The sequence below is a fragment of the Hyperoodon ampullatus genome (assembly GCF_949752795.1).
Source record: "Hyperoodon ampullatus genome assembly, chromosome: 3".
Taxonomy (NCBI): Eukaryota; Metazoa; Chordata; class Mammalia; order Artiodactyla; family Ziphiidae; genus Hyperoodon; species Hyperoodon ampullatus.
In genome coordinates this window covers 55393690-55668277 of record NC_136916.1, presented here as the reverse complement: position 1 = coordinate 55668277, position 274588 = coordinate 55393690, and the positions used below count along the sequence as shown (strand labels likewise).

The window sequence follows — 274588 nt, the reverse complement described above, 5'->3', positions numbered from 1 at the left end:
TACCTTAGAACTTGGGCAAAAGGTCGGTGGTAACCCTTAGGTGCTTTTGGTATATCTTGAGATACAAACTTTTAAACAGCAACCATAAATGTATAAAATGATTCTTGTTTCTTCAAATTTTTTTTAATGAAAATAAAATATTTGATTTTCTATAAAATGGTTTCACTGGGAAATTTTTAATGGGTCTTTGCCTTTGCTCTGTCCTATAACCTAAGTATAATTTTAACTTCCTAAGTAGCATAGATTCATCAATCTTGAAGGTTCCTTGGGTTCCATACTGACTTCCTTGTTTCTGACACTGGTTAGGCCTCACTGCCTCACTGCGTAAGCCAGGTTCCATCCAGGTAGATTCTGACATCACTGTAGTCAGTTATGGTTCCAGTTCATGAGCTAGCTTCATGACCTTGGGCAAGTCATCTAACTTCTCCAGGCTTTATTTACATCATCAGTGCTTTTCAGATTGTTCTGTAAACCTCCTAAGGAATGGCTGCTTCAACCCAAGCAACCATGTTTTATTTAACATGCTGAATTGCTATATAGGCATACCTCGGAGGTTTTGCAGGTTTGCCTCCAGGCCACCGCAGTGAAGCAAATATTTCACTAAAGTGAGTCACACAAATTTCTTGGTTTCCCAGTATATAAAAATGTTATGTTTACACTATACTGTAGTCTATTAAGTGTGCGATAGCATTCTGTCTAAAATAAAATGTATATACCTTGATTAAAAAATATTTACTGGGCCTCCCTGGTGGCGCAGTGGTTGAGAGTCCGCCTGCCGATGCAGGGGATACGGGTTCGTGCCCCGGTCTGGGAGGATCCCATATGCCGCGGAGCGGCTGGGCCCGTGAGCCATGGCTGCTGAGCCTGCGCATCCGGAGCCTGTGCTCTGCAACGGGAGAGGCCACAACAGTGAGAGGCCCGCGTACCACAAAAAAAAAAAAAAAAAAAAAAAAAAAAAATATTTACTGCTAAAAAATGCTATCCATCATCTGACAACACAGGGTTGCCACAGATCTTCAGTTTCTAAAAAATGCAAGTATCTGTGAAGTGCAATAAAGCGAGGTATGCCTATACAATATTTTGTCTAAACAAAGGAATTTATCACTAACAACTTGGAAACCATTAGACTAGATGATCTTTAAACACAAGTTACTAAGATTTTAATTGTAAATGTTTAATAGAAATACACAGTCTTTAGCTTTCTCAGACAGCAATAAAGGGGTTTATAACAATCAGTCACTAAGAATACAAGATTCTGCCACAAAGATACAGCATAATCTGCTGTAAAGCTGATCTGTCCAATTACACATAGAAAGTCAGTTGAAAGAACACCAGAAATTAATACAAACAAATGATGACAGAAGTTGCAGACATGCAAAATATCCTTCAGTGCAATGAACTTGTAAAAATATCAACCAGCCTACGCTAATCAGATGTTTTTACTTAGGTCAAACCAAGTTTCCATCTTGGGCTCAGAGAACTAGCATAACCCAGTGAGTCCCCTTTCCCCCAGGAACAATGGGAATGGCAGAACAGGAAGAGCCATCATACCTTAAATTCTTATATACAGACATTACTTGGTTTACTTGGAATGTATTAGGGAAAACTGATGTTTTCGACAATGGCCAAATCATAGTGTCTACATTTTTTTCAGTTCCTCTGTTGGTGGATTTCCTGCCAGGAATTGTTAAAGGCTCAGCTGGTGGTTCTCCAGCCAAAGTTCTCACTCTGTTTTCACTGTCCTACTGCAGACAGGTGAAACAACAGCAAAATAAAAAGCAGGTGTTTTTGAGGCCTATTCAAAAACAGTTCCACCAACACACTCTGACATAAGTAAATGGACTCAGTCAATGCAGGGGAAGGAACACTGAGTTTTTTATGTCTGTGCACAGCCTAAGACAGTTTCATAGGTATTTTTACTTGACCTACTCTGATGTTTCCAGTTTGCCACAGGCTGCATGGCCAGTTTGACCCTTTTGATCCCTGTAGCACCATTTGCATTTGGAACTCTTATAATTGTTTTCTAACTAATGTTTCATCTTTCTTTCGTGTTGAAAATAGTTCTGATTTAGCTAGGAATGAAGTAAGTGATCATGGTGTTCCAAGGTTCTGACTGGTTTCTCTCAAATCACCCTGTGCCTCTCCAGTGCCCACGCAGGTTAAGATGTTGTTAGAGAGACCAAAAGATTCAGAGGTAATATGTGTCCTCCAGCCCTACTCAGACTCCGAAATGTTTTATCAATGACTGAGTAAAACTCGATTTCCAGAAAAATCAATGCCAACCCACTTAACAAGTAGCCCCTTGGGTACAGAATATATTAGGTCCTGAGCCACTTTCACAGCCTCCTATACAGTAACGTAGTCTTGCTTTTTTTTTTTTTCCACAAGCAATAGCTGAAAAGAACAAATCCCAGCTATAAGAATGGCCAGTAGCTGGTAGCATCAGGGCACTGAAGAAGTATCTCTGGCCTGTGTGAAACAGACTGACTGGACATGGAGTGGGTGGGGGTAGGGCTGAGTCTTTTGCTCTCATTAACGGAATACACAGGAATGAACCTGTCATCAGGTATCAGTAATCCATGTCATGCAAGTATTACACTAAGATAATACAGTAAATTCAGGAATGTTACTGGGGAAAAAGGAAGATAGCCTCACTGAGAATTTAATCATTTAACTTTAAAAAAACTTTTACATCAGTACAAGGTAAAACTGTAAGAATTATAGATTAGGCTCAAACTGGCAAGAAGTCATCTAAATCTCTTTTTAGTGGATCTTTTTCTTTTTTTGTCCAAAGCGCCGCCTGCGCTGTTTATAAAGATGACGGAAATTTATGTATAATCCTGAAAAAGAAAAGAGGCCAATTAGAAATGAGAATCTTTGTCTCTGTTTATAAGCAGAAGCTCTTGGGGCAGGACAGTCCCTAGTTGTCTGTTTTTCATATCCCACAGCCCTGTGCTTACTGCAGTTGCTCAGGAAGTACAACTTAGAAATATTAATAATGCACTAGAGACAATTTTTCCCCAGTGGGTTCTACAATTTAATTTTCTCCCATATTTTACTATGAAAATTTTCAAATATACAGAAGATTAAACCATTGTACAGTGAATACCACCTAGATTTAAACTTTAACTTTTTTACATTTACTTTGTCACATACCCATTCCCATCTCATTCAATGTATTTCAATGTAAGCTGCAGACATCAGTACACTTCACCCCTAAAAATTTCATTAATTAGAGTTCAGTATTCTTTTTTTTCCTTTCTATTAAGGTAGGATTTACATAAAATGAAATACACAAATCTGAAACAGAGAGAACCTAATTTTTAATTCAAGGCTATGCAATAATATGTATTAAGCAATAGCCTAAAAGGTATGAGACGCTTTTCTAGGAAGCACACAATTCAGTGAACTAGAAAAACACAGGATTTAAGAGCCAGAAGAAAATTTCAATCCTACGTGATCACTGAGTAGTTCTGTAGCTTAGTCTTACCTCAGTTTTCTCATTGTACAACAGGGTTAAAAACACTTATTTTACAGACATTGTGAGAGAATGTATGTTTGATCCATACACAAATATAACTGGTTGTTATACTGCTTCTAAATTACGTAGATTTAGGATTTATTTCATTCTGAAGAACAAAAACAACTACATATTAATTGTAGGCAAACTATGAATACAGAACCTTGTAAGTCAGAATATGCAATAGCTTAAACAACACAAGGAAAAGCCACTAGGGTTAGTGCACATTAAAATACATCTACCTGGGACTTCTCTGGTGGTCCAGTGGTTACAACTCTGTGCTCCCAATGCAGGGAGCCCAGGTTCGATCCATGGTCAGGGAACTATATCCTGCATGCCACGACTAAGAGCCTGCATGCCACAACTAAAATCATGCCGCAAAAAGATCCTGCATGCCGCAACTAAGAGCCGGTGCAGCCAAATAAATAAATAAATACTTTTAAAAATACATAAATAAAATACGTCTACCCTTCTAGCTTTTTTAGTAAAATATTTTAAGGGTCTTTCCAACACTTATTCCTTTTTAACACTTTCAGTAGGCCCACCTCATGAAGCCTAATTACAGTAGTACTAGATTTATCCACTAATAGAGGTAAAGAGCTCTTTTCATGAGTGCATTTTCCAAATTGAAGCTTACTCCCTTAAAGCGCCAAACGTTTTAACATTTTTGGTTTGAAATCTTTCTGAAATGGAAAAGAAGAACAAATGGAATAAAATTTAACCTTTGGCAGATGACCTGCCCCCATAATGTATATTATTTAACTGCCCCCATAATCTATATTATTTAACTGCACTTCTGCCATGTGCTGATTCCGAGGGGCTCCTAAAGGGTGTAGGTCTCTTCTCCCCCACTTCTAAATGACCAAGATCGGGAATTCCCTGGTGGTCCAGTGGTTAGGACTCCGTGCTTTCACTGCCAAGGGCCAGGGTTCAATCCCTGGTTGGGGAACTAAGATCCCACAAGCCACATGGCGCAGATAAATAAATAACCAAATTCACTGGGCTTTCCAACTTCTTGGGTTTACTTTTTGTGGTCTCCCTCTCAGTCTGGGGAAGCCAGCCTCCAAGCTGGTCCCCAATAATCCCTACCTCCTGGTATTTCATACCCTTGTGTAGTCCCCTCCCACATTATACAAGGTTGATCTGTTTAAGAAAGAGAATACAGCAAAAGTGATAGTATGTCGGGGCTTCCCTGGTGGCGCAGTGGTTAAGAATCTACCTGCCGGGCTTCCCTGGTGGCGCAGTGGTTGAGAGTCCGCCTGCTGATGCAGGGGTCACAGGTTCGTGCCCTGGTCCGGGAAGATCCCACATGCTGCGGAGCGGCTGGGCCTGTGAGCCATGGCCGCTGAGCCTGCGCGTCCGGAGCCTGTGCTCCACAGCGGGAGAGGCCACAACAGTGAGAGGCCCGCGTACCGCAAAAAAAAAAGAATCCACCTGCCAATGCAGGGGACGTGGGTTCAAGCCCTGGTCCGGGAAGATCCCACAGGCTGCGGAGCAACTAAGCCCCCGTGCGCCACAACTAGAGAAAGCCCATGTGCAGCAACAAAGACCCAACACAGCCAACAAATAAATAAATAAATAAATCTTTTTTTTTTTTTTTTTTTAGTGATAGTATGTCACTTCTGGGTTTAGGTTATAAAAAGCAGTGTGGACATGATAGAAGTGCTAGTTATCACTATAATGGCAATCTTATTACAATTGATAAATGTATCAAATCAACATGTTATACCTTAAAGTTATACAATGTTTTATGTCAAATATATTTCAATAATAAATAAATTTTTTAAAGGCAAAAAAAAAAGGCAGTGTGGCTTCTGCTTTCTTCCACATCACTTGCTTTGGGGAGAAGCCATGTCATGAGCATCCACATGGAGAAGTACTATGGCAGGAAACTGAATGAAGCCTCCTGTCCACAGCTACATAAGCAAGCTTGAAGCAGATCCTCCAGCCCCAGTCAAGTGTGCAGAAACTGTAGCCCCAGCTGAGCTGACAGCTTGAAGAAACCTCATGAGCGTCCCTGAGCCAGGGCTACCCAGCTAGCTTCCTGACTCTCAGAATACATGCGAGATAATAAATGTTTTCTACCTTAAGCTGCTAAGTTTTGGGGTAATTTGTTACACAGAAAAAGATAACCAGTATACTATCTGCTGTCACATCCTTCTGTTGCCAGGAGACCATAGAGCCATACTTTAAGGCCACCTCAAGACTTTTGTGAAATACAATAGGGAGAAATATATGTAAGTATATTAAAATGTGTTAGAACTTTATCTAAAGTAAATAATCCTCATAATTAGGAAGGCTTTTAAATCTCTCATATTTGCAATAATTTAGGTTTACTTCTCTTTCCCTTCTTTTAGTGCTTAGTTTTTGAGTTAAGGCAAAACTTTATGGTTTTATATAAAAGTAAACTAATAAATAAGCAACGCTTTACATGAGGAGTGGGGGGCTTTCCTACTGTTAGGTAGAGGCCTTCTGACGTCTCTTGGCTGCTCAGAGGCCTTTACTGCCTTCCCTCCTTGCTGCCAGCTGTATTACCACCTCTGTAATAATTCCTCTGGATAAGGGATCTGCTACTGAAATTAGAAGTAAAATGAGCTTTTTATTCATTTTTTATTCAGTTTTAAAAGAGCTGCTTACACTGTTTTAAACATGAAATATGGTGAAGTCCCAATGACCTAGAACATTTCAAGAAGATAACTCAATCACTGGAGATGTGGGAAGAAATACTTCCACACATAGCATATTCTCCTAATGGGTCTGTTTTGCAAAGTAATCGTTCTCTAACTTATTTCTACTCTTTTGAAAGTAAGAATACTAATAAGGATTTTTAAAACTCTGAATCATTTAACTCTACCTTCTAAGAAGTAACAGAAAAAAGGTCTATTACAGAGCCAATACTTACCTAAAAATAATATTATAAGATAAATCTGAAGAAAAAAGGAAAATCTAACTTTGATTTTCACTGGATATGGCAATGTGAAGCTGAATCTTCCTGTTTCATTAAATATTGGAATGGACTGGATCACTGAGACGGCTGAAAAGCAGAAACAAGAACGTTTTAGAAGCAAATGAAATACAGTCACATCTACTGATAGAACCTTCTAACCCCTCAAAGTTTCTGGGTTTGTTGAAAATGCTTCTTCCTCCTCTCTTTGTACAATGGGCTCATGTCTCTTTTTTTCTTCCCCCTAGCTTTCCTAGGAAATAAGCCTCCAAGCTGACAAGGATAAATGAGGAACAGTCATCTGATAGCACTGGGCTTCCTATTCCATAAAATGAAGAGAAAAATCTCTGACTCACTCACTAGGTGTTTGTCGTAATAAAATAAAGTCATCAATAAGACACTGCTTTGGAAAATTAAAAGTACCATATAAATAGGAAGCATGCAGTGCATGACCACCCAGCTTCCAAACTTTAACAAAATGAGTTACTTCCTTGGAACAGTCTGGATACCAGGAGTATTGTGGAAGGAAGCCACTAGAAAGAAATTCTTGAGAAGTTCAACACCCATATTTCAGACTAAGGCTGGCAGAGGGAGGAAGAAAGATCTGGCCACCTCTTGGAATTAAGGTATAAAACCTAGAGTTCCTGAAAGTACCTTCTGCCAAACATCCCAGAGGATACAGGGGAATCCACATAGTGTAACGAAGCCATGTGAGCACCTTCCAATCCATGTCAATGCAAGAAAGCATGTAGAAGGGGTACCTATTGAAAATAAGGAATTAACATGTTAAAAGCTACTGAATGCAACCCTAGAACATCATTCAACAATAATTTCACAATTAGCCACACATGGCTTCTTCTTAGCAGAATTATAAACTCCCATCATGCTCCTCCTCCAGTCTTCAAAGGATATGAATTCTCAATAACGGCAGACTAAGTTTAGGTCTCAAAGGAACCCTCTATGAAAAGGTTCAGTATATAGAACAGATGCTCAGAAGCATTTTGGCTTTATTCCTAGTCGATCTACATTCCAAGTAGGTAAAGATGACAGATACTTTGACAGCCACTTTATCGCTGCATAAATGAACATTACCAAAATTAAAGTATACAAAAGACCTCTAATCTATAATCAGGAATACTCTATTTAAAAAGAGATAACATAAAAAAAAAGGAAGTTGCCTCCTCCCAAACAGTAAAAGTTAATATTAAGTACCTATAATCTCTTTCACCTTTGTGTTAAGTAAATTAGAGGGTATACTGGGTGCCATGGGATACAGACTCCATTTAAACACAATCTAGGACTGCTGATGTCTTTTCTCCCTCTTAACTGTCAACTTTACCAAAATACCACCAAACCTAGAGCTGAGGAGTCAATTTGCAAAACCAACCCTCCACTTGACTGAAAAGGGAAGAAGTATGGAGTATGTATGGTCTGGTAAAGAAGAACACATCTACTTTAATTGGATCTTTTTTTTTTTTAAGATATTTCTTCTATTGACAACTGAGAATGGAAGAATCAGATAAGAGGTCAATTCAAACTTCAGTAATCTTGTAGTAAAAGATTCATTTCTATCATCCCTTCTCGAAGGCTAATCTTTATTACTTCCATCCAACCTGGGATGCTCCTTCAGCCCCATGTTTCTTCAGCCCTTTCAAGAATTTTTCCATGTGAATGAGTCCTCTCTTTCCAACAAGACAGCAAGATCCTGAAGGGTAAGATCCTTTCATTTCTCTGGATCTCTCCCTCTACTCTCCAGTGCCCAGGCTGGTATTATGATCCATTGACTGTTTAAAAATAAAACTGCTTCACCTTTACAGAGCACACAGATGCAGGTAGAACTCTCCACACATAGAACCTTAATCTCAAATCAAATGAGACTCTGAATAAGACAGCAACTCCCTCAAGAAGAGAGATGCTCCAGAGTGGGAGAAGCACTCAAACACCATCCTGGCATTTCTACCCACCTCAAAATTTCAGCTGTGCTCCATATATAAAACACAAAGAAAACCACAGCTTTGTTTTGCATTTCTTCCATGGTGCCAAAGACGATAAACAAAATGAAGTTTCTTCCAAGAAGCTATTAAAAGGACCCAAAAGAGAGAGAGAAGTTTTAAAATATATTTTCAAAAAACAACATATAAATGTATTATCTGAAACGTAACCCCACTAAATTCAAGGTAAACAGAAAAAGACTGAGAAAACTTAAAATAAGTTAAAGTGCCCAAGCCAGTATTTGTGGACGTGTGTGTGTGTGTGTATTACACACGTTCAAACACAGTTTAAAGAACACTGCCAAGTGAACATCTGCATCTGCATAACACAAGTTAAGAAACAGAACGTTACCAGTGTGGCACACCCCCTCCCTCCCCGTAGTAAGTAACTACTATCTTTTTTTTTTTTTTTAATATTTATTTATTTTTGGCTGCTTTGGGTCTTAGTTGCAGCATGCGGGATCTTTCGTTGAGGCATGCAGGCTTCTCTCTAGTTGTGGCACGTGGGCTTAATTGCCCCACAGCATGTGGGATCTTAGTTCCCTGACCAGGGATCGAAACTGCGTCCCCTGTATTGGAAGGCAGATTCTTAACCACTGGAGCACCAGGGAAGTCCCAGAAACTACTATCTTGTGTTAACCATTCCACTGCTTGTCTTTATAGTTTTACTACTTATGTATGTATTCCTTAACAGTATATTGTTTCATTTTGCTTGATTTTAAACTTTCTGAAATCATACTCTATGTACTATACTCTGACTTGCTTCTTACTCAATGTGACATTCCCAAGATTCATCCATGTTGGCGCATGTGGTATTGCCCAACTCCAAAAGGCTTCACTCACATTGTATTCTACACGAATGGCATGCCCTGGAGGCATGTGATGTGATGACACTGAACCTATCTTGCCCTAGAAATTCTACCCTAATGCTTATTTGCACCAGTCTTTGATATAAAAAAAATATTATTCCATATTAGTGGGTCACTCACTATCCTCTTTTATTTTTTTGAACTAAACAAAACAACCTCTTTCCAAGGACAGAAAACCAAGAAATAACAAGGCTATTGTATTAACACCCTTTACCATGCAACTGATACTATCAGAATGCCAGAGCTGATATGCCAGAAAAGGGTTGAACTATAAAAACAGCATCCAGAAGAGACTAGCCAACAGTCACCTGATTCCCCCTGAGTCTGGGTTGGTGGTATCTAATAATGTGTAACTGCATATAGTTAGGGAACAAGGCAAGGAAGCTGAAAGACTTTGATGTCCCATTCCTGAGAGCAATCTTCCAAATATTAGGAAACAACCTAGATGTACTGGGGGTGGGGGGGGAACTCCCCACATGAGTCAGAAGAGCCACCTTCATACATGGAAGAAAGTCCAAAGTGAAGAGAGTTCCCAGGTATTACACCACCTTCATTGACCTGAGGTGGTAGGAGACTGGGCACACCCCTATCTAAGAAGAGGTTAGGGTTTTCCACTCCTGCCTGAGAATCAAGCTTCCCTAGTTTTAAAGCTCTTTTTATAACTTTGTGATATCACGAAGATATTATAAACAGTAAAACAGATCTGAAATGGCAAAAGTCTATTTTAAAAAATATCCCTCAGGTTTCACATTTTCCAACCTGTTCAGATAAAACAATGCTATTCCTGTGCAAATAGGTATTTTTACTAACTGAGACTTCCCAGCAAAGTGTGGATACCTACTAAATAAACATTGAAACCTTTCATTCCCCACCCTCGAGCTCAACTGCTCAATACCTGGAAAAGAGAAGGTATCACTGGTGACTTAGTGACTCCAATTGCTGCATTGATAGCTTCCACAACTGCCAGCATCTGGCAGAAATACATCATGTCAGCCACGGTGTGGAACGTGTCATAGAAGGACTCTATGGGACAAATACACATTAAGGGTAAATCAACTGGCAAATTCCAACAGAAGTATTTTGCAAACTAGATAACTCTTTACACAAAAGGAATTTTAGGAAAAGTATAATAAACATCCAGTCAGATTCAAATTCACTATTCACTCCTCCATGGGCCTGAATACTAAATTCTGTTTACCAGAAAGTTAACACATAAACCCTGTATGCCCTTCTCAGTTTTAAAAGGCAAGAAAAGACACATACCTAGACTTCACTCAGTTATTATATGCTGAAAAATCTATGTATCAAGCACAATGATAATTCTTTTCAGATCCATTATCTCATTTATACATATATATACATATATATACATATATATCAACTGCAACCTAGCCTTTTAAAATCTCAAAAACTGTACAATCAAATAAATGGGGGCTTCCCTGGTGGTGCAGTGGTTGAGAGTCCGCCTGCCGATGCAGGGGATGCGGGTTCGTGCCCCGGTCCGGGAAGATCCCACATGTCGCGGAGCGGCTGGGCCCGTGAGCCATGGCCGCTGAGCCTGCATGTCCGGAGCCTGTGCTCCGCAACGGGAGAGGCCACAACAGTGAGAGGCCCGCGTATCGAGAAAAAAAAAAAGAAATGGTATAAACCTAAGAGTATGGAAAGTTTGAGTAAACCATAGTATATCTATTTCATGGAATATTATATTACAATTTAAATGACAGTTATTCCTTATATGAGGACAACAAATGTGGTATCAATTTGGAGTGCTCCATAACTTAATATCCTTCACTTTTCATACTGATCCTCACTTGACATCCTGCATTCGTACATTTCTCTTTGCAGTGTTTCTCAGCCAGGGCACCACTGACATTTTGGGCAAGACAATTCTTTGTCCTGCACATTGTAGAAGGTTTAGGATTCTTGCCTCTCTGCCTATTAAAGTAGTGCCTCTAAGAAATGGCAGAGTTAGGCACCTTACCAACAAAGATGACACTGCAGGCACCTCAAAAGAATACAGTTTAAATATCAAATGAATAAAACAAGCCCCTTGCAAAAACTAAAAAACTCTCTAATATTCTTGTGAAAATGATCCACTTTACAATCCTGCTACAAAGTCAAATGCAAAAAAATGAAGAATGGTATACAGTGTTATTGCATAATTTTGCTGGAAAAATTCCACCAATAAGCAAGTTCAAAATTTGACCAATTCTTTTCTTTGAGGAAGTAATGCAAAATTACAATTTAAATTTTTCTATATATAAGATAAAAAATTTATTCATAATTTTAAATGTCCCTTGTCAAGACAAAATCCCAATCAAATCTTTTTGTTGCCATTTACAATGAAATTCTGGTATCCTTTTTCAGGGGATTCACTTATTAATTTCTTGGACAATTATCTTTGAAAAATGAGGTTCTCCATTACTTTGAACTATAAAGTTGTAACTTAAGATTCGGCATATGGTAAATAAAAGTAAGATCTTGTTGCTTTGCCTCTAGTTTTATGGGAAAAATATCCTTGTTTCAATTCAGGAATAGAAATCTGATTTCTAAAATGACTGTTACAAAGAATATTAATAACATTAACATGCTTATAATACTGTTTTAAAAACAAGATGCAAAATTGTACACACAGTATGACTATAATTTTTAACTGCAGGAGAAAAAAAAAGACTAGAAGGAAACATATGGAAATATTAACAGTGATGGACAATGGCTTATTCACCTCCCCTTCCATCCCACCGCACCTCCTCTCTGGTTTTCCCCCACTTTCCAAATGTTCTTAAATCAGCCCAATTACTTTCATGATTTGAAAAAACTTTTTAAAAGTTCTAAAAGGCACTCATATGTTAATGGATATAGATTTAAATAGTGGTAGTATAAAATAGTATACTCTTTCTGGGCAGTATAAATCAGAATCCTTAAAAGCAATCTGCCCCTAACACATTGTAAACCAACTATACTCCAGTAAAAATTCATTTTAAATAAATAAATAAATAAGATAAAAATAATCTGCCCTTTTATCTCATAATTCCACTTTAGGAACTGTTCCTATGAAAGTTATATGGGTTTAGAAAGATATACAACAAGGTCCCAAGAATCTGTTGCTCTGATAGATGGGATTATGGTAGAGCTTTTGTTTTGTTTTATTTAAGTCTTTAAGTAATTAACACATTTTTATAATTAGAAAATTTTTTTAATTTATTTAATAAAAAAGTATTAATAGAGAGCGAGACAAGAGTTTCTACATAAGCCTAAGAGTTTGCTATTTCCTTAGCATGAGAAGTTTAGCACATACATGTTTATGTGAAAAAAACAAGTACATGTGTAGAGTCTGCCATTCACCAACATCCTTTATTCAAAAAAAGATAACTGCAAAGGGCAAACTATGACCCTGGGTACCAGGCCCAGGTCCTTATTACACCTTTGAGGACTGATAAGAGAAGAATTACACCAGCAGCTCCATTCCAGTAGGTGGTTTAGGAAGGGACTCAGAGCCAAAATAGAAATTACAAATCCAGGCAGCTTAAACACATGACCCAGATAAGTTAGCAGCTTTTGGAGTGGATCACCTAACAGCTAGCAGGCTTGAACATTCAGAATCGATCCAACTATGTTAGGTTAAATAAATTATTTATGAATTTGAATGTACCTAGTCATTCCATGGGACTTGTGATAAATTCATACTAGTAAGAGCTACAGATCTGAGAACAATTGTCTGAGACTTCCTTTGTTTCTTTAAATAACTCATCTGTAGACCTCTGGTTACACAGGACTATAAGATACTAGGCATTTGGGAAGTTTTTCACTATCCTGCTACTGTGCTTTGCAGAATTCCAAGGTATTAAGAAGGCTGGAAAAACAACGTGCACTTCTTTCACAAGATTCTGGAGCTAACTGTAATTCATCTTTACAAAACTCAGATGGGAAAATTTAGGACTGAAGAGTAAAATAGTCTACAGAATTTTTTTCTCTTTTTTAAATAGTTTATATTTTCCATTATGCTCATATTTTTCCTCATATTTACTTTATAAAATAAGGAAAAAAATTTAAATGATCCTTTCAAACCATTTGAAAATGGTGCTTTTTCTTCCAATCATTTCACATTTATTGGTTCAGTTTTTTTTCTTTTTACATTGGTGTGATCGAACTGGAAAAACAAATTTATGTTACCTTTTTAGCCCATCATAAGTATTCTTCTGTATTATTACAATCTCTTTAAATACTTTATATTTGCTTTACAACATTCCACTGAGTGAACAATCTAAACCAATCCTTCATTGATGGACATTTAGGTAGTTTGCAATTTGTATTACATAAAATACAATATACAATACAAATATAAATAATGCCATAATGTATATCATTTTGAAAAAGCTTTTCTTATAGTTTCAATTATTTCTTTAGAACGTATTTCCAGAAATGAAATAACCAAGTTCAAGGATATGAACAGTTAAGGTTCTCAATGCACCTTGCAAAATGATTTTCCCAAAGACATGCTGTACTTATGGACCCTCCCAGTAGCCACTGTTGTGTTTATTTTAGCATATGTTGTCTTGAATTAAGTGTCTTTTACAACTTTGCAAAATTGATACATAAAAAATAATATTTTTCATTTCCTTCACCATTACTGAGTTAAACATTTTGCTGTATGCTGAATTAGTTTTATTTCCTCTTATGAACTGCCTGTACATGACCTTTATTTATCTATTGGGTGGAGTTTTCACATTTTAAAATCAATTTGTACAAGTTCTTTATATGTAAAAAAAACAACTCTTGCCGATATTTGTTGCAATTTTCCACCAACCCTCCATCCCCATTTTGCTCAACTCAATATGCTTTTAATCTTTAATGTTGTTTTGGCTGGATGTTTTTACATATATAGAAATTTAGGCATTTTATGTAGTTAAATACATTGACCTTTTTCTTCATGATTTCTTCTATCACTTTTAAGGTTAGAAAGTCCTAACCCTCCACATGTGATTTTATAAGTATTTACTTTATCTTCTATTATGACTTAACTTTTTGATATATGGCTCCTAAATCCTTTGGGGGGATTTATTTTTGTATACAGTGTGAGAAGAGTCAAACAGATTATCTGCCTCCCACACCTAACCAATTTTTGGAAACTTTTCCCATCTAATAAAAAAAAAATGATTGGAAAACACTTTCCTTTCCACTGATTCATGATTCCTTTTTTTATCATATCCATAATCTGGAGATATATATATATATATATATATATAAAATGTAAGACCTCTTTCTGAGCCACCTAATCTGCTCTAGTAATTACTCTATTCTTATGCTAGTGCTATACTGTTTTAATTACATTCTTTCATGTCAGGTAGAGAAAGTCCTCTCCCATTACTCTTTCTTCCCTCAAATTTTATTATCTATTTATTGTTCACAATAAAATTTCAGAATACTTTAGATCACATTCTCAAAAATGTTCTGTTGTCATTTACTTTGGCCAGAATTCTGTTAAACATATAAATTAATTTAGCAGAACTAATATCTTTTTTTTTAATATAAATTTTTATTTATTTATTTTTGGCTGAGTTGAGTCTTTGTTGCTGTGCATGGGCTTTCTCTAGTTGCGGCGAGCAGGGGCTACTCTTCATTGCAGTGCATGGGTTTCTCATTGCAATGGCTTCTCTTGTTGTGGAGCATGGGCTCTAGGCACGCAGGCTTCAGTAGTTGTGGCAGGGGGCTCAGAAGTTGCAGCTCACGGGCTCTAGAGAGCAGGCTCACTAGTTGTGGTGCACGGGCTTAGTTGCTCCGCCGCATGTGGGATCTTCCCAGACCAGGGCTTGAACCCATGTCCCTTGCCTCGGCAGGCAGATTCTTAACCACTGTGCCACCAGGGAAGCCCCAAGAACTAATACCTTTATGATAGTCTTTTCATTCAGTTTTACAATAATCCATTTAGTCTACTGAGGCTCCAAAGGGGTGAGATCCCTTAAGGACTTGTATAACTTTGACACTGTGAGTATCACATCAATTTATTTAGTTATAAATGAACTATCAAGCAGTGAATAAGAAAGGGATGTCAGCCCAAGATAGCCCTGGCTAGCTGTGTGGATGTGGACCGTTTTTTTGACAATCTCCAAGCCTGTTTTCTCATCTATTAAATGGACAGAACATCCAGTCTGCCTGTTTCACAAGGCCAAGGGAAGTGAAAGATGTGAACATACAATGAAAGGCATGAAGTGCTACACAAATATGGTGGGGGGGGAGGGGGGGGGAGTGGTGGTATTGTTAATACCAAAGGCAGAGACTGTTACTTTTGGTGAATAGGGGGCCAAACCACTGAAAAAAGAAAAATAGCCTTGAAATTTTGCACTTGCCTTTTCCCAAGATAAGGAACCGCACAGTCAGGTTGACAAATATCCAGGAGAATCCCAAGAACTGCACTAGATTATACATGAACAGGTATCCTTTCTTCAAGCTTGCAAGAGCTGAAAAGCAAAGCAAGGTGGTAAGCTGTTAAAAGCAGTAGTCACAGCAGGAGGTGGGTATGTGGGGCATACTTGGATGACTTCATCCCTCTTTACTACTTGGGTGCCCTAAGCTCCCCCAAAAATACCTGGCCCAGGTCTGCACCAACCTGGGCTTCTGATCCCATAGAAAAACAGATAAGGAAAAATTATAAGGAACATTGTAGTCCAAGGTATGTGTTCAGCAATCTTTCCCCTCACAGCACTGAAGAGTAAGTATACAGACTTAACAAATCCAAGAGGGAAAAAGGAAAATTATTTCTGGCAAAGAATGACTGACTAGCTAAGGAGGCATTAAAAGGAAATAAAGCTATACTCAGCTCTTGCTCTTGTCATCTTAATATAATCTACAGTTTCTTCTTTTTTAGAATTTTTTTAGGTCATGCAGGTCAAACTAGCTCAAAGAGATAGAAACTGTAATAAAAAAATTCTGATATTTGCTCATATATCCATCTAAACAAGCATTAACTGAACACCTACAATATATAAGATACTGTGAGTAGCACTACTGAGATTCAAGGATGGTTAAGACATGGTGCTGCCCTCAAAGAGTTTACAATCTAAAAACCATATTACAAGATTGAGAGTGACAGGTAATGTCTTGTGAAAATTTCAAGGTGAGAAAAATGACTTTAGGCTGGAGAAGCATGTATCAGGCAAGTCTGCACGGATGAGATGGTATCTGATCTGGGCTTTGAAAGATGGTAGAATGAGGACATAACCAAAGGAGGAAAATTACAAACCAAGAGGCAGGAAGGAGAATAAGGGACATTAATTTTGTCTGCAGCCTAAGGGTTTGTGAAGACAGAGCCAACTATGGAATTAAAGAAGGAGTAAGGAGCTTAGACAGAGTCATGGTTGAGTCAAAGGAGTAGGGAAAAGGAAAGGATAATTCTTGAGAAGAACTACAGAGTTCGGGTGTTGCTGCTACATATGTATTCCTACCTACATATTTTTGTAGCTACATTATCAGTGTTGCTACAGAGATATTTTGCATAGACACTTGGTTGATGCTCAAATAATCACGATTAGTGTGGTCAATCAAAAATAGCCTTATCCTGGGCTTCCCTGGTGGCACAGTGGTTGAGAGTCCTGCCAATGCAGGGGACGCGGGTTCTTGCCCTGGTCCGGGAAGATCCCACATGCCGCGGAGCGGCTGGGCCCGTGAGCCATGGCCGCTGAGCCTGCGCGTCCGGAGCCTGTGCTCCACAACGGGAGAGGCCACAACAGTGAGAGGCCCATATACCACAAAAAAAAAATAGCCTTATCCTAAGGAGCCAAAAAAGTCAGACTTGTAGCAACATTTAACTAATTAATTTTTTTTCTTCAAAACTACAAAAATTTATTACACTTCCCCATATAAAGAACTTCTTTCATCAGGAAACTTTACGAATTTAGATAAAACTGTTAAAGCTTTTTCTAAGATCTTAAAAAATCCATATATAAGAATTTTTACATATTTCAGAAGTTTATCCCTCAAACACCAAAAAATTAATTCAAATCTCAAGGTGGCCTTTTTATGTTGTTATTCTTCACCTCCACTAATCCTCTCCCCTCCTCTGCTTTTCTAAAGCAGAAAATTCCTCTAAATTAGTGGTTATTCAGTTTTTTTAAAAAGCAATGTCTTTTTCAAAAGAAACTTTATTCAGAACCCTAATACATAAAACACAAAAGCCAAGCTGTTCTGATTGAAGTAGACCTGATTGCTTGGTCTATCCCTCCAAAACATCTCTGGAAACCCCTGGGGTGCCATGGAACATAGTTTGAAAACCACTGCTCTAAAACTTTCCCCTTTCCTACTTATGGCATATCAAGTAAGTGCCACTAAAACTGAAAAAGTTCAACTTAGGACATATGAGGAACACTTATTTTATTCTACTTTTCAGCATTAGTGTTGTATAGAACTGCATGGTCCTCCTACAAGAACAGAAGCTCTTTGAGCACAGGTGCTCTGATGGAGTCACTGTCTCCACATCTCAAGGGCCTAGTGCAATGCTTTCCATACGCCACAAATTTAAGATAGGTGCTGAATTTAATCTACGATACCCAGACGATAATACACTTACAGAGCTGCTTGCTTGGGCAGAAACAGAAATAGAACTGGATTTTTAAAAGGTTAATGAACAGCAGGACTATACAGAATACTTTCCATCTTTAAGGTTGACAACTACAGCCATTACGATCTCAGCTGGGACAAAAACACCAGGCTGCAAGAAGTGCAATCATGGACCTATGCAGTAATCTACACACCTCTGCAGGAATTGCTGCCACCTAGCACCCTACCTAGCACCCACCTATTAGGCCTGTCCAGGAGACTGAGGTTCTTCCATTCTGCTATACCAACCTTGGTGTACTCAGATGATGCTAGGCCCCCAACAGAAGGAAAACCTTAAAAGTAAGACTTTTGATGTGGGTGCGCACAGCTTAAGCATTGGACATTAAGGATTTCTCATAAACTCCCCTACACAATGCGAACACTCCTGTCATATCACACTCATCTATACCCGCATCTCTGTCACAAGTTAACTGGTAACTACCACAGCAGCAGGGGCAACTTACTTTCAGGGGAGCCTTGGCTTTCAATTCTGAGTTTATTTAGGCGTTCTTCTTCCTAGAATTCGGACAGAAGTTTTCCAAGAACACAAGTTAGACTATAGTATAGCACAGGGAACTACATTCAATATCCTGTGATAAACCATAATGGAAAGGAATATGAAAAATAATATATATATGTATAACTGAGTCACTTTACTATATAGCAGTAATTAACACAACATTGTATTTCAACTATACTTCAATAAAAAATAAATTTTAAAAAAAAGAACACAAGTTAGAATTCCCAGATGCTTGCAGAAGTCCACATGCTGGATAAGTGATCTGGCTCCCTCAAAGCCACCTCCTTGCTTCCTTGGGGAAAATGTCCTAGCTCATGGTGCCAAAAAGCCTGACTCCTGACTGGGTAGCACTGGTATCACAGAATGCCCATCCAGTGCTCACAGAATTAAACCAATCAGCTGGCTTCCAAACTACACAAAGTGGGCAGCCTTAAAATCCTGGAGCTGGAAAAGACATCCAGAAAATTTGTTATGGTTGTAGAAACAAAGTAGAAATTTAAGGTGGGAAATAGATTGCTATTTTATTTTTAAGACCTCTATAATATAATTCTCCAGAAGCTAAAATCACGTCTCCAACATCAGTGTGAACTTATACTAGGTTAATATAGATATAGATGGATGTATATGGAAATATTTATAGATAAGTGTATATGCATGGGCTAGTATATACACATAGATTTCCCTGTTCTATCAGCTGAGAGGGCCTAAAAGCAATGACACCCCAGAGGCAATAAGTGCACCTAGCACCCAGATCTTGGTTTCCACTACCATTCTCCAATAAAAAGAACAGAGCAGGGAATATACGAGATAAACCTGGCGCAGCTTATAGTGACAGAAATTAAGGATTAATTTCTTTAGGGAAAAAAAAAAAAAGGCCCATGATGATGGAGCTGTGTCAAAGGAACACAAGAGTCAACTGCAAGAGCTTCCAGTGGCCAAAGCTAGAACAATCTGAGCAACAAAATAAATAACATAGTATTGGATTATAACCCAAACTATAAAACAAATATTCATGAGTCCATACTGATATAAATAAATGACTGAATACATAAATGAGAGAGAACAGAAATAAATGAGAGAGAACAGAAAAATCTCCCATGCAGAAGAATTCCAAATAAAGTATACAGATACTCCACCCTAAGAATGGGAAGTATAACTCCTGACTCCTTAAGTGTGGACTATGCATAGTGACTTCCTCCCAAAGAGAACAGTAAAGGAAGGAGAGGAGTAACATTACAGTAGAGAAAACTTACAGTGGAGAAACCTGCCAAAAATTACCTCAGCCAGATGATCAAGATTAATATCAACACTGATAGGTCATATTGATAGTACATATTCTTGATATGACATGATAAGAATGGCACTTTACCTCTGTGGGCTTCCTCCCCAAAACCCATCTCCCTAGGCTAATCATGAGAAAAACATCAAACAAATCCCAATTGAGGGACAGTCTACAAAATACATGACCAGTACTTCTATAAAACCACATCTCCAGGTCTTTCAGGGAATTTATAACTTTGTCCTTACTCTATCAGATTCTGATAGATATCTGAGGTGGCCCAAATAACTTGGGTTCCTCATGACTTCTGTCTAGATCCTAAGGTCCTTACTGACCTTGGCTCTGAGCTCCATTTCAGCATCAGACTCGTCCAGCCAACGATCAAAGTCAGGGGCCAAAAACAGTGGGCGCTTCTCCTGCTTGGTGAGTCTCTCCCACCACTGGCTCACCTTCTTCTGTACCGTGATGTTCACCTGCCTCTGGGTCAGTTTGTAAACCAGCTAGGAGAGAAAGCAAGAACGTGAGAATGCCCTCCCACATCCCCTGAAACTGTACAAACCACGGTGGCCATACAGAGAAGCTGCACTGCATACTTACTCCCCTTCCTTCTTTGTTCCTAAGAGTCCTGAAGCAAAGAAAACATCTAGACCAAGGCTGGTACAAGGAAGAACTGGTAAAAACAGCCAAGTCTTTCTCTGGTTCCCCCCATGAATGACACAGGAGGAAAGCAAGATAAGAAAGGCAGATAGTTTTTGGTTATCCTAGCAGAAACTGGCATGAACGTCTTACCAGATCTACACCATGCAAGGCACTACATCCAATCACCTTCTCAAGTGCACCATTACCTTTCAAATTTTCCTCCCATGAAGATGACTCAATTCAAATGGTCAATGGTTTCTGGCATTGTTTTAGAAAGGCCTGCCTCAAGGCCAGAACTGTACTGTATCAGTTACAACTTTTTCACAGGGAGTCTTTCACTACAGAGTCTTCTCAACTAAACTCAAATTCTTAGGGGCTGTTCCAGCTCATTGTTCTTCTATATGGCTTCTCCCTTTGCCTCCAAAGCAAGCCCCAGACAGATTCTCTACCCCTTAAACCACTGCTGACTATTAAGAATCTCAGAGCTGGAAAGAACCATAGAGATCACTTAACCCAATCCTTCACATAACACATGAGGAAACTGAAACTCAAAGAAGTGAGGAGAATTATTCACACCACTAATAAATGGCAGAGCCCAGATCCGACTCAGGTTCTCCAACTTTCCTCTTCCTCTGAAGCTAAAACCTGGGCTCTATTCCAAACAAAAGTATATTCTGCTTTGGTTTATCTTCTTCTTCCCCCCAATCCTTGCTCCCCATTTCACAAAACTACGAGTATTTATTTCTTAAAATGGACAGGGAAGTGAGGAAGGAAAGAACATACCTCTGGCTTCACAAGGTCTAAGAACTCCAGGTGAAATTCATAAACATTGTCTCCTTTGGCACCATGCCCCTGAGCTATAAAGAAAGAAATGTGGGTTACTGTGAACTTGTGCAGAGTGAAGCCATTCAAATGTTAGCTTAGTGCAGTTCTTTCAGGGGTATGCAAATATTAATGGGTCCTGCAAATGAGTGGGGGCTTGTGAGCAGAGCTACTCAACAGCTAGATAAGCTAAATCCTGGACAAAAGTTTATCTCCTTACGTCTTTCTGGTGAGCAGTTCCAGAGTATTTACTTAATCTTCGAATGCAGCCTCAATGATGCCCAGCACAAATAACAGGCAGGAAAAAGAACACAGAAAGCAAAGCCAAAGGTAACACATACATATAAATTTAACTTTCACATTTACTTTGGCTCTGAATCCACAGCAGAGAAAAATCAAGTAGGTGTATTATCTTGACTGCGGTTAAGGAAAGCCACAGGATACATAGAAATGCTGGACTGTCTCAAAGAAAGCTGTAAATTTAACACCTTCCAACCAGGGATAGATGATGGAGCAGCTGACTGTTCCTTTAGCACATCCCAAATGGAACAAAAATAACATTTTCTCAGCTCATTCCTGAGAGGACAAACGGACTAGGAGGAAAGTCCTCAGGGTGACCATCATGCCATTCCTGTGCCTTGACATGGCTCCTTTCCCCAAAGCAAGCAGGTGCTGTGCCTAGGAGCCAGTGACTGCAGGACGTCCCTGTCCTCTCTCTCACTTGGTTCCCTCCTGCGATTATCTTTCTTCATCTGGCCATATGTGGTATGACTTGCCTAATATGTCCTACAGGTGGCTATCGTTCTCTAAGACCATAAATGCCTTAAGGTAGGACAGTCTATAAGCTTCACGTGGCAAGATACACTTTTATCATTTTAACTTCCTTTCAAATGTTTAGCTCCCCCTCAAAATCTGAGCTGCTACCACCATTGCTCTCACCTGGAAAAGTAGATTCAAAAGCCAGGTTGTGCTTTCAGGCAAGTATATTAAGGTAGATGGAGTCTCATGCAAAGCAGAAACTCTTCCATCTCCCATAATCCCAGTCACGTACTAATGACATTCCAAGGAACCAGAACAGAGAGAGAGCAGGGAGAATCCCACCCTATTATCACTGTTACCCTACTGGGTAACAATGAATCCAGACCTACCCTCTTAGGCACAGCAGAAAATTTGCTGGTGAACTGAGGAGGAAGGAGATGGAGGCAGATTCACAGAATCAAAGACTGTCAAGAGCTGGAAAGCTTTTAGATGTCATCGAGAGTGCAGTGCTTATTAAACTGGTCTGTAAGTATATCAGGGAGCCACAAAGTCTCATTAAGAAATTTTCTATTTGGGGGGTTTTGTTATAATATTTTTAAAAAGAAGCATATTCTGGGTCATCTAGATGGCTACCTTATAATCAAGTACTACCGCAGGAGTTCAGTGTTTGCAACTGTGTTCACAGCTGCAATGGAGCTAAATATCACTTAAAGTGACCATATTTAATCCATAACACGTTTCTTAATCTAGGGTCTATGGCCCTGGAGGATCCTGTGGACGTGTGTTCAGGTGTCCATGGATCCTCAAGTTTGAGAAACACAGATTATAACCCAATACCCTCATTTTATAGGTCCAGAGAAGTGAATAAGTTGTCCGAGGTAGTCGCAGATTTAGAGCTAGAAGATATAAATCTATTTTCTAGCCCATGATACTTTTTCTCTATACCTACTGCCTCTCCCAGGGGAAAACAGGGTATTAAACAAATTATTGACTTTTCTAATCATACATCTCAAAACATTCTAACTTATCCCACAAGTATCAGAGTGGTGAGCATCAACAGAAAGTGAATAAAATAAACAGATAAAAATAAAAAGCAACCACCACTATGTCTCTTTAACTGTGTAGAGGACTGAGAACATTTGCCCGGATACTGACCTTTGAAATGCAGCACATTTTCAGTGATGCTGATGGCAGGATTCTGTAGAAAGAGACCAAGGATGCAAGAAGGGCATTTTAATGAGAAAAACTGAATTAAAACCAGGGGCTTACTTCCCTCCATCCATCTGCCTTGGGCACTTGACCTCCTGCCCTGTGCTTCCCCCAGAGAATATATTTGGTCATTTATCCACATCTCTGTGTACGGTTTCTCTATGTCGATCTGTACCCATCTGAGATTGCAGGCTCCTGCAAGAAGGACCCTAAACTGTTCTGCTGTGCAGAACAATCAGATACTGAGTCAGTCCATTCTGCTCATGGTAAATGGTACATAGTGCCGTGTGAGGTGCTACGGAGGAATACACAGATCTCTAAGACTCAGTCCCTCAGCTGTGGAGGCAGAGAATCTAGTAGAACAGATGAGTCATTTCCTGTGAGAAGAAACGATATAGTATCAAGTAACATATGCTCAAGACCAAAAGAGTAGTAAAAAGCAGTTAAATGTTACAGACATTAAGAAGAGAGTGAGCACAATGGGAATAGAATGGTTGGGGAGAGCCTCACCAAGAAGTGACACCCATGCTGCAACATGAAAAATAAATTAATTCCTACAGGTTAAGGCAAGGGCTGCGGATTACAGGCGGTTGGATGAAAATGAAACATGCAGTGCCTCAGCCTCAGCCTCCACACTCTTAACCCCTATCCAAACCAAGACTAGAAGAGATGGAAATTCTCCAAATTGTTCATTTATTCCCAGAAGTCACTACATGCCTTTCAGCAGCATAATTTAAAGTGAAACAACTGAACTCTTTTTTCAGTGGATGAGAAACAGTTTATCTCCTAACTCCCAGCTCAAAATTATAAGCAAGAAGCAGCCTGTTTCCAGTGCCATAGCTAGTTCATTTATTTTTCTCCTGTAGGCTCCACTGGCTGTGTTCCATCATGCATCAAAGGAAACCAACAAGACAGACAGAAGGTGAAGGTGGGGGGGTTATACTAAAAGGCAGTGGGAGCCTAGATGCTCTATTCATAGCCAAGAGCGTTAGGAAAAGGGGGAGCACGAAGGCTGGGTTGGGGGAGCATTTGAGCCAAGCTTTAGGTTAAGAACTTCCCAGGTGACAGTACAGACTTCAGGCTGAGAAGCTTACCCAAATGGGCTAACAATCTAGATGATCTTCTCTGTGCCAGGAAGATGGAATTACGGAACCTCATCAAAAAAGGCAACACTTTCAGGGGCATGGTTCCTCTATAAGGGAAACAGGGTTTTGGTATGAATATTATCATGAAAGCTAGAGTTCTAGGAAGTCTTGGTGGTACACTTCCTACCTAGGTCACTTCTTGCCCCACTCTGTGTTCCCCATATCTTAAATCACTTGGAAGGACAAAAGGAGTTTGGAGGGCCCAGTTTATTCTCCTCAGACATAGATGTGTGAAACCAAGGTTTAAGCATCTAGCCACAGCACAGGGCCTGGATTTCACTAAGCATTCTATGAGCCAGATTTCAGATGCTAACTCCTACCCAGCAGTACACTGGGCATGTCAGGTCCAGCTTCTCCAAAGGTGGTAGTAGTTAAGGAATACATTTCAGTGGGAAAAAAAAAGAAAGAAAGAAATAATACCAAGAGATTCCTTGTCCTCTTTGCCCACTTTCCCGCAATGGTAACATTTTACAAAACTATAGTATAATATCACAATCAGGATATTGACATTGATACAGTCAACCTATCTTGTTTGAATTTTCCCAGTTTGACTTGTATTCATTTGTGTGTGTCTGTGTGTGTAAGTTCTATACAATTTTATTACATGTATACATTCGTCTCCTCAACATCACAGTCAAGATACTGAACAGTTCCAGATCCCTTATGGCCCTTTTATAACCACACCCACCTCCTGCCCCCCTCTCTCAGCCCCCAAACTGGTCTTCTTTATTTCTTTTTGACTATCATTATGGACTTGTGGATTTCCTTTTTAATCCACTCTGCCAAAATCTAATATTATTCTTATTCTTTTTGGTGTTCAAATTGTCACAAATTTGGTCACAAATTGTCACAAATTTGAAATCCCTTCAAACCAGCTCCTGTATTATTCTGATATGACCTTGTAGCCTTTGAGGATGTTGTACTTTCTCTGGCACAGACCTGGAATAACTGGCCATTTCTTCAAGGGGCCTCATAATTCCTCTACTGCAGAATGGTAATTTAGAAGCTATGATCTGGGCACATTGAGGTATACTCAGTGCTCATCTTTAGTGTCTAGCTAGGACCTTAAAAAATCACGTTGTCATACCGAAATGCCCAATTCAAAATTATGGGACTTCCCTGGCGGTCCAGCGGTTAAGACTCCGTGCTTCCAAGCCAGGGACGCAGGTTCGATCCCTGGTCGGGGAACTAAGATCCCACATGCCGCATGGTGCAGCCAAAAAAAAAAAAAAAAAAAATTTACATTATAGGGCTTCTCCTTATCTTCTGTTATTTAATATTTGTATTTCCTTATGGTGAATATCTTGGTTCCTAATAACATTAACACATTTACTTCTTTGATCCTAAAGGTTTCAGAATTACATCAATATTTTTACTAACAATAAACCTATAAATAAAGTACAACATTTATGTGCAGTTCTTTTTGTCCTTAGAGTATATCTACTAAAGAACCAGAGTACTGTGTTCAAACGTTACTTGTACTAAGTTATTTATCTGTATGGTTATGTTATCAATTTGATATACAGTTAGGTCCTTTTGATTGTATTTAATTTCAAGATTTTTCATTTTATCCTTTTTTATTGAATTTTAGTTTTGAATATGTAAAACATTTACATCATTCAAAAGTCAAACTTTACAGACAGGTATCTTCAGAAGTCCTATTTCCAAACCCATCCCCCTCCACCACATTCCCACTCACCACCCGTAGGTAACCACTTCAGGGGCACCTGGTTTATCTTTCCTCTGTGTGTGTATATGTTTGGGAAAATAAATAAATATATTCAGACATTCTTATTTCCCCTTCTTTCTACACAAAAGGTAGCACAGAATATACATTCTTAGGCACCTTGCTTTTTTCACCTAAATCAATCTTTACCAGTTCATAGAGATCTCACTCCTTTTTTTTTTTTTCACTCATTCTTTTTGGGTGTATATGACAGTACATACTCTCTTTAATCCCCTTTTTGGATCCAAATTCTACTTATACTTAAAAACACAGCTCAAGGTCCACATCCTTGGCCATAGTGATCTCTCTATTCTCTGAACTCCAAGACCACTGATTTCTTTGCTCATCCCTTCCCTCCACCAAGAAAAACTTCCTTAAAAGTTATCTACACTGGCTCCCCTGGTGGCGCAGTGGTTGAGAGTCCGCCTGCTAATGCAGGGGAGACGGGTTCGTGCCCCGGTCCGGGAAGATCCCACGTGCCGCTGAGCGGCTGGGCCTGTGAGCCATGGCCGCTGAGCCTGTGAGTCCGGAGCCTGTGCTCCGCAACAGGAGAGGCCACAGCAGTGAGAGGCCCGCGTAACGCAAAAAAAAAAAAAAAAAGTTATCTACAATTGGGGCTTCCCTGGTGGCGCAGTGGTTGAGAGTCTGCCTGCCGATGCAGGGGACACGGGTTCGTGCCCCGGTCCGGGAAGATCCCACATGCCATGGAGCGGCTAGGCCCGTGAGCCATGGCCGCTGAGCCTGTGCGTCCGGAGCCTGTGCTCCGCAACGGGAGAGGCCACAACAGTGAGAGGTCCACATACTGCAAAAAAAAAAAAAAAAAAACACGTTATCTACTATCATCTGTTCTTCCCTACCACAAATACTCTGAAATCTACTCTGATCTAGCCTCCATCCTCACCACTCCACTGAAACTATTATTACCAAGATCATCAATAACCTCCACATTGCCAAATCCAATAGACACACAATCTCGTCTTATTCAACCTCTAAGCAGCACTGGACAGAGCGGACCACACCCCACTGAAATATCCCTCTTTCCTGGCTTCGAGGACACTACAGGACACTGCATTGGATTTAATGCCTCATAGGCTACTCCTTCTCAATCTCCTCTGCTGGTGCTTTCTGCTCAGCTCAACTTCTAAATGTTTAAGTGTCTCATGACGCAGTCCTGGGCTGCTTCTCATCTCTATCAGTTTTGGGGGTTTTTTTGTTTTTATTTAGGCTGCACTGGGTCTTAGTTGCGGCATGCAGGATCTTCATTGTGGCATGTGGACTCTCTGTTGCAGCATGCAGACTTCTTAGCTGCGGCATGCATGCGGTATCTAGTTCCCTGACCAGGGATCGAACCCAGGCCCCCTGCATTGAGAGCGTAGAGTCTAAGCCACTGGACCACCAGGGAAGTCCTTCTCTATCACTTTTTAATATCTATAAGTTTTCTGATATAAATTGGCATCTTGGGCCAAACTGAACCCACAATATTTTATATGGCCTACAGAGAATATTTTTTATTTATTAATTTTTAATTTTAATGCACCACAAAGTACTTTGCAACTTGGAATTTTGCAGTAGCTGTTCCCTCTCCCTATAATATTCAGTCCCCATAATTTTGCACGGCTTCTTAACGTTTAGATCTCTGCTCAAATGTCACCTCCTCCAAGAGAACTTCCCTGACTACCTAATCTGAAATAGTTCTCGTGATACCTTCTCATATATTTTTTCTTGCTTTACTTTCTTCATAACATTCATGGTTATCTGAAACTATCTGATGAATTTATCTGCTTCTATTGCCAGTCTTCCTCCACTGCCACCGCCACTCAGTATGTAAACTTCTTGAGAGCAGGGACCTTGTCTGCCTTGCTCATGCCCAAGTCCCAGAGTCTAGAAGACTACCAAGCACACAGTAAGCATTTATATATTTGTTGAATAAGTATAAAACTATGAGGTTTTTTCATTTTAAAAAATCTGGATTTTCAGCTTCTTCTTCAAAAATTAGAAGAATTAGATGCCAACCTCAGATCTGCATTCTTGAATGACAATAGCTACCCCCTCAATATGAACCCTATCCTCTCCAATTAGCCACTTTCCTCACCCAGCTCATTTCACTAACATTCACTGAACACTCACTATATGCCAATTATTTTTCAAAGTGTTCCACATTACTATCACACACACATACAAAAACCCTGTAAAGGGGCTTCCCTGGTGGCGCAGTGGTTGAGAGTCCGCCTGCTAATGCAGCGGACACGGGTTCGTGCCCCGGTCCGGGAGGATCCCACATGCCACGGAGCGGCTGGGCCCGTGAGCCATGGCCGCTGAGCCTGCGCGTCCGGAGCCTGTGCTCCGCAATGGGAGAGGCCACGGCAGTGAGAGGCCCGTGTACCGCAAAAAAAAAAAAAAAAAGACCCATAAAATAGGTACTATTTATATAACAATTTTACATACAAGGAAACGGAGGCTTACAGAGATTATGTAACTAGTTTAGATTACAAAATCAGCAAGTGGCAAAACCAAGATTCAAACCAAGGCAAACAGCCCCAGGCTCCTAACCATGACATGCTTTGGGCATTTATTTGGTAATCTCTGATCCATACTCTCTTCCTGGTGATCTCATCCTGCCTCAGGGGTTTAAATACTAAAACTTATTGACAACTCCAAAATGAAATTAATATCTCATTAATTCTAAAATGTACATTTTTCTCACATTTAATATCTCTAAAATCAGGATACTTATTAAAATTGACAGCAGCACCTTACACTTGCTTTGGCAAAGTAGCAACCATGACATGGTTGTCACTGTCTAGCATATGGGAGCTTGGCTGTTACTCCAGATGGCATGACTACACAGCTGCAACTCAATATTTCAGTCAATAAACCACTTAAAAGCCATTTAAGGAAGTAGTATGAGCCCTGGTTTGTGTCTCAAGAATGTGCCAGCATCAAAACTTATAAATAGGTACGGATGGCTTGAAAAAAAAAAATGAGATAACAGTAGAACATTCTTTCAGAAATGCTGCATTTTGGACATATATACACTACCAAACGTAAGGTAGATAGCTAGTGGGAAGCAGCCGCATAGCACAGGGAGATCAGCTCAGTGCTTTGTGACCGCCTGGAGGGGTGGGATAGGGAGGGTGGGGAGGAGACACAAGAGGGAGGTGATATGGGGATATACATATGCATATAGCTGATTCACTTTGTTATGCAGAAGAAACTAACACACCATTGTTAAGCAATTATACTCCAATAAAAAAAATAAATTAAAAAAGAAAAAAGAATTAGCACCTGAAAAAAAAAAAAAGAAATGCTGCATTTAGTGCTCTTAATGGCACAGAGGATGACACTATATGGAAAAACATGGACAGTGACATCTCTGAGTAGAAATGTGATTCAGAAGACTGGATTCTGGGACTTCCCTGGTGGTCCAGTGGGTAAGACTCTGAGCTCCCAAAGCAGGGAGCCCAGCTTTGATCCCTGGCCAGGGAACTAGATACCGCATGCATGCCACAACTAAGAAGTCCGCATGCCGCAACTAAAGATCCCGCATGCCGCAACGAAGATCCTGCATGCCACAACTAAGACCTGGCACAGCCAAAATAAACATTAAAAAAAAAAAAGAAGAGCGGATTCTGAAATATGAAGATGGTTTAGAACACCTCCACCAATTTTTCTGCTTATATTTTCATATTTATATGTACAAGAGCAAGATTATATAGATAAAATGATAAATTTTATGATTTTTTTCTAATTTATTTATTTATTTTTGGCTGTGTTGGGTTTTTGTTGCTGCGCGCAGGCTTTCTCTAATTGCGGCAAGCAGGGGCTACTCTTCATTGCGGTGCACAGGCTTCTCTTTGAGGTGGCTCCTCTTGTTGCGAAGCATGGGCTCTAGGTGAGCGGGCTTCAGTAGTTATAGTGCACGGGCTTAGTTGCTCCGCGGCATGTGAGATCTTCCCGGCCCAGGGCTCAAGCCCATGTCCCCTGCATTGGCAGGTGGATTCTTAACCACTGCACCACCAGGGAAGCCCAACCACTATTCTAGAATTGGAGTTTATCATTCCCACTGTATTTCTTTACTCATGTACAACAATGTTGGATATTCATTACAATACAAACTTTTATTTTACATGTTACATAAATGGTTTCATATATATAATATGAATATATATAATTCTTCAACTTGCTTTTTTTTTTTTGCAGTACGCAGGCCTCTCGCTGTTGTGGCTTCTCCCATTGCGGAGCACAGGCTCTGGACGTGCAGGCTCAGCGGCCATGGCTCACGGGCCCAGCCGCTCCGCGGCATGTGGGATCTTCCCGGACCGGGGCATGAACCCGTGTCCCCTGCACCGGCAGGTGGACTCTCAACCACTGCGCCACCAGAGAAGCCCCTTGCCTTTTATTTGATATATTTCTAAACTTTATCCATAGATACAGCTGGTTCTGTTTCATTTATTTTAGCTGTTGTACAGTGTGCTGTTGTATAAATATACCACAGTTTATCCATTCTCCTGTTGATAAGTACTGAGGTTGTTTTTAATTTTTTTTTGCCGTAATGAACATACTGTCTCCTTGGGCATATAAGGAAGAGCTCAGTGATATGTGCCACAAATATCTGCCTCAAGCTTGTCTTAAATTTGTCATCTTTTTTTTTAGGGTTTCTGTTTTTGTGTCTTGTTTAACACATTCTTCCCTGTTACAATATCATAAAGACAGTCTCCTATATTTTCTTTTAGTAGTTTTGCTCTATGCATTTAGTTCATTAGCCTACCTGAAATTGACTTTTGTGTACGGCATAAGGCAAGCTCTTACTTTATCTTTTTGCCATTTAGGTTACCAATTGTCCCAATACAATCTCCTGAATGGTTCATCCTTTCCCCTATTAATTTGTAAAGCCACCACTGTTGTTCAATAAGTTTTCATATATGGATAAATCTGCTAACAGCCTCTATTCTGTTCTATTGCTCTTTGTGCTTCTCTCTCATCTAAGGTTTAGTATCACAATAATAATCACTTACACTTGAATAGCACACTAGAATTCACAAAGCACTTTCAAATCCATTATCCAATTTAAGCCTCAAAACAATCCTGTGAATTAGGTGTTATTATTCACATCTATTTGCATGAAAAGACGCAGGCTCATAACGGTTAAGTGAATAATCCACGGACACCAGACATTAAGTGGAAGAGCAAGGACCCAATCTCATGCCTTCAGTCACCACTCTTTCCACCAGACTCTCTATTAGGTAAGGTCAAGAACAGTATCTTTCAAACAGCTCCCAAACAGAGCTATGCACACTGCCCTCATATAACTGAAACAAACAAAAACCTTGATAAATGAACAAATGCTTTAACAACTATGGTTGTGGGCACAAATCTGTCCTTCATGCTTATCCTGAAAACAAACTCTATTCTGAAAGTAACCCTGCCCTAGCCCCACTGTCTGCAGCTCCAAAGACAGAGCAGAGATGTGAAAACCTGATGGTTCTCTGTGTCTCAGAAAGGGAAAGGAGCAGGGTTGATGCCCCCAAACTGGAATTCAACATCGAAACTCACTTACACATATGCTACGAAGAGCAGGGGAGGATAGAGAGCTGTCCAACAACCCAGCACCTAGCTTAAGGTGAGACAAAAGTAGGTGCTCCACAAACGGTTTTCATTAAACAAGTAAACGAATTGCTTCATCCCAAGCCAGAATCACCAGTTTCACAGGCCCTGCAGAGAACAATTAATTGGGAAATTTTTAAAAAGGAGCAGCCCCTGACATTCAAAAGCTGGCCTGGCACTCACAGCTAGAACACGTTATTCTGCTATTTAATGGACATAAACAATCTCACAGAATACCTTGATAAAATGAGACAAAGACCATTTCATAATTTTGTGTAAGCACAGATAAAAACATGGCCACAATGCCACCCACAAAATACCAGACACCCTTCCTCTCTTGGCCAAAATAAGTGACCGCCACTTCTCTACCAATTCGTTTTATTCTTGTTCTGGTCTCTCTTCCCTATATATAAGATTTATTCAGATACCCAACCATAGAATTGCCCGCTTTCTGACAGCATCTAATCTAAAGTGAATCCTTGCTTCCTTAGTCTGTCCCCCAATCACCGAAGTCCAAATTCTATTATCAATTTTGAGCAAACCCATGGAGTATGCTCTCCCTTGCTGATATGAGCAATAAACAACTTGTTTAACTAGAGGTGTGTTCCTGGAACTCTTTGGCTGTAGGGCATTGACATGTACAACAAGTTGGACAATCTTAAAGTCTATGCCGTCCTCTTTCTGGGAAGTTCTCCCAGTCTCAGTTTGACAAGAATACTTCACCTTATTTCTGGAAGTCACCTCTAACTAACGAAAAGAGAGGTACCAAATTCCTTTAACACCAGGGACCTGGTTCAGTATTCAACTCCAACTCTACAAATAAACATACTCATGCACAAAACTTTTTGTTAGTATACAATATGCCTCCTCCTAGATAGAATACCGTTGGAAAGCTGAGTCTGTCTGACTCATTTTTGTAAATCTGTAGTATTTCACACATGGTAGGGGGTTTCTCTTATGAATGGTATTAACATGTTACTTTAAAACTAATGGTAGTTGAAATGGATGCCTCAGAATTACAGATGGGAAATCCGAGAAAAACCAAAAACTCAACTGGGGAAAAAGATTTATTTTTTCTCAAAGAATAAAAAAAGGATTTCTCTCTCCAAAAGAAAATTCCATTTTTCCCTCCACTGTTACATTTCTTTAACTATAATATATTCCAAACACATACCTTTATGTTTTAAAATATACCAAATATGATTAACACATGTGTTCATGTTTCTTAACTAAAAGGTTTAGATCTTTCAGGAAAAATTTAAGTATGATGCATTCTTTCATTTGCCCAACTAATTTCCATTTTTTTCCACCAACACCACCCCACTTTCCCTAAAAACATCTTTTCTCTTTGTAGCTTCAAAAGTATCCCAGACTATTACATCCTTATTACAACTAGAGAGGGCCTGAGTTTATTTAATTGGTCTACACAATGTTTAACTGAATACTTGAGAGATTGCCATGACACAAGTTCTGTACTTTTCTTATTGACTGATGTTAGAATCCTCTCTAGAAGGACACTTTGATCCCCATCTACAAAGATTTTGTTTGTTTTTTCCTTTTTTATTAAAACAGCGTGGAGCAGAGTAGAGGGACACAGCAAAGAACATTTATACATCCTCTGACGCAAAAGTGTAATTCAGCCTGGTTTCACACATTAAATGACACAGGCTATTTAAAGGCATTCTGGTCAGTATTGTCTTAAGTTTCAATGGGAAAACAGGTTTATATTCCAGAAGAAAAGATTAAATTCAACAAATTCAAGTCCACACTCAAAGAGCACCTACACCTTGCAAGACAGTATACCAGATGGGCTGACAGATCCGAACATAAACGCCTGACTGAGGCAGAGAGAGTTAAGGGGAGTGAAGGAGGTTACAAAGTGCCATAAATGTCAAGGAGAGTAGGGAGTAAGAATGTAGAAAGAACATTCCAGACTGAAAACTCCAGTTCCTCAAAAACGGGAATCCTGGATGGTTTGGACCGAGACAAAGGGGTATACAGGTCCTGAGAGCTCCACCATTTAGGAGGCCTCAACCTGTTCTCATGAGGGGCAATGAGATCAAGCATAAATACTCAACATAACTTAATTTTGTAGTTCTCTATGCAACTCAGCAAACCTGAGCTCACAGCCTTCAGAACAGGCGGGGAAAAATCACTTCTTCGGGGTCTTATGGACTGTAAAACTAAAATTAACAAGAAGTATTTCCATAACTTAATGGTTGGGAGGTGGGTGTGACCCCTCCAAGGCAGCGGCGGGCCTCGTGAAGGTCCGAGGGGACTCGCTAGACCTCTCAGGCCAGCGCTAGACGTCCAGCCACGGCCCGGCAAGCCACTGTCACATTGCACCCTCGACCCAACGACATCCCACGCCTCGAAGAGCTTCGGCAAACACGAACTCCGACGGCCAGGCCTTCAGGGCCAGGCTCGGGCTCCACCAGGCCGCAGACTGCGAACAAAGAGGAGGCCCGGGGCAGCCTCCGAGGCCCGCGCGGGGCTCACGCAGCACCCGAAGTACCTGAAGGCTTCAGAGGGTCGCGCCCAGGGTCTGCCTCCATGTGGGCCAGCTTTTGCTTGGGTCTGGACGCCGAGAGCCCACCGCGTCCTGGATCCCGTTGGCGCGCTACTGGCTCGCCGGTATGCACCCGGACAAAGGGGACTGGGGTCCCAGCGGTTCCCAGGAGCCGAGACCCGCGCACGTCCCGCCGCCCTGCCTTTACCTGCACGTCACTCAGCTCCACGCGCAGATACAGCTCGCGGTGCCGCTGAGCCCAGTAAACGTGCGGCGTCAGCACCTGATTCTCCATGACCACACTGCTCAGGGCGCGGGGAGACTAGGCTCGCTGCCTCAGGCAGGTTGTGCGCGGCTGGAGCTGGCCGAACACAGGCCGCAAGACCACCTCGCTCCGGAGAGCTGGCAGCCCGCAGCCTCTATACAACCCACGCTCGTGGGCCGCGCCTGCGCAGTGGCGAGCAGGGGGAGGCAGCGGCGCGGGCTCCGGGCTTCAGGGAGAGCCGGGTGGGGGCGGGGCGGGGCGGGGCGGAGGCGGGAGGGGGCGGGCCCAGGAGCGTGTGATGCCCCTGCTTGCTGCTGCCGCCTCCGGAGTCGACAGGTGCTGTGCAGTTTCCTCTCTTCTGAAGGACGGTTAAAAATAAGCGTAAAAATTAAAAAACGCTGGAGACTGATGAGGAACCGATCAGCACGGAGAACGGGCTTGGATTGGTGTATCTGGAAGGTTCCTCCCATTTGTCATTCATTAATTCAACGTTTACTGAGCGCCTACTGTGTGCCCGGGCTTCAAAGCTAATCACCGGAGCTTCAGGAGTAAGATACAGCACCTGCCGCCCTGGAACCCTTAGTCTATTAAAAGACGTAAGCAATTACAGACATAATAAGGATGATGATGGTTGTAGGGGAAGCGGTGTGGGAGGGAATGGAAGAGTGTTCTAAGAGGGGAGAGCAAGCGTAAAGACCAGAGATTTCCAGCGCTATCCCATAGAACTTCATACGATGATGGAAATACTCCATTCTGCGCTGTCCATAACGGTAGCCACTAGCCATATTGGGATTCTGAGTACGTGAAATGTGGCTAAAGAAACTGAGAAACTGAATTTTTTGTTTCATTTACTACTAATTAATTTAAATAGTCACAAATTAATAGCTATTCTATGGGACAGCACAAGAGACTTGTCTCCTTTGAAAAGGAAACCCAAACTATAGACAGACAACACTAATTTAAGTCTAATTTAAACTATCTCGTCTGTATCCACTTTCATCCCCAAGTCTGCTTTCAGTGAAGAATTTAATAGGAAGCAACATTACTATGAAAACCAGAAGTCTGGGACAAAAATGAACCTTATTATTCAGTTCTGTTAGCACCCATTTATTTAGCAAAGTTCTGAGCCCAGGGATCCAGAGATGAAATGATGCTAGTTCTCAGAAAACATTTAGCTCAGGGGGTAGGTCATATAAAATATAGAGGGTTTTAATATGGGGAATATACTGAGCTCAGAAAGAGGCAGGAAGGTAGGAGCTAAGGGTTGTAGGAACCAGTGGCAGATATTTGAGAGCAAATCCTTGAGAGCTGGACAGTGAAATGGAGGAGGAATTTGATAGAGGAAGAAGCAGAGGTAGGGCAGTGGATGCACAGGGCGGGAGACCAAAGATGAAGAGATATGAAATGTTCTGCATACTGGGGGTTAAGGGCATGGAGGGGAGAGATTGCCCTGGGTCTGGTAAGACAGATAGGGAGTGGATTAAGAAAGTCTTTGTTTCAATGAGGTGTTTGTACTATATCCCACAGACACATGAGAGTCAAGGAAGTTTGTTACAGGAGATCAGCAAAATCAAATATGTGCTGGGCAAAACAACCTGTCAGTGAGGAGAAACTGGTAGTAGGCAAACCAGTTGGAGGTGATGCAATCTGCCTGTTATGAGATAATGAAAACGGTAACCCCAATAGCCTTGAATTTTGAAAATAATAATTTTTTGAAATGATAAAATTATTTTTATTGCATTGCTTTTACTACAATGTAGATGCTATATAGGGCACTTTAAAAAATTGAAGTATAACTTATGTATAGGAACCAGGCAAATTTTAAATATTCCAATTAAGCTGAATTTTTGCATGTTTATACCTGTGTAATTAATTAATATCTAGATCAAGATCCGGAACATTTCCAGCATCCTATGGGTTCTCCCATGTCATGTACCTTTGCCTCCCATTCCCTACACCCCAATAATTACTATCCTGACTTCAATCACCATAGAGTAGTTTTTGTCTATTCTTGAATTTCGTGTAAATGGAATCTACCAGTATGTACACTTTGTGTCTGGTTTCTTTCATTCAACATAATGTATTTGAGATTTATCTATATTATGTGAATCACCAGTTCATTATTTTTTGGGGTTTGTTTGTTTTATTTCACTGTATGAATGTATCACAAATTATCCATTCTCCTGATGATGGACATTGAATTGTTTTCAGTTTTTAGCTAGGAACATTTATGTACTTGTCTTTTGGTGGATATATGTACTTAATTTTCTTGGGTAAATACCTAGGAATGGAATTGCTAGATCATAGAATATATATGTTGAGCTTCTGTAGATACCGTTAGGCAGTTTTACAAAGTGTTTTGATCAATTTACACTCCCACAAGCAATGTTTAAAAGTTCTAGTTGCTCCATTTCCTTGGTATTTTCAGTCTTTTAAATTTTAATCATCCTGGTGGCTGTGTAATAAAGAAAAATAATTTCAGTTTAGCATATTTGAGCCCTGAGATTTATCAGCTGACCTCTATCCAAGGCGAATTGAGTCCAAGTCTATTGGTAAGCAAGGAGACTGAATGACATTTTGCCTCAGATGCTCCATAAGAAAAGTCCAATGGAAGGGGGTTTATCCAGCCTGGTTCAACCACCACTAACCTACTGGATGACTTCTCTGGGCCTGAGTTTCCATATCCATCAAATGAGAGAGTTGAACTCACTCCCCTCCAATGTTCTTATCAGCTATTCCTAAATTTTCCTGTGAGAAGGACAGCTACTGTGGAATTCTCTCTCCATGAGAAATCCAGTAAAAAAAAAAAAGAAAAAAAGATATTGAAATGGAGAAGGGAAAGAGTAGCATCCAGATAAACTATAAAACTAAAAGATGGCAGAGGGGCTAAAAAGGCAGAGCACAAGTAGCCCTGCCAAGCTGAAACAGGTAGGGCTGATGGTTTTATGATAATGCTAGTCAAATTAAAATGCAAATGAAGCACTGTCTTTGTGTTCTCCCTTCCAGATGCAGCCTTTCCAGCCTCGTGTGGCCCAGGGTCACCTCTCCCTTCTCTGGCCATCAGAAGCATTTGCTGAGTGTTTCCTCTGGATGAAGCACATGCTCAGTGCATAAGTCTATACTCCTGCCTTTGGCAAGTGATCATACACATTCTCCTTGTTCACCTTTTTACAGAACCTTTTATTCCTGGAAGAAGTTTTGGAAAATGAGCTGTAGAATTTGGCTGTTTTGTGCCTCACCCAGGATCACCCAGCCAGATATCCTTAACCAAAATCAGGTTACTCTATCTAGATGGCACAAAGCTGAGAATGGAGAGAGACTGACAGATCAGCCCAGGCATCTACTGGGGAATTCAGGCAGCCAGCTCATATCCCTGTAACCTCCTAACTATGCCAGGAGAGTGGTGAGCATTGCAGCCAGTCATTGCCAGAAAAATCTTCCCCTCAGCCTGTCAATACACAGTTCAGAATAATATGCAGAGATGGCCCCTTCCTTGAGTGCGGGGAGTAGCCTTTCCACCCTATCCAGTTTGACCTACCTGATAATTTTTGGCTTTCTGGGCTGCCTACATGGTTGCCAGGTACAGACAGTTGGTATGCTACCACTTATGTAAAAATGGTGGAGTAGTGGGAGGAATAATACATTTGTACATAAGCATTTGTTTATGTATCATAAAATATTACTGGACAGTATATGCAAGAAACCAATAACATCAGTTTCTTTTGGGGAAGGAAACTGGGTGACTGGAAGACCAGCAGAGCTGAATATTTTTTACTATATACCCTTTTATTCAAAAACTTAAATATGAAAAAGAAAATTAGCTGAAAAGCTCTTTTTTGTTATGGCAGCTTGGTTTATACTATGCCTCCAAAAGGTATAAAATATGGAGGAAGTGGAAAAACAAACTCTAGCCCATTATACCCTGTAATCAACTGCTATTAGTGTGTACATTACATGCTTGTGATCTGTTTCCTCAACTAGATTATAAATCTCCCTGGAACACATTGCTTCCTTTTGGTATCCTGTAGCATCGAGTACAATGTTTCAGAAAGTAGATGCTTAAAATATGCATGTTGATGATAATGCCCAGTGCTAGAAAAGTTTTAGTGAAATTGGCACATTCATGCTGAATGTAACTAAGGGCAATATGAATTTGTGGAATCATTTTGGAATTCAGTTTTGCAACATGTAACAAGATAAATGGAGATGTTTATGCTGATTGGCCTTGTAATTCCCCTTTGGGGATTTTATTCTAAGAAAATAATTTCAAGGAAGGAAGATGTATATATGAAGATGTTCATGATGTTACATGTTGAAACACTGAGACTTACTCAGGAATGACTAAATGTACTGTGGTATAATAACTCAATGGAAAACTATACAGCTGTGCAAAATGATGAATAGGAAACTAGCAATATTGAAACTTCATGATAAGAAATACAAAAATTTTGATTACAACTTTATATAGTGCTAAGATACTGGGGAGTAACTTGTCTTTTTGTTTTCTTCCTTTATAATCCTTGATCCTTCCCTATATAGGGAGCTAGCATGAGGCAACCATGCTTTCTGGGAGTTATAACTCTGGGATTAGAAAACAGAGACATCAGATTCTTCTCTTTTAAGCTCAGTTGCACATTCAAGACTGAAAATATTTGGAATAATATGCAGACTAAATAAAAATGATCCAAGTATAAGAGGGAAGAAAAAGTCATTTTACAGATGAGAGAGATAAAACTTAGAGAGGCCCGATATTAATCTGTTAGTGAGGAGAGGAGCCAGGATGTGAACCCAGGTCTGCCTGACTCCAGGAATCCGTGCTCTGATCCATGAGTACCTGAGCAAAATTACCACTGCCTGAAGATCGTGGAACGGTAGATGCAGGACTGGGAGACAGGTTGGTCTCTGATGAGGCCCCATGTGAAAAGATGTCAGGTTCTCTAAAACATGAGGTCAGAACTGGATGAGGACCTGATTACTTCAAATAGGCACTGATTTCAAGATGCAGCCCAGGGTACCCTGGGAAGAGTTCTCACTTGTCCACCCTAGCTTTCATTCACATTTACCTGCCTGCCGTCCATTATGTCAAAATATGATTGTTTCATGATGCTTTGCGATTTTTTTCAGTCTACAGCAGGGACGGATTTGTATCAACCCCACCATGCTATTTATTCAGACCACGTGTGCTAGATAACTTGCCTTTTCCTGAGGAGTTCCTAGAGTGTAGGGCAGCATAATATAGCTAAGTAGGCTTTGTCAAGCACACAGTTTGCTTGTGTTTGGCAAGGCCCAGGCCTGAGTGATTCAGCCAGTAAAGATCCAAGGAGCCAGTTTAGGGACTTCCATGGTGGTCCAGTGGTTAAGATTCCACCCTTCCAATGCAGGGGTGAGGGTTCAATCCCTGGTTGGGGAATTAAGATCCCACATGCCATGAAAAAAAAAAAAAAAACAAGGAGCCAGTTTAGCCTCAGACAGTTTATTACTTACATGTATAACAAAGGGAAGAATGCCTCAAGGTGCCAGTGATCCTTGTCCCATATATGAAAAAGGACACTACTGAAGCAAAAGAAAGGGCCAGGTGACTGCAGTGTAAGTTCTGGGATAACTGGCTTCTGAGGAGCCAGTTCTAGGCTGCAGCCAGTTCTAGGTTTTTATATTCTCAGCCCTATTCTGATGGGGGTGGGGCAGAAAGCCCACACCTTCTCAGAACCTGGGAGGGTTCTGAGAGAACCCCCCTGGCTGACCCAGGGGAGAACCCCAGGGGAGACCCCCAGGGGAGATTGCCTCAAGATCTTCATAAGACTGTTCCTTTCCAGTTCTGGAAAGATCACAAAGCATTCTGCTACAACTCAGATAGCCGTTGGTTCCAGCCTTTGCCTAGGAGGCCTATGTGGATGCATGCAAGATGGCCAGTGTGTGTGATGGAGATGTTCCCCCCACAGATTTCTCAGGGTTAGAGGCTTTTTAACCCTGCCATAGAAAGAGAAAATAACACTGAAAACAAAGAAATCTGAATTCAAATCTAGTTCAGTCTGTCATTAGGCATATGACTTCAGCACATCCTTTACCTCTCTGGAGCTTGTTTTTTTTTTTTTTTTTTTTTGGTGTTTTGTTTTGTTTTCCCCTGAGGTTTACTGTTAATCTCTCTCTTTTTTTTTAATTTTTATTTTTTATTGCAGTATAGTTGATTAACAATGTTGTGTTCATTTCAGGTGTACAGCAAAGTGATTCAGTTATACATATACATATTTCTATTCTTTTTCAAATTCTTTTCCCGTTTAGGTTATTACAGAGTATTCAGTAGAGTTCTCTGTGCTATACAGTAGGTCCTTGCCGATTATCTATTGGAGCTTGTTTTTTTAAATCCATGAAATTATATATTTTTTATTTGCTTTTGGGGAGGTCTTTTTCCTCTTACTCAAATATAAACTGCAGGAAGTCAGGGATTTTGCTTACTTTATTCACTGTTGTAGCACCAGTGCTTGGAACAGTGACAGGCACATGGCAGAGATTCAGTAAACATTTGGATGAATGAAATGAAGTGCAAGATGTTTCATTGTACTTTGTTAGCATGTGCATCTGCATTCAAAGCCTTAAAACCTACTTTCGGGTGTTTTTTTTGTTTGGGAGTTTGTTTATTTGCACAAAATTCATAGAGGAATCCCAGTGAAAACATGACTGTACTTTTAGAGGAACTCAACTGAAAAAAAAAAAAAAGCCTGAGCAAAGACTCATTTAACCTCAGAGTGAATAATTGCATACTGAGGAGTAGAACATGGCACCCAGATGGATCTTTTATTACAAAAAAGCCTAATGACACACACCTCTGACAAATGGTTCCTTGTAATAATAGAAAATAGGGAAGGCCCAGCTTGTCCACTGTTTTGTTCTACACCTTCCACTTTCCCAGTCATCTCCCGAGGCTCCCCTTTTCTCTTTCTCTCAGCCAATGTATGGTGTAGAATAGGAAATAAATTGCGGGTCAAGAGACCTGCCTCTGGTCCTGATAATAGCAAGCCACTCACTTCCCTGCCCTGGGCACCAGTTCCTTCATCTTTATGTGTTTGTATGACACACGTGGTTTTCGTTAAGTGCAATTAAGTGACGTTATTACATCTCTTTCACAGATAAAGAAACCATGGCTCAAAGAGACTGACCTGCTGAAGGTCATTAGTTAGTACTAGAGCCAAGCTTTCTGACTCCAAGTTCAGGTTTCTTTCCACCATAACAGTGAGACACCCAGAAAATCCCCAAGGTCCTGCTCCTTCCCTCTCCATGTCATCTCCATGAAGGGGCAGGGATTTTTGCCTGGCTTGCTCCGTGTTCTAATCTCAGTGTCTACAGCTCTGCCTGGCACATAGGAGGCACTCAATATATATTTGTCGAAGGAAAAAAATAGATGAGTACGGACGTGCCACAGTTCGTCCTGTGATTTCCAGCAAGTTACTGCCCCTTTCTGGATTTCTTCTCTGTCCCCCACCCCCGCCCAGTTTCCTTCCCGCGCCTCGTTCGCTCCTCCGGCCACTAGATGGCACCGTCGTAAGGGAACCCCGCCGAGCAGAGAGCTGCGCTCTTCTTGGCCCCGTTGCGCCTTCCCCCGTTGGAGGGCAGCGCGCAAGAAACCGGAAGTGCTGGAGCCGCCGCCGCCGCTGCCGCCGTCTTTAAGTGCCGCGTTCACCGCTTCAGTTACCGCCGGCGCCGTAGCCAAGGAGGCCGCTGCCCCCGGGTCGGGAGTGGAGGCCGCGCGGCATGAAGCGGCGCAGGCCCGGTCCTTAGCGCGCGTCAGGACGGTCCGGGCGGGGCCGGGGGGGGAAGGTGCAGTATCCGCCCCCTCTACTTCCCCTTCGCCCGCGAGGCCTGCGCCCCAACCCACTCGGGCCTTTCCGCCTCACGGAGGAACCGCCCGGCGCATTCTCCCGGTTAGCCCGCTCTGCGGTTTACCCGGCGCGCCGCCCTGCGCGGGCCACAGCCGGTGGCGGGGCCCCACTTGCCGGAAGAGGAAGCCCAGGCTCTCAGATTCCGAGTCAGCCAACGTTCACTGGGCGCCCCCTGAGCGCGGGGTGCTGGCCTCCGGACTTCCACGTCCGTTATCTTAATTGAGGCTTGCTGGGGTTGGGAGCCGGGTATTGTCCGGGCTTACAGATGAGAAACGGAAGCCCACAGAGGCGAAGGGATTTGCCTAAAGTCCGACTGTGGCAGATCGGATTCGGACTGAGATTTTCTGGTTTCCCAGCTGGTGTTCTTTCTACTTCCCCACTTTAGGTCGATTCCCTCCTTGTTTACTGGCCGCTTCTCATTCTATTTCACCTACCCGGCACAGGATAGGTGCTTTTCTTTCCTTTTTTTTTTTTTTTTAAACCTCTCTCCTCTCACTTTTCTTCTAAGACTTGGCATCCCCCCAGTCCCCCTTCTTAATATTCTCTGCTACACCTCTCCTCTTCTTCCGCATTCTAGCCTTCAAGATCTTTGCCCACTTTGTGATAATGAACCTCTCAACTAGCTGACGAGTGAAATAGCTAGGCTTCAACGAGGCTTGGGGTGTTTAAGTGGACAGACTGGCGCCTGGATTAAAAATTAAGGAATGACATTTGAGTGGGTCCAAATTCAAGAGTCCTGAAGCTATTTTCGAACCCTACGTGCTCTTCTCTGAATGAGGGGCTTAGTGAATGGGAAGGTGTCTTGACATCGTAGTCCGTTGTTGCTGTGTTAGCACAACTTCACTTTTTTCCCTCCATTTGCCCCTGAGCCACATCTCTCTCCATCACCTATCTGGGCTCCGAGAGCCCAGAATTAAAACCGATAACAAAGTGACAGGTATAATCACAGGCCCTGCTTTTCTTCTTTTACTAAGCCAGAATTTCAACAAACTTAACACTTCCGTTTCTAGAGAAGTTACCTAGTTCAGTTATTTTCAGAGTATACGTGGAAAGGAAATAAGCAAAAATGGAATGCACTGAAAATGGGTAGAACTGGAAGTTAGTTCCCTCTGCAAAAATGACTCTGTAGTTCTTAGTGGTTATTCTATTGAGTCTATTCTGTTTCCAGTCAGCTAAATATGTATTCTGTAAAATAATACAAATTGGTTATTATGTAAAAGGCAGAAGAACAGGACCAGGCACATAGAAATAAATTTTATTATGAATCTGTCATTTTTGAAGATTTGCAGTAGCCACTGAGTAACCTCACATCTGTATGCCTTTTATACTTTTAAATGTTCTTCCATAATTTACCTTTTAATGTGTATCCGGATGTCGGGATTTACACTACCGTTTGGATATTCTTTGGAGTAAATTGGGCTATACATTTCTGAAATAAAATCAGTTTATAATTTTCATAATTAAAGTGCAGATACAAGATAATTCAGGCATTGTATATTATATCAAAAAGAATATGCATCAGTTTCAAGTACTATTTGAGACTTTAGGTTTAATCTTTTTGGGCACATACGATCCATTTTAATAATGATCAGCAGCTTTATATCTTATTTCATTATCCTGGTGAGCAGGATTGGATGGTGAGAAAAGGAAAGACTCCTGTGAGAAGAGAGCAGGATGAGCAGAGGGATCTATGCTTGAAGTTGAGTCACTTCAAAAAGATCTCTTTGAATGTGGAAGAGATCTGAACAGATGAAAATACAATCAGGTAGGCACCAGGGAAGGGCCTTAAGTGAAGAGGTAGGTGGGGCAGTGAAATATATGCACTGTGCTGAGAACATGTACTGACCTATTTTCTAATTTTTACAAGTAGAAAACTTGGGTCACATATTTTGAGAATGTATTTGTATGTAAGGTGTTACAGAAATCTGGAAATTAAATCAGTTAGTTACACATTTGTGTAAATTACTAAAATTATGTAATATCAGGTCTAGCCTAGGAAATGCAGGATATACATTGACCATAAAATATAGAATAGTGTCATTTGAACTGTAAAGTGTGTGTGTGTGTGTGTGTGTGTGTGTGTGTGTGTGTGTAGAGAGTCAGAGAAATAGTCCAGGGACCTAGTACAATTTAGGAATACCAGATAGTTTTGCTTAAGTGCAAGGTAATGGCAACTTTTATGTAAGAGACATGTCAAAATAATGACTCAAGAAGCTGGGCAGTAAGCTTGGGAAGTCTGTCTGAGCTTCCCTGTTCCATCCCCAAGCTCTGTTGTTTTAAGCAGTGGTTTGGAGATGAAGTTCCAAGTTTAACACAAGGGGAGTTGAGAAGAATGAGCCCAGTTTGTATATCTCCTTGTCTCACCTGTCCCTTAAACTCTGTCAGGAATCAAACTAGATCCATTGACACATTTGATAGAAAACAGACCTCCACCAGCTTTTAGATGGGCAAACAGCCACTACTGTCATGTACTGCTACTTAATATGCTGAATACCAGTTGAGCTAAATGACTTTTCCTCTGTTGAGCTGTTTAGATTTTAATCATTGGAGGTAAATGCCCAGTTGTAATAATATTACAAGTTGTTTACTATAGAACTCTCCAGTAGATTTTCTGGCTGCTCTTGCTACTGTTACATTGAAAACGGTAGTGTAGTTCACTGTAGCCTGAAAAAAGACACAATATCGTGGCCGTGGCCTCACAGTTCTGTTCCTTTTGAATGCCATACAGCACACCAGCACACCTGATGGACTAATTCACAACCCATACCTGCTAATGACTTTTTCTCTGTGGTTGGTAGTTTTTACCACGAATTCCTGTTAACCTGTGAAGTCAAGGTTTAAAAAAGACATCATGTTAAAATACAGCCATGTATTGATTTTTGTTGTAGAAGTAGTTAATAATTATGTGAATTGGTTACACAAATGCAATATAGTTTATCTCCTAAGTCCACATGTTTTGGACATTTATTAGTTCAAAAAGAGCAGGTTGCCCCAGAATTTTTGTTTATGTTGCTCCTTTTTGGTAGCGTTATGAATAATGCATGTCAGGATATCATACAGTGGCTTATAATAACACTTCTTGTTATTTTCTCTGATACTTTGCACCTGTTACATTTAAATATTGAAATAGATAAAGGAAAAAAATATCCTCTTCTGGATTTGTAAAATGAAAGATACACCATTAGTAGATGAAATCTTAATACTGTTTTGGGGTTGAAGTGGTAAATTGGGTTTGGACTTTTATCAAAATATTGATATTACAAACATTAAATGTTTTGTGCATAAACGACAACTAAAGCCACTTTTTTCTCCTCATTTAATCATAGAAGTTTTATAATCTGTAGTAATAGTCACATAAATTCCTTATAGTATAGAGTTACACAGGGGATCATCAGATAGTGATGTCTAGGCAAGAGCAAAAGACAAAGAAAAAATGTCCCAGCCAGTTAGGTCTTTTGTTGTTTGGAGTCTCATTTAAAAGGAAACAGTATTTATATTATCTTGAGTAAGCTCCCTAGAAAGGTTATTAGAAGTACATTGTTTGTCACAATTTTATAACTGTTCTAATTGGTCGTGATTATTTCTGTTCTCTGAAGAAGTCCACATTTATCAAATGAGTTACTTTTTTTAAGTGCAAAAACACTTAACTCCCTTGGCACATTTAGCTTCACTATTGACATGCTCTTTGAAGGAACATAGCAGCCAACTGGCGTATGGCCCGTTTCCTTCCAGTGTGGGAAAGAAAAAGGAATTTTGGCAAGAGATACCTAAGGAGAGCCTTTTATAAAAGTTCCCCAAGAGATTTATAGTCAACTGTGAAATAGACATGACCTCAATTTTTTTTTAATCTCATTTTTAAAGAAAAGGGGGAGCTGTTGCTTTTCTTATGAAGTTTAATTGCAACTGTACTGAAAAGCATTTTTTCCCCTTTTTTGGGGGGTTGGGGAGCCCTATCAGACTGTCATTCTGACTAAGAGAAGGCAGACCTGTGAACTTCATGTGCCTTATTTTTCTAGGAAAATGCAACATGGCAGCAGCGATGGAAACAGAACAGCTTGGTGTTGAGATCTTTGAAACTGCAGAGTGTGAGGAGAATATTGAATCACAGGATCGGCCTAAATTGGAGCCGTTTTATGTTGAGCGATATTCCTGGAGTCAGCTTAGAAAGCTGCTTGCTGATACCAGAAAATATCATGGCTACATGATGGCTAAGGCACCACATGATTTTATGTTTGTGAAGAGGAATGATCCAGATGGGCCTCATTCGGACAGGATCTATTACCTTGGTGAGTATGAAGTCATAGTTTCTGAAAGGAAATGCTTTCTTAATTCAAACAGGCTGGATGCAATTGGCACTCAAATTTTGGTGAATAAATAAGTGAATGAATCAGTGATGGTTCCACCAAAGGAAAAAATAATAATTAAGAGAACTTCAGTTTTGGTGCTGTTTTCATTTTGTTTTGTCCCATTAACTTGATTTTTATTTGCACATAACAAATCATGAATTGATCTGATCTTACTTTCAAAGTAAAGATGCCAGATATTACTTCTTCCTAAAGCTAGTTCAAAGTGCCTTTCCTTAGGAATGGTCAGATTAGGAACACAAATAATAAAAACAGTAGTTTGTTCCCGCTCTCAACAGCTACTGCTTTCATTTTTTTAAACCAAGGCTGGTTTTGGTCTCTTCTTCCTGAGCCCATTCACTCCAGGTTTAAGGTCTGTCTTCATTAAATGTACGATACCACTGATTGACATTTTTGTTTCTTTGTTTGTTTATGCACCTTAAATACTTTACTAAGATGTTGTAAAAGGAATAGGTAGTAAATCCTGAGCAACTATCATGCTTAGGCACAGCTTAGTATTGAAAGAAATGACTAACCTAGCACATCTGTAGACACAGGGCAGTGGGTAAAGAGCTAGTCTTGGAATCAGAAGCCTAGGCTCTGGTATCCTCTCTTTGCTGACTTGTTTACCCTGTGGGTCTCAATTTCCTCATCTATCAAATGAGGGTTAATGTTTATCTCATAGGATTGTCTTAAGTATTAAACATTTTACATGAAAACATTTCCAACTTAAACAAATATTAAGAAACACAATACTGTTCTTGTACAGCCAAACCAAGTTTTATTGTACTGTGGCTAGTTTGAGGAAGGAAACTAAAAAGGGAAAGAAAAAAAATTTGTAGACCCCATTCCTATCCCCCAAGCAGCTGTCTTCATTACAGTATTATTTTTTAGGATTGGAAATAATAGTTGTAAATTATAGTATGCTGCCTAGCATTCACCAACTGGTAATTATTATTTGTATTAGCTTAAGTCCCAAAGGCCTATTCATTAATTGTCGCTCATTGAGCACATTTATTGAGATGATGCTAAAATATTTAGGTAAGTCATCTGAGTAGGAAATATATATATATCTTTCTCAAGAAACTTATGCTATGGTTTTTTTCGGAGGCAGAAAGTCAGACTTTCCTCAGATTGGAGAAGCAATATAAGAAAAGCCCATCCATACTTGCTAAATCAGGCAGCTTGGTTGGAAGAGAGTTTGGGCACAATTAGGGGGGGAACCCTTATATTTAGTATAATAGTTAAAAATTATAGCCATACCATCCATAATTCTTAACTATAAACAAATGTCTCACAAAAATGTTTATGAATTAAACTGCTTAAAGAAAGGGATTTCACTCCCAGTACAATAGTTGAAATGGAATCACAAGCCCATAAATTTTGGAGTTTCCTTTCTGTAGTCACGCTATTTTATTTTCCTAACCCAGAGCCTGAAGGGAATGAATGGTTGTTAGAATAAGGAAGAAAGGATGTGAGAGACAGGAACACTGGAGGAACTGAGGCCTGAGTTGAGTCCCACAGCTAGGGGTTGGGTGGGAAAGGAAGGGCTGAATAGCCAGAGATGTGTTTGAGGGCCGACCTGCTAATGTGCCTTTGTTTATTAAGTTTTTAACAATAGGTTTTCTCCCCTCCTCCAAAGCTGTTTGACATTTTTTTTTTAAAGAGATATTCTCTGCATGAGTCCACATTAGTAATTGTAGATTCATTTTTTTTTAAGTAACTCCAGAGTATTCCATTATATAATTGTGCCATCTTTTACTTAACCAGGCCTCTAGTGATGGGCATTTAGGTTTTTCTGTTTTGGTATTAACAAAAAATAAGGGAGCAGATATCACTGTATTAGATCATTTTTGTACTTAATAGGACTAATTCCAAAGAGTGGAATTATTGGGACAAAAGGTGTACAGATTCTGAATTTGTATTGATATTGCCAAATTGCCCCTCCATTGAGGTTATAGAGTTTACATCCCTGCCAGCATTGTCTCAGAGTATGTATTTCTCTACACCTGTACCAATAGTGAGTAATAAAACTTCTTTTTATCTTTCCCAGTCTGATTGGTGAACAGCAGTTCCTCACTGTAATTTTTTTTAAAATTATTATTGTTTTTTTAATTAACATATAACATTATATTAGTTTCATGTGTACAACATAATGATTCGATATTTATATACATTGTGAAATGATCACTACAGTAAGTCTAGTTAACATCTGTCACCATACATATAGTTAATAAAAAATTTTCTTGTGATGAGAACGTTTAAGATTTATTCTCTTAGCAACTTTCAAATATGCAATATAGTATTGCTGTACATTATATCCCCATATTTCATTGTAGTTTTAATTTTCTTATGAGTGAGGTTGAGCATCCTTTCCCATATTTACAAGGCGTTTGTATTTCTTTTTCTGTGACTGATCTGTTTGTAATCATTGTCTATTTTTTATTGGGTTGTGGGTGCTTTTCTTATTGACATAAAGCACTTTTTTGTACAAGAAGGGAATAACCCATTGTAGTATTTTTCCCTGAGATTTAATGTCTTTTGCCTTTAGTGCCTTTTGCCCTTCTGTAGAAATCTGTGATTTTTTTTTTTTTGGTAGTTAAATTTTTACTTTTTATGTAGTTTTGCATCACATCTAGAAAGGCTTTCTCGGCTCCAAATTATATTTTTTGAAATCTTTATTTACTTTGGACTTCGTTTTGTTCCATTGATCTGTCTGTCAAATGAAGTGCCAATGTTATGCTGCTGTTACTATTATTATTTTTATCGTAACTTTAGATGTTTTACTATTTTATAGTGCTAGTCACCCTTCACCACTCTTTTTCATACTTTCCTTGATTATTTTTGTTTGCTTGTTTTTCTGTGAGAATTTAAAATTAGATTAGAGCTCCTTTCTCCCAATCCTATTTATACTGTTTTAGGATTACATTATATTCATAGATGAAGTTAGGAAAATTGACAATCTTTATAAAATATTGAGCTTTTCAAGAAAGTTGTATGCCATTTCATTTGCTCAAGTCTTTTATATCCATCTGAATATTAATATTTTTCCATGTAAATCTGTTGTTTCAGAAATTTTAATATACTTCGGACACCAATAAATAGCAGTGTGTCAACAGGAAAGAAACAATGGGAAAAGGTCATTTTGTGTTTATACAGAACTGATGTGTGTGTACATAGAATGCGTTGGAAATTTTTATTGGTCAAGGTTGAAGCCAAGGAAGGCATTATGGAACAAGGAGCAGTTTTAAGAGGAGCATTTGAAGTGATTGTGGATGGCTCTCATTTGAGGGTAGATGAGAACCAGCTTTTTCATATTTGCAGGTTGAAAGCTCTTAGAAGGAAAAGGCTTAAGGAGGATATGATCATATTTTGTAAGATTATGAATGGTATGGATAAGTGACTACAGTCTTAAGAATTATGTAACAAAGTAACTCTGGAATGTACAAAATAGATCTAAGGCAAAACTAAGTGCTGAAGTAAATATCAGCTGATACCTGACTTTTTACTCCAAAAGGCAACACAAACTAAGAAAGGTTTAAGAAAAGTTTAGGATAATAAAGGGATAAAGGAATGTGTGGGTATTTGGGGAGTCATCCCCCACCTTTGCAAGGGTTAGCATGGAAGTTACCATGCCCTTCCACAGACTGCCTTCTCTGCCATTATCAGAAACACAAGGCTGAAGATTTGTTCCACTAGAGAGTTTTTGTTCTTCCTGTGTGATTTATTTTCTCTTTCCTTCACTCTCCCCTAGCTTTTTTGGAAGTGATACCTTTCTAGCACCTTTTAGAGTAGAAGGACTTTGTTTTACTTTGAGTTTTCTTTGGTTCACCTCTTCATAACCATGTTGTATTTCTTTTACTTCACTTTGGTATGTAGTTTATTCTACACTGCTGTGATCTTCCCATTCAGTTATTGTATGATTTCACAGAATAGACCTATCTTCTACTTAGTGTAGACCTCTTTCTTTCACAATTCTCGAATAAAGGATAAAGAGACTTTTAACAAATCAGATATCAGATTCTATGTTGTTTTAATATGAATGTACTTTCATTTGAAACTTATTAGTGATTATAGTGGTAGAACATTTATAGTGAAGAAGAACTCAAATTGTTAGACCTATGTATATTTCTAAGCAAATATTTTAAATGATTCATAAAAAGAAGAAGCTTGGTATTCTGAAGTTGTCACAAAGTACCCCCATTTGGAATCTAATGAGTCTATTGCCAACTTGTAAGACACTAACAATTAAAAAAAAAAAAAACTAAAAGTGACACTTATCCTTACATCATCTTATACACTTTTATGTTTTGTTTTGAGAGGGACTAAAATTTGAATATCAAAAGGAAGCCTGAGGATTCTTCTGGGAGCCTGGGTTTTACTGAAGAAAATTACCGTGGCATATGGCATGTGCATCTCCTACTTGTTAACATTCATTATAGGTCCCATAGAATACAAAATTTTGCAGTATATAGAAGGCATTATATACTTACTACTACAATTGTGGTAGATTGCTATTTTTTAAAATAACAAAAAATGATTGTTTCCTTTTATAGCTATGTCTGGTGAGAACAGAGAAAATACACTGTTTTATTCTGAAATTCCCAAAACCATCAACAGAGCAGCAGTCTTAATGCTCTCTTGGAAGCCTCTTTTGGATCTTTTTCAGGTAAGGTTAAACATTGTTATTCCTATGATTTTGTGTATGTTTTTAGATACTGCATTTGTTTAGGGACAGTAATTCAATTGGGGTTTTATATTTGAAGTAGATATGAATCAAAAGGAATTAAAACATTTTTATGTTTTTGCATGTATGACCATGAAATTTGATTTAATTCTCAATATCTGAAACTAGGGATAGTAGATATTACAATTCAGTTTTTTTGTTTTTGTTTTTTTTGGCCGCCCAGTATGGCACGGCATGTAGGTTCTTAGTTCCCCGACCAGGGATCAGCCTGTGTCCCCTGCAGTGGAAGGGCGGAGTCTTAACCACTGGACCGCCAAGGAAGTCCCCAGATTTTTTTTGGCTACCTTTCTCCCTGTTTAACTATCTTTCCCTTCTACAAACTTGCTAGTTATGTAATTCTCACATTTTGGTGCGAGAGTTATTCACATAAAAGAAGTAATGTATATTTCCTGAAAGCTTTTTATTCAAATCTTTAAATTGCATTTGTAGTTCTAATATTTAGTAACAGTACTAATGTAAGGGTTAAATAAAAATACTAAGTTCAGTTTTTTTTCTAAATAGCATAATTCAATTTATGTAAAATCAAAGGTTAGGTTTTTTTTTTTTTCTTCAATATTTTGTCTTTAGACAATATGTAAATGGTTCAAAACATCCCAAGAACAAGATGGTAGTTTGGGTGTGACTGTTTGCCTTTTTAGTTCTCATTTATTATTTTTACATTGAGTATTGAATAGAATATTTGGACTAAATGAACTAAAATGTGATATTTCTCTTAGGAAGTAAAAAAAAAAGGTTCCATGACAACTAATCATTTTGACTGCAACTATTTATCAGGGATGTTGTTTCTTACATTGGTTTGTGACTTTCCTTTAAAACAAAAAAATTCCTTATTCTAAGAACAGTGTGTTGAACTGAAATAGTGGTAGTTTTCTCATGGAAAAGGTTGCAAATTAGTGAGTCAGAGTTTTGGGGGTTTTTTTTAAGCTTTATTATGGAAAATTTCAAACCATACAAAAGTAGAATCCTATGCAAACTAGTTTTAACAATTTTCAAATCTTTGCCATCAGTGTTTCACTGTAGCCTTACCAGTCCTCCCTCACAATCCCTATCCCCACTTTTCAGATTATTATTATTATTTTTTTTTAAGAGTTGGCATTCTTATTTATTTATTTATTTGGTTGCACCAGGTCTTAGTTGCAGCTCGCCAGCTCCTTAGTTGCAGCACATGGACTCCTTAGTTGCGGCAGGTGGGCTCCTTAGTTGTGGCTCCAGGACTCCTTAATTGCGGCTTGCCAGCTCCTTAGTTGTGGCATACGAACTCTTAGTTGCGGCATGCATGTGGGATCTAGTTCCCTGACCAGGGATTCAACCTGGGCCCCCTGCATTAGGAGCACAGAGTCTTATCCACTGCACCACCGGGGAAGTCCCACATCTCGGATTATTTTTAAAGAGTTCCCAAATATGTCATTTCACTCCTAAATAAGTCAGTATGTATCTCTAAAGAATATAGATTCTTTTTAGACATCATCATATCTTAAAAAATCATTGATCATTTCTTCATATAAAATATTCAAATTTCCCTGATTTTTAAATTTCTCTTTTTTTACACTTGATTTGTTAAATCAGAATCTAAGTAAGGTTCATATATTACAATTGATTGATAGGTTTCTTAAGTTTCTCTCACTTTTAATCTATTGCTTTCCTTTCCATCCTTTTTTTCCCCACTGCAGTTTATCTATTGAAGAAAGAGGGTCTGTTTTGCTGATTGTATTCCTGTGGTGTTATTTGATATGTTCTTCAGTCTCCTGTATTCTCTGTAAATATAAATAGGTAGTCAGATCTTGAAGTTTCATCAGACCCAGGTTTCCTCTTTTTTTCTCCCCCAATAATACTTTACAGATCAGAAGAATTGAAAGCAGGGTCTTGAACAAATAATTCTATACCCATATCCATAGCAGCATTATTCACAATAGGCAAAAGGTGGAAGTAACCCAAGTGTCCATGGACAGATGAATAAATAAACAAAATGTGGCATATCTTGGGTTGGCCAAAAAGTTCATTCAGGTTTTTCCAGAACGTCTTTTTTTTAAAAATAAATTTATTTATTTATTTATTTATTATTTTTGGCTTGTTGGGTCTTCGTTGCTGCGTGCAGGCTTTCTCTAGTTGCAGTGAGTGGGGGCTACTCTTCGTTGCGGTGCGTGGGCTTCTCATTGCGGTGGCTTCTCTTGTTGCGGAACATGGGCTCTAGGCATGTGGGCTTCAAGAGTTGTGGCACGTGGGCTCAGTAGTTGTGGCTTGTGGGCTCTAGAGCGCAGGCTTGGTAATTGTGGCTCATGGGCTTAGTTGCTCCGCGGCATGTGGGATCTTCCCGGACCAGGGCTCGAACCCATGTCCCCTGCATTGGCAGGCGGATGCTTAACCACTGTGCCACCAGGGAAGTCCCTCCATAACATCTTATGGAAAAATCTGAACTAACTTTTTGGCCAGCCCAATACATGTGATGGAATATTATACGGCCTTAAAAAAGAAGGAAATTGTGACACGTGCTGCAACATTGATGAACTATGAAGATATCATGATAAGTAAAATAAGCCAGTCACAAAAGGACAAATACTGTCTGATTCCACTTATATGGGGTGCCTAAAGTAGTCAAATAGACTACTAGAATGGTAGTTGCCAGAGGCTAGGGGAAGGAAAAATGAGGAGTTGCTGTTTAATGAGTTTAATGGATATAGAGTTTCAGTTTTGCAAAATGGCAGAGTTCTGGAGATGGGTTGCACAGCAATGTGAGTATAGTTAACAGTAGTGAACGGTACACTTAAAAATTGTTAAGATAGTAAGTTTTATGTTACATATTTTACCACAGTTAACAAAATAATATTTCATAGACAACGTTGTATGCCTCCATCAAAAGTCGTATAGAGCCTTATTTATCTTCTTGTGATGATAGCACCCTTTGATCATTACCTAGATCCATTATAAAACAGTGAAATTTTATCATTCCTTCATCACTTATTAACTGAAAAACTTCTATAAAGAGAAAACTGCTATTCAACAACTATTCAGTTATTCTGAGTTCTAGTTCACAATAGAAGGTCAGGATGTTTCTTGTCCTTTATTTCCCATTTTTCAAATAATCTATGTTCTACAGTCTTATATACGTGATCAGTTAGGGGTTTTGGAGGGTATTTTGTTTTTGTATCTTTATAAACTTACAGTGTAAGCCTGTTTGGTATCTTTTGATCCATTGACAGTTATTATTCTTATTGTACAGATGTCTTATTTTTGGCTGTTGGAATCGCTTTCAACTTGACATGTCAAATCCTTTTGACGAGACCCTGGTAATAGTTGATAGCGCTCTTGCTTTCTGCTGTGAAGATGTGTCATGATCATCCTTCACATTGCTTATCCCATGCTTAGCATCAGCCATTTCTCTCTAGTTCCTTTAGGGCAAAGTGGTGTTAAGAGACCATGATCTGGGTATTAGAGATGCTTATTATTATTAGGTTGTTAATTGTTTCTAGGTCTTTTTATTGGGCAAACTAGGGAATACATACATTGTTTGTGTGGGTGTGGGTGTGTGTGTGTGTTTGAAATGTACAGATCACCAGGAAGTCATATCAATTCAGATAAGATGTAAGGTCAGACTGATATATCCAGTTAAGATATTGCACTACAGGATTTTTCTTTAACCTCATTTATCCTACATATGAATTTTCTTTCTCTGGTGCCCAAGGTCCTGTTTTAAACAACAGTATGATTACTCATTTGCTTTACTCCATACTTACTACACACAAAACAGTTTTAAAATAACAAATGAATCAGTGCTAATTACTTAACAGTAACTTGGAATTGGTCTTCTCTGTGTGGTCATGCTATCAGTTCTATACAATTAGATTCATTTGCTTCATTTTGTTTTCAAGTGTTAGGAATTCCTTTGTTTTTAATTTAATTTTTGTAGAAAATAGTTATATGGTTCCAAAGTCAGATCTACAAAACCAGAAGTATTCAGAGAAGCTCCCTGTCTCCTCTACCCTATTTCTCGCCCTCTCCTTCTGGATAATCTTTGTGTTTTTAAATGGCTTATCCTTCTTTTTTTAAAAATATAAGCGACTACGTAGATATTCCTATCCCCATTAGATAAATAGTAACATACAGTATACATTTTCTCCACCTTGCAATTTTCAAATAACAATGTATCCTTCAAATCACTCCGTAAGAATATATAGTCAGTCCTCCATATCCACGGGTTCAGCATCCTTGGATGCAGAGGACCAGCTGTACTAAGCCATTTTATAATCTGAGGGACTTGAGCATCCACAGATTTTGGTATCCATGGGGGTGGGGGGTGTCCTAGAACCAATCACCCACAGATTCTGAAGAACAACTGTATACATAATCTATTTCTTTTTACATCTGTGTTGTGTTGTACAGACAAATCATGTTCAACCAGTTCCCTCTTGATGGACATTTTAGTTATTTTCAATCTTTGTATTACAGATAGTAGTGCAGTAAAATGGCTTGGGCTTTTTACATTTTTGCCAGTGTATCTTTAAGCTAGATTCTTAGAACTGAAATCACTGGACCAAAATGTATATGGTTTTGTAATTTTGCTAGATATTATCAAATTTTCTTCCATAGGAGCTGTGCCATTTTGAATTTCCATCAGTAAGGTATAAGTGTGCCTGTTTTCCCAGAGACTCTCCAACACAGTATGTGGTCAGACATTTGGATTTTTTGCCAATCTGATAGATAGAAATGGTATCCCAGTGTAGTTTAATTTGCTTTTCTTTTATAGGCAAAGTTGATCATCTTTTATCTCTAACCCATTTTTCTGTGGCGTGATTGGTCTTTTTCTTCATTTTTAGGAGTCTTTTATATACTGGAGATATTAACCCTTTGTCTGTGATATAGTTTCGGATGTTTTCCTGAAGTTGTAATTTGTATTTTTACTTTCTTTATGGTGTGTGTGTGTGTGTGTGCACACGCCATGTGGAAGATTTTTGTGTAATAAAATTTATCCATCTTTTTGGTATTGCTTCAAGAATTTGTGTCTTCTGTCATAGGACAGTTTTTCTACACCCAAGTTATAAAAGAATTTACCCATGTTTTCATCCAGTGCTTTATATGGTTTCTTATATGGTTTTATTTTTTAAAGCTTTATTGAGGTATAATTGGCATATAAAAAGTTGCAAATATTAAAGTGTACAATTTGATAGATTTGGATGAACATTTGATGTACCTGTGAAACCCTTACCTCAGTCATTACCCTCAGAAGTTTCCTTGTACTGGTTTGTATTCTCCCCTACCCACCCATTCAGTGGTACAGGCAACCAATGTACCAGTCTTGCACAGTCCTTCATAAGATTTATCTCTAAATATTTCATATTTCTTTATTCTATTGTAAATGGCTTTGTTTTCTAATTTCAATTTCTGGTTGATCATTGCTAGTATTTCTTTTTAACTTTCTAAGTGCTTTTTCACTTTTTTTTTTAATTGTAGTTGATTTACAATGTTGTGTTAGTTTCTGGTGTACAGCAGTGATATATATATATATATATATATATATATATATATATATATATATATATATATATATATATATATATATATATATTCTTTTTAGATTCTTTTCCTTTAGAGTTTATTACAAGATACTGAATATAGTTCCCTGTGCTATACAGCAGGGCCTTGTTGTTTATCTATTTTATGTATAGTAGTTTGTATCTGCTAATCCCAAACTCCTAATTTATCCCTCCCCCACCTTTCCCCTTTGGTAACCATAAGTTTATTTTCTATGTCTGTGAGTCTGTTTCTGTTTTGTAAATAAGCTCATTTGTATCTTTTTTTTTATATTCCATGTATAAGTGATACCATATGATATTTGTCTTTCTCTGTACTTCACTAGTGTGATCATCTCTCAGTCCATTCATGTTGCTGCAAGTGGCATTATTTCATTCTTTTTTTATGGCTGAGTGGTATTCCATTCTGTGATGTATGTATATCACATCTTCTTTATCCATTCATCTGTTAATGGACGTTGAGGTTGCTTCTATGTCTTGGCTATTGTAAATAGTGCTGCTGTGAACAGGGTTTTTCTTTTTTAATTTGTTAATATGGTAAAACAAAACATCACTTGATTGTTGAGTGTTAAACCAATCTTGCATTCCTGGGATAAAGCCCACTTGGTTCTAATTTATTATCCTTTTAAATATTGTTGGATTCAATTTGCTAATATTTTGTTTAGATTTTTTTATATCTATGTTAATGAGGAATATTGGTCTGTAGTGTTCTTTTCTTGAAATTTGTCTGATTTTGGTAATAGTGTTATGCTAGCCACAGAATAAGTTGGGAGCTATTTCCTCCTTTTTAATTTTCTAGAATTTGTTTGGTAGAATTCACCAGTGAAGCCATCTGGACCTGTAATTTTCTTTGTGGAAAGGTTTTTAACTACAAATTCAATTTCTTCCTTAGATGTCGTGCTATTCATATTATGTTATTTCTTTTTGAGAAAACTTTGGTTGTTTGTGTCTATTAAGAAGTGTTTTCATTTCATGTAAGTAATCAAATTTATTGGCATAAGTTTCATAATATTCTCTAATCTTTTCAATGTCTGTAAGAATCTTTGGTGATGTCCCTCTCTTATTCCTGATATTTTGTGTAATTTGTGTCTTCTCCACTCCCAGCCTTTTTTTTTTCCTAATAAATCTGGCTAAGAGTTTATCAGTTTGGTTTCATTTATTTTTCTCTGTCATTTTGTTTTTTTCTATTTCATCATTTTATGCTCTAAACTTTATTAGTTCTTTTCTTCTGCTTACTTTGGATTTTGTTTGTTCTCCTTTTTCTAGTTTCATAAGGTGGTAGCTGAGGTCACTAGTCTGAGACCTTTCTTCTTTTCTTATATAGGCACTTAATGTTATAAATTTCCCTTTAAGTACCACATTAGCTGTAGCACATACGTTTTGATATGTTGTGTTTCCATTTTCATTTAGTTCAAAATACTTCCTATTTCCCTTTAACCCATAAGTTATTGAGAAGTGTACTATGTAGTTTCCAAATATTAGCATATTTTTCAGAAATTTGATTTCTAATTTAATTCCACTCTGATCCAAGAACATACTTTGTATGACTTAAATCTTTTCAATTTTTTTTTTTTTTTTTTTTTTTTTTTGCGGTACGTGGGCCTCTCACGGTTGTGGCCTCGCCCGTTGCAGAGCACAGGCTCCAGACACGCAGGCTCAGCAGCCATGGCTCACAGGCCCAGGCGCTGCATGGCATGTGGGATCCTCCCAGACTGGGGCACAAACCCGTGTCCCCTGCATCGACAGGCGGACTCTCAACCACTGTACCACCAGGGAAGCCCTCTTTTCAATTTTTTAAGTCTTGTTTTATGGCCCTGAATGTGGTCCATCCTTGTACGTATTCTGTGTTCACTTGAAAAGAATATATGTTCTGTTTTTGTTGGGTCTATAAATGACCATTAGATCAAATTGGTTTATTGTATTGTTAGTCTTCTATGTCTTTACTGATTTTCTATTTGTTCTATCAGTTATTGAGAGAGAATGTTGAAATCCCCATCCATAATTGTAGATTTGACTGTTTCTCATTGCAGTTCTATTAGTTTTTCCTTTAGTATATATTTTGAAGCTATGTTATTAGGGTTATAAGTGGATAGGATTGTTATATCCTATTCGTAAATCTGCTGCTTTCTTGGTTTGAAATGACCTTCTTTATTTCAAGCAATATTCTTTACTCTGAAGTTTACTTTGATGTTAATATAGTCCCTCTAGCTTCCTTTTGATTACTGTTAGCATAGAATAAGCTTTTCCATTAAAAAAATTTTTTTACTGGCTTTGTTGAGATATAATTCAAATACCATACAATTCGTTCAAAGTATACAATTCAATGTTTTTTAAGTGTATTCAAAGGGTTCTGTCACCATCATCACCATCTAATTTTAGAACTTTTTGTCATCTGCAAAAGAAACTCATTAGCAGTCATTCCCCATCCTTTCACACTCTCTACCCCCAGGCCAAGGCAACCACTAATCTACTTTGAGTCTCTATAGATTTGCCTATTCTGAACATTTCATATAAATGGAATTGTATAATATGTGGGCCTTCATGACTGGTTTTTTTCTCTTAACACAGTGTTTTCTGGATTCATTCACACTATAGCAGGTAATAATGCTTCGTTTATTTTTATGACTGAATAATATTCCATTGTATGGCTAGACTACATCTTATTTATCCATCAGTTTATGGATAAAGTTGGGTTGTTTCAGCTTTGGAGCTTATATGAGTAATGCTGCTTTTAATGTTCAAATGCAAGATTTTGTGTAGATTTGTTTTCAGTTCTCTTGGGTATATATCTAGGAGTGGAATTACTGGGTTATGTGGTAACTCTGTGTTTACATTTTTAAGGAACTACTAAATTGCTTTCCACGGCAGCTGCATCATTTTACATTCCCACCAGCTATGTATAAGGGTTTTAATTTCCTACAGCCTCACCAACACTTGTTGTTGTCCGTCATTTTGATTATAGCCATCCTAGTGGATGTGAAGTGATATCTCATTGTTATTTAATTCGCATTTCCCTAATGACCAGTAATGCTGACCATTTTTTCATGTGTTTATGGGCCATTTGTGTACCTTCTTTAAAGAAATGTCTGGGGAGGGCTTCCCTGGTGGCATAGTGGTTAAGAATCCGCCTGCCAATTGCAGGGGACACAGGTTCAAGCCCTGGTCCGGGAAGATCCCACATGCCGTGGAGCAGCTAAGCCCGTGCGCTGCAACTACTGAGCCTGCGCTGTAGAACCCGCAAGCCACAACTACTGAGCGCACGTGCCACAACTACTGAAGCCCACACACCTAGAGCCCATGCTCCACAACAAGGGAAGCCACAACAACGAGAAGCCCAAGCACTGCAACAGAGCGTAGCCCCAGTTTGCTGCAGCTAGACAGGAAGCCTGCATGCAGCAACAAAGACCCAAAGCAGCCAAAAATAAATAAATAAATAAAATTAATTAATTTAAACAAAAAAGAAAAGAAATGTCTGGGGAATTCCCTGGTGATCCAGTGGTTAGGACTCTGCACTTCCACTGCAGGGAGCCCGGGTTCGATCCCTGGTTGGGGAACTAAGGTCCGGCAAGCTGCATGACGAGGCCTAAAAAAAAAAAAGGTCTGTGCAAGTCCTTTGCCATTTTAAATTGGGTCTTTTTAATGTTGAATTGTAAGAGTTCTTTATGTATTCTAGATACTGGACTTTCTTTTCTCCCATTCTGTGGATTGTCTTTTTATCTTTCTCTTTAATTGCAGTAATCATTAATTTATTAGTAGAAAATCAGCCATAATTACCTTTGGCAAGTATTTAGTACTATAATCATTAATTTAAATCTATACATTTAAACACATTTTGATCTCTCCTTTATCGAGATAAGACATTTTTGTGACTTCCCCTTTTTTCTATTCTTCATTTACCTTACTCTGAAGTTCTTATACCTTCATTTAAAAAAATTATGGACATAATACACATAATATAAAATGTATCATCTTAACCATTTTTGAGTGTACATTAGTACATAAGTGGCATTAAGTACATTCACATTGTCGCAAGTATCACCGCCATCCATCCACAGAACTCTCTGTCTTGCAAAACTGTAATACTATACTCGTTAAACAATAACTTCCCATTACCTCTCTGCCAAGCCCCTGGCAACCACCATTCTACTTTCTGTTCCTATGAGTATGACTACTCCAGGTGCCTCATAGAAGTAGAATCATACAGTATTTGTCCTTTTGTGACTGGCTTATTTCACTTAGCATAATGTCCTTAAGGTTTATCCATGTTGTAGCATATGTCAGAATGCTAAATAATATTCTGTTGTATGTATATACCACATCTTGTTTGTGTATTCATCCATTAATAGACACTTAAAGTGCTTCTACCTTTTGGCTATTATAAATAATGCTCCTATGAAGATGGGTATACAAATATCTTTTCATGTCCCTGCTTTCGATTCTTTTAGGTATATATTCAGAGATGGAATTGCTGGATCATATGATAATTCCATTTTTATATTTTTGAGGAACTGCCATACTGTTTTCCACGCACCATTTTACATTCGCACTAGCAGTGCCCAAGAATTCCAATTTCTCCACATCCTTGCCAACGCTTACTATTTTCTGGCTTTTTGATAGGAGCCATCCTAATGAGTATGAGGTAGTATCTCATTGTGGTTCGATTTGCTTTTCCCTAATGATTAGTGATATTGAGCATCTTTGCATGTACTTATTGGCCATTTGTATATCTTCTTTGGAGAAATGTCTAATCAAGTCTTTTGCCCACTTTGTTAACCAGGTTGTTTGCAGTTTTTGTTGTTTACTTTCTTGATAATGTCCTGTTGTTTGAATAGGGACCACCAAAAGGATATGTCCAAGTCCTAAAGGTGTCTTTGAATATGATCTAGTTTAGAAATAGGGTCTTTGCAGATGTAATTAAGTATCTCAAGATGAAATAATTCTGGATTTAGGGTGGGCCCTAAATACAATCATTGATGTTCTTATAAGAGAAGGGAAAGGGAGATTTGATACAGGAGGTGAAAGCCATGTGAAGAGTAGGCAGAGATTAGAGTTATAGTGCCATAAGCCAAGGAATCCCTGGAGCCACCGGAAGCTGGAAGAGGCAAGGAAGTATTCTCCCCTAGAGCCTTTGGAGGAAGTCTGGCCCTGCTGACACCTTAATTTTGCTTCTGCCTTCAAAACTGTGAGAGAATAAATGTCTTTTGTTTTCAGCCACTATGTTTGTGGTAATTTGTTAACAACAGCCCTAGGAAACTAATACAAGTCCTTTGACGCACAAAATTTTTAAATTTTGATGAAATCCAATCAATCTATTTTTCATTGATTGCTTGTGCTTTTGGTGTCATACTTAAGGAACTTACTTAATCCAATATCACACAGATTTCCATCTATATTTTATTATATAAGACTTTTATAGTTTTAGCCCTTACATTTAGATCTTTGATCTATTTTGAGTTAATTTTTATGTATAGTGTGAGATAGGAGTCCGAATTAATTCTTTTACATGTGGAATCCAGTTGTCCTAGCACCATTTGTTGAAAGGCTATTCTTTCCCCTTGGAGTGGTCTTAGCACCTTTGTTGAAAATCAGTTGACCATAAATGTATGGATCTATTCCTGGACTCTCAATTCTATTCCACTGGCCTATTTATTCATATGCCAGTATCATGCTGTCTTGATTAATGTGGCTACATTGTACTAACTTTTGAAATTGGAAAATGTAAGGGTTTTTTTTCAAGATTATCTTGAAATTCCATATGAATATTAGCATCAGCTTATGCATATCTGGAAAGAAGGCAGTTGGAACTTTGATAGGCATTCTAATGAATCTCTAGATTAATTTGGGGTCTACTGCCATCTTTATTATCTTCAGTCTGTGGACATGGGATGTCTTTCCATTTATTTAGATTTTAAAAAATTTCTTTAAATAGTATTTTACAGTGTTCTGTATACAAGTCTTGTACTTCTTTGGTTAAATTTATTTCTAAGTATTTTATTCTTTTTGATGAAGTTTTGAATGGAGTTTTCTTAATTTCATTTTCCAACTTCTAGTTGATATTGCAATTGATATTCGTATATCAATCTTGTATCCTGCAACTTTGCTGAACACATTTATTAGTTCTAATTATTTTTTGTAGATTTTTTAGGGTTTTCTATATATCACGCATCATCTGTGAATAGAGATGGTTTTCATTCTACCTTTCCAACCCAGAAGCTTTTCATTTCTTTCCTTACCTAATTGCCCTGGCTAGAACCACTAGTACAATGTTGGGTAATAGTGGAGAGCAGACGTCCTTTTTTCCCCCGATCTTGATGGAAAAACTTTCAGGTTTTCACAATTAAGAATTACATTAGCGGGCTTCCCTGGTGGCGCAGTGGTTGAGAGTCCGCCTGCCGATGCAGGGGACACGGGTTCGTGCCCCGGTCTGGGAGGATCCCACATGCCGCGGAGCCTGCGCGTCCGGAGCCTGGCTCCGCAATGGGAGAGGCCACAACAGTGAGAGGCCCGCATACTGCAAAAAAAAAAAAAAAAAAAAAAAGAATTACATTAGCTATGGGTTTTTCATTGATGCCCTTTATCAGACTGAGATAGTTCCCCATTATTTCTAGTTTGTTGAGTGCTTTTATCATGAAAGGGTGTTGGTTTTTGTCAAATGACTTTTCTGGGTCTATTAAGAAGGTCACATTTTTCCATTATTATATTAATATGGTGTATTACATTGGTTGGTTTTTATGTGTTGAACCAAATTTGCATTCCTGGGATAAATCCCACTTGGTCACTTATAATCCTTTTAATACGCTTCTGTATTCAGTTCGTCAGTATTTTTTTTTTGATGATGATTAAACCTAATTATTCCAGTAAATATGTTAAAAATTGAGTAAATATTCCAATTTTCAAAGAAAAATTGTCAGAGTGAATTTTCTTTTTTTTTCCCATGGTTTGAGCAAATATTGCAGTTCTGCAACAATGCTGATTTTATTTGTCAAATTTAAATTTTCCTAAACATATAGCTCTAGAATGCTCTTCTATTTAGGTTAGATATGGGCACCATATTTAACTGTCCAATTATATATATATATATATATATATATATATATATATATATATTTTTTTTTACATCTTTATTGGAAGTTTGTCGGTATTTAATTGAGGATTTTTGTGTCTATAGTCATAAGAGATATTGGTCTGTAGTTTTATTTCCTTGTTATGTCTTTGTCTGGTTTTGGTATCAGGGTAATGCTGACCCCATCAAATGTTATAAAGTGTTTGCTCCTGTTCTTTTTCTTTTTTTTAAGAAGAGTTTGAGAAGGATGGGTCTTAATTCTTCTTTAAACATTTAGTAGAACTCATCAGTAAAGCCATCTAGTCCTGGACTTCTTTGTGGGAAGCTTTTCGATTACTAACTCAAATCTCTTTATTCATTATAGGTCAATTCAGATTTTCTGTCTCTTCTTGAGTCAATTTTGGTGGTTTGTGTGTTTCTGGGAATTTAACCATTTCATCTACATTATCTAATTTGTTGCTATTCACTTATTCATACTATACCTTTATAATCCTTTTTAACCCCATAAGATCGTTAGTAGCAACTCTCTTTCATTCTTGATTTTAGTAAATTGAGTCTTCTCTCTTTTTGTATTTTTGGTCATTCTAGCTAAATCTGTCAAATTTGTTGATCTTTTTAAAGAACCAATTTTTGGTTTTGTTGAGCTGTATTATTTTTCTGTTCTCTATTGTTTATTTCCAGTTTGATGTGTATTATTTCCTTCCTTCTGCTTGCTTTGGATTTAGTTTGCTCTTTTATTCCAGTATCTTAAGGTGGAAGGTTTTGTTTGTCTGTTTTTTATGCCACGTGGCTTGCGGGATCTTAGTTCCCCCACTAGGGATAGAACCTGGGCCCCTAGCACTGGAAGCACAGAGCCCTAACCATTGGACCACCAGGGAACTCCCTTAAGGTGGAAGGTTATTGATTTGAGATCTCTTTTTTTTTTTTTGTGGTACGCGGGCCTCTCACTGTTGTGGCCTCTCCCATTGCAGAGCACAGGCTCCGGATGCGCAGGCTCAGCGGCCATGACTCACGGGCCTAGCTGCTCCGTGACATGTGGGATCTTCCTGGACTGGGGCACGAACCCGTGTCCCCTGCATCGGCAGGCGGACTCTCAACCACTGCACCAACAGCGAAGCCCGAGATCTTTTTTAATATAGGCACTTATAAATTTCCTCCTGAGTACTGCTTTTGTTGCATCCCTTAAGTTTTGGTATATTGTGTTTTCTTTTATCTCAAAGTATTTTTTGATTTCCTGTGATTTCTTCTTTGACCTATTGGCTTCCCCCTCCATGTGCCAACATCTGGGACAACTGTAAGGCACACCTCATTTGGTTCCCATTTCTCAGGGATTGCTGTCCTTTGTTGTCTGATGTCCAGTGTCTTGAAAACATGATTTCATATATTCTGTCCATTTCTGAGTTGTTTCAGATACGAGAACATACCTCGTCCCTGTTACTCCATCTTGGCTAGAAGTGGAAGTTGGTTTCATTTTTAACATTTAAATCTCTGACCCTTTTGGAATATGTGGGAAGTGGATCCAGTGTTATCTTTTTGCATATGGCTATGCAGTAATTCCAACTGATAAAATTTAAATCAGTAATCACTGATTTTAACATTTCATCTTTTACCCACCACTTTTTTCTTATTAATTTCTGTATTCAGCTTTCTATTTTGGATTTTCTACTCTGTACCATTGTTCATTTTGTTTATTCATGTTTTAATTTTTTAATATCTGGTAAAGCTAACCTTGTTCCTCATAATAGATCTTTTTCAGGGTTCTTTTTATCATCTTGCTTGATACTCTTTCAAATAATAAATTTTATAATCACAAAGTTATAAATGCAGAGTTCTCTTGTGAAAGTTAATTTCTTAGCTCTGAAATGTCTTGTGTTCTGATTATTAAACATTAAGACATGTTAAGGGGACTTCTCTGGTGGCACAGTGGTTAAGAATCTGCCTGCCAATGCAGGGGACACAGGTTCGATCCCTGGTCTGGGAAGATTGCACATGCCACTGAGCAACTAAGCCCATGCACCACAACTACTGAGCACACGCACCGCAACTATTGAAGCCCGTGAGCCGCAACTACTGAGCCCACATGCTGCAACTACTGAAGCCCACGTGCCTAGAACCCATGTTCTGCAACAGGAGAAGCCACCTCAATGAGAAGCCTGCACATTGCCACAAAGAGTAGCCCCCGCTCACTGCAACTAGAGAAAGCCCTTGTGCAGCAACAAAGACCCAAAGCAGCAAAAAAAAAAAAAAACCAAACCTGAGACATATTAAGTATGGATCAAGTCTGATGACGTTCAGGGAGAATAAGAGGGAGAAATTAAAATATAATTATATACTCAAAATTGCTCTTGGTGTCAACAGAAACAGTCTTAAAAGATATTTAAAACAAAAAGATTAGAATTAATAAAACATTGAATTTTCTAGTTTTTTCTTTTGGAGCCTAACACACACATACATACATGTATATATACACATATATATGTATATATGAATTTAAACATTAATAAAAAAGTACTACAATGGATATAAGAAAACTAGGTAGATTTTTAGCAGGATTCCAAGGTTGTCTCATTTTTAACTTCACTTGACATTATTTTAAGTTTGCAAGTATACACATGTATTTGCCATCCTTGAACAACGTTTACTTTCAGTATGCTGGCTTAATTTTGGAGACATACATTTCTGCCAATGAACTTGGCTACTTTTATTTTATTTTTTAAATTTTTTGTTAGCATATAGTTGATTTACAATGTTGTGTTAGTTTCAGGTGTACAGCAAAGTGAATCAGTTATACATATACATACATCCACTTTTTTTTAGATTCTTTTCCCATATGGGCCATTACAGAGTACTAAATAGAGTTTCCTGTGCTATACAGTAGGTCCTTATTAGTTATCTGTTTTATATATAGTAGTGTATATATGTCAATCCCAGTCTCCCAGTTTATCCCTCCCCACCCCCCTTACCCCCTGGTCACCATAAGTTTGTTTTCTACATCTGTAACTCTATTTCTGTTTTGTAGATAAGTTCATTTGTACCCCCTTTTTTTTTTAGATTCCACATATAAGCGATACCATATGATATTTGCCTTTGACTTACTTCACTCAGTATAACAATCTCTAGGTCCATCCATGTTGCTGCAAATGGCATTATTTTGTTCTTTTTTATGGCTGAGGAATATTCCATTGTATATATGTACCACATCTTCTTTATCCATTCCTCTGTTGATGTACATTTAGGTTGCTTCCATGTCCTGGCTGTTGTAAATAGTGCTGCAGTAAACACTGAGGTGCATGTATCTTTTCAAATTATGATTTTTTCCGGATATATAAACTTGGCTACTTTTATTTTTTTTATTTTTTTTTAATTAATTTATTTATTTTTTTTACTTTGGCTGCACTGGGTCTTTGTTGTGACATATGGATGTGGGCTTAGTTGCCCCACGGCATGTGTGGATCTTAGCTCCCTGACCAGGGATCTAACCTGCGTCCCCTGCATTGGAAGGTGGATTCTTAACCACTGGACCACCAGGGAAGTCCCTGAACTTGGCTACTTTTAAAGTATTAGTCCTTGGGAGTTCCCTGGGAGTCTAGTGGTTGGGACTCTGCGCTTCCACTGTGGGGGGCCGGTGTCTGATCCCTGGTCAGGGAACTAAGATCCTGCAAGCCATGGCATGGCCAAATAAAATAACATAATATGACATAACATAAAATAGTATTAGTCCTTGGTAGCAGAAACCATGTCTGTTTCCCTTATTTACCATTCCTTTATCCCCTTATTTATCATAAAGAAATCTTAGTGAGGGAAGATGTGGATGTAAATTGTTTTTTTTTTTTTTTTCGGTACGCGGGCCTCTCACTGCTGTGGCCTCTCCCGTTGCGGAGCACAGGCTCCAGACGCGCAGGCTCAACGGCCATGGCTCAGCGGCCCAGCCGCTCCACGGCATGTGGGATCTTCCCAGACCGGGGCATGAACCCGCGTCCCCTGCATCGGCAGGCAGACTCTCAACCACTGCGCCACCAGGGAAGCCCCCTGGATGTAAATTTTTTAAACTGGCACTTATTAGATTTTACTATATATTGTTTTTTAATTTTATATATGTGTCAAATAATATTTTTAGTTTGGGAAGGTGCCTCTTCATCATCAATCATTGATTACAAATATTCTTTGAGGGAGATTTTAACAGATGCTTTAGGTAGGAAAGCAAAAATCAGACAGATTCTGCTCTCAAGTTTTTTTTTTTTTTTTTTTTGATCTATTTCTAGTCAGAAATACTGAAAAAAAGTGAAAAACAAAACCATAGCCAAATGAGTAAAAGAGATAGTAACTCATATAAATTTCAAAGAAGAGATCACTGTACACCATAGTGGATCAGGAAACTTTCCTGGCCAACGTTGAATTAGGGCTAAGGTTTTGGGATATCAGTAAAACTTGGATGGATAGAAAGAAAAATGGCCGCAGGTGGGAGGGGGGCGTGATGGAACAAAGGCCAGGAACAGACACCGCATATTGGGTTTTACATCATTGGTGTGACAAGCCTGACCTAAGGTTTTATTAAAGCAGTATTAGTAGATTAGTGGAAAGGTACTAATGACAGCTGATATTTGAGAACTGTACTCTGTGCCAATCATTGTGCTAAACATTTTACATATTTTTATCTAAGTTAATCTTCACAAAGCTGAAGTAGATGATTTATTACTACTTTGAAAGTGAAGAAAATTACTTTTGAAGAAATTAAACTACTTGCCCAAAGTCAGACTTCTAATGAGAGTCAAAGCCTAGATTCAAACTGCTTGACTTCAGAGTCTGCTCTTTTTTTTTTTTTTTTTGCGGTACGCGGGCCTCTCACTGCTGTGGCCTCTCCCGTTGCGGAGCACAGGCTCCGGACGCGCAGGCTCAGCGGCCATGGCCCACGGGCCCAGCCGCTCCGCGGCATATGGGATCCTCCCAGACCAGGGCACGAACCCGTATCCCCTGCATCAGCAGGCGGACTCTCAACCACTGCGCCACCAGGGAGGCCCCAGAGTCTGCTCTTAAGTGCATGCAGAACTGCTATATTACATTTAAGTTGTAGAAGATCTTGAATGCCAAGCCAAGGTGATGAGACTTAATTCTTGCTCTCTAATGTATACAGTAGTCGTCTAGGGACACTTTACCAAGAAATTTTTCAGCAGACTTCCTGAAATTAATCTATTTAAAGTTGCTGGCAAATTTTGGGGTCACTCAAAATGTAAACCCAATAATATTGGAGTTGCTAGAATTTCAGTGCTAAAAGCAAAAAGCCACCTTTCAGAAGACTGGAATGTGAGACTTTCTTTCTGTATTAGGCAACACTGGACTATGGAATGTATTCTCGAGAAGAAGAGCTATTGAGAGAAAGAAAACGAATCGGAACAGTTGGAATTGCTTCTTATGATTATCACCAAGGAAGTGGAACATTTCTATTTCAAGCTGGTAGTGGAATTTATCACGTAAAAGATGGAGGGCCACAAGGATTTACTGTAAGTTGATGTTACTACTTGATAAATCTGTTTTTGGGTCCTAAAGTTATTTGTGTCCAAATCAGAAAGGTAATTAAACAAACTAAAAAATTCTTTTCACCAATTGTTTACTACTAATTTAGTAGTAAAGAAAACAAGAAACATGTGTATTAATTTCCAATTTTAAGAATTAATAATTTTTTCAGCGACATTAGTATACAATTTTTAAAATACTAAAAACACCTACTGTGTAGGAAGAATTAGTAAAGGGCATCAGTGCCATTTTTTGAGTAAGTGCTGAGGTGGATTTTCGAAGATAATGATATCACAGGGCAATCCCTCTTTGGTTTCCCTAAAAGCTTGATTGATCTCAGTAAATGGTTCTAAATGTTTGATTGTATTCTAGGCAATTTTAATGTGATAGCAGAACTATTCTTCTGATAGAATTGTGATGATTCTAGCTTTCATTACATTTTTATGAGCAAATTATTTTATACTGGTAAAATTAATTAGAAATATTTAATAAGTGAAATAGTCAAATAAGTGTTTAATAAAAGCATGTAACAAATGATAATTACTCTGTTTAAACAGGTTTGGACAACAGAATTTATGAAGTGCTCTTATTTTGTCTTTATTTCTGCTCCTGTTATGCTTAGCTTATTAATTCATAGAAAAAAATGAGTCCTTTCTTATAAGTTAAGGCATATGAAAGTACATTTTTCTGGAGAGCAGTTATTGTAGTTGATATTGTACTTGGGATTATTATTCATTTTATAGGAAGGGTGATGGTAAACAAATGTGTATCAGCCTGATACTTGCCTTTAAATGTTGTTTACTTTTCTAGCAACAACCCTTACGGCCCAATTTAGTGGAGACTAGTTGTCCCAACATTCGGATGGATCCAAAATTATGCCCAGCTGATCCAGACTGGATTGCTTTTATACATAGCAATGATATATGGATATCCAACATTGTAACGAGAGAAGAAAGGAGGCTTACTTATGTGCACAATGGTAATTCAAGTTCTTCAAATCTACTTTCCTGAAAAGTATTTTTAAAATTTAATTTGCTTTTGCTTACATTTTCCAATTGAAACTTGCTGGGTGATCTTTATATTTTAAACTTAAATCTTTAAAATGAAAAAAGACAAAAGTACAGTGGATAACTGGTATGTACCACCTATATAATGCTCCCTTGTTTTAAGGGTCATTTTCAGACAGCACAACAGTAGCACCTCTGACCTGATTGTTCTTTTAGCCTAATAAGACTACCAGAGTTTTCCCCAAAACTGTTCTTTTTTTTTTTTTTTTTTTTAATTTGTATTTTTGGTTGTGTAGAGTCTTAGTTGTGACACACGGGATCTTCATTGCAGCATGCGGGATCTTTCGTTGCAGTGCTCGGGCTCTTTGTTGCGGTGCACAGGCTTCTCTCTAGTTGTGGCTTGCGGGTTCCCTCTCTAGTTGTGGTGAGCAGGCTCCAAAGCGCGTGGGGTCTGTAGTTTGCGGCTCACGGGCTCAGTTGCCCTGTGGCATGTGGGATCTTAGTTCCCCGGCCAGGGATCGAACCTGCGTCTCCTGCACTGTAAGGCAGATTCTTTACCACTGGACCACGAGGGAAGTCCCAAAGCTGTTCTGATTAAAATAAAATTTAATTTAAAAAATTAATCTTGTTTTTAGGAAAACAAACAGAAAAATCTAGTACACACTATAAAAACTACCTAAAAATTTGTCTCCCCTTTTGCAGAGCCTGCTTAGTTATTTTGTCCTAATAGGAAAAATAAAACTTTCTGTATTGTGGAAATATTTAATTTTTATTGAAGTGACTATAATAATGCTAAGCAGTACTGAAAGCACAGAAAAGATGTGTATGTTTTTCTCCAAAGCTTTTATACAAATGAAAGATGGGAAATAGTGTACTGCTTCTTTTTTTTTTTTTTGAACATGTGAAATAGACCATTTTAAAATTTTTTAATTAACTAATTTTGGGGGTGCTGCATTGGATCTTTGTTCCTGCACGCGGGCTTTCTCTAGTTGTAGCGCGTGGGCTTTCTCTAGTCATAGCGAGCGGGGTCTACTCTTCGCTGTGGTGCACAGGCTTCTCATTGCGGTGTCTTCTCTTGTTGCGGAGCACGGGCTCTAGGCGTGCAGGTTTCAGTAGTCGTGGCTCACGGGCTCTAGAGTGCAGGCTCAGTAGTTGTGGCGCACGAGCTTAGTTGCTCCGCAGCATGTGGGATCTTCCTGGACCAGGGATCGAACCCGTGTCCCCTGCATTGGCAGGCGGATTCTTAACCACTGAGCCACCAGGGAAGCCCTAAGTGTGTGTTTAGATAGGAAGGTAGGTAGAGAGTAAGCAACATCACTCTTAACCCTCTTATTCACAGTAGGTTTCCAAGTGAAAGTCCCCTTTGGGGTGGGTATAGTCAGTTGGCCTGTGCATTTGTTTATTCTCTGCCTCCTATAATAGAGGAATTTAAAGGTAACTTAATACCAACCTCTACTCTCAAAGGACATATCTTATTGGGAGAACAAGATGATACCACTTATTCATCTAATTAATCTTAGTAATTGAGGTCTGTAGTAAGTGATAGGGAGATATAAATGAGCGATACATAGTCTCACATCTAAAGGAGAACAAAATATAAAGCAGTGTGAAAGGTATAAGTTTGGAGTAGTTGAAAGATCCAAGAAAACTGAGTGCTGGTTTTGGCTATATCATTAATTCCAAAATTAAGGAACTCTGAAAACTGAGGTTAGTTTTCATTAGGTTGGTGCTAAAACTCATTTGGAGGCAAAACCTGACCTGAACTGACCTGAGGATATTTATAATCTTAATCCTACTTAGTGTGCCTATTCCTAAATTTGCTGCAGGAATATTAGTATATTTGATTACAGGATATTTGATTACCCTGCTGGAGAGTGACATAATTATGCATAGATGTATGAATATGAAAAAATCCCCCAAATTCTGAGTTCGAAACACTTCTGGACTCAAAATTTTTGGATAAGGGGTTATTGGTTCATATTGCACATTTGTTTCAGACAACATACAGAAAATACAGATAAGAGAACATAATACAGTGAAACCTGCCTATAAAATTAAAATCACTGCGAGATATTACTACACACCCGTTAGAACACCAAATGGTGGAGAAGAATTTTCATACATTGCTAGTAAGAGTATAGAATAATACAGATACTTTGGAAAATTGTGTGGCAGTTTCTTATAAATTTAAAGATAAATTTTTTACAGTACCCAGCCATTCCAGTCCTAGGTCTTTATTCAAGAGAAAGGAAAACACATGTCCACATAGATTCTTATACAAGGATAATCATAGCATCTTTATTTATAATAGCAACTAGAAGCTGCTCAGATGTCCATTAACAGATGAATGGATAAAAGAACTGTGGTATACAATGAAATACCACTCAGCAAAAACATAAAGTGTATACTGTATGATTTCACTTACATGAAATTCTGGAATATTCAGAACTAACCTATGGTGATAGAAATCAGATCAGTGGTTGCTTCTGAGGCAGGAATGGACATTGACTGGGAAGGGGCATGAGAAAACATTCTGGGGTGTTGGAAATATTCTGTGTCTTGATAGGGTGTGGTTATACAAGTATATGCATTTTTCAAAGTAAACAGTAAAGCAAGATTTTGTAAATTATAAAGATTTTGTAAATTATAAAGCAATTCTTTTTAAAAAGTTTGTTCATAGTCTCACTATTTGGAGAGGACCACATTTTGATTTATATCTTGACACTTTAAAAAATATGTATTTGTATAACACTTTTATAAATGGAATCAGTATACATGTCATTTAGTAATATGCTTTTTTAAATTCAAGTATATTGTAAACATTTTCCCATGTCATGAAATCTTACATAATTATGGCTTTGTGGTTTTTTAGATTGATTGACTGATTGGTTTTGGCTGCGCCAGGTCTTAGATGAGACCTGTGGGCTGCTTAGTTGCGGCATGCATGTGGGATCTAGTTACCTGACCAGGGATCAAACCTAGGCCCCCTGCATTGGGAGTGTGGAGCCCTACCCACTGGACCACCAGGGAAGTCCCTAGATTTTGTTCTTAAAGCAAGAGTTCCCTTCAGACTATTTGCTGGAAACCTAAGTGTAAAACAGATAAAAGCTCATCTGCTTTGGTTAAATAAGAGGAAGGGGAGGGAGGAGAAATGGTGAATTACATGATCTGTTAGACCCCATTCTCGGTCTAAAGATGTGCTTCTCTGTGTAGGAGAGTAAAAAGTCACCATGACCCTTTACATGTATTCTTTTTCCCATGGTCCTAGCTAAATGGGAAAATAATAACTAACATTTATGGAACACATACTATGGCTCAGGCTTTGTTCTAAGTACTTTATGTAAAATAACTCATTTAATCCTCATAACAACCATATAAGGTAGGTTCTTATTCCCATTTATAAATGGGTACTGCAGTGGAACGTGATCAGGTGCTTTGCCCAGGGTCAGTCATTTAGTAAATGATGGAACCCAGATTTGAATTCAGTCCATTTGGCTCCACAGTTCACCACTATACTATAGCTGCCTTTCAGAATAAATGGAATCATTCTGCTTTGTACCTATGAAAAGATAGAGAACTTCTGTGATAATTTTGCTTTTATGTTTGTCTAGAGCTAGCCAACATGGAAGAGGATCCCAGATCAGCTGGAGTTGCTACCTTTGTTCTTCAAGAAGAATTTGATAGATATTCTGGTTATTGGTGGTGTCCAGAAGCTGAAACAAGTAAGAGCCTTCAAAATAATATATTACAGGCCAATTAAAGTATTATGAGATTCAACTACCAATTAGTTAACTGCACAGATTCTTAAAATAGATTCTGAAGTGATGAAGATTGGATCCTACCAGTAGTTATTTAGAATATTCAGGCTATATCTCACCATAATGAGTTCTCATAAAAAACAGGTGTATTGTGGTTCAGTATCCCAAGTCCTTCAACTCTCCTTGCCAGTTTTTCATCTAGAAGCTGGTTGGTGGCAACATTGGTGGCAATATAAAAAATACCACCCTTTAATGGGAGTTGCTATAAAAAACATAGGATTGACTAGAGTCTGCATGAACAGTGGCCAAATTAGTGTATGAATGGATCAGAAAAAAAGAGCACAAATTCCTCCTTTTTCTTGGTGTATTCACAAGGATTTTACTAGCCGAGAAACAGCTCTCTAAAGCAGTAGCTTTCAAACTTTTTGACTGTGATCTGGTTAGAAATTTGTTTTACATTCTAGCCTAATACATTGTACATATACTCTATACATAAAAGGCAGCATGTTTTATGTATAAACTATTTTTCACTATGGGAGATATAATACTAGAGGGAATGGTCAATTATGATTACTTTCTGGCATAATTCTCCTAAATTTTCAATATTTAATTTCCTTTTAAGCTCCCAGTGGCAGTAAAATTCTTAGAATTCTGTATGAAGAAAATGATGAATCCGAAGTGGAAATTATTCATGTTACGTCCCCTATGTTGGAAACAAGGAGGGCAGATTCATTCCGTTATCCTAAAACAGGTACTGTATTCCATTGGCATTTATATTCACTCATTCCTACTTTTCAAACAAGATTCTTTCTGCATTCATCCAGAGTTATGGTCAACATGGATATTTTACAGATTTAGTAAGGATGGGTTGTTTAAGTGTCTCTGAAGTAGATTTTTTAATGACAGGCTGATCCTTTTTAATTATTTCAAAGGTGAGGAAGTGCACAAAACTGATTATTTCAAGAAATGAATAAAGAAGTACCTTTGCTAGGAAATAAAGATTTTAAAGGGATTATGTTCTTAATAAATTAGTAATTTTTTCTCATATTGCTATTTATAGCGTTTCAATTGTGAAATGATACAAATTCCCCTTCATTACAAACTAACTCTTGATGTTTTTCAGTTTCTTTTTTTTATAGCCATATTAAAAATTATGAATTGAAAAGGAGTTTTGAGATTCTTATGCAATAAAGTCCTGACTATATGCAGCATTCCTCATTTGACTAAAGTATAAAAAGGATTGATCTGGCAAAATTCGTTTGAATAATTTTGGATATGCATTACTATTCATTTATGTCTCTTTCTAAAGGCACAGCAAATCCAAAAGTCACTTTTAAGATGTCGGAAATACTGATTGATGCTGAAGGAAGGGTAAATATAAAATGTTAACTTTTTGTATCATTTGACTAGTCTGTCAATAGAGATTTTAGATATGCTTTTTTATTTTTTGGACTTGTTGAACTTGCTGAGACATCTACAGATCATGATTTCAGGTTGACCTAATTTTCTACTTTGAAAACTTTCTGCTGGTTCCCAAGATAGGAATATGGGGATGTGCATATTTACCACTCCTTTCCAGTATTTTTCCTCTTTGCCTGTGTTAATTCTCCAGATCAGTATTTCTTAAATAGTGGTTACTGACTGGTGAGTTACCTTCTGTGTTGAATAGATGTCTACAGTAGATTAAATATCCCTCATTTCTTTAATACTGCTACTTTCCATTTGGACAGATGCTTATAAGCTAAATGCACACAAAATTAATTAAAAAACAGTCTTCTCTGCTAGACTTTTTTAACAACTTTATTGAAGTATAATTATATGTATATATATACACACACACACACACACACACAGTTTAAATATTTATTTATTTATTTAGCTGCACAGGTTCTTTTTAGTTGCAGCACGTGGGGTCTTCGTTGCCGCGTGCGGGATCTTTTTTAGTTGCGGCATGTGGGATCTAGTTCCCTGACCAGGTATCGAACCTGGGCCCCCTGCACTGTGAGTGCAGAGTCTTAACCACTGGACTACCAGGGAAGTCCCTGAAATATAATTCACATACAGTACAATTCACTCATTTAAAGTTTAAAATGGCCTTTAGTATATTCACAGAATTGTGCAGCCATCACCACAGTCAATTTTAGAACATTTCATTACCCCTGAAAGAAACTCACATCCCTTAATCATCACCCCCAAACCTTTCCATGCCCCACAACCCTGGGCAACCACTAATCTACTTTGTATCTGTGGATTTGCCTATTCTGGACATTTCTTATAAATGAAATCATACAGTATCTAGTCTGAGTTCTTTCACTTAGCATCATGTTTTCAAGCACTAATCATGATGTTGGCACCACGTAACAGCATTTCACTACTTTTTATCGCCCAAAAATATTCCATTGTATGGATATACCACATTTTATTTATCCTAGCCATCCTAGTGGATTTGAAGTTGCACCTTACTGTGGTTTTGATTTACATTTTTCTGATGGCTAATGATGTTCAGCATCTTTTCCTGTGCTTATTGGCCATTTGTATATCTTCTTTGGAGAACTGTCTATTCACATCCTTTGTCCGTTTTTTTAAAATTGTGTTAGCTAGACTATTAAGGGAAAAAAGTTTGCTTACTCAGGACCATTTCACTAATATATTACAAAAATAGTATTTTAAGCTAAAATATAAGGAACAAGAGACTTATTTTTCTTAGATACTAGAGTCTATAAAGTGATTAAAATCTGATATTACCAGTTATTATCAAGAGTTCTGTTAGTATAAACTCACAGGAAAAGACTTTTAGACTATGCTAATTCTTGTAGTTAGAACTTTTTAGGTGTAAGAGCACCAGTATAGGTAACCCATGACTTACTGCTGGTTTTGTTAATCCTGTGTACCTAAGACTGAAAAAGTATACTGTTAAAGATAGTGATTTAAGTAGACCAATAAGCTAGTTACTTATCTCAGTCTTCTATAACTAGATTCCTTTTTTCTTTTTTAATAGCTTATAGATGTCATAGATAAGGAACTAATTCAGCCTTTTGAGATTCTGTTTGAAGGAGTTGAATATATTGCCAGAGCTGGATGGACTCCAGAGGGAAAATAGTGCGTATGTTAAATTGCCACTTCTTTACAAATAATTTAGGACCCAGAACTGTCTGTGCTGTTAGGTTTTCCTTTCCGTTGGAGCTGCCTTCACATGTAAATTTGAAGTGTAGATAGTTCTGCACAAAGAATTTTTCCTGAACTAAGTGGACTTGTAATCCTATAAGCATAGGTGCATTGCATTTTAATTCTGTCTCTTAGCCAGTCACAGTTTCACAATGTTATTTGTGGTTAAATTGTATGACTTTTAGGCTCACATATAAGTATGTATTTTTTTATTGAATAATTAAGCAGAAATATTTGTAGAGCTTTATGTGAAGATGATTACATGTAGTTCCTGTGTCTAATGTGGACAACAGGAGTTTCACGAGGCATTTATCGACATTAAAGGGAGAAAACAATTTCAAAGGCCATTTGTAATTTTGGAAATTTAAAGAAAACTACGTTTAAAAACTCTACTCAAGCTTAACTTTTAAAAATAAGTGTAGAATAAGCTAATACTTTTAATTAGCCGTTTGTAAGTGATAATTTAACGTATACTAAAGCAATGCTTTCTTTGTGATTATAGAAATAACTGATGGGTGCTAGGGGAAAGATTAGTGGAGTATTCATTTTCTGAAGAGTGTGCTTTATTTTGTGCTTTTCTTTTGTTTATTTAAATAGTGCGTGGGCTATCCTACTAGATCGCTCCCAAACTCGCCTACAGATAGTGTTGATCTCACCTGAATTATTTATCCCAGTAGAAGATGATGCCATGGAAAGACAGAGACTCATCGAGTCAGTGCCTGACTCTGTGACGCCACTGATTATCTATGAAGAAACAACAGACATCTGGATAAATGTATGCATGTTTTCTTGTACTTGGTTTGAATATTTTCTCAGAATGCTAAAGCAAATGAAGCTCGATAGCAAACTATCAATATGAATTTTTTGAGTTCAAAGTAACCTTGAATGTTATTTGCTAAGTTTGAACATTTTCAGATTGGAATGTTGGTTCCAGAATGGGTAATGGTTTGTACATAAAAGGTAGATGCCACTGAAATGACATCTCCCTGGCTGCAGAATTGCCCTTGTTTCTGGACACATCAGATATTGAAAACACAGCCTCATTAGTGCCTCTGAGAGGACCACAAGAATCCTGTCTAGAAAAGACTTTCTCTTTTAACTCTTTTAAGTTGGCAAACTATACCAAAATATAACAGTTTGGGATTGAATTTTTCATTTTCCAGTTTAGTGGAAAAAAACTTAAACAAGATACAAAATAAATAAAGCCAGCTCACTCCCTGGCTGAATATAGGCTTCATATGATTCACCTAAAACAGATGAACATCTGTTTTCCCTTGAACTGTTAGAATATTTCTCTCTGGAAAAGAAAAGTAAAAGACATTTTTCCTCATCACTTCTGTAATAAGATTTATATCATTAAACAAACTTCGTGCCGTGTTTCAAAGAATTTCAGAGATGGTGAGTAAGAAACAGCTTTTGGTCATATTTTTCTTTTTTTCTCCATTTGGAAACATTTATTTCTCAATAGATGAAGTCTTTGACTAAAGTAAGAGAAATGTGAAAGGCCCAGGCAAAATCTCTAATTGTACATATACCATACACCCTAGCCTGACAGTTATTTGTATTTCAGAGTATGTTTATCTAGTAATTCTTCTTTCTCTGGCTTAATTGAATTGTTTATGTAGTATTTTCATTAATGTGTATAGTAAATTAAGCTATTCATTTTACAGATCCATGACATCTTTCATGTTTTTCCCCAAAGTCATGAAGATGAAATTGAATTTATTTTTGCCTCTGAATGCAAAACAGGTTTTCGTCATTTATATAAAATCACATCCATTTTAAAGGAGAGCAAATACAAACGATCCAGTGGTGGGCTGCCTGCCCCAAGTAAGAAATCCTTTTTTATTTAAAAAGGGGAAAACGTTGGGGGCAGAAGGTGGGAGGGGCAGGGTAATGTAATGTCTTTTTTGTGTACTTTATAAGCATAGGGCAAAATTCTTGATGGATACATAATAAACTATTAATAGTGGGTAATCTCTGGGTATTGGGATTATTTATTTTTAAATAAATAAATTCTGTTTATTTCTGTTTTTGCCTTAACTATACATTTTGTTTAAAGTGGGCTCATATAATTTTTAGATTAAAAAAGCTAGTTTTAAAATGTTACAAAGTTATTAGATATTTGTGCATACTAGATTTTTTTTATACTGTCTGCATCTACACTGAAGTTGATTTATAGGCATAGCTCTTCAGATTGATATAATTATGTTTCCCAAAGTGAAATTAAATGTTATGTCAAATGAAGTTTGTTTCTTTTTAGAAAGTGATGGTTTTCCTTCTGGGAAATGTAATACAGAATGTGTAAGCCTAGGAAAAATGAAATGGTACATTGAATACTCCTGTGTTTAAAAAAAAATTGAGTTACGGTTTTCTACTTTAATAATATAGAGTTTGTTTTGGAATAGTAAGCATTTAATGATGTTATGTTATATGCTTTACTGCCATTTGTAACTTAACAGACTCAACATAGCTATTTTTTTTAAACTGTAGTAAAATATACAAACCAAAATTTATCATTTTAACTGTTTTAAGTGTGCGGTTTCATGGCATTAAGTGTATTCATATTGTTCTGCAACCATCACCACCATCCATCTCCAGAACTTTTTTCATCTTCTAAAACTGAAACTATCCAATAAATAATACCCAATTTAGTGGAAAATAAGTAACTTCTCATTCCTTCCTCCCCTCAGCCCCTGGCAACCACTTTCTGTCTCTATGAATTTGACTACTCTAGATACCTCATATAAGTGGAATCATACAGGTCTGTCCTTTTATGACTGGCTTATTTCATTTAGCATAGTGTCTTTAAGGTTCAGCCAGGTTATAGCATGTGTCAAAATGTCCTTTTTAAGGTTGAATAATATTCCATTGTATATAGAAACACATTTTGTTTATCCATTCACCTATCCATGAACAGATGGGTTGCTTCTACCTTTTGACTGTTGTGAATAATGCTGTAATGAGCATGGGTGGGCAGACATCTGTTTCAGACCCTGCTTTCAATTCTTTTGGGTATATACCCAGAAGCGAAATTGCTGGATATGGTAACTCTTTTTGTAATTTTTTGAGGAACCACCATACTCTTTTCCATAGCAGCTGCACCTTAGTACATTCCCATTAGAAGTTCCAATTTCTCCACATCTTTGCTAACACTTGTTATTTTCTGGGTGTAGTTTTTTTTGTTTGTTTTGGTTTCGTTTTTGTTTTGTGGGGGGTTTTTGGTAAGAGCCATCCTAGTGGGTGTGAAACGCTATGCCATTGTGCTTTTGATTTGCATTTTCCTAACGATTAGTAACATTATTATGTTGCTTAGCCATTTGTATATCTTCTTTAGAGAAATGTCTATTTGAATCCTTTGCTGACTTTTTAATGGGTTGTTTGTTTTTTCAACATGGGCTGTTTTTATATATATATAAATTTATTTATTTATTTTTGGCTGCGTTGGGTCTTCATTGCTGCGTGCAGGCTTTCTCTAGTTGGGGTGAGCAAGGGCTACTCTTTGTTGCAGTGCATGGGCTTCTTACTGCAGTGGCTTCTCTTGTTGCAGAGTGCAGGCTCTAGGCATGCGGGCTAAAGTAGTTGGGGCATGCGGGCTCAGTAGTTGTGGCTCATGGGCTCTAGAGCGCAGGCTCAGTAGTTGTGGCACACAGGCTTAGTTGCTCCGTGGCACGTGGGATCTTCCCGGACTAGGGCTCGAACCCATGTCCCCTGCATTGGCAGGCAGATTCTTAGCCACTGCACCACCAGGGAAGCCCTCAACATGGCCTTTTAAATATCATTCTTACTTGGGAAACAGTGAGCTACATCTTAGGACAGCAAAGTAAATACTGCCTATGACTTTGCTCCTTCTCTTAGCCTAATTTTTTTTTTAATCAGACAGGAGCTTATATATCCAAGATGGAGATTTCTTCCTAAGAGCCTTAGTTTAATTTGGCCCTTAGCATGAAATTGCCTTTACCAGTTCCTCTGTTGTTCAGAAATTAAATCTACTTATGGAATTCTGGAAAGTTTAGTGATGAAGACTGGTCAAAGAGCTATAAATAGTAGTTAATTAACTAAAACAACATTCTTGGGACAGTGATAAAAAGATGATAACTTAAAATTTTATACTCCTGTTGAAGAATAAGAGCTGTCACCTTAGCTAACATGCTTCTCAGAACACCTAGCCTCTGTTCCCTCTCAGTGTCTGTTTCTGGGCCCTTCAGTTTGTCTACCTCTTCTTTCCATTTCCCTCCTTTATACTTAGTCTTTCTTGCTCCAGATCTTCCTCCTTTTCTCGATGTCCATTTTATTTTCTTCTTCCCTCCTTTCTTCCCTGAGTGTCTATAATGTGTAACAATTAGTATTTTTAAAAAATATTTATTTATTTATTTGGTTGCACTGGCTCCTTAGTTGTGGCAGGTGGGCTCCTTAGTTGTGGCATGCATGTGGGATCTAGTTCCCTGAGCAGGGATCAAACCCGGACCCCCTACATTGGGAACATGGAGTCTTAACCACTGCACCACCAGGGAAATCCCAATTAGTATTTATTATATATTAAATAATATTTATTTTCTGGTGATAAAACTTAAAGTACTAAGTTGAATTTTTGTATCTAAGAAAAAGAAAAGGAGTCTATTTTTTTTTAACTTGAGTAGGACCCTACTTAAGATCCTGTATCATTTCACCATCTCAGCTTGTCCTCAGCTGTCACTCCCCAGAGCCAGAGCTGGTAGCAGCTAGGCATAGAGCAGTGGTTCCATTTTTTAAACTTTCTCCTTAGGCCACTGAGAGAGCCTCATCTACCAAGACAGAATCTTATAAAGATAAATGAGACATGTTGGTATGGACTATGGTAATACCCAATTTGTTTTTGGCAAATGAAAAACAATTGTATTAAAATTTTCCTTTTCTGGCTTTTTAGGTAGTTTGTTGCATTTCTGGAAGATATGCCTTATTGACCCATTAGATTTTTTTATCTTTCTAACCAAAGGTCTAGGAATGCAAATGCTTTTGAGTTCTTTTTTGTCTTTGCCATAAGAACCCATTTTGCTGTTTTCACTTTATTTACATGGATTATTCCATTATTATTATGAAGACTCATAACTTGGAATTTTTTTAAACTTTAGACTTTATTATAAGGTGAAATTCACATAACATTAACCATTTTAAAGTGAACATTTAAAATGAACTGTGGCATTTAGTACATTTACAGAGTTGTGCAACTACCTACCACCTCTATCTAGTTCCAAAACATTTTCATTACTCCAGACATAACTTTGAATTTTTCAGTGTTACCTTTTTGGAAAAAAGAGTTTAGAATACTATTGTTTCATTTGCTTGTAGTCTGGTGTAGAGTGCTGAATTATGATTATGTTTATCTTCAGGTGATTTCAAGTGCCCTGTCAAAGAGGAAATAGCAATTACCAGCGGTGAATGGGAAGTTCTTGGCCGGCATGGATCTAATGTATGTTCTTTTATTCTACTGATATATTTAGTCAACATCAGCCGTGTGTATGCAGTACTAAAAATCATTAGTGCAACTTCCTTTGACCCCAGTATTTTGAAAATATTTTTAGGGCCTAAAAGAACCCAGTTTGTTGGAAAAGAAGAGTCTTAGTTTAAATTATAAATCTCACCCATTTTATAACCCTGGTATTAGATGTGACTAAAGGTCACCATTTTCAAATACAGTGTTGCTACTTAATAAGGAAAGGGCTGGTCCATACTTTTCGAGTCTAGCAAAAGTGAGTTATGATATAGTTTGAAAATTATTTCTAAATCTCTTATAGACTACTTGTGTCATTTCTACATTAGAAAATGCATTTACTACTACTGAAATAGTGATGCTGTTTCATTCACCTGTTTATCTTATCTCACAAATTTGAAGTTTCATCTACCACCTGCAGAATTTGATGAACATTTATACAGAGCGTAGATTGATAAGGAAGAGGAGGGAAATCCACCCTCTGTTTCACTCTCGGCATATGGCTTTCTGTAGTAATTCAATGAATTCTAATTTTATTTCTTTTGCCTTTTATAGTACCTTGTGTTTGTTTCAACTTTCAGTTAGGTGGTCAGTTTCATGAGATCTCTAAGAAAGCCATCCTTTATGTGTGTGTGATACATACAGTTAAGTTGATGTATGCTACCAGGATTTAGTGAAGGCCTGTGATTTCCTCAAATTGATTTGGAGATTTACTGAAGGATTATATATACTGGCTACTATAGAAGTCACTCGTAGTCCCCAAGGTGATTAAGGAGAAAGAATGAAGATCCAGGTCCCAGGTTTGTTTTTGTTGGTAAAAACTTTAGAATATAATAGGCGACCTTTAAAGTCTTGTTTCCACTGAGAGTGTCACATGACCTTTTGGTTATATATTCAATATATTTTTTTCTCTTTGGGGACCTTGGATGTTATTGTCACCTGAGAAAAATCTTACAGTGTAATTCTAAGTTCTGATAATAAAAATTTACACTAATGTAAACTTCATGCTGTGTAATGGTTGGACAATACTGAGGGAATCCCCAAAATTGTATTTATGCAGATCTGAACCTTATTTGGGCAACCTAAGTGTCTTTCTACTACTTGACATAATGTACATCAATTTTCTTCTTTATGTCATGCTTATTTATGTGATGTGGTTGTCTCTCTTTCTTACTCTTCTATTTTCTCTCTATTCTTGCTTTACTTTTTTTAAGTTACCTTTCCCTTCTTTAGTTTTGCCAGTGACCTGTTCACACCCAAAGATTTCTAATGACCGTAATTGAGTAAATCTTTGAGGCTTTTAAACCCACGTGGCCCTTAGGATTCTCACAGTGTGTTCTCTGGACTGCAGAGGATCGGCATCACCTGGGAACTCCTTAGAACTACAAATTCTGGGCCCCCCTCGCCCCCCAGGCCTCCTGAATCAAAAAGTCTGGGGGTGGGACCCAGCAGTCTGTTTCACAAGCCCCTCAGGTGATTCTGATATTCATGTGATGCTGAAACCCTCAGGTGTTTCATGTAAAGTTGCTGTGTGAAACAAAGAGAAGGGGAGTGAGGAATTAACCAGTTATTTATGCAGTTTTGAGAGGCCTGACTTCCAACTGCTAGGTCTAGAGCAGAACCAGTCCTGACATTTTGCACAGATTAACACATACCTGTGAAGCTTCATGAATGTTTGTTCTGCCACTTCCTATCCTTTGTATTCTTTCTGTGTCATATAGGTCTACTTAATGTCAACTGTGTTTATTTCTCTATCCATGCATGCTAAGAAAACGTATATAATGAACTAAGAAGAAGCTTCTTGGAGAAAATGTGGCATTTAAAAATACTTGCTTTTAGAAATGTACTTGTGTTTTCTTTGCTGTATAAAACAGTTTGAATTTTTTAAAATAAATTAATTTATTTTATTTATTTATTTTTGGCTGTGTTGGGTCTTCGTTGCTGCACGCGGGCTTTCTCTAGTTGCGGTGAGCGGGGGCTACTCTTTGTTGGGGTGCACGGGCTTCTCACTGCGGTGCCTTCTCGTTGCGGAGCATGGGCTCTAGGCGCGTGGGCTCAGTAGTTGTGGCTCGCGGGCTCTAGAATGCAGGCTCAGTAGCTGTGGTGCACAGGCTTAGTTGCTCCACGGCATATGGGATCTTCCTGGACCAGGGATCGAACCCGTGTCCCCTGCATTGGCAAGCGGATTCTTTTTTTTTTTTTTGACTGTTTATTTTTATTTTATTTTTTTAACATCTTTATTGGAGTATAATTGCTTTACAATGGTGTGTTAGTTTCTGCTTTATAACAAAGTGAATCAGCTATACATATACATGTATCCCCATATGTCCTCCCTCTTGCGTCTCCCTCCCACCCTTCCTATCCCACCCCTCTAGGTGGTCACAAAGCACCGAGCTGATCTCCCTGTGCTATGCGGCTGCTTCCCACTAGCTGTCTCTTTTACATTTGGCAGTGTATACATGTCCATGCCACTCTCTCACTTCATCCCAGCTTACCCTTCCCCCTCCCCGTGTCCTCAAGTCTATTCTCTACGTCTGCGTCTCTATTCCTGTCCTGGCAGGCGATTCTTAACCACTGCGCCACCATGGAAGCCCACACAGTTTGAATTTTATTAAACATCATTTGAGTAGGCTGCTAGAAGATTTTGAAAAGGAACAATAAAAGCCATTTATTTAGAATCTTACTGTAATTTAGGAAGAATATTAAGTGAATTCAGCTATAAGTATACTTGCAGTTATTTTGAGTTCTGAATGAAGAATTAAAAGATCCTTCATACTTATTTATAAACTATACCAGTATTGAAACTGATTGAGTGATTGAGTTCAGTTATTCACCAACCCAATAGATAAGAAATTTTTACAAATTTGTACAAAAGACTAAAAAAGCACTGCCTAAGATAATGCTGCACTGAGAAATAGGATGCTAAAATTAAACTCTTTTAAGTGTGCGTGAATGGTTGACCTGAGCTGTAATATAGGTATTTTTTTCTCTGTAAAGGATTGTCATTTTAATGACATAATTTTTGTATTTTAAGAAAAGTACACATTCTATAGGAAACTACCAATAGCATGCAACTTGGGCATCCTTTTACCTTCTGAACAGGATCTATTTTACCTTCTGAACAGGATCTATTCTTAGCTATAAGACATGAGCAAAACCAAGTCAAGCTTATTAACATTGGTGACAAATCTTTAAAAGAGGCACAAGGCAAAGGGTGACTCAAATGATTCTGAATAAAATTGGATATTGTTTGTTAAATTACTGGTCTTGCCAAGGTCATACTAGCACTGATTTTTTTGTTTTTATTTTGACAGATCCAGGTTGATGAAGTCAGAAAGCTGGTATATTTTGAAGGCACCAAAGACTCTCCTTTAGAACATCACCTGTACGTGGTCAGTTATGTAAATCCTGGAGAGGTGACAAGGCTGACCGACCGTGGCTATTCCCACTCTTGCTGCATCAGCCGGGTATTAAGTCCCTGTTTGAAAAGGGTTTCCTGTCATATAAAAAACCCTCTACTCATGTAATACTCCTTTTCAGTAATGTGAAAATTGGTGAAGTTGGCCTGCAAAAACCTTAGCCTTAACTTTAGAATTGTATATGTGTATAAATGGTCAGACCCTTACCATACTCCAGCTGTAGCATCAGTGCACATGTAGCAACAGATAACTTTTTTTACTTTTCCCTGGGGAAAAGTAATTGTTTTTCCTTTCTCTAGCATTGTGACTTCTTTATAAGTAAGTATAGTAACCAGAAGAATCCACACTGTGTGTCCCTTTACAAGCTCTCAAGTCCTGAAGATGACCCAACCTGCAAAACAAAGGAATTTTGGGCCACCATTTTGGATTCAGCAGGTACTCATTTCCCTGAGCCTGATCTTAAGTAGGATTAGTACATTAGGGCACTAAACCTGTGTCATAATGTCCACATTTCCTGAACAGAGTCTTCCCGTCTCTTATCACCACCTGTCCCTGAGCTGCTGGGTTCGTGATTGATCCCACCCCTCCTAGTCTATCAATTATCAAATAAGACTGGTTACCTCCTACTCCAGGCAGGAGCAAGTCTGGAAGGCCTTTTTGAAAATAAGATTAAAATAGTCAAGATACCAGCTAGGAAGTGATTTATTCACGTGTTTGGATGAGTTCCCAGATAAACAACCGAATTTGAAGGTAATATATACTGAACTAGTAAGACTCTTGAGCAGGGAAGCTGCAGCTTTAAGGAATACCCAGCTGGTCGCTTTCTTAAACTTGTACAGCACTTATAATGGCCGTCTTAATAAAAGATAGAACACTCATTCTGTATGGGAGTGAAGAGCACTGTGAATTACCTATTTTTAAAATGTTTGATTTCTTAAACATGAAAATGGACTAATTTTTTATATCTTTTCATTCATTTTATCCCCAAATCCTTTTTTCCTGTTAGGTATTTTCACTCATAAATACCTCCTAAGGGATTAAGAGATTAGTGCAAAACCACAAGGTATAAGTATGTTCTGATGTCCACAGTCAGAATTTGTAATATGGTGATGATCTCTGCTTAGACTATAACATCATCCAGTATACACTGATTTAGTATAGGTCTATATCGTTTTGGAAAACCAATTGATTAAGTTAATTTCTGGTTTCAGTTTCCCATCAGGTATATGACTTAACCATCAATAAGTTACACAAACCGAGCACAAAGTATTTGTGTTCTGCATGTAAATACCTCCTGGGCTCCAAGGATTATTCATAATACTTTGTGTCTGCTTCTCAAATGGATAATTTGATATGTTCATTAGATTTCCTTTTTTAAAGATAACTTCGTGCTTGATTTCTTGCTTATCATCTGAAGGGGGGGATGGTTAGTTATTTGTGTATAGGGTGGTAGGTTTATGGTATCTTTTCCTTGCTCTCAGATTGCTGAGCTCCCATAAGAACTCCTTTTACAGACTGTGTTACCTCCTCTCAGGTCCTCTTCCTGACTATACCCCTCCAGAAATTTTTTCTTTTGAAAGCACTACTGGATTTACATTGTATGGGATGCTATACAAACCTCATGATCTACAACCTGGAAAGAAATACCCGACTGTGCTGTTTATATATGGTGGTCCTCAGGTGGGCATATTTATATACATATATATGTGTGTGTGTGTACTTTTTCATTTTCTTTTTTTTTAGGTGATTTGTTTTTTAAATGTCTGGTCAATTGTTTAAGTTAAGATTTGAACATTGCTGAACCTCTGCTATTATTGACTCTGGCTTATGCTCTAATTATCCAATTTAGGAGTTCAGGAAGCTGGGTTTTGTTAGATAGCTAACTCAATTTCTTCTTTTTTCTTTTGACCACACCACGCAGTTTGTGGGATCTTAGTTCCCCGACTAGGGATCAAACCCCGGCCCTCGCCAGTGAAAGCACAGAGTCTTAACCACTGGACTGCCAAGGGAATTCCCTCAATGTCAATTTCTTAATTTACACTGAGGACTATAACTGTCATGGAGAATGTAGTATGTCAGTGGGTAAATATATTGTTTTGTAGGTAGAGAACTTGTTTTGGAAATGATATTAAATAATTAAATGTCTTGGTAAATAAAGAGCCTTAACATATTTTTGAAAGCCTTGGTAGCCTAATGAATTCCGTCTCTTCATTCTAAGGCCACATCTCTCAAGCAAGCTATAATACTTTTATCAGCTAGTTAAGGCAACTGCTATACTACCATTCAGCACTGTAAGAAGTTTACACCTTGATTTTCTTGTTTCCACCTTAAATATTAGCATGTGAATATTAAGCAAATTTTACTGACTGTCAGAGTAAAGTATTTTGGATAGGTGAATTGGTAAATTGGTAATTTTTTTAAATGTTTAATCTTGGTTATATATCTTACATTGAGACCCTGTAGAAATTAGAATATAATTACAATGTTTTTCTAATACAACTCTCTTGGACTCAGTAAATATCCTTTATAATTATACCCAGTTATTCAGATCTGGAAATGTATCTAGATGTAAAGTTATCCAAAAAATAAAAGTAACTACATAAGCCATAACATCTCAGCAATAACCATCATATATCAAGTTAAATCACTTTGCCATTGTTTTACAAACAAAACGTGATTAACATTTGTATAATTGTCATCTAAACATAAATTATGAAAGAATTAAATTAGACTTCTCTTAAAAACTTTGAGCCAAATCTGTGTAAACTTAAAAAAAGGTATAATACAGGGCTTCCGTGGTGGCGCAGTGGTTGAGAGTCCACCTGCCGATGCAGGGGACACGGGTTTGTGCCCCGGTCCAGGAAGATCCCACATGCCGCGGAGCGGCTAAGCCCGTGAGCCATGGCCGCTGAGCCTGCGCGTCTGGAGCCTGTGCTCCGCAACGGGAGAGGCCACAGCAGTGAGAGGCCCGTGTACCGCAAAAAAAATAAATAAAAATAAATAAAAGGTGTAATACAAAGAAATTCAGGAGAGAAATTACAGGACACTCTCAGAAAGTTTACATGTTTTGTTATATTATTTTGATATTATGACTAAGTAAGAAGGGTGTTTCTCCTTCCCAGTGAAGAAATGATATATGAGATATGTGGAAAACACTGTAAAAACTAGCTGGTTATTTAGATTTTAATGCCAAAGGGATCCTTATATTACTAATTAAGTTTAAAAAGTCTAAGCCATATGAAAAGATAGTGTCACTAATCATTAGGGAAATGCAAATCAAAACCACAATGAGATACCACCTCACACCCCTTAGGATAGCTATTATCAAAAAAGAAAAGGAAAATAATAAATGTTGGTGAGGGTGTAGAAAAATTGGAACTCTAATACGTTGCTGATGGGAATGTAAAATGATGCAGCTATTATGGAAAACAATATGGCAGTACATCAAAAAGTTAAACAGAATTATAATCTGATCCAGCAATTCCATTTCAGGATGTATACCCAAAAGAATTCAAAGCAAAAACTCAAACAGATACTTGTACACCAGTGTTGATTGCAACATTATTCACAATAGCCAAAAGGTGGAAGCAACCCCAGTGTCCGTTGATAGATGAATGGCTAAACAAAATGTGTATGTAGAGGAATATTATGCAGCCTTTTAAAAAAAAGGAAATTCTGACTCATACTTCAACATGGATGAACATTGAGCTCACTATGCTAAGTAAAATAAGCCAGTCACAGAAGGATGCATATTATATTTTTCCACTTGTATGATGTACCTAGAAGAAGTAAATTCATAGAGACAGAAAGTAGAATAGAGGTTGTCAGGGACTGGGGAGGGATAGGGAATTATTGTTTAATAGGTTTGAAGTTTCTGTTTGGGATGATGAAGAAGTTCTGGAAATGGATAGTGATGATGGTTGCACAGCAGTGTGAATGTACTTAATACCACTGAATTATATACACTTAAAATGGTTAAAATGCATGTTTTACCGTAATAAAGTCCTCGCCATGCAGTAAAAACAAAATTCTTTAATTGTTTGGAGTACTTTATGAATACAACTGCATTTTTTTTGCACTTACGGAACAGTTTCTTTCTCAAAGTGTTCTTTGGAAGCATTCAAATTTGGTGAGGCCACAGGAGAACCTGCTATTCAGTTTGCAGGGAGATTTCCCCATAAGACTTTGCATGATAGAATGCATTTGGCACTTCAACCCACTGGGAGATCATTCATCCCTGTGTTTGATGACCATGTGGATTAGTTACAAAGAGGCTACTTAATGTAAGATCAGATCTTTCTAATAGCACACAATAACCTTGCAAAATTTGATTAAATCACATAAGTGGTCCAAACCTTTTTTTTTCTTGGTGTATATTCAGGTCAAAGTGAGAATCTTTTGAATAACAACAGTGCCACAATTCATAACATGAGGTGAATTACTTCATCACTAAATGCAGCAATGTCTGTAGTCAGACAAAAGTGAAACCAAGGAAAGCAACAAATATTTCCCATAAAAGTCATCAAGGCTTAGTTCTTTAAACTTTTCATTGATAACAGTAGTGTGTTTAAAAATGTTTATTTAACAAATATTTATGATACTTCCTATGTGCCAGACACTGTTCTGCAAACATAAATGCACAAGAGAGCAAGTTAAAATAGCAGAACACAGGTTTTGAAGAATTGATACTGAAGAAAACTTCTGAATTCTTAGTGCTAAAGGGCATTATGTTTAAGTACCTCCTAAGAAGAAGCAGGCCTGGAGGCTGCAAAGGCAGAAACACTGGCTCTGGGGGAGAATGTTCTATCAGGCAGTTGAGGCCATCTTCTGTGATCGACAGCAGGCAAAGAAGTGAGTTTTCTTATATGTTCATATATGTGTTCCTTGCCTAATACTTCTTTTTTCAGCTCCCTCCCTTTAAAAACAAGCACCTTCGCCCACCAAACCCCTCCTCCCAAGGTAGAAAGGGAAAACATCATTCTCCTATCTCTGTTTTTCATTCATTCAGCAAATAGTTATTGAGTTCCTATTATGTACCAGGCGCTATTCTAGGCAGTGAGGATACCACAGTGAACAAGTCAGACTAATGTCCCACCCTCATGGAGATTTATGAGGAAAATAATAAACAAGCAGACATATAAATTATATAACTTCATATAATGGAAGTGTTATGAATAATTGTTGGGAAAGACGATGGCAGAGTGACTAAAATGAGAGTTCTGACTGGAAGGTCAGGGAAGCTCTCTGAGGTTGCAGAGGATGAGAAGGAATGAGCCATGTTAAAGATCTGAGGGCAGAGCACTGTAGACAGAGGTAACAGTAAATGTCAATGTCCTGGGGTTAGAACCAACTTGATATAGTTGGTAGTAAGGTTAGAGTACAGTGCTCAACGGGGGAAATGATATGAGATGAGGTCACAGAAATAGCCAAGAGCTAGATAATGTAGGGTCTCAAAGGCAGTGGTAAGGAGTTTAGATCTTACTCTGATCTAAACCCCCTGCCATTAGGAGGAGCTAAGCTATAAAGTCATACCTGATTTACATTTTTAAACATCGTCCTGTTGCCGTGAGAACAGACTATACAGAGGACAAGTATAGAAACAGAAAGACCAGTTTGACAGTTGTTGCAGTGGCGCTAAACATCCGGAAGTTCAAAAGGAGAAGGTTCTTTACACCGCCACCGCCAGTCTAGCCCATTCAATGCTCAGTAGATATTTATTGAGTGAAGATAGCATCGATGTTTATTTTAACTCCTGGCTGGCTTGGTTTTCCCATTGGTTTCAGCCAGAGAACACTTCCTCAATTTTGCCAGAACCCTTTTTTTGTTTGTTTATTATCTACCTTAGTATCCACCAAACCTTGAACTTCTTTAACTTTCTGCCCATTAATTAAAGCCTTCTTTTCACCAGAGAGTATATTTCTGGTGAAGCACCAAACTACATTTAATTTCTCAGTCATTTTGAAGTATAGTTTCTAGGGCAATAAAGATATTTAAGAATTATCTTACCTTTTGCACTGATTTGTGTAGCAGGAGAAAAGAAGCTGACTGGTCATAGTAATTCATTAAAATACTTCAGTTTTCCCTCTACTGGTCAGAGACAATCCCAGAAGAGACAGGTAGGGAGAAAAAATGATCTTATTCTGTCATTTGAATGATACAATTCTTCCTCAGGGTAGAAGTAATCATTTTAGTAATTTTTTCTATGGGGTAGGTTAAATCACTTATCTTGTATGTAGTTAATATCTAGGTTATAATTTTAAAGTCTGTAGTTACTCAGTAATTCCTCAGAACTTTGAGTGTGAAGTTAAAGAAAAGAAGTAACGTGAACATGAAAAGATTTAATTTAAAAGTAAAAAGGGCTTCCCTGGTGGCGCAGTGGTTGAGAGTCCGCCTGCCGGGCTTCCCTGGTGGCGCAGTGGTTGAGAGTCTGCCTGCCGATGCCGGGGACACGGGTTCGTGCCCCGGTCCGGGAAGATCCCACATGCCACGGAGCGGCTGGGCCCGTGAGCCGTGGCCGCTGAGCCTGCGCGTCCGGAGCCTGTGCTCCGCAACGGGAGAGGCCACAACAGTGAGAGGCCCGTGTATCGGAAAAAAAAAAAGTAAGGAGGCTTCCCTGGTGGTGCAGTGGTTAAGAATCCGCCTGCCAATGCAGGGGACACTGGTTCAAGTCCTGGTCCGGGAAGATCCCACCTGCCGCGGAGCACCTAAGCCCATGCGCCACAACTACTGAGCCTGCACTTTAGAGCCCACGAGCCACAACTACTGAGCCCACGTGCCACCACTAGTGAAGCCCACAAGCCTAGAGCCCGTGCTCTGCAACAAGAGAAGCCACCGCAGTGAGAAGCCCGCACACCACAACTAAGAGTAGCCCCCACTCGCCGCAACTAGAGAAAGGCCAGGCACAGCAACGAAGACCCAACACAGCCAAAAATAAGTTAATTTTAAAAATAAAAATAAATAAAAATAAATCAGGGAGAGGGGGAGGAAGGGAATTGCTACTCAGTGGGCATAAAAAAATTCTTAATTATGCAAGATGAATAAATTCTAGAGATCTGCTGTCCAACATTGTCCTATGATTAACAATACTGTATTGTACACTTAAAATTTTAAGAGGGTCCATTTCATGTGTTCTTGCCACAAGAAAATAATTTCATTTTATAGGCAAAATAATATTAAAAATTTAAGCTTTCTATTTTTTGCAGCATCCTGCCTCTCTCATGCTTTTGTATGCTGCCATATAATAAATTTCACTGAAGTTGTATTTCTTCCTCAGGTGCAGTTGGTGAATAATCGGTTTAAAGGAATCAAGTATTTCCGATTGAATACCCTAGCCTCTCTGGGTTATGTGGTTGTAGTGATAGACAACAGGGGATCCTGTCACCGAGGGCTTAAATTTGAAGGCGCCTTTAAATATAAAATGGTGTGTGAGCATACAAATATTTTTCTTTTAAAGACATTTACAATTTTTGGTGCATTGTTTAGCGTGAAATCCCAGAGAAAGAGTTGGGGGAAGGCACTGTGAGTGTGTGTGCACGTGTGTGCGTGTGAGCATGTGTTATGGTTTGGAGGTGGGAGGGAAGGTGCAACTTGATATTCACTAGGCTATTCATGTCTACCTATATGTAAATTTGGGGAGCTGAGATAGAACAACTTTTATATAGAAACCCCCTCTCTTTCTATTTTTTATGTCCAGTTTAGCCAGAAGCCAGTCCATTTAGTTTTCAGCATCCTGTACACTATTAAGAGGAATAAATGAGATTTGTTCTGTCCTCTGTGAAGAGAGAAACCAACTGGTTAGTGCCTTCCTTGTGACAAGCCTCTTTCTCTCTACAGGAAGCTTTAAATGCTACCTTTTAGAGATGCCCCATGTCCTTTCTGCTGCTTTGGGAAATGATGAGAATCCGATGTTCCTTTTGCACAGTAAGGCAGTTACTGTGTTTGCCAGTGTATTGGACATGCTGAGTAAGACATGGGGATTTTCTCCCACAGCCAGTTCTTTGACCTTATGTTGTATTCTCATGTAAGTTTTTGTTTTTATTTTTGTTTTTGGCTCAGTGAAGTGAGATTGTGTGCACTGGCAGGCCTAGTAATACAGACAGGGTGGTGGCGATAGGAATTAGAACTATACAGGACTTTAAAGAAATTGTATGTTCAGTTCCTAGAGGTAGGTGATAGGGAAATAGGAGGATAAGGCGTCAAGAGTGATTCCTTCTGCTTTATTGCATTAAATTTTATAAAGGAGAGGTAATATTAGTCAACCACTTAAGGGGGCTAATTTTTTATCTTTGGGTATAGGAAGGCTTGTTACAAGGAAGATGCTGACCTCTTAGCAGACAACAGAACAAATGGAAATGGGAAATACCCATACGGCAAGGGACATTTTGGGTCACAGTCGGAAAGAACTTTATGACTAAGGGGTAACTAAACTCTAGGACAGGCTAGCAACAGAAGCTATAGGCTCCTATCTCTAGAGTTAAAAATTTTTTTTTCAAGCAACAGAATTTCCATTGATAATGAGTTCTTATCTAAAAAAACTACAGGTATTTTTAGTAAGAACATCTATCAGCTTTAAAAGCACTCTTATAATAAGATTTTTATTGATCAGAATCAGTGAAATGCTCTCCCTTTTTTACAGGGTCAAATAGAAATTGACGATCAGGTGGAAGGACTCCAATATCTAGCCTCTCAATATGATTTCATTGACTTAGATCGTGTGGGCATCCATGGCTGGTCCTATGGAGGATACCTCTCCCTGATGGCATTAATGCAGAGGTCAGATATATTCAGGGTATGTGATTTCCTATGGTACTTCTTTTTGCAATAAGGGTAGAATTTTCTATAAATTGAGATATGAGGAAATGCCAATTTTCTGAAGGTTTACAAAGTTGACAGTACTGTGAAATATTCGGGTTTGTGTGTTTAATAGCCATGTGAAATAATAGATATATCTTGTCAACTCATGAGATGTGTTTACGTATCTTTATCTACATTTATCTATATAAAATAATTGTCAACTTGATCAGTTACTGGCTATTTATAGACATATGCCAAAGATTATGGGAGATAGTCATGATTATTAAAACACACATTCATATTGGGTTGTTCTTATTTGTGTAATTGTTGGACTACAACCTCTGAGGGCAGGGATCTGTCTGCCCTATGCTATATCCTCAGCCGCCAAGCACAACGCTTGGCACATAGTCGGTCCTAAGTAGATCTGCACTGAATGAATAAACTATGAAATATATAAACAGTGATTACAATTCTATAAACAACTTCTTAGAAAAAGATGTTAGAAGAAAATATAAAATGATGCTAACAGTTGTTAAGGGAATGGGAATTATGAGTGGCATTTTTCTTTTTTAATATTTCAATAACATTTTATTTTACAGTGAAATTTTTTTATTTTTTAAGAATAAAAACTATAGGGTTTTTGTTCTTACATGTATATTCAGATAATCTTTATTTATAATAACCACAAAATGAACTCTGAATACTGCCATAATTTTCCCAGGCTTGCAGCTGTCAAGAAAGTAATTACAGTATTTAAATCAATATTTAAATATAAAACTGTGTGTGGGAGACTTAAAATGAGGCAAGTATTTAGTGCTTAAATACATTTCATTCATTGTTTTAAATTCTGTACTGCCAACAGAAGCTTTAAAAAAAAAAAAAAGGACTGCTTTTTCCTATATAAAGCTGACACTTGTCCCATATTTTTCTCCCCAGGAGCAGGAATGAATTTACACTGAGGCATTCATATGTTCTAGTTCAGCCTCCCCTTTTAACAGAGGCCCATGTTTATATTTCATCTAGCCCAGGTTAAGGATTTGGTGTGTGGCACATCTGTGGAACATGAAGCTAACTGACTCACAAAGTATCAAATTCTTGACCTTCGCACTCCCCTTTGATTTTCTGAGTTGCCTGAGACCATGTATGCTCCAGTCATGGAGCTAAAGCCTAAGGATAATTTTAGCCTGTAAATTTGCAGTTACAGACTCTCAGTGCTAGCCATTCTTTTCTGGACCACACTTGACCGTCACTGTTATCTTATGCAGGTTGCTATTGCTGGGGCCCCAGTCACTCTGTGGATCTTCTATGATACAGGCTACACGGAACGTTATATGGGTCACCCTGACCAGAATGAACAGGGCTATTACTTAGGATCTGTGGCCATGCAAGCAGAAAAATTCCCCTCTGAGTAAGTTTAAGCTTTAAAATTAAAATTATAAATTTAAAATTGTATCGTTAAAAATTGTCTTTAATAATAAGGAAAACTGTAAACATGACAAAACCAAAACTAATATTTTATAGAGTACTAGAAGACATAGCTGTTTGTCAAAGCTTAATTATAGGCCAGTTCATATAATTTGGGTTTTTTTACAAGTTATATTTGAAGCAGTTGATTAAGTGATAAAAGAAGCTTAATTAAGTACACAACTGTTTCAAGGTGGAAAAAATTCCATTTCTGCTTACATATATTTTGCAAGTAACATATATGAGTTTTCTTTTTCTAGGGACATGCTATAGTTATTGATGTGTGCTAATATCTTAATAGGAAATAGAACACATGATTTAATTAAAAAAATTTTTTTACATGTAGCATCTGGTTAATATATTACTAATTTAATTTTGAAATGCTGAATCCTTTTTTTAAAAATAAATTTATTTATTTATTTATTTTGGCTGCCTTGGGTCTTCGTTGATGCGCGTGGGCTTTCTCTAGTTGTGCGGAGCGGGGGCTACTCTTCGTTGCGGTGCGCGGGCTTCTCATTGCGGTGGCTTCGCTTGTTGCGGAGCACAGGCTCTAGGCGTGTGGGCTTCAGTAGTTGTGGCACATGGGCTCAGTAGTTGCGGCTTGCGGCCTCTAGAGCGCAGGCTCAGTAGTTGTGGCGCACGGGCTTAGTTGCTCCATGGCATGTGGGATCTTCCCGTACCAGGGCTCAAACCCATGTCCCCTGCATTGGCAGGTGGATTCCTAACCACTGCACCATCAGGGAAGTACTAAAATGTTGAATCCTTATTCTAATATTACAGTATAAGGAAGTTAACATAGTTAGTTGTGATTAGTTTTAAGGAGTTAAGTGGTTTTCCCAAATACTCTTATTTTGCCTAATCCTCTGATATTTCCATTTTTCCAGACCAAATCGTTTACTACTCTTACATGGGTTCTTGGATGAGAATGTCCATTTTGCACACACCAGTATATTACTGAGTTTTTTAGTGAGGGCTGGAAAGCCATATGATTTACAGGTGAGTTCTTTTATATTTTCTGATTAAAATAGCCATGATTAGTGATTGGTTACTTTGAAATATAATAAAGTATGGAGTAAGGTTGAATTTTCAGCTGTGGCCACTCTCTGCTTAAGAGAACTAAAATAATAGGCATAGTTAGTAGTGCCTCTAGTTAGATAAAAATTAAGATCCTGTGGAAGTCAGGAGGAAAATTGTCCTATCAGATTACATGACTTGTGTATCTGTATCTGCTTTCAGTTTGTAATCATGGACAAGATGACAGGAGTCCATTCACTATCCTCCTTTGCTTTTCTTCTTCCTCTTGGAAGGGTAAAGAAATGCTACATGATTTCATTGTTATAAAGGATTTTTAGGACCTGATTACAAGGTCTTTTAATTTTCTTCTATTTTATATTGACATTGGAACAGAAACCAACAAGTTACTTACCTCCATTGCTCCATTACTTAAAAAAAAAGCTTTTAAGAGAAATATTTCCTCCTTCCTCGTTTCTACTCCTTACACAGATTGTTCTCATAAGAAATGAAGAATATTACTTTTCCCTTTTTTGTGTTTCAGTTGACATTTATGTAGGTAAGCTATGAGATATTTGTCTATAGCAGCAGTTTTCAAGCGTTTTGGTCTCAGGACCCTTTTATATACCAAAAAGCTTTTGTTTATGTGAGTTATGTTTATCAGTATTTCTCATACAGGATACTAAGACTAAGAAAATCATAAAATATTCATTTATTTAAAATTAACAATGATAAACTATTACATGTTAACACAGATCACATTTTTAATGGAGGAGAAAATTTTTCAAAACAAAACAATTTACTGAGAAAGTTAACACTGTTTTACATTTTTCTAAATCCCTTTAATCTCTGGCTTAATAAGAAATACATCTAGATTCTCGTATCTACTTCCACATACAATCTGTTCTGAAATGTTGTTTTGGCTAAAGTAAATGAAGAAATTTTGGCCTCACAAAATATGTAATTAAGAAATGGGAGTAATATTTTAGCTTTTTCAGATAATCAGAGATATTCTTCTTTGTTGCTACACCAAAGCTGAACAAATGGTAGTTTCTTAAAGGTTAGTCTTAGTGTGGAACCTGAAACCATATCTGTAAACTTTTCATACTCTGCTCCATTACAATCTGTTGGATCTTGTACTTCAAATGGATCTTTTACCCATGTGTTGGTCATCTGGAAAATATTGGTTCACTTCTAAGTGTTGATCCATTTAATCATACAATATTTTTAAAATCATATACATTGATATTACCACTGATCTCAACAGAAAATTCTACAAGTATTGAGAAGCTCATGAGCTAGGAGTGGTAGATTCAAGTTTTCCATAATTCTAATTTTCATTTAAAAGCTCAAAATTTATCATTGGCAACAAATACTGTCAATGTTGTCCTTGAAGTGACTGGCTCACATCATTTTTAGAAAATGTTTGCCAGATAGCCAAGTCTGAATCACCATAGTTGTCATTCTTTCAAGTGAAAAATGGAGTTCCATTTAAAAACTCAGTTGTAGGGACTTCCCTGGCTATCTAGTGGTTAAGACTCTGTGCTTCCACTGCAGGGGGCGCAGGTTCGATACCTGGTCAGGGAACTAAGATCCCGCATGCTGTGCGGCGGGGCCAAAAGAAAAACAAAACAAAACAAAACTCAGTTGTACAAGTCCTTTTCCTTGAGACATCGTGTAGCAGAAGTGCTTTATGCCTTCTTCCCATCTTATCACCACAGAATATAAAAAGACCTCTGCTCAAGTGTTACAACTTAATAAAATTCTAATTTTTACTACTACTTAAGGGAAACTGGCATTTTTTCTTGTTTACTACAAGTGTATGTCACTGCCTTGATTCATGCTACGGCACCGGCACTTTTACCCACCATTGCCTTTCATTATCAGTGCAAATGCCAACACAGTGAATAAAGGCAAATAATGTCTTAGTTTTGATCTGAAAGTAAATATGACCTTGTGTATCCCTGGAAAGAGTTTCTGAGGACTCCGGAAGTCTGCAAACAACACTTGGAGAACCATTGATCCTTCTGTAAGCTTAGTGGTACATAGGGAATTATAAAAAGAGAAGGCCCTTTAGATAGGACGTATGTGTTTAATATCTTGGAGAAGCTCTGCTCCGTGTTATTAATTCTGTTGAAAATCTCTGCAAAGCTTTGGAAGGAGATGTATTCCTAAATTGTTATTTTGTGTATTTTGATTTTGTTGTTGTTGTTTTTAAGATCTATCCTCAGGAGAGACACAGCATAAGAGTTCCTGAATCTGGAGAACATTATGAACTGCATCTTTTGCACTACCTTCAAGAAAACCTTGGATCACGTATTGCTGCTCTGAAAGTGATATAACTTTGACCTGTGTAGAACTCTGGTATACACTGGCTGTTTAACCAGATGAGGAGGTTTAATCAGTAGAGAATTGATCATCACATTTTGGTACCTGCCACATAACATCTACTTCTGAAAGTATATTTGGTGCCATGCAGGTGTTTACAGCTTGTAGATAGTAATCTAATACCTTAACCATACACAAAATTAAATGATACATATTTCTAAGGGACCCAGCAATACCATGAGGATTACTGAAAGAAATAAGACATTAGCACCATGTATCCATACTACCTTATTTTCATTTTTAATAGCATTATGAAACCTCATGGACTTAATTAGTGTATTTTTACAGTATACTTCTGAGTTTGTTAAAATATGATATTAGTGATTGGTTTGGTTCAATTCCAGAATCTCTGACTAGTTACAGATTTGATAGCACTTAAATGTAATTGAATAGCTTATACTACATTGCTTGGGGTGTATCCAGCATGTTATAAACTAATCACTATTAAACCTATGGCTTAACCGGTCATTAATGATTTTTCAAGGATAACTTAGTAGCCTCCTAAAGACACTTAATTTTGTTTCATTCAGACTCTGACCAGTTTTTAACCAATTTAAACTGTATCTAGTATAAATAGTTCTCTTTGATGATATGACCGAGTGGGTTTTTCCTTTCACATAAAGGCAAGTAACTGTATATGTAGCATGGATTTAATTAGTCTTATAATATTGATAATTACAGGCAGGAAAATTTTAATCAAATGACTAGAGCTTAAATATTTGCAGGCAATTTCTTTCCCTTTAGGAAAAGAAAAAAGTACACATTCACTTGTATTTTTCAGAAAATTTAGTGGTGCCAGTTTCCATTGGGTATTTCCTCATTGAAATATTCCAGAGTTTTAGGGCAATGGAGGGGAATTTTGGTGGGGTGGGGGAGACCAGAGTGTGGAGAACGGCAGGGAGAGGAGAAGGCAAGGGTCTGCTTAAAATCTAAGCAGAGGTATAATTTGACCAAAAATACTCATGAAAAAGTTTAGGAATTGAAATTTAAACTCCTAGAATATTTGTTAAGGAAACCAGATTAAGAAATCACACTCTTGCCAACACAGGTACAGACTAACATTATTCAGGGGAGGAAAGGTTCCTTAGAGTTACTTTTACAATTCTAATTCTAATTTTTTAAATTTTCTTCTTAATTTTGGAAACCTTACAAATTGAAACTTTCTTTAACCTTTTTAAATTATTTGAGTATTATTTAGATATTGTGAGCTTAAAGAGTTTCCAGACAACCTCTTTACCATAAACTGATCCCCAGCAAGGCATGGCTCTCTTTTGCAATGTTCAAAGCTTATAAGTGATTTCTTGAATGACCATGACATTTTTCTGGTTTAGCCCTAGCATTTGACTATTAAGGGAGCTCGCAGTGCCGATTGGGATCTGCCATCTTAGAATCTTAGGGTGTTAGATGGGTCACATTGGAGCCAGTGGCAGAGAAGGCACCTATGAGTTTGACAAGCCTCAGTGTTTGGAAAGTACTTCTAAACAACACTCCAAAAAAAAAATTACTCTCTTCTTTCTCACCACTACAGAGAGAGTAGATTCCTGCCCTAGAGAGCACAGCCTCCATTAGTAAGGATGGTGACTGTGCGTGAGATGTGGACTTCATCACTGAGGGCCGCATGGGAGGTGGGGGAGGTCCAGAGATGGCAGGGTGACCTGGTAGTGCTGTCTGTGGAGGGGGATTGGGTTTTGCTGTTTTTGTATTTATACTGTATAATAGGTACCACACTTTTCCCTGTGTCTGTATATGTATTGATTTTCTTGTTATGGTATTTTCCCATGCCAATATTTGTTTATATTTTTTTCAATGTTAAATTAAATTGATTTGGGTAACTTTTCTTCCCCAAGAAAGTATTTTCCCCCATGACTTAAGTATGTATCTGATTACTGAAGATGGTTTTTGTCTGGGGACTAGTGGCATCTGACCATCTAACTTTATATAATATGCAAAGTAGAAATGGTATACAGTGGCTTTTATACAGCTACTCATTTGAAACCTCTTACCCAATAAGGCTGTTTCTTCAAAATGGCATCTCATATTTTACCAAAACAAACCTTAAAGAACCTCATGGACTCTTGAATTCACAGGTGTTTTCCTTTTGCATCTTGCCTTCTGCTTTCCTCCCATCACAAGGAATGCTTCTGTTATAATTCCCAGTCAGTTAAATGCCATTCTCCTTCCATAGGGGGAAAAATACCTGACTGAATTCGCTTGCAGAAAGACAGCTCGACTGAATTTGATTTTAAAATCAGTGTGGAAAACATCATAGTCAATTCAAGCAATCAGTAGAAATCTCACTAAAACTATTTGTACCCTGTGTTTGGGTAACAAACTAAAAGGCAAGAGTATAGCAACATTTTTAGTGAGAACCAAAAAGCACTAGCTTAAACTTCAAAGGGGGGTTTTGCAGGTTTGATAATTGGGTGCACTTGAAGAACCATCAGTAGTTATGGTTGCTTCTGCGTTGTTGAGCAGTGGGACTCAAAATCTAAGATTCATCTGGGATGCTTATGAAAAGAAATGCAATCTTGAACCTCACTCTTCGAAATTTGGATTTCATTGATTTAAGTGGAGACCAGGAATCTGCATTTCTAACAAGCTTCCCAGGTGACTCTAAGGCAAGTCATTTGTGGGCTACTTTAAGAAACTCTTCTGTAGAGAATGAGTTGGATTAAGAAAATAATAGGTGATTTCTACACTGGACTGATTTACAAGAACCTAAAACAATAGTCAAGATAGCTGCTCATCTTTGATGACTGTTGGCCCTTTTTTCACTCTGAAAAAAGCAGAAGGTATCATTAACTGTATATCCCCTTGGTCTGGAGATTAATTTTGGGATGAAGGTTTTTCTGTCTATGCCATTCCTGGCTTGTTTCCAAAGCCTCATACAAGAGGATGAAGTCACAATGCATGCATTATTTTTCAGAAGAATGAAATATAGATATTGATGCTTACTTGTTTTACTTCTTACAGAAGGTGTATCCCACCTCTCTGTAACATTGTTCTCTCTTTAGGTGGAATGATTCCTAGGAGATCTCTCATTATTACAGAATTGTAAAATTTTCAAGCTGTTATATCTTTGGTATAATCTGGTGTTCTCATTATTTAGAGGAGGAACCTCCATATAGAGAGAGAAGAAAATATACCCATGGTCACGCAGCCAGTTAGTGTTTGGTTGGTGCTAGACTCCATCCAGATATCCTAACTCATGGTAGTTAAATGATATGTAGAAAAGGCAAATTTTTAAAGAAGTATTTATTAATATATTCCTATGAAACATTTTAAAGATAATGTAAAATGGTTAATTTTTCCATTCTAAAGTAAATGCTAAGCATGCTTATTAATGAAGCAGTACTTCTAATTAGTATATGACATTCTGAAGTTAATTAAAATTGTTAACACTAAATGTGTCTTCCTTGGTGTAGTGGGGGGTTTGGGGATTGGGGTATAGAGTGCTTGCTTAAGCCTGGGAGCCCAAATTATAGCTGTTTAAAGTAAGCAAAGAGACATGGCCATATCTAAACTAAGATATGTAAGGTGAGTGTCCATTCCCAGCAGACATAAAGGAATAAGGAAACGTTCCTGACTCCCACCTTCCCAACCCCACCCAGCCCCACCTAATCCATCTTGCAGCCTGAAATATGGAGACATGTTAGTGCAAGGTGCTGGCTCCTGCTTTTCTTATTTCGTCAAGAGACAGTTCTAGGTAATCATTTGAGAAGTCCCTCAGAGAGAGAAAAAGTAGTGTTCGTATGTTTGTTTTTACATAACCCAAATACAAATTTATGTTGTATTCAGCACAGTTGGAGTTCAGGTCTTTAATTTTAGAACATAAAGTGCCTGCTGTTTTAAGCATTGACTTATATAAAAAGAACTGCATGTCTCACTCCAGTAAGTTTATGGGTTTTCTCATTTTCAGCTACATGGCTTTTAATCATGTAAAGTGAAACATTAGTTTTGTTGCATTTTATTACAGGTTCTTTGTTGCAATAAAGATGCTGCTAAAATTAATTGATGTAAATGTCCCTTTTTCCCCATCCCCCATTTGTACAATCTTTGCCTTGATTAGTGGCAACTGTGAGTGGTTAATAACACACGAACAAGGTCATGTGCTTGCAGTGGTGAGCGGAGACTGCAAGGTGGTTACGTGGGGTTTCTAGTATAAACACTAACTAAAAATGCATCCAAAGCCAGAGGGAGGTGTGCAGAGACCTGCTTTGTACCTGTAAGTGGTTCCAGACAGCCAGCGTTGGTACTGCAAGGGTGGGTGATGCTTGGAGCCAATGATTAACATAACCTCCCTGAGCAGCTAGGAGCTTCTCTGGAATGCCTCTTGGAGTTGACAGTGGTTTCTGCATGCTCCCCAGGAAATTTCAAGGGAGTTCAGTGTAATACTTTCTTCAGAGATTTCTTTGACAATTCTCTGGTCTTTTGAAGCTGTACTAGAGAAAGGGTAAGGGAAAGAAGCAAACCCAAATTTACTAATTTTGTTCTAAAATTAGTAAATTTGGGTTTGTCTAATAATCCTTCCAGAACAGACCCTCAATCTGGATTCTGTAATCCTCTAAAGTTGTACGCAAAATATTGCATGAATGAGTAGAGGTGCATTCTGGGGAGAAGGGCTTTGGCGTTATCAGATTCTCAAAGGGATAATGATTTTTTAAAAAAAACACTGCTATGTTATGTATTAGGGTCTTAAACTTTTGTATACAAAAATTTTTAGAAATAAAGATTATCTTTAAACAGGGTACTGCTATAGACCTATCCTTTTTACCTCATAACACATTAAAAAAAAAAATCTCTGTGACTCTGGGATAAACTGAGGTACACTGGGTTAACCTGTTGAGGTTGCTTGTCGCCAAAGTGACCAGCCAGACTCACCCAAACTCTAAAGAGATTAATACCTCAGCACACATATAATTCATTTATGGCACTCCAGATGGGAACATTTTATAGGCTACTTTGTTCTCTTTAATTTAGCCAGGATTTATTGCTAATCAAAAATCAGCTTTCAACTTGGCCATAAGCATCCTGCAAAGACTGTGCTGGTGGTACACACTTCCCAGTGGCTCTCGGGCTCCAGAGCCCTGTCAGCGCAAGTGTATGGTCTCGAGGCCTCTGGACATCCCTCTAGCGTGACCTTACCCACGCCGTGGTAATGAGAAACGGGTTGATCCCTTGGTGCTTTGGAGGGGAGCAGAGTCGAAACAACTGTAGTACGAGGGTCTCATAACCACAACTTTATTCTGGGCTTGGAGTGGTTTGGGGAATCACCAGGATTTAAATAAGTTAATCAGCCTAGTTCCATCCACGGATCTGGTACCCTGGCCCTGCCACCCTGGAAGAGGTTGAACTCCCATTGAAATGGATTGGATGGGATTCAGCTCTGACGTAGGCAATGAGGTTTTTGAGTTTGTGTGCTCCTTATTGAAAGATAACACTTTCTAAATTGGCTCCCAAACTTAAGTTCTTGAAATAGAAGTTTGGGAACAATTAAGATAGTTGTCCTTAGCCAGTTTCAGGAATCCACCCCCAACCCCACCCCCATCTTTACTAGAAAGGCACTCTACAGAAGGGCAGAGTTTAACATTCTACTCACAGGTGACAATTATTTGCAGGAAGGTCCTCTGGCCAGGTAGGTTCTGGAAAACACAGTGCTCTTCTGTGAAATGGACTCTCCGTGTTGGCTTGGTTTCTGGGTGTATGTATGGTCGTAGTTATATCCCTCAGCATGCGTGTGAGTGCCACTGTCTGTAGCTCCTTGGGTACTTAATGATGTGTTGCCTAGCCAGTTAATTGTTTTTCGTTGTCTCAACCGTCTATTCTTCCTCATTCCTGTCGCTGCTCCTACCTCAGACTAGGACCTGTAATGTCATGCTGGGCTGGAGAAGAGGTGAAGATTAAGAATTCCAAGTGACTTCAAAGAAGCAGTTCACAACTGTCATTCAGCAAATATTTAGTAACAATCGTGTGCTAGGCCTGTGTAGGCCATGAGGAAACAAAGATGAAGAGGACACAGCCCTTGCCCTCAAGAGGTTCTCGGGACCAACTTCACCTCCCACCTCACTAGCACACCCGGTAGGACACCCACTTTTTTTTTTCTTTAATGCTTTCATTTTATTTATTTTTTTATACAGCAGGTTCTTACCAGTCATCAATTTTATACACATCAGTGTATACATGTCAATCCCAATCACCCAATTCATCCCACCCCCACCCCCACCCCCCCATGGCTTCCCCCCCTTGATGTCCATACGTTTGTTCTGTACATCTGTGTCTCAACTTCTGCCCTGCAAACTGGTTCATCTGTACCATTTTTCTAGGTTCCCCATATATGCATTAATATACGATATTTGTTTTTCTCTTTCTGACTTACTTCACTCTGTATGACAGTCTCTAGATCCATCCACGTTTCAACAAATGACCCAATTTCGTTCCTTTTTATGGCTGAGTAATATTCCATTGCTTATATGTACCACATCTTCTTTATCCATTCGTCTGTCGATGGGCATTTAGGTTGCTTCCATGACCTGGCTATTGTAAATAGTGCTGCAGTGAACATTGAGGTGCATGTGTCTTTTTGAATTATGGTTTTCTCTGGGTATATACCCAGTAGTAGGATTGCTGGGTCATATGGTAATTCTATTTTTAGTTTTTTAGGGAACCTCCATACTGTTCTCCATAGTGGCTGTATCAATTTACATTCCCACCAACAGTGCAAGAGGGTTCCCTTTTCTCCACACCCTCTCCAGCATTTGTTCTTTGTAGATTTTCTGTTGATGCCCATTCTAACCCACCCACGGTCTTAAAGGCATGATAAATTAGCACTTTTCCACGCCAGTCCCTAATCAAATTCAAGTTGTAACCAACATTCAAGGCCCTGTGTCACCTGACCCAGCCTCACTTTCCCTCATCTGGGCTCTTCATTCACCCACAAGCATCCTGAAGTTTTCCTCTTTCAATTAGCAGAACGCATGCTTTGTGGCCAGACCCAGGTTCCTCTTGGCACCCTACAGAGCTTATATGGGAATCTTCCCCACCTGATGTAGGTGATATTGCAGAATGGTACCAGCATCAGCTTTGGAGCCTGGCTTCAACCCTTATGTCTGCTACTTGCTAGCCTTATGGGCTTGTGCATGTTTGTTTACATAACACTCTGATCCTCTGTTTCCTTAGGTGAGAAATAGGAATAATAACAGAACCCTCCTCAATGGGTTATTGTGAGGATGAAATTTGTTTAATATACTATAAAGCACTTGGTGCCTGGCATGCAATAAAAGTGCTCAATAAAGATTATCTTAGATTTAGCACTTTATTTTATACCATACTGTTTGCCACTGATTTTGTTTCTGCTGTTAAATTACAGACTGTGAGAGTAGGCACTGTATTATACTTGGTTAATTCTCCCCATCATACCTACTATAGTCAGATATGTAGGAATCACTTATTAGGTACTTGAAGACCAAAAAAGACTTTTAAATGAAAAAAATATTTTGACCTCCCCCACTTAGGGTTATCTGATTGATAGGTTTAGGTTCCTGAGCACCCATCTACCGATTCACTTGTAAGACTGTGAAAGAAACGAAATTCTCCCCAGATTTAAGCTTTTAGGATTCCTTCTCTGAAACGTCATTGGAATTTTTTTTTTTTTTTTTTTTTGCTGTATGCGGGCCTCTTATTGTTGTGGCCTCTCCTGTTGCGGAGCACAGGCTCCGGACGCGCAGGCGCAGCGGCCATGACTCACGGGCCCAGCGGCTCTGTGGCATGTGGGATCTTCCCGGACTGGGGCACGAACCCGTGTCCCCTGCATCGGCAGGCGGACTCTCAACCACTGCGCCACCAGGGAAGCCCTTGTCATTGGAATTTTTATTCTTTGTTCCCCACTGAGGCTTTAGGTCTGGAGGAGTGGTGCTTCTCAGCCCTGGTTGCTGTCACAGTTGCTGGGAGAGCTTATTAAAACGCTAATGGGGACTTCCCTGGTGGTCCAGTGGGTAAGACTCCACATTCCCAATGCAGGAGGGCTGGATTGAATCCCTGGTTGGGGAACTAGATCCCGCATGCATGCTGCAACTAAGAGTCCACACGCCACAACTAAAGATTCCGCATGCCGCAACTAAGACCCGGTGCAACCAAAATAAATAAGTAAATACTTTTTAAAAATACAAATAAAAACGCTGATGTCTGAGTCCCTCCTGGGATCAATTACATCAGCTTGGTGGGTGGGGAGGAGGTGGGCCATATTTTACTAATTTTTGATAAGCTCCTTAGGTGATTCTAAGGTACAACCAGAGTAATGTACAACCTTTGAGGTAGAGCAATGAAAGACTGCATTCATGGAATGTAAGGGCCAGAGTGGATTCTTAGAAATCATCTCATCTACTGCTTTACTTCACAGATGGAAAGCTGAGGCCCAGAGACGGTAAGTGATTATACTGGAGCCATCCCAGCTGCTTAAAGAGAATCCGCACTTGAGCCCAGGTCTTCTAGCTCTGTATTCACCTCCCAGAGCAATGTTCTCCCGAACCAGAGCTTAACAGAGAAATTTGCCAAACTGAGGAAGCTGAGGCTGTGCTGCCAGGATGGCCCTGGCAGAGGTGGAGGGAATAGAAGAGGCCATAGGCTCCCAGGCACTCCCACCCTTCTTTCATTCAGAGCAGCAACTTAGCTTTGCACTTATATATGATTGGGGAAACTTGTTCTGCAGTTTAAAAGAAGAGGTCAAAAATCAGTGACCCCTCCCATCATTTTAGAGATGAGGAGACTGAATCCCAGAGAGGACTGCAAAGCCACATAGCTGTCAAGTGGCAGAGTTGGTACCAAAAATCAGACCAATTCCTTGAGGTACAGGCAGGTAAAGTGGCTTCCACAAAGGCACAGAACCAGTTGGTAGCTGAAGAGAGACACTTGAATGCAGTCTCTAGGACTCCTACTAAATTTCCTAAAATCTCTGGGACTTCCCTGGCGGTCCAGTGGTTAAGACTTTGCCTTCCAATGCAGGGGATGTGGGTTTGATCCCTGGTTGGGGAGCTAAGATCCCACATGCCTCGCAGCTAAAAAGCAAAACATAAAACAGAAGCAATATTGTAACATTCAATAAAGATTTAAAAATGGTCCACTTCAAAAAAATCTTTAAAAATAAAAAATAAATTTCCTAAAATCTCAGATATTACCGTTGTTAAGATCTTCATATCAGAAATATAAAACTGAATAAGAATACATCTTAAAATCAAGGAAATATGGTATTTGCCTGAAATCTGAGTTCCTTCAGGGACCAAGCTCATGCTGAGCTCAGAAAGCCTGTACTGGGTGGGTCTTGGATATGAATCTTCTTGAACTTGCCCAGAGAAAGAAGGGGGAGCATGAGAAAGACTAGTGTATTTGAAATCTGATAGACTTGGGTTCAAGTCCAGCAGTTGTGCTCTTGAGCAAGCCCTTTGCTTCTCTGACCTTGGACTCTAAAGTGGGGTTCTAATACCTTCTTCATAGAGTCTCAGTGAGGCCAATGTGTTGGAAGTGATTTATGAAGTCCTGATATTGATCTGACCTCATCTCCTCCAAGGAGTGCAGGGCTGCCAGTGGGAGCAGTCTGCTCTCCAAGACCTGAGCTGTTAGGCCCAAGCCCTGGGGAGAAGATAGATGCTGGGCAGGGAGAGGAACATGACTCAGCCCCAGGGATCTTGGAAGAATAGCAGGTTCCGGGACATGAGTAAAGGAGGGTGGTGGGTACAGAAGCCTCCCATGGGGGTGACCAGACTCTGCCTTGACCTCAGATACTTCCCATCTGCCTGACCCAAGGCAGATCTTCCAGAATTACACATTACTTTGGATGAAGGTATAATTAACTGTAAGGCCCTTGTTAGGATAACATGTTTTACCTGTGAACAGGTGACATATTTCCCTCTGAATACCAGCTGCTAACATCTGTGTGGTGAGTGCTCCACTGATTATACTATATTTCCTCATGACAGCATCATGTTCAATTTGATCTTCACAGTAAGCTACGAGACATCAGTTAGGCAGTGTTATTATTCCCCTATGGGTTTTTATTTTCTCCAGAGAAAGAAATGAGGGTTCAGAGAGGTTGTGTGCCTTGCCCAAGGTCACAATGCAGAAGCAGAATGCTAATCCTGGCTTCACTCATTCTTGAGCAAGCAACATGAGTTGAGCAGATGCCATGGCCTGGCTCATGCTGAAGGATTCAGGGATCTAGGGATGCTCAGAGAAGTCAGACACATTCTCTACTCTCAGAGGGTTCTCAATCCAGAAGTGGAAATAGATGTGTAAACTAAAGAGGGTCAGTACAAAGAGAGAGATATTGAGTGCTGAGTCCTGTGTGAGTCCCCAGGAGACAGGGCAGGACAGCAGTTCGGACTGTGGGCTTTGACCCAGAGAGTCTGTCCTCTTGACTCTCACTGAACCACTTCCTACTGTGTGGCCTTGGGCAAGTTACTTACCTCTCTGTGCTTCAGTTTCCTCTTCTGGAACATAGAATTAATAATGGTACTACTTCAAAGAGTTGCTGTGAGCTTCAATATGAAAAACACATGCAAAACTCCTAATATCTGGCACACAGCACTCAACAAACATGAGCAATTGTTTTCTCTGGGTAGTGGAAAAGCGGATGGTCAGGGAAGGCAGCACAAAGGAGACAGCTTTTGGATTAGGTGTTAAGGAATGAGTTTCTCCCGGTGGGGGAAAGTCATTCAAGGCAAGGAATACACACAGACATGAGGGGATAAAGGTGCGGAGCTGGCACACTGGGTGGCAGGAAACTGAGTGTGGGCTGGGCAGTGATATGAGAGGAAAAGATGGGAGTGCTGGGATAGAGTGTGAGGGCCTTGTACGGTGAGAGTCGAGGTGTACTTGACATCTGCCCCCCGCTCTTCTGCTGGCTTCACCTCAACAGGCTTAGTTTGTCTGAGAGACCAGAGGAGAGTGCGGGTCATGGAATAGATATACTTTCATGTGGAAAGTGAGGAGGAAAAAGGCTGTTGGGTAGGACAGGCCCAGGGGGAGGACTCTGGCACCCAGTGCTGGGGGAGGACACAGTCTCCAGTAGGGAGGGTGCAGCTTCCAAAGATGGGTGGACAATGTGACCAGCATCACCTACCTTCAGTTCTCCTGAAGGCAGTGCTCCCATCCTGCTGTGATCAGTGTGTCCAGCTGCAGGCAGAGCATCCAGAGACCTTGGGAGAGAGCAGGTCTCAGCCCACTGCGCTGCGTGTGCAGGGGCCCTCATAAAAGGGGACCAGAAAGAGCCATCCGAATCTCAGGCTTGCTGGGGCAAGGTGGGCTTGAGCAGAAGTGGGTGTCAAACAGCAGTGGTTCCGGCAGGAATTAGCTGTTGGGCTCAGCAAGGTGGTGTAGAGAGCTGTGGAGGAACGATGGTTCAGGGCTGGAGGGCATCCATCTAAACAGTATAGAGACCTGCATCACCTTTTTTTTTTTTTAAGTTTTAATTTTATCATGGTTACAGAGGCACATAGCTTAAGGAGTCAAGTTCTAAAACAAATCTCTAAATAACATGTTTGTAATATTACTCTGATTTTTTTTCAGTTTTTATTCATTATCTAGTGGTACCCTACTGTGAAAGACTAGAATTTAGCTGTTTTCCCTCCCATTTCCACCAAACACACACACTCCCCACCCCCCCTCATCTTTTCAATAGAGTAGTTCTATTGTAACTTTACTTAGATTAAATATTCAGTGTTTACATCATTATAACTACGTAAACGTATTCAGAGATGAGTCATGCAATAAGTTTTGAATCATTTTCATTCATGCAGAACTTTGTTTTGTCTAGTTAATTATCTTTTTTAAAAAATATATGTATTTATTTCAATCCCAAACTCAACCTTTCCACTGATTTTTCTGTTTTGTCTAATTGTTAGTATCTCCAATGCTTTTTTTTTTTTTCCTTCGGTACACGGGCCTCTCATTGTTGTGGCCTCTCCCGCTGCGGAGCACAGGCTCCAGACGTGCAGGCCCAGCGGCCATGGCTCACGGGCCCAGCCACTCTGCGGCATGTGGGATCCTCCCGGACCGGGGCACAAACCTGTTCCCCTGCATCGGCAGGTGGACTCTCAACCACTGCGCCACCAGGGAAGCCCCTCCAATGCTTTTATTAAGTACATTTTCATTGCCAATGTACATTCCAGATATTTAATGAGTTTAATAGTTCCCGGACCAGGGGCCGAACACGCACCCCCCGCCCCTGCAGTGGAAGTGTAGAGTCTTAACCACTGGACCACGAGGAAAGTCCCTGTAGTGTTGATTCTTTAGGGAAATATGTTCTGATTTCCAGGCAATTGGTTTATAAATGTACTGTAGGCATGACTCTCTGTGTAATTCCAGTTTCTGCCCTCAAGGAGCTTCCAGTGTCATTTGAGACACAAGACGGAGACAAATGAATCATGTAAATGAAGAAACCACTGTACAATGCAGAAATAATCCAGTGCCTATTGAGTGGTACAAACGGATTGGTGAGGACTGGAAGGTAACCTTGAAGGAGCTGAGACTCAAGTAGAGTTTTAAGGATTGTGTATATTTTTCTATTGTGGTAAAATATACATAACATAAAATTTACCATTTCAGCCATTTTTAGGTGTACAGTTCAGTGCATTCACATTGTTGTGCAACCATCACCATTGTTTATTTCCAGAACTTTTTCATCATCCTTAAGTGAAGTTTTTATGTATTTTTTTCCTGAGTTACATTTACTATTTCTGTTTACAAAAGTAATATGTGTTTGATGTAGACAATTTTTTTTTGTACTTTATATTCTTTCCTTTATATACCCTTCCAGAGTCTCTCTTCCATTATCATTCTGTTTTGGTATGAGGAAGGGTTTTGGGGTGTTTTGTTGTTGTTGTTGTTTTGTTTTGTCTTATTTCTTTTTGGCCATGCTACGTGGCTTGTGGTATCTTAGTTCCCTCACCAGGGATTGAACCAGCACCCTCGGCAGTGAAAGCACGAAGTCCTAACCACTGGACCGCCAAGGAATTCCCTCAGTGTAGACAATTAGGGGGAAAAAAAAAAAAGCACAAAGAAGAAAATTTAAATATCCCATAATTCCACAAAACCATTAGCATTTGTTGATAAGAAAGGGGTGAAAAGTCATCTCAGGGTGAGAAAAGACCCATCCCCCTGGCTCAGAGGATTTGAGCAGTGGTATAGTGTGGGAGATGGTTTTGAATATGAAGGGTGAAAATATTCTAAACATATCTACCTTTTGTATCTTCCTCAAAGGGGGATGAATGACCAGGAAAAGGCAATAAATAAAAGCTAGAGAAACATAATAAATACATTCATTAAAAAAAAGGGGGGGGGGATGAATGAAAGAGGCAGCAAGTTGTTCCAATAGTCAACCCAACCCAGTAAAGACCCTAGCAGCTGTTCTGTTTATCTAGTAATAAAAAACAAACACCCCCAAACCTAGTGGTATAAAACAACAACAAAGCCATGCGTTATTATTACTGTTGCTCACAGTGCTGGGGGTTAACTGGTGTCAGGGTCTCCTACGTGGTTGCAGTCAGACAGGGGCTGGGGCTGTGCACTCGGAAGGTTTCCTCACACATTTGGCTCCTGGGCTGGAACAGCTGGGGCTCCTCTACCACCTCTATCTCCACGGGGTCTCCCCACATGGTCCCTTCTCTCCAGCATGGCAGCGTTAAGGTGGCCAGACTTCTTACGTGGTGGCTCAGGGAGCCAGAGGCATGTGTCTCCCAGAGAAAGCCAGGTGGGAGGTGCGGCTTCTTTTTTTTTTTTTTTTTTTTTTTGCAGTACGTGGGCCTCTCACTGTTGTGGCCTCTCCCACCGCGGAGCACAGGCTCCGGACGCACAGGCTCAGCGGCCATGGCTCACGGGCCTAGCTGCTCTGCGGCATGTGGGATCTTCCCGGACCGGGGCACGAACCCGTGTCCCCTGCATCGGCAAGCGGACTCTCAACCACTGCGCCACCAGGGAAGCCCCTAGGAGGTGCAGCTTCTTTTACGACACACCTCAGAAGCCATGCAGTCCCACCTCCATGACATTCAATCCTTTAGAAATGAGTCACTTACGCCAGCCTCTGTCCAAAGGGAGGGGAAATAGACTCTACTTGAAGGGAGGAATGTCAAAGAACCTGTGCACCCTCCATACCTGTGGACTCCATATCTGCAGATTCAACCAACCATGGATGAAAATTAAAAAAAAAAAAAAAAAATCCAGAAAGTTCCAAAAAGCAAAACTTCAATTTGCCATGCATTGGCAACTATTTACATAGCATTTACATTTTACTTAAAACTATTTTTAGGGTAATCCCTGGTGGTCCAGTGGTTAGGACTCTTGCAATTTCACTGCCAAGGGTGCAAGTTCAATTCCTGGTCAGGTAACAAAGATCCTGCAAGCTGCGTGGCCAAAAAAAGAACAAAAACAAAAACAAAACAAAACAATTTATATAGCATTTACATTGTATTAGGTATTATAAGTAATCTAGAAATATTTTAAAGTGTATGGGGAGGTTGTATGTACATTATATGCAAATACTATGCCATTTTATATGCGACTTGAGCATCCACAGATTTTGGTTTCCAGGGGGGTCCTGGAACTGATACCCCACACATACCGAGGGATGAGGGGCGGCTGTATTTTAAAATCACTACAGTGGTAGATTCTGATATCTATTCAAGAATGATGTGAATGCCACAGATCCCCACAGCTCATCCTACAGAGCGAGTGGTTCATAAATTCTTGATTTAGGGTCGCAGAGTCTACTGAGGTCTTAGAGATTACTCAGACAAACACTTGCCAACACTTTTTGATGCTCAAACCCCTTTCACAGTAATATGCTATTTGAGAACTCCCTTAGTGATTTAAAACACTCACCATTTTTACATGGTATATGATAAAGGAGTAACTTTTAAAAAAAACATTCATTTAAAAAACATTCACTGGGCTCTTACTATATGCTGTGCGCTGTGCTGGATCCCAGGAAAACAAGAGTAAGCAAGATACACATGGTTCCTGCCACAAGGAACTTACTGTAGGGCAGTAGAGCCAGACAATTTAATGAAGTATATTATAATAAAGTGTGTTAGATGCTCTGATAGAAGTACCAACTCACTAAATAATTTCTCTGGTTCTGATCTCTCTGTTCAGATCAAAACGGCATTTCCAGGGTTTTAACATTTTTCACTTGGTTGCCAGGCCAGGCAGACATGTCACACTCAAGATGTTAAAAGAGCAAATTGTCTCCCCTCTCCTCTGTCTGGCTCTTCCTTCTGTTCTCTTTATTTGATAACGTCCCATCCACCTGGTCAAACTAATAAAAACAGCAGTCTTCTAGCCTTTTCCCAGTTTCTAGACCCCTATGTTGACCTGTTCCCAAGATGTTACCTCTCTATTAGACTATCTCAAAGAAGTTATTTTAAGAAAAAAAATTATAACAGTATGTTGTTAATTGAGGAAAATTTTAACATTTAATTAAACTGAGTTAAAAAACACTCTACCCTATTTAAGAAGTGATGGGTGCTGATTTTAGTCAGCAAACAAGACTAAATGGGGACCAAATGCAAGTTGAAATTTCATCCTATGTTATAGGATAAAAAGTAGACAAAAATTGCTTTCATTTTATGATTGCATTTTGTGCTAAAGTGAAAAAATAACCTAAAAATTTTTAGTTTTATTTCTGAAATGTGAAATATAAGATTTTAGGGTCTATTGCAGGGGTCCCCAACCCCCGGGCCGTGGACGGGTACCAGTCCACAGCCTGTTAGGAACCGGGCTGCACAGCGGGAGGTGAGCAGCGGGCAAGCCAGCGAAGCTTCAATTGCTGCTCCCCATCGCTCCTCATCGCTCAGATTCGTCCATGGACAAATTTTCTTCCGTGAAACCAGTCCGTGGTGCCAAAAAGGTTGGGGGCCACTGATCTATTGGGAGGTACTTGTCAACAAATAACATATTACAGATACAATCGGTCTGACTTTCTGGTAAATAAAAAGCCAGATTAGATTGAATTATCATTAGACTTTATTTTTTTAAACACTGGCTTTTGACATATTAGTCACTAATTACTTTGTTGTTTTTGTTGTTGTTGTTTTAATATTTATTTATTTGGATGCACCAGGTCTTAGTTGCGGCAAGCGGGCTCTTTAGTTGCGGCATGCGAACTCTTAGCTGCAGCAGGCATGTGGGATCTAGTTCCCTGACCAGGGATCGAAACCCGGGCCCCCTGCATGGGGGGCGTGGAGCCCTATCCACTGTTCCACGAGGGAGGTCCCTCACTAATGACTTTTGATTAGAAGACTATAACATTCTTTTCTGATGATGATCAACCACAGGTAAATTTGCAAAATTATCATTCTCTCCTCAGCATTAGAGTTTTGTAGTTTAGCCATCAGTACTCCTCATGCTTCCTGTCATAGATCTCGTGGTCCAACGTGGCTATTAATTAAACAACCTATAAATAACTAAGACTGAAAAAAATTTAAGCTGTTTAATGGTAGAAACCGTGACAGTGTCCGTCGGCCCTCCACCCATGAACCCCCCCGCACCACACATGCACCTGGAGGTGTTCCATGGTACCATTTGAAAGGGGAAAATAATAGAATACTTTATTTATTTATTTTTAATAAATTTGTTTATTTTATTTATTTGTTTTTGGCTGCGTTGTGTCTTCGTTGCTATGCGTGGGCTTTCTCTAGTTGTGGAGAGCAGGGGCTACTCTTCGTTGCGCTGCTCGGGCTTCTCATTGCAGTGGCTTCTCTTGTTGCGGAGCACGGGCTCTAGGCACGTGGGCTTCAGTAGTTGCAGCACATGGGCTTAGTTGCTTCACGGTATGTGGGATCTTCCCGGACCAGGATTCAAACCCATGTCCCCTGCATTGGCAGGTGGATTCTTAACCACTGTGCCACCAGGGAAGCCCTAGTGATTGATTTAAAAAGAAAGAAATTAAGACCAGTGCCATATCCACTTTTAATGGTGTGAACTCTTTGGAACTCCTGGTTAGAAATGTGCATCATCCCCCAGCCCTCTTATTTTTCTCAGTGATGCAGCTGAGGCTCAGGGAGAGGAAGGAAGTTGTCCAAGGTCCCAGAGCAAGTCTGTAACAGAGGCAGGACGAGAACCATGGCTCTTATTCTTTACACTGGGTTTGGCTGGCATGAGCCTGTCACACCTCACACCTGCTCCCCGCCCATAGCCTGTGTGCTAAGATATGAATGCAGAGAAATTAATTGGATTTGTGTGTGTGGCTTATGGAATTAGTGACACTCTTCATGTGGTGACAGATTGTTTGTTCATTTATCCATTCGATTGATCAACTGCTTTCTAGGCAACATGCAAGGGCTGCTCACCCAGCCCTGGTCTCCCTGTTTGGCTTCATCTCCCACCCCTGCCCTCCTGCCCAGTTCGCACTTCCTACATTCTGCTTATACTGGTTCAGGTATTTGTTTCCTCCAGAAGCTTTCTCTGCCTTCCCCAAGTTTGGCCTGGGTGCCCTTCCTCCATGCACCCCATCCCAGCCTGTATCACACAGTATTATAGTTGCCTGTCTACTTATCTACAGGCTAAGTAGACTCACTTCTCAGACTAAGCACCATGCAGGCAAGAACCATCTTGTTCACCGCCCTGCTCCCAGTGCCCAGGGCCTGACCCATAACAGGTGACCTGTGAATATCAATGCAGTTAATTATTGGCTCTGCCATTTCCTGTGCCCTCATGCCACACACAGGGCCTCTGCACAGGGTGTTTCTTCCCCCACCATCAGTTCTTCCCTCTTTAAATTGTCAAGACCTAGGTCAAACATCTAAAACAATCAACAATGCTGTGGAGACTTTTCCCTCAACAGTCCCCCACCACACACGGTTAGTCCTTCCTTCTCTTGCTCCCATTCTCCCTGCCACCGCATGCCACTTAGGACACAACTGTTCCTGTGAGCAGTGACTTGTATCTTTTATCCTGGCCCCCTGGCACCTACACAGTGTCAGATACTGGTCAAGATGCTTAGAATTCAGCAGTGAACCCAGCACACAAAAATCCCTGTCCTTGGGCTTCCCTCGTGGCGCAGTGGTTGAGAGTCCGCCTGCCGATGCAGGGTGCACAGGTTCGTGCCCTGGTCTGGGAAGATCCCACATGCCACAGAGCGGCTCGTCCCATGAGCCATGGCCGCTGAGCCTGCGCATCCGGAGCCTGTGCTCCGCAACGGGAGAGGCCACAACAGTGAGAGGCCCGCGTACCGCAAAAAAAAAAAAAAAAAAAAAAAAAAAAAAAAATCCCTGTCCTTACAAAGCCCACTTTCTGGTTGGGAGGACAGACTACAAATAAAATAAGTAAAACATAGAGCATGTTAGAAAGACGGGACTAAAGACTGTTAGATAGGGACTTCCCTGGTGGCGCAGTGGTTAAGAATCCGCCTGCCAGTTCAGGGCACGTGGGTTCGATCCCTGGTCCAGGAAGATCCCACATGCCTCAGAGCAACTAAGCCCGTGTGCCACAACTACTGAAGCCCGCATGCCTAGAGCCCGTGCTCTGCAATGAGAAGCCCTTGCACTGCAATGAAGAGTAGCCACCGCTCACCACAACTAGTGAAATCCCCTGCGCAGCAATGAACACCCCCCAAAAAAAAAAAAAAGTCGAGTTATGGCGGTGGGGGGGGGGAGTTGTGAGGATATGAGGGGTGGAGGACAGAGCTCTAGACCTGCACTAGCTGGGCAAAGGTCTAGAGGCTGGAGGGAGGGGACTGACTGCTATCAAGTTACAGCAAGGAGACTGGTGTGGCTGGAGAGGCAGTGAGCAAAGGGGATGGCGTAGAAGGTGAGGTCAGAGGTAAAACAGCCCTCCAGATCACATAGGCTTTCCGGTCATAAGAAGGACTTTAGCTTTTGCTCAGAGCTAGGAGGCACTGGTGGGTTTTGAGCAGAGAAGTGGCATGATCTCGTTCCCATTTTAATAGGATCACTCGATGCTGTATTGAGATAAGACTGAAGTGGGAGAATGACATAAACAAGTGAGGGGCCTATTGTGACAATCCAGGTGAGAGGTGATGGTGCTTGGATCAAGGTGGTAGCAGGAAGGTGAAGTGTGAAGGATGTGAAAGTGAAGAGTTAAGGATGGCTCCAATGTTTCTGACCTGAGCATCAGGGAGGATGGAGCTGCTACGATCTGAGATGGGGGAGACTGTGGGAGAAGCAGGTTTAATAGGGAGGATCAGAGCTCAGTTTGGGACCTGTTAAATTTGTTTTTGTTTTTTTAAATTTTTTGGCCAAGCTGAGCGGCTTGCAGGGATCTTAGTTCCCCGGCAGTGAAAGCACGGAGTCCTAACCTCTGGACCACCAGGGAATTCCCTGGACAGGTTAAATTTGAGATGCCTATTAGCCAATGGAAATGTTGAGCAGGTAGATGGATACACAAGTCTGGAGTTCAGGGGAGAAGGTCCAGGCTGAGATATAAATGTAGGCATCTTCAGCATAAAGATGTAATTTAAAGCCTTGATGACCAGATGAGACCACTAAGAGAAACAAGTAGGAGTGATGGACTAAGTCAAATGCTGCTGATGGGCCTGGCAATGAATGAATAAATGCCAGAACCCGTTAGACCTGCAAAGTGCTGGTCATTATTGAGGGTTAGCTAGCAACAGATGGGTAAAGTACCTTCTGGGTACAGAGACAAAATGGCTCTAAGCCATGGGAACACTGGAGATAGAGGGGATGAAGAACCATGGCGTCTTGGTCTTGGAAAGGACATTAAATAGGTCATTCAATCTGTACTCCTCTCCCTACACTTTGCCTGATCATTGAATCCCTGGCTTTAGGAAAAGAACTGTTTGTGGGATACTGAGACAACCAGTCTGGCTAGGACAGAGAAAGCACAGTTGAAAAATGAGTGGGAAATGACCTTCTGGAGTCAGAAAATCAGGGTTCAGGTCCTGCATCTGCTGCTCCCTAGCCTCGGGTCCTTAAGCAAGTCACTTCACCTCCTCCAGCCTCAGTTTCCCTGCATGTAAAGATGGGAGCAATCAAACCTTCCTTGTCTCTCCCAGGGTTGCAGAGAGGTCTGAGTGTGGCAGTGCTTGGGGTAGAATAAATGCCCTGCTGGGGTTGGTTATCCCAAGAGCAAAAGAAGCAGGTCAAGAGAAGCCATCAGCTTGGAAGGGCGAGGTAAATGGGGATGAGGAGGGAACCGCCATGTCTTCAGCGGGTCTGCCGGTGGAGAAGCTAATGAGGATTCAGGCCAGGACCTGGGCTGGAATGGACTGGCTCAAGTGGCAAGATGGGGTCATCGGACAGAAACCCAGGCCTTGAATCTGCCTCCAGCGAGCCTGGAACCGAGAGATGTTGGAGACCCTGAGGCAGCGGCAGAGAAAAGAAATAGAGACACCGAGGTAGAAAGAGACCCCGAGACAGAGAGACGAAGAGACAGACCAAGAAACAAGCTGCCCAAATGGGGGGGCCCATGGAGATCCGGAGAGGGCGAGGCAGAGGGGCGCAGACCCCAGAAGAGCTGAGCCCCTGCGCGGCGCAGGTCACAGCGCGCGGGCCAGAGTCCCCTGCGGGGCCCGACCGGCCGCGCCCGCTGGGCGCCCCCGTCCGGGCTGCTCGCCCAAGATGGCGATGGAGGGGCGGGCGAGCCGGCGGCAGCCCGGGCCCCCGCGCCGGCCCCCGCTCGGGCCGGGGCCCCCGAGGCCGCGCCCCCGCCCGCGGCGCCGCGCCTCCCCGGGCCACTGAAGCCCGGCGCGCCCTCCCCCGGCAGCGGCGGCCGAGGCGCGGGGAGGAGGAGGTGGCGGCGGCGGCGGCAGCCCGGGCCCGGCCCCATGGCGCGGGGGGACGCTGGCCGCGGCGGCGGGCTCATCGCGCTGACCTTCTGCCTGCTGGCCGCGCGCGGTAAGGGCGGGCGCTGAGGCAGCGGCGGGAGCGGCTGCGGGGTGACTGTGCGTCGGCACCCGGGGCTGCGCCGGCTGTGGGGCCGGCGCGTCCCGAGTCCCGAGCGAGCGCTGGGGCCGGGGGTCGCGGGCTGCGCGTCCTTGTGCCCGCGAAGCCTGCGCTCTGGGGTCTGCGAGCCGCGGCCGGGGACGTTTGCGGCGCGTACTTGTCCGCAGGGGGTGTGTGTCCTTGGTCTGCGGAGTCCGGAGTGAGTGTGTGAGTGTGTGTGTGTGTGTGTGTGTGCGCGCGCGCGCGCGGGCGCGCGACCGCGTGCAGAGAATGGGGAGGGGGCTTCTGCGGGGCGTACGTGTCCGCAGCGCGTGGCCGGTCGCGGCGTGGCATCGCGGGCCGTGGCTGAGGTGCCGGTGGTTTGTGCAGGGCGGGCTCTGCCTTTACCGCGCGTGTCTCTGGGTTGGGAGTGTAAAGGGGTGTGTGTGTGGGGGGGTGTCTGCACCTCCATTTGTGTGTCGAGAGCGTGTGTAATTGTGTTTATGGGGCTGAGCTAATATTTGGCCTTGGCTCTCGGAGAGTGTCCATGTCCTTGGTGGGGGGACAGAAGCATGAGATTGCGGATTGACTGGGAATAGTGGTGATAAAATACTCAACTTTGTCCGGTGGGTGTGGTCCCTGAAGCTGGGTGGGGCTGGGCGGAGGGGGTGGGGAGCGCGGGAGTGTTGCCCCCTCCAAACCGAGGCCGGGAGTGGGCTGGGGGAGGGCGCAGGAAACCAGTTGCTTTCGTGGACTTGTCCGACACCCGCTCTCAGGATGGGACGCGTGTCACTCCTGCTCCACCCCCAGGGGCAGATCTGAGAAGGGTGGACGGGGTCAGCAAGGCCTCCTCCAACCCCCCACCTCAATGCGAGGTGACGGTGGGTAAGAGTCAGAGTTGCCCTCACTGGAGAGAGGGCTGGGGATGGGGTGACGGAGTCCCAAGCGTCTCTGCCTAGGGAGCCTTCTTCCACCCCCAGCCCTCTCCCTTTCGGTGCTGTGTGCGTTTCGGAGCGGCCCGTGGGCTAGGTGGTTGGTAGGGCTGGGGAGGGGGATGGGCTGCCCGCTTTGTTCGCCTAGTTCTCGCCTTCCCAGCCGAGGGGGGAGCTGAGGATGTGTCCGGAGCCAGTCGGGGAGGGACTTGACGGTGGGGGTGGGGAGGGGGATTTCTCTCCAGCTGCTGTGGCTTTCCAGAGAGACTCAGCCAGGCCACGTGGGAGGGAGGCAGGGACGGCGGAGGGGGGAAGGAGCCTCCGCCTGGCCCGCCCCGGCCCATCTCCAGGAAGCCCAAACAGCGGGTGGGAAAGTCTCGGGAACTACTCGGACCCCCTCTCTGCCTACAAAGACACGCCCCTTTTCAGACCTGACTGCGGACCCGGCAGGAGGCCGCCTGGGGGCGGGGTCCCGGCGACTAGGCTAGGGAAGTGGGGGGCCTGGGGTTGTCAGGTGGAGGGGGAGGGGAAGTGCCAGAGAAGCGTCTGTCCTCCTGGAGGCCAGGGGATTAACGAATAGTTGGGCCCACCCTCTTCTGCTCTTCTGAGAGCTCCGGACCGGGCTCGGGGTCATCTAGCAAAGCGGAATCAGGACTGGGAACTGCACTCACTCGGGCATTATGGAGTATCGGTGGGGCCTCCCTGCGAGGGGCTCAGTTTCCTCTCTGGGGCTCCCGAGTGCACAAGGCAGGGGCAGGGCCCGAGCTGGGGCTCCCTTGGCAGCAGTGTGCGTGGCTGAAGCAACTACTCTGCTCGCCCTCAGTCCTAAATCCTTTGAGTGTGCAAAGCTCGTCAGGCCTGGGGACACTCCTATAGAGTTCTGACTAGCCTCCCCGATCTGGACGGAGGCCATTTATTCATTCATTCAACAAATATTTACTGAGTACCCTTTTCGGCTAGCACGTGACTGGTGCCTGAAATATAGTAAATAAGGAGGAGACTGACAGGTAGTCTAGAAAGGTCAGGAAAGGCTTCCTCCAGGAAGCGGTAAATAATAGAGCTCAGTGCAGAGGGTCAGTTGGCCCTGCAGGAGAGTGATGATGGGGAGAGTTTTTCAGAGAGAACAGCATGTGCAAACGCTCAGGGGTGACTTCGTTTAGACCACTGAATGAAGCTAAATCTGTCTGGAGTTTAGAGCACAAGGCAGGAGGGTGGGGCAGGTTAGAGAGGAATGGGACAGGGGCCACAGAGTGTCAAAAGAGAAGGCTGAAGATGGAGGCTGGAGCCAACTCATGAAGGGGCTTGTAAGCCCCACCAAGGTTTCTGGCCTGAGAGCCTGCATGAGCCCTTGGAGGGTTTTAAGATCAGCTTTGCATCAGCTCACTCCAGCCGATGTGGAGAATGCTTGGACAGGATGGAGGCAGGAAGCTGCAGCTTCTTGGGAGGCTGTGGTAGTAATCCAGAAGAGAGGATGTTGCTGGCAACTAGAGTAGTGGCAATTGGGATGGCCACAGTGGATTCTAGAGATATTTAGGAAGCAGAATCGGCAGGATGTGAGGATAGATTGAGTTTGTAGGGAGTGAGGGAGAGAGAAGTAAAACATAATAGACACTTCAGCAGCCTCGACATGGCAAAATGAAGGGCTGGTGTTGGAGTCAAGATAGTGACTGCCCGTCTCCCCCGAACACTGCTCTTGGGTCAGGGCTTGGGAACTGGGGTGATGTATGCGAATGGGACTCCTGTCTGGGGGTGGTGGTGGGATGCCAAATGCTCTGTTTTCACCACATGCAAGAAGTGGGGTTCTCCCTTCCACCCAGTCAGAATTTGGGGGGTGGTGGTGCCAGAGGTCAGTAGCAGGAGGGCTCTGAGAACAAGAGAGCTGCTTTCTCCTCACTGGGGAAACTCCCCCCTCCATCCCTTTCTCAGCCCAGAAGCTCAGAGACCAATTTCAGTTAGTTGGGGTGTTGGGGCCCTCTCTGACCTCATCTTGGAGATTAGGAACCAGGTCAAATATATTGTGTTGGCCAAAAAGTTCGTTCAGGTTTTTCCATAAGAAAAATGTTACGGAAAACCTGAACAAATTTTTTGGCCAACCCAATAGTTTCTCTTAATAGTGAATCTAAATAATCCAGAAGTTATCTAAACCTTCATTGATCCTGTATGTATTTTCATGGCCCAAGTAATCATACATTATGTGTAAATCAGCATTTCCTTTCTTTTCTCCTAAAGGTACATACGTTGTTTCAAGTTGAGTAATCCCACAATTAGCATCATTGAATGTCAGCACTGAGGGGAATTTAGAAATAATTTTAGCATGAACCCATTTTACAGATGAGAAAACTGAGTGACTTCCCAGAGTTACATGGATGGGGACTGAACTGGGACTGGAACCAGTCTCCTGGCTCTTGGAGCAGCCGTACTTTCCCGGGATTTGGTACACATGAACGCAGGTTCAGTCTCTCTTCACACCCTCCCCCTCACCTGAGAAGTTATCAACAACTTTGGGCTTGGCCCCCCTCAGGTGGTGTGTTTGGGTATGGGCTCTGGAATCCACTCTGCTCCACCCATCCCCACCCACCGCATCCTGTTCTGCCTCCGCTGTTTCTGAGGTACAGAAACCAGACTTGACACAGAATTCCAGATGCAGAACAGATGTCATTGCCAAGCAGGCCTGGGGGCTCCCAGCTCCCCCGGTTGGGGGGAAGGAAGAGGAAGAGTGGTTCTGATGGGGGAGGACCCCAGCCGCAGCCTGGTCAGAGGCAGGTGACGGCACCTGGGGGGAGAGAAGAAAACCAGAGAGAGCATGACCTGGGGCTGACGTGCGGAGAAATGGAATCCTTGTCCTTGGGGCTGGCTGTGCTGCCAGCTACTAGTGCCTCACTGCTGAAGCTGAGGAATTCCTCTGGAATTGAGGGGCTGTGGGGTCACTGTGGTCCGGGAAGCCGAGGCTCAGTAAATTCTCTCTCAGGTGCAGACCTGAGCATGGAAGCTGGTGCAGAGCCAAGACTTCCAGATGGTTCGATAGGGGCTCATTACCTTGTCACATAGTTTGGAGCTCTGGCAAATGAATGGAGCATAGAGAGACAAGGTTGGGCACACAAGGAAGGTATTTTTTTTAATACATCTTTATTGGAGTATAATTGCTTTACAGTGGTGTGTTAGTTTCTGCTTTATAACAAAGTGAATCAGCTATACATATACATATATCCCCATATCTCCTCCCTCTTGCGTCTGAGGAAGGTACTTTTAATCAGACCATCCATATAGCAGAAGAGGTGAGGTAGTGAGCTCCCCAGTCCTGGTAATGTTTAAGTAGAAGAGTTTCTTTCAATGTGAGTTTGCTGTTCTGTCTCGGTGCTTCTTCTTTTTTTTTTTTTTTTTAATTTATTTTTTGGCCACGCCAGGCGGCTTGCAGGATTTTAGTCCTTAGTTCCCTGACCAGGGAACTTGGGCCCACGGCAGTGAAAACGCGGAGTCCTAACCACCAGACCACCAGGGAATTCCCTGTCTTGGTGCTTTTTAAGCATTTTGTTACATGTCTCATAGGTGCCACATAGTATGCTAGGCAGTTTCCACGTATATTATCCACATCATCCCCAGCCCTGAAGGGAGTTCCTATAATTTTCCAGATAAGGAAATTGAGGCTTGGAAAAGTATGAGGGGCTCTGTGTCTTACCTTGTTGAGTGTGTCTCCGCATGTCCACTCATCTGTTCAAGAACTGTTTATTGAGCACCTACTATGTGCCAGACAGTGTTTTAGGTCCTAGGGAATTAGAATGCTGACTAGGACAATAATCTTGGGCTTGTTGCCTAGCTGGCAGAAAAGCAAGTCAAAAATCTAGAGTGCTAATTGCAATGACCCAGGTGCCCAGGGTCCTATGGGGCAGAAAAAAAGGAGAGGCGTCTAAATCAGACCCCAGGATGGCACAGCTACTGAAGGAAGAGGGAGCAGCATAAGCAACGCATGGAACAGCATTGTGCTTTCAGAGAACGGGAAGTGGTTTAGTCTGGTGGGGACCCAGGGTGACAGGGAACAGGAGGTAGGCAGGTCAAGCTGAGTGGCTTTGCTCTCAAGTCTGCTGAGGCTGAGCCTGTCTCCTGAGGATCACAGATGAAGGGAACGCTGCCTTCCCTGTGTCCCAGGCAACTATCCCAAGCTCTCCTTCCAGCTGTTGTGGGAGGGGCTTAGTGTGTGGTAAGGGAGGTAGCCAAGGTGGGGGGCGGGGAAGGAGGTTTCTGGAAGAAACTGACTTGTGTCTCCTGGGAGAGGAGTGTGGTGATGGCGTCATGGAGAATTGCCCGTGTAGACCGAAAACAAGTTGTAAATCTGGTGGGCCCTGAAATTAAAAAATGACAAGGCATTGATGTTTGTGGCAAGTTCTTGGCTTAATGAAGGAGGCATCTCGGCTTTGTTCCCCACCCCATCCCCCAGTCCCAGCCTCTTTCCTGAGAGTTCACTGAAGAATGGAACCCTGGCTTATGCCAGGCCCACACTAGTCCCACAAAACAGCACTGAGCTGGCCCTGGGGCTCAGCAGCGAATCTCCTTTCTGTCTGGGTTCTAATTGGCCTCATAAAATCTAATTTATCCTGTAAATGGGTAAAATAATGTCAGAAGAAGGAGACTGAGAGATGGCCCTGGGGCTCCTAAGCATAGAAGCTCCATGTCTCTGGCAGGGTCCCACCGAGGAGACTGAGGAGAAGGGATTGTGGGAGAGGGAGTTCCCCTCGAGGCAGAAAGCTGGCCAACAGCAAGTGTCCGCTATGTCCACCCAGTCCTTAGAGGGACCACTGAGAAGTGCTCCTGGGGGGTGGCAGGAAAGGGGCAGCCACGAAACCACTGGACAAACAAGGTCCACTCCCCAGAGCATCACTTTTCCAAAAAGATTTGGTGGTGTAGGAACCACATTTACATTAAAACAAACACTGCTAGGTAATGGAATAGGATGCAAAATGTGCCAGCGGTTTAAAAATAAAAACATTTCAGGTAGTCAGCAAGCCTCCTGAGTACATTCTCCTCTGCCGCTGGGAGAATTTTGGTGAAAATGAGAAATGTGGCAACTCTTCATTTTAAGACTGGGGAAACCGAGGCTGAAAGGAGGAAAGCGGACCCAATGTCATACAACCCATGATGGACCCAGAACTCTGACCCCAGGCCAAGGCTTGTCCCACCACATCCCATGGTCCGCCTTAAGGCAAGAAGGCAAGAGGAAGAATGGGTAAGGGACCTCCAAGTGGCTACATGACGTGAGACCCAGGAAAACCCTTCCCTGGGGAAGGCAGGGGCAGCTTCACGGAGGGATGTGGCACCTGCGGTGGGCCCCTAAGGATGCACGTCCTGGGCACAGAAGCTGGGTTGGGTGCTGGGGCAGAGAGAACCCTCTTATTTGGGAGCAACTGTCTCCTTAATGCTTGGTTCATGCCCAGGATGTCCAAGAAGAACAGTTTCCCCAGACTGTCTCCCAGAGAGGTGAGAACCTCCCCTTTTGGGCCTCGGTTTCCCCATCTATAAAATGAGCAATCTCAGGCTCTGCATACGTTTCCATCAACGTGGGCTAGCTTGGGCTCCTGGCACAGCCCTGTACCCCCACAGGGATCCCAGGTTCTCCCCACATCTACATCCCTGTTGGTTTCCCATTCCGCATTGCCTTGCTGGGTGCTGGGCTCCTCCAAGGTGGGGCAGCCAGACATCTGCTGATCCATGAATATTCAGGAAGGGAATCGGAGCCTCCTCTGGGCTCCCCAGCAAGCCCCAGCCCCTCTGGCCGCCGTCCTGCCCGCAGGAGCCCAGGCTGCTGACAGACCCAGCAGCTGCTCGGGCCCCAACTGTTCACATTGTTTGTTCAGCGCAGCGGGGGATTTTCCAAGCCCCGGACGTGCTTTGGGGGGTAGGGAGGCTGCCGGAGGGCTCAGGGATTCGTGTCATGTGGGGCTTTTCCCCCTTGAAACTCAAACCGACTGCTCAGCGGCTGGAATGGGGCAATTGGAAGCCACTGGGCTGAGAGCCCGGGCTGGCCTTCCCCCCACCGTGTTTGCATCAGAATCTAGGGCCTCAGATAGAGAAGGGACTGGATGTTAAGAATAGCGATTTGCATTTGTACATCCCTTTCCAGTTTACGAAATGCCTTTAAAGAATGAGCTCCCATTCTTTGATTGATGCCCGTTAGGCTCTGGGCTGGAGACCTGACCAACATCATCGTGTTTAATCCTCACAGGCTCCATAGTATCGCCTTCATTTTTTACAGATGTGGAAACTGGGCCCCAGAGAGGTAAAGTGGCTCATCACGTAGCTGGTAGGTGGAGCCGCAAGACGGGAACCTTGATCTTCTGCCCCAGGGTCAGATGCTCTTTCCACCCCAGCTCATGGCCCCCAGTGATGCGAATGCCAGTTTGGTTTCCCCAGTTAGACTGGAAACTGAGTGAGGGCAAGGGCTGCCTTCTCCTTGCTGCACCCACTAGTAATGCTGAGCCCAGTTGTGTAGCTGGAGGTGCCAGCGGAGCCTTTAAGAAAGGCAGAGGCCTGTTCAGACCCTGTCTGTCTGTCCTTCCCACTGTGGTGTCAGAGGCCTGGCTTCTGCCCTGGCCTCCTTATCTCAGCCAGTTAGGACCTCTCTTCTCCCCTCAGTCTTGACCCTCTTCAGGGGTTTAAATGTTGGCATATATGTGGGTTCAGGTGTTGATGGGTGTGGCAGAGACGGGGGAGCACGTGTTTAGGTATGGCCGGTCGTGTCTACAGTTTTTTGTGTGTGTCTAGATGATGTTCTCTATCTGTTCAGGAGTAGGTGAGTCCAGCTCACTGAACAATCCTAGCATCATAGAATCTTCGACATCACCCGCTACATTTGAGTAAACTAGAGCCCAGAGGTGGAAGTGACTGGCCCAAGGCCACACAGCTAGACTGTGACAGAGCTGGGTCTAGAACTGAGGGTCGCCGGAGTCCTTAGCCACTGTGCTTTCTGCATGCCCCTGACAGGGCTCTGTCAGCCCTGGCCTGCCTTGTAATGAGTGTGGACCATTGTCCTCACCTCTGTCCCTGGCTCACTCTCAGACGCACCACTGTGCCTTTAAGCAAGGTGTCAGGCCAGAGGATAAGAGGGCACCTCGGGGCATTAAGCTTTTATGGGACAGGAAGGCAGCAGGTCAACCGTCTGGAAGAGAACCAACTATTTCTCTATGAATAACGGTTACTGGGCCTTGCTGAGATAGATGTTGGTTAAAATGATAAAAATTGGCATTTGTGTGTTTTTGCCTTGACCCTGGGATGGCATTCCCTTCCTCCGTTGTTCTCCTGCTCTTCCCTTTGCGGCCAGGGCAGTGTTGGAGCTGCAGGCTCTTCTGAGGCATCTGGAAAAGGTTAGGGACTGGGTTCTGCACTGGCTTGCTGCGTGGCTTTGGGGGAATCAGCTGCAGGAAGGAGAGCTTACCTGTCCCAGTCACTGCGGCAGAAGTGGTTTGGGTAATAGTGGTCAGGACGATCTGTCGGATTCCAGGAGAGGGAATGACATTACTGAGCCCCAGTTCTGTGCCAGGCCAGCCACTGTGCTGTACCCCTTTAGCACACAGCATCTCATTGAGCACTCACAACGGCCCTCTGAGGAAGGAATGACTATGTCTTTTTAAATTGAGATGCAATTCACAAACCACAAAATTCACCGTTTAAAGTGTACAAATCAGTGGTTTCAAGTATATTCACAAGGTTGTGCAACCATCACCACTATCTAATTCCAGAACATTTTCATCACCTAAAAAAGAAACCTTCGATCCCTTCGCCAACTCTCCTCATTCTCCCCTCTCCCCAGTCCCTGGCAACCATTAATCTACGTTCTGTCTCTATGGATTTGCCTATTCTGGACATTTCACAGAAATGAGATCATACAATATGTGGCATTTCATAACTGACTTCTTTCACTTTGAGGAAAGTTTTCAAGGTTTATTCATGTTGTAGCAAGTGTCAGTACTTCATTTCTTTGGATGGCTGAGTAATATATTTATCTATTCATCAGGTGATCAGGCATTTGGGTTGCTTCTACTTTTTTGCTATGAACTGTGTTATTTTGTGGATGAGGAAGCTGAGCAGCGGGGGAAGGATGGGAACGAAGTGCAGCCGTTGGCCCAAGATCACAGTTAGTCAGAGGCAGAGCCAGGATCCAGACACAGGTCTCTCCGTGAGACCTCTTTCTCTGAGGTTTGCCCTCCTCGACCCGGGGTGGGTGACTCGGGCTCCGGAGGCTGTGGGATGTAGGAGGACACACACTGATGACCCTGGTGCCCCCTCCTGTACGCAGGGGAGCAGCCGTTGCCCCGGAAGACGACCGTGTCGCTGAGCTGTGGAGCAGGGCCGCTGCAAGTGATCCTGGGCCCGGAGCAAGCCACGGTGCTGGACTGCGGTCTGGGGGCGGCTACTGCAGGACACCCCCCCAGCGTCACATGGAGCAAGGATGGAGGCGTCCTGCCCGAGCACAACCACCTTCGCCTGCTACCCAATGGCTCCCTGTGGCTGTCCCAGCTGCCAGCTCCCAACGGCACTGACCCTGGGGCTTCAGAGGTCATTGAGGGCAGCTATTCCTGCCTGGCCCGCAGCCCCGTTGGAGTGGTGGTCAGCCAGGCTGCGGTGGTCAAGCTTGCCAGTAAGTGCTACATCTTGGACTGAGCCGAGGCCCATAAGACGTGGGGTGTGGGAAGTGGGGTCTGCAGTTAGATACTCGCACAAAGTTTTGTCTCTGAGCCACGCCCCCTTTCCCTGCCTCCTGTGCTGCTCAGTGGGTCCCTTCCTGGTATTGTCTGCCTCACTGTTCAATAGTCTCACTTCTTGCCTGCTCTTCTGCTCCTCCTCCTTTTCCTTCCCTGTGAGTCTGAGAGTCTAGACTTGTGCTCTCCTCCAGGAAGCCCACCAGAGAGGTTTGTAAGCATGTCAGGGGCACAAAGGTGCTCCCCACCCCCATAGCAGGTGGAGCGTGTAGACCCGAGCTGTGTTGTCCAGCTCACTCACTCTTGGGGGTTCTCAGGAGGCACAGATCACCATGAAACAATTTGGGGGCCAGAAGAAATGCACATCTTACTGTAGTCCAACCATATGGTGATGTAAGGCAGGGGGACTTTGGAATTCATTCTGCCTGCAGCATCTGACAGGTCATCACCACTTCTTATTCTCTGACTGCCTCTTTCCAACTGTGTCTCCGTCGGTCTGAATTCTTTTTGCGTGTGTTTCTGTCAACCTGTGTCTCTCTGTGTCCGTGTGTGTGCATGTTTCCCGTCTCTGCTCGCTGTGGCCTCCTTTCTTGTGTTCCTCTCCTGTCCCTGCGTTTTCTCACTGTCCTCATCCCCAGCACTTGCAGGCTTCTCCCTGCACCCGCAGTCTCAGACGGTAGAGGAGAACGGGACCGCTCGGTTTCAGTGCCACATTGAAGGGCTGCCAGCACCTGTCATTACTTGGGAGAAGGACCAGGTGACGTTGCCTGAGGAGCCTCGGTGAGTGTCCTGTGGGCAAGAGGAGAGTGGGTCCCAGGGGGCAGCGAAGGAGGGCTCTGGGATGTGCTCAGGAACTGGGCTTCTTAGAGTCAGGGTGGCTCCCTTTGTCCAAACTGACTTAGGAGCCAACCACCACCTGACGCTCAGCCCATTTCTGGTCCCAAAGAGAAGTTGGGTCAGAAGTTTTTGCTCCCTGGGAGGAAAGCCACCCACCAAGCTATGGGGCTTGGGTAGAGAGCAGTTATCGAGTCCTTCAGAGCATATGTAGTCCAACCACTTGCCTTATTGAGAAGGAGACCAAGGGCCAGAGAAGAGCTGTGCTTTAACCAAGGCCACACGGTGAGTCATTGGCAGAACGTTTGTTGTTCGTTCCAGGCCCAGAGGCTGCTGGGAGGGTTTCCCTTTGCAGGTTCCTCTGGAGTTTCTACCTTGGATGCATAACTTCTCTTCTCCTCTCAGTTCCATTCAGTGGGGTGCAGCATCTGGTAACTAGGTTGTGGAGGTCCTTCCTGTTTCACCCTCCTCTCTCCCCATAAAGGCAATGGAGCAATCCTAGGGAAGGGTTTCTAGGGCAGAAGAGAAGCAGAGGCTAGACCCAGGACCTGATCCCTACTGCGGCCTCCTGGGAAGGCCCAGATGTACACACAGCATGTCCAGAAAGCACAAGGCTCATTTGCATCTGTGGTCTTGGAACTGGACTCATGACTCGGCTGCCACCACATGGAGTCGTACACCTTTGGAAATGTGGCTCCAAAGGCCTTTTCCAGCCACGCTGCCGTCCTCTCCCTGCATCTCTCTAGCTGTAGTTACCAGCTCACACTCTCCTCTCCCAGCAGAGGTGGGATTCCTTAGGCTCAGAAACACTGGTTTCCAGCTCTCCCTGCCCTGGAACTAACCTGTCTTCAGTGTATTAAGTTGTCCCATCTCCTCTGACTTTTGCCCGTGTCTAGGTAGGGGTGAGAGTGTAAGAGAAGCTTCTAGATAGAAAAGCCCCAGGCCACATCTCTGCAACAGTTGTGAGGAAGAAGAGCGAGAGGTCAAGATATAAGTGATCCTGTTGACTTTGGTGATCAGTCAGCCCCGCTGGTCCAGTGGGTTGGATTAGATCATGGTTTCCAAAGTGTGTTCTTTTTTAGAACGTTAGTCCCTAAAGATGATTCTTGAAAAAAAAAGTATTCCGTAGTCAAATAAGATGAGGAAACTGCCTATAAATCTCCCTCTTGGAGTTGACAGGGCCCTGAGAAACCTGTTTAACTTGTTTAACCAAATGCTTCCTAGACTCATTTGCCCAAAGCCCCTCTTTCAGGAACCCCGTTAACATCCTAGGAATGAGCATTCCAGGGAGGAGACCTTGGGAATGCTAACCCAGCCTTCCTAGCACTGACATTTTAAGTTCTATGCCTCTTTTTTTTTTTTTTCTGGCCGCGCCGCATGGCTTGTGGGACTTTAGTTCCCTGACCTAAGGGATCGAACCCTGGCCCCCTGCATTGGGAGCACAGTGTCTTAATCACTGGACCACCAGGGAAGTCCCAAGTTCTATGCCTTTTAAATGTGGAGCCTCTCACCGCTGTGAGAGAGTTGTTGGATGAGAACCAAGTGAGAGTCTACTCCTGGGACAGCCCCCAGAGAGGGTGGGAGAGAGCAGAAAACTCTCCCCGCGTTAAAAGTCACAAGAGGCTTCACTTAATTAGAGCTGTGTTTTCTCACTTAATCCTTCCCATGATCCTTCAAGGTAAGTGTTCCTTATTTTTCATATTTTCCTCTATTTACTTATAGTTTATATTCCTATTAGATGCATTTTTCAAATTCATATAGACAAAAAAGAAGAAACAAAAATGGCTCGTCCTTTTATCACCCATAGAAAGCCTCTGTTAGTTTTGATGTCTATCCTCTGGACTTTCCCCCTGTATGTTTATAAATATTCTCTTTAAAATTTTGGATCATATTGTACATACTGGGTTTTTTGTTCACTCACCTTTTTTTTAGAAAACAAAAATGGGATTATATTGCAACTTCTTTTTTTTCACTTAACACATAAGGAACCCCCTTCCAGGTCTATCTGTATGGCTGTGGCAGATACTGTTATCTGAATTCTTAAATGAGGGAACTGAGGATCAGAGACAGAAGTCACTTGCCCCAGGTCACACAGCTAGAGTATGTGACAGCGGAGCCCTGGGGTGGATGATTTGGTGGTTGGAGTGGGGAAGCCACAGGGTCTGAAGAAACTCCTGTTGCAGGCTGGCTTAGAGGTGGAGTGGTCCAGCTGTGCTCAGAGCAGAGAAGTTACTTCCCCAAAGTTTCTCAGCAAACAGAGGAGTTCCCTCACCTCCCAACTTCTAGTTCAGGCCTCTCCCAGGAGGCTGGAGCTGCCAGTTCCTGGCCTCTGGGAGTGTTTGCCCCCAAGTCCTCTGAAAAGTGATCCTCATCTATAAATAAGCCAGGCTCACATGTCCCAGCACATTGTGTGTGTGGGGGAAATAAAGAAATATCTAAAACAGCAGCTTGATTATGCCCAAGGTATGTATTTTTACACATACCCAGATAGAGTTCACATAGAAATATGCTATTCATAAACTCAACCCAGTGATTTGAAGGAGACCATATGCCTTGGTGTAGGCTGTGCACATGTGCAATTAATAAGCACACTCTGTCAGGGTCTATGTTCATATTTTGGGAACTGATGGTAAACACTAGACCCTGAGGCAATTCCCTGATACTTTTACTAATTTCTAATGATAGGGGATAATTTTTCTTCCACGGGAACCAGTAATCAATGAGAGCAATGTTTCCCAGATCGCAGGCATTCACAAACCCCTGTCATATTTTTGGCCATCCCTCAGCCATTTATACAACACTTAATACATTTCTTCAAATCAACTCTCTTTTGTAACTTTAACACATACTAAAAAGGAACATTATCTCACTGCAGTAAAATGGAAAACCGGCAGCACTGACCTTAAATAGAAGGTAGCCATAAAAATAAATATATAACCACTGGAATAAAAACCTGTGTCTAGATCCACTTGAAATCATTTTGTTATCACCATTCACTCACACTTGAAAACCATGGCACTAATGGATTTAATTACTGCAGGCTCCCTAGTCCAGTCCTCTGCCCTACCCATCTCCTAGGGTCCAACGTGTCGGTCAGCCTCATGTGACCCTCGGCTAGTGTCCCTTTTCCCTGGGTGGATCTCTGAACCGCTCAGGGTGGAGGCTCCTTGGCCCTCAGGAAATTCAGAGCAGCTGTCATTTCTCCTCTGTTCTTGAATCCCGGGGTCCAAGTGGCCTTTTGCGGGTATGGGCAGCAGGCTGAGGCTCAGGCTTGGAAAGAGAACGGTCCCTTCCTTTTAGCTAGATGTTGCTTTTCATTCTATAAGTAGCTATTTTGTTTTATTTGAAATTTGAATTCATTTTAAAATGATAAAACATACTAACTTAAAGGGAAAAAAGTCACCTACAAACTGAGCACAGATAGCTGTCACCATTATCTAATGAGAGCTTATGACACATTAACAGGGTTGGGGTTGTGAAGTAGGCAAGAATTATGAAACCCATTTTTCAGATTAGAAACCTGAGGCCTGGACATGTGATGTCACTTGCTAAAAATCACATGTTGGAATCAATTCTCTCCTCTATGCCACAGCTGCCTTTATATTAGAGCCAGGAGTTACAAAACAAAGTGTACAAGGGCACATGCTTTTTTCCATTAAAATTTTTTTAAGTTTTATATTTCCAAACTAATAAATGTTCACTGTAACCAAGAAATTTAAAAACGCAACAAAAAAGAGCCCCACAGTAACCCCACTCCCAGAGAAAACCTCCACGAATGACGTGAGCTTTACCACCCTTGACTTTTTCTGTGCACATCCTAGCATATCATTTATCTATTTTCCAAAAATAGAATTGCTTCATAAACACTGATTTGTGAATTCTTTCCCCCCACTAACCAATATGTCTTGGACGTTCTTCCAAGGACAGAGCTTTTTAAAATACATTTTAACAAAGCAGAAGAGATTTTAAATGAACACTAAAAGTGGTTCCATTTCACTTGTGTTGGCTCTAGCAACAGCACCACACCCGCATTCATTCATTCAACACAGGTAATTAAGGCAATGTTACTTGTCAAAGGAGGTGTTAGCTCTTGGATACCTGGAGCACAATTTCCCTGGAAAGAGTGAGAAACTTTGGGGTTAGGAAGTGTGGGCAGCTCCTGGCGTGAATCCTGCTGACAACAGCTGTGGAGACTGAGGAAGGAGGAAGGGTCTTACAGGCAAGAGAATATTAGGTGGAGGAGACGTGGATGGGGATGGGGGCCTTGTTTCTGAGATGGGTCCTGCTTGTCCTTCCCCACTTGTCATTTCCCATCACATTTTCCATGGCAGCAGGCTGGGTCCTGGCCCAGGATTTTCTCTCCAACCACCCTGCCCCTTCTGGTCCCCTCTCCCCTGTGGGTCCCAGCACTGATGTGGGCAGCTCTTGGAACTGAGGGTAAGACTCTGGGGCAGAGATGGGTTTGCCTGTGAGCTGAGGGAAGGAGTGATGCAGGTTTATGTTTTTTCTCTAAGTCTTTGGGCCACAGCAGATTTCTAGGCTCACGGCCAGAATTCTCTCCCAACACCCTTGAGCTAGTTCTTTCCTCCTGTGTTTAGATTTTTCTCATACCCTGCTTTCCCCACGAGCCAAGGGATCTTCACCAAGTGCACAGCTGCCCCATTCCCTCCCTGACCTTGGCCTAGCCTACATCCACAGGCCACTTGCTCTAGTGAGAAATTAGAACTCTCACCCTCGAGCTGACCCTGCAGGGATCACAGCTAGAGGATTCAGGAAGACCCACTCCCTCCCTGCTTGGGCCAGAGCCCATTCTACTTCCCACCACCCTGGCTCCCATGGGCACTTCCCTGCCTGGGATTGCACTTTCTCTCAAGCAAGGTCTCTGGGCCCTTCTAGCCCAAACTGCTTTCCAACCCTCACCAAAAGGGCAGAGAACAACACTCTCATCCATCCTGCTCCTCCTCAGTAGTGTACGTGTTGACTGGGACTTACTGGAGACCACGTCCCTTCCACTGGCATTCTCAGCCATCTAATGGCTGCTGAGACAAGTAAGTGAGAAGAACGTGGGATTTGGCACCAGAAGCCCTAGGTGCCAGTTTTAACTCTGCTCGAGCTGTGAGACCCTGGGGAAATACCCTACTCCCTCCAAGACTTAGTTTTGTCACCATTAAAATGAAGGCTGTGATCCCCTCTATCCCTTGGGCTTATTTCGAGGTTCAGATGAGATAGTGTGAATAGAAGGGATTTTATCAGGGAGAGAGGAGGTAATACAGGCAGGGGGTAAACAAATTCAAACTATACAGAAGGTTATTTAATGAAAATTAAATCTCCCACGGACAGGTCCCAGGATCCCAGGTCCCCTCCCCAGAGATAGCCACTATTACCACGGACATTCAGTGCAAAAGCATATAAGTGTACGCGTCAAACACACACTGTTCTGTACCATACATATTTTGGAGATGGTCTTATAGCAGTACACATGGAACTGTCTCCTTTTAACAGCTGCATAACATTCCATTGTGTGAATGTACCCAGACCAATTTAGCTAGTTCCCACCCTACAGATGGGCATTTGGACTGTTGCCAGTCTTTTGCTATTACAGACAGGGCTGGAGTGAATATCGTTAGACATACGTTTTTGTGTACATGTACGAGAATATCTGTGGGATGAAGTCCTTGAAGTGATGTTGCTGGTTCAAAAGGCACATGCAGGTTTGATCATAAGATATCGCCAGCTTGCCCTTGAAAGAGGGTGTATTGATTTGGCGTGACCATCAACAAGACAGGACTGCCTTCCCCCATTCCCTCATCCACAAAGAGTGTTATTAAACCTTTTGATTGGACAAGCTATGTGCCCCCTCCCCCCAAAAAAGGAAGAAAATTTAAAAAACAAAAACTTTTGACGTTTGGGAATTCCCTGGTGGCACAGTGGTTAAGAATCCGCCTGCCAATGCAGGGGACACGGGCCCTGGTCCGGGAAGATCCCACATGCTGCAGAGCAACTGAACCCGTGTGCCGAAACTACTGGACCTGTGCTCTAGAGTCTGCGAACCACAACTACTGAGCCCGCGTGCTACAACTACTGAAGCCCACACGCCTAGAGCCTGTGCTCCGCAACAAGAGAAGCCACTGCAATGAGAAGCCTGTGCACCGCAATGAAGAGTAGCCCCCACTCACCGCAACTGGAGAAAGCCCGGGCGCAGCAACGAAGACCCAACGCAGCCAATAAATAAATTAATTAATTAAAAAAAAACACTTTTGACCTTTGCTAATCTGATAGGAGAAAATGGTATCTTGTAGTTTTAATTTGCATTTCTTTTATTATGAGTGAAGCTTGAAAGTGAACTGCTCTAGGTATTTCAGGCCAGAGGGGAAGGTGGGTCCAGGACTGTTTGGGCGTGCTACCCTCCCTGAGGAGCCCCTGCCCACCTCACAGGTGCCCTCTCTCTCTTCCCAAGGCTCATCACCCTTCCCAATGGGGTCCTCCAGATCCTGGACGTTCAGGAAGGTGATGCAGGCTCCTACCGCTGCGTGGCCACCAACTCCGCAAACCAGCGCTTCAGCCAGGAGGCCCTCCTCCGCGTGGCCCACAGAGGTAAGGAGGCTGGCTGGGTGCGGAAACCTGGGGGTTTCTGGAGTCGGCCATTTTGGAGCTGGGCGGGGCCTCAAGTAGTCCAAGGTCTGCCTTCAAATAAGTGACTGGCGAGGCGATAAAGCCCAGAGAAGGCAGTGCCACCCAACAAGTCAGAGATAGAACTGGGGCAGGAACCCAAGACTCCCAGTTCAGGGCTCTCTTCCTGCTAGGCTCTGTGTTCTCTTGAGTTGGGTGGAGCGTCCAGGGCTGGGGAGGTGAGGCGTCCGTGGAGGAGTGTCGGTGCCCTGAAGCCCTGGTCCCCGGCCCTCTGTGTGCCCTGAAGGGGATTCACCCTGCTGCTGCTTGCTGTGCCTCTGGCTCCTGATGGTCTGGGGCTCGTGTTCTCTCCATTTCTCTGAAAATCTCCCGTCCCAGGGTGATGCAGTAGGAAGGACACAGGCTTTAGGGTCAGAACGACCTGGTTTGAATCCTGCCTTCTCTACTCACCATCTGCGTGACCCTGGGTTCCTTATCAAATGTCCAGCTCAGGGAGGTGGTAAGAATCGCTGAGATAAGATTTGAAAGTGCCTGGTGCCTAGCAAGTGCTCAGTAGATCTCACTCCGGGCCTCCGACAAGGGCCTCTCCCTTGCCTCCCTTTGCCATGGCATCTCCCCTCGACCCCCGCCCCTCCGTTCATCTCTTCCCATCCCCCTCCTCATCCCCTACACCTCCACTCCTACCCTGCTTCCTAGGGCTTAGCTGACGCGCTGAGTCTGTCTGGTGCGCTCTCCCTCCCGTGCCCGGGGTCTCTGCCTCCACCTGCTGGACAAACAGGGTATTCACCATGTTGACCCAGGGACCCAGGGTCACACAGAACTTGGCAGAGAAGTAGTGCTCAGGGGGCTGCCAGGCTGGCAGAAACTCGAACCCATCCCCTGCCTTTCCCACGTGGGAATCGAGGCCCTCTGGAGAAACGACTTGCTAGAACTAGAAGCTATAACTGTTGACTCCAAGTCCAGACTCCAAGTCTACTCTTTTTTTTTCTTTTGTTTTAAACTGGGTTATAGTTGTTTCCAAGTCTACTCTTGACCCTGCTGGTTCTCTGCCTGGAGGGTGGGTTCAATCTGACAGGGGAGAATGGGGGTGGTGTGTCGGAGGTCAGGTTATTCCTCTCCTGGCTCCCAGAGAAAGAGCTCTGAGTTCCAGTCCCAGCTCTGCTGAACTACGCAGCTGCTTTCCCATCTGTCAGATGGAACCCTGGCTGCTCCCTGCTCCACCTGCCTCACCAGGTGACTGTGCACATCAGGTGGGGTGCTGCATGTGAAGACGCCTGATCGTAAGGCTGCCTGCTGGCCTGCCCTCTCTCCAGGGTCCCTGGCATCCATCGGGGGGCAGGACGTGGTCATTGTGGCAGCCCCGGAGAACACCACCGTGGTGTCTGGCCAGAGTGTGGTGATGGAGTGTGTGGCCTCTGCTGACCCCACCCCTTTCGTGTCCTGGGTCCGACAGGGTAAGTGGAGGGAAGGGACCTGAGGGCATGGGAGAGGAAGGGTGTGGCATCTCACGCATCCCCAAGTCAAGGAGCTCTAAGGGTGACCATGCAATGGTCACAGACCTTTGGTGTGGTAGGAACTAACTCCTGTCCCAGGGCTGAGTGTGGGTAGGGAGCCTGGACAAAATTAATCATCAATCCGTGTAGCAAGTTTCCTTTACGAAGCGCGCTAAGTCTGCCACTCAACGAAAGCACTCTTGAGACCTTACTTGGGGGGTGGGGCACTGGGCTCGGTTTTCCACGTTATGTTTCCAGTCCTCACAACACTGAATGTGTGAGAGCTGGAAAGGGGCCAGCGAGTCAGGTGGAACTTGGACCCGCTGCTGGTCTGTTTAACTACACAGCACCTCCTGGTTCACCCAGTGTGCTGCCACCTTTGTGTGCCTGGCTTCATGCTGGGCACAGTGAATAAAAAAGGGGGGGCCTACCCTCTGAACTCACAGTCTGTGCGAGGGAGATAAGCACACATCCATGACGAGACGCTTGACAGTATCAGGCAGCAAGTGATGAGTGCCAGGTGGGAATGCGTTACAGGAGATGCTATCGATGCTATCAGGGTAATGAGGGTGCCGGCCAAACGTCACCTTGCAGTCTACTGAGCATGCAACCTACTCTCCTGCTGGAGCCCTTGGAGGAGGGTAGGGGCCAGGGCTATTATTCCCAGTGGGCAGATGAGGAACCTGAGGCTCAGAGAGGAAGGTGGAAAGCCAGGACCCAAACTTTAGAGCCTGTTCTCTTTCTGGTACACCACCCCTTACAGCCCTGTATGGAAGAAAAGCAAGGATTATTTTTGTTTCCATTTGAGATAAGAAGTGACTTGTGCCAAGTTGATGGCAGAAGTAAGTCTTAAACCCAGCTCTTTTTTTTTTTAATTTAGTTATTTGGCTGCGCCGGGTCTTAGTTGCAGCACGTGGCATCTTTGTTGCAGCATACGGAATCTTTTAGTTGTGTCATGTGGGATCTAGTTCCCCGATCAGGGATCGAACCTGGGCCCTCTGCATTGGGAGCTCAGAATCTTACCCACTGGACCACCAGAAAGTCCCAAACCCAGCTCTTTTTACCCCTTTTCCCCTGGTTCAGTATACGACCCCACACTGCCTCCTTTTTGTAAGTTTGTATCTCACATTCAAGACTATATCATGATGAATACATAGAGTTTAAAGAAAAATAATAACCCAAATGACTACATACCCCCACCGAGCTGATGAGAAAGAACAGTGCTGGTATCTGTGCCTCCCTGACCTGCCCGGCCTCCTTGGACTTGTGACACTTGCCTAGTTAGGGGGATCCTGGGGCCAGCAGGACCCTCATACTATTATTGCAGTAAGCCTGTGGTGTCACCCAGAAGTTCTATTATCAGTGTTTCCCAAATCCTGACCAGGCATCAAGATGACATAGGGAGCTTCTTTTTTTTTTTTTTAGTTTTTAGATTTAAAAAAAATGTTTATTGGAGTATAGTTGATTTACAGTGTTGTGTTAGTTTCAAGTGTACAGCAAAGTAAATCAGTTATACATATACATATAGCCACTCTTTTTTAGGTTCTTTTCCCATATAAGTCATTACAGAGTATTAGGTAGAGTTCCCTGTGCTATACAATAGGTCCTTATTAGTTGTCTATTTTATATATAGTAGTGTGTACTATATGTCAATCCCAATCCCAGGGAGTGTCTTAAAACTGCGGACTCCCTCCATTTATGCCTGGAGAGTCATGACCCAGGATTTTTCATGCTTAACAAGTGTCCGAGGTCCTTCTACAGAAAGTGTGGTCTTTGGACCTACCTCCTGGGCATAGTTAGAAATGCAGAATCTGGGGTGCCCTAGGCCTCTACATCTTAACAAGGTCTCCTGAGATTCTCTGATTTGTGTACACAGTAAGGATTTGAGAATTGCTGTCCCAGAGGGTCCTGACACCTGTGGCTCTGGGATCTCACTTGGAGAAACTCTGCTAATAGCACTCCTGGACAGAGACTGGGAAGAGAGAAGCTGGAAATGGACTTCATTCCTGCCCCTGGGCACTGTTCCTTTTCTAGGAACTTACTCCACTAAGTCAGAGGAGGGGCATCGCTTTTTTGTTTTGTTTTGTTTTCTTCTGATGGCAAAAGTTGTAAGTATTCATTGTAGAAAACTAGGGAAAAGGATAAACAGAAAACATCCCACCACTCGGAGATTAAAATTGTTAACATATGAGCATATTTTCTTCCAGATTTTTTTCTATGCACGTGTACATTCTTCCCCAAAATTGAAAGCATGCTATACTTACAATTCCAAGTCCTATTTTCATTCAACAGTATGTCATAAACATCTCCCCATCTTTAAAACTTTTTCGAAAATAATTTTAATAACTATGATAGTCCATCATTTGAATGTCACCATAATTTAAGTTGCTAGTTCCTGCTATTGAATTTTTAAGTCCTTCCCAGTTGTCCACTATTACAGTTAACACTGCAGTGATCAGCCCCGTTCACAGCTCCCCACCACAGAGTGCCCACAAGTGGAATCCTGGCTTCAAGGTCAAGGTGGAGCCCCTGTTAGCCCTATCAGCATTTACCCTTTCTCAGGCATTGCAACATACTATTTTCAAAAACTTTCCCAATTTGATAGGTGAAAACGAATATCTGTGTTTTGATGTGCATTTCTTTGATTTTGTGAAGTTGAACACTTTTTTGTTTATTGACCATTTGCATTTCTTCCCTGGATTTTCTGTTCAGGTCCATAAGGGAAGGGCTTTTAAAATGGTTTTCACTTCACATCAAGATAAAAGTCTGCACAGATTCAGATCTTTGGTTCTGGTCCAGAACTTTCCAGCCGTATGTTCACCATAGCACTGGGCTAAGACCATATGGGAGGAGTGTCCTTCTTGAGAGAAATGAATTTAATAATAATGGTAATGGTAATAACTGACTGGTATACCGAGCACTTCTTATGTGCCTGCATTGTGCCAGCCAGTCCCACAGATTTTATTCGTTACACTCTCAGAGCAGCCTGTCCAGCGAGGGACCATCTCCCCATTTTACAGACAGAGACACTAAGGGCTCAGAGGAAGTCATCGGTCTAGCAAGTGGAGGAACTGAGATCCCAGCCAGCGACTGTTGTGTTCTCTTAACCCGGGTGTAGAGGGTCTCCCGAGGTCCGGAGAGTGGATGGAGGGGCAGCCCTCAGCTCCCCCCTCCAGCGCTCTCCCTCCTCCCGCAGATGGGAAGCCCATCTCCACCGATGTCATCGTCCTGGGCCGCACCAACTTACTAATCACCAGCGCGCAGCCCCGGCACTCTGGCGTCTACGTCTGCCGAGCTAACAAGCCCCGCACGCGCGACTTCGCAACCGCAGCCGCAGAGCTCCGCGTGCTGGGTGAGGAGGGGAGGAGGGTGAGGGAGGGCGGAGGATCGCGGAGTAGGTGGTGGGGAGACCGGACTGGGGCGGGTTAGCTAGGGCGAGGCCGGGAGGAGAGGGGAGGGGGGTAAAGGGGCGAGTGGGTGTGTCAGAGGGACTGAGGGGCGGTGCTGGAGGATGAAAAAGGGATAGGGCGTGGGGTGGGTTGGAGGGGACAGACTAGGTAATTAGAGGAGAGGAAGTGGTGGAAAGAGATTGGAGGATGGAGTGGGGGCAGAGGGGAGGGGTGGTCTGGGTGCGACCCAGGTAATGTGGGGAGGGGTGGGACTGAGGTTATTGAGTGGAGATGGAGTGGTCTGGGTGGAGAAAACTGGGGGCAGGGTTGCTCAGGGCTGGCAGAGGGGTAAATCTGATAGGTAAGGGATACTGGGAGGTAGGGGAGAAGGAAATGGTAAGTGCAGGAGCAGGGTTAGATCCAGGAGGAACCAGGGTATTTAGGGGAGGCCGAGGAGGCCTGGGGACAACTCGGAGAGAGAAAGAGAAAGGTCAGTGTGGGGCTGGGGTAAAAGGCGGAAGAGAGCTAGAGCTGCACTGCCGAGGGTATTTTGAGGGGACGGGTGAGTCAGGAAGAGGTTAGAATGAGTGGAGGGGATGCGGGAGTCCGTCGGGTATTGGGGGGCGGGAGCCGGGGCCCCTAGTGGCCGGAGCGCGCGGTCAGCGTCCCCCTCCCCTCCCCCAGCCGCCCCTGCCATCTCGCAGGCGCCGGAGGCGCTGTCGCGGACGCGGGCGAGCACCGCGCGCTTCGTGTGCCGCGCGTCCGGGGAGCCGCGGCCCACGCTGCGCTGGCTGCACGACGGAGAGCCGCTGCGGCCCAACGGGCGCGTCAAGGTGCAGGGCGGCGGCGGCAGCCTGGTCATCACGCAGATCGGCCTGCAGGACGCTGGCTACTACCAGTGCGTGGCCGAGAATGGCGCGGGCACGGCGTGCGCCGCCGCGCCTCTGGCAGTCGTGGTGCGCGAGGGGCTGCCCAGCGCCCCCACACGGGTCACCGCCACGCCGCTGAGCAGCTCCGCCGTTCTGGTGGCCTGGGAGCGGCCCGAGCTGCACAGCGAGCAGATCATCGGCTTCTCCCTCCACTACCAGAAGGCACGGGGTAAGTCTCCCCGGGGCTAAGAGGCCCCAGCAAAGACCTACGCGGGGGCTCTGGTGGGCGGGGAGGGGCGCGGCACAGGCTGGATGATTGAAGGGTTGCCTTTGGGGATAGGATACAACGGGATGGGGTGGGAGCCCACAGGAGAGACCTGTGTAGAAATGGGTTAGTACATTTCTCCCTCAGCCACAGTTTGTTATAAGAGAGGAGAGAGAGGATGCTTCTCCTCGCAGGGAAAATGGCTTGGCATTCCTGGAGCCAGCTTGTTAATTGCAGCAGGAGTCACTTCAGTTAGAGGCTAGAAGAGACTTCCTAACCAGTGGAGGAATTAATACAGTGGGACTAGAAGTCAGGGGAGTTTATACTCTCCCACCGAGATTATCTGGAATGATTTAGCTATAAAGAGACTATTCTAGGGACTGGGCCAATATGAAGGATCCCTAGACAGCTTCCAGCTGGCAAGCCCTCAGGGGTTGCCCTGTGACAGACCATTTGTCCTCTAACCCTAATCCACTCAGGCATGGACAATGTGGAATACCAGTTTGCAGTGAACAATGACACCACTGAGCTACAGGTTCGGGACCTGGAACCCAACACAGACTACGAGTTCTACGTGGTGGCCTACTCGCAGCTGGGGGCCAGCCGCACCTCCACCCCAGCACTGGTCCACACACTGGATGATGGTAGGGCCTCTGCACCTGCAGTGGGCACCTTGGGGCCCAGAGAATTCCCTGGGGATGGTAGCTCAGCTTCTCTTTACTAGTGTTCGCCAAGGCACTTTTACCTGCCTTATGCCATATTTTGTGCCCTGTAAGGGAGTGGGCGAGGGTTCTTCTCCTTAATTTACAGTTGGGAAAACTGAGGCCCAGAAAATTAGTGACTTGCCCAAGGTCAGTAGTACAGCTGGGACTTGAGCCCAGGTCTCATGACTGCCTGTGTCAGATGACCCTTCTCCCCGACACCCACGTACCATCCAGTCAGACAGGAGCCAGTGACAATCCATCGGACGTAGACGATTGTGCCCCCAACCTTATTCTGGCTTCAGGGTGGGAAGGATGCCCCCTCATCTCCAGCTTGGGGCTCCCCTGAGAGGCTCCCTTTCCTCCCTCAGATCCTGGTCCTGGGCCTACTTCTGACTTGCTGTGTGACCTGGGCAAGTCTCTGACCGCTCCTGGGCCTCAACCTTCCACGTCGGTGGAGCAGAGCTCACGTTGATGTTCTTCTGTCTCAGTCCCCAGTGCAGCGCCCCAGCTCTCCCTGTCCAGCCCCAACCCCTCGGACGTCAGGGTGGTGTGGCTGCCCCTGCCCCCCAGCCTGAGCAATGGGCAGGTGGTGAAGTACAAGATAGAGTACGGTTTGGGAAAGGAAGGTGAGTGGGGGCAGGACACGGGCTCCACCTGGCTGGGAATCACTGGTGTGAAGGGTTGATCAGAGTGGCTGGGGGCCTGAGCGGAGCTGGGGAGTAGGGCAAGGTGAACCCGGAAAAGGGGAAGGTGGGCTGGGGGTTGGGAGGGCAGGAGAGAAAGGGAAGGCTAAGAGGGCTAGCTCAAGACAGGGGGAGGCCCGGGGTCTAGCCCCACCTCCTCTACGGCTGCGGCTGCGGTGCGTGCGTAATCCTGTTGAGTCCCTGCCTCAGTCTCTTTGTCTGTGAAATGAGGCAGGTAACCTAGGTAATCCCTGGGGTCCCTTCCAGCTCAAAAAGCAGATGAGGGATAGGGAGGTGGAGGGTGTGCTTGTGGGACTGAGAGAAATGAGGCTTGGGGGTGTGTGTGTTAGGACAGATGTCAGGGATCTAGGGGAGGAGGTGTGAAAGGGATGGAGAGATTGGAGAAGGCGAGTGGCTGGGGGCCAGGATGAGGGTGGGGAGGGAGGGAAGGGTGAGGAAGGGGGCTTGGGTGGTTGGCAGGGCTCCAGAAAGTAGGTGGTGCTTGATGGCCTTCGCAGCCAGCGCCTCGTGCCCACACCCTGGTGTGTGCGGGGGCGGTGGTTACTGACAGCTCCTGGGGCGGGGGCGGGGGGGGAGTGTGTGCCATGATTCTCCCCGCTGTGAGCCGAGGCTGATGGCTGTGTCAGCCAGAGTTGGAGGCCCAGGAGTCAGCCCTGGAGCATGGCATCCGTCCGGGCACTGAGGGTCTCAGGCTCCGATGGGCCCTGAGGAGCCAGGACCTGAGGTGGAAAAGTCGGTGTAGGGGAGTTTAGGAGTCCTGGTCCTTAGGTGGCCACCCAGAGCCAGTCTCTCCTGTCCCAGCAGATCAGATTTTCTCCACCGAGGTGCCAGGGAACGAGACACAGTTTACACTGAACTCGCTTCAGCCCAACAAGGTGTATCGAGTGCGGATTTCGGCCGGCACAGGGACCGGCTACGGGGCCCCCTCCCAGTGGATGCAGCACAGGACGCCCAGTGTGTACAACCAGAGCCACGGTACGGGGTCAGAGGGGACAATCGGGGTGATGCGTGTACCTATGTATGTATGTGTATGTTTGCCCTTGGAACCCAGACCCAGCCGCCTCCTCCATCAGAGACGTTCCATGGCTCCCCCTGCTCGATGGGCAAGGGAGGATGGGTGAAGAGGCGAAGGGCTGGCCTTTGCAGACACCCCTGAGCTCGTGTTTCCTTTCCATCTGCTGTGTGACTTTGGACAGACCATTCACAACTCTAAGACTTCATTTACTGCCAGGTGTGGCATGAGGATTAAATAATGTAAACAAAATGTTTAGTACATAATTAAAACTTGTTAAATAGTAGCTGCTTCCATGATTATGATCGTTGTGGGTTTGGTTGAGGCCCAATAGTAGAGTGGTTAAATGCAGTCAAAACCTGGCGCACATACTATCTGTGTGACCTTGGGCAAGTTACTTTTATGCGCCTCAGTTTTCTTATCTGTAAAACAGGGATAATAGTACTTTTGTTATTTTATAGGGTTGTGAGAATAAAGTTAAAATACATGGTACAAAGTGCTTAGAACAGCATCAGACACATAGTGAGCTGCCCCACTCTTAGGCTTCCAAGTAGGGCTCCCCACTTCCAATGGCTCCATCCCTCCTTCCCGGCTTTAACAATCCCTGTGATACCCTACCTGCCGGTACTCATGCATTCATTCCTTCAGAAGAATTCTAGAGCCCTACTCTAAGCGAGGTGCTGTCAGCCCTGCCCCAAAGGTGCTCCTTGCTAACCTCTTTGCAAATGCCCAGGAGACATCCCTGCATTCTCAGCACTTGTGGAAGAGTGAGGTGTCCTCTAGAGCGAGCCTGGGCCTGGCCCTTAGGCCGGTGGCTGAATGGTGATGCACTGGGAGAAGGCTGGCAAGGCTGTCACTCAACGCTGTCTTCCTGCTTTTTGCTTCCTCCTGTCTCTTCCCTCCTCCCTTCCTGCTCCTCTGCCCGCAGTCCCTTTTGCCCCTGCAGAGCTGAAGGTACGGGCGAGGATGGAGTCCCTGGTCGTATCATGGCAGCCACCCCCTCACCCCGCTCAGATTTCTGGCTACAAACTGTACTGGCGAGAGGTGGGGACAGAGGAGGAGGAGGCAGATGGCGAGGGCCCTCCAGGGGGCCGTGGAGACCAGGCTTGGGATGTGGGGCCTGTCCGGCTCAAGAAGAAAGTGAAGCAGTATGAGCTGACCCAGCTAGGTGAGGAGGGCCGGGTGGGGAGGGATGAGATGGACATAGCTCCAGCGGGAGACTGGACAAGCGGGGTCAGTGGCTGGAGATGACCCCAGAGGTTCCTCTAGCCAGTGAGTGACCCCCATGACCTTCCCCAGTCCCTGGCCAGCTGTACGAGGTGAAGCTCGTGGCATTCACCAAACACGAGGATGGCTATGCGGCAGTGTGGAAGGGCAAGACGGAAAAGGCTCCCACCCCAGGTGAGGGGGCTGGGGAAGCGGGGGAGGAGGTCTCAGTCAACAGGTCTGTGTGTGGCCTCCTTTCCCTTTCCTCTGGACCAGCTCTGGTGGTCAGGTTGTCTGGAAGCTTCAGCCACCCGCAAACCCATTCTACTAGGCTCTTCTAGGTTACAGAGAGAAGCTCCAGCCTGTGCACTGTCTTGTAGGTCTGCTTACCGTGTTTTCATTATCCATGAACAGTGCTAAGATGGAAGGTTTGGACAGAGAAAAACCCCACGGTTCATCAGTGACTTCTGACTCCAAGTTTGACCTTTAAACAGTTTTTAAAATACATCCACCTACATTGCACCGTCTATCAGATTATTCCTCTGCTCTAGGCAGGGAGGGTATCCCTTTGTGGCCCACCAGGAAACTGAGGCTCAGGATCTTAGTTGGGGCTGCTGCAACAAAACATTATAGACTGGGTGGCTTGAATAACCAGTTCTGGAGGCCGGGAAGTCCAAGATTGAGACCCCAGCAGAGCCAGTGTCTGGTGAAGACCTGCTTCCTGGTTCATAGACCATAGGGCATCTTCTCGCTGTGTCCTCACATGGCAGAAAGAGGGTTGGAGAGTTCCCTGGGGTCTCTTTTATAAGGGCACTGTTATAGACTGAAAATGTGTGTCACCCCAGAATTCATATGCTGAAACCCTCCACTCCAATCTGATGTAATAGGAGGTAATTAGGATTAGATGATGTCATGAGGGTGGAGCCTTCATGAATGGGATTAGCACCCTTATAAGAGTCACAAGAGAGCTTGCTTCCCTTTTCTGCTCTGAAGATACAGTGAGAAGTCAATAGTCTGTAACCCAGAAGAGGGCCTTCACCAGAACTTGACCATGCTGGCACCCTGATCTCAGACTCCAGAACTGTGAGAAATAAATTTCTGTTGTTTATAAGTCACCCAGTCTACGGTTGTTTGTTATAGTAGCCTGAACAGACAAAGACAGGCACTAATCCCTAAGACAGGACCCACCATATGTTCAAATTTCAACATATGAACTTTGGGGGGACACAAACATTCATTCCATGAAACTTTTCTACGTCCTTTACAAACATTAACTAATTTAATCCTCATAACAACCCTATGAGGTGTTGGTACTATTATCTGCCCCCACTGACAGAATGGGGAATGGAGACACAGAGAGGTTAATTAACTTCTCCATAGTCACACAGCTACTAAGTGGCAGAGTTGGAATTTGAATCAGGGCAGCCTGGCTCCAGAATCTGTGCTCTTAATTGCCATGATTTGCTGTCTCTCTCTACTACATTCCTACATACTAGTGTTCCACAGTCTGCTATCTGTACACTCTTGGCAAAAATCACTTAAATTCTTGGGAGCCTCAGTTTCCTCATCTGTGAAGTGAGAATGGTGCCACCCAACTCACAGGATCAAAAGAGACTGGGTGAAAGAAAGTGCCCTGGGAACTGCAAACCACTATACATATTGAGGGATGAGTATCCTTCCTCCATTCCCACACTCTAATTTTCACCCTCCAGACCTGCCCATCCAGAGAGGGCCACCCCTGCCCCCCGCCCATGTCCATGCGGAATCAAACAGCTCCACATCCATTTGGCTTCGGTGGAAAAAACCAGACTTCACCACAGTCAAGATTGTCAACTACACGGTGCGCTTCAGCCCCTGGGGGCTCAGGAATGCCTCGCTGGTCACCTATTACACCAGGTGGGAAGAGGGGGCTGATGCTGCGAAGGGGGAGGAAGAGCAGACGGTGGGGAAGAAGACAGAAGGTGGTGATGAGGAGAGGGGACCTGGGGGTTCAGGGACATTTCATGACTCGTGTTAAACTGGGGGCACATTGAGGGTCTGATGACCAGATGGTGACAGATGGAAAAGGGGCGTCCATCCAGTCCCGTCCCCTCACAGGAGAGCCTTGTACTCAACCCTAGGAAACGTCACGCAGGACAGACCTATTTCTTCAACTTCACGTGATGGGGAAGAGACAGCCCAGCTGCTGTCCTGAGAGGTCCCCAGTTAGATGGGGAGACAGAGACCCTGACCTGGGGAGCTGTTTGTTTGGCAGAGGAAACAAAGCATAAAAAGAAATAGATATATACAGCTGCAGCTGAAGTAAAATTAAGTCAAGGAAAAGAAGCATCAGAGATGGTCCCTTGGGTAGAGAATGATGTGGATTAATCCAGGAATGTTTCTGGCTTGGGGATTGGACATGGAGCCTGATACATACATACAGTACATCCAGACCTCTCTGCAGGTCTTCTGGATGGTGTTAGTGGCCCCCATGGGGCTGGGGTAGGGGAGTAGATTTGGAGGGGCCTGCCCTGCTAGGAGGCTGTGCCTGAGAGCCCTTGTCATGTTTCTTGCCTCGGCAGCTCTGGAGAAGACATCCTCATTGGCGGGCTGAAGCCATTCACCAAATACGAGTTTGCGGTACAGTCCCACGGCGTGGACATGGATGGGCCTTTCGGCTCCATAGTGGAGCGCTCCACCCTGCCTGACCGTGAGTGGCCACCAGTCCATCTTTCAGGGAACTCCTTCTTGCCCCAGCATCCCTCTTGTGAAGCGTCCCTCAGAACCCCATGAGTGTCCGTCATTTGCTCTGCATCTCTGTAGGCAGTCTTGTGCTGGTCTTAACCGTTTACTCACAGACATCATAACATAAGATTTAGAGGAGTGGTTTCTTTTAAGAGGCTGTGGGAAGACCTCAGCGAGCTGTGAGGGGGGCCAGGTCTGGAGGCAGGCATCCTGGGTTCTGCGTTTGGGTCTCCGTCATCCCCCTGACACACACTGAGACTTAGGCAGTCCCCTTCCCCACGAAGGGCCTGTGGGTCCTCATCTGTCAAAAGAGAGGATGGGACCATTCGCTTTGCAGGTCTGTGACTCTGGAACCCTCTGGAAATGCATCTGAAGACAAGTGGATTTTTGTTCTCACAGCAGAGGCTCTTTGGTGCTTCCAGTCCTCAGACTGCTCACCTTTCTATTGACAGACCTTTGTCCCTGATCTGAAATAGGAAGACGCGTGTAGAGCGGGGTGGGGAGGCCCTCTACCCTCATGGATTCACTTTTTAAAAAACTGCTTGCCAGTTGTTTCTCACCCACACATGACTTCAGTTCTTATGGTCTTAAACGGCGTGTGGAGTTTAGGGAGACCCCGATGTTTTCTCCAAGGAGACTCTATGATACTGGATCCCCAGCACAACTGACCAGGCTACAGAGAGGGGAATGTTTTCTCCTTTCGCAAGTGGGGAGACTGGAGCCTGAGAAGCAGAAAGTCATGTAGGATAAAGGAGGGTTCTGGCAGCCTGTGGTGCTGTGGCTCTGTTATGCCTTAGACTCCTGGGTCCCCATCCCACCCTCTGTTGGGCCTCGAAAACCTGAGCCCCCAAATCTCTGTCCCTTCCCAGCACACCAGCCACCTTGTGTCCCTCCTTCTCCCCCTTCCTCATTCACTCCCACCCCCAGGATCAACTTCTTCTCTGAAAAAAAACCACAAAGCCTTCCAAGGTGCTGCTTCTCCCACTGCGGTTCCCCCGACCCTGAGGACTTGTGCCAGGGGCAGGCGTAGACAGAGGCTACAGAGGGCATCAACCAACTTTACTTGAAGATTTCGGGTGGCAAGGGGAGTTAGGAACGTGAAATGATAAAATATTTCAAACACTATTTTTATAGTAAATGTTACCACGGAATAGATGAATTTAAAAGAAAATGTAAGCCTTCCGAAAACTTCTGAGCTTTGCCCCCAGGTCCCTAGAATACCAAGGGTTCTTCAACCCTTGGAAGTATTTGGGTGTGGAAGTTTGAGGAGCTCTGCTCCAAGGAGGAGAAAAGAGCTTCTGAGAGGGGAGGAATGGTGGTGAAGCCCCCTCCTCAACTGTATTCCAGAACTTCCCCAGTGAGAGACCAGACCTCATCCTGCTTTGTGGTTTGTGGTTTGTTCCAGTGAAGGAGGAAGCAGGGAGGCTATGTCCTCATGCCCTGGCTCCCAGCTGCCCCCAGAGCTGGGGCTGTCAGGGACCCTGCCTCTCCCCGTCTCCCCTCCTGACCCCCAGGGCCCTCCACGCCCCCATCCGACCTGCGCCTGAGGCCCCTGACGCCATCCACCGTTCGGCTGCACTGGTGCCCCCCCTCGGAGCCCAACGGCGAGATCGTGGAGTATCTGATTCTCTACAGCAGCAACCGTACCCAGCCTGAGCACCAGTGGACCCTGCTCACCACCGAGGGTGAGGGCTCGCGCCCCAGGGCATCTGAGCAAGAGTTTCCCCACCCTCTCCCCACTTTGCAGCCTCCCCAGTGGCTGGTTAGTAGTGAGCTCGCCGCTGAGGTTTGTTCTAGGAGGAGCAGGCAGAAGCTACCGCCTGAGTGGGAGAAGCAGATTCTCTCAGGGCCACTTCCCAGCCCATCCCTGCAGCCCACCCCAACCCAGTTCACCAACCCTGCTCTCCCTGCCTTCCCCACGCCCCCCCCAACAGGAAACATCTTCAGTGCTGAGGTCCACGGCCTCGAGAGCGACACTAGGTACTTCTTCAAGATGGGGGCGCGCACGGAGGTGGGGCCTGGGCCCTTCTCTGGCCTGCAGGATGTGATTACTCTCCAGGAAAAGCTCTCAGGTAAGAGGCAGGAAGGCAGGAAGGGGTGGGGTCCATCCTGGGGCAGCCCAAGCTCTCCAGAGGCCCCCCCCACACACAGTTGACTTCTAACCCTCAAGCCATCTCTTCCAAGGTCCTGCCTCTGGGCATGACTACACTTTCATTGTTTTGGACAAGTGCCCTCTTCATCTGGTGTGGAGAGGACAAATTTGAAGGGAAGATGGGTGTGGTTCAGTGGTGATTCAGTTGAGAGGTCAGATTTGCGGGAGACTGGCTTGGTTTCTTTGGGAGATTGCTTTGATTGGAGAACTGGCTTGGAAAGGTGATGAGATTTATGGGGTGGAGGTCTTGGGCAATGGGACTGGCTTTGTAATCTGCAGGGCCCGGTGTGAAAGGGAAATGTAGAGTCCCTTATTTAAAAAGGGGGAAGAATTTCCAGATGGTGACAGCAGAGCATTAAACTAAGCCCAGAGCCCTTCTAAGCATGGGCCACGTGCCCCTGCAGGTGTTGCACACCTGCAAAACCAGCCCTGTTAGGCAGGCAAGAGGTGTGGTTCAGGCCAGGCTGATGGGGAGGAACTACAACTTCCGGATGTCCAGTGAGAGAGACGTAGTGGTGGTCTCTGTGAGTCCATGGGGCCCTCCTGTCCTTGCGTGAGAAGATTTCACATGTCCAAAGGGTGAGACTCAGGCCAGGGGTCTCTGGAGGAAGCTGCAAGTCCTGGTCTATGAACCCTGGGTTCTCTCCTGTCCTCCATCTGTTCTGTTCCCTCCCTCTCCCCCGCCAGACTCTTTGGACGTGCACTCTGTCACGGGCATCATCGTGGGCGTCTGCCTGGGCCTCCTCTGCCTCCTGGCCTGCATGTGTGCTGGCCTGCGCCGTGGCCCCCACCGGTGGGTGAAGGAACCAGTCTGACCGCACAGAGGAGAGGTTTCCAGAAGGGCTGCAGACATGACGGAGCAGGGAAAGTGGCCATGACTTGCTCTGGGCACTCCCAGGAGCCCCACTAAAGTTGACTCTGGGATGAAGGGGTTGGGGGTGATGACCTCATGAGAGTAGGGGGTGGGTTTACGGAAGCCCCCCAGCATATCCCCTCAGCAAGGGCAGGCGTAGGTAGAGCTGCCTCTCTGCCGCTTCCTTGGTAGCTGCCAGCATCTTGCAGAGAGGGACTCCAAATCTCCAGATGACTGGAGCCAAGGGAGGAAGGATCCCATTGTAGTGTCACAGCTGTTTTGAACAATCCCAGAATTTCTTATTCATTGCACAGACTGGGAAATTAAGTCGCAGATATGGGTAGGAACCTGCCCAGGGATACAGGCTGGACTAGATACTAGTCTCACCCCCACCCCTCTCTTTGACCACTGTGCTGTCCCCCATCTTCCCTTCCAGGGAAGCCCTCCCGGGCCTGTCCTCCACGGCCACTGCTGGGAACCCCACGCTGTATTCCCGAGCCCGCCTTGCCCCCCCCAGCCCCCCGGCTGCCCATGAACTGGAGTCCCTTGTGCACCCCCGTCCCCAGGATTGGTCCCCACCGCCCTCAGACATCGAGGACAGGGCTGAAGTGCACAGCCTTATGGGTGGTGGCGGTCCTGACTGCCGGGGTCACTCCAAGAGAAAGGTGAGCCTGGGTAGGTCCGAGCTCCACACTGTGGCTCATGCCCAAATAGGACACCAGGGGGCGCGAGAGCGCAATGTGTGACCCCGTGAGAGAGCCCCTTCCCTCCTCCCCCCTCCCCTTCCTGGGCCAGCTGCAGAAGAAAAGGCACACTCTCCCTCCTCCTTGAAAGGGTTGGGAGGGCAGGGAAGCAGATGGGCCTCCATCCCTGGCAGAATAGGTCAGCCTGGTTCTCAGGAAGGAGGGGAGGGCCCCCGATGGGCTGTCTGCTGTCGGGGTGGCCAGAACACCCAAATCCCTCTTCACCCTGGGAGCTGGGGAGACCTCTAAGACCCGGCTCTCCCCAGTATGGGCAAAAGAGGCTGGTCAGTTTGGAGGTGGTCAAGTGGGACCGGGATCCGGATAAGGTGGGCCCACATAGGGCAGGTCCCCTCCATCCTAGCAGTGGTGGCTCATCCTGCATTCCCTGACCAGCCAGCTCAAACCCCTGAGTCTTTCCTCATCCTTTCCCTGCCTCTGTGGTGAAGGAGACCCTGCCTGGCTCAGAAACCTCTGGGCTTTTCTGCAGGAGGATCTTTCTATCCTCAAATTCACCCCCAGACTCTCAGCCCATTCTGTGCTCCTCCCTACAGCCTTGGGGAGGGAGGTAGCAAGGGGGCCAAGAGAGTCTGTGAAGGGAGCTCCATCCACTTCCCTCTCATACTTCACAGTCAAGCTCTCAGTGCTCCCACTTCTCTTCCTGTGCAGATCTCCTGGGCTCAGCACGGTGGGCTGAGCTGGGCAGGTTCCTGGGCAGGCTGTGAGCTGCCCCAGGCAGGCCCCATGCCCTCTCTGACCCGGGCCCTGCTGCCCCCTGCCGGAACCGGGCAGACGCTGTTGCTGCAGGCTCTGGTGTATGACGCCATAAAGGTCAGCGTCCTGGGAGGAGTGGGGAGGGAAGGAGAGGAGGGTCCCCGCGTTTGTGCAGAGCAAGTAGTGAATCCTCTGGAGAGTCCTGGTGGTAACTTCCCTGGGGCTAAAAGTCTAGCCAGCAGATCCCTGGAGCCTCTAGAGGTGAGCGGATGGAGGGCAGGCCAGTTTAGGAGAACCTGTATTTCTCTGGGTTGGGGACAATCCCTCCTCAACCTAGACGTAAGTGGGCCAAAGCAGAATTACATGGATCTGACGGTGCACCCGGCCTGAGTGCACTCAGCCCTTCCTCCTATTCACTGAGGCCCTGACTGAATCTGGTACTTCTGGAACTCCTCAGCAAGGGCAAATGCGTAGTATTTCCCTGCCTTCCCATGGATCTGATCATCATCTCTTTTAGGACAGTCACTGTTCTTCCTTTACCAACTCCCATGTAATATATAACGGGCTCTGGGCTGGGGGTCAGTCTCTCTGCATCCCAAGAATGATGGTCATTCTTCTGATGGTCACTCTCAGTGATGGTTTTGTGTTCTCTTCTCTGACCAGGGCAATGGGAGGAAGAAGCCGCCCCCAGCCTGCAGGAACCAGGTGGAGGCCGAAGTCATTGTCCACTCTGACTTTAGTGCATCCAAAGGGAACCCTGACCTCCACCTCCAAGATCTGGAACCTGAGGATCCGCTGCCTTCAGAGGCTGCTGACCTCACTTTGGGTGTTATGGATCTCAGGCAAGGGGCAGACTGGCTGGACAGGGAGCTGGGAGGGTGTGAGCAGGCAAGCCCTGGGCCAGACAGACTTACCTGCCTGCCAGAGGCAGCCAGTGCTTCTTGCCCCTACCCGGACCTCCAGCCCAGTGAGGCTCTGCAGGAGGCCCCAGGGAACAGCTGCCAGCCAAAGGCCCCCTGCCCTCCAGCAGCCAGCCCAGGCCTGCCCAGAGCCCCAGTCTCCTCCTCTGCTTAGCTCCCTCAAGGGCACAGTTTGGGGCAGGCTGGTATGGATCATGGGACATGACACATGTGGCCACACATGTACACGTGTCTGCCTGCAGGTACTGACCATCATCAAGCCATTTGGAGCCTCCTAGGGTGCTTTGGCTCAGGGGAGAGGAAGAAGTGGATTATTCACTCTTCCCCACCCATGCTCTGTGACACGTGTGGTAGGCGAGAGACACGTGAGGCACAGCTATACGTGCTGTACACGTATGAAGCGTGTGTGCGTGTGCTGGTTGGTGAGCTGGGAAACCTTGGCCCGGGCAGTGGTCACTACGGCCTACTCCGTCCTCCAGGTCAGGACAGTGCCCAGCCCTGTGGGCCCCCACCTCCGTCACCCAGCCTTTTATTACACACTCTGAGAGTGTCTCCAGTGCCCTGTCTGACAGAGACAGCCCCAGCCCACTTCCTGTCTGGCTGGGCTGAGTGCAAGCAGGCTCTGAATGCCTAACGCTTTAGCTGCATCACCTCTGCCATGTCCCCGGTGCCCAAATTGAGAGGGTGACTCTGGCTCCCCTCAGAGCAACTCTGCATCTAGTGTTGTAATTGGGGAAGTACCTGGTTTTGAAAATCTGCTTTCTCTTGCTCTCCCCTCCTTCCTCCCCGCTCACTCCTCTAGTGTCTGTCTCCCAGTCGCCCTGCTCTCCCAATCCTAGTGCCCTTCTCTTCCTCCCTGATACCCTTTCCTCTCCTCTCTGCGCTCTCTCTGCCTCCTCTTTCCGTCTGTCTCTGCTGTCTCTCCCACCTCTCCCACACTGTGTCATGTGGTTCTCCTGCCTGGGTTCAATCTCTGCATCCTTCCCTAACAACGTGACTACCTCATGTCTGTTCAAGGCCAGAGTATGACTCCTGTGTCTGCCATCCACTTCAGCCATCATCCTCCCACCCCCTTCCCATCTGTGCCTCCGTTGGCCCCCTCCCCAGGCAAACTGCCTACCCCCAGTGCAGGTTTGGAAAAGACCTTTCAGCTTCCCTTGCATCTTTCTGCCTGTGATTGAGATCGGAGGGCTCTCCTTGGAGGGGATAAATGCAAGTCATACAAGGGGGTTTTTGAGACAAGGAAAGGGGAACACGACCCAGAAGCTTGGGGTAAAATTACTCCCTCCCTTCTAGGAAGGCAGGCAGATTTGCTGGACGGAGGGGTTTGGGGACCTTCCTTCCCAGTTGAAGCTAGAAGGGTAGAAGGGGATGGAAATTAGGGGTTCCATGGCCCCACCTCTTCCCACTCTGTGCACCTTGAACATGAGCTGACGGCATGGAGGTGGAAGGAATCTCATCTTCTTGCGGTGCTGGAAGGGAGGGCTTCACACAGGACAAGGGTGATGGGCTCATTTCATTTTGTCTTTTCTTTAAATTCAATCCTGAAGTCATTTTCTGTTGACCTACCACACAGGGACAAGCTTGACTTCTGTTTCCTGTGGAGAGAAAACAAGGTCATTTATTTGATTTTGCACCTCAGCCTCTCATAGGAGCATCGAGTATGCGGTCTTTTCTCCCTGCATTCATCTTTTCTAACTGAGCAGCACATCAAGGGTTAACTCTGGCTTCTGGGCCAAATTAGAAATAACCAGTCTATCTTTCCTTTTTTTTTTAAATGGTGAAATGTCTCTCAGCGGAGTTGCAGCTTTCTCAGACCCTTTCAGCATCTGTGTTTATTACACTCGGGTGTCACTCACGTTTGACATCCGCACCTACATTTCCTCCTCCTCCCCCTCCTTCAGGCAGCCTATGATAACACTAAAGATTATTAATGTTGGTTTTGTATCTCATTAGGACAGAATTGTCACTTGTACTATTTCTGTAGCATTCAGCGTTGCTGTTGCTAACACTACTGTATATGTTTCATCAGTGCTCTGAAGGTCAAAAGCCTCATTTTATTTTGCTGGTTTGATTTTTTTATTTTCTAAAGGAAAAAAAAAAAAAAAAAAAACTGCCCTGAATTAAATGGCTGTTTTAACAGTAGGCTCTTAGCATTACACCACAGAGTCATTTTTCATGTTCTTGTTTAACAGGCAGTGAGGTTCTGGTTTAAATTAAATAGCTGCAAATGAGACAATTTATAACCCATTAGGTTGGGTGGAAAATTGTTTCTCAAAAGCAAATAAGTAATAAATCTGGTATCTGCCTATAACTCACAGTTGATAAGAAAGTGGCCATTACTCACTAGCATTATATATGATTTGGGCTCTGGGTAATTTGGAAGTGTTAGGTTTGTGTCTTTGCAACTTTTATTAGAAAAGAGTCCATTGGCCTTTTACAGGGTATTAATCCCTTTGTCATCTACCATCGATGCCTTACGGTTTTTGAGTCTCATTTAAAATCCTTTTCTTGATGCATGACAAGTGTAATCGGTACCTGCTCATTTATTTGTCTGTAGTTTTGCTGTATTATTTAATTATTTTTCCAGTGTTTTTTTCTCTTTACAAGTATGATATTCTTTAGTGTTAAGCCAAGGCATTGATCATGTATCTGTCCCTATAATGAGTTAATAAACTATTTTCCAAAAATGTTCTCTTTTGGAACCAAATGACTAGAATTTCCTCAGCCTTTCTGCACGAGAGAATGTATTTCCTACCAGGATGGGAAATGTTGGTTTTTGAGGGAAAGAGCAGGTGGTTATAAGAAAGAACTGATCTATCTCTGAAAAAAAAAGGTAACCCTTGTACATTGCTGATGGGAATGTAAATTGGTACAATCACTGTGGAAATCAGTATGGAGGTTTCTCACAAAACTAAAAATAGAACTACCATATGACCCAGCAATCCTACCCCTGGGTATATATCAAAACAAAAACAAAAATGCTAATTTGAAAAGATACATGCACCCTAGTGTTCATAGCAGCATTATTTACAATTGCCAAGATACAGAAGCAACGTGTTTCATCAACAGAGGAATGGATAAAGAAGATGTGGTAAATATATACAATGGAATACTACTCAGCCATAAAAGAGAATGAAATTCTGCCATTTGCAGCAACATGGATGGACTTGGAGGGTATCATGCTAAGTGAAATAAGTCAGGGAAAGACAAATACTGTATGACATCACTTATATGTGGAATCTAAAAAATAAACAAATGAATATAACAAAACAGAAACAGACCCATTAGACATAGAGAGTAAACGAGGTTACCAGTGGGGAGAGGAAGCAGAAGGGGCAAGATAGGGGTAGGGGATTAACAGGTAAAAACTGCTAGGTATAAAATAAGCTACAAGGATATATTGTTCAACACAGGGAATATAGTTATAACTATAAATGGAGTATAACCTTTAAAAATTATGAATCACTGTATTGTACACCTGTAACATAATATTGTACATCAAGTATCCTTCAATAAAATAAAATTTCAAAAGAGAACTGGTTACTCAGAATCCTAGGATAGGAACCCTCCCCACCAAAAAAACAAAAACAAAACCAAAAATGAACTGAACTATCTCCCTCCCTCAACAGGCACTTCAGAAAAGCACCTAAATTTAGGAAAGACGCTTTCTTTGATGACACTCTTTTAGGCTCTTCGGGGATCCCTTTCCATCTGCACACACATTTTTTAACTTTCTTGGGTGCAAGGGAGGAGTGAACCACCAACTCCGGAGATTTGGGCTCAACAACTCTTCTTTGTTAATTCTGGTCTCCAAAATTGCCCATGGCTGCATGTTCACACGTGTGGGCACTGTGCCTACAAGCTCAGAGACCCATACATGCACTCTCACCTTCACAAACACCCTTGTGTCCATTAACTCAAAACTAAGCACAATAGTCACACACCAAACTCCACACTTACACCCCACACACATCTCAGGATCACAGCTGGCAGCTGCTCTGTTAAGATATTTACAGTGCCTGGAGTGTGGTTGCTTTTCTGCTGCAGGGAACCAAGAGCCAGAGGCTGCCCTGCCCAGGACCACCCCCAAAGTGGCTAGTGAGCCAGCCCCAAGTTAATTGACAGATCATAGGGAGAGATACTGCACATTTTGCATGCAGGAGAATAGCCATTATTTGCATATCACTCTCAGAGCAAGCGTTGTGATAAAGAAGAATTAAACACTTGTCAAAATGAATTTAAAATGACAGCATCCCAGGACACCAATTTGACCTCTCCTGAGTCTAGGACAAGCCAAGAAGGGGTTGTTGAGAATTCAAGCCCTGCAGGAGGGAGTTCCAGGACTTTGGGCCCACGGGAGGGCCCCCCCGCTCCCTTTCCTATGGCCAATAGAAGCTCATCATTCCTGCCCTTCCTCATAATGAGATTGGTTTGGAGCTTCGGTGTGTGCCCGACCCTGAATTTCTCCATTGCCTCCTACTGCTTGCTCGTGTGTCTCAAGTCCTGCCTCTCAAGCTCACCTTCCAGTTGCTGCTACAGAGTAAGGAGTCCCTGGGCTGCACAAACCCCATCACTAGTAAACTTATCTGATTTCTGGAGGCCTTTTCTTTACTCATCTGCACCAAAGTTAGTTTTCTGTTTTTTTTTGTGTGTGTGTGGTACGTGGGCCTCTCACTGCTGTGGCCTCTCCCGTTGTGGAGCACAGGCTCCAGATGCGCAGGCTCAGCGGCCATGGCTCACAGGCCCAGCCGCTCCGCGGCATGTGGGATCTTCCCGAACCGGGGCACGAACCCATGTCCCCTGCATCGGCAGGCAGACTCTCGACCACTGTGCCACCAGGGAAGCCCCAAAGGTAGTTTTTTTTTTTTTTTTTTTTTTTTTTTTTTTTGTGGTATGCGGGCCTCTCACTGTTGTGGCCTCTCCCGTTGCGGAGCACAGGCTCCGGATGCGCAGGCTCAGCAGCCATGGCTCACGGGCCCAGCCGCTCCGCGGCATATGGGATCCTCCCAGACCGGGGCACGAACCCGTATCCCCTGCATCGGCAGGCGGACTCTCAACCACTGCGCCACCAGGGAGGCCCCAAAGGTAGTTTTATATATGGTTAACATTCCTGCTCCAAGATTCCGGAGTTGGTATCGAAAGAGAGATGTAATTACTCCTCTGCCAGACCAGTCCAATGCCAATAGCTGAGTGAGGCAGAGACTACTCTCTTTAAGCCTCCTGCTCCTTGAACTTAGTAGATGCTCAGTAATTTTGATGGACTAGCACATCATGCTGGACTCAACAGAAGATCATTTAATAGTGAGTGGCCGAGACTGAAGATCTCTGAGGGCGAGCATGGGGATGTATCTCCTAAGAGCCATGCCTATCTTCCTTAACACTTCTTACCCGAGACTGATGCTGTCTCCTTTTATGTCCTCTGACATGAAACCTTGAGTCTTCTTTGTGGCATAGAAATGTTACTGGGAATTTTAACTTTCAATATGCTTTCCCAGTTACCAGGCTATTTGTCATGACCTGTGTCCTTTAAATTTCCCTATGAGTGAGCAGGGGAGATATGATTATCTTTCAGATGAGTTCCAAGAGTGACTGTCTGGGTTTGCGGGGCTAAACAGCCAGCAGAACATCGGAACCGGGTCACTTAAGTGTTCTCATTATCCTGTTGGTTCCGCTCTCCCGGGGCCCGGGATGAAGCTGTCTTCCCACTTCTCCCACCTCTGTCCACCCAAGCGCCACAACTCTTCAGTCTGAAGAGGCCAGTCTTGCAGCTAAACGTCCTAGCCTTTGGCTGGAAGGACCGGAAACCAAAGGAAAACCGAATCTTTGACAACTTTGTGCAGCTTTTAGGGAATTATCTCGACAATATAGACTTGGACACGGTGCAGGAGGGCGCAGCAGAAAGAGTGGGTCAGAGGGAATCCCGCAGCTTTGCGGGTTTCTCCGCAGCCCAGACCCATTCAGCGGTCCGCTGGGTCTCCACTTTCCCAGTCGCCCCCAAGTCCGGGGCTGGCCCGCGGGGGAGGGGTACGGGTCTGCAGCTCGGGACGGCGCCCGCCGCTCCGGCCCCAGTTCAAAGCGCAGGGGGCGCGTCCGCCGCGCAGCCGGGAATGTCCGGCCGCTTAAAGCGCTCGCCGGCTCTTTTGTTCCCCAGACCGGGCCTCCGGGGAGAGGGGGCTGGGGGAGGGGACCGGGAGGGGAGGGAAGGGGGGCGGCGGGCGGCGGGAAGAGGGAGGGGCGGGCGCGGGCGGTGCGAGTGCGGAGCGCGCACTCCGGGCGAGGCTGACAGATCGCCGGGGTGGGTGCAAGATGGCGCAAGCGGCCGCGCTCCCTCTGCGCCCCCGGCGCTCCTAGGCAGGCATGTGGCCCCAGCCCCCAGCCGCCCGGGCTCGGCCCCGGCCGGAGCCCCGGCCCCGGCCCCGGCGCCGGCCCCGCGGGACGCTGTGAGCCGCGAGAGGCCCCAGAGCCGCGCGTCGCCGAGCCGAGCGGACCGCGAGCCCCATGGCTGCTCCGCGCGCCGCGCCCCCGCGCTGCCGGCCCCGGCTCCTGCTGCCTCTGCTGCTGTTGCTGCTGCTGCCCGCGCCGAGCGACGGTGAGCTAGGGCGCCCGCGAGCCAGCGGCTGAGGACCGAGCCCCGGGAAGGGCGAGAAGGGAGTAAGCGGGCGCGAGGGGAGGACCCGAGGAGAGCGGCGCGGACCTGCGGGTCGGAGGGACTTGCCCGAGAAGGGGAGGCGAACGGGACGGGGCGCTGAGGCCGGGTTGCCGGGGGCGGCAGGGGAATGCTGGGGATGGAGCCCCCCGAAGAGAGACCGGCATTCCGTCCGCTGCGTCTTCAGAACTCAGGGCAGTGCCCGAGCCCGGACTGATGGGCAAGGAGCGCGGCAAAGCAGGAGCTCGGCGGGCAGGCTGGAGTTGGGGAGAGGGGGAAACGAGCCATGGGAGACCACAGGGCTGAGGCCCGTCCGAGGGGGCGCGCTGGGGTGCTTGGAGCCCAGGGGTGGGCACAGAGTGGCCCGAGGCAGCCGAGGCAGGAGACGGCAGACCCCGGGGGCGGAGGCCGGGACCGAGCGGGCTGCGCTGGGCGGAGGCACGTCGTGGATTTGGAGCCGGGACTGGGACACGGAGTGCGAGGGAGAGACCGAGGACGAGGAGGAGAAGGAAGATTCCCGACGGGCCGCGCGTGGGGAGGGAGAAACCCGAGAGACACCCCGCGAGCTGAGGAAGCGGGGAGAGAAGCCGACCGAGGGCTAGCGAGCGGCGGGGATGCTCACGTACCCGCCCTGCCCCGGAGGGTGCACACGCAGAGCTCGGGGTTTGCCGGCTTTGCCGCCCGGAGCTCCGTCACCACCATCCAGTTCCCTCAGTGGCTGTAACAGGCCCATCTCACGGGAGAGGGGCGCAAATCTAGTCCCTTCCCCTCCCACCCCAAGTTCTCAACAGACACTCCTTTGGGCAGTGTTCTCTCCCTTCTTAGCTCGGGAGAAGCGGAATATCGCGGCCGCCTCTAGGAGAAACTTTATCCCCCAGTTGCTGTACTGGGCTTGGGGTGGGGAGCTGAGGCTGCTGAAACGCGGTTCCTGAGAAGGATGGGTAGGGATTTGAAGGGGCGTGACCCTCAAATGTCTTAAAATACGAATCACCTATCCCTGAGAGTGGGGGAAACGCCCCTAACTCCAGCCTTCCTCCTTCTTTCTCCCCACCCGCCGCCCCATCTCCCCCCAGCCAGGGAGGGCGCTGGTCTGTTAGGGAGGGGCCAGCTCCCGGATCGCTAGTTCCCTGGAAATGTGAGGAGGGGTCTGTGGATGCCTTTTCAGCCCAGGTGGGTTCATTCCTCCTGGAGTGAAGTTGTAACTGGTCTGGTAAGTTGCTCGCTTGAGAAGTCGGAGACTCAGCATCATGCCTGGGATTGGAGCTCTTGTCCTTCCTCTCCGGCTTCTTCTGATTCCCTGACCACCCTCGTCTCCCTTCTCTTCTTTCCCCTCCTCTTCCAGTTCTTTCCTCTTCTGCAGGAGTGAAGAGGTTGCTGGGAGTAAAGATTCTAGGAACCTCCCTCCTTCTAAATTTTGGGAAATCTGAGTAGATGTTTTGTATCCCTCTTCCTCCTTATGACAAAGGCAAAACAAGCAAAGCAACCAAAACCCAGAGCATCCTAGGGGTGGGGCAGTGGAGCTGGACCATCGCCTAGCCTGTACCCGGTACTGGGCCCACACACCTTTCTCCCTGCCAGGCATCGGACCAGGCCTCAGATGGTTTTGCCAGCAAAATGAAACAGTGATTTATTACTATCTCACTTTATATTTGTTTAGAACTTTTAACTTTTCATAGTGCAGTGCCTTTGAGTCTGTTAGTCATATTTAACAACCGTACAACGCAAGCCATATTGTTCCTGATTTAAACAGACGAGTACCAAGAAGCCCGCAAAGGTTGAATACTTTACCTGAGCTCACACCCTGAAAGTCTGTGAGGCTTCAGTGCTTAACCAGGGTGACCACAGAAGTGGCAGCGGCTGTATTGGAATCAGTGTTGCTTTTAGATCCCAGATTTGCAGCTGTTAACTCTGAGGCCTCGGACAAGTTGCTTAACATCTCTGGTCTTCAGTTTCCTTTTCTGTAAAAGATACAAATAAAAAAAAAGATGGTAGAAACAATATCCATCTCTCTGAGATGGTCTGTTGATTAAGTAACTATACTGCATGAGATGCACAAAGGTCTATATATTAATAGAGATTCCTATTAACATCACAGAATGATGAGGATGGGGTACACAGATCCAGAGAACTTGGAACACCTGTGTCTGCTCATTCCACACTAACCTCTCCTTTTCCTCTCATCTCCCCTGCCTGATGCAGGTCTTGGCCACTCTGCCGAACTGGCATTTGCTGTGGAGCCAAGCGATGATGTTGCAGTCCCTGGGCAGCCTGTAGTGCTGGGCTGCAGGGTGGAGGGGACCCCTCCAGTGAGAATCACCTGGAGGAAGAATGGGGTGGAGCTGCCGGAGAGTACCCACTCCACCGTGCTGGCCAATGGGTCGTTGATGATCCGCCACTTCCTGCTGGATGGAGGAGGCAGCCCTTCAGACGAGGGGGACTATGAGTGTGTGGCTCAGAACCGCTTTGGGCTGGTGGTCAGCCGGAAGGCTCGAATCCAGGCTGCAAGTAAGTGGGTGCCCTTACTTTTTTTTTCCAGGCCGTGGGGGGATAGAGGGAGCAGTTCCATCTTATGCAGCTTCTGGAGCCCTAATTTCTCAGCATGGGTCAGTTGAGAGGAGCATAGCAGTAATTTGCGGTGGTGGAATTATATCATATATTCATTTAACTGATTGGAATGCAATTTGACAAGAATGTAGCCAGACACTGTTGCGGGAAGAGGGAGAGAGAGAGACAGCAAGCTTTATCCAGTTCTTGGGTCAGTGTGTCTTAGTTTCCATATGCCTGTATATTGTGAGCATCCCAGTCTATCGAGTATGATTTTTGTGTTTAAATATAAACAGTTGTCATACTTTGGGGGTAATTTAAGAGATTTTTGAAGGGTAATTTTGGTTACATGCAATTTTTCATTACGTGCTGACTTTCAAACCTTTTGAGTAGAATAAAACCTCACTGTACCAGTGATGACATTCTGAAGCTTGTCAACAATTTGCTTTACAAAAAATATGATAGAATAATTTCAGGGTTAAAACAATGATGACATTACTCCCACTCACCTTCATGCTGGTGTACTTTTAAAAAATTTTCAGCTTTATTGAGGTGTAATTGACAATAAAATTATAAGATTTTTTTTTTTTTTCTGCTGTACGCGGGCCTCTCACTGCTGTGGCCTCTCCCGTTGCGGAGCACAGGCTCCAGATGTGCAGGCTCAGTGGCCATGGCTCACAGGCCCAGCCGCTCTGCGGCATGTGGGATCTCCCCGGACCGGGGCACGAACCCGTGTCCCCTGCATCAGCAGGCGGACTCTCAACCACTGCGCCACCAGGGAAGCCCTGGTGTGCTTTGTAGATTGGGAGAGAAGAGGTGTTTCAGCCCTAGACTTGTGCTTTGCTTGTGCTGATGGACCACCAGTAATTGTGATAATGAAATGATGGCCGTGCTTTACTGCCCTTTCCTGCAAAAAGTCTGTTGTTGTTGTTGTTTAATCTGTATACACTCATTGTTACAAAACAATGAATTTTTACATAAACCAGAATTATTTATGTATCTTGGGAAGGTGGCAGGCTGTGAGGGTGGGCGATCATGGTTGAGAACCACTGCTCTTGAGGAAGGGCAAAAGTTTTGCCAAGTGGAAAATGTTCTCCATCCCATATCTCTATGCTTCTGTGTGTGGGGGGTGTCCCTTAAAGGGGTTGCTTTAACTTTGGTTGGTAATCATTTTAGCTAATATTTATAAAGAAAGCAATTGCTGCATACTGGGCTCCCTGCCCAAGTGCTTTACGTGAATTATCTCATTTAGTTATCGTGATGACACTGGAAGATAGGCAGTTATCATCCCTCTTTTACAGATGAAAAAACTGAGATGTAGGGGGATTTGTGACATTCTGGTGAGCAGAGGAGGCAGGACTGCAGTCTAGGTATTCTGAACCCTGCACAGTCCCACTTAACTCCTGTGGCACGCTGCCTCTTCCCCGTCTGATCGCTGACAAGTTTCTTCCTGGCTCTGAGGGCATTTGCACAGTTGCTCTGAACGGCTGGTGAGTGATGAATCATTCTGAGGCAGGAGCCCTCTAGTTGGGTTTAAGATGCCCCTTTGTTCTAAGGAAGGCTCACCCAGGCCCCCATATGGAGCTCTCTGGGAGGCAGCCCTGGACCTTGAGACTGAATCACTTCTGGCTGAGCGACCCCTCATCCCCCGGTCCTCCTGGCGGTGCAGGGGAAGGCTGGTGCAGCTTCTGAGCAGATGGCTGGGTGTGAGGAAGAGAAGCGTGGATGGAGTGTAGGGACCCGAGGAAGATTTTCGGGCGGGAGAAAAGAGACTTCTCAGGGAGCTGCTCCCTGGCTTGTGTCAACACTGAAAGTTAGATGGCCCCTGCATCACCAGCCTAGAATTCTGGGAGATGAATCCCCAGGTGTTTATATATAGCTAATTGTAAATGTGCTTTTCTGTAAATGGTAATTCCTTCAAGATGTTTGGCTTCCTTAAACTCCTAACAGTCTAAGAAAAGTGAGCTGTGGGCTCTGGCTGGGGGAAGGGCCAGTGGGCGAGGTCAGCTTGGTTAATCCTTTGGGGTCCTGAGGACAGCTGGGGGTTTGCCTCCAAACACTGGCAGTCTGATGCAGCCTCTCTCCCCCACAAGGCTCGTGGCCCCATGAGGAATGCTTGGATACCAAGCAACCGGGTGGCTGGATCCCCTTTTCTCACTTCATAGGCTGATGTCCCTAGGAACCTGCAAAGCTGATTAGCTGCCTGGGTTTTCTCCTTTGGTAATAACTCCCTGCCCGCATGCCCGCAGGCAGGGCAGATGTTGTGTGACATGGGAGGGTGCCTTCTGAAAAGGTGTGAGGTGCCCTCCAGAGCCCCTGATTCTCCTGCCTGCTCCACAGGGGCTGATAGGGTGGGGGTATGCTAAGCACCCCTCACAGACACACAGTCCACCCAGTCGACTAACCCAGTGAGGCAGCTCGGGGTCCAGGTGAGTGTGGGTAGGTCTGCTGGGGCATCCAAGCTCTGGGCCCGAGGCCGATGGCTGGGAATGCCCCCTCTCCCATCCCAGCGGGCTTGGATGCTGTCATTGAAAGACGGCCTGCCCAGGATGGGCTAGACTACAGGCTGATTCCTCGGGGGCTTTAGTTCCAAGTATCTCTTTTTTCAGGACAGAGTGGCTCAGGGTCCTAGGAACACTCGTGCTTCCAGCACGTCTGGTTTCTCTGCCTTGCCGTTCCATGTGTTTATAGTTTGGGGGCTGAAAATTGAGACACTTGTTAAGGATGAGACCCTGGACAAGTTAATCTCTCCGTGGCCCAGTTTCCTCACCATCATGTGAAATGTGCATATAATCCTACTTTGTAGGATGGTTGTAAGGACTAACACATCCCATGCTTTGCCTGGCACAGAGGAGGCGCTTGGTAATGGAGTCAGTACCTTTTTCTTCATTTAAAGGTGATTCCGCTGATGTTGCCAGCAATAGCAGACTGCCTGAATCCGCTCCCAGGCCCCCAGCTTTCTCCCGCGCTGGGATTCAGTTAGGGAGTACTCTAGGGAAATCTCTCAAGGAGTAGAATTATTGGAGCCGGAGTGCAACCTGTTCTGTTTTAACCCCTTCGTGGGAGGGCCTGGGGTTTCTCCCAAGCCTCTGAGCATTGTCTGAAGCTTGACTGGCCTGTGAGACCCTCTGCCATCCCTCTGGAGGGGCTCCAGGAAGGGCATGTGGGTCACCCGATCCAGTGGGAACATGCATTGACTCACACCTGTTGAGGTCTGTGTGGCTGGATGACTCCAAAGAGGGATGGGCTAGCTACAAGGAGGGGGGATGATTAGGAGGGAGACCCACACCCAGCTCTCCTCAGGCAGATGCCCTCATTTCCTGCCTCTCACTTCCTGGCCTCAGTTCTTGGTCTCAGGCCCCTTGGGAAACTGGAGCTAGATGATCTAGATCAGGACTTTTCAGACTTTACTATGCCTGTGAGTTACCTGGGGATCTTGATAAAATTCAGATTGTGAATCAGTAGGTCTAGGCCAAGGCCTGGGGTTCTGCAGGTCTAACAAGATCCCAGGTGATGCCAACGGTGCTGGCCCACAGGTGCGGTGGAGAGCCCCCTCCCATGTCAGAATCACTGGTTGGGGGGGGTCTGTGGGCAGCACAGTGAAGTCCGTAGAATATGGGCTTCAGGGCCGCACCGAGGTGGGTCTGGACCCCAGCTCTGCCACTCACTGATGAAGTGTCCTTAGCAAGAGTTACTTTTAACTCTCTTGAGTCTTTGTGCTCTCATCTGAAAAAAATGAGCATAATCCCATCAGCCTATCAGGACCGTTGGAGGATTAAATGAGATGATGGATGGAAAGCACCTGGCACAGGACTTGGCCTCTAGGAAATGCTCATTACGTATTATTGTTAGTGCTAGGTATTGAGCGCTGATTTCGGATGAGGACCAGCCTGTTCCAATGCAGGCAGGGCTCTCAAAAGAGCCAGGAATGCCTCCCCCGCAGTCTGGGGCCATCCTGACTGGGGTACCCAACAATGGTTATGAGGGTGGGCTGTGGAGGCAAACACACCCCCAGCTGGAGGGACTTGGGTAACTGGACTCTCTGAGTCTCAGTTTCCTCATCTTTTTTTTTTTCTTTTTGCGGTACGTGGGCCTCTCACTGTTGTGGCCTCTCCCGTTGCGGAGCACAGGCTCCGGACACGCAGGCTCAGCGGCCATGGCTCACGGGCCCAGCCACTCTGCGGCATGTGGGATCTTCCCGGACCCAGGCACGAACCTGTGTCCCCTGCATCGGCAGGCGGACTCCCAACCACTGCGCCACCAGGGAAGCCCCTCCTCATCTTTAAATTGGAGGAAATAATACTTACCAAGGAGGAATGCTATGAGGATTACCTATGAGAATATGCGTAAAGAACTTAGCACAGTGCAGGGTACGTAGAAAGTGTTCCTTAGATACTATGATTATTCTGGGGAGGTAACAGAGGTGAGAAATGTGAAGTTCTAAGCTCCTTTAGATGTGGTGGTTCCAGGAAGGCACTGGTGAGCCCGGACTCCTAGAAAGAGGCAGCGGAGTATGGTGAGAGGAGTGGAAGTCCAATTCTAGTCCCCTGCTGTCTCCACCCCAGTAAGTCACCTACGTCTCAGGCCCTCAGTCACCCACTCCTAAAGGCTGAATCATTCTCAGCCTGTCTGAGGGAGGGCAGTTTAACCAACTACTCTGGAATCTCTTTCAGCAGCAAGACCCATGCTTGTGTGGATCTGGGGGCAGGGTCTGGGCATAGGTCTTTGGAACCAGGTCTGGGTGGGGGGTTGGGAAAACTTTGGGCTGGAGCTGCTGGGTGGTACAGCTTGTGTGAGGGGACCCCGGAGGGCCTCAGTGTAGACAGTGGGATGTGCAGGGAAGCGGTTCCTGGCACAATATCTGGTAACCCTGGAAGCCTTTGTCACCTGGAGGCCTCTGTCACCCAGGCTTTTCTTTCCCCCTTGAGGGGCAGCTCAGCCAAAGTAACCCTGAGGAAGTCTCCCCTCTGCCCCTTGCACGCGTCTACCTACCCATTAGAGCAGGAAGCAGGCGCTGCAGCTGAGATGCTGCCCGTGTGATGAGTGGCCATGACAAGGCCTTCTCTCGTGCCAGGCAGGTCACCCCTAAGTATGCTATGGTGCAGAGGTAGGTGCAAATGGGTGAGGGTCGGGGCCTTCTCCCTGCCAGTCAGGACTCCACAGACCAACCCCATTTGGTGTTCCTGAGAAGCTGTGAGGGGTGATGGAAAGGGCCTTGCCTGGACACAAGGAGTCCTATGTGGCTCTGGGCAAGTCACTTACCCTCTCTGGACTTTGCTTTTCTCATCGTAATATTGAGCAGTTGGACCAAGGTTCATCTCTGCTCTACCGTATTAAGGCTTCCTTTCCATCCAGTCAGTCCTTGGGACATGCCTACCTTCCCTGAGCCTTTTCCCAGTCTATTCTGCTCGTCCCTTACCCGATCCCTCCCCAAAGACCACTTAGTTTAGAGTAATTTCTTCTTCCCGCTCCTAAGGGGGGGAGTACTTGTGGTCTGCGGCATTCAGGCTCAGCCCTCCTCTCAGTGAGGGCTGCTTGCATTGTTAAGTAACTGTTTTGTGGCTGGATAGTCCATCTGTCTACTCAACTAGATTTTAAGCTCCTAAGGGGCTTCTCTTCCTTTTGTATTTCTCACATCCCCTGCCTGTGGAGCTTGGTAAAAACTAAATGAACGTGTGGCCTTCTGGGTGCAAAGCTCTGTCTCTCTCAGCTTCTCTTTTGCTTCCTCTCTGTTTCTCCCTACCTCGTAATTGATAACATAGCTCATAGGAACAGAAGCTTGTGAACGGGGAGGATCGGCAGGGGAATATAACACACTGGGAGCAAAATCATGGGGTGGTGGCTGCTGTGTGTTTATCTCTAGAGGAGCTGAGACTCTCTCTTCCTCGCCAGATGGGGTGCGAATCAGAGACCAAATTGCTTGGTAGTCCTCATGCCTGGGTCTTGGGATCTCCTGCCTTGGACTTTATTCCCTGGCTGGATGAAGGCTGTGTCCCCAGGCCCACTGGCCCCAACTGTGGGGGGAGGACCGCCCCTCACCCCACCAGCAGGACTTGAGTGTGGAAGTCGAAATCTTCTGGTTCCCACACCTTGGCTCCACTGTCGCAGGCAGCCAGCTGGCCCCTTGAACACAATGTGCAAATCTTCTCTGTTCCTGTTCCGGCATTGTCCGTGGCCGGGCGCCTTGGCTGGGAATGTGGGCCGGTGAATAGGAGAGGCATTTGCAGCCTGCAAATGAAACAGGCCCCCAGCCCCCCTTAGCCCCCTATTCCCTCCCCACCCCCAGGGAGAAAGGACTTTTTCACTTCTGGCCTTCTTGTATTGCCTTTCCCTCTCCTCTCCAAAGTCCCTGCAGCCGTGTGTGTGTGTGTGTGTGTGTGTGTGTGTGTGTGTGTGTGTGCGCGCGCGTGTGTGTGTGTGTGTGTGTAAGAGACTTTTCACAGCAGCTTGAAGGTTGTTCAACACAGCCTTCAATAAAAGTGGAATGGAACAGAAGGGCACCCAGGATGGAAAACCAAACAGCTCACTGCTGTCTTTGTTTAAACTGGACCAAGTGATTCCAAAAATGTCTGCCTGTGTAACTAACCTATGCCTCCCTAAGATCTCTGGCCGTAGCCTTGTTGCAACAAGAAATGTAGAGACCAGTAGTGTGTGTGTATATTGCCACGTGGGCCTCTGTGGGCACCTGAGCACACAGGTGTGTGTTGAAGGAGGTGCACAGGGCTTACGATTGGGGTCCAGCTCTCCTCAAAGGAGGCTCCTGTGGGAACCCCTCCTCCCTTGAGCAGTGTGACCAGGCTAGAGATCTAGAGTGGACAGAACTGGTGCAGGGCAAGAGGGAGGGGTAGATAGTTCTATTAGGTCCTGCAGCTGAAGTGAGGGAGGAGGGAGGAAAAGCCTTAGGTCACTGGTGGAGCGTGGGGTTTACATGACAGGCATGTGGGCCCGGCCATAGTACCTCTGGGGAGTCTAGGCCATAGTTTTCTTACTCATTAGACGAGTGCCAGCAATCTGGCTGCAATCCGAGCCTGCTGGCCAGGGCTGCTCCATCCTCCATCCTCCCTCCCCTGCCCCAAACCCCCCACCTCCCCACCAAAGGACCGTTCTTTGATTTCTGAGCTCGCTTCCCCTGCCCCCAACTTTGTTCACCCTGTTCCAAGAAAGGCTAACCCTTTGTGACTGCCTGCAAATGCAAGGGAGGAGCAGAAAAGAGAGTGACCTCTATGGATGGGAGCAGTCCTGGGGGCTTCCTAAAGAGGGGTGACTGGACAGATGACACTGTGACCCAGGGAAAGTGGAAAGGCGGGGGCCCAGCAAGGGCCTGAAGAGGGGCAAGCAAGGAGGAACTGCAGGCCAGACCCCAGACCAGAGGGAGATGGAGGGGGTGGGAGTACGGGCTTAATCCAGGCCAGCGCCACCTGGTTCAGGCAGAGGGCTCCAGCTCACGCTCTCCGTCTCTCCTCTGGATCTTAGTCTTGGGGCTCCTCAGTCTCTGACACTCCCACACTCTGCCCCACCTCTGCCTTCCTGTGAGGCCATGTTTAGGGTCTCTGTCTTCATCACTCCTCAGTCCTCCTTTCTCCGGCCCTACCGTCTTCCTTTCTCCGGCTCTCTTTATTGTTCTGTCCTTCCTCCTGCCTCTTTCTCCAGTTGTAGCAATTCCAATTCCTGTGTCCACCATCCTCTGCTGCGCTTGGAGGGAGATACCAGTGTTTCAGGAGCAAAAGTAGGTGAGCTCAGACTTAAGCATAGAGCAAAGAGATAGGAAGAGGAGAGTCTGAGACGGTGAGGTTCAAAGAAGACCCCGAAGGAAGGGGTCTGGGGCCTCCCCAGCAAGTCGGAGTCTCCCTGGGGGCACACCTTCCCGGAGAGGAATCTGAGAACACTGGCCCCTGCTCGGGGCCTGTCTCTGAGCCCGGACACTGACCACAGTGGGTGGGTGGGGGCAGCCCCTGGGCTGCTCTCTGGAATGCTGGTGTTGGGTTGCAGTGCAGATGCGAGCAGTGATAATGGGCAGGAACTGGACTTTCTGGTCTGGCTGCTGCCCCCAAGGCCATTGGAATGTGAGGGGGGGGACTAGCAAGAGGCCCCAGGGACTTGGGGTGGGCAGATGGAGACCAGACCACCTAAATGGAGAGGAGGAGGAGAGAGAACCAAGTTCTAGCCCTTTCACTGAGTTGCAGGCTACAGCAAAAGAATCCTAAAATTCCTGGTTCGTCTAGGACCTTGGAGGTCTTCCCAGCTTCTAAGTAGAATCACAGGCATCCAGACTACAGGGGACACTTTGGAGCTCAGCTGGTTCTACCTTCTCATTTTACAGACTTGAAAACTGAGGCCCCAAGGGGGTAACCTGCCCAAGGATGTGATTGGTCCTCCAGCCTGGGCAGGTTAGAGAGTCCCTTGTGCCTCTTGGCTTGCCCAGTGCCTCACTGCTCTCTGGTTGGGGAAGGGGGAGATCTTTTTATATCCCCTCCAGGGCAGACTGGCACATATATTTCCATTTATTGTGTGTGTCCTGCCCTACCCCAGGCTCTGTCTGTGGTTGTAGTTCTGGATGTGAACGTTAGCCAGCAGATCTCGGGTATGGGCTTCTGACATCCATGGCATATTTCAGAGAGCGTCTGAGTTTCCAAAGCACCCTGTATGCTGAGCTGAGTGGTTTGAGGGCTACCTAAGTGCTGGTGCTGGTGATGAACTAACCAGTAGTAGTGGGAGTGGTCCTAGTTATATGCGGCTGCACCGTCCTAAGCCCTCTGTGTGTTAATTTACTTAATTCCCACAGCATTTCCATTGGTAGCGTTACTAGTCCTATTTTACTAGTCCTATTACTAGTCATTTTACATATGAGTAAACAGAAGCCCAGAATGGTGAATTAACTTGCCCAAGGGTACACAGTAAGTAGAGAAGCTGCGATTGAAACCCGGTCTGCCTGACCCCAAATTCAATGACCTGAGTGTCCTTAGTGGGGGTGAGTCCCTTGAGAACATAATCAGTATTTTTGCCTCAGAAATAGAGCCAGGTACCTGGGCACATGCAGGGTGGGTGTGCCGGAGCGTTGGGAACAGAGAACAGCTTAGAACCCTGGCCAAAGTGGGAGCCACTTCCGGGTGTGCCAGACGGGGCTACATGCCCCCAGCCCCAGCTGTTGCTGGAGGCCTGCAGAGAGTCTGGAGGGCTGGGATGCTCTGCAGAGAGAAGTCTTGTCCTACCTGTGAGGCTGGGCAGAGTGGCTGGGTATGGGTTCCCAGCAGGAGAGGAAGCTGGGAGGGTACTGGGGAGCTTGAGATAGAGGTGGGAGTTACATCTTTCCAGGAGGAAAGACACAGGAAAGACACGCTCCCTGCCTGACGTTCCCCGCCCCCCGAGGCCCCCTCAGCTCCCTTTCCCTTTCTTGTTTCCCACATAATGACGCTGATTGCTTCACATCTGTCATAATTACTCTTTGTTTGAAAATTCAGAACAAATCACAGGAGAGGAACTGGTGTGGCTCGGGGAAGGATCCTTCTCCCCAGGGGTTCTGGAGGTGGGGGCCGGGTAGTAGGGAAGAGACGTAATCAGCCTGGAGGATGCAGGAGCCAGGCTGCTGATTGTCCTTGTGCTGTCCCCTTGCCTGGGCAAGCTGGCCTAAGACCTCGTGGAGTTCTGTGGCCCCCACTCCGACCACCGTCCCTGCCTGCTGTGGTGGCTGGGAGATTCTGCCACTACCCCGACCTGGGTGAGGGGTCTGTGTGAGGCCCCTGCTCCCCTGGCCCCACTGAACAATGTATTGGATGGGGGGCTTCATGGTAAACCCAGCAGTACCACGGGGAGGGCAGTCTGTGCCTGCTGGGAGGGCACAGGGCCTTACTGGCGAGGGGAATGGGCAGTTGTGGCTGGGGTCCCTAGAACAGGGCAGACTTCGGGTCTCTGGGTGAGAACCAGGAATGGGGGTTGGGGAGGGAGCACCAGACCAGACCCTCTTGGGATCCAGCAGCAGCCCTGGGTGCTCAGCGTTTCTTCACCCTCACTCTCGGCAACCTGACTTCTGGGGTAGGCCCTGGTTCCTGCCCCCATCCCTACCTGAAGGCTCTTGGTTTGGGGGCTGATAATTCCTTGGGGCATATGCCCTGGCCTGTGGCCCTGCCTACCATGGACCTGCCTCCATGTCATCCTCCCCACCTAGCCCTTTCCCACCTGGGATGGTGTCTGCAAAGACGGCACTTGTGTGGGGAGAAATCAAGGACAACCTAGAATTTATCCCCAAACCCTGCCTGTAATAAAACCCCACTTGCTCTTGCTGTGGGACTGTGGTGGGACTACAGACACCCTCAGGGAGCTGGAGCCAGTGTGAGATGCAGATAGACTTGCACTGACGACCAGCTCTGGGTTCAAGCTTCCTCCTTCCCTTAAAGCTGTTGGGCCTCAGTTTGTCTTGGTGGGAAATGGGAGGGAGCACTGCCCTGCCCGTCTTTCAAAGGGGAGAGGATGAGGAGGGTCCGGGCATTTGTAGAATGTAGGGTTATGCCCCCCATCCACCAGTGGAGGCACCCTTTATTCAGGCTTCAGAGGGCATTGGTGTCAGCAGGGCAGAGAAGCTAGGGGGAGGGCTGAGTCTTGGAGACCGGACTTTATGGGAGGTTCCTGACTTAGACTGGTTTGGAGGGGACATCTCCTCTGGCCTCACCATTATTGACTGAGGGTCATGGGAGGAGCCTGGACTTGACATGGACATCATCATTACTTCCGTGCCCTCCTTGGCTCCCACTTCAACAAGAAGCTGCTTTTAATACGTAAATATTCAACTCATCCCAGTGTGACTTGGGACCCACAAAATCCAAAGTTTACCTTCCTGGACCTCAGTTTCCCCATAGGTGGAAGGTAGTGTGGAGAGGACCAGATTGCAAGGTTCCTAAAGTCCCTTCCCACGTCTAAAATGCTGAGACACTGACTTGTTTTGTCTTGAACGCAGTTCCCTCCTCCCCGGCTCTCCTCTCTACCTGTCCCCAGGCTGGCTCTAGCTCTCTCCTCCATCTCCCTCTCCCATTCCCCTCTCTCCTGCGCTGGGCTTGGCCTCCTCCTTTTTGAAATATCGGGATCAAAGTTCTGCAGCAAAGCTCTCCTGTCATCCTCACCCTCTGTCGCTCCCCCAGCCCAGTCGCCACCCGCCTGGCTCCCGGCGGCAGCGCATGTGTCCGAAGTGGCCGGCAGGGTCCTCACAGCCCAGGCGGGGCGTGGCTGTGTGCTCGCCCATCCTGCGCAGGGACTGGCTCTCCGCCCTGGGGCGAGCATGGTGGGAAGAGAGTGGACCGGTGGGGGGAGGAGTGTGGGGGGAAGCCGCGCTCCGAAAAACGACCCCTCTCCCTTGCATCGGGGAAGAGGGATGCCCCCCACCTCCAGCACCAAGCGAGGCTGCTTCTCCAGGAGGCCCGGCTGGCTCGGCTGGCCAGCACACGGCAGAATCGATGCGCATTCAATTAACCTTACCACGCTGCGCTGCGCAGTCTCTGAGCTGTCAAGTCACCAAGCCCCAGCCCCGTGTGTCTGTGGCTGTGAGAACGTGTATGCGTGTGCAAGTGCGTATGAGTATCTGTGGTCTGCGAATGCACGTGTCCTCGCTGGAGCTCCAGCATGGTGCCTCAGGGTCACTATTTCCCTGGCCTTCACCTGGTAACTCGGGAACTGGCTCCCACTAACTGGTGGCCTCCAGCTGCTCTTGGGGAGCAAAGTGGAACCGGAGAGTGGAGGTCTCGGGTTCCCAGACCCCTTCCTCCCAGTTGGCTTGGGGTATAGGCCAGGGATTTCTGACAGGGGGCGGGAGATGGACAAAAGTTTGTGGGCAAACCTTTGAACAGGCAAGCTCTACTAGGGAAAGGAAGCAGAGCAGGTCCCAGAGCCTTCATAGAACAGAGGTGGGTGCTTGTCGCCCTGACAGTGCTTGGGAGTGCACTCACCCAGGGGCAGGCAGGAGTGGGGAGAGGTGAGCTTTCCAGGTTTTGCTGATTCACCCTGACCCTATTCCCCCTCCCCCAGCCTCTTACCCATGTTTCTCACATCACCGCTGTGGAAGCTGAGATCCAGAGAGAGGGCCTTGACCCAAGTCCTGGGTGTACAGAACTGGGACTGAAAGCGGTCAGATGCTCTTTCCAATGTGCCGATTGGCCAAATGGAATTTGGGCTCTAACTTCAGAGCCAGGATCTTAGAAAACTGAAACTCAGTATTTGGCTTGTGATAAACAATTCTTGGATCTCCTTCTGCCGTCTTCACATCTGGCTTGTTTTTTCCTCACCTCGCCCCCCACCCCCTCGTGGGTTATCTTTGTTTTGCTTTTTATATCCCAGCTTATATGGAATGTCACCTTCTGTCTGCAGTAATTCCCCTCACCCTAATTGTTTTTTTTTTTAAAAGAGAGGCATCTTTTTATTTATTTATTTATTTATTTATTTATTTATTTTTGGCTGCGTTGGGTCTTCGTTTCTGTGCGAGGGCTGTCTCTAGTTGCGGCAAGTGGGGGCCACCCTTCATCGTCGTGCGTGGGCCTCTCACTGTCGCGGCCTCTCTTGTTGTGGAGCACAGGCTCCAGACGCGCAGGCTCAGTAGTTGGGGCTCACGGGCTTAGTTGCTCCGCGGCATGTGGGATCTTCCCAGACCAGGGCTCGAACCCGTGTCCCCTGCATTGGCAGGCAGACTCGCAACCACTGCACCACCAGGGAAGCCCACCCTAATTGTTTTGAGGTCTCTTAAAATTGTATTCCAGACCTCTAGTACCTTAGAGAAACCTTGTCTAAATGAGTCCTACTTGAAGTTCGGGTTAGAATATTCTTGATTCCACTATATCAGAAGACCAATAATGAATGATATTACATAGAATGAGCCTCAGGATTGAGCCTGTCTGATATTCCTGCTCTCCTGTGTTTCTGATTTTGCTTCTCAAATCATTTTCCCATCTAACTGTGACAAAATCAAGATTATTACAAGCAAGGCTGGTAAGTGTAAGGTTGATGGATGGGATCAAGGCTTTCCTGAAATAAAGCTATATAGCTTTTATTACATCAATTCAAGAAGGATTCATTGAGCTGTATGCCCAGCTTTGCTTTTTTGGGGTGGGGAGAACCAGAAGACACCGGTCTGTTCTGGGACAGTGAGTATATGGCTTGTTCCTTCCACTGGTTTGCACAGTTCTTGGCAGGAGGGGCTATAGCTCCTCTGTGCATCCTCAGCACTAAACACACGGCTTGGCCTGGAGTTGGTGCCTAGGGAGGGTGAGAATGGGGAGCTGTGGGCATATGAAAAGGAGGGTAGGAACACCCACCCTCTGGAGCTCAACAGCCTGGACTTGGGGGAGGGCAGGTAAAACTGAGTCAGATATTACTCAAGGGCCTACTGGGTGGTTTCACCTAAGCCAGTCTCCAAAGGCTTCCAAGTCCCTACTGTCAGGAGCTAAGAGCAGCCATGTCTGCATCAAACTGTATACTGAGTCTCCTACTCCAGCTTCTAGTCTTAAAAGGCACCCCTATCTCCCTATTCTGTTCCCTTCCAGGGTCCCACTGCTGACCACTTGGGGGAGGATTGGGACTGGACTGAGCTGCAGGTGCCATGACTGAGTGCTGAGTGGGAAGGGGTTGGCCTGGTGAGTTCAGATCCCGGTTTGCCACCCCAGGAGAGGTGGCTGCTGGTACTCAGTCACCTCAGGGTGGAACACCCTTCCAGGCAAGCTATAGAAAGTCCCAGGATGCCAGACCATTGGCCTCACCCCCAGAATAGCTAACAGGCCAGTTCCATGCTGGGAAGTGTCCCTCTTCCCTCGAGCTTCATGTGCATCCTCTTTGGAAGGACTATACCTGCATATACATGCCTACCTTCCTGTTATCTTGAAAAGTCATAACCATGATAACAAAGCATCCTGTGAATGCACGTTGCTGTGGGAATGGATAAGAAGAGAAAAAACACACTCTCATTATTTTACTCATTATCTTCTTATCAAAATAGTCACCCATGGAGCATTATTTTTAAAGTTACTTATGGTCTTGGGTTTGGGGAAAGAAGAGATGCGAGGAGAAACAGGCTTCCTTTAAAAAAAAAAAAGCACTTTTTTAGTTAAAAGTATTGAATCTCAGGCTTCCCTGGTGGCGCAGTGGTTGAGAGTCCGCCTGCCGATGCAGGGGAAACGGGTTCGTGCCCCGGTCTGGGAAGATCCCACATGCCGCGGAGCGGCTGGGCCCGTGAGCCATGGCCGCTGAGCCTGTGCGTCCGGAGCCTGTGCTCCGCAACGGGAGAGGCCACAACAGTGAGAGGCCCACATACCGCAAAATAAAATAAAATAAAATAAAATAAAATAAAAGTATTGAATCTCTAATTTGGGCCTGGAGGCTCCTTATGTTTTATGAATAGAGGATCATTTCCAAAGTATAATTTTCTGGAGATTAGACATTCAGGCACTCTTGTTGAAATCTGGACAAACCATAAGGACACACATATAGTAATATATAATAACAATTATACTTGTAGTTTCTGTTTGAATGGTCATTTTAGCCTTGTAAAATGAAGCTAGTTGCCTGTATAGCATTAGAATGATCTCTGATTACTACCAACTAGCTGTTGCTTCCTTGGATAAGCCCTTTCTTTTCTCCAGATGAGGGGATCTTAAGCATCATTCCTAAGGGTCCTTGGGTCTGTGGAGGGGGCTCAGGGGCTGGAGATGGGGGAAAGAGAAAAGTCAGATTGGTGGGGCTCCAGGCTTCCTACATCTACCACATCCACAGCAGCTCTGCTTTATCTTTTTGTTTTGTTTTGGAGTTCTTTAAACCAACTAACTAGGCAGATCAACTAAGTAGGCAGAAGGGCCTAAGCAGGGGAGTAGTTCAGCAGCAGCAGGTGCTGGGACGCCAAGTGGGCTTAAGATTCTGGAGCCTTAGGCAGAAGAAATATGACTCTAAGATGCAGATTTAGGAGAATTATAAAGAAAAACATTATGATCATATTGGAGGTTATGACCAGGGTTAAATTAAACCCTGATTCAGAGTTGGGTTAGAAAAACAATGACCTATACTTAGATTTTTCTCTCCTTTTAAAAAGCATGCTTTTCATGTATCACTGCTACAACCAGTGCTAGGTAATGTTAAATGTGGTTGATCAGTCAAAAGAAGGAACCATTTTGGCTGCTGTTTAGTCTCTGAACAAGTGTTATCCATTCTTTAATTTTATTCTCTAATAAATGGATGGATGGATGGATGGTCCTGTTTCAGAGTCTAGTTATGGGCTGCCCACAAAGGGCTTATAATCTAGTCGTGGTAACGTGGACATCAGAACATTAGAAAAGATTGCTGCCTCAGAAAGAGCTCTGTAACATGCATCGTAAGAGGTGCTAGCTAAGGGCTACTGGGTCAGCCCAACAGCCTACTGTTGATCTGAGCAACAGACCTTTTTATTACTTGAGAAGCCTGATAGAACATTGGATCTTATGTATGACATTCCTCCTTTAGGCAGAAGTAGTCTAAGAGCCCATCCGAAGGGATTAGGAAGTATGTGCTTCCCAGGAAAAGGATACTGGAACTGAAGGAATTAAAGCAGGTCAGTTCTCAAATCAGCACATCTCAAAGAGCATCTGTCCTATACCTACCTGCCTCTGAGCTGAGTACACTGAGGGATAGAAAGATAAGACACCTCCTGATCTTTTTTTTTTTTTTTTTGCGTTACGCGGGCCTCTCACTGTTGTGGCCTCTCCCCTTGCGGAGCGCAGGCTCCGGACGCACAGGCTCAGCGGCCATGGCTCACGGGCCTAGCCGCTCCGCGGCATGTGGGATCCTCCCGGACCGGGGCACGAACCCGTGTCCCCTGCATATGCAGGCGGACTCTCAACCACTGCGCCACCAGGGAAGCCCAACACCTCCTGATCTTGAAGGATGTAATCTCCTCTTCCCGCCCCACCAAAAAACAACCTTACTTGGTGGTGACCATGAAGAGAAGGCAGCCTGATAAAGCACAGAAACTGTTGAATGCATAAACAGTGTGATCATCAGCTTGTCCATGTGCATCGTGATTTCCTTTAGTGCTGATTTCTAAGCTGAGCCCCTCACATCCTTATACAGGAAAAAAAGGAAATGCCTGAGGCTAGTCCGGTTCCTGATAATGAGTCGGCTTCCATAGGCAAGTGGTTGGAACTCCAGTCTTACCTTTCCATCCACCATTCTCATCGGGACCTTTCTTGGATCAAAACAGTGGCCTCGGTGCTTCGGCATTACTTCCGAATCCTGAAACCTGGCTCTGCAGACCTTGGATAATTTGGACCTCCCCTTTCCAACCATTTCCCTCTTCCTCCCGGAACGTGCCAGTCCCTTCCTCAGTCCAGGCTCCCCACAGCTCCCCGTCTTCCTGCCCCTTTTTTTCAGGGTCTTGTTCCTCTCCTCACATCTCTCCCAGCCATTCTCTGAACTTCTCCAGCCCTTTCAGCTGGTGGCACACAGTTGAGCACTGAGGGATACAAATCCCCGACTCCTCCGATTGTTTCATGTGTTCCCAACGAAATCTAATTAGGCTGTCGAAGGCAGGGCCGTGCCTGTTTTTTTTCTTTTTGCTGTTGTGTTTTTTTTTTTCTAAGTCGGGGACAGAACCGGGCGACCGCAGTAGGTGCCGCTAAGAATCCGCTGGTGGAGAGGGGAGCCCCGGGCTGTCATGTGTCCGCCCGCCGGGCTTCCACGGGAGGCGGAGGGATTCTTCCCCGGGGAGACCGGACCTGCTTCCTCAGTTTCCCCGGGCCAGCCCGGTCCTCCCGGACCCGGGCCCAGCCGGGGAATTTGCCCCCGCCGGGGGGAGGGGGTGGCGGGAAATGGTGCCTCGCTCGCCCCAGCGACATCAAACCCTCGTTTGGCTTGCGAGGACAATGGCTGTCTTATTTTCTCCATTCGCCGCGCACAATGCCGGATTCTCTCATTCACCCGCGGCGGTGCGAGCGAGGTAATTAGCCAGCGCCATTCAGCGCGGACACTATTGCTATGCGGGGGGGCGAGGACGCCCGCGTCGGCGGGGATTAGCCGCGGGTCGGGGTGTGCAGCTGCGGCCACTTCAAAGGGGCCCGGCGGCCCGGCCGGCTGTGGGAACCGGCGCCGCCTCCCTCGGGAGCCGCGCCGCCGGCTCGGGCCCGGGCCCTGCGGACGGGACGCGGCCGGTCCTCCTCGTCCCGCAGCCGCCCGCCGCGCTCTCCTTCGGAGCAGGCCGGGCCCTGCGCGGGCCCCGAGCTCCGGCGGCCGTCGTCGCTCCCCATCACACTCCCACTTTCATCAGGACCTCAAGTGCTTTTTTCTTTGGAGTCCCGGGAGTCAAAGGGCAAAGAGGGGAAGGTGGGGGAGGAGCGAGGGGGGGATGGGAGCTTGACACAAAGCGATGACCTCTGCGGAGTGGAGCAGATGGTCCCACTTACTCCTGCCGCCGAGCGAGCGGCTCTCAGGGCCCTGACCCCGCCCGGCAGCCGAATGCCTGCACTGGGGCCCCGCGGGGGCCGGGCTCCCACATGCTCCTCCACCCGCCCCGCCGCCCGCTCTGCGCCTGCTGGCATCGGAGTCACACTGCCTGGACTAGCCAGCCCCGTTGCTCGTGGGGGGTGTGTGGGGGGGTGCGCGGGCGGGTGCTGGGCTGAGAATCTGCCCTCGTCGGATGCTGGAGCCCGAGGGGAGATCAGGGTTCTCGAGAACCTGCCAGGCCAGGAGTTCCCAATTCTGGCCGTGCATAACGAGACAGCCTCCTGTGCTTTCCCAGAAATATAGGTTCCTGAGCACCACGCCAGACCAAGGGAGTGGAGTGCGGAAATCGGCATTGTTACCCAGCACCCTAGGTTATTCTGATACACAGTCAAGTTTGAGAACGGGGTAGCGGGTGCCTGGTCCAAGTCCTTCATTTCACTGAAGAAGTTGAGACTCAAGGAGAGGAAGTAACTTGCCCACCATAGACAATGAATTGCGGTAGGGTGGGGACTTGGGTGGAAGAGAAGATAACGGGGAATGATCCCCAAGACCATATGATCCTTAAAGCCAGCATTCAGGACACAGTTAATGAGGACTTATTATTTACCTAGTATTTGTTCTAGGTGCTGGAAGTAGAAAAGTAAATTAGACTGTTCTGTGCCGGTAAGGGACTCATCGTAGGCTACTAGTAGGCGATTGATGTGTGAGCAACTGATTCTAATAAAGTCTGATAAGAGCTAGGAGAGAGGCACAAGGCAACACATTCGAGGCAGGAATTAATTTTGCCTCCTTTGGGGGATGTGGAAGGTGGGGTGTTAGTAGAGAAACTGGCAAAAGAGTTCCAGGCAAAGGGCACAGCAGAAGTAAAGGAATATAAGCCTGACCATCTATGATATGTCTAGGGAAGGCAAACTTGTCTCACACAGTCAAAGTACAAATCACCTGAAGAGAGAATTAGCTGCATCTGAAGCTGGAAATATGAATCAGGACCTAATAACGGAGACCTTGAATGCCATCCCAAGGAGAGTACCTTGATTCAAGGCAATGGAGAACCACCAAACATGTTTAATGATCATATTGGATATTCAGGAAGATAATTATGGCTTCAGGATGGAGGAAGAAGAGGAGGGAGAGAGCACTGGAAGTGGGAAGGCTGGAGAGGGGAAGCTGTTACAGAAACAGTTGAGAGTGATAAGAGCCTAAGCCAAGGCAATGGGAGAGAAAAGGGAGGTTAGACCAGGATTTGGTGACCAGTTAGCTGTGGGGGAGAGGGAGATGGATGAGGCAGTGACACCTTGGTTTGTTTTAGCTTGGGTAGTTGATGCATGATGAGGCTGTTAATAAGAGGCACAGGAAAAGGGAGAGGTTAGGGGTGGGTGTGGTGATTCCTTTGAATTTAAGGGAAAGCCCTTTTTTTAATTGGAGTATAATGGCTTTACAATGTTGTGTGAGTTTCTGCTGCACAGTGAAGTGAATCAGCTGTATGTATCCCTATATCCCCTCCCTGCTGGACCCCCCCCCAACTCCATCCCACCCATCTAGGTCATCACAGAGCCCCGAGCTGAGCTCCCTGAGCTCTACAGCAGGTTCCCACTAGCTGTCTGTTTTACACATGGTAGTGTATTTATGTCAAACCTAATCTCCCAATTCATCCCACCCTCTCCTTCCCCCCCCCCGCTGTGTGTGTCCACAAGTCTGTTCTCTACATCTGCATCTCTATTCCTGCCCTGGAAATAGGTTCATCTGTACTATTTTTCTAGATTCCACATACATGTGTTAATATGCAATATTTGTTTTTCTCTTTCTGACTTCACTCTGTATGACAGAATCTAGATCCATCCACATCTCTACAAATGACCCAATTTCGTTCCTTTTTATGGCTAAGTCATAAATCACAGCAAGATCTTTTATGACCCACCGCCTAGAGTAATGAAAATAAAAACAAAAATACGCAAATGGGACCTAATTAAACTTAAAAGCTTTTGCACAGCGAAGGAAACCATAAACAAGACAAAAAGACAACCCTCAGAATGGGAGAAAATATTTGCAAACGAAGCAACGGACAAAGGATTAATCTCCAAAACACACAAACAGCTCAATATCAAAAAAAACAAACAACCCAATCAAAAAATGGGTGGAAGACCCAAATAGACATTTCACCAAAGAAGACATACAGATGGCCAAGAGGCCCATGAAAAGATGTTCAGCATCACTAATTACCAGAGAACTGCAAATCAAAACTACAGTGAGGGGCTTCCCTGGTGGCGCAGTGGTTGAGAGTCCGCCTGCCGATGCAGGGGACATGGGTTCGTGCCCCGGTCCGGGAAGATCCCACATGCCACGAAGCCTGTGTGTCCGGGGCCTGTGCTCCGCAGTGGGAGAGGCCACAACAGTGAGAGGCCCGCGTACCGCAAAAAAAAAAAAAAAAAAAAAAAAAAAAACTACAGTGAGGTATCACTTCACACCGGTCAGAAGGGCCATCATCAAAAAATCTCAGGGAAAGCTTTTGAAACCTTCCTCAGACGATTCCTAGGGCTTTAGGAGACCTCTGACAACTAGAAGGCAGCAGTGGAGTTCCCCAAATAAGCCTCCTTCCAAGAGTTGGTAGCCCTAACCAACCAAGAAGGTTCATGATCCTCCCATGGAATGTAGGCCTCCCTCTTCCCCAAAACTGATAAGGCTACTTCTGGAGCGCTGTTGGGGTGGAGGATCTGCAGGCCTTAAACTATCGGGGTTCAGTGCTGAGCTGCCAGAGGTCCTGTAGAGCCATGAGAGGTAAATACAGCATCAGATCAAGGTTTGAGAATAGAAGAGGGTCCTTTCATGGGTGGAGAGAGACTATTTTACCTAGTGTTATCCTAGACTCTTAATGGTATGGACCTTAGAGATTCTCTTGTCTGTCCTCCTCCACTCCTCTGTTTTACAGATGAGAAATCCAAGGTTGGAATTGAAAGGTCACATAGAGAATCTGTGACAGAGCCAGGCATGATCCCAGGTCACCTCTCCATTACCTAATGCCTGCTATATTAGTCCCTACAAATCCTAATATATGGCTCTGGAAATTGGGGGGAAGTATCTGTTTTTGTTGAGTGGTCCTCATGGTCATGTGAAAGCAATTTACTTAATAGCTCCAGCCTGGGCCCCCTAACCAGACGCCCTTCCGGGAGGTGAGGGAGATCCGGTATCCTGACCAGAATGACGGAAGTAAAGGATGTTGTGGGCCCGGGCAGGTTTACATAAGGAAGATTGGTGACCTTGACACGGGCGGAGACATGCAGTCTATGGAGGGGGGCTCTGCTGGGCCTGGACATTTTCAAGTCTAAGGCAGAAAGAGATTCCCAAGTCGACTCCCTGACCCTGCACCCTTGGCTGGTGCCTGGAAGCACATGTGTCTCAAAGGCTACAACCGGATAAGACTTTATAACGTGTCCAACTCAACTCCCCCATTTTACAGAGGAGGAAACAGAGGCCCAGAGAGGGGCTTTGGCTTTATCAAGATCCAGTTTTTAAAAGGACTGAGTCAGTCACAGCTACCCTTCCCTTTAGCACATCCACCTTCCATCTCCCCGCCCCCTACCCCCACTCACCCCATGGAAGCTGCTAGCATCTCACAATGCTTTGTCCTCCCCCTGCAAAACAAGGAAAATAAATTACTTCTCTATTTTATAAGGCCCAACAGGTGACAGGAGTAACCCTGCAGGCCCCATCGTTGCAGCTTGGTTTCCCAGTTTGCTGATTTGGAAATGCTCATGGAAGAGCTACCTGGAGACTAGCATCTGGGTTGTTTATTTACCTGTGTTAATAGAATTTAGGAAATGTGTGGGCTCAGTGACCACTAGTGGGCTAATAACACCATCTTATCATGGTGCTTATCTGCATTAGTTACGGGCTATGAAACCTACCTCAAACCCTGGGGGAATTCAGTTAAAGTGAAGCCTGCTGTGTCACGGGTGTCTCTGAATGTGCGTAGGCATGGTACTTTTAAGGGTCTAGCATGTTGTGTGCCTCTGTGATTTTCTGTGCCAGTGTTTGCAGGTGTGGTTAGTCATGTTTGAGCAGCATTTGAGTGTGTGTGTGTCCACAGCTGTGATGCAGGGAAAGAGCACTGGATTTAGAGTTAGATCACTCGAAGTTCAAATGCCTGCTTTAGCATCATTAAATGTTAATGTGTGATCATCATTAAATGGCTGTGTGACCTTGGGCAAGTTACTTAACCTCTCTGCACCTCAGAAAAGATAGTAATCCCTACCTCTCAGGGTTATACTGATATAATATCTTACCTTTGCCCATCATGGCTTCTGCAGGTTTCTGTTTTTCAGGACCACCTTACTATGATAGTACCTAAGACCCTGGCTCTGGTGCTTTCACCCTTCTGATATTTCTAGGAGCTTGGGTGGAAAACCTAAGGACAGGGCCTGTGGGATGAAGGGAATTTACTCCAGGAGTGCCAGAACATTCTCTCGGACACATTAGCAGTCAGTAAGTATCTGTTGAATGAATGCTTAGAGTTAATTCAGTGGGTGTGCTGTGTAAATAGGACAGAGGACTGTATTTCCCAAACCAGGACACATCCTCTGACTCATTGCCTGATATGTGGGATGAAAAATAGGGCGAAATATTTGAAGTTGGGACTGCTTTTGAAAACCTAACAGTGGGGGAGGTAGGGTGGTCACATGGGGTGGGTGATACTCCTCCCCCTTCCCCTCCCCTGAATGTGTAGGGTCCACACTGAAAGCAGCGGGGCACACCCATCCAGTGGCACATCCACTCAGTGGCACATCCAGTATGCCGCATCGGGCAGGCACACCACCTGTGTCCCACAGCACACTCTCCCCCAGGCACACTTCACTCCCTCCACAGTGGGCTGGAGGCAGGGGAGCACACGACTTGATCGGAGGAAGAACCGGAGCCTCTGAATTGTGGGCTGAATAATTAAAAGTAGGGCTTTGAGAGGTTTTATTCTCCTTGGGTTGTAAAAAGCCCAGCCCAGAGGCTGCGGAGAGCCCCAGATTGCCCCTCCTGCAGCTGTGCCTTGGGTCTTACTGTCCGTTGGAATCGAAGATCAGACCATAAAGGTTCGATGCTCACCAGCCTACAGTGGGCCAACAGCTGGATGCAAGGACTTTCCCAAGCTCTCTGGCCCCCCACTGTCCCCCACCTTCCCCCCCCATTTGTCAGAGGTGGCTGCCAGGAGGGTGGGGAGAGACGTGGATTTATGGCTGCTGACTTGAAAGACAAAGTTGCCTTTTGTGTTACACTTCGGGGCGGGGGGCACGGAGAGTGGTGAGCTGGTGGTGGTGTGGGAGGGTGGGAGGGAGGGGCTGGGGTTCGGAGGCCCAAGGCAGGGGGTAAGGGGCTTGAAGAGGCAGACAAAAGGTTCCAGAGGCTTCTCAGAGCAGGGTCACCAGGCAAAGACCCAGATGAATCAATCACCCCCAGCAAAGCTGAGCAGGGCCTCTGAGCCATCGCCATCTTCTGGGGCTGTTTGTAAGCTCCAGACACCGTCTACCCACACCCATCCAACACCCAAACCCCACACAGTGCCTCCCTCCCGCCCCCCACAAAAAACACCTACTCTTTGGATTCAGAACCTTAATTCAACTCTCAGACTTCCCTTTGGAGAGCCAGGGATGTAAATACAGGTCTTCTAAGTTCATACTTTCCTCCACTCCAAAAGTCATCAGCCAATCAATGTAGGGGATCTTCCCTAACAGAGCCAAAGTCATGGGCAAGGTGGGGACCCAGATATTGGGGAGACTGGGACAGAGTGTTGGAGACGGTAAGCCTGGCCCAGAGAACCCTGATGACAAAACCAATATCCCACCGGGACTGTGGCAAGTTGCCAGCCTCCCCAGGACTCAGGGTTCTCTGCCGTCACCTCTCTCCTTCCCATGCGCATTTAGAGAGGACATTTACAAGTGCTTTGCGGAGTTTAAAGAGCATGTGGACTTGGCTGGCCTCCTCGCCCTCCAGGAGTCACTCTGCCTGGTGGGTCTGGGCGGAGGCCAGAGTAGCCATCGGGTGCCTGAGTTCAGCAGGTGCTTTAACTACACCTTGGAGAGCCACATCCATCCCCCGGAATGAGCCTGGCCAATAAAGGCATGAGTTTATGGGCTTCATAAACATTTTACTAGAGAAATCAAGGCCTCAATTACCCAATGGCTTCTTCCAAGTGACAGCTCACCTACTGGGGCCTCTGTGAAGCCCCCAGGCAGAAGTGAAATAGAAGCCAAGCTCTGGTTTATACCGGGCTGCCCCCTTCCCCCTGCACTGACCCTCTCACCATTCAGGCCTTGCAAATTCTGTCTTTACTCAGTTCTCCAGAGGGCTCTGCCACTAGCTCTCTGAGCTTTTGCCTCTCTGTGGGAATACGGCTACCCTCTTGGAGCAGATGGCCACCCAATCCCAATCCTACCATGCTCTTCCATAACCTCTCAGCACCTTTTAACTCAAGATTCTACTATTTTCCCTCAACAATCACTGGCAAGTATTTGCTATTTTTCAAGGACTGTGCCAAGCACTTTACAAATAAATCTCATTGATTCTCACCAGTGCAGCAGCTCTAGCAACATGAGCTATTGTCATCCCTATTTTACAAGTGAGAAAATAGAGGTTCTGAGAGACTCACTTGCCCAAGGTCACAGAGGTAAGAGTGGCAGAGGTGAGTTTTGTACCCAGTTCTGTCTGATTCCAGAGCCTGTACCATTAACCTCTTCACTGCATTGCTCCCTCAAAATGCTCTCAGCAAGTATTTCCCCACTAGAAGTAGAAATCATGCTGTCTGAGGCCTTCTCTGCCATGCAGTGTGACAGCCTTAGGATGCGATCAAATGCGGGCCTTGTCAGCAGTCTGAGTCCCTGTGGCCGGGAGAGGAGGGATCTGGCAGGGGCAAAGCTGGGCTAGTGATGAAGATGGAGAAGAAAAGGGGCTTTCTGGTGGGGTAGCAAGAGAGAGGGAGCAAGACAGAAAGCAGCTGTGGGTCTGAGGCCTTGCCTTGGGTGTGGACCAGTGCTGTCCAAAAGGATTTTCTGTGATGATGGAAGTATTTTATTGGTGCTGTCCCATTAGGTAGCCTATAGCCACTTGTGGCTTTTGAACACTTGAAAGGTAGCTAGTGAGCCAGAGGAACTGAATTTTTAATTTAATTTTAATTTAAGTGGCCACATGTAGCTAGTGGCTGTCATATTGGACAACACAAGGACGCTCACTACAGATGATGGCTGAAATCTTCTCCAAGTCCCCTGCTGGTGTAAGGCCCTTTGGGTTCATACCATCCCCAGGGTCTTCAGGCTCAAGGCATCTGAACATCATTTCACATCACAAGTGGCTGAAGGAATTAAGGGTGTTTCCCCTCAGAAGATGTTTCTCAGGGAACAATGCAGACCTCAAGTATTTGAAGATCTGTTGTGTGAAGAACAAAATTGGTTGTGTCTTCTAGAGCAGCCCTGTCCAATGAGAGTATAATGCAAAGCACATAGGTAACTTTAAGTTTTCTAATAGTCACATTTACAAAAAAAGTAAAAAAAAGAAACAGGTGAAGATAATTTTAATAATAAACTTTATTTTACTTAACATATACAAAATATTATTCCAACATATAATCATTATTTTAAAATTATTAATACTTTTTACATTTTTTGAACTGTCTTTAAAATCCAAAATATTATCATTTCAGCTTGTTATCAATATTTTAAATTATTAACTATTATCAATTAAAAATATTATTTTTCCAACTTTTAAAAATATTTATTCATTTATTCATTTATTTTTGGCTGCATCAGGTCTTAGTTGTGGCACCAGGATCTTTCATTGCGGCGCACAGGCTCTTCCTTGTGGTGCGCAGACTTCTCTCTAGTTGTGGCATGTGGGCTCCAGAGTGCGTGGGCTCTGTAGTTTGCGGCATGCGGGCTCTCTAGTTGTGGTGCATGGGCTGAGTAGTTGCAGCGCACCGGCTCAGTTGCCCCGCGGCATGTGGGATCTTAGTTCCCCGACCAGGGATTGAACCTGCGTCCCCTGCGTTGGAAGGTGGATTCTTAACCACTGGACCACCCGGGAAGTCCCTCCAACTTTTTAATTGTGGTAAAATACACATAATATAAAGTTTACTGTCTTAACCATTTTTAAGTGTGCAGTTCAGTGGCATTAAGTACCTTCATATTATTGTGCAAACCGTCACCACCATCCATCTCCAGAATTCTTTTCATCTCCCAAAAGTGAAACTCTATTCCCGTTAAACAGTAACTCCCTGTTCCTCTCTCCCCACCAGCCTGTGGCAACCACCATTCTATTTTATGTCTCTATGAATCTGCCTACTCTAGGTACTTCATATAAGTGGAATCATACAGTATTTGTCTTTCTGTGACTGGCTTATTTCACTTAGCATAATGTCCGTAAAGTTCATCCACATTGTAGCATGTGTCAGAATTTCCTTCCTTTTTAAGGCTGAGTAATATTCCATTGTATGTATAAACACATTTTATTTATCCATTCACCTGTTGATGGACACTTGGACTGCTTTCACCTTTTAGCTATTGTGAATAAGGCTGCTATGAATGTGGCTGTACAAATATCTCTTCGAGACCCTTAATTCTTGTGGGTATATACTCAGAAGTGGAAGTGCTGGATTGTATGGTTGTTCTATTTTTAAGTTTTTGAGGAACCTCCATACTGTTCTCCGTAGTGGCTGCACCAATTTACATTCCCACCAGCAGTGCACAAGGGTTCCAATTTCTCCACATGCTTGTCAACACTTGCTATTTTCTGTTGTTTTTTGTTATTGCTCTGATAGTAGCCATCGCAATGGGTGTGAGGTGGCACCTCATTATGGTTTTGATTTGCATTTCCCCAATGCTTAGTGTCTTTTTATTTTGTACTAAATCTTCGAAATCCAGTGTGTATTTTACACTTACAGCCCAACTCAGTCTGGACTGGTCACATTTCAAGTGCTTAATAGCTGGCTACTTACTTTATTAAAAAATGAGATTCTCAAGGGGAAAGTTGGGGCATTGGGTGGAAGCATATGGGATTCAGCTGTGCCTCTAGTATAAGAAAAACATTACAATCATCTGAGCTGCGTGAGGAGGAGCCGAGCGTTCGGGGTGTCCCTGGTCCTTGGCAGGGATGGATACAAGGAAGGGGACTTTGGATGGCCTTTGGAAGAGTCTGCAGGTCGTGGTTATCCCTCTTGAATGGCGGTATGAGTGGGGGCAGTCGGTGCCTCAGACCCCCAGTGCTGCTGGCTTCTGCAAAGGCTGTGTTTTGAACTCTCCATCCCAACAAGCCCACTGGTCTCTTTGTCATCACACACCAGATAGGAGTCTGGCTGTAGCCAAAGGGTTGGAGGCTGGGCTTGGGGTATGCTGCCGGCTTCCTTCCCAGCACTCTGCCCCGACCCTTCCTGCCCCCGCAGCGTCCCCTTGGAGCCTGTCTAATCAGATCCAGGCCTGACCTCGCCAGAGGTCATGGACCAGGAGGAAAGTCCCCCTCCCCTCCCTGAGCTGCTCTAGATCTGGCTCTCAGGAGACTCCCCTCCCCTCGGGTGATTTATAGGGGTGTCCAGGAGCCATTTCCTGCTGGTTTCTGCTCCCTTCCAGCCCGGTGGGTTGCTGGGCTGTCTCTGTGAACCCTCTTTCCCCACGGCCTAGCTGTACCCCTGGCGGGGACAGGGAGCGGCTGGGAGATTCCTTCTCAGACTGTTTGAGGACAAAGGTGCTTTCTTCTTCCTTTCTCCATAATGACCCCCAAGCAGCCCTCTGTCCTCCCTGTCACTCTCTCTGGTCCTCACACAGGAGGGGCGTCCCAACACGACCCCCTCCCATAACCCAGCTTGAAGTGAGGAACCCAAAACGGCTCCTACCCGACCAACAGGTGTGAGCAGGAAGATAAAGCATCGTTAGCCGCAAGCCACAGCACCACCTTCATGTCCACCAGCCCCATACACAGTGCTACCCACACCGGCCACAAATAGTGCCTCCATAGTGGCTAAGAACCCGCTTGCCAATGCAGGGGACATGGGTTCGAGCCCTGGTCCGGGAAGATCCCACATGCCACGGAGCAACTAAGCCCGTGCGCCACAACTACTGACCTGCACTCTAGAGCCCGTGAGCCACAACTACTGAGCCCATGTGCCACAACCACTGAAGCCTGCGCACCTAGAGCCTGTGCTCTGCAGCAAGAGAAGCCACCGCAATGAGAAGCCCGCACACCGCAACAAAGAGTAGCCCCCGCTCACCGCAACTAGAGAAAGCCCGTGTGCAGCAACGAAGACCCAACGCAGCCAAAAATAAATAAAATAAATTTAAAAAAAAAAAAAACTATTTACAAATAGTGCCTCCAGCCACTGTGCCCACCACTGTCAACCACACAGTGGCCTCCAGGATGACTTGCTCAGAGGTCAGCGTTTTCTGAGGTCCAGTCCTCAGCCCCGCATCCTCATGGTTGCCCAGGGACCCTCTCCCAGAGAGACACGATGAGGGACAGCTGGCTCCATGGCCTGCTCGTACAAGCCAGTGCAAAACAGACATGTAAACCAAACGTGTTCCCCCTCTGAGAGATCGGAGATCTAAGTGGCCCTGAGAAACTTTCTCCCCTGACTTCCTAAAGAAGTCATCAGTGAACTCAGAGTGAGTGGACGAACTCGGAGTGAGCTCAGCTGAGTGTGGACAAAGGCCTGTACAGGAAGGCGGCAGGAGTCTGAGGTGGGAGGCCCTGCAGTGTACCTGTTCACCCCTTCATCTGTGGAGGAAAGGACCAGCGCTCCTATTATGGGAGGCAGGGTTCCCAGAGATGGGCCATCATGTATCCTTTAAGCTCTAGGCAACATCCCTTTAGCAATTAACTTGTAGCTAAAGTAATAGAATACAAAGGTTAAAGAAAAAGAAACAGATCCAACATGGAGTCAGGTTTGTTCTTCCCTTTTATACCCTGACACTGCCTGCCCACGGTCTCACTGCAATCCCCCAGGACACCGAAGGGATATACAGGGCTGACCCAAGGGTTGAGTAGGGGTGGGAAGAAGGGGAGGGAAGAAGGAGCCGCAGATAAAGAGGACCACACCCCCCTATTGCACCACCTCCCCCGGACCACACTGCCTAACCAGCTGGGCTCCAAGGGATGGGACTGAGGAACCTTCTCTGGGGCTCACTGTCGTCCCTGCAACTTGTAACACAGTGCCAACTCGCAGCCAGTGAGAAGAGGCTGGCCCAGCCTGCAGTCTGCCCTGGGGTCACCTGTCCTTGGAGAGTGAAAAATTTGCTGGGGACACCCCAGCAGAGGGCTTGGGGCATGGAACTTCTGATTTGGGGCTAGTGGAGCCACCAACTGGGCCTGGGTCTCAGTTTCCCTTTCATAAAATGAATGTGTTGGCTTTAGATGAGTGGTTTTCAAGCACTTTTAAAAGCAAAGCTACCCTTCAAATGAAATGTTTGGCAGAACTGCAATTAAGTAAAGCTGATAGAGAGGTTTAGCAAGGTGCTGCTCTGATGGAGGGGAGATGTGAAGCCCTGGGTGGGGAGGGGCCCCAGCTGCATCCCAGGGGCCCCTGGGGACCCCTCGGACTCTGTTGTACAGTGTGAAGATGATCAGACTGGCTCCTTAACTACCACCCCTTTCTGCTCGAGCATTCCTCTGCAGCATCACATTCAACCCATGCTTTTTCATTGTTTAGTTTTAGGGGGAGAAAGAAGCTAGAGGCCAAACTTTCTCCATCCAGAGCACCCTGATGAGAAGCAGCCCTTTCCCTTGCATCTCTCCTCAGGCCAGCTCCTAGCTCTAGGCGCCTCCAGGGAGCCCAGAATGGGGGCTAGAAACACAAAAGGATTCGGGTTCCTTAATGAGGAGGCATCTGTAGTCAGCAGAGCCATTAGTCCCCGCCCCAAGTCCCTGGGGGGCTGCAAGCTCCTCTCCAGCTGGAGTGAGGAGGGGGCAGGCAGCTCCCCAGCTCCTGAAGGGCAGGGCTGGGTGGGTGGGGCATAGACAGCTGACCCAGGAGCCGGGGTGCCCTCTCCCGCTCGCTAGGCCTGCCTCCAGCCCTGCCCTCCTAGAGGTTGAGGCCTGGAAGAGTAGAGGGGCCCCACCAGTGCCTCGGGCCCCTGCCCCAAACCTCTGCGCTGACCTGCAGGCCCTTGGCCAAACACAGCCTTTGGCCTGAGACTGGGCAGGCTGACCTCACAGTGCTCCCTGGGGATCATCTCACTGAGCCTGATGGGGACACCAGCTGGGGCACTTGCCCCCATCTCCCGCCCCTAGGGCCCCAAGGTGCCCTTTGTAAGGACTATACCTACACAGGGACATGTGTGATTGATTACCTACACAGAACCAGAATCACACACCAGCCACAGGAGCTGAGGGATACAACCCCCCCCATTCACATCGAGCTTGGGCACTCACACCACATACACAGAGGCAGCCATGTCCTCCTGGCGAGCACAGCTCTGCACACACGTGCAAGGAGGCGCTCACACCCATCAGCCATACTCCCAGGAGGCCCTGAAAGAGGAGGAGGCTGGGCTGGGGATTTTTATGCATGTTTATATTTAATGAACCACATGCAAATGAGATGGAGAATGTGCCACAAAAGAGTCAGCCCCCAGAGACTCTGGGAAGAAGGGCACAAAGGCTCGGCCTTTCTGAGCTGCCCTGGAGTCCTGAACAGACCGGTGGATTGAGGGGGCCTGAGACGGGGTGTGCCCACCCGCACCAGGGAGCCAGGAGCAGCAACCAGGACAAACTCCAGTGTCCCTGCTGCTGTGGGGAGAGGGAGGGCTCCTTCTGGGAGGGGACAACTGTCCCAGTTGATGGAGTGTTGGAGGGGAGGGGCTGCCTGCCTGGACAGATGGTGAGCCTCCTTCCCGCACTTGAAGCAAAGTGGATTTTAATGAAATCACAGCCCTGGTGCTGAAGCTGGGAACCCATGTGGGAGGGGCCCCTTCCCCGGGCTTTACAGGTTGGGGAGTAGGGATGGATGGGAGTGAGGGTGGGCAGGAACACTTCACCAGCCTAAAAGGGGGTTGGGGGCGTGCACCATGGCCCCTCCCATGATCAGAGCTCAAGCAGTTAGTTCAGATCCCCAAAAGGTGGGGAGGCGGCCCCTGAGTATTTATGACACATTGAAATGTAGATTGGTAGGTCTGACTGTCTTCTGAGAGGCTTGTCACCTTGGATGGTACACCACCTTCTTGGGGTACATTGAGAAGCTGCAGAAGAACTGGGGATAAGGGGGTGATGATGAAGGGCAAAGAAAGCCACTGGGTGCTGGTAACCAGGCTCTAACGACCAGTGTCCCTGCTGGGTGACACTGGACTAAATCGCTTCCCCTCTCTGTTTCCTATTCTGTAAAATGTACAGCATAATACTTAGCACTTGCATACCTTACAGGGAGTTTATAAAAATACATCCGAAAGCAGCTGTAAAAGTGGGGAGCAGGCCTTGGGAGCAAAGCTTTTCTCTGACTAGCCTTCGTGGGTCCGCAGCCCAAGATTTCCGTGTTAGAAGTTTATCATCCAAGAATTTGTCCAGACCTTTCTCAAGGTGTCCCAGCACGGCCTATACCATCCCTTAGGGGGAGATGTTTCCCACAGGTGGGAGGCAGGGTAAGTGCTGACGTGCCCCCAGCAAGCTGTTGCCCTGCACCTGCCAGCTCAGCTCGGGGGAAGACACCCTGCCCCCTGAGCCGGGCGAGCTCCAGGGCTCCAGGACACAGGCCTGAGGCCCCCCGTGCCCTCTCCCGTCCCCTCTGCACCTCAGCAGTGTGCCTTCCCCATGCACATTTCCTTTTCTTTCTCCAGCCATGTCCGACTTCCACGTGCACCCCCAGGCCACCGTGGGTGAGGAGGGCGGTGTGGCCCGCTTCCAGTGCCAAATCCACGGGCTTCCCAAACCCCTGATCACCTGGGAGAAGAACAGAGTCCCCATTGACACAGACAATGAGAGGTGAGCCTCGGGTGGGGAAGGTGGAGGGATGACCAAGAGGCAGGCCAGTCCAGTGTCTGGGCCTTGAAGGAGGCCTGCCTGTGGCCTCCAGGGAGGTGTTTCTGCAACTTTGTTGCGACTGAGTATCTGTGTGGTTTGTGGGCCCAGATTCAACAGTTGAATGCATGCGAAGATCTGTGTGTGATTGTTGTCAAGGCTGGAATCGCAGGTGCATCCACCTGTGAGAGTCCCATAGTGTGTCTGTGATGACAAAAGTGACACTGGGGTAGTGGCTGGGTCCTGGGCTGTGTCCGTGATGCTGAGTGACCCTGTGGCCAGTGGTGCTGTGCTTGCTTATGGTTGACCGTGCCCTCCCGCCACAGGTACACACTGCTGCCCAAGGGGGTCCTGCAGATCACAGGCCTTCAGGCTGAGGACAGCGGCGTCTTCCACTGTGTAGCCTCAAATGTCGCCAGTGTCCGGGTCAGCCATGGGGCCAGCCTCACTGTGTCAGGTGAGGGTCCTTGGCCCTGTCTCGTTCCTTCTCCCCACCCTCAAATCAGTCCCTCTTCAACTGAGCCCCAGAGCCTGGACAGCCAAGTGCATACAGAGCACCTTGTGAGTACAAAGCTCTGTGCTGTTCGGGGTGAGGGTTCAGGAGGCGTCCAAGGCCCCTCCCTGGCTCAGTTCTCCTTGAGGAAGCCCGCTCTCTGCTTATGGGTGGTTGGGTGAGGGTGGCTTTCCCACCGCTAGAGGCCCTGCGGGGCCTGACCGGAGAGATGAGTGTGAGCAACGCCCTGGGGCCGCTGGCTTCTCCTCTCTATGCATGGGACCCAGCTTCTGGGCTGGAGCTTGTCTCCCACCCCCCATGTCCTAGGCTGTGTATTGGGGGTGGGTGGGTGTGGTGAGGAGGTGGGAAGGGTCCCAGCTAAAGTGAAGAAGTATGGCATCTTCCTCCCAGGCTCGGGCTCTGGGGCCTACAAGGAGCCTACGATCCTCGTGGGGCCTGAGAACCTCACCCTGACTGTGCACCAGACCGCCGTGCTCGAGTGTGTCGCCACGGGCAACCCGCGCCCCATTGTGTCCTGGAGCCGCCTGGGTGAGCCCCATCCTGCAGCCCCTGCCTCTCCCACCCCTGGGAGGGCCAGTCTCTTCACCCAGCTCCGCGGGGAACTTGGAATCCTGTTTGTTCTCCGTGGGGGTCCGTTCTCTTCGAGGCCTGGGGAGGGGGTGGGTTCCCCTCTCCTTGGCAGGACCAGGGAGGTCCGCCTGCCCACCGCATTCTCCCTCCCTCTGTGCAGATGGCTTAGCTCCCCAGGTTACCTCGTCCAGTCCCGGCAGTCCTGCGCCAGCTCCCTTCCCCCATGCTCCCCTCACTCTGGGCATCTCCATCGGGCCCTCCAGAACCCCTCTGCAGCTCTCAGCACCCCTAGTCTCTTTCCTGTCCGGCTCATCTCTGCCATCTACACCCTGGCCATCCTCCCCAGTGATGCAATCCCAAACCCCTCAAAATCTCAGCCAGTTGTCACATCCTCTCTCTGGGCCCCCCAGTCTCTAACCTGGCCCCCTAAATCCCCAGCCTAAATCCCTAGGCAGCTGAAGGAGAGAAATGAAAGGGTGCAGATGGGCCCACATTGTCTGAGTGGAAAGGTCACTGGGGGAAGGAGAGTCTGGAGGGGATGGGGTGGGGTCGCATTCACAAGGAGACTGTGCCACATTGTAGCAGCTGAGTGATCCGGGAAGGAGGGGGCAGCAGGCAGGATAATGGAGTAGATTTCACCACTTCAGGGACTGAATGGGGAGCTGTCTCCTCGCATTCTGACTGTGCTAATCTGATCCTGGGTTGGGGGAGGGCCCGGGGACTGGGAGAGGCTGGAAAGAGTGGCCTCACCATTGGGAGGAGCCCATAGGCCCTGCAAGGACCATCTGGTGCAACATTTCCCAAAGCGAAATCTGCAAGGGGAAAGAATGGCTTGGTGGTCTAACAAGTTTGGGAAAGAGTAAACCAGATCCCTTTGCTACGGGACTTCTCAGAGCCTTTATATTAATGCGCATTGTGACAGTCAAGGAGTGGAATGGATATCTGACCAAGGAACTTTTTTCAGGAGAGACGAATCAAACTGGGAAATGTCCGTGTAACCCAAACTCCTTACTTTCCTGTTTGAGAAACTGAGGGGAAGGGACTTGAAGGTCACCAGTGAGGCAGTGACAATGTTAGGATCAGGAGCCAGTTCCCTCCTGCTGGGTGAGAGTTTTCTGTGCTGCTCTGGCTGCCTCCACGATGCCATCATGCTCAGAGGGAAGAGTCAAAGACTGGGGCTCCCTGGAAGATGGATGGTGGCCGATTCCAAGTCTGGACATTCCTGCACACCTACCTCCCTGACCCTCCCCTTCCTCTTCAGATGGTCGCCCCATTGGGGTGGAGGGCATCCAGGTGCTGGGCACCGGGAACCTCATCATCTCAGACGTGACCGTCCAGCACTCGGGCGTCTACGTCTGTGCAGCCAACAGGCCCGGCACCCGGGTGAGGAGGACGGCACAGGGCCGGCTGGTGGTGCAAGGTACGGACCTCCCCACCCCACATCCCCTGCCTCGTCGACGCCCCTGGCCCAAGCCCAGTGCTGTGTACTCACCCCCTTTCCTGTCCTTGCCCTAACCTTGCCCCTGCCCCCTCTCCGGGGCCCCAGCCCAGGCCAAAGGCAGCAGCTCTCTCTCTCTCCCCCTCCCCCAGGAATGTGTATGTTGGGAATGCAAGGACATTCTTGGTCATCGGCCCCTTCAGGTGCCATCGCCACCCCCCCCAGTCATTTCCACTTTGTCATCTCAGCTGGTCTCCCCCACCTGTGTCACCCCCATGTGTCCCTCCCTCCACGTGCTGTTCTCATTCACACGTGTGGCACTTCCATGCTCACACCTGCCTGCACACTCTCAGTGTGTTTGTCATTTCACACTCTCACACCCCAGCTCCTGACACACACACACACACACACACACACACACAGAGCTGGCCTCCACTCCCATGGTATGTGGGGCCTCTGCAGCTGACCAGGTCATTCTGTCCATCCTCCTGCCCTGGGGCTCAACTGTCTCCGTGAACAGGCTTGGAAGTCCCATTCTCAGGGGTTTTCTGTGGTTGTTCCCTCCCAGAGAGATGGGAGAGAGGGGAATTAGGAACTTAAATGCCCATTTGTTTAGCATTCCACGTGCTGTTAATCTGTCCAAATGAAAGTGATGGAGCATTTCATTTCTCTGGTGTTAATGGAAGCTTGAGGCTTGGGATTGGAGGAGAGTGGAATTGAATGTAGGGGTGAGGGGGGCTGGCACTGAGGGCTCATCCATCTCCCCGTCATTGCGGGCCTTCGGCCTTCGAGGTGCAGCCAAACCTATTAGCACATTTATTTATTTAACAATTTCCTGAACAGGGAGCTCAGCTTGATTGCTTTCGGATACAAATGTCAGTCTTTTAAATAGTCATTAAAATGGAGTCCTCTCTTGGGTCTGCCTCTCTGGGGTGGAGGGATGTGAGGGCTGCCACCATCTCCCAGAGGCTAGGCTGGGGGTGGAGGGTGGGCCCCACCTGGAGGATTCTCCCCGGGGCGGGGTGGGTGTGTATGTCCCCTGCCCGCTTGTTCCCTGCAGACCTCTGGCCCTACCCTCTTCCCCTTCCTCCTCAGTCCTTCACTCACAGCTGCCCCCTCCCTGTACACCTGACCCCTCGTGACCCTTATACTTCTCTGTGCCTCCCCGCCCCAACCCCAGCCCCAGCAGAGTTTGTCCAGCACCCCCAGTCCATCTCCAGGCCGGCTGGGACCACAGCCATGTTCACCTGCCAAGCCCAGGGTGAGCCGCCCCCTCATGTGACGTGGTTGAAGAATGGACAGGTGCTGGGGCCAGGAGGCCACGTCAGGCTCAAGAATAACAACAGGCACGTGTGTGGTGGGTGTGCCGGAGTGAGGCCCAGACGGTAGGAGGCTGTGCACCTCCTACCAGGGAAGAACACTAAACTGGGGGTCTGGAGACTTGGGTTTGAGTCCCAGGTCTGCCCCTAACTTGCTGAGAGATCTCAGACAAGCCTATTGTCTTCTGGAGGGGCTCAATTTCTCCATCTTTCAAATGGGGAGATTTGGCCAACCTCCAAGGGATACTCCGGAAGGAGGAGGGGATCTGAGGCTCTCCCTCCCCCCGCAGCACCCTGACTATTTCTGGAATCGGCCCTGAAGATGAGGCCATCTACCAGTGTATGGCCGAGAACAGCGCTGGCTCCTCTCAGGCCAGTGCCAGGCTGACTGTGCTGTGGGCCGAGGGCCTGCCCGGGCCCCCCGTCAACGTGCAGGCGGTCTCTGTGTCGTCCACTGAGGTCCGCGTGTCCTGGGCCGAGCCCCTGGTCCACACCAAGGAGATCATCGGCTATGTCCTGCACATCAGGAAGGCTGCTGGTGGGTGGGCCCCGGAGGGCAAGGCTGCCTCTGCATCCCCTTCCTCTTACTCACTGTTTCTCATCCCCCGCGATCCCACACGTGCTGACCCAACACCTTCCCTCTTTCTCCTGGCTGCACCCTGGCTGCCCTCATTTCACCAGTGTGGGTGGGATTCCCTCATGCCCCTTTAATCCCCTGCCCTACCCTTGGCCTCCCCAGACCCACCAGAGCTGGAGTATCAGGAAGCAGTCAGCAAGAGCACCTTTCAGCACCTGGTGAGCGACCTGGAGCCCTCCACTGCCTACAGCTTCTATATCAAAGCTTACACGCCCCGGGGGGCCAGCTCAGCCTCTGCCCCCACCCTGGCCAGCACTCTAGGTGAAGGTGAGGTGTGGGTGTGGAGCACAAAACCACAGACACTCAGGGCATTAGGGCAGAACCCCTGTGCACCGTTGTTCAGGTTGTGCACTGCACAGAGTGCTTCGCCCTGAGGCTGAGTCAGGGCTGGGTCTACTTGGAGGAAGGGGTGTCCTTTCCTTTTTTCTTTTTTTAAAAAACCTGGCAACACTTTATTTCTTTTTGGTTGCACTGCGTCTTCATTGCTGTGCACGGGCTTCAGTAGTTGTGGCACACAGGCTCAGTAGTTGTGGTACACGGGCTTAGTTGCTCCACAGCATGTGGGATCTTCCTGGACCAGGGATCAAACCCGTGTCCCCTGCATTGGCAGGCGGATTCTTAGCCACTGGACCACCAGGGAAGTCCCAGGGGTGTCGTTTTCTAATTCACATAAAGGTGCTATTTGAGCAAGCAGAGGCCCTGGGTTAGAGGTCAGAGAGTGGTCAGGCTCTTGGGTTGGGGGGGGCCGTGTCTGGGTCATTGGTAGCAGGTGGAAGTGTAGAGCTTCAACCACCAAGTCCTCACATCTCGGCCTCCTTCTCCGCCCACAGCCCCCGCCCCACCCCCACTGTCGGTTCGAGTCCTGGGCAGCTCCACCCTGCAGCTGCTGTGGGAGCCCTGGCCCCGGCTGGCCCAGCACGAGGGCGGCTTCAAGCTGTTTTACCGCCCAGCAAGCAAGGCCTCCTTCACCGGCCCCATCCTGCTGCCTGGAACTGTCTCCTCTTACAACCTCAGCCAGCTCGGTGAGGCGGACACGGCTGGGGCTTGGGGAGCTGGGCAGGGGTGTGGTGCCTGGTGCCAGGAGGTGGTTCACAGAGGTCTCCTCCAGTTCACCCCGGGGACAGCCGCCTGGTGGGGCCAGGGGCGGTCCCTCAGCATCCTGGCCTTCCCCCCAGACCCCACTGCAGTGTACGAGGTGAAGCTGCTTGCTTACAACCAGCATGGGGATGGCAATGCCACAGTCCGCTTCGTGTCTTTGAGGGGAGCATCTGAGAGGACAGGTGAGGGCTGGGGATGGGGTCTGACTAAAGACTGGCCCTCAGGAAGAGAGGCTGAGGAAGGAGGGGAGCAGGCATCCAGGGAAAGTAAGAGGGTATAACAGTACATGCAGCCCTGCAGAACATAGGCTTAGACCTGAGTTTGATGTTTGGCTATGTGACCTTGGGCAAGTTACTTAACCTCTCTGAGCCCCAGTTTTCTCCTTCGTAAAACAGGGATAGTAATACCCGCTTTATAGAACTGTATGGAGGATGAAATGGTCCGTGTAAAGTGTTATTCCTAGTATTTGGCACAAAGTCAGCGCTCAGTAACTGGTAAAAAGAACCTAAAGGTTGGGCTGGGGTCCCATTGACAGGGGCAAATCGTATGTCGAGCAGCCGAGGGAGAAGTAACCCTCAAGGGCTGGGTGTCTGGGAGCCACAGCCCCCAACCTGCCGCTGCTTCCACCCCCAGCCCTGAGCCCACCATGTGACTGCCGGAAGGAGGAGCCCACCAACCAGACGTCTACCACAGGCATCGTCATCGGCATCCACATCGGGGTCACCTGCATCATCTTCTGTGTCCTCTTCCTCTTATTCGGCCAAAGGGGCAGGTGGGTCCTGGGCCAGGGAGAGGGGGCTGGGCCAGCATGGGGTGGGCAGGCCTGGAGCAGGAAAACCACAGGGGAGGCAGGGTTTGGGGCCCCTTGTCTCCATCCTTTTGTTCTTGCTCCTCCCACATCCCTCCCCCTAACTCTTGGCTCACCCCCTAGGGTCCTCTTGTGTAAGGATGTAGAAAACCAGCTCTCCCCTCCTCAGGGCCCCCGGAGCCAGAGGGACCCTGGCGTCCTGGCACTGAATGGGGCGGGACGGGGAGAGCGGGGCCAGCTGGGCCGAGACGGGAAACGTGTGGACATGAAGGAACTGGAGCAGCTATTCCCCCGAGCGGGGGCCGTGGGGCAGCCCAACCCCATACCTAACCCCAGACCCACGGTGAGTGCCCCCCCTCCCCCGAGCCAACCCCCTCCTTCAGGCTCCACCCTCCTCACCTTGGTCACCGGCCTTGGTCACCGGCCTCCACCGAGCTGCAGGGCTTCTCCAGGCACAAGACTGGCGGCTGGTGCTTCTCTCTGTGCCCCCGGGTCAGGCAGGGAAGCCTGGAGAATGAACCCCCGAGTGGGATTGGCTCCAGAGCCTGACCCTCTGGCTGGGGGCTCATGGGCCTGTGGCCCTCCTGCTGATGCCTGTGTGACTGACCCTTTCCCCAGCAGGACCCCGAGGCCCCTGCCCTGTGTGAGGAGACCCAGTTCTCCATGCTGCCGCTTCAGGGGTTTGGGCTCCTGGAGGAGATGACGTCGGAGGCCAAGGCCCCCTGTGTAGGCCCCCTCGCTGCCCTGCCACCCCAGGACACAGGCCCCGGCCTCCTGAGTGAAGGACCAGCCACCCTGCCAGCTCGCTCGAGACAGTAGCCAGTGTCCGGGAGGCTCTGGAGGGAGCAACCCCCCATTCTCAGGTCAAAGGCAAGATTTCTTCTGTCATGTGGGATTCGGATGGGGGCTTCCCAACATTTCTGTCCTGACTGCTCCTCTGATTGTCAAGACTTAGAGTAGCCTTGGCAGGGGACCCCCTGCAAGGACCCGGAGGGGTTCCTGCAGGAGCCCCTCCCTTGGGCCAAGGCCCCCCATCCTCTGCCTGGTACCCACATGACTTGGAACTGAAGTAACGTTTTTCTTTAAAAAAAGAACAAACTTTAAAATTAAAAAAAAAAAAAAATAGAGAGAGGGAAAGAGAAGAGAGAGAAAGGTGAATTAGACTCCAAACATGTGCCCCTGCTGTGGCTGGGCCCCTGACACTGTCACCCTCCACGACTTGTTTTCTCAGGATGGATTTTTGCTGTTTTGGCTCTCAGCACCTACCTCAGCCGGAATGAATGTCCTCAGGGGAGTGGGGCCGTGGCCTCAGCCCCCCGCCCCACAGAGCCCCGAATGTACTCCTACCTCGAGCCCCTTTAGGGGCACCCCCTCTCCCTCCCCACATTGTTGTCCAGAGTTTAGGAAAAAAAAAAAAAAAAGAAAAAAAAAAGCACTTCCCCATTTCCAGGTGTGAAAGAAAATGTCTACCTCGAGGCTCGCTGGCTCCCGGGCCTGTGCTGTATGTATCATTGGACCCTCCATCCTGGCTCCTCACCAAGGGTGGGCTTCTCGGGGCCTGCAGAAAGAAAGATGGAATTGGTCAAAGAAAATGTGAAAAAAAAAAAAGCCAAAAATAAGAGGAGAATTTGTTCCTGGGAACAAAAACTAGCCACTTCCCAGCACGCTGCCAGTGCTCCGTCTTGTCTGCCTGTCCACTCCCATTTTGACCCTCTCCACCAACTCATCCTTGACTGGGACCCCCAGGACCCTCCCTGCACGTGGGCCTTGGGAGGGTGGGCTGTCACCCCACAGCCTGCCTCCTGTCCTGCCCACAGAGCCGCTGGAGCAGACTGGCCTCCGGAATGTACTGTGTGTGTGTACAAGGGGGGGGTCCCCAGCCCACTGTCCCATGGGACACTGCCAGCTGGACCCAGCCCCTGGACAGTGGAACAACCAATGTCAGCAGATGTGGCCGGAAGCTATTTTTCTATAAGGTGTGTTTAAGGATTTATGTTCTTGTGACTTCTTGTTTCTCTTTTCTGTTGTGTTGTTCTTTGAAAGACTTAAAGGTGAAGAAAAAAAAAAAAAAAAACCAAGGAAACAAATACCTATTTTTGGTTACACTCAGAAACACTTTTTAAATAGCAGAAAGAAAACTTTTTTTTAAAGGAAAAAAAATGTGCATTTCTTAAGTATGAGATTAGACCATAAAGTCCCTGACCCCCAACCCTCTAGGGACCCCCGCCCCCAACTTTAGTGAATTAGCTGAAGAAGGTACACTTGGTGGTGTTTTCCTGGAAGACTGCAGTTTCATCTGTGTGGACTCGGGGAAGGTTATCGTCCCTTCTCCCCAGTACTGGGCCTGAGCCCAAGGCGCCTCAGACCTCCCAGGCAGTGCCCCTTTGTCCCTGCAGCGACTTCTCTGCATCTCCTTTCATCCTGGAACCCCCTCTCCTAAGGGAAGTGTGGGTCTGGGGGAGGGGCCACCTGGCCTGTCTTGCGTTTTATCACACTCACTTTGACTGAATAAAAGTCCTGTTGCCAAAGTGGATCTTGGGTGTTTTGGTGGCTGTGTCAGGTCCTGGGGGAGGGGTGGGAGTGCTGGGATTAGGGGAGCCAGGGTGGCGAGCCAGGTGGACCCTGACAGGGTCAGAGCCCGTGGTGATAACGGCAGACCCCAGGGTACTACTTACAGGCACCGTGCATGCTGGGTCTTCTCCCAGCATGGGAGGCTGCCTAGGTCCTCACAACCCCCTGGGAGGTCGATGTTGTAGTTATCATCATTTCCTCTTACAGATGATGAAACCGAGAAAGGATAAGAGAAATGAAGGAAACATCCTAAATCTCACACTGCCAGTCTCAGCAGGATCAGAGTTTGTGTCCGGGCCAGGTCGCCAGGTTCCAGAGTCTGCATTCTGACCACTGCTTGTGCCTCCTTAGCTGGCAGTCCGAGACCAGTCCTTTGGCCCTACAGTGACAGACCACCAGTATTGAGCCAGCTGCTGGGCGGGGCTATATGCTTTTCATGCACTGTCTGTGAGAAAGGACTGTTTTCCTCCCCTTCCTGAAGCTCAGGAAACTGGGGCTCTGACTGTGTGACTGTCTTCAGAGCACACAGCCAGACCCCTGGCCAGCCCTCTTTATTCCTCCCTGTCCTCTCTTCAGTCCAGGCTCCTGAAGCCAGGTATCTGGGGCTGCCAAGGCTGAGGATAGACCACGAGAGACTTGGCTTAAAGATGTTGTGCTGACAAAGATCAGGAGGTCTCAGCGGGCCTCAAGCTTAGTAAGAGGCAATGGTGTAATGCAACTGCTTAGACTGTCAGTGTCCCCTCTGCTGCTGAAATGGAAAGCCAGAGCTCACCCCTGGGAGGCTCTGCAAGTCTGGAGGGTGAGGTTCTATACCCAGAGGCATCTTTTGAGTGGTTTGCAAGCTGGGTTCTCCAGCTCTGGCTAGGGGCCTGGGGGAGCCTCTCCCTGCCCACCCTCACCTAGAGCAGCTCTATTTTACCTGTCTTACATGTTAGACTCCACATGAGATTTCATTTGAAAACAGGATACTGCTCCTAAAAGAAACATTTGAAAGCCCCTGGCCTGGCACTTCTGGAAGAGGCCAGAAGGGGTGGTTGGGGCCAATGTCAGACCAAAAACAGTGATGGTGCTGTGGATGCTGAGCTGAGAAAGAGAAGCCTGAGACTGCCATGGTGCCTGTCCTGAGTCTTGGGGGAAGTGGTTGATTGATTTTCCCAGAGGAAAGAACTAAGTTCACATGTAGACATAATACCTCACCTTTCTTTACACAGAACTCCACAAAGACAGGAATTGTTCATCAACCTAAGCCATCCAAGGACCACCTGGGGAGGTGATGTGTTGTCATGTGGTGGAGCAGACAGTGAGGGGATGGGAGAGCAGACCAGGTAACTTCCAGTGCCCCTGTCCCTCCAGAGTCCAAGATGCTAGTACCTCCCCCAGGGAGGGACCCAGAAACCTTTAAAAACCACCTAATATGACTCAGGTAGATGTATGCAAATTGCACACAAATCACATGCAAATATAGGAAGGGCCTATTCTAACAAGGCCCTGAACTAGGCTACGGTAAAGGGAGAAGCAGGGTTCCAATTAGTAAGTTTAGCAGAAATTGGTATCAGCTGAGTGGCCCAGCTGGAATCTGGGTCCTGAGGTCTCAAACGATCCAGCAGCCTCAGGCTGAATACCGTGCTCCCCGCTCAACACGTGCGCACGCGCACGCGCACGCACACGCGTGCGCACACACACACACACACACACACACGAGTCTTTGGGCAGAAATCAGCAGCAGCCAGGGCTTGCAACCTGCTCCAATTACCTAACGCTCTGTAACAAAGCACCCCACAAGTCAGTGGTTTAACCTAACATCTCTTCTGCTCAGAAATCTGCAGTTTGGGCGGGGCCCAGCAGGAATAGCTGTCTCTGCTCCACTGAGGCAGTTTGAAGCCTGGGGGCTGGAATCATCTGAAGGCTCAATGGTCTCACGTCTGGTGGCTGACGCCGGCCCTCGGCCCCGTCACCTACCTGTGGCCTCTCCATGGGCCTGGGCTGCCTCACAGCCTGGTGGTGGCTGGGAGCCAGGGATCAGCGTCCTGAGAGAGAGAGAGCCAGGCGGAAACTGCCTCATCATTTAGAACGTAGCCCTGGACGACCCACAGTGCCACTGCCGTGTTCTGTTCTTGAGGAGCAAATCACTAAGGCCGGCAGATTCCAGGGAGGAGAGTTCGATTCCGCCTTTGGATGGGAGTACAGTCAAAGCTGTGGTGGACATGTCTGACCACGGGACCACTTTGGGGGGACGGGTGGAGAGCAAATGTGAACTGGGAGGCTGGGCAGTGGGAAGGCTCCCCAGCATGGCCCTGGCGTGTGATGGGAGGGACGCAGGATGACAAGGAGTGCTCCCAACTCCTAGCCAAGCCCTGTTTGTGGGTCTCATCCCTATGATTAGTGAAGATTGGTCTCGGGGGCGGGGGCAGTCCTGAGGTCACAGGCAGGGAGGACCACGCCCCTGTGCACACCTAGCAGGGGCCCCTCTTCACTGCCGGCTCCATCTCCTAGTGCAGTGAGGGGTGAGGGACCCAGGAGAGCTGGTGCTAACCTGAGATCCCCACCCACCAGGGACGGTAGACCCAGAATGACCCCAAAATGACAGAGGCCGAAGGGACCACTGGCCCCCTTGTGAGACGTACAAGGCAACTGAGAGCCATGAGGTGCAGGAGTTGCTCAAGATCCCAGAGAAGTTAGAGGCAGAGGCAGGGCTGGAAGACAGGACAGCCACGCCCCACCTGGAGCCCTGTGCATTCAACACAGTCAGGCCACAGTAGGGTGCTCGGTACTAAACTGAGCCCCAGAGCCCCGAGGGAGGGGAGAGGGAAAAGAATGGGGCTGGGGGTATGTGAACATGGAGACGAGGGGTGGGGCAGTGAGGAGAGTAGTCACCCTGCTCAGGACAGGGTTGGGGGAAGCTGGGCTGGCAGCAGGAAGGGGGCAGTGGGAGCAACCAAGGATGAGGGGCCTGTCCTGAGCTGAGTTCAGGCTAGAGTCAGGGAGTGGGACATCTAGACCCATGCCCCTCCCACAAAGAGGTATTACAGGGACTGCTCCCCTGGGCCCTCATGGAGCCACCTGGGTCAGGGAGGTGGGGGCGGGAGAGGCTGAGAGGAGGGCCCAAGGAGGAGCCAGGCTGACCAGGAAGGATAGGGCCTTGCTCCTTGAGCTCAAGAGGGGTGTAGTTGAAACTGGAGCTCCCAAGTTCACAGGTAGCCTGTTGGTCACCCTGTGCTATGTGCCCGTTGTCAAGATGCAGGGACTGGCCCTGCCATCCCTCCAAAATGCCCACAGCCTGGCCCGACTCTGGATTAGGCATTAGTTTCTTTGATATGACGCCAAAAGAACAATCAACAAAAGAAAAAAATAGATTGAACACGATCAAAATGTAAAACTTTTGTGGTTCAAATGACACCATCAAGAAGACAAAAGACCACAAAATGGAGAAAATATTTGCAAATCACATCTCTGATAAGGGGCTTGTATCTAGAATGTATAAAGATGGGAATTCCCTGGTGGTCCAGTGATTAGGTTTCAGTGCTCCCACTGCCAGGGACCCAGGTTCGATCCCTGGTTGGGGAACTAAGGTCCCACAAGCCAGACGACACAGTCAAAAAAAAAAAAAAAAAAGAATGTGTAAAGAACCCTTATAACTCAATAATAAAGACAAGTATCCCAATGGACAAAGGATCTGAATAGACATTTCTCCAAAGATACACAAATGGCCAATAAGCACATGAAAGAAATAAAAAGTAAAACCACAATGAGACACCATGGTGATGTCTCAATGAAACATCATTGTACAATGACACTCTCACACACTGCTGGTGGGAATGGAAAATAGTACAGACAGACACCCTCACACACTGCTGGTGGGAATGAAAAACAGTACAGCTGCTGTGAAAGACAATCTGTCAGCTCCTCAAGAGGGTGAACATACAGTTACTATATGACCCAGAAATTCCATTTCTAGGTATATAAACAAGAAAAATGAAAACATGTGTATACAAAAACTTGTACAGCAATGTTCATAGCTGCATTATCCATAATAGATAAAAAGTGGAAACAACCTAAATGTCCATCAGCTGATGAGTGGATAAACAAAATGTTGTATAACCATACAATAGGATTTTATTTAGCAGTAAAATGGATAAACCTTGAAAACATTATGCTAAGTGAGAGAAGTCAGTTACAAAAGACCATATATTATATGATTCTATTTACATGAAATGTCCAGATAGGCAAATCGATAGAGACAGAAAGATGATTAGTTGTTGCCTAGGGCTGAGGGCTAGAAGTGGGGGGATGGGTAGTAACTGCCAATGGGTAACAGGGCTTCTTTTGGGGGTGATGAAAATGTTCTAAAATTGATTGTGGTGATGATCGCATAACTCTGTGGGTATATTAAAAACCACTGAATTGCACATTTTAATGAGTGCATTGTATGGTTTGTGAATTACAACTTGAAAAAGCTGTTGTTAAAAAAAAAAAAAGAAAAAAAGGAGTGCCTGACAGGACTCAGTTCATTTAAGTGAAGAGTTCAGTTTGTGTTCAAATGATCCCATTGTTACAGGCAGAGAAACTGGGGTGGGCAGAGCAAAGTGACCCAAAGCGGAAGGGGTTGGTGAACGAGACAAAGAAGAAAGTGAGCTTGAAGGGGATCTCTACTCCTAGCCTGGCCTCCCTGGAGCTGGGGGGAGCCTCTGGATGCAGCATCCCAGCCAGCAATCTCTGCGCTCCTGGGACAAGGGCTGTGACTGGAGGATTTTGCTGCCACCCTGTGGAGTTAGCGAGGATTACAGCTACAGGGATGAAAGCCTGATCTCAACCCACGTCTGACTGAAGCTTGCAGTTAAGATGCGCTCAGCCCCACACAGGAGAGACAGACTCAGCCCTCGGTGAGCTGACAATATGCGCTTGAATTTAAAAAACTGCAATTTATCCAAGTACTTGCTTGGATGGGTACCGGCAAGCTGTGGAAGCAAAAGAAAATGTGATTCATTGAAGGCCAGGATTAAGGAAGACTTTGAAGAAGAGTGGAGAAGAGGGAAAGGACACCCAAGGCTGAAGGCAGAGGATAAGCAAAGCGCAGGTAAGATCACAGAGCAGCCAGGAGGCTATCATTTGCTGCATGGAGGCTGGCATTTAGTAGATACTCAATAAATGTATGAATGAACGATTACTAGATTTCCAGAGCGTATGCTTTTTGCATTTCTGATGTATCTGAGGAAAGCCTTATGTGGCTTTCCAGGTGGACAGGGAAGTAGCAAGAAGGCCAAATAGCCTGCAGTTTCCTCAGGGAAGGGAAAGAGCCTCTATGGAGTCCTTGTGCCACAGTGATAATGATTCCTCTGTTATTACTTCTTGTGACGTTTAACAGAACACCTCCACATTACCTCCTGTGAGTCTTCTCACAGCCTTGTAGTGGGCAGGACTGCACTTCCTGTCATCCTTTCATTTAACAGATGAGGAAACGGAGGCCCAGAGATGTGAGGTGGTGGAACTGGGGCTTGAACCTGGACCTCCTTTTTCTAAGCCCATGCTGGCTGCTGACTGAGGACAAGGCAGGGTGGGGGAACATGGGGGGAGGAATGGTCTAAACTGGCGGATACGGAGATTTTCTTCTCAAACACTGAGGAGAGATCCAGTAATGTCAGACCCTGAAGAGGAGGGCTGAGGAGTTGGGGCATGTCTGAAAATGCATGTTGGGTCAGGAACCTGCCGTAGCTCCCCAGTGCCCCTGGAGCGGTCCAATGTCTTTAGCTTAGCATTCAAGGCCCTCTCACAAGAGGTGATGTGACCCAATGGTTAACAGCATGGGTTAACTGGTTTATGATCCCCACTCAGCCACTGACTGTCTGTGTGACCCAGAGGATGTCCCTTAACCTCTGGTGCCATTGTTTCCTTTTCCATAAACTATGGACAAGCATAGCACATACTTCATAGGTTGTTGAGAGCAGTAAAGAAGTCAGTTATGAAAAGCAGTCAGAACTGTGCTTGCTATTACTATTATTATTATTAATCAGAGCAGAGCCTAATTTTCTGTCCGTCATCCACACCAATCCTCCAAGCTGGGCTCCTGGCTTCTCCAGAACATGCCAGGCAGTGGTGCCTCCAGGCCTTTCTACAAGCTGTTCCTTCAGCCTAGAATGAGACTGTTCGATCATCTCTTCTTTCCAGATCCTTCCAAACATCACCTCCTCCCAATCCTCCCTGATCCTCTCTGACTAGAACCACCTCTCCTTCCTCTGCATCCTCTCATACAGAACTATTTCTTTCTGTAGCATAAAATGCACGTGATGTGTGTCAGTCGTGCCTGCTTGGAGAACTTAGGATGTGAGCTTCCTAAGGACAGGTGTTGGTTTCTTATCTCTTTATGACCCTCCTGTGCTGCCACGGAGCAGCACTAAATACTCAATAAATGCTTGAGTATTTAGAAAGCAGGAAAGCAAAGAGGGAGGGACGGAGAAAGAAAAGATGAAGAGAAAGAAGGAGAGAGAGATGAAAGGTGGACTAGAGAGGAAACTGAGAGACACCTGAAGAGAAACCAGCTCCATTCAGCTTCCAACCACTTCAGGGAAAAGAATGCTGTGACTGGAGACTTTGGGTCATTTGCAACTCTTCCTTGGGTCTCCTTTTCATCCCTTGAGCCATGGCATTGGAACACACTTCGAAAACCTCAGGGACTTCCCTGGTGGCGCAGTGGTTAAGACTCCACGTTCCTAATGCAGGGGACCTGGGTTCCATCCCTGGTCAGGGAACTAGATCCTGCATGCCACAACTAAGGAGCCTGCCTGCTGCAACTGAGACCCAGCACAACCAAATAAATAAATAAATAAATATTTTAAAAAACCCAAAAAACCGGAAACCTCAAAGTGGCTCTGGACTTGCTCTTTAGCCCCTCTGAAGCTCAATTTCCTCATCTGTAATAGAGATAATAATGGTACTTATCTAATTGGGTTGTTACGAGGATCAAATGAAAAAATAACTGGAAAATCCCTGGCACCTGGTCCATGGTAAGCACTCAATAAATGCTGTGTATTATGATGGTGATGGTTCGGTGATTCTAAGAATTCCAGACCTGTCAAAATAAAGGGCCGAGCACTGCTGGGGAGGGGCCGTGCTTCCTAAGCTTGGAGAGATGCCTATTGTCCTAGAGCCAGGCCCAGTGGTCACATAGAGGTCACACCGTGTCGTGTTTTCTCCCAGGCCTTCCCACGGGCGCCACCCCCAACTCCCCCTAACAAGACACACAATAAAGACTCCTGATTGCTTGATGAAAGGAAGCGGATACACAATTCATTTCAACTTTAGACCTAACCACCCCGCAACCTTTCAAAAAGAATTGCACACCCTATTCCAATTTACACACTGAACCCACATGGAATTTTCCAGCGGGTTCCGAAGCCTTTGAAGTGACCAGACCAGACTATTGATTTATTTCCAACTAACCTCTCTCTTTGAACCCAGAAGGGTCAAGGTTAATTATATAATAAAACACACTGTGCCCAGCTGCCCCCTCTGCGGGTGCAGGGAACCCCCAGACCTTTCCGAGGCTGTGAGAGGAGGATCGTGTTTCTGATCCCTTCCTCGCATTCATTTCCTTTATCAGGGCCCATTAAGAGGAAGAAAAAAAAACCCTACCCCCTCATTTCCTCCCTGAGAGATAAATTTTAATTTGCTGGAAACCAACAAAAGGGATCTAAGTTACATTTCCAGGCTGCACCCTGCAGCTCTTAAATCTTGCTGGGAGCACCTATTCTGGAGCCGGTTGGGGAAGGGGGTGGGGTAGGGGAGGGAAGCAAAGGGGTGCAGACCCCGGAGTCTGCCTCTCCCACGCAGGGGGAAGGGAGCCCCAGAGGGCCTGACTCAGCAGATGCTTCCAGCGTGGCCACGTCCCCATTAAGCCTTCTTTGCCCATTGAAGTGAGTTAACCCACCAGCCACAGCTTCTCCTGTGTGAGCTCAATTCCCACTTTCCCAGATGATGGAACAGGCTCTGAGTGGTCTCAAAACTGGTCCCACTTATCACAGGTAGGAAGTGGCAGGGCCAGGACTGCAATCCAAGATTTTGTTCTCCTTGTAAAACAATGGATTCTTCCCACCCACCCCCATCCTCCCACCCCAGGGAAACAATGTAAATGTTCTTCTCATTTCCATCGTTTAAAGAAAAAAGATTCAAAACTGTTGTCTAATATACAGTCCATTGTCAAATGTCCCCAGTTGTGCCAACAATGTCCCCCTCACCCGTGTTTTCCCCATCCAGGATCCAGAGACTCGCCCACTCCCTTGGTTATCCTGACTCTTTCCTCTCCCTTCTTCTAGAACAGCACCAGCCTTTCCTGTTTTTCCTGACACTGATGTTTCTGAAGAAACAAGGTCAGCTGTCTTGCAGAGTGACCCACATGTGGATTTATGTTTCCTCCTGACAATTTAGAGTGTCCTGTTGTTCTCAAACTCAGGTTCGGCCGCTCGTTGCTCAAGAATCCAATACTGAGAGACAAGTGTCAGGTAAAAAGGAAAGAGGCTTTACTGAGGAAGCTGGCAACCCTGGGGAGAAGGTGGACTCATGTCCCAGAGAACCAACTCCCCAGGTTTTGCTCAGAAATTATATAGGGAAAAGAGGAAGGGGCTACATGCTGGGGAGAGGGTTGTGGGGTGTGTGATCAGCTCGTGGACCTTCTTCTGATTGCTTGGTGGTGAAGTAACTGGGAATCAACATCATCAACCTTCAGGTTCCAACCAGTCTGGGGTCTACGTGCCTGTGAACAGCAGACAGTTAACTTCTCCCACCTGGTGGGGGTTTCAGTCTCTGCAAAACAGCTCAAAGGATGTGGCTCAGGATATTATCCCTAGCCCTTGAGGAGGAACTAAAGGTTCTTGACTTTGTTTAATGGCTAAACTATTATTGTTTTGTCTTATTTGACTGTTTTCCTTTGCTTCTGCATTTTCCTCACTTCTCTGATTAAATGTATTCTTTGGAACTGGGGGAAGGCCTGGAGGCTAAAGTTTTTCTACAGACAAGCAGCAGGCAGAGGACAGGGTGGGAGGGGAGGCCACATAGGCTCCAGCTCAGTTACAGTATGTAGGGCATCATATCTGGAGGCCTATGGGGCCAGCTGTTTTTGGCAAAGGACCCAGGATTTCCAGCTCCAAGGCCAATGCTTATTCTCAGCCTCCTGGGGGCTTCCTGGCTTGCAGGGAAGGAGTGTGAATGGTTCCACCTGGGGGCGCTGTCAGCACTGGCCACCAGAGAAGCTCGTTCTCTGGGGTTCTTCCAACCCCACAGGTTACAACCTTGAACCTTGGGAAGAAGCCTACCCATCGTGGCCTGAGATGCATTTGCCCAATTCTTCTCTCTGGAATGTTACTAAGGTTGTGTCAAGGCTTCATACCTCCATGAGGCTGTCGTGACTCTAAGGCAGAACCAATGCTCCCTCCTTTCTGCTTCCGCAGCCCCGTGTTTCTGCCTCATTGCATGACTTGTCTCAATGTAGCAGAGACCACCATTGATGGGGCTTGCTGAACAGCCTGGAAGAGGTGCCGGAGGATCAATTATTTTACATGTCATATTCTAAAGAGTCCTGAATATTCTCTTTGACCATCTTCCTCCTTATTATCTCATGGCTTCACCTTCACCTCCAAACCTCTCTCTCTCCCCAACTCCAGTCTATAGTGGATTTTCTCTTATTCTTGCCCATATCCCTCCTCCCTCTGGATCAATTTGGTTCTTCTTCAAGTAGCTCTATGCCTTTCAATTTTTTAAAACTAGTTTAAGGGACTTCCCTGGTGGTCCAGTAGTTAAGAATCCACCTTCCAGTGCAGGGGATGCGGGTTCGATCCCTGCTCGGGGAACTGAGGTCCCATATGCCGTGGGACAATTAAGCCTGTGCGCTCTAGAGCCCACGTGCCACAACTAGAGAGCCCGCGTGCCACAACCACTGAGCCCATGTGCCGCAATGAAGATCCCGCAACTAAGACCCGATGCAGCCAAATAAATAAATATTTAAAAAAATAAAAATAAAAAATAAAACTCAGGCCTCCCAACTTTCAGTCCCAAACATGTAGAAAACTATTGGCATAGAGATAATACCTGTAAGAATGTGAACTCCCTGGAACACCCATCAATATTTTTAATATAGAGTAGTTAACCTCTTAAAAATAAATAAATAAAAATAATTTAAGTTAAATAAGCAATACACAAAAACATTCTCACTGTTAAAAAAAAAAAGTAAAATATTATGGAGGTCCCCCCTCAATTGCCCCAAGCCCAGTCCCTCTCCCAGGGGTAATCATTGCTGTTGCATGGTATGGTATCCTCCCAGGCCTTTTTCCATGGAATTATAGATTTCCATATGCACTCAAGAAAAATATATGGTATACTAAATAATGCCATTTATATTTTCTGTTTCCAATCTTTGGTGCTGTAGTGGACACCCTTGCACTGTCTCCCTGTATTCACCAGTGTGTGTTTCTCTAGAGTAGGAATGAGAGGATTTGCTGGGTCTTGGGGCACAGGCCTGTGGAATGACCACCCTGCGTGACTGTGTGTCCTTACTGTCTGCCTGCAGACCTTGAGAGGATTGGGCCTGTTTCTGTCTTGCACAGGCAATTTCCTTCCCTCCCAAGGCAGCTTTGCAGATCAGAGAGCATCCTGGGAACTTTGCCTATCGGTCAATGCCCAGTTCAGTCCCAACAAGCCCCATCTATCAATCTTAGCTGATTTAGAAAGGATTTACTCTCTAAGTATTGCAGCTGTTTTCAGGTTGGAATGATCTGTTTTCTGACCTGGCCTCCTTCTCCAGTTTCTCGGTGTCCTACCTTCTCTCTGTCCCCTGGTCCCTCTCCATTTCCCTGACCCCCCTTCCCCACATACTTGCCTCTCTGACCCTCCAATCCTCCTCAGCCAGGCTGGACAGTAGCCCCGGAGCCGGGGCTGGGAATGAACGTGCAGCCCCCAGGCCAAGGCCCCGCTCGAGTCCCCACACTTTGCTTCTGCCCGAAGTGGGCACAGGAGTCCCGCCCGCCTCTGCCGTCATGCCTCACAGCAACCCTGCAAATGTTGTGGCCTGTGTATGTATTATTTATTCAAGAACATTATATGTTTAAAAAAATCTAAATCACAAAGCAAAAAGTAATGGCACCATAATGAAATTGTCAGGTAATACAAAGAAAACATCTGCATAAAAATACTTAGCATAGAAAAATTTCAATTAAAAATAAAAAGTGTCTCTTTTCACATTCCTACTGTTCTCTTAACTGAGATCTTCTTTTTTTTTTCCCTTTTGTTTTGATTCAGATCAACGGAGAGGGCCAGTGCCTGATTTTAGTAATGGACGATAGCCTCCCTTATATGGCACAGACTAGATGCCACACACCCATGTTGACACACTTAAAACTAAGCTTATGAGGTAGGTACTACTATCATTATGTCTGCTCATGGATGAAATATTTCAGGCACAGAGAAGTTAAGTGACTTGCTTGAGGTCACACAGCTAGGAAGTAGAAAAGCTGGTATCAGAACACAGACAGGGTGGCTCCAGTGCTAGGATGGTAACCACTGTACTACACTGCCTCAGCCTTAATGTGGGCAACTCCCACCCCCCAATTAGGCACATATGTTTGTTTTCCAACGCACTATTCTTATTCTGATATTTCACTTGAATCTCTCAATGACTCCATGAGGGAAGGGAAGACCCAGCTTATGGGCCAGCACAATGCCCCACACCCAGCCTCACAGACAGACCCCAAGAAATGGTAGCTTGTGACCAAGGGCAGAGATGTGGGTAGGTCCCCAGACTTGGCCGTGCTGTGTAGCATGCAGTACTTGGCGGTGTGTGTGCATGAAGTTGTGCATGAATGTGTGAATGTGTGAGCATGTGCACATGCATGTTTGTGCATGTGTGTGTTTGCATGCACGTGCATGGTGTGTGTGTGTAGGGGAGGGGCATGCACTGGTGTGTCCAGCCTGGCCATCTCGGCATGACCATGTAGCCCTGCGTTGGCCCCGCTGCGTCTTTCATCCCCGCAGGGAGCAGCGCCTCAGTCAGGCATAGTGGGATCAGCTGTGTCACTGAAAGCAAGGGCTGTTCAGATCATGGGCAGTACTGTTTGTTTCTGTCACACTCTTATCTTTACTCCCCTGAGCCCAGACCTTAGCATCATAAAATGTCAGAGCCTGGATGAAAATGTGGAGATTATCTAACTCAGGCTGTCCCTTGACAAATGGGGAGACCGAGCCCCAGAGAGGATATTGTTAACATTAAACACAAAATGGAGACCGGACTTGAGAATTCCCTGAGCAGATAAAACCATGTAGGTCCTGAAAGCAAAATGAAATCCAGCTTATTTCATGAAGGTAAGTGAAAGTTAACTTAGGTTATTTTTTGTTAATGCCCCTGACAATCATAAGAGAAACTTTAGTCTTTTTCCTAAAAATGGTGTGAGATGATCACTTTAAACCTGCCAGCTGAAACCCCATTGTAATCACCAGTCACTGTAAACGCTACTAACTTCCTCATTTTCACTTTATAAGCCATCCTATAACTTCATGCCCCTGATCTTCGTATCAGTCTTTGAATTTGGAAGCTCCCAGTTTGCGAACTGTTTTTATAGGCATGATAAACTCTTACTATTTACTGATTTGGTGGTTTTAGTTTAGCTATTTCTGGATTTTTGACAGTACTCACAACTGGAGGAGGTCACCCAGCTAATTAGGGGCGGGGCTGGGATGAGAACCCGCATCTCCCCACCCAGTTTCACACTCTTGCCACAGTCCTGGACTTTTGTCTGCAAATAATAGACCAAAGGTTCCTAGGCTGTGGCTGAGGCTGCCTCAAGGCTGGAGAAAGTGGTCGGAGTCAGAGCTGCTTTGATGTGTCCACCGCTGTGCCTTCTCCACCTTCTCCTCCCAGGGCTCGCATACCACCCTCTCTGGGAGAGCGCTCTGTTCTTATGCTGATCAGAACTCCAGTGGGTGAGCGAATATGCTTTTGATTAATTACAAATGGAAAATGAATAAATTCTTAGTTGATAAATGCAATGAGAAGAAATAGTAAATTGTGTCTTTGATGAAGGTCTTGGGAATGTTTGTGGAATGAATGAATGAAGCATGACAGGATAACAGGAGCCCTGGGAGAGACTGAACTTGAGAGGTTTTTGGTCTCTTCATCAAAAGAAAGGGTCAGAAAGTCCCTTGTGTCACCTCAGGAGGTCAATTACATTTGAGGAAATGAAGAGGCTTCTCTATGGTGGGGAAAGGGTTCCCCTAGACAATAACTCAATTGTTCTGGAAAGGGGGTGTAATTAGAATTCCTATGTGTTCTAGTGACCATCCTGGGGCTGTCCTTAGAAAGCCAGGATGGGAAAGGGGTCTTGAGGGGCGGGCTCTGAAAGGAGGGCCAGCTGGCACTTGCTGATTCGGGCTCTGAGGAAACAGAGAGGTGTGTGCTTGGGGCTGCCCTCTCAGCTATGTGGCAGGCTGAAAACAAGGAGGGGATCCCATCATGCCCTGAAGACACCCAAAGCAAGGTGCCATCACTGAGTGGTGGTCCCCATCTATATGATCAGGCCACTCAAGATGGCTGTTCTCTTGCTCTCTGGACATCCCCTGCTCGACCAGTCCCTGCCTCACCTACACCCAACTCACCTGACTGACCTTCCCTCTTAATCATACAGCCTAATCAGTCAATGCCTACATACTTGCCCCTGGCCTCAGCTGGTGATTGTTCTAATCTTTAGATCAGGACATCTCCACCAAGATAGCTTATGAAAGGGGCAGTGAGGGGCATGCACCTCTGCCGGTTTCCCTGGCAACCGATGAGCCAACCTGATGTCAATCCCTCTGTAACTGTAACCTCCCTCTTTACCCAGGGGTAAAGAATGCTGGTGAGGTGTCCCTCCAGGATCTTACTTCAGCCACGTAAGCTCCCCCATCCATTAAACCACTGATGTCTCTATCGCTGACTCCGGGCTCTTGCTTCAGTCTTGAGGCTGGGCAAGTACAGGGCTTGCAGGCCTGCGGGGTGAGCCCACCGCTGTCCTTAGCATCCATGGGGTGCTGTTTGCACAGTGACGTGGTGTGGCCAGAGCAGTTCTGGCTGCAGGGACTGGCTGGACAGTGGGGCTTCGGTGTGGAAGGCACCAAAGGCTCTCAAGCCTCCAGAGTTTGGAGCAAATGGTGTGTGTGCATGTGTGTGTCCAACTAGTTTTATTTGCCTCTTTCTGGGTCAGGTAGGTCATGCCTGTTACTGAACACATAGGGAGGGGCTCCGCAGGAAGCCTCTGAGTTACTGCCTAGTTTTGGAAGATGAGAGCAATTTTTATTTTGCATATCACTTTTAAGCATCTCTCTTTTGTATCCATCTTCTCATTTGCTTCTCACCACACCCTGTGAGGCAGGCAGGGAGGTACTTACCTCCATTTTCTCACAGAGAGGACGGCCTCCTGTGGAGATCATTTAATGAGAGACTGTCTTTCTCCTGCTGCTTCCTTTCACATTTCCCGGGACCTACTATTTCCATGGTCCTGACCAGGGACTACAGGAAGGATGAGAGTGAGGCTGTCGGGTGAAGCTTCTAGGCTGGGAGGAAAGCCAAGCCAGAGGGTGACATCCAGCAAAACACCTGAAACTAGGTGTGGTGACTTATAGTATCACTGCGATAAGGGTTCAGAAAGGGAGTGTCTAGGTCTTTTCCTTTTCCAAGAGTATTAAAATCAGTTTGTTGAGTGACATGAACATTCCTCTTGAAGCAATAGAAAAATTTCAGAGAAAGTAAACAAAAGTATGCTGAAAATATAAACAGATTAATGAGGAAGAGAAAGATACACTGGAGAGAAATGTCAAACTCCAAATTTAGTTCTTTGAAAAAGAAAACTAATAAAATTGACAACTTTTTTTTTTTTAATTTTTATTTTTGGCTGAGTTGGGTCTTCGTTGCTGTGCACAGGCTTTCTCTAGTTGCGGCGAGCGGGGGCTACTCTTCGTTGCAGTGTGTGGACTTCTCATTGTGGTGGATTCTCTTGTTGCAGAGCATGGGTTCTAGGCGTGCAGGCTCAGTAGTTGTGGCACACGGGCTTAGTTGCTCCGCGGCATGTGGGATCTTCCCAGACCAGGGCTTGAACCCGTGTCCCTTGCATTGGCAGGAGGATTCTTCACGTTGTGCCACCAGGGAAGCCCCAAAATTGACAACTTCTGTAACTACAGGAAGCCCGCGCACAGCAACGCCGACCCAACGCAGCCAAAAACATATAAATTAATAAAAAAAGAACACTACTGTAAGACAATTTCATGATTACCAGATGGACAAAACTTATTAAAGTCCGAGTATACCAAGGGCCAGTAAGGCTGAGAGGCAATGAGAATATGCATAGACCATTGATGTAAGTGTAAACACCGTGCAGAAAAATTATTACACCTGCCTGCCCTAAGAACCTGCAACTCCGTTCCACACGTGAGGGACTCGCCGGGAATAACATTATTATTATTTTAAAAGCAGTCTTTATTCTTCTAAAGATTCACTTTTTTAAACTCATTTTTGACTGCGTCAAGTCTCCGTCGTGACACGCAGGAACTTCGTTCAAGGGTGGGGGAATCTTTTGTTGTTGCAGACGGCATAGGGGATCTTATTTCCATCACCAGCGATCAAACGTGTTTCTCTTGCATGGCAAGGCAGACTTCCACTGGACCACGAGTTAAGTCCCCGAAATAACATTCTTCTAATAATTAAAATGGAGAAAGCAAAACAAACTAACCAACTCTAGACCCATGAAGGAAAAACAAAATGTACAGACTGAGTCTTTTTAATACATTGTAATTCCACAGAGCTGAGCTTCCCAGTACTACCGTTGGCCACAAGTGCCTCCCGCGCCCTTAAAGAGGTGACTGGTTTTAATTGAAATGTACTGAGCCTAACACACGCGACACATTTCAGACTTCGAAAAACAAAAGTGACACCAGCTTGCCAATTTTTCACATTGATTACACGTTGCAATGGTAACTAAATCTACTGGATTAAACAAAACCTACTACTTTCTTCTTTTACTTAAATTCACCTCTAAAAATGCGGAAACAGGACTTCTCTGGGGGTGCAGTGGTTGAAAGTCCGCCTGCCGATGCAGGGAACATGGGTTCCTGCCCGGGTCGGGGATGATCCCACATGCCGCGGAGCGGCTGGGCTCGCGAGCCACGGCCGCTGAGCCTGAGCGTCGGGAGCCTGTGCTTCGCAACGGAAGAAGCCACAACACCGAGGGGCCCACGTGCCAAAAACAAACAAAAAAACAACAAACAAAACAGAAAAGAAAACGAAAATTGCGTCTACACCTGTGTGACACCGTTTAACAACAACAAAAAAAACTTATAGGTGCCTGACTGTTACAACCTTTTTCTACCGATAATGCAAAACCCAGAGTAACAGTACTTTATTTTGAATTTCGTGCGAGGTACTAACAGTTGCAGAACGCTTGGAAAGCATAACCCAAAACTACGCGTTATCAGGCTGTAATCAAAACTATAATTGGTTATTGTGTAACAGCCTTTATCAGGAAACATTACTGATAACAGTGAAGCTTACATGGTAAACTAAAGATCGAAAACACCAGAAGCTTTAAGCAAAGATTTCTCTCAGTAAGTCTTACTTTATAACAGGTTTGGGTAGCCTTGTCGAAACAAGGCCTCAAAAAATTGGTTTAAAACTCAGAGTTGTTCCTCTCCACGGAAATCTTTAGTAAAAGGCGAAAGATTTATACGATCTGAAGAGAAACCAGAGTATACTAAACGTTTTTGTAACTCTCACCTGGGGTAAGAGAAACTCCTAGAACACTGATAGTGGCTAGTTAACACCAAGATCCAGTGCCTGAACAAAAATTTCTAGACTGGTCTGTAAATAAAGGGTCTAATTTTAGAAAATATAAGTAGAAGATAATTTTAAATTTTGCCATTTTAAACTTGTACTATGTGCAGTGCACTGTGGGTATGCAAATGAGGCAAGCTCGCGTCCTTTCTGTTCGGGAAAGATCTTAGTATTCACACAGTGCCCCTGCGTCACCACTAGGCGGCGAAGCGGAGGATTGGCAGGCTGGCATCCACACGCCGGACTGATCAGAGACCCAGGTTTTATGTTTCGTACATTTGTACGTCTGAGTTTGATTTCTGTTAAAGACTTTGTTGTTAAATTGGAAAAGAAAAAAACAGCAAGTAAGTAATCGGCACAAAATTCAGGACCGTGGTTTCTCCCTTCAGTGGAGTGAGGGCATTCGGGAGTTTTAAAATTTGGCAATTTCCTTTTTCTTAAAATGAGTGGTGGGCGCACAGGTGTTTTGTCTGTTTTGCACCGTGCACGTCCGGAATGTACACTCTAGAATATTATGCCGTTTGTGAAAAATTCGTAGCAGTGGCCTCTTTAAAATTGCAGCTTGCGGAATTCCCTGGCGGTCCAGTGGTTAGTACTCGGAGCTTTCACTGCCTGGGCCCGTGTTCCATCCCTGGTGGGGGAACTAAGATACCTTAAGCTGCGCGGCAGAAAAAAAAAAAATGGAGATTGCGCCCTCCGCTCGGTTTCAGGTTTCCTGCCTCCCCATCTGATGCTACTTATGGCGATGAAACCTTGTATTTGTTTCAGACCTCGAGTATCATCCTGTGTATTTTTTAAAAATAAATTTATTTATTTATGGCTGCATGGGGTCTTCTCATTGCGGTGGCCTCTCTTGTTGTGGAGCACGGGCTCTAGGCACACGGGCTTCAGTAGCTGTGGCTCGAAGGCTCTAGAGCGCAGGCTCAGTAGTTGTGGCGCACGGGCTTAGCTGCTCCGCGGCATGTGGGATCCTTCCAAACCAGGGCTCGAACCCATGTCTCCTGCATTGGCAGGAGGATTCTTAACCACTGCGCCATCAGGGAAGCCCCATCCTGTGTTTTTATTTTTTTAAAGAAACCAGTTTCTTTCTTTCTTTTTTTTTTTTTTGAGTTTTTAATTTATTTTTGGATGCGTTGAGTCTTCGTTGCTGTGCGCGGGCTTTCTCTAGTTGTGGTGAGCGGGGGCTACTCTTTGTTGCTCTGGTTTCTCATTGCAGTGGCTTCTCTTGTTGCAGAGCACGGGCTCTAGGCGCACGGGCTTAGTAGTTGTGTCTCACGGGCTCTAGAACGCAGGCTCAGTAGTTGTGGAGCACGGGCTTAGTTGCCCTACGGCACGTGGGATCTTCCCGGACCAGGGCTCAAACCCTTGTCCCCTGCATTGGCAGGCGGATTCTTAACCACTATGCCACCAGGGAAGTCCCATGCCACCAGAGAAGTCCCCATCCTGTGTTTTTTTTTTTTTTTTTTTTTTTTTTTTTGCGGTAGGCGGGCCTCTCACTGTTGTGGCCTCTCCCCCTGCGGAGCACAGGCTCCGGAGCACAGGCTCAGCGGCCATGGCTCACGGGCCCAGCCGCTCCGCGGCACGTGGGATCCTCCCAGACCGGGGCACGAACCCGTGTCCCCTGCATCGGCAGGCGGACTCTCAACCACTGCGCCACCAGGGAAGCCCCATCCTGTGTTTTTAAAATGAGCTGTACTCTCCTCAGCGGTGCTCAGCTGCTCGGTCGCCCGGCCTATACAGACTCCTTCTTAACTATTGTAGTAACTGAACCATCTTGGGAAAGGAAACTTAAGCTCCTTTTGTTTTTTTCTGGCAGCTTGTGTCAATGTTCTACTTCCCAACTTTGACACCTTCTCTGAGCTGTCATGTTTGTTTGCATTTCTTTTTGCTGGTTCTTTTGCTAACAAGTCAATCAAATTTGACATACATTTGATTTAAATTTGTCTAATACATTTTAAAAACAGCTTTTGGGGGGATATAATCCACTTACCATAAAGTTCACCAATTTAATGTGTACAATTCAATGGTTTTTAGCATATTCACAGAATTGTGCGATCATCACAATCTAGTGGGGTTTTTTTGGCCTTCCCCGCGGGGCATGTGGGATCTTAGTTCCCCTAACAGGGATGGAACCTGCCCTTCCTGCAGTGGAAGCTCAGGGTCTTAACCACTGGACCACCAGGGAAGTCCCCACAGGGTAGTTTTAGAACATCTTCATCAACCCAAAAAGAAACTGTACCCATTAGCAGTTATTCCCCATCTTCCCCATCCCGCAGCCTCTACCAAACACTAACCTACTTTCTGTCTGCACCTACTCTGGACATTTCATATAAATGGAAGCATAAAACCTGTGGCTTTTTGTGACTGGCTTCTTTCACTTAGCATAATGTTTGTGAGATTCATTCACGCCTACATTTGTTTTGATACTCTTTTGCATTCTTGCTGTATTTCACAGAGTAATGGGGAGTTAAAGACCCATGCAGATGCAGGGTTCCAGCCCTAAGAAGATAGCTATTTACCTCACAGGGCTTGGCCTGGGGCTAAGGCACTGAGGGGACAGGAAAGGAGCAACTCTGAAGAGTGTTTCCCTACTCCGAGATTGTAGGGGACCTTTGGTCTCCTTCATTCTAGAAGGTCCTGGGCAGCTTTCACTGGTTAGAGGACCACAAGGAAGGTTAACTTTTTTTTTTTTTTAAGTAAAGGAAAGAGCTACTTTTCACAGTGGGTATTCAGTTAGTAGGACTCCTTACTTTTATTTATTTATTAATTAAATTTTAATTTATTTTTGGCTGTGTTCGGTCTTCATTGCTGCGCTCTGGCTTTCTCTAGTTGCGACGAGTTGGGGCTACTCTGTTGTGGTGCATGGGCTTCTCATTGCGGTGGCTTCTCGTTGCGGAGCATGGGCTCTAGGCACACGGGCTTCAGTAGTCATGGCACGTGGGCTCAGTAGTTGTGGCTCGCGGGCTCTAGAGCACAGGCTTAGCACTTGTGGTGCACAGGCTTAGTTGCTCTGCGGCATGTGGGATCTTCGTGGACCAGGGATCGAACCTGTGTCCCCTGCATTGGCAGGCAGATTCTTAACCACTGCGCCGCCAGGGAAGTCCCTAGCCTTGCCTGTTCTTGTGGATTGTTCTCTGGTTCCTATTTGTTGTGGCTGGATTCCAGAGGCCACAGCTACAAGTGGCAGGTCTGAGAGTTGGAACGACACCTAACCCTTTCAGATTCTGCAGTGGAGAAGCGCGCTCCTGTGGAAGGTGAACTGAGCCTCTAGGTCTCAGCTCTTGTTCCTTGCTCGTTTGTGCTGCAACGTCTGTTTGCCACAAGGAGGTGCTGCTTCCCTTTTAGTGCTCAATTCCTGCCACAAGGCCCACCTCTTAAGGACAGGGATTCCAACGTTTTGCTCTCAGGCCTCAGAGAAAGAATTTTGAAACTATGTTTCTCTTGCACATTTTAAAGATCATATGTACAGTTTTCGTAAGATAACTTACAACATGATATGTTTAAATAGATGCAAAAGATGAATATTGTGCATTGTAAATATTGATACTCTAAATTGTTACATCACTTAATTTTTTTTTTACATCATTATTGGAGCATAATTGCTTTACAATGTTGTATTAGTTTCTGCTGTATAACAAAGTGAATCAGCTATACATATACATATATCCCCATATCTCCTCCCTCTTGCGTCTCCCTTCCACCCACCCTATCCCACGCCTCTAGATGGACAAAAAGCACCGAGCTGATCTCCCTGTGCTATGCAGCTGCTTCCCACTAGCTATCTGTTTTACTTTTGGTTACATATATATGTCAGTGCTACTCACTTCGTCCCAGCTTAACCTTCCCCCTCCCTGTGTCCTCAAGTCCATTCTCTACATCTGCGTCTTTATTCCTGTTCCGCCCCTGTTACATTACTTTAAATTGTAACCAGTGGAAGGTAAATACCCAAGAAATTTGATACCTACCGTCTGTAATTTTTTTTTTTTTTCTTTTTTGGCTGTACGCGGGCCTCTCACTGCTGTGGCCTCTCCCGTTGCGGAGCACAGGCTCCGGACGCACAGGCTCAGCGGCCATGGCTCACAGGCCCATTCGCTCCGCGGCATGTGGGATCCTCCCGGACCGGGGCACAAACCCGTGTCCCCTGCATCGGCAGGCAGACTCCCAACCACTGCGCCACCAGGGAAGCCCTGTAATTTTTTTTTTTAATAAATAAATTTATTTATTTATTGGCTGCGTTGGGTCTTCGTTGCTGCATGCGGGCTTTCTCTAGTTACAGCGAGCGAGGCTACTCTTCGTTGTGGTGCGCGCGCTTCTCATTGCGGTGGCTTCTCTTTTTTCGGAGCACAGGCGCTAAGCACGCGGGCTTCAGTAGTTGTGGCTCGTGGGCTCTAGAGTGCAAGCTCAGTAGCTGTGGCACACGGGCTTAGTTGCTCTGAGGAATGTGGGATCTTCCCAGACCAGGGCTTGAACCTGTGTCCCCTGCATTGGCAGGCGGATTCTTAACCACTGTACCACCAGTGAAGTCCCTGTAATTTTTTTTTAAGTTTTTGCATAATTCCTTTTGATTCTTGAACTTTTTTCCCCGCTTCCATTTCCCCAAGAATTTAATACAATTATATTTTCATACCTGAAAGTATTTTATTGATCACCCAATCATATTCTTCTATGACAAAATAAGTACATTAATTGAATTTTAAAACTTTTTTCACATCCTTTAAACTTAAAATTTTTTTTAAATATTTATGTATTATTTAGGCTGCTCTGGGTCTTAGTTGTGGCACGTGGGATCTTCATTGTGGCATGTTTAGTTGCAGCATGTGGACTCTTAATTGTGGCATGCGGACTCTTAATTGTGGCATGCATGCGGCATCCAGTTTCCCACCCAGTGATCGAACTCAGGCCCCCTGCTTCGGGAGTGTGGATTCTTACCCACTGGACCATCAGGGAAGTCCCTGAACTTAAAATTTTATGCACTAATGTTTTTCTTCTGGATTGACTTATTACAGTTATTAGTACATGCTTGATCAATACAACATGAATATATTACAACTTTTGATAATTATTAAACATAAGTGTGTCGGGACTTCCCTGGTGGTCCAGTGGGTAAGGCTCTGCATGCCCAATGCAGGGGGCCCAGGTTCTAACCCTTGTCGAGGAACTAGATCCCGCATGTATGCCACAGCTAAAGATCCTGCACGCTGCAACGAAGTTCCCACATGCTGCAACTAACACCCAGAGCAGCCAAAATGAACAAATATTTAAATAAATAAATTAAGTTTCCAAGAGATACTTTCCACCTCTTACATTGGCAGAGAACAACAACAGGATTTTTTTTTTTTTTTTTTTTTGCGGTATGTGGGCCTCTCATTGTTGTGGCCTCTCCCGTTGCGAAGCACAGGCTCCGGACGCGCAAGCTCAGCAGCCATGGCTCACGGGCCCAGCCGCTCCGCGGCATGTGGGATCTTCCCAGACCGGGGCACGAACCCGTGTCCCCTGCATCGGCAGGCGGACTCTCAACCACTGTGCCACCAGGGAAGCCCCAACAGGATTTTTTAAAAATGTCATTTTGTTGGAACAGCATTTCTTAATTAGATGGATGGGTAGTATTGGGTTGGCCAAAGAGTTAGTTTCGGTTTTAACATCTTACGGAAAAACCCGAATGAACTTTTTGGCCAACCCAATACTTATTGCTAGAGAAGACAGAGTTCAGTTTCAATGCTTCCCCCTACTCCCATTTTTTTTTTTTTTTTTTTTTTGTGGTACGCGGGCCTCTCACTGTTGTGGCCTCTCCCGTTGCGGAGCACAGGCTCCGGACGTGCAGGCTCAGCGGCCATGGCTCACGGGCCCAGCCGCTCCGCGGCATGTGGGATCCTCCCGGACCGGGGCACGAACCCGCGTCCCCTTCATGGGCAGGCGGACTCTCAACGACTGCGCCACCAGGGAAGCCCCCCTACCCCCATTTTTATAACTGTAACCTGAGAAAGCTTTTCCCCATAAATCAGTAGATGGAAGGGGTTTCAACAGTGACGCTCACTACTGTGACCAAATAGAACTTGGGTCTGCTCGCCCACGCGTCCAGTAAAGCCATTCCCCTGACACTGGGTTCTGGTAAAGGAAAGTGCAGCATTCATTGCAGGGCTCCAAGCAAGGAATGCCACGTAGTTAAGCCCTGATGGTTTTCAGGAAAATGTTTCTAAAGACAGAGTGCAGGAGAGGGTTGTGGTGGGAGTAATCAGCTGTGGACATTCTTCTGATTGGTTGGTGGTGAAGTAATAGGGAATCAACATCATCAATCTTCAGGCGGTTCCAACGCAGCTGGGGTCTATGTGCTTGGGATCAGCATACAGTTAACTTCTTTCTTCTGATGGGGTTTTCAGCCTCTGCAAAACAGCTCAAAAGAATATAGCTCAGAATGTTATCTATAGACCTTGAGGGGGAACTAAAAGTCCTTGACTTTGCTTAATAGCTGAACAATTTTGTTGTCTTGCTTGACTGTTTTCCCTTGTTTCTGCATTTTCTCACTTCTCTGCTTAAGTTTATTATTTGGAACTTGTGGAAGGCCTAGGAGGCTAGTTTTTCTACAAACAGGAAGCAGGCAGAGAACACTGTGTATGTGTGTGTGGGGGGTTCTGACTTGGGAAGACCTCATAGTATCCTGTTTGGTTATACTACCACATAATGAATTTTCAGGTGACAACTGAATTAAGTCTTCCCTAAACTCTGTTGAACGAAAAGATTTGGAATTATTTTATTTGTTTATTTTGGTTGCATGGGGTCTAAAGCGCAAGCTGCAGGCTCCTCCACTGGAAAATGGATTTTTTACCACTGGACCACCAGAGAAGTCCCACTCAATGATTACTTATATTATCCACACAAACAACATTCAACGTTTTAGATAAACCTATTTGATTAAGTAAATTGTGTTGTTAATATCAATTTCATCTGTTTCTTTTTGATCAGGCTTATTCTTTTTTTAATGATAATTTTGCCTTCTACTTCAGTATTTTTTTAAGCTGTACTGGGTTTTAATTGCAGAATGTGGGCTTTTTAGGGATTTTTAGTTGTGGCATGTATGCATAAGAGGATCAGTTGGATTGAAGCTGGGTATCCTGTACAGGGACCAGGAAGTCTTACCCACTGGAACACCAGGAAGAGCCCCAATCTAGCTTTTATTTTCATATCGTCTGCAAAATATGTAACTCTGTAACACCTCTCAGACATTGAAGAACAAAAAACACTAGAAGTACCTAAAACTACACCTCATAGAACACAGGATATCTAGAAAAAAGTTTTTCACTTTAATACGCCCGGATTATATATATATATAACCAACAAAATTTTGCTTTTAAAAACAAAAAGGTAGGGCTTCTCTGGTGGCTCAGTGGTTGAAAGTCCGCCTGCCAATATAGAGGACAGAGGTTCGTGTTCTCATCAGGAAGATGCCACGTGCTGCCAAGCGGCTGGGCCAGTGAGCTATGGTTGCTAAGCCTGCGCATCCGGAGCCTGTACTCCACAACGGGAGAAACCACTACAGCGAGAAACTTGCGTACCAGAATAAAAAAAAAAGTATTAATTTTTCTGTTTTTACCACAGTTAGGCAGTCTTGCTACAGCAAGACCTCAAAAAATTATTGTTAAGACTCAGTTGTTTCTCTCCACGGAAATCTTTAGTAAAAGGCGAAAGATTTATTCGATATGAAGAGAAACCAGAGTATACAAAGCAGCTTCTGTAACTCATTTTTCCAGTAACTACAACTCCTAGTTCACTGACGGTGGCTATTTATCCCCAGAGTTACTGCCAGAATAAATTTATTCAAGGAATTCTGAAAATAATATTTTCATACTTAGAAAAGTTGAGTAAGAAATAAATTTTTATTAACTTGAAAACAATTAAACTATTTGCAGTGTATTATGGGTATGCAAATAAACCTGAATAATCTCCCTTTACACTCCGGAAATACCTTAATACTATATTCAACCATTGCTCTGGGGCCACCTTTAAGGGGCAAAGCGGTGGCTTGGCTGCCTGGGATCTTAACTCCATCCTTGTCTACTAGAGACATTATGATCTTATCTATTTGTACACTGGGACTATGATATCTTTTAAATAAAGTAATTTTCTGATAGTTGGGGCGGGGGTGGGCCATGAGAATAGCAAAGTAATGGTTAATATGAAATCCAGGATACTGCTTACCTGCAGTGTGGAGTGAGGGGTAAGATTGTAGAAAGGACTACAGAGGTTTCAAAGGTGTTGGCAATATCTTTTTTTTTAAACTGGGAGGGAGGCATCAAGTATTCATTTTATTACTTTAAAATTTTTATTTATATATCATATAACATTGTATATCATATTCATGAACATTATGAATCTTTCCCATCATTGAGGTCTACTTTTATGTCATTTCATACAGTTTTATAATTTTACCATAAAGATTATTTTGGTTAGATTTACTTCGCTTTTTTTTTCTTTTAAATTTTTTAGCATCTTTATTGGAGTATAGTTGCTTTACAATGGTTAGTTTCTGCTTTATAACAAAGTGAATCAGCTATACATATACATATATCCCCATATCTCTTCCCCCTTGCGTCTCCCTCCCACCTTCCCTCTCCCACCCCTCTACGTGGTCACAAAACAAGGAGCTGATCTCCCTGTGCTATGTGGCTGCTTCCCACTAGCTAGCTATTTTACATTTGGTAGTATTTATAATTCCTTGACACTCTCTCACTTCATCCCAGCTTACCCTTCCCTCCCTGTGTCCTTAAGTCCATTCTCTATGTCTGCGTCTTTATTCCTGTCCTGCCCCTAGGTTCTTCAGAACCTTTTTTTTTTTTTTTTAGATTCCATATATATGTGACAATATGGTATTTGTTTTTTTATTTCTGACTTACTTCACTCTGTATGACAGACTCTAGGTCCATCCACCTCACTACAAATAACTCAATTTCATTTCTTTTTATGGCTGAGTAATATTCCATTGTATATATGTGCCACATCTTCTTTATCCATTCATCTGTTGATGGACACTGGGTTGCTTCTATGTCCTGGAGATTGTAAATAGTGCTGCAATGAACATTATGGTACATGTCTCTTTTTGAATTATGGTTTTCTCAGGGTTAATGCCCAGTAGTGGGATTGCTGGGTTGTATGGTAGTTCTTTTTTTCCCCTAACTTTTTATTTATTAATTTATTTTAATTAATTAATTAATTAATTATTTTGGTGAAGGATAACTTTTTTTGGAATTTTATTTTATTTATTTTTTTATACAGCAGGTTCTTATTAGTCATTCATTTTATACACATCAGTGCATACATGTCAATCCCAGTCTCCCAATTCATCACACCACCCCCACCCCCACCCCCCGCCACTTTCCCCCTTTGGTGTCCATACGTTTGTTCTCTACATCTGTGTCTCAATTTCTGCCCCACAAACCAGTTCATCTGTACTATTTTTCTAGGTTCCACATATATGCGTTAATATATGATATTTGTTTTTCTCTTTCTGACTTACTTCACTCTGTATGACAGTCTCTAGATCCATCCACGTCTCTACAAATGACCCAATTTTGTTCCTTTTTATGGCTGAGTAATATTCCATTGTATATATGTACCACATCTTCTTTACCCAGTTGTCTGTCGATGGGCACTTAGGTTGCTTCCATGACCTGGCTATTGTAAATAGTGCTGCAGTGAATATTGGGGTGCATACGTCTTTTTTTTTTTTTTTTTTTTTTTTTTTGTGGTACACAGGCCTCTCACTGTTGTGGCCTCTCCCATTGCGGAGCACAGGCTCCAGACGCGCAGGCCCAGCGGCCATGGCTCACGGGCCCACCCGCTCCACGGCATGTGGGATCTTCCCGGACTGGGGCACGAACCCGTGTCCCCTGCGTCGGCAGGAGGACTCTCAACCACTGTGCCACCAGGGAAGCCCCTCTTAATAATTTTTGAGCAAAGGTCCTGCATCTTCATTTTGTACTGGGCCTCAAAATGTATCTGGTAAAAATTGTTTTGATTAAACTAATAGCATTCTGTTCCTAGTATATTGCATTTTTTTTTCTTCTTGCAGTGTAGGTGGATATTGAGCTAATCATAAGTTTTCCCTTTTAATATATGAATGTGGGAAATTACATTCATAGATTTTCCATCATAAATTATCTCTGCATTTATATCCTAAACTCAACTTAACAATAATGGATTTTTAAGTAGACTTAATTTTTTAAGAAAAGTTTCGAACTTATTTTAATTATGAAGATAATGCGGAGTTTCTGTATACCCCACACCCAGTTACCCCAGTCATTAACATGTTATTGTTAATATGGTACATTTGTTATAATTAATGAATCAATAGTTTGTAGTTTATTCAGATTTCCTTGGTTTTTATCTAATGTCCTTTTTCTGTTGAAGGATCCTACCCAGGATACTACACTGTATTTAGTTGTCTCCTTAGGTTCCTCTGGGCTGTGAGTTTCTTAGAGTTTCCTTGTTTTGATGACTTTGACAGTTTTGAGGCATACTGATATTTTACAGAATCCTCCTCTGTTGGAATTTGTCCGATGTTTTTCTCATGATTAGACTGGGGTAGTGTGTTTTTGAGAGGAAGACCACATAGGTATATTGTCATTTTCATCGTCTCATTTCTTTTTTTTTTTTTTTTTTTTTTTGCGGTACGCGGGCCTCTCACTGTTGTGGCCTCTTCCGTTGCGGAGCACAGGCTCCAGACGCGCAGGCCCAGCGGCCATGGCTCACGGGCCCAGCTGCTCCACGGCATGTGGGATCTTCCCAGACCGGGGCACGAACCCGTGTCCCCTGCATCGGCAGGCGGACTCCCAACCACTGCGCCACCAGGGAAGCCCTCATCGTCTCATTTCAAAGGTACATACATCAACATGACTTATCACTGTTGATATGATGACATTAATCACCTCCAGAGAGGGGAGAGGGGATGGAGGTTGAATAAATCACCAGTGGCCAATGATTTAATCAACCATGCCTAAGTAATAAGGCCTCCATAAAAATCCAAAAAGGATTGAGAGAGGTTGAGAGAAATCCAAAAAGGTTGAGAGAGCTTTGGGGTTGGTGAATATGTGGTGATGCAGGGAGAATGGTGTGCCCAGAAAGAGCATGGAAGTTCTGTGCCCCTTCCCATACACTTGCCCTGTCATCTCGTTCATCTGGCTATTCCTGTGTTCTATCTTTTTAGACAGTAAGTTAACTTTTTTTCTGAATTCTATGAGCCACTGAAGAAAATAAATCAAATCCAAGGAGGGGGACATGGGAACCTCTTATTTATAGCCAGTTGGTCAGAAGCACAGGTGACAACCTGGACTTGAGATTGCAGCAAAAAATTGTGAGACATGCAAAGATAGAGGAAAGTGTGACCCATACACTGGGGAAAAAAAACAGTCAACAAAAACTGCCTGTGAAAGCAAGCAGATGTTGGTTTAACAGGCAAAGCCTTCAAAGTAGCCATTATAAATATGATCAAGGAATTAAAGGAAGTGATTAAAGAAGTAAAGGAAGGAATCAGGACAATGTTATATCAAGTAGAGAATATCTTATTGATAGAAATAAGATACAAATTATTTAAAAAGAAACAAATGGAAATGCTGGAGTTGAAAAGTACAATAATTGAAATGAAAAATTCACTAGAGGGAACTTCCCTGCTGGCACAGTGGTTAAGAATCTGCCTGCCAATGCAGGGGACACGGGTTTGAGCCCTGGTCCAGGAAGATCCCACATGCTGTGAAGCAACTAAGCCCGTGTGCCTCGACTACTGAGCCTGTGCGCCTCGACTACTGAGCCTGTGCTCTAGAGCCTATGAGCCACAACTACTGAGCCTGTACACCACAACTACTGAGCCCATGTGCCACAACTACTGAGCCTGTGTACTGCATCTATTGAAGCCCGTGTGCCTAGAGCCCATGCTCCACAACAAGAGAAGCCACCATAGTGAGAAGCCCGCGGACTGCAATGAAGAGTATCCCCTGCTCGCCGTAGCCAGAGAAAGCCCGCCCACAGCAACAAAGACCTAACACAGCCAAAAATAATAAAAAAATTCTCTAGAGGGCTCAGCAGTAGATGTAAATTGAGAGAAGAAAGAACCAAATTTTTTTAAAAAATAAATTTATTTATTTTATTTGTTTATGTTTGGCTGTGTTGGGTCTTCAGTGCTGCATGCGGGCTTTCTCTAGTTGTGGTGAACGGGGGCTACTCTTCATTGCAGTTGTGTAGGCTTCTCATTGCGGTGGCTTCTCTTGTTGAGGAGCATGGGCTGTAGGTGCACAGGCTTCAGTAGTTGTGGCACGTGGGATCAGTAGTTGTGGCACATGGGCTTAGTTGCTCCGTGGCATGTGGGATATTCCCAGACCAGGGCTTGAACCCGTCTCCCCTGCATTGGTAGGTGGATTCTTAACCACTGTGCCACCAGGGAAGTCCCAGAACGAGACAATTTGAAGATAGATTGATAGAGATTATGTAATCCAAAGAACAAAGAGGAAAACAATGAAGAGAAATTAACAGAGCCTCAGAGAAATGTCGGACACCATTAAACACATCAACATATGTGAAATGGTAGTACCGGAAGGAGAGAAGAGAGAAAGGAACAGAAAAAATATTTGAAGAAATAATAGCTGAAAACGTCCCAGATTATAGCAAAACAATCATTTTCACATCCAGGAATCCAAAGAACTCCAAATAAAATACAATCAACAAGTTCCACAAACAGACACAGCATAGTAAAAATGCCTAAAGCCAAAGACAAGGAGTGAATCTTGAAAGCAGCAGGAGGATAATACCTCATTTCTTACTCATAAGAGCCAAAAGGTAGAAGCAATCCAAATGACCATTCACTAATGAATGGATAAACAAAAGGTGGTATAGTTGCATAATGGAATACTATTCAGCCCTAAAAAGGAATGAAGTACTGATACATGCTAAAACATGGATGCACCTTGAAAACAAGAGCATTATATTAAGTGAAAGAACAAGTCACAAAACACCACATGTTATATGATTCCATTTATATGAAGTGTCCAGAATAGGCAAATCTAAAGAGACAGAAAGCAAATTAATGGTTGCTTAGGGCTGGGGTAGATGGGAGTATAGGGTGGTGATAGCCTAAGTATATAGGGTTTCTTTTTGATGTGATGAAAGTGTTTTTAAATTCACTGCAGTGATGGTTGCACATATCTGTGAATATACTAAAAACTATTAAGTTTTATACTTTAAATTGTTTGGGCTGTGGATTATATCTCAATAAAGTTGCTTTAAAAAGAAAAAAACAAGAACCACAGTGACATGGAACTAGATAACCCAGCTTGCTCTCAAGAGCTCCCAGACCCTCAGAGACCTTTCCACATCCCCTACAACATGGGTATTATCACCACGATTCTCATTTCATGTATGAGTAAACACACTCAGTGAAAACAAATTTCATGTATTCATCCAACAAACAATCCTTGAGGCCAATGAGGTGGCCTTGATACTGAGCAGGGCCTTGTGGGGCTCCTGGACACAAAGGCTTTCTGTGTCCCCCATTTCTTTGATTACAGGAAACAGCCTTCATTCAGCCTCTAAGACCTTCCCTGAGTTCCAATGGGCAGATTCAAGCAGTTGTTAATTAGGGAAGGGAGGAGATGCAAGATCAGGGAGAAACAAACATTCAAGAGCAGCCTTGGGGCAAGGTCCTGTTTCCCCATCAATGGATACACAAAACAATACCTTTGAGCTATTTTGCAGATACTGAAACCCCTCCAGGTGGGAAAAGTTAACAATTAAGGATGGTATGCTGCCCACAAGCATGCAGACCCCAGACCAGTTGGACCTGAGGGTTGATGATGCTGACTTCTGAGGCAGGAGATAGATGGGCTCCAGGCTAGGCATTTATAACTGGCCTCCTATTCACACCTCCTGGGTGAGAACAAGATGAGCTGCAGGCGCACATTCATTACCGGCCTGTTTACATTTCCTGAAGCAAGAGACAAACAGGCTCCAGGAGTACATATTTTATGACCGGAATCCTGTCTATATTTGAGATCTGCACTTCAATATAAAAACCAGCAACAGGAATAGGGTAAATAACCAGACATTGGACACTTTTATGGCAGGGACAGAGAGGGACTAAACCCTTTTAAAAGATCAAGAGGTCGTACATTTCCCATCCTTGGGGCAAGGGAGACATTGCACATGCGCAGAAAGGCTCCTTGGGGTCAAAAAGGAGGGCACGCCACCCCATAACATGTGATACTAAGGCCATCCCATAGCCCTCTGGGCTGTAATCCATATTGGAAAAAAGTTGCGCACGCATGTTGGGGAGGGTCCTAGGGCAGGTCAGGTGTGGAAACAGAAACCAGATAATTGGCCAAAGGTAATCAAAGACCTAGAAGAACTGCCCTATATAAATGACTTAACTGCCTCTTTACTGCACTCCTCCTCATTAGGGAGGATGCCCACACCCTTACTCTCTGGGTGTGCATCTCTGCCTTGCTTCTTTTTTTTTTTTGAATTTTATTTTATTTATTTTTATACAGCAGGTTCTTATTAGTTATCTATTTTATACATATTAGTGTATACATGTCAGTCCCAATCTCCCAATTCATCCCACCACCACCACCCCACCACCCCTGCCACTTTCCCCCCTTCTGCCTTGCTTCTATCTTAACGAAACAAACTGTTACTCTGTGTGCTCTCCCACTTGTTGTTGTGCTATGTCTCTAATAATAAACATTGTACCTGTTTTTACAGTTTTTGCCTCTGTGAGAAATGCATTTTTCACTGGGGGCAAAAGCCAGGGCGTGTGGTAGCTAGGATTCCTGGTTTTTATCCAGGCTACCCAGGTTCAATTCCTGGGCAGGGAATTAACATCTTGCTTCACGCCAACACTCACTGCTGCCTCTCTGAGATCACTCCTACTTACCTCACCACCAACCCATCAGAAGAATGTCTACAAGCTGATCACGCCCTCATTGAACAATTACTATAAAACTTCTCACTATCTTCTCCAAGTGGGGGGACGCATGGTTTTGAAGGCATTAGCCCGTTGTGGCCCCCTTTGCCTGGGAAACCAATAAAGCTATTCTTTTCCACTTCACCCAGAACTCCGTCTCCGAGATTCAATTCAGCCCTGGTGTACAGAGAAGCTGAGCTTTTGGCATCAGCCCTGCCTAAGGGCCCACAGTGAAGAAGAGGAGGAAGGGGGGATGGTTCCCAGGTCACCTGCACCCCTGCTGCAGGCTCTGCCTTTCTGGGCCTGAGCTTCAGCAGCCGTGTTAGAACTCCTGGGTCCCATGAGGCTCCCAGGACTTTGGGGGCACTAAGGGCCTTTTCTGAGGCCATAAGGCTCTCAGACACTTTTTGGTGCTTCTGGAGCAGTACAGGCCTCATAGCAACCAGAGGTTTGATGCAGACTCCTGGGAGCAGCCAGCACTCATTCCCCGGCCTGGGAAGCCCTGTGGTGGCTGGGGTCTGGTCTTGCTCTTGCTCCCAAAGTCATACCTACAATCCAACAGCAAGGACCTCTGCTCTGAGCTCAGGGTCCTGCTCAGCCTGGATGCAGAAGGTGGAGAAGTTCCTCCCTCAGAGGATGCTGGAGTGTGGAGGTGTGGGTAGGGTGCTGAGGGGCTTCTTGGTGTAGGAATTAGTGATGACCTGTGCTTGGATTTCCATGTGACCATGAGGCCAAAATGTGGGGTTTTCTCTAATGGGCAGAGGGCATGGGAGTCTTGTCCCTTCTCTCCTGCAGAGTTGGGTCAATCTCCCCTCTGCCCTCCCCCATTACTTGTCTCCTCAGGCTCCCTTTCATGCAGGGCCCCAAAGGAGGATCTTGGCATGTCTTGTGAGAGGCCAGAGACTTCAGCAATGCAGAGAATTCTGGAGGCTGAAAGGCAGAGGAAAGGTCTTTTAGTTTTCAGAATCCCAGATTTACCCTGTCCGGCTGTGCAACCTTGGGCAATCATGCCAGCAGTCTGAGACTCAGTTGCCCTGGGTGTTAAATGGCTCCTTCTGCACGGCCCGTCTTGGAGGGAAATGATTCAAGAGGGAGGCAGTAGGTAGTAGCAATTCCCCAGGCGAGACAAGCAGGCTCAGCCCGCGGAGCTGGGACAAAGGCAAGTCCAAGGGTGGGTCAAAAGGGGGCCTGGGTCATTTTCTACTCGGGGCTTCAGTGAGGATGGTCCGCAGCAGCATGGGCGACTCAGCCGGGGCCGCACACCTGGCAGCTGGGGGACACTCACCCAGTCGGGCGGACATACCCTGCACCAGGGAGGGGTGGAGGCGGGCGCGGGAAGGGGCGGGCCCTCGCTGGGCTGGGCGGAGCTGCAGCCGCGGTCGGGAGGGCAGGTAGGCCTGGGCGCGCGATGGGGCGCGGGAGTCCATCCGGCAGGCGGCGCGCGGCGCGCGGCGCGCGGCCAGTGGACGCGCACGGCTGGCGGAACGCAGGCAGCGCCGAGGGCAGCCAGGCGAACGCTGGGGCTTCGGCGGCGCCTGTCGGAGGCGGGGCAGGAAGGCCAGTGCAGCGCCTGAGCCTCGCCGGGCGGGGGGAGGGGGCTCGGCCCGCAGTCCCCGCTGGGGGTGACCCCCCCACCCCAGGCCTCTTCAGAGGACACGTGTCAGTACGTTGTCGTCTCACCCCATGTCATAGCCCCTCCCCCAGGCCTGGGATCCCCCATCCGTCAGGCTCCATTATCCCCAGGCCCAACCCCCCTGTGACCCGCGCGCGGTCCCGGCCGGATCCCTCTCCTCCCTGGCCCGTCTCCCTGGGCGGCGAGCGGCCCGGCCCCCGCAGAAGACACTTGTCACCACGTTCTCACCCCTGTCATCTCACCCCTCTGCGTAACTCACCCCAGGCCTAGGGACTCCGGCCCACTGTCCCCGGACCCAGCCCCTCGGCTGACCGCAGGCTCGGCCCTGGCCCCCGCCCGGCGCGTCTCTCCCGGCAACGCGCCGCGACCCGGGATGCAGCCCGCAAGCTGGGCGACCGTCAGGGAGGCGGCGGGCCGTGACGTGCTGGCTGCCGACCTCCGCTGCAGCTTCTTCGCCTCGGCCCTGCAGAGCTACAAGCGCGACTCTGTACTGCGGCCCTTCCCCGCATCCTATGCCCGCCACGACTGCAAGGACTTTGAGGCCCTGGTGAGTGTACTTTTCCCGTGTGCTGTCCACTGCTTCTCAGGGCACGGTGTCTGTGGAACTCCTGTTAGTGATGGTGCGAGCCCCCGGACTTAACATTCCTAGCCTGGCCTTGGGGAAGGTTTGTTTCCAGGAGCTAAGAACGCTCCCGACAACCTTCACGCTCCCAAGTGACTCCCAGGGGTGAAGTGAGGAATTCAACAGTTGCATAGGCCTCCACAACATTTCCTAGTGTGGCTTAGGGTGTTGATCTGAATCAGCTGGTTCTGCTAAATAGGAAGTTATCTATCCCTTTGCAAATAATGAGACGCCATAAGTCACCAAAGCCACCCGGACCTCATCTTCAGATGAGGTAATATATGGCCAGTACTTTTATAAATTATAACATATGTACAGTACACATGTGAGCTGTTATTTCTGTGATGATTCAGGAGGCACTTAATTTCTTGCAGAGTTCACCTGAGGGTCAGCATTCCAGATATTAGTTATCTTTGTAATCCAAAGGTTTGAAATTACCTAGAAAAATATAACTTGCCAAAATTGATTCTGTAAGAAATACAAAGTCAAAAGCTTATAATCATTAAAGACATTGAATTAGTAGTCAAAGATTTTTCCCTCAGAGAAAACTCCAGGCCTACCCAGTTTCATTGGTGAGTCCTACCAATCACTGAGGGAATAAGTAAATCCAGTTTTACACAATTCTTCCAGCGTATTGAAAAATAGGGTACTGTAATCTTGACACTAAATCTAATAAGAATGATACAAGAAAAGAAAATTATAGGCCAGTGTCACTCAAGAGTATAAATATAGAAATCCTCTATAAAATATTAGGATCCTGAAACTAGCAATATATAAGAAGAATAATTCCTTATTAATAGGTTGGGTTTATCCCAGGAATACAAAATTAGTTCAACATTAGAAAATCTCTTAATGTTATGAACCACATTAACAGAATGTTGATCATGTTTAGAATCAACAGATGTTTAAAATTATCTCCGATGAGGTGTTCAGTATTGGGTGACCCTCTTTGCTATCGCTCCCAGGTGGTCAAGGGACAAAGGCCCAGCCTCCTGTCCCCTACCTGGGTCCACTGCAGCTTAGGCTGGGGATGTGTTGAGGGCACCTCAGGTCTTGACCACAGTGCACAGCGGTTTCGGGTACAGGGAGTGGGAGTTTGGAGAAAGAGGCAAGCAGATTGACTTCCCCCATGGTTTGTTCTGCAAATTCAGGTATTTAATTTTGTGAGTTTGTGATATCAGAGTGTTGGGGATGAAACTTTCTTCAGTTTTGTCAGTGGATATTTATGGAGGTCCTATTGTGGGCCAGGTGCTGAGAATACAGAATTAAAGACTCAAGGAGAGGTTAACAGCCTGCTCAGCTATACTATGGGGTAAGTCCTATATATACAACATGGAAGCCCAGAGCAGGACTCCAGGCCTTGGCAGTAGGCTGGAATCAGGGAGCACTAACCAGGGGCGGTTATGATGCCCTGCTGAGTCCCCAGGGACATGGAGGATTTCGAGGAGCAGAGAGGAGGAAAGGGGTATTCCAGGAGGAGTAGCAGGATGGGCAGAAAGCCAGGACCTCACCAGGAAGGATAAGTCTGTACTTTAGTGTGGTTTTCACGGGGAACAGAAAGAGATGAGGCCAACTGGAGCAAGCAGGACTGGGCATGTCCTGTCCAGATGTGTAGACTTTATCTTTGGGCTGGGAGGTCATTGGTGACATCCAGGATGCATTTCTGAAAGACCCTTGTGGTGGCAGGGTGACAGAGAGATCTGTTCAGGAGGAGTAGAGAGAGGAGGAGAGATTTGGGGTCAGAGGGACCAAACTCACCAGAGATGATGCCTCACAATGCACTTTATTAATTTTTGCCAGGAAACATCCAAATGGATTAGAATGCTCAGTGTGTTCTCTTTCTGCTGGAACAGAATCGGGTTACTTTGATGACTATGGGATAAATACAAAGGGATCTTTGGAATTGCTTTGATTTATTCATGCCTTTTAAAAATTTCGTTTTAATTACACAAGTAATGTTTGATTATATTCTTGTTATAAAAAAAGCAAGTGATGGGCTTCCCTGGTGGCGCAGTGGTTGAGAGTCCGCCTGCCAATGCAGGGGATGCGGGTTCGTGCCCCGGTCTGGGAAGATCCCACATGCCGCGGAACGGCTGGGCCCGTGAGCCATGGCCGCTGAGCCTGCACGTCCGGAGCCTGTGCTCCGCAGCGGGAGAGGCCACAACAGTGAGAGGCCCGTGTACCGCGAAAAAAAAAAAAAAAGCAAGTGATAAAGTATAAGCTCCCCTGATAGAGCTCACCCTGTCCCATATCCCTCCCCATAGGTATCAGTGCTCTCGGTTTGAGGCATACGCTTCGTCCCATACCTGTAATCCCTTTGGAGACCATTGGCAATATGGGTAGCCCCAAATAGCCACCTCCTCGGTAGAGACAGACGGTCCTGCACATGGGGTTCCCTTTGGGGGCAGTTTTAGACAATGCACTCTTTCTCTTGGGGGCCACTGGAGAAACACGGACAGATTCTTACCATCCCACCCTGTTGCTGTAATCCTTATTGGGCACTGGTGTTAGGGAAATTAGCCCAGGCCATGCAGATTCTTGGCTTTCTGTTAGGCATGGCTTTCAGGAGCTCTTTCTGAGGAGAGGCCCCCCACCAGGCAGGACCGGGCGCGACCTCTGGGGGCATGCACATTCTTAGATAAACACGCTTTAGGTTTCGTTTTGCCACATGTTACATGAGTTAAAGAAAAGCTGCCCAGAACTTAGCATCTAACCTGTGTCTCTCTGACTCAAAGGTTAACTTTTTTTTAAAATAAATTTATTTATTATTTATTTATGGCTGCATTGGGTCTTCATTGCTGCGCGCGGGCTTTATTTTTAGTTGCGGCGAGCGGTGGCTACTCTTCGTTGCGGTGCACGGGCTTCGCATTGCGGTGGCTTCTCTTGTTGCAGAGCACGGGCTCTAGGTGTGCGGGCTTCAGTAGTTGTGGCACATGGGCTCAATAGTTGTGGCTCGCAGGCTCTAGAGTGCAGGCTCAGTAGTTGTGGCGCGTGGGCTTAGTTGCTCTGCGGCATGTGGGATCTTCCTGGACCAGGGCTGGAACCCGTTTCCCCTGCATTGGCAGTATTCTTAACCACTGTGCCACCAGGGAAGTCCCTCTCAAATTACCTTTTTAGTTCTGTTCTCAGGAGGACTACGTGTAACTTGTTTAACCTTCCTAACAACTCAGCGATGTAGGTTCTATTATCATCTCTGTCACCATCAGGTAATCAGTATATGTGCTGGTGGCAGACATCCTCCAGCTCCAGGTGATGTCGGTGTGTAGTCAGGGTAGAGAACCACCCCACCCCTTTAATGGGTTCCCCTGATGACTCTTTTTTTTTTTTTTTTTTTAAGAAGATGTTTGGGGTAGGAGTTTAGTAATTTATTTATTTATTTTTGCTGTGTTAGGTCTTCGTTTCTGTGCGAGGGCTTTCCCTAGTGGCGGCAAGCGGGGGCCACTCTTCATCGCTGTGCGCGGGCCTCTTACTATCGCGACCTCTCTTGTTGCGGAGCGCAGGCTCCAGACGCGCAGGCTCAGTAGATGTGGTGCACGGGCCTAGTTGCTCCATGGCATGTGGGATCCTCCCAAACCAGGGCTTGAACCTGTGTCCCCTGCATTAGCAGGCATATTCTCAACCACTGCGCCACCAGGGAAGCCCCCTGATGACTCTTTTTACGAAGCGGACTCTTGTAGACTTTCACCCCCAATCTGTTTTAGTAAATCTGGATTTTCATACCTTAGGTTTATGCAAAGCAAGGTGTACCTGTATGTAACTGTGCAGTCCATCTTTCCCACCTTCATCTCAGCGGCCCACCACCTCCACCCATCCTGCCCACCCCACTTCCAGGTGTCACTCTGTTTGTCAGGTCCCTGAGGCTGGTGACCTTGGTTATACCTTTGGTTCATTTCCTTCCAGCACCTCCACCCACAACTAGTAACTATGGCCTTTGGCATCTTCCTAGACAAGGATTTTTTTCAGATGTTCTTTCCTGCTGCCAGCCCTTCTAGGACAACATTGCTTAACACCTAAACCTGAGTATCCCCACCTTTTCCTGGTGGTAAGAATCACTTGTGGCAACTTCTGTAAACATAGGTTCTTGGGCTGCCTCCCCAGGAGATTGTGATCTGCATGGTTGCAGAGTGTTCACTGGGCCATCCTGCTGCCTCCTGACTCAAAGCAAGGAGATTGAATTGTCTCCTTCTAAGGTCACTGGTCCTCTCTCTCCTCTGCTCACCCCCTGCTGGTTCCCTGCCCTTGGCTTCTCAGTCACCCAGACCACCTCTTTCCTGAGACTTCCTTTCTCAAACCCCTGTGACTGCCCAGCACTGCCCAACATTCAGGACTGGCCCAGCCTCCCTCAGCCACTTCTCCAACTGAATCCTTCCTTATTCCTCAGAGCAGAGGCTGCAAAAATGTGGCCTGTGGGATGACAGATTTTGTTTGTCCTCTGGTCTTTTAGAAATTCGGAAATTAAAAAAAAAAAGTGTGTGTGGGGGGAATTCCCTGGTGGTCCAGTGGTTAGGACTGCACCCTTCCTCTGCAGGGGACATGGGTTCCATCCCTGGTCCATCAGGGAACTAAGATCCTGCAAGCTTTCAGGTGTGGCCAAAAAAAAAAAAATGCAGCTTACTGATTTCTTTTAAAAAGAAAAAAAAATCTGAGGCTCCATAGCCTGGGTAGAGGTCGCCCTTGGGCAGAAAGCAGCTGGAGCTGGGGGGTTGGTGGCTGGACCCTTTGCTAGGCCAGGGGTCTCCAGTTCAACCCAGTCCTTACTACTGTTTCCTGGATAACCCCTTACTCGTTTTCATCACCTCTCTGGCCCTAGGGACATTTGAGCCCTGGACCACCTTTTGGGACAGGCACTGTTTCCTTCTCTGCCTCCTCACCATGTTCTTTCCCACTGGGAATGCTCTTTCTCAAATTCCTCCCCCTCCAGGCCCCACTCCCATCCTACTTGCTCTGAAAACCTTTCCCTTTGCCTGCCCCCCAGCCCCCAGAAATGCCTGCCTTCCTCCTGCACACTTTCTCCTCAAGCCAGTTGTTGATAAATGCCTTCTACTGTCACCAACTGTGGTTCATAACTCTTGTCTAGATGGAGGGTTTTCTGTCTCCTGACCCTGCCCCATACTACTCATGACATACATCTTTCTCCCTACGTTTGACAGGGCTTAAGCATACCCAGTAGCAGTATTGGTTGTGTTATTCAGGAAACATACCTAAAGCTTCCCAAGTAGCCTCTTAAAGTCCTACTTGGATTGGCTCTTTTGGGCTAAAATATTCAGTCAATTACTAAATTTCTCCATTGATTTGGTAGGAGAGCATCACAGAGAATGGACTCTGGAGTCAGGCCACCTGGCTTCATGTCTCTGCCTTGCCAATGAATAGCTGTGTGACCCTAGGCAAAGTACTTAACCTTTCTAAGCCTTAGTTTCCTCACTTGTATGTATGTATGTATTTATGTTTTAAAATTAAAAAAATTTTTTATTGAGGTTTAGTTGATTTACAGTATTATATAGGTTTCAGGTGTATAACAGTGATTCACAATTTTTAAAGGTTATACTCCATTTATAATTATTATAAAATATTGGCTGTATTCCCTGCACTGTACAACATATCCTTGTAGCTTGTCTAGTTTGTACATAGCAGTTTGTACCTCCTAATCCCGTACCTCTCTCCTGCCCCCCTTCCTTCTTCCCACTGATAACCACTAGTTCTTTATATCTGTGAGTCTGTTGCTGTTTTGTTATATTCACTAGTTTTATTTTTTAGATTCCACATATAAGTGATATCATTTGTCTTTCTCTGTTGGACTTATTTCTCTTAGCATAATACCCTCCAAGTCCATCCATGTTGTTGCAAATGGCAAATTTTCATTCTTTTTTATGGCTGAGTAGTATTCCATAGTGTGCGTGTGTGCATGTGTGTGTGTGTGTATACACACACACACACAAACACGTATCTTCTTTATCCATTCATCTGCTGATGGACACTTAGGTTGCTTCCATATCTTGGCTATTGTAAATAATGCTGCTATGAATGTTGGGGCGCATGTGTCTTCTCAAATTAGTGTTTTCCTTTTCTTCAGATATATACCTAGGAGTGGTAGGTGGGTAGGTAGGTAGATAGCCCTTCTGACACGTGTGAGGTGATACCTCATTGTGGTTTTGATTTGCATGTCTCTGATGATCATCTTTAAGCTAGGCTGTTGTGAGGATAAAATGAGACGAGACATGCACAGCATTTAGCCCAGTGCCTGGCACATGATAAGGCCTCAACAAATCGTAGCTATTACTATCTCATTCTGAACTTCATGTCAGGTTGCAGGCTGGCCTCTGGGACTCCAGGATACGTAAGATGTGGTCGGCCCTCAGGAAGTGTTTGTCTTAAGCAGATTTGAGATTGTCCCAGAGAGTCAAGGACCAACCTGGGATTCTGCACTGAGCACAAGGGGAGCACAGAGGTCATGGGGGGTCAGGGACAGGGCAGGTGACTTTAGGCTGGCTTTGAAGACTGAATGTCATGCTGGGCAGCTGCAGAAGCACAGGGGAGGAGAGACATAGGGCAGCTGAGGAACAACATGGGGGGAGCAGGTGGGAAGCCTGTGGCAGGAGGTTCTCTTAGGCAGAGGCCAGCCCAGATTCTGAAGGGCCTTGTTAAGGGGAGGGTTGCTAGATTTAGCAGATTAAAAAATATAGACTGAAATACAAACTTGAACTTCAGAGAAGCAACAAATAATTTTTTTAGCACAGGTATGCCTCAAATATTGCATGGGTTATATTATATTTAAAAAATATTGTTGTTTATCTGAAATTCAAATTTAACTGAGCAGGCTGTATGTTATCTGGCTGCCTGGGAGGAGGGCTCGCACAGTTAACCTCCCTCGTTGCCATCCACGTCCCTGACTACACGCTGGTTGCCAGATAAAATACAGTCTCTACCTGGTCCTCAGAAAGCCCTGCTCAAATACAGACAGGTTTGGTCACAAGAGGAAGAATCCTGTTAACTTTTTGTAGCAGATTGATTTTTCAGAGTCGCTTGAAAAGTGAAACGGGACATTAGGGAGGTCAGCTGAGGGGTTAAGAGTGGGGACAACGAGGGCAGCCCTGCAGGACACACAGGCAGCAGTGGGCAGGCAGCAGTGTGTCTGAGGGCCTGAGCCCTGGAAGAGGCCTGGGCCCAGCTCAGAGTTGGGAGAGTTCTCTCCTACTTCCACAGACTGAACCCCTGAAAGGGGCCTGGGTTAACTGACGGTCCTTTTGTGAGGCCCCCTGTGCCTTGATCTGGACTGTTGGCAAAGGCTGCGGCTCACAGGTGGGATTTGAGAGCAGTGATGGGAATGGTAATCCCAGTGGTAATCCCAATGGGAGAGAAGACTGCTCTGGCTCTGGCATAACAGGTGTGGACCAGGAGTAGAAAAGAGGGACAGGGGAGGCCGAGGTGTGCCTGAGGGTATGTCATTCGGAATGCATCTTCAGGTACCCTCAGTGGCTCCATGTTGCCTACAGAATAAAGGCCAGAGTCCCCAAGGGGGATACAAGGCCCCTCACTGGCTGATCTCAAGTCACCTCACTCCTGTTCCTCCTGGCAACCCCTCCCCCATAGTCTAGGCTCCAGGCACACCGAACTGTTTGCAGTTAATGATGACAACAATCATGGCAGTCCCACTAACTTAATACCTTCCTGTTGCTCTAAGCACTGCACTAGTTTAACTTGGTTAACCTTCACTGGCATCCTGTGAAGTGGCTCATATTGTCCCAATTATATGTTTGAGAAAACTGAGACACCGGAGGTTAACTCACCCAAGTCACACAGCTAGTAAGGGGTGTAAGAGCCCAGGTTTGGACCTGGGCCGCCCAGGAGGAGAGCTTGCACAGTTAACCTCCCTCGTTGCCATCCACATCCCTGACTACACGCTGCACTTCCGTGCTTCTGTGCCTTTGCCTGTCCAACCCGATCACACAGCACCTCCCCTTTGAAGACTTTCCTGACCACCCCCTTTTCTCAGAGTGCCTACCCAACAGGAGTCCTGCCTGGTCCCTTTTGTAGTTTGTATCCGTCTTTGTTATGACAGTGAATAGTTTTAAGTCATAATTATTTACCTTTCTGCCTCCCTGCTGTGTAGCATCAACACTTGTGGAGCATCTACACATCTATGTTTTTAGTTATTTATTTATTTATAACATCTTTATTGGAGTATAACTGCTTTACAGTGGTGTGTTAGTTTCTGTTTTATAACAAAGTGAATCAGCTATACATATACATATATCCCCATATCTCCTCCCTCTTGCATCTCCCTCCCACCCTCCCTATCCCACCCCTCTGGGTGGTCACAAAGCACCGAGCTGATCTCCCTGTGCTATGCAGCTGCTTTCCACTAGCTATCTATTTTACATTTGGTAGTGTATACATGTCCATGCCACTCTCTCACTTCGTCCCAGCTTACCCTTCCCCCTTCCCTTACCCTCAAGTCCATTCTCTATATCCACGTCTTTATTCATGTACTACCCCTAGGTTCTTCACAATCATTTTTTTTTTTTTAGATTCCATATATATGTGTTAGCATACGGTATTTGTTCTTCTCTTTCTGACTTACTTCACTCTGTATGACAGACTCTAGGTCCATCCACCTCACTACAAATAACTCAATTTCATTTCTTTTTATGGCTGAGTAATATTCCATTGTATATATGTGCCACATCTTCTGTATCCATTCATCTGTTGATGGACACCTAGGTTGCTTCCATGTCCTGGCTATTGTAAATAGAGCTGCAAGGAACATTGTGGTACATGACTCCTTTTGAATTATGGTTTTCTCCAGGTATATGCCCAGGAGTGGGATTGCTGGGTCATATGGTAGTTCTATTTTTAGTTTTTTAAGGAACCTCCATACTGTTCTCCATAGTGGCTGTATCAATTTACATTCCCACCAACAGTGCAAGAGGGTTCCCTTTTCTCCACACCCTCTCCAGCATTTATTGTTTGTAGATTTTTTGATGATGGCCATTCTGACTGGTGTGAGGTGATACCTCATTGTAGTTTTGATTTGCATTTCTCTAATAATTAGTGATGTTGAGCATTCTTTCATGTGTTTGTTGGCTGTCTGTATATCTTCTTGAGAGAAATGTCTATTTTGTTCTTCTGCCCATTTTTCACATCCATGTTTTTAAATTGGATCCTCACGGATGGCCTGCAAGGCATGTAGAGATAGTTTTTTCAGAAGCCTGAGGCTATTGATTGAATCTTTATAAATAGAGACAGGAATAAAGCAGCCCTGAAAGGTTTCTGATTTTCGACTACAGGGTTAAGAAATAAACCCCCCAAGGTTGGCAACAGTGAACTATCTAGAAACGGGGAAAAGCTACTGGTATTCATGAAGTACCAACTACATCCCTAGGAAAGGTATGTGTTGTCCAGGGAGAAATACAAAAAAGAACAGAAATGGACATACACTATATAGACCAGACCCTGAGATTCTGTTACCATCTTTAATCTTCCTGACAATCCACATGGAGATAGTGGGGTTCCCGTGTTAGAGAGATCGAGGCTCCGCCAGGTCTAGTGCTTTGCCTAAGGAGCAGGGATTCAATCTGAGATCTGTCTGCTCTTTCTTCTACATCCAGGAAACAGGAGAACTAGAAAAACACAAGACAGTCCTCGGTCTCCGCGAGTCCTGGCCATTCTGGGGAGAGAGTATTGGGGCTGAGTGCTTTAGGGTTTTGGAGGAGAGGGGGTGCCTGGGTTGGTAGAGGTGGGGAAGGGGCGCTCCAGGGGACTGAGTGAGCAAAGCTTGGAGGAGGTGTGTTCACAGATGGCACCAGTCTGCAGTGGTGTTTTAAATGCCATGCTGGAGAGATCTGGCTTCTAGTCAGTTTTAATTTCTGAGAAAAAGCTACAGATACCTTGTAGCTCTCTGCTAGTCCAGGTCCACAGTCCCTTATCAGAAACCCTGGCACCAAATCTGTTTCGGAATTGATTCTGCCTGATTTTACAAAGGCAATATTGTCCACCTCAAGACACCTGTCACAGGCCACACCGGGTACCAGCCTAAATCAGAAGGCTCTGGGATGGATCACAGCTCACAGGAGGGCATTCCATTTCTGCAGAAGTCCTTGCTATAGTCCACATAGAGGTCCAGGAGCTAGTCTTGCCCCTGAGAGGGACAGTTCAGGTGTAAGGAGATGAGATTCACGTTGGGTGGCTGCAGGAACTGCACTGGTCTAATGAAGCCCCATGTTCCATGGAGGCTGGTCCCTCTAGTAAGAACACCATAGACGTAGCTGCCAGTGTCCTCACAAAAAGTCACCACACTCAGGGAGACCCAAAACCATGGATTCCCCACTCAGTTTCCTCCAGTCCAGATGCAGTTACCGTTCTGGGTCATCTTTACCAAAAGCAGCATTGCCTGGTTCTGTATGTAGTTGCTCTATTACCTTTGTCTGGTCTCCAGGGGAACAGGTTAACAGAAGATTAACTCATGCTGAAGGGAAAAGGCTTTGTAACCCTTTACCCACATGTGTACATACCATGTATTTGGTAACACCTCCAGCGGGGTGCATCCCATAATCAGGTATTAATAGTCCTGCAGCAAAATGCATCTCATCAGTAGTAACACAAAGTGGGATAATTAAGATTAAACGCACCTCACATCAGCTCAGGTTGGGTTTTGTACCAGTTGAGTTACAGATAACCTTCCAGTGTTCAGAACATTTGGAGTTGGGCAGTATTTGGAAAGGGATCGTAGACCTGTTGCATTTCCCTCTGAAGAAATTCCTTGGAACTTGAAACAAGTGCAGGTCGCCTGCCTTACCACTAGAGGGCACGTGGGGTTACTATCATTTTGTCCAGGATCCTTGCTAACGGAGGTTTTCCTCACTTCAGCTTGCAGATGCCACTAAGTTACCCAACCTGAAAGAACTTCTCCAGTCCTCAGGAGACAAAGACACATGGGCCTGGGACCTGGTGAGCTGGATTTTATCCTCAAAGGTCCTGACAATCCACAGTGCAGGAAAGTCAGAGGTGAGACTTTGGTCTATAGGATCACAGATTCCTGGGCCTGGAGGGCTCTGGGACCTCTTTGTGCACCAGCATGACCTGGGAAGCTTATTGAAAATGCAGATTCCTGGACCTTGTGTCCCCAGAAATTCTGATTCTGTGTCTAGAGTGGGGCCCAGAAACGTGTACACTGGCAGTACGAAGCTGTGTTCTCCCTCTTACTAGCTGGTTACTTGAGCACTGGCACTACAAAGCTGTGTTCTCCCTCTTACTAGCAGAACCTTGAGCAGGTTACTGGGTGCATTTCAGTACCCCAGTTTCCTCATCTGTAAAATGGGGATAATAATAGTATACTTCCATCAGGGAACTGGCTGTGAGAATTAAATGAATTTTCTCACTTAGAACAATGCCTAAGGGCACATGCTAGGGGCTCAGTAAAAGCTGGGTATCACAAGCACCCCAGGTACTTCTGACAAGGGTGGACCAAACATTCCAGCTGTCAGGAAGCAAAGAGGCAGAACCTGAAGTGGTGGAAATCCTCAGGCTCTGGGTTCAAATCCCACTCCCATCTGTTATTGAGTCTTCTTTTCCCCATTTGTAAATTGAGAATATTAATAGTTACCTCAGAAGGGAGCTATAATAGAATGTGTCTCACCCGCAGTATAGTCGCTGGCACAGGCCAGATATTCCATAATTTGGCTTCCCTTGCTTGGCTGCGATCTCATGGGCACGGGCTGAGATGACAAGGATCAGGGTGTAGGACAGGCACATCCCTGATCAGGTGTTCTTTCCTGTAAGTGGCAGCAGGAGTTTGTACTATTCCTCACTTAATCAGTTTTAATTTAAGAGCATTCAGTTTTATAAGTTCCTGCTAAAGACAGAAATCCTCCTTAAGTGGCATAGAATTTGGCATCTCGGTTTCTGGTGTCTAGGGACATCCTCCATCCATGTTGGATGGTAAGATAACATAAACAGCCCTGGAGTGGGAGTCAGGAGACCTGTATTCAGGTCGGGCTGGGCTGCTAACTCCTAGATGATGTCTGGGTTTCACTTTTGTCATCTGTTAAATTTAGGTTTATTCATTCATTTACTCATTCCTCATAAGGGCATCAAGCGCCTACTGGAGTTGGGTGCTATTTGTAAAGTAGATAAGGCAGTTGCTCCTTGATTTTTGATTATAGTAGTGGAAATCCTCAGGCTCTGGGTTCAAATCCCAATCCCATCTGCGAAGTTCCATTAAAATATGGAGTGTTGGGACCCAGAATTATCAACTTTTTATTGTGCCCAAGTAAGGATATTGTCTACCATGTATCATTTTATAAAGGGATATTTTAATACAAAAAAAAGGGATGGTCCTGACCTCAGAATAAAGGACAGTTCTTCCAAAGAAGGGATCATGGCAACCTTACATCAATGTAAATATATCTGTTAAATTGCCCTTATTTTTGTCATGTAATCACAACCCAGAGAAAACTTTAACACAGACTGGCTTTGGTCTGTGATGTACTGTTTGGAAATCTTGGAAATGGTGTGGTCTCTGCCCCGAAGAGGATTATTACCCTTTAGGAAGGAACTTACCCTTCTGTATCAGTTAACTTTCGTTGCATAACAAACCATCCCCCAAATCTACTGGCTTAAAACAACACTGATTGCTTCTCGTGATTCTGTGGGTTGGCTGGGTGGTTCTTATTAGTGGGGCCGGCTCACCTGGGGCGGATCCAGGGTAGCCTCACTTGTGTGTGTGGGGCTTCAGCGGGATGGCTGCTGTGGTTGGGGCCTTCCTCTACGAGGCTGTCATCCTGTAGAAGGTTAGCAGGGCTTGTGAAGGGTTCCTAGCAGCAGACAAGGAAGGGCAAGCTCTTTTCAAGTCTCTGTTTGCCATATGTTTACCAAGGGAAGTCACAAGGCCAAGCCCAGATTTAAGGGGTGGAGAAATAGATTCCATCTCCTGATGAAATCTTGGTGGAATTCCACCTGCAAAGTTGCATTGCAGAGGGGTGAATGGACAGGGATGGGAGGAAAAAATTTTGTGGCCATTTTTGTAATTTATCATAACACCTTTCTACCTCCTAAGATTATTGTCAAGATGGAATGCAGGAAATAGATGTGAAAGTGTAATGAAAATTAGAAGTGATCTTTAGTTGGAAGGAGCAATTCATGCTTCTCAGTTAGCCTACTGTAGGGAAAAATATTGTTAGAGGAAAGCAGCCTTGAGCCATAAGCTCTGAGCTTGTTTATCAACTGATGTTTTTATTCCTGTGAAGCCAGTTCTTCTCATGAGCAGAGCCCATAGGCGTTAAGCCCAAGGCTTTAGGAGGCCATTTTGGCAGCACATTTAACCAACTTCCCAAATAAAACTTCAACTTCTTGCATGTTTTCAAGTTTGAAAAGATCCAAAAGCTGACTGGTGCCCCTCACACGCCTGTCCCCGTGCCGGACTTCCTGTTTGAAATTGAGTACTCCGACCCAGCCAACGCCAAATTTTATGAGACCAAAGGAGAACGAGACCTAATCTACGCCTTCCATGGGAGCCGCCTAGAAAACTTCCATTCCATCATCCACAATGGCCTGCACTGCCACCTGAACAAGGTGGGGCCCAAGGCTGCTGACATGGGGGTGCTGTGTGTCAGGGCTGGTAGGGGTGAGGGTGGGTAGGCTCACTGAGGCCTTGCCACTCAAAGTGTGGTCTGCAGACCAGCAGCAGCAGCATCGCTCGGGAGCCTGTGAAAAGGCAGAAGCCTGGGCCCACCTGACCTTCTGAGTCAGAACCTGCATTTTAACAAGGTCTCCAGGTGACTCCTATACTGATTAACGTTTGAGAAGCATCGGTTTAAAGATGGTTCCCAGCCTTGGCTGCACATTTAGAATCACTTGGGGAGCTATTAAAAATCCCAATGCCTGGCCGCATCCCCAACCAATGTGGGGCCCGGACACCAGTGTGCTTTCAGAGCTCACCAGGTGTTCCCAGTGGGTGGCCAGCCCTCCCTCCTCAGCATGATCCCTGGAGCAGTGGCATCCACATCACCTGAGAGCTTGTTGAACATGTGGAATCTCAGGCCCACCCCAGACTACCTGATCAGAAATCACAATTTAACAAACTCCCAGGTGATTCATATGCATGTTGAAATTTGAGAAGCACTTGCCTAGGGGACCCGCCAACAGAGTCAGCCCTTGGGGAAACAGGAGAGGAGCTCCCTCCTTGAGCACCTTTCCTTCCTTTTTTAGGAGTGTCAACCACCCCTTCTTTGCCAGCACTTATTTTGTCCCTTAGTGAGGTGAAGGAGGAAGAATACAGACAAGAGCCAAAAAGACCATCTTTGCAGCTCTGCCGTCCTGGGGAAGTTTACTTAACCTCTCGGAGCCCTGGTGTCCTCATCTGTAAAATGGGATTCCATTGCCCACGTGCTGGTGCCCTGATAGGATTGAAACAGTTCATGTATGCAAAGGGCTCTTCCTATACTTAAGTACCAAGGAAGCAGTGGCTGCTTTTAGAGGCTGATGGAGAGTGACTCTGGGATGTCTGGAGGGCTGCAGCCTTTCCCCCAGTCATCCCAGCGTCTGCCTTGTCTGGGGGGCTGGCTCTGCGAGCTGTGGGCTCAGTCGTGGCTGATGCAGCCCCGAGGCTGGAGAGACTTTTCCAGCACTGCTGTCGCTGATTAGCACAGTTGGGTTTTGCGAGGATGATGGGCTTGTTTACACTGGCTCTCAGCTTATTATTATGGCCAGGCTACTGGAATCCAGGGGGCCTCTGCTTCACACCAGAGCCCACCTGGAGAAGTTGCCTGCAGATTCCAGTCTTGTAACCAAACCTTCACTTCAGTGCCTCAGGGAGTTTGCTGCTTATAAGCATCTCATCATAGTCCTTTGGTGAAGTGGATGCTCTTCTGGCCTCCTCTGTCTGGGTTTTCAGTGAGGGGCTTGCTTGAGGGAGCCTACCTGCCAGTTGAAGCTCTGAGATTGTTTTTCTCGTAGGGATACCCCAGGTTTCCTGATGTTGTGCTCTCCTGCTCATGGTTCTTGAGTCTAAGGAATGGTGTATACATGGCAGTCATAAGCAGAAATGGATGTGGGGTCAGATCAGAGGACATCCATGTCCTTGGAGAAGGTCTGTGTTAACTTTTGAGACATGGGGACACTGTAATAAGGCCAAGGAAAGGCTTGTTTCATTTCCCCTAAGCTTCACTTAATCGGCTTAGAGCTGTGGAAGCCTGGTGCCACTGACTGGGATGTTTCTCAGTTAGCAAGTAGAGGACATTCAGTGAGCTGTTTGAGGCCATTCATCATCTTAAGGTACTGACACTGTGGCCCAAGAATAGCATCTGGATTACAGCTTATGTCAAATTCTATCCACTGGTAGCAGTTACCTAGAATGTTGTGCTGAGAAGGATTCTGTGTCAGTATGAATGAGTGCCATGATTGATATTTTTATGTCGGCATCATGGTTGATTATTGATGTCTACCATGGGCAAAGGATGTGTTTGCTCTGCCTGCTGTAGCCTCAGCTTGTAGGTGTTTCACCTGAGATCCTTCTCTTTCACCTGGCATGCCTCCTCGTGGAGGACACCAAATTAGCATCACCACCAGGGACCTGCCTCCTAGAATTTTGGACATTATCTTGGTCAACACCAACACAAAGAGCAAAACTTACCCTGCCCCTCATAGAGGCCTGCCTTATTTGGTTACAGTTTCTGGTCTGAGAGATGCGTTTCTTTTCCAAGTAATGACTCAGATTACTTCCCTTAGTCATTCAGGTGTTACCCCCTCCCTGTACATAAGGGTATGACTTTGCTTCTGCAAGCTTGTCAGTGTAACCATGCTTAACACATTCATGTAGCAGGAATTACTGATATACTACGACATAAGAGCCTGCGATGGCATACCCACCCCTGTCTTGTGCCAGGTGTTCTGTGTGGTGCTTTATGTGTATCATCTCATTGAATCCTTGCCCATGACCTTATGAAGGAGACACTGTTATCACCACTTTGTAGATGTAGAAACTGAGACCCAGAGAGTTTATATAACTTGCTAGCTTGTTAGAGAGAGAGGCAGGATTGAAACTTGGGTCTGTTTGACTCTTATACCTGTGGTTTTCTTACTCAGCCTTAAGCACTGGAACTACTAGTTTGCCAGGTTAGTTAGCCACATCCACAATCAGTTAAACTGTTGTCAGATAGGAATGTGTTTTGTAATAACCCTATGACGATGTCATAGGATTATTTGATCTTATGCCTTTTGCTGGGGAAAAAAAGAGGCTTGAAGATTGTGTTAACAACTCTGTTGAAGAAAGACCTGTGTCATCTTGCCGTGTCAACTCTGCATTCACCCAGCCCTGTTTCTTTTCTGTTGATCTCTGACATTTCAGACATCCTTGTTCGGGGAAGGGACCTACCTCACTAGTGACTTGAGCCTGGCTCTCATTTATAGCCCCCATGGCCATGGGTGGCAGCACAGCCTCCTGGGCCCCATCCTTAGCTGTGTGGCCGTGTGTGAGGTCATTGACCATCCAGACGTCAAGTGCCAAACGAAGAAGAAGGGTGAGTGAGCACTTGGCCCAGACCTGGGCTGCAGGCCTCTGGGTCTCAGGCTTTTGCCTTTGACCCAGCTGTTGGGTGGAGCACCCATTGCATGCCAAGGGATGGGCTGGGTTAACAATGTAGGACAGGGCCTGCCTTCAGGGAATGAGCAGTCTCCTTATGGACTAAACACACAGTGGAAAAGATATCACTGACTACAGGGCAGTGTTTAGGGAGTGCCAGCTGAGGGTGCTGATGAGGTCCACAGCAGCAACTCAGAGGAAGGGGCAATCATGGTGGGTCCAAGTGCTCAAGGAAAGCTTTGGGGTGGAGAAGATGAAAATGAGTGTGTGAGGCCAGAGCACAGTCTCACTGAAGGTAGAAACTGGATCTGATTCACTCTTGGGCACCTGGGGTCAGCAGGGAGTCTGGTACGTACTTGACATTCAATAAACATTTGCTAAACTGAAGCTAAAGACTTGCATCCACACGCTATTCCTCCAGGCTGCTCTGGTGTGTGCTGGAGCCCCCAGAGGATGTGAGGGGCACCTGAGGCCATGGGGGTGAATCCTGGGCTCTCTAGGGAGCGGATGAATAGTGGGCCACCTCAGTCCACTCTCCTGATATGTGCCTTAGATCTTTGCCCCGTCACCCCTGCTGTTTTGTCCTCAAAGGCAGAAGTCATAGAACTGTCATTCTAGTCTCCAGAGCTGGCCTGTTGGTTCCACTGAGAAAAGGAGAATTGAGAAAACTGTCTGTTCCTAGCCTCTAATGTAAAACAATTGGAATTCTGAGGAATGGGCCCAGGTCTGACGCCACTCTCCCAAACCAGACAGCATGAATATTCGCTTTTGTAATTCTTAGGAAGTCTGCAAACCGTGACATTAAACATTAGGACAAAACCTTGCAAAGTCTGCTGTCACGAAGCTTTGACCTTTGTGGGTTTTTTTGTTGTGTTTTGGTTCTTTTTGGTAAAGCTTTTTCATGTTACTAAAAGGAAACGTTTTGTTTTGTTTTTTTAAACAAGTCTTGGTACAAAAGGTGGAAGATAAGTGTTCTAAGAAGCTCGAATCCAGAACGGTTAATTTAAAATGCTGTTAAAAAGTTTGTTTCAGATCAAGTCTTATTTCTAGTCCCAGATTATTTTTTTGTTATGGCCATCAATCTGCTTCTTCCCTCTGCTTTCCCCACTCAGTTTTTTTTTTTTTTTTCCCTCTTGTATCCCTTTTCGTTTCCTATTCCTTTTCCTCTTCCCGGTTGTCTGCTTGTCGGACTCTCCTATTTTTAAGTCCTGCTTCACGTACACACACAGCCCATTCCTTTGCCTCCCGGGGCTTCTCCACCCTCAGGACCAGGGTGCTTGACCCGTTTCTTTTCATAGTTTGTTTCTGTTATTATTGTATCTTCCCCCTGTAAAGTTGTGCTTTATCTCCTTATTTAGATTCCAAGGAGATAGATCGCAGGAGAGCGAGGATCAAGCACAGTGAAGGGGGAGACATCCCTCCAAAGTACTTTGTGGTCACCAATAACCAGCTCCTGCGAGTGAAGTACCTGCTGGTGTACTCACAGAAGCAGCCCAAGAGGTGAGAAGGATGGTCCCTGCGTGAGGTCCAGGAGAACAGCTAAAGGCTGCATTCATAGTATTGGGTTCTTAGATATCAGCAGCTCCTCTCCCCCAGCCTGACACCTCAGCTAGGTATAAAATATATTAAGCCCTCTGCTTTATGTAAGGGGTAAGAAGTGAGGAATACAGGTCGAATAAAATCTGGTCCTGGCCCTACGGGACTGTACATTCTAGTGTAGAAGAGCTTCGTTAACATAAATAACTTGAGGGACTGAATGAAGCCAAACTGTGAAGCCCCTTCGCCACTTGGGCTCCTGATCACAGTCTGAAACCCACTCATTGGCTTGCGTTGAGAGGCAGGGCGGTGCCAGGATCTGGCTGGGATTATGTGCCGTCCAGCCTGGTCACTTCCCAAGGTGGCTGTCGAACCACCACCTGCTCCTCTCTGGACCTGAGATGCTTCATCTTTATCTTTAAAATGAGAGTGTTGAATCCAACAGCAGATGAGGCCTTCCAGCTCCTAAGAACCTGAGAGTGGTGGATTCCTCATGCCGTCTCAGCATTGTGTGTTCGAGGGTATGGCAGGGCTCTCCAGGGTTGCGGGTCACTTTGAGATTTTGTCACATTGTTGGGGGTCCATGGTAGAGTTTCTCATGGGGATGAGCAGCGGGTGAGCAGGTAAGACAGGAAAAGGGTTATTGTTAATACTCTTGACTCCTGCTTGTACACACCAGTGGATTCTATGCTTCAGAATTCAGTATCTAGTAAAATCCTCCCTCCTTAAATCTGGGAAATATGTACAGGGTTCCTAAGTTTGGGGGACATTATCCTTTGGTTTAAAATCATCCGGCTTTTTCAAGTTGAAAATTCCATTCCTTTCCCACTTCTTCCTGGAGTGTCTCTCTAGTACACACTTAGATGGTTTAGATCATCTCCCAGCGAGCAGAAGAGGATTTCCCCTGCTCAGAATAATACCTGTGCATGTCTGAAAGTGAAAAGACTTTTGCTGAATACCCTGCCACCTGCTGTCATCTGATCAGACACCCTTAGTGAGGTCATCCTTCTAGATACCAAAGTCTTGCTTAGGAAAAGACAGGTTATAAAAGGTACAAGAGGAGCTATAAAAGAAAAGATCAGGATGAGCTCATTGCATAGCTGTCTTTGTACATTTAGAAAATGTTCTGGTGAAAGGCGTGTCAGCGCCGGGGCAAATAGCCCCGGATTTTTTTTTTTTAATTAATTAATTTATTATTTATTTTTGGCTGCATCGGGTCTTTGTTGCTGTGCACGGCTTTCTCTAGTTGTGGCGAGCAGGGGCTACTATTCGCTATGGTGCGCAGGCTTCTCATTGCGGTGGCTTCTCTTGTTGCGGAGCTTGGGCTCCAGGCATGTGGGCTTCAGTAGCTGTGGCTCACGGGTTCTAGAGCACAGGCTCAGTAGTTGTGGCCCATGGGCTTAGTTGCTCCGCGGCATGTGGGATTTTCCCAGACTAGGGCTCGAACCCGTGTCCCCTGCATTGGCAGGTGGATTCTTAACCACTGCGCCACCAGGCAAGCCCAGCCCCAGATTTTTTGAGCAAAGGAGCATGCACAAAGCTTCTTTTCGTGGCTCACTCAGAGGATGAAATTGATCATTTCATCTTCTTTGAGCCGGAAGTTGTTGCATACACTTTAAAAAAATGTTTTTCTCTTTGTTCCAACATCAACTCTTTTTTCCCCCTGAAGCAGGGCTTCAAGCCAACTCTCCTGGGTTTCCAGCCATTGGTTCACGGTCATGATATCCCTGTATCTGCTGCTGCTGCTCATAGTGAGTGTCCTCAACTCCTCAGCTTTCCAACACTTTTGGAATCGCGTGAAGAGATGATCTTTCTGGGCCTGGTGTGGGGACCACCGCAACCATGTGCCTTACGATAACTTGTTCTGTCCCTCCCGGGCCTCACATCCAGCTAGGTCAAGCCTGGGGGCCAGTTGGGGACCACAGGACAATTTTTATATGCCATAAATGTATCAGTTGCCTTTGATGATGCTCTCAGCCACACTCTAGTCAACGGAGGCTACTGGCCCCTCACTCTTAGGTTTTGGGGGAGATTTCCTGTCTGCGCCTTCCTACATAGTCTTAGGGAGTTGTCTTTTTTGCCAGGGCCAAAGGAGAAAGTCCTGCTGCATTTAAAAACAAAGTGTCCCGGCTGTCAGTGGGGTGTTTACGATTGCTTCTGGCGGACGTTGGCCCTTCTCTCACGCCTTCTGGAAGGCGGAAATGTGTAGTGGGGACTATAAATCACTAGGCGGTTGCCTTGTTTTGACTTGAGATACCCGAGAGGAACAGTCATGTTTCCCATAAAAATCGGTGGGATTGTTTTGAATTCCATCAGCCTTTGTACGTGAGTGCAAAACACTTTCACAGTCTTCTCACATTAACAGACAGCCTTCTGCTACAGCTGTAACCCCTCCGCCCCAACCATGGATGAGAAAGGAAGGAGTCAGAGAACCGATAGAAAACAAAGAGCAAATCAAGTCATCTTTTTCTAAAAATTACAAACTGCTGATTACAGCTGAAATGGAGCCAAATGTTTGTTTTCTGATTTTTTTTTTTAAGTAGCTATTTGACAAATTCGTCTTTGTGAGCTGAGTAAAAGGGGAAATTTCTAAACCTAGAGCACCATTTGGCCAGTGTCTACAGCCTCTTTCCTGGCCGTGTTTTAGAGAGAAGGATTTGAGCTGCAGGCCTGCCTCCTGCTCTCCTTCTCACGAGCCTGCCTTGATTGTGGCCTGTTAGCCACAGGTGCCACACTGCAGGCCTTCTGTGAGCGGCTGGCCTTTGAGATAGAGGCCTGCCTCGGTGTGCCACAGATGTGTGTGGGCTGAGCCTCCCTCACAGGGCCCGCAAGTCTCTGGGACTCAGCCTGGGCTTTAGATGTTCAGGAAAGCCTCAGGGTGCTCAAAGAGCCCTGGTTCTACCTGCTGTATTCTCTGCCCCTCCCTTCCTGCCCCGTGTCAGCTGTCATGGAGCCCTATCTGATTTAGGGGGGAGATTTCTGTAAAGAATGTGGAAATTAACTTTTCTATAATTTGTGAGGTAGTGAAAAAGCCACTATCATGGTTTTTACATTGAATATTGGAGCATTTCAGAAATAATAAAGGTATTTTCCTAATTTCCAAGTTGCCTTTGTGACTGCTTTCAGCCTCAGCACGAGGCTGCTGTGTATTCATTGTTGGGAAAAATTTTATCCTTCCTTGTTTGAGGTGGCCGTTTGCTGGAGAGTATATATCTCCAGGATATCTGTAGGCATTGGATTTATAGTTATTGATTTAGCAAATATGAGCCCCTACTGTGTGCCAGGCACTAGAAATAGGAGCAGAATCAGGTCAAACTGCCCCTGCCCTCACAGAGCTGACAGTCTAGCAAGGTAGGCAGATGGACAAACATTCTCAGGAGTGAAGTTGGCATTATACGGTATCATAAAGGAGTTTTGGAAGCTACTTGGCAAGGAATCTTAACATGGTCTGGGGTCAGGAAATACGGAGGTGACACCCTGGAGCCTACAAGTCACCTTACATGTACTGATTTCTTTAATCCTCACAACAGATAAGAAAGTGAAGGCCCAGAGGGTTGAATAGGTTGCCCAAGGTTACATGGCTAGGAAGTGGCAGAGCTGGGGGTTGAACCTGGCTCAGTGTCAGTCTCGTAAGCATCATGCTCTTCAGCCCCACTGGGCTCCCAGGACAGGTGACGTTCAACTGAAACCTGAAAGAGACATTGGTGTCAGGCTAAGAGGTGGAGGAAAAGCGTTTCAGGCAGTGCGAACAGCGCAAAGACCTAAAGCTCTTTCTGGAGAAGCTGAAAGCAGGAGGGTCCTATAGGAAGAGGCTGTGGTGAGAAATGAGGCTGGAAAGGTGGGCAGGGAACAGATCATGAAAGACCTTAAAAGTGGTGGGCTGGGGAGAGCCATTAGATTTTAAGCAAGGAAGTGATATCAGATTTGGTTTGCAGAAAAATCACTCTGGCTGGTGGTTGGAGAATGGATTTAGGATTATTTTGAGGATTAAAAGAACTGGTGGTTACAATAGCTCAGCACAGAGCAAGTAGCTGATTTGTTTCAGCTGCTATTATTATTGTTGTTATTATTTGTTTTTAATGGCCCAGCAGAGGAGATGAGCATGCAAGGGAGACAGAGCAGTAATGCCCAGGGACCCTGGAACAGTAAAGTGTCACAGAAGCGAAAAACGAAGCCTTGGTGAGCACTGTCAAATGCTGCCAAACAATCGAGATTATACCTGAGAAGTTCTATTGGATTTACTGAGTTGGAGATCATTGGTGAACTTGGCCAGAGCAGTTTCCATAGAGTTCAGCATAGTTCCATAGAGTTCAGCAGTTTCCATAGAGTTCAGTTCAGGGGATGTGAACAAAGTCCGACTGCACAGATGTGAAATGTGCACAGTTTCCAGGTGTTCTCAGGCAATATTTATTTAAAACCTAATCCCTTTTTCTGAGTTTTCTGTCCCCCCCCCAAAAAAAAGAGTTTGTATAATACCTGATGTGACTGTGGGGCAGGCACTGGGCTTACGATGGGGACATGAGGATGGATGAAGAACGGTCCTGTCCTCCAGGAGCTTCCATGGGACAGATACAGTTTGATATGAGGGAAGGAAATTCCTGGAGCCGAGAGGGTTGGAATGGACAGGAGGGAAGACTAGGACAGGGCCACATTATGACTGTCATGAGCCCTGGGCACTTTTGCCTTCATAGGCCCCTTCTAAAAAAAAAAAAAATCTAAAATTATACTGTAGGGGGCTTCCCTGGTGGCACAGTGGTTAAGAATCCGCCGGCCAATGCAGGGGACACGGGTTCGAGCCCTGGTTCGGGAAGGTCCCATATGCCGCAGAGCAACTAAGCCCGTGTGCCACAACCACTGAAGCCTGTGTGCCTAGAGCCCGTGCTCTGCAACAAGAGAAGCCACCGCAGTGAGAAGCCCACGCACCACAACGAGGAGTAGCCCCCGCTTGCCGCAACTAGAGAAAGCCTGCACGCAGCAACAAAGACCCAAAAATAAATAAATAAAATACATAAATTAAAATAAATAAATAAAATTATACTGTAGGACTGTGTTGGTATAAAGATGAATGTATTACTCTTATGTACTAAAATGTTTTCTACCACTTAAAAGCTCATTTTCCCCTGCTATTTTTATTTTATTTTATTTTTTAAAATTTTATTTATTTTTGGCTGTGTTGGGTCTTTGTTTTGTGTGTGGGCTTTCTCTAGTTGCAGCAAGGGGGGGCTACTCTTCGTTGCCGTGCATGGGCTTCTCATTGCGGTGGCTTCTCTTGTTGCAGAGCACGGGCTCTAGGCACACGGGCTTCAGTAGTTGTGGCTTGCGGGCTCTAGAGCGTAGGCTCATTAGTTGTGGTGCGTTGGGCTTAGTTGTTCCGCGGCATGTGGGATCTTCCCCGACCAGGGATTGAACCTGTGTCCCCTGCATTGGTGGGAGGATTTTTAACCACGGCGCTACCAAGAAGGTCCCGCCCCTCCTTCTAATTTTAAAGGGAATTAAATCTTTTTCGTAACGGGGAATCTAGGCCCTGTGCCTACCGTGAGTAGTGGACTAGGGTCATGGGGGATAGTGTGAGATCCTTGGGTACCTGGTAATGGAGAGGCAGGAAGGAGACAAACCCTGAAGACTCAGTTCTGTTTAGCACCGACCCCACATCTAAGGCAGACCCCCTAGGCCAACCAGCTCAGGAGAGGGCAAAATTGGGTTCTGGGGGTTGAGAGCTCAGGGGGCTCATGCTGCAAACACTTTCATGGAGGAGGAAGCACCAGTCTCCTTGCTGACAAACCCGCTATGGGCCAAGAGCTTCCCCAGGCGGCTGATGGCAGATGAGACCAGATGGTGGTTCAGTTGGAGCCACCTCACATCAGAGCCCCAGCTGCCTTGGTCTTGTCAAAGCAACCTCATCAGCCTTCTGTCACTGATGCCACTGTCAGGGGGAACAGTTTTGGGAGGTGGCAAGTGGACCTCTCACAGGCTAGGTCCCTGCTTCTGAGAAGGGCTAAGAATCCATTGAGCTGTCAGTTTCCACCGCAAAAGGAAGGATTTTACTCTGTAGGCTTTGGATTAGTGTATATGTGTATGTGAGAGAAATGTGGAGTAGGGATGTGGTTCACTATTGTTTCTTTTCATTTTGTTAAACACTGATTGTCTGCAGAACCAGTAGTGGGTGGGGAGGTTGTGATTTTAAAAGCCCAATTCAGATATTTTTCTTTAGAACATGGCCCCATGCATCTGAGCCCATTCCTGCTGCTAAGCCCAGGAGGTTTGTACTGGCTTGGAATCAGCCATACTCACCCTCCCGTTGCCATGGTGATTCTTGGTAGGGAGTGGGGCAGGAGCTGGATTCAGCTCCCCAGAAAAAAACCAGGACCACACTCCTCCCTAAGCCCCTTCCACAGCCCTCCACTCTCCTCCTCTCCACCCTGCCCCACCTTGTGAGTTTTCCATCTCTTGGCCTTTGTTTGTTTTGGCTTTTGTCAGTCTCTTTCCTCTGGATGGGTTACTGTTTGTTTCCAAACTGTCTGGGGCTGTGCACCGTGCAGACAGTGTCCTGGGCCGCCTCTAGCCCTGATCTGGTTAGAATAAGCCCCTCTCCTTTGTGTGAATCTCCAGACTGACATTTGGAACATCCAAAATAAATCGTGACATTCTGAAGCGAGATGGAAACCACCATTTCCACCCACTCCTGCTGGCACTCTTACCACCTGGATAGAGTTTTTAGAAAATTTCCAGTATTCACTGTAGTGCCCACATAGTGTAGCCCTGAGAAGGAGAAGCAGCATTTACTGAATACCTACTCTATACCAGCCACTGGGCTAGACTTTGCTTGTGTTAAAAATCTGATGGTGAAGGTGATGTTTCCTGCACTAAAATTTAACTGCAAGCTGCTTGAGGGCAGGGCCTAGGTCATCTTTGTAAACCCAAGTATGTAAGACATGGTGGAAGTTCAAGAAAAGTTTGTTGACTGAATAAATGGAGGAAAGGGTACAAAGAAACTTCTTTGCCATAGTAGAGGGTAATGTCAGCAAAGGTGACTGAAGACAGACAAGAAAAAATTCACTGGCAAGCCAATGTGGATGGGTGAGGGTTTCAGAGAATTTTGTGGACATTTATTGCTTGATTTCAAGGAGTCCCATTTGCTCTCTGTCACCAAAAGTACCTTTTGGGAGTAGAGTGGGATGGGCAGAACAGAGTCTTTTAAAAGTTTCCTTTGAAAGGCTTAGACTTAAAATGCAAATGGTCTTGAGAGATTAAACTGTTGATTTGATGCTTATTCATACACACGTGTAAAGGACTGATGAGGAAGCCTTTCTTTTTTATAAATTTATTTATTTAGGCTGTGTTGGGTCTTCATTTCTGTGTGAGGGCTTTCTCTAGTTGCGGCGAGCGGGGGCCACTCTTCATCGCGGTGCGCGGGCCTTTCATTGTCGCGGCCTCGCGTGTTGTGGAGCACAAGCTCCAGACGCGCAGGCTCAGTAGCTGTGGCTCACGGGCCCAGTTACTCTGCAGCATGTGGGATCTTCCCAGACCAGGGCTCGAACCTGTGTCCCCTGCATTGGCAGGATTCTCAACCACTGCGCCACCAGGGAAGCCCAGGAAGCCTTTCTTTCTTTCTTTATTTTTTTTTTATTGGAGTATAATTGCTTTACAATGGTGTGTTAGTTTCTTTTCTTTTTTTTTTTTTTCCGGTACGCGGACCTCTCACTGTTGTGGCCTCTCCCGTTGCGGAGCACAGGCTCCGGACACGCAGGCTCAGTGGCCATGGCTCACAGGCCCAGCCGCTCCACGGCATGTGGGATCTTCCTGGACCGGGGCACGAACCCGTGTCCCCTGTATCGGCAGGCGGACTCTCAACCACTGCGCCACTGGGGAAGCCCTAGTTTCTGCTTTATAACAAAGTGAATCAGTTATACATATACATGTGTTCCCATATCTCTTCCCTCTTGCGTCTCCCTCCCTCCCTCCCTCCCTCCCTATCCCACTCCTCTAGGCAGCAATCCCACTATTGGGCATATACCCTGAGAAAACCATAATTCAAAAAGGAAGCCTTTCTTAAGAACAGGTTTTAGTAAGACTTGTGGAGCCCCTGGGGGTGGTGGAGGGAGCGGGGGAGAGGTGAGAGAGGAAGAAATCACTGGAGATTCAAGGGTGAGAGGAGCTTTGATCATGTGAGGAGGTAGGGGGAGAGGGCTGGGGCCACTGGAGTCGGAGTTTACTTGATACCCGATACCCCTTTGGCTCAGTGAAATAAGCTTGCGGTGCTGACAGGCCCTTCCAGCCCTGGCAACACTGGTCACTTCAGTCAAACTGCCTGCCAGTGGGACAAGGAGACAAGGCCAGTCTGAATTCCTGGGAAGTATGGATTGCAGACCAGTTGAAAGGTGTAGTGTTTTTTTTTTTAACTGTTCTTAAGCAAGTCCAGGCTATCCCAAATGGGTCCATAACACATTGTCTGTCAGAGGTGTCTAGGGATTTAAAACTAGCACATCGATAATATTTTTAGAGGGCTTGAAGGTGCTTGAAAAGCATTTGTCATCTTAGCTTTTGACCCACTGATTTCCTTTGTTTGACATCTGTTGTTCTCGTCCCCTGTGGTCCATATCACTCTCCTGGTACCTACCGCAGCTTCTCTGTGGGGAACCAGCCTCTTTTCACTCTCACTGGATCTTGGTAAAGCTGACTGCCCCTCTAACCCACACACTCTAGAGGTGGACCAGTGGCTGAGGCCCTAGCCAGTCAGCAAGTTGCACCCCCTACTTCCGCCTCAGTGATTGGTTCAGACATGGGCATGTGACCCCGTCAGAGTCCACAGGAGATTTGTTTTCAGGGGCTGCTGGGAAAGAGACTTGCCTTCCTCCTGATGCCGTCTTGCCGCCTCGTGAAGCTTCAGACTGACACCAACACCGTGGAAAGTAGAGCCAAGGGAGGAAGAGGAAAAGAGTCATGATGATGATGTTTGAGTACTGAATGCAGTCATGCCTAAAGCTAGGCCTTTCACTTAAGTGACCAATGAATTCCTCTTTTTAACAGAATTTAAATTGGGTCTTGGGAATAAAAGGAGGGGGGAGTCCACAACTTATACCCATTATCATCCCAAGTGCTCCATTATTTTTGGTGTAAACCTTTTATTGAATATAGAAAGATGTGGTTTTCAGATGTGTGAGTCAGGATTGATGATTTTGTGTGTGTGTGTGTGGTACGCGGGCCTCTCACTGTTGTGGCTTCTCCCGTTCCGGAGCACAGGCTCCGGACGCGCAGGCTCAGCAGCCATGGCTCACGGGCCCAGCCGTTCCGCGGCATGTGGGATCTTCCCAGACCAGGGCACAAACCTGTGTCCCCTGCATCAGCAGGTGGACTCTCAACCACTGCGCCACCAGGGAAGCCCAGGATTGATGAATTTTGACTGTCCTCACCCCTGGACTATACCCACAAGGCATTCAAACCTGTGCAAAATGAGAATTGGGAAAATCACACAAAAAAACACCGTGTTCTGGGTTATTCTGCAGCCTGAGCATCAAGGTGCTTCCTTGGGTCACTTGGACTCCTCCAGAAAGTCTTCTGGCCTAGGGAATACCAGAGCACTCTGAGGTCTGTGAGCAGCAGTAGGTAGATGTGACCAGGGTCCGGGGTTATAAACTATACTGGAGGGTCCTGGCCCACAGGAAAGCCAGAGCTTGGGTCTGTAGCAATAGAAGGAATGAGGGAGAAAGGCACTACCATTTATTAAGTGCCTCCTGCATGATGGGCCTATTGAAATAATTATTTAATCCTCACAATATCCTTTCAAGGCAGATACTATTACCTTTGTTTTATAGGAGAAGAAGGAGGCTTGGAGAGGTGACTACCCAAGGTGAGAAAGCCTGAAAGAGGCAGAGCAAAAGCTGACTAGCTGCAAGGCCGCAGCTAGAGGGGCTGCCTGAGCAAAAGGGATCTGGGCTGGTGGTGTAGGGAGGCTGGAGTGGGCAGCGCCAGCACAAGGCGTGCCAAATGAGCTCCCTCCCCAGGTGAAGACTGTTAGCTCTGCCGTGTCTTATAAGCAGGGGTCACCTGGATGCTGGAGGTGGGACCTCGGGAAGTCTCCATCCCTGCCCCCCCCTCAACGGCCACACTATTAATGAGAGCTTCAGGCTCAGCTCCATTCACCCTTCCAGCTCTGTTACTGCAGACCCAGGAGGTGAGCTCTGAGGTGCACATGGTACTGAATGTGGGGCAGAGAGGGGCGGCCTCTTCCTTCCACCCCCACTGCCTGCTCAGAGCTTGCGCCATCAGCCTTCTCTGATTAAGTTGACTTCTTCTAAACCTTGCATCCAGGGGCTGCCAGCAACCAAATCCCCCCTGATTGAGATGTTCCCTACATCAGAGAATAAACAGCCTCCCCTGTCCAAACAGCTGTGCTGAGCAGCATTCCTGTCTCTCAGCCTGCTCAGCTGGGTGGGGCTACAGCCCTGTGTCTACCTCCAGCAGAGGCCTGGGGGACCTGGTGAGTGGCTGGAAGGGAGAGGGGAGGTGGCCATCTGTCTTCAGACTGCACAGGACATTCCTGTGCCTGAGCCCCCATTTCGCCCCACTGCCAAGCATCTCAGCCTCAGCCACTCCTGGCACAAGCTCTGTGTTTGTAACAGTGACTCTGTGACTTCAGAAGAGGTCAACAACAGGCCACTGTCCCTGGGTTTGGAGCGCCTTCACCCTTGCGCAGAGGCTGCCTGGCGAATTTGAAACTCATACATCGTTCTAGCTAGATCTGAAGGCATCACACCCACATGGCTTGTTTTACAGAGGTGGACATAGCGAGTCAGTGCAGAAGCAGGATGAGGCCCTGGGCCTTTCTTGCTGTCCACTGCCTTGGGATGTTGTGGCTAGAATGACGTGAGGGGCTCTGAGTGACAGGCACGGCCCATGTTGTTGGAGAGGAGCAGAGGTGTTTTCACCCTTTGCCTGTTTTGGAGATCAGGCTTGCGGCTGAGCCATTTCCTGAGGAAGCAAGGCCTCTGGAAAAGCACTGTTCACCAGCCCCTCCTAAATCATCCTGCTGGGAGTGGATCTGGGACAGCAGGACCTGAGTGGGGCTCTGCCACTGTCCACAGTCCAGCGTCCAGTGGAGGCTTGGCCAGGGTGTGGGAGGCGGCCAGGGCCAGAGGGCAGATTACTTGGGAAGGGGGAGCCCCCCAGCACACAGTGTCTGCTTCTCTGCCCTAGGGCTCTGGCCTGGACTGTCGGGGAGGAGAGAGAACAGCCTACCTCAGCCTGTCTGCAGAAGGAATTCCTCTAGGAGCCCCCTCTGGCCGCAGACAGGAGGAGGAGGGAGGCAGACAGGAGGAGGAGGGAGGCAGACAGTGTGGGAGCCCAGGGCAGCCTGAGGGTCTCTGTGGACAGGTGTCTTACTCAGTCTTCCTTGGGCCTATGGCTTTGTCTTCATCTAGCTGCATGTATCAGTGTGGATTCATGTGACTGTTCCATGTTTGTATGTGTGGGTGGCTACATTTCTGGTTGGAGTTGGATTCCTCAGTGGGAAAGTGTATACCTATGTGTTTGTCTGCATGTGTGTATGTCCACCTCTCTGTGTAAGCTCATGTGTGTGGGTATCATCAAGGGAAAGTGTGGGCCTCTGCGTCTTTGCATAGATGAGTAGGTTTACGCCTACCTACAGGTGGAAGTGCACATGTGAGCATTTAGGTTATTTTGGTACAAACATGGACTTGTCTTTGTAGATGTAAGTTTAGGCATATGTGTCTTTGAGAGCATGGACATGTATTTGTCACTAATATGTTGGTGAGTCTCTGAAAGCATGTATGCCTGTCTATTTATACTTGTGCAGAAGCATTCATTCACTCAGTCTTCGATTCATTCATAAAGTGATTTGCTCATTTACTAACAGACATCTTTAAAGTGCTTGTGCTGTGACTGGGCCCAACTGGCACAGGGAAGTTACAGAGGTGTCTAGGGTGGCTCCTAACATTTGAAAGACCCAGAGCAAGAGCACAAATGAAGGCTTATGTTCATGTCTAAATATTTAAATAAGTCAAAACAACAAATGGCTAAATGAAAGACTCAATCCTAATAATTGGAGGGCTGGGTTTGATTTTGAATTCCTAGCTCCTCTGAGTTTTGTGCTGGAACACAGCAACACAGAGCAAGTGGCCCCAGACTCTCCTTCCCCATCCCAGCTCCATCCTGTACCTCGAGGGGCCTCGCATGCATGCGTGACTCCTCACACGTGTCCAAACTCCATGCATATACCCCACCCCTTGGCCACCCTTTGGGCCTAGGGGTGCCCACACCATTGGCAAAGTCTGCCCATATGGCTCTGAGCAGGAAATAATAGGGTCCCATGTACCTGATTTGTAGCCTAGGAGTGGGGCATGGGCTCCCAGTGGGCCCATCCTCTTGACCTCATGGACTTCACACTGTGTGGGATGGAAGGGGCCAGAATAGAGCCAGAGTGTGGCCATCTAAAGGGTAGACCTGGGGATGTCCCTGGCGATCCAGTGGTTAAGACTCCACGCTCCCAGTGCAAGGGGCACAGGTTCCATCCCTGGTCAGGGAACTACGATCCTGCATGCCAAGTGGCATGGCCTAAAAATAAAATAAATAAAATAAAATAAGATTAAAATAAAATAAAAAGGGGTAGACCTGGAGTAAGGACACTTCTTGCCTGTTTCCTCATGGAGCTGTGTCTCTGCATGTCTGCCTGTGTGGTTGTCTGTGTGTGGCTATATATGTGTTTCTCTTTGTCTTGTCTTCTAGAGGGCAGAGCCCACAGATTTTCTCCCACCCTTCCCTCACCTGACTTAGTGAGGACTTAGGGCTGTGAGACAGGCTTGGGTGGTGGGAGGAACACTGACCTATGTCTGAGCCAGTGTCCTGTGCTCAGCTCAGACTCACTCTGTGATCTGGCCTCAGTTTCCTCATCTGTTAGAATGGAGAGGCTGGATGACCATGTCTTTAATTTACAGGCTTGCTTGCTTTACAGAAGGAGTAGGATTGATTTCCTGAGTTAATTACTTTCTAGAAGTTCAAATTGGGAATGCCTAATTGTAGATGGGCTATATTCAGACAGAATCAGGTTTGAATACCAGCTTTGCCATATGAGTTGTGCCTCCTTTGGAGTTACTTGATCTCTCTCAGGGTTGTTGTGAGGATTGAATAAGATAAATGTGTGTAAAGCATTGAGCACCATGCCAGGTTCACAGTAGATGTTCAAAAAACGTTAGCTTCTGTCCTGATATAGGGTCTTTCCAGCTTTCTTACCTTACAAATTCTGTGTTAGTAGACATGTTGACTAACTGAGATAATTGGAGCCACGTGTTTAGGGATTTCTGGTGCTATGTTGGTTGGGGTAGGGGGAGGACAGTTGGGTGAGAAAGTCTGGCCCTTTCTTAAGTGCCTTCTAAGAAGCCGCTAACTCAGATCTGTGTGTGAGACGCTCCCTCCACTCCATTCTCTGATGTGGACCCTTGACATTTTCTTAGTCTTACGAAAAGCACTATGAAACACAGATTCAATGCCCTCTTCTGACCTGATTCTTCCCTGAGCCCATCCCTGGTGTCACAAGACGCTGAGCTAAATAGGATCAGGCCACAGGGAAGAGCTGGGTCAGGTAAGGCCTCAGGCTGCCTGACATGTCTGGGCCTGTCTGACCAGCCCCAGTAATGGGCAGACCCCTCTAGGCGGAGGGCACCTGTCTTCCATGATTGATACTCCTGGGAGGGTATCACTGTGCTCCTGGCGCAAGTGGCCTTAGGATCCTGGAGTACTGGGGAGACTGGGGAGACCTCCAAAACCCCTGTCCCCTCAAGTCTTCTAGAATGGCTGAGTTCCAGCAGGAATAATACGGAGAGGGCAGGTGACAGCGTCTGTCAGCCAGGGCAGGTGGGGGTGACCATCTTGGGAATCCCCTGCAGCCTGTGAAAACTGGCAGCTCTTGGGCTCTCCTGAAATATCCCTGACCTGGAGGGAATGAGGGAGGGGTCTAGGGCCTAGCCAGGGTTGCTGAATTGAGAAATGCTCTGAGTATGAGCTCAGGGTGGCTAAGGCCCTGAGGGAGGCCTTCAAGGAGAGGGTCTGCCCTAGAGGTCATGCTGGCCATCCCTCTGACTCCCCACACAATGGGTGTTGGAGAATTGGTTTGATGATTTCCCAGCTCCAGGGATGACCGGGAGGTGGGAGCAACTTAACCTGCAAAAGTCCTTATGGGGGTTATTTTGATATCCCCCTATCATCACTGGGCTGCTCTATTTGGGGCCAGAACTGGGAATTTTCCTCTTTAAGAAAAAATTGAAAACAAGGGCGCAAGTGGGTTGAGTCCAAAGTAATGTGTTTAAGGAAATTTCTGCTTCATGCTGGCTAGGACAGGGAATGTCTGGTCAAAGAGCTGCTGACAGCCAGGGTCTCTGTAAGTAAACAGACTGCCTCCGATGGCCTCCCGGAGCTCATTTCCCTCAGCAGTGTGCGAGGAGGATGATGTCACCGGAGCAGGGCCTCCTGGTCATGGAGTTTGTTGGTGAGCAGGATGGAGGCCCAGTTATTGCTGGTGGTCTAGCTGCTGCTTCCCAATTACTGCAAACAGCTGCTTCCCATACAAGCCGTTCTGACACCCTCCTACACATACTCATCTGTGACAGGACTCCAGCCATATCTATGACCCCACAGCCGGGGGTGTTCCTGGGGAAACTCGGGATTAACTGTGAAGTCCCCAGCTTCCATGCAAGGCCTCTTCTTCAACCAGAGCTGGGCCTCCTCTGGTCTATGGAGAGGGGTACCTAGGTTGGGTTCAGTTACAAGGAGTGGCCTCTGGAATTACAGGCCCATGTCCTGCCCCCGTGGTGAGCAGGCAGTGGCAACATGCACCACCACCTGTCTCCTGGGGCCAGACAGCCAGGTCCATTGGGGGAGTTTCCATGAGCGAGGGCCCAGGTCAGGGGAGGCTGGGAAGTGGGGTGGGGAGGAAGCCACAAAGCTCTCTCTGTGTTTCCTGCACAGGCTCTTCCTAAGCACAGCAGTCACCACGTGAGGCTTTTATGGGGTTTGGAAGCCCTGCAGCAGAGTTGCTGAGGACTAGCTGCCAGAGGTTGGGTCATGCTCTGTAGCTTTCCCCCTATTCACCCTGTACCACCCTCACTTTACCTCCTGGCTGGGCAGTGGGGAGCAGTGAGCTTCCAAGTAGGCAGGTGGCCAGAAGCTTCTTGGGGGTGGGCCACGGCTTTTCATTTCTTTGTGTCCCCCAGAATCCTGACTTTACAGGGGACTTATCAGTCACACAGACCCACCCCACAGAGCAACCAGTCCACCTAAAGCCTACTTGACCTACCTCAGGCTGACTGAAAACCTCAGACTGGGACTTCCCTGGTGGTCAAGTGGTTAAGAATCTGCCTTCCAATGCAGGGGACGCAGGTTTGATCCCTGGTTGGAGAACTAAGATCCCACATGCAGTGGGGCAATTAAGCCCATGCACCGCAACTACTGAGCCCGTGCACTCTGGAGCCCACGCACCACAACTAGAGAGAATCCCATGCGCTGCAACTAAAACCTGACACAGCCAAAAATAAATAAATAAACAAACCCCCAAACAAGCAAAAAAACCCTCAGATTGACCGGCAAGCTGACAGAAGACTCACTGCCTGCCTGATGTGCAGCTTGACTAACGAATAAGTCTACTTATTCAACAAATAATAATCGAACACCTTGTTTGTGCCCAGTTATGCTGGGTGCAGGGGATATAGTGAACAAGACAGAAAAGGTTCCTGCTCTTAGGGAGCTGACAGTAAGTAAACAAAACAATGACAGAGTGTGGTATATATATTATGAAGGAAGTAAACAGGATTCTGTGGGAGAGAGTATCCATCAGGCTCTACCCTGCATATAATGGTCAGAGAGAACCTCCCTGACACATAATCTGAGAACTGGGGGATGAGAATGAGAAAAAAAACACAAAAAGAGGGCTTCCCTGGTGGCGCAGTGGTTGAGAGTCCGCCTGTCGATGCAGGGGACACGGGTTCGTGCCCCGGTCCGGGAAGATCCCACATGCCGCGGAGCGGCTGGGCCCGTGAGCCATGGCCGCTGAGCCTGTGCGTCCGGAGCCTGTGCTCCGCAATGGAAGAGGCCACAGCAGTGAGAGGCCCGCTTACCGCAAAAAAAAAACACACACACACAAAGAGCCTGTGGAAGAGCTTTCCAGATAGAATGAAAAGCAGTGCCGAGGCCTTGAGATGAGGAAGAGCTTGGTGTTATCTTGGAATAACCAGAAGACCAATTTGACTGGAACATGGTGAGCAAACAGGGCGGCATGTAGATGAGGTTGAAGAGGAGGCCAGAGCAGACCAGACAGGGCCTTGTAAGCCTCAGTAAGAATTTAGGTTAGGTGTGAGGGGAAGGCCCTGAGGACTTTAAGCAAAAGCATGACACATACTCAAGAAGAAATAGATAACCTGGATAACACGCTTATCTACTATAGATATTGAATTTATAGTTTCAAATCATCCCACAAAGAAAACTTCAGACCCAGATGCCTTTACTGGTGAATTCTCCCAAACATTAAAAGAAGAAAAATTACCAGTTTTATATAAAATCCTCCAGAAAATTGAAAAGGAAGGAATACTTACCAACTCATTCTGTGAGACTAGCATTACTCTGATACCAAAATGAGATAAAGACATGCCAAGAAAGCAAACTACAGACCAATATGTGTCATAAACATAAATGCAAAAATTTAATCAAAATTCTAGCAAAGTAAACACAACAATACATAAAAGGATAATTCATCATGACCAAGTGGGGTTTACTCAGAAATGCAAGCTTGGAGAAATGTTTGAAAATCAATTAATGTAATTCAAAATATTAACAAACTGAAAAAAAAATCACCTCAGAAGATGCAGGAAAATGATTTAACAAAATCCAATATTCATTTTTGGTAAAAACCCTCAGCAAAGTAGGAGAAGAAGGGAAGTCCCCCAATCTGGCATCTGTGAAAAACCGAAGGCTAACACATAATAGTTAATGGTTAAAGACTGAATACTTTGCCTCTACAATTAGGAATGAGGCAAGAATGTCTGTTCTTACTACTTCTGTTCAACATTGTACCAGAGGTCCTAGCCAGTGCAATATAGCAAGAAAAATTAATAAAAGGAGAAGAGGGACTTCCCTGGTGGTGCAGTGGTTAGGAATCCACCTGCCAGTGCAGGGGACACAAGTTCGATCCCTGGCGTGGGAAGATCCCACATGCCACGGAGCAACTAAACCCGTGTGCCACAACTACTGAGCCTGCTCTCT

General features: G+C 45.5%; 5 protein-coding genes and 1 long non-coding RNA gene across 11 annotated transcripts; 4 read left to right on the top strand and 2 right to left on the bottom strand.

The window, feature by feature from the left end:
• Positions 1-2364: 2364 nt before the first annotated feature.
• HACD3 (3-hydroxyacyl-CoA dehydratase 3) lies at positions 2365-34423 on the bottom strand (the record flags this gene model as incomplete). Its single annotated transcript, XM_079700859.1, has 11 exons — positions 2365-2840; positions 6423-6554; positions 7119-7225; positions 8429-8541; positions 10220-10347; positions 15672-15782; positions 18381-18432; positions 20051-20215; positions 21138-21211; positions 23091-23133; positions 34337-34423. 11 exons carry the CDS (start codon positions 34421-34423, stop codon positions 2764-2766), a joined length of 1089 nt encoding a protein of 362 aa, XP_079556985.1. The 3' UTR covers positions 2365-2763.
• A 9572-nt stretch (positions 34424-43995) lies between these two features.
• On the top strand, positions 43996-99885 carry DPP8 (dipeptidyl peptidase 8; the record flags this gene model as incomplete). 3 transcript variants are annotated; one of them, XM_079699752.1, is made up of 20 exons in its annotated part: positions 43996-44032; positions 46284-46553; positions 51167-51279; positions 69270-69443; positions 70267-70435; positions 74075-74185; positions 74844-74972; positions 75531-75592; positions 77220-77320; positions 77984-78161; positions 79057-79216; positions 82756-82835; positions 86171-86323; positions 86575-86710; positions 87810-87955; positions 93549-93695; positions 94911-95063; positions 96334-96476; positions 97417-97528; positions 99763-99885. In XM_079699752.1, 20 exons carry the CDS (start codon positions 43996-43998, stop codon positions 99883-99885), a joined length of 2697 nt encoding a protein of 898 aa, XP_079555878.1. The 3 variants fall into 3 exon arrangements, with proteins under 3 accessions (XP_079555878.1, XP_079555879.1, XP_079555880.1); XM_079699753.1 differs by lacking the exon at positions 94911-95063; XM_079699754.1 differs by lacking the exons at positions 43996-44032; positions 93549-93695; positions 94911-95063 and having other exon boundaries at positions 46295-46553.
• Positions 99886-120719: 20834 nt separating this feature from the next.
• On the top strand, positions 120720-155798 carry IGDCC4 (immunoglobulin superfamily DCC subclass member 4; the record flags this gene model as incomplete). Of its 2 annotated transcripts, none has more annotated exons than XM_079700376.1 (20): positions 120720-120789; positions 130033-130374; positions 131074-131215; positions 137727-137863; positions 139213-139353; positions 142589-142744; positions 143466-143879; positions 144395-144559; positions 145108-145245; positions 146128-146298; positions 147264-147503; positions 147635-147736; positions 149254-149437; positions 150103-150230; positions 151780-151950; positions 152200-152337; positions 153105-153210; positions 153707-153935; positions 154680-154841; positions 155388-155798. In XM_079700376.1, the coding sequence occupies 20 exons, from the start codon at positions 120720-120722 to the stop codon at positions 155796-155798; spliced, it is 3747 nt and encodes a 1248-aa protein (XP_079556502.1). The 2 variants fall into 2 exon arrangements, with proteins under 2 accessions (XP_079556502.1, XP_079556501.1); XM_079700375.1 differs by having other exon boundaries at positions 146125-146298.
• A 6347-nt stretch (positions 155799-162145) lies between these two features.
• On the top strand, positions 162146-203438 carry IGDCC3 (immunoglobulin superfamily DCC subclass member 3; the record flags this gene model as incomplete). Its single annotated transcript, XM_079699083.1, has 14 exons — positions 162146-162236; positions 164493-164798; positions 196055-196199; positions 196562-196692; positions 197140-197277; positions 198581-198739; positions 199938-200109; positions 200367-200614; positions 200816-200980; positions 201544-201735; positions 201889-201993; positions 202445-202583; positions 202743-202962; positions 203241-203438. 14 exons carry the CDS (start codon positions 162146-162148, stop codon positions 203436-203438), a joined length of 2409 nt encoding a protein of 802 aa, XP_079555209.1.
• Positions 203439-238968: 35530 nt separating this feature from the next.
• Positions 238969-259134, top strand: PARP16 (poly(ADP-ribose) polymerase family member 16; the record flags this gene model as incomplete). 3 transcript variants are annotated; one of them, XM_079699543.1, is made up of 6 exons in its annotated part: positions 238969-239142; positions 250081-250218; positions 252577-252783; positions 255557-255728; positions 257149-257290; positions 258999-259134. In XM_079699543.1, the coding sequence occupies 6 exons, from the start codon at positions 238969-238971 to the stop codon at positions 259132-259134; spliced, it is 969 nt and encodes a 322-aa protein (XP_079555669.1). The 3 variants fall into 3 exon arrangements, with proteins under 3 accessions (XP_079555669.1, XP_079555668.1, XP_079555670.1); XM_079699542.1 differs by having other exon boundaries at positions 258996-259134; XM_079699544.1 differs by lacking the exons at positions 250081-250218; positions 252577-252783.
• LOC307049866 lies at positions 239606-250986 on the bottom strand. Its single transcript, XR_013810768.1, has 3 exons — positions 250850-250986; positions 240976-241058; positions 239606-239685 (listed from the first exon to the last, which is right to left on the bottom strand). It is a non-coding gene; the product is annotated as an uncharacterized lncRNA (long non-coding RNA).
• Positions 259135-274588: the final 15454 nt, after the last annotated feature.